Source organism: Cricetulus griseus, chromosome 2, assembly GCF_003668045.3.
Source record: "Cricetulus griseus strain 17A/GY chromosome 2, alternate assembly CriGri-PICRH-1.0, whole genome shotgun sequence".
NCBI classification, from domain to species: Eukaryota; Metazoa; Chordata; class Mammalia; order Rodentia; family Cricetidae; genus Cricetulus; species Cricetulus griseus.
Window position 1 is genome coordinate 106,836,123 of NC_048595.1, and position 283,555 is coordinate 107,119,677.

General features: G+C 42.9%; 4 protein-coding genes, 1 non-coding gene and 3 pseudogenes across 5 annotated transcripts; 1 reads left to right on the top strand and 7 right to left on the bottom strand.

Annotated features, from left to right (window-relative positions):
• The first annotated feature begins 24,732 nt into the window (after positions 1 to 24,732).
• Positions 24,733 to 214,782, top strand: Mob3b (MOB kinase activator 3B). The gene is made up of 4 exons (XM_027403390.2): positions 24,733 to 24,918; positions 94,631 to 95,245; positions 178,830 to 179,032; positions 210,181 to 214,782. Exons 2-4 carry the CDS (start codon positions 94,828 to 94,830, stop codon positions 210,208 to 210,210), a joined length of 651 nt encoding a protein of 216 aa, XP_027259191.1. The 5' UTR covers positions 24,733 to 24,918; positions 94,631 to 94,827; the 3' UTR covers positions 210,211 to 214,782.
• On the bottom strand, positions 25,074 to 30,833 carry Ifnk (interferon kappa). The gene is made up of 2 exons (XM_035438700.1): positions 30,248 to 30,833; positions 25,074 to 25,351 (listed from the first exon to the last, which is right to left on the bottom strand). Exons 1-2 carry the CDS (start codon positions 30,831 to 30,833, stop codon positions 25,074 to 25,076), a joined length of 864 nt encoding a protein of 287 aa, XP_035294591.1.
• Positions 62,908 to 66,067, bottom strand: LOC100766411 (annotated as a pseudogene).
• Positions 150,533 to 151,295, bottom strand: LOC113834404 (mitochondrial intermembrane space import and assembly protein 40). The gene has a single exon (XM_027403392.2). The coding sequence runs from the start codon at positions 151,161 to 151,163 to the stop codon at positions 150,744 to 150,746; it is 420 nt and encodes a 139-aa protein (XP_027259193.1). The 5' UTR covers positions 151,164 to 151,295; the 3' UTR covers positions 150,533 to 150,743.
• LOC100764660 lies at positions 168,238 to 168,644 on the bottom strand (annotated as a pseudogene).
• Positions 192,234 to 192,305, bottom strand: Trnaa-agc. The gene has a single exon. It is a non-coding gene; the product is annotated as a tRNA-Ala (tRNA).
• Positions 214,783 to 250,605: 35,823 nt separating the features above from the next.
• Positions 250,606 to 256,465, bottom strand: LOC100766995 (annotated as a pseudogene).
• A 1,800-nt stretch (positions 256,466 to 258,265) lies between these two features.
• On the bottom strand, positions 258,266 to 270,028 carry Cga (glycoprotein hormones, alpha polypeptide). The gene is made up of 4 exons (NM_001246711.1): positions 269,935 to 270,028; positions 261,169 to 261,282; positions 259,990 to 260,174; positions 258,266 to 258,566 (listed from the first exon to the last, which is right to left on the bottom strand). Exons 2-4 carry the CDS (start codon positions 261,266 to 261,268, stop codon positions 258,489 to 258,491), a joined length of 363 nt encoding a protein of 120 aa, NP_001233640.1. The 5' UTR covers positions 261,269 to 261,282; positions 269,935 to 270,028; the 3' UTR covers positions 258,266 to 258,488.
• Between the last annotated feature and the right edge of the window lie 13,527 nt (positions 270,029 to 283,555).

Genomic DNA, 283,555 nt, shown 5'->3' on the forward strand with positions numbered 1-283,555 from the left:
ACACCCTGAGCTGCACGATGCTCATGACCCTGTCTAAAATACAAGCTTCCCTCTTAACTTCCAGTATTGAATCTTGTTTTTTTTTTTCCCATCATACATTAATATTTCACATACGGAATAATTCTTAAACTCTCCTTTGGAAATTTTCCTACTGAGGTTGGACTGATAGTTCAGTTGGTAAAGGTGCCTGTTGCCAAATGTGACAACATGAGTTCAATCACAGACCCACCTGGTAAAAGGAAGAAACTCCTGCAGCTTGTCCCCTGACCTGTATGCATGGACCACGGCATGTGTATACTCGAACATATGTTCACACCACATTTTTTAAATTCCTATTACAATGATAGTGATATAATCTATACTGATTTACTGTTTCCAAGTCATTGATATGGGTACCCAACTTAAAATACAAAGGCTCAACAAAGTGCTTTTGTTTGGAAAGCAAGAAATGAGGTAGACATTTTTCACTCCAAGAGAAAAATTCTATTCATAAGTAGAGCAGTTAAGTGGAGAGAATGCTGCAACATGAAGAGAGCCAGGAATACAGCTCAGTTGAGCCCTGGTCTCAACTCCTAGCACTGAGGAAGAGTATAGGATTCTCAAATCAGGAAACAAAATCATATAAAAATACTGCAAGTTAATCAGAAAAATAGTGACTCTCAATCTTAGGTTACACTAACTGTTGTGGAATTGCCCAAATTGGTCTTGCTCCCAATCTGCTGAGTAAGGCTTGAAGTAATGAAGAGTGTTACTGGCCTCAATTAACACCACTTCCTCACAGGACTGCTTCAGTCTGCCATCACCATCCATAACTGTCGTTTTTTTAGATGTGAGAAAACTAAAGCTTGACTCGAAGCCAATAATTGCTCAAATTTGATTTTATCCCCAGCTGTTAAAGTCATTTCAAGGCACATACCATCTAGCAAAGTTCCTCCCTGTAGTGAGTACTCAACATTGTTGAATTAAGGACACTGAAAAAAAATCAAGTCTGTGTTCTCAAGCTTTTCTGAGACTCATTTCTTTCCCTGAAGGTATTTTTAAAAATCACTTCTTATTATAATGTAAGCTTTTAAATTGTGATTAAATGCAGTAATTTTGTGTACAAATTCACTAGTATTTGCACGAAGCTGCTGTCATCGAAACCAACCTCCTTTTGTCCTTGCTCGCCACTCTTCCCAGCTTCTGTTAATTCTACCTTCATAGTAAGTCTCTAGGTCTGAGTATGAGAGAAAATACCCAGTCTTTGTCATCCGGTGTTATTTCACTTAACGTGATATTTTCCAGTTCCATTTCCATCCATTTCACTGCAAATAACAGGGTTTCATTCCGCTTTATGACCAAATCACACTTTTATCTGTATATATCGTATTTTCTTTATTCATCTCTTGAACGGTGTGGTTTAAAAGAAAATGACCCCCAAAGGGAGTGGCACTATTAGGAGGTGTGGCTTTGTTGGAGTAGGCGTGGTCTTGTTGAAAGAAGTGTGTCACTGTGGAGATAGGCTTTGAGGTCTTTTGCTTAGGCTGCCAGATATAGGACTCTCAGCTACTTCTTCACCACCGTGTCTGCCTGCTTGTCGCCATGCTCCCCACCATGATGATAATGGATTGAACTTGTGAAACTGTGAGCCACCCCAATTAAATGTTTTTGCTTATAAAAGTTGCCATGGTCATGGTGTCTCTTCACAGCAATAGATATCATAACTAAGGGGGGTTGGAGAGATAGCTCAGGGGTTAAGAGCATTGACTGCTCTTCCAGAGGTCCTGAGTTCAATTCCTAGCAACCACATGGTGGCTCACAACCTCTCTCATGAGATCTGGTGCCCTTTTCCGGCCTGCAGGCATACATGCAGGCAGAACATTGTATACATAATAAAATCTTTAAAAAAAAAAAAGAAATCATAACTAAGACAAAATGGCATCAAGACTAATGTCTAGGGTTACATCTGTACTGATTTCTTAGCCTCTGTGAATAGTGTCACATGATTTCACTTCCTTTGGTTATGTCTCCAGAAATAGAATTGATGGATCATCTGGAAGATCCATTTTTAGGGCTGGGTGTATGTGTTGTCTTGCATGTGTAGGTATAAATTAGGAGCATGTGCACACGCAAATGGCACTTTCTGTGAAGGACAGCTGGACATTGGATATCTTCCTCGGTGACTGTCCATTTCATTTACTGACACTGGGTCTTTTGCTGAACCTGGAGCTTGCAGATTCAGCTAGTTAGACAGCTTATCCCAAGGGTCCCATGTCTTCAGCCTCTAAGCACTGAAATTATGGGTACCTGCCCAGCTTTTGTTATGTGGTGCTGAGGATCTGAACTGCAGTCCTTGTGCCTGCATAGCAATCACTATCCAGCTCCATCTCCCCAGCCCCCATGTTTAGCATTTTAAGGAACCTCTATATACCTTTCTCCATAATGGCCATACTAATTTACATTCTGTTAGCATCCCAGCACTGGAACAGAACCCCTTAGGAAGGTCAACTTGCAGAAGGACATACATGCATACTTACTATGGACCCATAGTCACTTGGTCTGTTGTTTCTGCACCTGTGGTAAGACAGAATGTCGTGCTTGGCAATGTAGAGGAGCAGAACTCTTTATTGTGGGGATCCCTGCAAGCTCTATTGCCAACAGAAAAACTAACTACCTGAGGCAAGAAGGAAACTCATGTCAGTATGAGGCTGACGGCAGTCCAGTTTATTTTAGACATATTTAAGTACAGTACAAGTTTAGAAAAAATGTTTCCTGGTAACGGTTATCCCAATCCCATGGGCACAATAGAGCTTAAGCCCTGACTATATCAAAACTCTTTAGCAACATACATGTCTCCTCTACCATGGACATGGGTTCTATAACTTAAGAGCCTAGAATCTGTGATGGTCTCTGATGGAGATAGCCTAGAAGTCATCAGGCCATGAAGTACTGTGATGTCTCCTCTAAGGATAGGTTCTGTTGACTGAGAAACAAAGATAATGGTGTGGGGAGGAAGAGTCTGGGATTAAGCATTCTGAGGGATCTGGATGAGGCCTGCCCAACAGAGAGCAAAAGTCACCAGGTGATTAACAACATCCACCCCCAGCCTTCTTGGTGGGAAACAGGTATATGTCTCCATTGAGGAGACAGCCGAGTGATTACTATTCCTATTCTCTGGTTCTTACCTGTGAGCACTTATGCCCTCTACAGTGTATCTCCTGGCAGCCAGGATGCAGGAAGAGAAGGGACCAAGGACAAAATACACCCTCAACAGCATGCTTCCCAGTAACCTGGTTCCTCCAGCTAGGTCCCTTTTCCTAAAACTTCCACACATGTCTCAGTTGGATTTTTGTCAACTTGATACAAGCTAGATTTACCTGGGAAAAGGGACCTCAACTGAGAAAATGCCTCCATCAGATGGCCTTTAGGTAAATTGTGTGGGGCATTTTCTTGATCAGTGGTTGATGTGTGAGGGGCCAGACCACTGTGGGCTGTGCCACCCTTGGGGAGATGATGCAGCACTGTCTAAGAAAGCAGGCTGAGCCAGGCAGTGGTAGCCCATGACTTTAATCCCAGTACTTGGGAGGCAGAGGCAGGTGAATCTATGAGTTTGAGGCCAGCCTGGTCTACAGAGTGAGTGCCAGGACAGCCTCCAAAGCTATACAGAGAATCCCTGTCTCGAAAAACCCAAAAAAGGAAAAAAAGAAAAGGAAGGAAGGAAGGAAGGAAGGAAGGAAGGAAGGAAGGAAGGAAGGAAGGAAGCTGAGAAAGCCGTGGGGATCATCCAGTAAGCAGTGATCTTTGATGGCTTCTGCTTCAGTTCCTGCAGTGGCTTCCTTCAAGGGACTGTGACTGAGAATACGGAAGTCAAATACACCCTTTCCTTCCTAAGTTGCTTTTGATTATAGTGTGTTATCATAGCAATAGAAACTTAAGACAGAAATAGGTACCAGGTTCATGGGATGTTGCTGCGACAAACCTGACCATGGTGTTTGGGGGAGGGTTGTGGAGCTTTGGGCTAGAAAAGCCATTCATTAATGTTGAGCTTAATGAGCTATTTTTGTAGGAACTAAGAAGATAATGCTGAGAGCAACACAGACGAAAGAGGGAGGCCTGGCTTGTGATTTTCTGAGAGAAGCACAAATTCTACAAGGACCATTCAAAATTTGTGGTTCTGGTCAGCTGGGGTTGAATAATCAGGCTTGGTCATGGTGTTTTATCATAGCAATAGAAACATGACTAATGCATACACCTACACACTTACATATAACCAGGTAGACAATACAAGTCTCCAAACACGTAAAAGGATTCAATTCACAGAAATTATATCTGGCTACAGAGAAATTGAATTGTAGACCGATGAGGGATATTGGGGAGACCTCAAACACCTGGAAATGAGGAGGCACTTTTAGAAAGTAAGACATGGGGCTGCAGAGAAGGCTCAGGGTTAAGAGCCCATGTGGTTTTTGCAAAGGACTGGCTCTCAGCACCCATATAGAGCAGCTCACAACAGCTAGTGCCGGGAGATCTGGTGCCCTCTCTGGCTTTTGTGATCACCCATGTGCATGTACACACACACACACATACATACACACACACACCTTTAAAAAAAGAATTTCTAGCCCAGCGTTGGTGGCACATGCCTTTAATCCCAACACTCGGGAGGCAGAGGCAAGCGGATCTCTGTGAGTTCGAGGCCAGCCTGGTCTACAGAGCGAGTGCCAGGATAGGCTCCAAAGCTTACACAGAGAAACCCTATCTCGAAAAACAAAATAAATAAATAAATAAATAAATAAATAAATAAATAAATAAATAAAAATAATTTCTAAATTGCTTGTGTCTCAGGGCAAGGGGAAATGGATTGGAGAACAGAAAAGGAAACATCAGAACATTCAGGAATGATTTTTATGAAGAGTGGAACTCAGTCTGCCTTTGATGCTGCCCTATCTTGTAGCCCATTCTTGTTGATAATAGCACAATCTGTCTAATATTGTCTGATTAACTGTTCTTCTTAATGGCTCTCCATTGCTTACAGACTGAGTCCAAAAATCTTAGGAACACAGTGTGGGTTCAGCCCTTTAGCCTTGCTTCCCCAGGTCCCTAGTACATATTCTCTTGTCACTATTACACAGTTCCTTCACTTGTTCTCCCCAGACATGCTAGACAGAATCTGTACTTTACAGTTTTTGTATTCTAGTGCCTCACAGGGGCTAGGCATAGGGTCCACTCCCAGTGAACATGGGTTGAGTGAATATGGAAATTGTAATCAGCATTTGCTTTTTCTTCTCCAAAAAGAAAACTCCTTCAAACTGAGGAAATGGCTCTCTTTATGTAATCAAAGACTTTCCCCTTCCCAGAAAATCCTTCCTTGAATTTGAGACGGTACAAAACCTAACTCTAAATTTTCAAAGACCTTGGGAAGTGAATTTAATCTTTTTGAAGTAGCAACACCCTATCATTTTCTGGGTTGTATTTGTACCTTACTATCTCACCTCTTTCCCCGAAATGTTCTTTTTAAATTAATTAATTAATTAGTTGATAGATTGCTAAGCACATTCCTTCAGGCCAATTGGAGACAATGGAAGTATTCATCTGTGCTGTGGACTTTGAAGAAATCTGATCCAGTATTTAGAAAATTGTTCCTGAACTCGGAGTTGGCTCAAACTGGCACCTTCTGGCATTTGCTTGTGGGTGGGGAATGTGGAATGCTTTGAAAGCTGAATGGGTTTGTCAAGTTTTAAAATTCCCTTCTGACTAAAAGAAAACGACATTCATTGTTTAAAAACACCATTGTTTGTTTTTTCTCCTTTTTCTATTCTTTGGAGCCTGAATCTGCAAAAACATTGCATTTTCCTTCTTGAACCTCTCCTAAGACTTTTCTAGAGACCAAGTGGAGTAGAAGCCTTTGTATTGTGCTTCCTCAGAATGCCAGAACAAATTGAGGAAAGTCATTATTGATGTTCATACTGAGTTATGTGAAGGGGTATATTTCTGTTCCTCATGATAGACAAATAGAATTGTTGAGTATAGAGGTCCTTGAAATGAGACTTTCAAGTTTCTCTACATCCTCAGGACCTTACCCAGGCATTTTAACAGTCTATGCTATATCCTATTCGACCCTCTACCAATAAGACTAGAGCCTACATCATAGGGTTGCTTTATGATAAAGAGATCTAATGCATGCAGAATGCCTGGAAGGCAACTGCTACAGATTAAGTTCACTATAAAATTGCTTTGCAAGCTTCTGTCATTGGCATCATTAGCATCATCAATTTAATGTAGAATTCCTGTGTCAGATAATTAAATCATAGCAGTTCTTTCCCCTTGATTCAAGGTGATACATACACCTCAGTAGCAAGATCATTTTTGCTAGCCTGATCATATCTCTGCCTCACTGCACAGTACAGAGCATTTCCTTGGGTAAAAATCACTGGGAAAGTGAGTGAGTGTGTGTGAGGTAGTAGCCAGAGACCTCCGATTTCTAAGATATGTCTACTCCATGCGGGAGTCTCTGCAAACACTAGGCTACAGGAGGTAAGGAGATCGAGTTCAACACAACTCAGTTGCTAGTATTGATTCAAACTTCTAGAGTCTGACATCGAGCAGTTTATTTTAGGCATATTAAAGTATAGTACAGTTTGGACTATCTCTAAACTCTTTTCAAAGTACATGTGACCTCTCCCATATAGATGGGCTCTATAGATTGACTACATGTGTTATTTTATGGGCCTAGGGAAGGATCTGGTGTCATCTTAGTCATGCAGATAGCACAGAGGTCATCCAGGCTATCAGCTACCTATGGTCCAGGTTGTGGATTGTCATACAGACAGCACAGAGGTGACCTAGGTTATTAAGTATCTCCAGTCCTGCTTGTGGTAGTTTGGGAGAGCCTCTGGCCACACAGATAGCACAACAACCACCTAGGCTATTAGCCATCTCCATTCCAAGCCTCTGTGTGGAAAACAGGTTACACATATCTACCCTTGAAGGGGCAATTCTGCATGTTAACATTACTGGTTTCCCTAGTGCTCAGCTGTAAGTACAGAACTTTTGTATTACCAACCCTCCATCTCTCCGGCCAATAACTTGGCAGTTTCTTTCCTTCTCATCATCTTTAATTTCACCTACTAGCCTCCCAGTCTCCCAATCCATAACCCATTGATTTTTCCACAGATGCCAGGGTGACTGTTTTAATAATCACTAACACAGTAGCTGCTGCTACTGTGGCGGGGGTGGGGGGTGGGTGGGGTGCATAGATGTGTTCATGCCACAGTGCACATGTGGAGATCAGAGACCCACTTTTAGGAGTTCATTCTCTCTTTCCACCTTGTTTAGATGGTATCGTTTCCTGTTTGTACCAGGCTGCATGTTCCAGATTAGCTTGCTCAAAATAATAAACACCTCTTTGCCTCTGTGTTGTGGTAGAAACTGAGATTACAGATGCAAACAATTGCATCTAGCTTTTTGCTCCCCCAACATAGGTTCTGGGGCTCAAACTCAGGTAATCAGTCTTGCAAGGCAATCACTTTACCCACATAGCCACCCTAGGGCTTTAGGATGATCTTTCTAAAAGCAAACACTGATCTCATCACTTTTGTTGTTGTTTGGGTTTTGGTTTTTTTTGTTGTTGTTGTTGTTGTTTTTTCCCTCAATGACAACCTTTGACCCAGATAAAGCCCATAATCCATGAATCATATGTCTTTAGGATCTGAGCCAGCTCTCTCTCTCTCTCTCTCTCTCTCTCTCTCTCTCTCTCTCTCTCTCTCTCTCTCTCTCTTTTTCTCTCTCTCTCTCTTCCTCATCACTGATTCACGTGGAACCCTGAGAACTATTTGTAGCTTTTCTCCCAACTCACCCTGAAGGGGACTTCCGCACATGGGGGGGGCTCCCTCCTGAGCCCCGGATTAGGCACAAACCACACTCAAACACCTGTTTTCACAGAGAGAGAGATCCTTTATTAAGCAAGAAAACAGCAGCAAATAAGCTTGCAGGTGTAATTCCTAAGAAAGGGGGAGGTCTGTGTTAGAATGGGCTAGGATGCAGTGGTAAAGGAGATAGGGTATTGGGAGAAAGGGAAAGGGACCAAGAGAAAGGGGGCAGGGATGTTTGTCCCAGAAGGACAAAAGACTGCCTCTGGATAGAGCAGAGAAAGTCTGGCACATAGGCTAATGACATTTTATAAAGGTAAAGGGGGAAAGCCCGTGTTAGGATGAGGTGTTTAATTTTAATTGGACATGTCAATGGTGAGCCAAAGGGGACTTCTGATTGCTGGACCCTGGGAGTCAGCCTCTGCAGGAGGAAGAGACCAAATTAAGGGACTAGACCCTGGCTAGCTTTAGGACATTCTAATGGTTTTTAACAAGGTATAGGGGGTAGAAGATGGGCACAACCAGACTCTCCGAGCTTGAGCTAGCCAGAGTCCCTTCACACCTGCTCTATCACTAAACGTGTTCATATCTTGATGTTACTACATAGAATATCACCCCCTTCACAAACCATGTGCATTTCCTGTGTCCATCAGGGTGGACCTTAAGTGAATCTTCCAGAACCTCCCTAACATTGGATGAAGAACATGCTAGACTTTAAACTTCATGTGTTCTGATACCTAATTGCCTGTTGCATAATAATCTGATCAAGCAATAAATTAATTGAGCTGCACCTTCTTCATTTCTTCTTCATTTCTGTGCTTGTAGCTTAGCACTTGACTCATTAGAGTGCACTGTTGCTTTGTGTTTGTCTTCTACCAGACTGCAAGCTACACATGACTGAGCCCTTGTCTTGTATATCACTGACTCCCCAGGATGTTCTAACAAGTAATGAATACTATGTATGTACCATTCATTAAGCCCCTGTGAGAATCTTCCTAAGTTCTCAGGTGGAGGAATTTATGGATCTCCCCAGCAGTTCTTGTATGTCATTGTGGTGGTTCTAATAGATATGGCTCCCATAGACTAATGTGCTTGAATGCTTGGCCCATAGGGCATGACTTAGTTGGAGTAGGTGTGGCCTGAGAGGAAATGTGTCACTGGGGAGGCAGGCTTTGAGACCTCTTACGCTCAAGCTATGCCCAGTATGGTACACAGTCTCCTGCTGCCTAAGGATCAAGATGTAGAACTCTTGGCTCCTTTTCCAGGACTGGGTCTGCTTGCACACTGTCATGTTTCCTGTCATGACAAAAATGGACTAAACCTCTGAAGTATAAGCCAGCACCAATTAAATGTTTTCCTTTATAAGAGCTCTCTGGTCATGGTATATATTCACAGCAACAGAACCCCAAACTAAGACAATCATCATAATGACATTACTAAATTAGTTAACAAAATCTTACATTTATATGTATTTTTCCATGTAGTATGTTTTTTCATAACCATCAATTTGTATTTGTTTTTCAAGACAGGGATTCATTTATGTAGTTCCATCAGACATGGAACCTGCTATGTAGACCAGACTGGCCTGAAACTCATAGAGAGCTCTCTGTTTCTGCCTCTGTCTCTGTCTCATGAGAATTAGGAGTAAATATGTGGACTACTATTCCTGACCATCAGGTTTTTAAATTAGTCTCTGACCATACAAAGAAGCACAACCCTATGCTCTAAGTATTATTATTTGGGTGGTGTATGTAACTTGGTAAAGTGTTTGCCTAGCATGCAAAGGCCCTAGATTGAATCCCCAACAAAGCATAAACCAGACATAGTGATACACACCTGTATCCTAGAACTGGGGAGGTGGAGGCATGAGAACCATAAGTTCAGGATCATCCTCTTCTATTTCATGAGTTCAAGGCCAAACAGAAATACCTGAGATCCTGTCTCATAAATACCAATAAAAAAGGATTGGACATGAATGTGGGAAGGAAATGTGTTGAGGTTAGTATAGGAAGGTGGAGGTGGGAGTGAATCAGTGCATATGTATGAAGCTGTCAAAGAGGCAGGAAGAAAGTTATTTTTCCCTCATATGGAACAAGCCACAGATCTGCAGGTTCTCCTTGTACAAGGGCCTTGCTAATCTTGCAGAAGTCTTATTTATGGGTGTAAGGATTCAGGCATTATGCTGGCCTGCCCCTGTCACCTGGCAGATGCACTCAGGCAGTAAGTACTCTGGTCAGCCCAGAGTTCCATGAGTACTATCTGCACGCAGGTGCAAAGGACCCCTTTAAAAGATCTCAGCCCACTTATGCTCTCTTTTCTAGCTCTCTTTTGGGCTCTCCTCTCTCTCCACTCTCCTCTTTCTGCTTTTTTCCAGTTGTCTTCCCACTGTTCCCTTGGGGCAGACAGGACTTTTCCTGTTTCCCTCTTCTCTTCTGTCCTCTCTCTATCTCTGTGTCTCTTTACCTCTTTTCTCACCCTCCCCAATAAAATTTCTCACTTGTGCTCTATCTGTCTGTTGTGTTTGTCCCCCGCCTTGGTCTCCTGCAGCTTGTCCCCTGACCTGTGTGCATGAAATCCGCCATGGTCCCCTCATGCAAGGACCCCCTTTGAGCTTTATCCTAATGGTGGGGCCAGCAAGATGACCCAGTGAGAAGAGAGACTTTCCACTAAGCCCAACAGCCTGAGTTATATCCCCAGACTCACAAGGTGGAGGGAGAGAACTGACACAGGCAAATTGTGCTTTGTACCTACCCCCATCCCTAGAACACAAATACATGTGAAAATTTTAACTTATTAGGGCTCAATTAAGAATGTGTACTGCTCTTGGAGAGATCTGAAGCTCAGTTCTAGAACCCACATATGACACTTCTGCTTTCTTAGGCAGGGTACTTATGTGTACACACACACACACACACACACACACACACACACACACACACACACACTTTTTAGAAATAATAAAAATAAATTGTTGAAGTTTCATTGTGAAAGATCAGTTGTTAAAGGTATTTGCACAGTAGTTTGATTTGTCATTTCAGGCCTTTTGACCCTACATGGGGTGCAAGATTTGTGCCTTCCTGATGGCTCTCAGCAGTCTCCCTGCTGCTGACTGTGGCCATGCCAGTTGTTAGTCTTAGGTGTTCCTTCTGGATGAATATCCAATTGAGCTTCCTCCATCGCACATCTGTTGGGGCAGCTTGAGATACATTTGCACACCTCTAGAAGCATCAGAATCAAGCCACTGTAATTGGTACCTTGTAGTGTCTTCTCCCAGCACTTGGCATACTAGTTTTTTGCTCAATGCTAAGAACATTTGATCCATTTCAGAAGACTTTTTCTCTGACTTCCACCAAACAAAGAGGACTCTAGCCAGTCTCTAGGGAGCTAAGAAAAAAAAATCTTAAAAATAACTTGACCAAATGAATTCATCTGGTAAAAATAACCTCACTACATAAAATAAACTTTGAGGTTTTGCAATAGCAGTTCCTGAGAATGTAAACAACCCTCGGGCCTACATGAGCTGAATCACTTGCTGAACACTAAGAGTCACTGGCCCAAATTCTGCAAAAATAAAGAACACCTTCTAAAACTAAGGGTAAGTGCCTTGGGAACAAGGAGGGGGCAGAGACATCAACACCAAGACAGAAAATCTTATGATTAGACACTGAAAATGCTGACTTTGCCAACCTAGTGCAAGGGTGGAGAGGGGTGGAAGTGGGCATGACAACCTGTGTACTCCCTAGGGAAAGCCAGAGTGTGGGCACTCTCATGAAGTCACAGGAATCCCCTGCAGGTTTCACCATGTGTTCTGTTAACAAGATAATGGTTCCATTGAAACTGTAATAGCATACTTGGCCAACAGAGCCCACACTATTATAATAGCTGCATACCCAGGCCTAGTTTTTTCAAGCATTATGATATGTTCTTTCTAATGAAGCCCATACTGTTCTAATGTACTTCCACTGAGATTAAGTACTAGAATAATACTTGTTATATATAAGAAGTACAATAATAAATTTTATTTTTAAAGCTTTCCTTCAAAGTATGTTCTTGTTCTTTGGTGGTATTCAGCTCCCTTTTAGGTGGGATGCACTTTTCCAAGTCTAGATCTTAGGATGAATAAAACTTGGGAGAGATTTAGAGAAAAGGGAAAGTTCTCCTTAAAGGCTAGAACCCTTTGAAGCATTTGTAATATCCCATAAATGTTGGAAAGATTGAGATAAATCTTGACAGTATATTTCAGTATGAAAAAAAATGACAGTTAACAACATTATTTAGGTACTGAATAATAACCAGGTGCCGGGTCCTTTACAGATAATTTTGCACTTAATTTCATAACAATCTCCTTAAGCATATATAACCAGGGTACACAGAACACTGAGCATAGGTTAATTGGCCTCACAGACATGCTAGACACTTTCTACAAACAGTGTGATAACAGTTGAATAAGAATGACCCCCATTGACTCATATATTTGAATGTTTAGTCATTAGGGAGTGCCACTACTTGAGAAAGTATGGCCTTGTTGGAGTCATGTGGCCTTGCTGGAGGAGGTGTGTCACCAGGGGGGTGGGCTTGGAGGTTTCAGAAGCCCACACCAGGCCCAGTGGCTCTCTCTCTTCCTGCTGCCTGTGATGAGGATGTGGAACTCTCAGCTGCTTTTCCAGCACCATGTCTGCCTGTGTGCTTGAGGATAATAGACTAAGCCCCTGAAACTATAAGCAAGTACCAATGAAATGCTTTCTTTTCTAAGAACTACTGTGGCCATTGTGTCTCTTCACAGAAATAGAACATTGACCAAGACACTCAGCTTTTCTCCTTTTCTCAATCTGGAAGTTGGACTTCACTTCCCCTTGCAGTCATCATGACATGACTCTTTCTGGCCAATGTAACATGAACAACGTATGTCAATTTTAGATGCCGGGGTGGGGAGGCATCAAGAGCCAGTTGGAGAGTATGAGCGCTGCTTCCTTCTTGTTCTTCCATGGTGATGATGACAGGCTAAATCCTGCATAGGAGCTGCTGGAGCAGAGCCCTGTTACCAATCCCATCAAGATATTAAGATGTGCATGTCACATAGTGTGCACTCTTAAGCCACTGAGTTTGAGAGTTGGGAGAGCCATAGTCACGGCTCTGCACAGAAGCAGATCTAGATAATACTTAGATACCTTTAAAGACAGTTTTGTGTGTGTGTGTGTGTGGAAATCATAGAAATTGAGACACATGTTTCCAGGAGCTGAGTAATTCAGCCTGCCATTTTCAAACTAGAGATGTAAGAAAGGACCACCATGTATTTTAGCCTAATGGTTGGTAATGGGTGTGTGTTTGGTAAGGGTGGAGTTGCAGTCAGTATAAATTCCACAATCCGTGTGCCTAAGAACCCAGTGGATGTACAAGGACGGGGAATGTAGGCTATCCCTGCACCAGAAGCGACAACAAATTTCTCTGTGGCCTCTTTTTATCTCCCCACTGTGATGCCCTCACACATGGGTGATGGGGGGATTTGGTTCAGAGACTGGTGAGTATTCAACTCTCCTCAAACTATCCTCACAGACACATCCAGAGTTAATGTTAAACCAGAGCATCCTTTAGCTCAGTCGAGCTGATACATAAAATCAACCGTCATTAAGGGGTTATTTGTTTCTATACCCAGCTAATTAGAAAACATTCCTCCACTGGATTAGCCTGGGTTCTCCAGAGGAACAGAACTGATATACATTGCAAAAGGGGAGTTATTGAGTTGGCTTACCTAATAAAGGCTAGGAAGATCTAATAATCCCAAGCAGCATGCTAAAGAACCAGAGAACACTGGACCCTTCAACCATACCAGGCCAGAGAGTATGGAAGCTCTCTGGAGAATTGCCAGTATTGTTGGCCCATCACACTCCAAAGAATCTGGAGTGGGATGGCAGCAGATGACAGCAGCAAGCATGCACACTGTGACTCAGAAAAGAGTCAAGCTCGCAGTTCACCTGCAAGCCACCCTGCAATTTCTATCCAGACCCTTTGAAGGTGTCATCCACATGCACGGCATGTCTTCCCTCTCTTCCCCAAGTTGCTTTCCTAAATATCAATCCTCTCTAGAAATATCCCCACAGATACACAAAGATGCAGTTCACTGGTACTAGCCTCTCAATACAGTCAAGTTGACCTTCAAGACCAACTGTTACAATTGCACTGGCTATACCATGACCTAACATGCTATGCCTCCTTGGCAGGGGGGAGGGGGGGAAATGAAAGCTAATTATCTACTAGCTAACTTCAAGAGTAGCACAGTTCATATTTGTAGTGACAGGAGCTTGAGGGGCTGGCCAAGACTGTTGAGTAGCATAAAAATGGAGGACCTGGGGAGCTTCTGTTGAAGATGCCCTCAGAAGAGAAAAACAGTCAACACTGTTCTGTTTCCTTCCAGGCATGTTGAATCCACACTCAGTATTTTCTCAAAGGAGTTCTATGTAGGGAGTATTCCTTAGAAGAGTCCCCAGCTTGCAACTAGCTTCTGTTCCAGGACCTCTCTTCTCCAGAGCCTGGGCTTCTTTCCCAATAGGCCCCACAGCAGCAAACTTTTCCTTTTCGAGTAAGAGCACAAGATGCTGTTTATTTCTAGGAGTCCTAAGTCTGTTGATTTGGATTCCCCATCAAAGCAACCTGAAGCGTGTTGACTACAGTGCAGGTTGTTTATCTGGGAAGCAATTCTAGGAACTGGGAGTGAGAGATCAGGCTGACTGGAACGCAGAGGAAAAACTGAGGGTTTTGGCTGAATAAATTTGTCTCGAACGAATTTAGCAAGTGGCCACTTCATGTGAGTGGAGTTAATTTTGCGTTGGTCTTTTAAAAAACGTAAAGAAGCCTTGTCTGATTTCTGACTCTGATTCTCTCTCAATTGTCTCCGGGGGTGTTAGCCGCCCTCACTGCTGCAGCCACTATGCTTGCTCCTGGGTTGAACAAGCTCCTGCAGCTGTGGAAACAGTCTTGTAACAGACAGTGAAATGATATCCGATGTGCACTCGAGATCTTGGAAGCCAGCCATTTCATAAATGCACTGGAATCAGAAACGTGTTGAAAGCTGTGTACAGAGCCCCAGAGATGTTTACTCCACCAAGCCCTACTTCCTGAACACTCCTAGCAGTCTTATAGGGCTGATGGATATGAGAAGACAAAATGTCTTGAGCCTCAGCACCAAAGAACTGCAGGGTAAACATTGAGCAAACTCCCCAAACTCCAAAAAGTAGGTAATAATGCCTACCATTCAAGGTCACCGGGAAGATTAGATCGTTTGTGACAAAGCCCAGCACAGGCACTGACACATAGTACATGCTCAGTAAGCATTGTGTCTCTACCCCAGCAACAAAGCCTTTAGAACTACAACATATGCTGAGGTAGCTGGTCTTGGGTTGGGGAAGGTGGGGTCTTTCCAAGTCTTTACTCAATGGTTCTAAGATTTCTTCTACAGGCTAATAGTATTAGAACTCTTTCCATTGCAAGATATATTCCTCCTACTCTGAGTAACAAAACAGCAGGATAGTTGACTTTCAGTTCTGCTTCCAGGTGCTACTTGATATAGAAGTCCCAGCAATGTCATTGTTTTAGTTAGGTTTCTATTGCTGTAAAAGAGACACCATGACCACAGTAATGTGTATAAAGAAAACATTTATTTGGGGTGACTCGATGGTAGTTTTACTCCATTATCGTCATAATGGGATCATGGCAGTGTGCAGGCCAGGTGGATGTAGTGTTGGAACTGAAAGTGCTACATCTTGCAGGCAACAGGAAATTGACTACAAGTCACACTGAGGAAATCTTGAGCAAAAGATAACTCAAAGCCCACCCCCAAGTGACACACTTCCTCCAGTAAGGCCATACCTCATAATAGTGTCATTCCCTTTGGGGGCCATTTTCTTTCAAACCACCATAGTCATTAACTCTTTCTGTTAGTGTCCCGTCAGTGGCATCTCTTACTCCTTTCTTTTCCCTTATTAGTGGTGGGTTTCCTGTATTCCAGAATGGTGAGAGAGTTCCAGTGGGCACTATTCTTAGTTGGTGAACTTGATGGGTGAAGTATAAATTTCCAGCAGGGGAGGGCTCCTTAAGTTGGTCCCACCTGGATTGCAACAGACATTGTGCCTGAAACTGGTGTGTGTGTGTGGGGGGGGGGGGCGATGGTCCTGAAGTCACTGCAGCTTTCTGCATGGTGTAGTCTATGGCATCATGTTCCTGCCAAGGAAGGTTTTAGGGAAGGGTTACTGCAAACACCAGTTATTAATACAAAGTAAGAGGCAAGGCTTGAGTGGGAAGAGAAGAGGACTTTGGCAGGCTTCTGGTTAAAAAGAATATCACCTGCATAGGCCCCTGTACTGGCTAGTTTTATATAAACTTGATACAAGCCAGAGTCATGTTGGAAGCAAGACCCTCAATTGATAAAATGCCCCCCACCAGATTGGCTTATGGCCAAGCATATGGTACATTTGCTTGACTGATGATGTGGGAGGGTCTGGCATGCTATTGGCAGTCCCACTTCTGGGCTGGTGGTTCTGGGTGCTCTAAGAAAGCAGGCTGAGCAAGCCAGGAGAAGCAAACCTGTAAGCAGTACTCCTCCATGGTTTCTGCTTCAGTACCAGTCTCTGGGTTCCTGCTCTGCATTTGCTCTTGCCCTGACTTCCTTCAGTGATAGAGGGTTACCTGAAAGTGTAATCAAACCCTTCCCCCTCCAAATTGTCTTTGGTTGTGGTGTTATATCAGAGCAACAGAAACCCTAAGACAGCTAGCCCCTAAGGTCACACCAATTTGCAGAGGCTGGATTTATTTACAGCTCCTGCAGTGCCAGCAGAATCACAGATTTCCATCCAGGCACTGAGAGCAGCCTACCCTGAGCTTCAAAACAGAGCTGTTTGGGACAATGGAAGTACTCAGCACATTCATTTGGTAGCAAACAAAGCCCGGTTGTGTCTGTTGCCTGCTTCCCATGTGCCCTCCTCAGAGAAGTAACCAGTGCTTTAGGAAAAGAGACAGGAAATGTCATATCAGGAGAGCTTATTCTACATGTCTTGAACCAAAAAGATTTCATATAGACTTTTATAATTAATTACTGTAAAAGAATAACTGAAAGCTTTCAAGATTTTTAATTGCATTTGTATTTATTTACTGTGTGTGTGCACCCACACACATGCACACAAGTGGGCATGCTATGGTACTATGGTACACATGTGGAGGTCAAAGGACAAGTTGCAGGACTTTGTTCTCTCCTTTTACCATATGGGTTCCACATCATCTACATCATTGGGCCAGAAGACTTGGTGGCAAGTGCCGTTACTACTGAACCATCTCAATAACCCTGACTGCAAGTTTTTTAGATAAAGGAGTACAAGAAAAAATAAAACAAAATTACCTATTTCTATCACCCAAAATAAAACTTTTTGCCAATATCATATATATACTTGTCCTTTTCTATGTAGTAACAATGTAGTATTTTTAAATAGCAAAACTAGGATCATACAATGCAAGCTTCATGATGTATGATGTGTGTGTGTGTGTAAGAGAGAGAGAGAGAGAGAGAGAGAGAGAGAGAGAGAGAGATGTGTGTTAGTACTCACAAAATCCAGATGCCCCCAGAGCTATGGCTACAGGCAGTTGTGAGCTGAGCAACATGTGTGCTATGATCTGAACCTGGGTCCTCTGGAATAACAACAAAAGCCATCTCTCTAGCTCTTTGTGGTTTTGTTTGTACTTTAATTCATTGATTAACTAATTAATTTTACACAGGGTCTGTCTTAGCTATTTTTAGTCCCTGTGACAGCATAAGTGAAAACCAGTTTATTTGGACTGAGAAGGGATGGCCCAGTGACTCTGTAGTGAGAAGAGCAAGCTGTGAAAGCTCCCCAGAGCTCAGTGAACAGGAAGTAGAGGAAGGAGCCCAGAACCAAAACCAGGAATAACCTGGCCCTAGGGAACCATTGCTGCAAATCAGGCCCCATGGCTTAAAGGTTCCACAGCCTCCCCAAGAACACCACCATCGGGGAATAAGTATTCAAGAGGGACATCATAGACTCAGACCATACCAGAGTCTCACTGTGCTGCATGGGCTGCTCTCAAATTCCTGTGTTCAGGTGTACGTGCCCACACATGGCTGTTCATATTTTTAAATGGCTGCTTAGTGTTCCAATGTCAAGCTATTACTAAGTATATTTAATCATGCCTCGGGTGGTAGTATTAATGTATCTGCCAGTTAAGTCTAGTCAGCCAAACATTTATTGGTTGTTTCTGATGAGCTGGGCATCAAACAAACAACAACAAAATTCAGTAACTAAGCCAGAACCTTAGCTTTACAAAGAAATAAATAAACCAATAAAATCACCTAAGTTTTATTGTTCAAGAGTCCTTGGGTCAGCTGTATAATTCTGTTGATAGACCTTAACACAATTCAGCTAAACTACTTGTGATGTAAGAGGGTGAAGTAAAGGAAGTATCGGTGTGTATTCAAAAATACCTAAGGAATGGGGAAATTGAAGGGACTGTAAAAGAGGGGTGGTTGTCAAACAAACCTCTCAAAGGAAGATTTTTTTTTTGCATTTCATTTGTATTTATTAATTGATCTCTTTTATTTAGCACAGCCATCCTCATTTGATGAGTTTTTTTTTAATTAGTTCAAATTAGGAACAAGCTTGCTTCACATGTCTATCCCTTCTCCCTCTCCTCCCCCCAACCCTCCCTCCCAGCCCCCCACCTGTCCCCACCCCATCCCCCCTCCACTCCCCAGGCAGGGTAGTGCCCTCGATGGGGGCTCCCCAAAGTCCACCACATTATCCTGGGCCGGGCCTAGGCCCTCCCCCATGTGTCCAGGCTGAGAGAGCATCCCTTCATGTGGGATGGGCTCTCAAAGTCCTCAAAGGAAGAATTTTTAAAGAAAATTACACCATACTCCCATTAACTTAGTCATTAACTAAGAAGACTGGATGAACAGTAGCCTTGGGTGGGGGAGGCAAGGGAGTAGGAGTTGGGATGGTATGGGATATGCAGTATACGGCCATGATTACTGGCTCACAGTGACATACAAAACCCACTCACAGACCAAGATTACTGCAGGCAACTAGTGCCATTGTTAAATGTTACCAATTGTGCTGGCAGCAAATACGTTTTAGGCAATATAAATGGATCTATTTGAGCCATTTCAAACCATGACAATAACCATACATTACCTCACCTTTGCATTGCCATTACTTCAGTGCTTAGGAGGAGCCAGGCATACTTATTTCTGTGACCTGGAGTTCATTACCATAAATTCTGTCCTCACAGATGCTCCCATAAGACAGGGAGATTAATCTCTGGAGCCTTGTGATTAGTCAAGGGTCTTGAATGCAGAGTGAAAGAAGATAAGGGGGAAGCGTGGCCTTGCTGTTGAATACTTGCTAGGTAATCACCTAGATTTGTGAACTCCCTTTGAGCTAAACATTCTTGAGCAGGCTTTGCTGTGTGGTATTAATTACCTAGAACAATTATAGTGAGTATGCTATGAACACAGTAACTCTAGGTTATCAAATTCTACACAAATGCATATGTGATAAAAAAAAAAGAACAAAAACAACTGCAGTTTGACCGTGTGTCCATTCCAGTCCGTGATGAAGCAAGTGTGCTCTTCACTTTTACTCTGCTGTCATCTGACTGTTAGGAGGTTATCAGGGTGATACTTTCCCAATACCTTTTGCTCTTTGGGGTGGGGAGAAGCTGAAAGGAAGTGGTTTGATAACAGAATCTTTCTCAGATTTTACTCACACACCATTGAAGACCAGCATGTGATTCCTCTCACTAAAAATGTGTAAGTTGGAAAGGGTAGAGATTATCTTGCGCTGACTGGGATGAGGCAACTGAAGTTCATTTAATTCAAACCAAACTACTTGAAAATGTTCTCTTTGTGTTGTCAGTTGCAGGAGGGTACCATCCCAAGGGATAGTGAAACATCTGGATTCAGTGTGCCTGGAACATGTGAGGGACTGCATGTGGACATGTGAGAACTGTGCTGAGACAAGATGGTGGCATTTCCTGAGCACTTACCAGGCAATTGCTGAGCATGTTATGTGCATCTCCAGTAAATCCTTACAGCCACCTGTGTTATTATCATAATTTACAATCTCAGCTCGACAAGATTTAGCCAGATTCGGCTCACAACTCTGGGTCTCTGACGTTCGAAGGTATCTCTATGGAATCTTTCAGGTGAGTTGAGCATGTTCCTTCTCATTTCCCTGTAAAAGCTTGCAGTCAAGATTCACGGGTCCTCTCCCTGTATCAAATTCCTTAGTTATATTCAGTGCAAACCCAGAGAAGACTCTGAAGCAGCCAAAAGCTGGCCATGTTGTAAACTGAGACAAATATACAATTGCGGCCTCTTCACATGTCAAGACACATGGAGCAATTACGGGCATAAGAGCTGGACAGTGTTCCAGTCTTACTCATTGTGTAGTATTGAGCAAGCCGTTTGCCATCTCAGCTGGTTTCTTTCTCTATGAAAAAGAAATGATAGATTCATGTTTGCTATTCTAGCTTGTCTTCTGTTGCAGTGATAAATAACATTTAAAAAATTAACTTGGAGAAGAAAAGGGTTTAATTTCAGCTTCCACTTCCATCACTGAAGGAAGTCAAGGCAGGAATTCAAGAAGGAACTAAAGAAGAAACCGTGGAGGAATAAGGAATAAGGAAACTATCTTATTTACTGGCTCACGCTCAGGTAGCTAGCTTTCTTACACAGCTCAGACCCACCTACATAGGAATGGCGCCACCCACAGTGGACAGTGTCCTCTTGAATCAATCATCAGTTAAGATGGTTTCTGATAGACATGGTCCCAGGCCAATCTGATCCAGACAATATTGACATTTCTTCCCAGGTGACTCTAGGTTGTGTCAAGTTGACAATAAAAACTAGCCAACACACTTGTCCAAAGTTAGGAATAGGCTAGTTACTGTCACTGCTAATAGTTGCTCTTTTCAAACTGTATACATTTAAGGCAGTGTTTCTCAGCCTGTGGTACAAGAACACTTTGGAGATGATGAATGACCCTTTCATGGGGTTGCATATCAAATATCCTGCATATCAGACATTTACATTATGATTCATAACAGTAGCAAAATTACAGTTTGAAGTAGCAATGTAAATAATTTTATGGCTAGGAGGGTCACCAATACACAAGGAATTGTATTAAAGAGTCACAGCATTCGGAAGGTTGAAAACCACTGATCCAAGGTATATCATATTGTGCGCTAAACCTTGAATTATGAACCAAAAATTACCCTTTTTAAATGACTGAAGTAGAGGCTGGAGCAATGGCTCAATGATAAAGTATATTGGCTGCTGTTCCAGGGACTCAGGCTCAATCCTCAGCACCCACATGGCAGATCCCAACTGTCCCAGGAGATGACACATTTTTTTTTTCTGTCCTCCAGGAGCACTTTATGTACATACATAAACACATGCAGGCAAACCACCCATACATACAAAATAAAAGAAAATTGAAAATGATAGCTAACATCTTTTGACCATATTTATCCAGTAAGAAGTTGATTTTTCTTGTCTTCTTACCTTTGGAATGACAGCTTCAGATTACTTTTTAGCAGTTGCTTCAGGTGACTTTTTCCCCACTAACTGTTCCCAAATCTTGTGAATTCTCCTTTGGTCTTCAGTCTGGCATTTGTGATTCCAGTCCTTATTTTGTAGCTACATGAGCAGTTTTCCATATAACTAAGTCCTGAGCATAGTTCAATTTGTTCTGTCTTCCTCCATCTTGGTTTAACTCCAACCATGATTACCATTTCCAAAATCAGCTCAATTGCCCCATCCCTGGGATCTGCATAATCCTTCTCATTCCATTCAATGCCTTCTCTCCAAGCTCCACAGAAAGTTCTGGTCACTTTCTATCCTAACACCCCCCACAGTCTTCTTTGTGCTGCTGCTTTTGTGTTCTCTTGTCATTCTGATTAGATTATAGGCGCTTTCAGGACAAGGTCCATGATAATAGCAGGGAATTGTGAGGGTTACAGGCACTGCTTAAGTCCCACTGCCAAGACTGTCTGTGATGTCTTCTAAATCTTGACCTCAGGCAAGTTACCTCCATTTTTAAACCTGTACTCACTCACCAGTATCCAGTATCCAGATATCTTGTGAAAATTAAATGAAATATTCCATGCAAAGTGCTTAGCAAATACTTGCCACACACTTTGGGTGTGTGGTAGAGATTAGATACTGCAATGCTTACAGTCAGCTTTTCACTGATTATCTTAACAAGTATTTATTGGGTATAATGTTGGTTTGCTGGGGCTGCCATATCAACATACCATAGACCAGGTGATGGAGACAACATCCTGAGAGCAGTTTGGAGGTTGGGGTCTGGAAGACAGCAAGGTTGCTGCCCAGTGAGGGGCCTCTTCGTGGTTTACAGATGGCTGCCTTCTTGCTGTGTCCTTGCTTAGTGGAGAAAACACTGTCTCCGTTTTCCCGTCTTTGCTCCTCCATCACTTTCCATTCTTCATTATAATCTTCTGCTTAGTCTTTCTTCTCTGCCACTAATTTGATAATAGAGCCTTACAAGTCCTGTGACTCCTTCAGTCCTCAAAGCCTATTTCTAAACACCTCTACTTGAGAACTAGGACTTTGGCAGATACATCAGAGGGGACAAAATTCAGTCCATTTTAAGGACCTGCTCACTAAGCAGAACAGTCTAGGCACATAGCAATGAACAAAACAGACAAAAGACCCTGCTACATTCCTTCTTCTGGAATACTTCCCCCCAATCACACAGTGTATGTTTAGAACCTATGGCTATCATATTACATGGCAAAGGGGAATTTAGTTACAGATGGGAATGAGTTTGCTAAACAGGTGACCTTATGGAGAGAAACCTGGCTGGACCATGTTTCATCACACAAGATGATATTGTTTAAAATAAGATTTATTGTGAATGTCCATGTATGTGTGCCTACACGAGTTTCTGTGCACTATGTACATGCAGGGGCCCGTGGACATCAGAAGGGGGTCTGATCTGCTGAAACTGGAGTTATGGGCAATTGTGAGCTGCCGCCAGTGGGTACTTCGAAGCAAATTCCAGTCTTCTAGGAGAGCAGCAAGTACTCTTAACTCCTGAGCCATCTCTCTAACCCTGCTCAGATTGGTTTTTGCCTTTAAGTTTCTGGCTTATTTTCCCCATAGAAAACTAATGTAAGGAGTGAACAAAATGCATTATTTAGTGTCTGATGGCAATTCATTTAATGGAGAAAACTTGAGCAGGCATGTGGGTAGGGGCTGTCACAAGGGAGGATAAATGCGGTTGAAAGGGAATGTCTGTGAGCAGACTAGAGGGAAAAGGTAGTCTCTGCGCTATGATGTGACTGGGGAATTCAGAACACTATTCCAGACAGAGTGCATTGCAAGTATGAAGGCCCTGTGGCAGGAGCCTCCCAACATTTGTGTGAGCCTAGAGAGGCATTACACATAGAGAGACATTTGTGATGAAAGGCTAGTAGGAGGGAGAGGTGGAAATAGCTCCACCTAATTTACTTCCAAATTTTTAAAATGTGTAGTAGGGATTATGGAATGCAATACCTAGTCATTTGATACTACCCAATTGGTATGCATTAAGATGTTATGTAAGAAGCTGGGCGGTGGTGGCACAAGCCTTTAATCCCAGCAGAGGCAGAGGCAGATCCCTGTGAGTTCAAGACCAGCCTGGTCTACAAGAGTTAGTTCCAGAACAGCCTCGAAAGCCACAGAGAAACCCTGTCTGGAAAAACCAAAACAACAACAACAAAAACCCAAAACAAAAAACAGATGTTATGTGAGAGAATAAAGGCATGTAGACAAATTCATTTTTTTCTTAGAAAGTCAGCTCATGTTTGAAGGCTCCTTCCCTGAACTAAGGATACTTTTTATATTCTTATATTCTTATATTTATATTCAAGAGTTGGTTTACTCTTAACAATCACCCTGTGAGGTAGGTATGACTTCCAAGCATTTTTTTCAATGATTTAAAGCAATTTCTAAGGTGTGTTAGGCAGTCCAAGGCATTTCACAACAGTCAGAAAATTTTGAAGAAAGTTAATTCCTTTGGCCCTTTCTGAGTACCTTGGGAAAAGCTTTTGTGGACTTTAGTTAGGGTTTCTATTGCTGTTACAAAACAGCACGACCAAAAAGAATTTTGGGAGGAAAGGGCTTATGGGGTTTATGCATTCTGATCATGGTCTGCCTTAAAGGGAAGTCAGGACAGGAACTCTAGGCAGTTACCTGGAAACAGAAACTGAAGCAGAAGTCACGGAAGAACTGACTTGCTTATCATGGCTTATTCAGCCTTCCTTCTTTCTTTTTTGGTTTTTCGAGACAGGGTTTCTCTGTGTAGATTTGGAGCCTATCCTGGCACTCGCTTTGTAGACCAGTCTGGCCTCGAACTCACAGAGATCCCCCTGCCTCTGCCTCCCGGGTGCTGGCCGGGCCAGCCTTCTTTCTTCTACACCCCAGGACTACCTGCCCCAAATTGGCACCACCCACAGTGGGCTGGGCCCTCCCACGCCAATCATTAATCAAGAAAATGCTGGGCAAATCAATAGGCTATCTTAAGGAGTATTTTCTCAATTAAGATTCTCTCTTCCTAGGTTTTGTCAAGTTGACAAAAACCCAGCCAGGAAAACATCTTTTCTAGTCTGGCATTTTTCTAGCTACGCTGGCAGCGGTAGAGAGACTTCTTAGTCTGCACATTGTCTCAGGCCCTTGTGGAGATTACAGGATCCTAAAGGCAACAAGACTCCTCTTGCCCCCGGTAGCTGCCTTTCCAGAGGAGGCCGCCAGGGGACTCCGCTCTGAGTCGATGACTTGCAGAGTCGCCCGGGCGGGCTGCGCGGCGCGCTGGGTGCATGTGGGGGCTGTATCAGAGCCACGGCGGCTGCGTCCGGAGTCGCGCGTGCTGGCCAGGAAGCCCCTCGCGTGGATCTGCCAAGCGTCGCTGCTCCGGTTGGAGGAGCTCACTTTTTGTCCCGCTCCAGCTTGCAGCTGCCTGTGCGAAGGAAGACAGCAGGGCCCTAGGCTGAAGGTTAAAAGCCCACGGTAAGTAACCTTCCAAGAGCGGAGAGGCTGTGCAGTCCCGCAGCTTCCGGATTGTGCCCAGGAGGGTTGAGGTGCGGGGCACACCTGGGGCAGATCAACCGCGCGGACGCCGGTCCTCATCCCTAGTCCGCGAGCTTCCGGGATCGGAGTCTGGTTTAGACCGGTGCGGGCTCCTTGGCTTCTCTATGCCTCCGGGTACGCACTTCCCGGGCTGGAACGTGAGTCCTGTTCCCACCCAGGGATCCTTGGCTTTGGTTTGAAACTCCCACCCCACCCCCTTTCAGGGTGCAAATCTCACCCTCACCCTTTCTGAATCGCAGATGCGAGTAGGGTGCGCGTTGGCCCGAGGCGGCGGGCGGAGAAACTTTACGAAAGTGCGTCTGTGCAGGGGGATGCGCCCGGGTCTTGAAACCCAGCATGGGGCTGCGTGGGGCTACAGGTCACGGGTTGTCCCCAGGCCACTGATGCCTCATGAGGGGAGGGTATTAAGAACAAATAAATCTTGCTCAACTTTTGGGCCAACAACTGTCAAACATCTGGAATCGCAGCCCCTCCCTTTCCTGCACTAGAGAAGGTGAAAACTAAAACTTTGCTTATTTCTCCTCCCCAGCACGGACCCCCAGGGTTGGGTGGTTAGTGGTAAAGAGCGGCTCCCGCCCCCTGGAGCGTGGCAGAGGCTCTGGACCACTCAGGATCCCACCTCCCCACCCCCCTTTCAGACCCCTCTGTAAATCTTCCCCGCGGAGACGGCGACAGAGCCATTCTCATCTATCCGGTGAATGGCCTTTTGTTAGCGCGCGGTTCCACTATTGTTGCGCCTCTAACATCTGGCGGGGCTGCAGCGGAGAGGAAAGCCCCCTTCGCCGCTCTCTGGCCTTCCACGCCGGCCTTTACTCGGACTCGGGTCAGAGATCCCCGCCGGGGAAGGAGGGGGATCGGGACAGGGCTAGGCCGCCCCACCCGGTGTTTGCGGTTAGAGGACGGAGGGAAAGTTGTTCCTAACCCCGCCTCCTAGGCTGCTTGTGGCCCAGGGCGCATTTCTCAGATCTTATCCCCAGCAAATCCGAGAGGGGTGTGGGGTCGAGAGAATAGAAGCAAAGTTCTCTAAAGCCAGGAGATCTGCTAGGGGGTCCAAAGGACTTCCAGTGGCTAGCTGAGCTCGTGTGCATGGCCCACAACCCGGGCGATAGGCGCGGGCAGGCCACCTCATCTGGACGGAAAGTTCAGGGGTGGCACATTATCTTGGGTGACCCTTGAACACGGATGAGTGGAAACTGAGATAATTTGGGAAGGCTAAAGACTGCCTGGAAGTAGTAGTGTCGTGACTAGGTGTGAAATGTTCGTGGACTCCTGACATTATCTAAGGCCCCATGTATAAGTTCCAAATTTCTCCCAGCGATGTAGAAAAAGCAGGCCACGACTACGCAGTACTGATGGCAGATGTGGCCAGAGCAGTGTTCTGGCCTGAGAACAGGTGGTTTGGGGGTAGGCTCTGGTTCTCCAGAGGGGGGCGCCTGTTAGATTCAGGAGGTCGGTTTCCCAGGAATAATTTGGGCGCTTCCACGTAGTGCTGTTAGAGAGTGTGGATTATCTATTAAGAAATCTTGAAGGGGCGGGGAGCTGAATGGGATCGAGATGTACGATGTGAAAGACAAAGGAGAGAGAGAGAGGGAGGGAGGGAGGAGGGAGGGAGGGAGGAGGGAGGGAGGGAGGGAGGGAGGGAGGGAGGGAGGGAGGGATAAATAAATAAATCTTGGCGAGAGCAAGAACCTCCCAAAGCCTGCAGGAACCAGGACAGAATGGTTTCCCAAGGGTCGGCTAGAGCAGGTTTGATTGTATGCACATGCTGGGACTGGTGCCTCTTGCTAACCTTGTAGTTGTCGCCCTTGCCAATTTTTCCTGTGGGATTCCCAACCTTAGCCCTTCTAGGAGATGTGATTTTCCGGCTTCTAAGTTTTGCCCCCCCCCCCACACACACACACAACTCGGGAAGAAGGAGGCTTATATGGAGCCACCTGTGACCTGTGTACCTGTCCGGAACGCCCTTGCTCCGGAAGGGGCCACAGCATGGGGCCTCAGAATGTTAAGCCAGTGCTCTGTACTGAGCCACATACACCTCAGCCCTCTTTCAGACCTGTTAAGTTCTGGTTTGCCCGTTACTAACTTAAAAGTTCTTTGAGAGACTGTTAACTCAAGAGAGACTATATAGAGAAACTTCTCGTGGTGTCTAGATCTTGCCGGTGGGTCCCCGAAAAGAAAACCAGCTAATTTCTGGAGTGCACAGCAGCACACTCTCTAAACGTTTATAAAGGTAGTGGCCTGCAAGGTGAAATGTCTTTGAAATTTAACAGTAGCAGCAGAGTAACAAACAGGACCTGCTGAAGACCTGCTGTTTGCTCAGGGAGTACCAGAAAGGCATCATTAAAGTTAAAGTCAGGGCTTGGCCCAGCCTGCCAGGAAGGAAAACACAGTCATTATAGAGGAAAATAAGTGTGTTTAGTTTCCTTAATTTTAGAACCAAAAGACTTCTCCAAAAACTTATTGTAGGAAAAACAGAAAATTCACAGGTGAAAGGTTAAAAACTATATATGCCAAGCTCCAGTGCACAGCAATCTTATCCAATTATTTCCTTGGAATATGTTTCTTGAGACATAGCAAGATTAACACACTTTTCAGGTGATTGAAGATTTCAGTACTGCCCATAGTCGACACATGCCATTTTATCCTGTCCCCAGCAATATATAAGAGAATCTATACTCTACTCACCCTCAGCATTATCATTGTTTTCCATTTCTGTTGTGTTAATGGGGGAGGGAATATTTTATTGCTGCCATATTGAGCAACTTTAGGGGGTTTAAGTGTCTTTATTCAAATCATTAAGGAGCAGGCATATAACTTTACTTGGTTGATTGTAATGTTACTCCATTTCTTTTGGCAATAGAGCCCTGTTACAGGTTTAAATGATGCTATTAGAAGCCTAAAACCTTAGTGAATGAAATCACCATAATACCACAATACATTAGCTGATCTCAGTAAATAGATGTGTGTGTGTGTGTGTGTGTGTGTGTGTGTGTGTGTGTGTGTGTATTACTCAGGAGATCAAGATACCATCTAATATTTGGGTTTGTTGAGCCCCTTTTAAATCAAAAGTGAGAAACCCACCCCCCCTTTTTTTTTTCTCGAGACAGGGTTTCTCTGTGGCTTTGGAGGCTGTCCTGGAACTCGCTCTTGTAGACCAGGCTGGTCTCAAGCTCACAGAGATTCACCTGCTTCTGCTTCCTGAGTGCTGGGATTAAAGGTGTGCGCCACCATTGCCCAGTGAAAAAGCCACTTTTTATACTGTCTACTAACATCCCTTTATGTTGTTTGTGTCCTTACTTACTTTTTGGTGGGATTGGTCTCTTTTGATAACATGTACTCTGTGAGAAGATTGTGGTTCTGACTTCTGTCCCTGTCTGCCAAGCAATCTGTCCTAACTGGAAAATGTTGCGCTTTCGTGGCCACTTCTTTCTCCTCTTCTTTTCCTGAAGGGCTGGGCCTCACACAATTGGGCATGTGCTCTACACTCAACTGCATTCCCACCACACTTAGCCAATTCTCTTCCCTGGCATAGAGCAAACACAGGGCCAGGCCAGACCAGGCCAGGGCAGAAGCTATAATTTACTACAGCAGCTGCTGCCATCTCAGTAGAGCTGTCATAGAGGTCAGGCAAAGGAGTCAGAGAAATGAATGGAAAATACTGTGCACGCTGCTTGGCAGTTGCATGTCCTGCTTCCCTCCCCACTGCCATGATCACGGTCTAAAATGACATTATTTTATACCAAATAGATTGTATTAACTTGTTTTATTCTCTGATTATTTTGCTGGTAACCTAAATGCCATAATCCACAACTTGTATTGTCTTTTGAATTTAACAGTTTTTTCTAACTTTCCCGATGAAATTTGTCTTTTATTTTACCATAAGACTTTCTCTGAGTGTACTGTCTTGAACCTTGCACTTGGAAAGTCTTGCGTCTGGAGTTTAGCAGCATGTTGGTAATAGTCTTAACAGAGAGGGTTCCTGAGTGCATCTGAACAGTCAGTTTCTATCTAGGTTCTTGCCTGAAGATGGATGATTCTGAAATATGATGGGGTAGGGGGAGAATGAGAAAATTAATTTAGTCTGATGGTGAGTAAAAACAGAAAAGTTAAGTAAATAATCTAGGAAATCTGGATACAAAATAACTTAAATATATAAAAGTGATTAAAGTACCAAGTGTTATTAGAATGGCTAATTTACTTAACTGACAGCAAGTATCTAGCTCGCCAACTGGGAAAATCAAACATGAATGCAAAATTATCCCATAATATGACTCACTTTAGGTGCACAGAGGAAGAAAACCACCACCTATGAGAGACTGTCACTAATTTTTCAAGCATTTTCTATGCCTTCCTCTAAATCCCACTGCAGTTCTAAGGATTTGATTTAAGTGCTTTTTGCTTGTTAGACAAGCACCTGCCATTGAGCTCCATCCATAGCCTTTTCTATTCCTTTAGATATAGACGCAAGCAAATCCTATAGGCATGATGCATGTTCTGCCTCTAGAATCACAGGCTCTCAAAAACTAAGGGGGAGCTTAACAATCAATGGGTTCAACTATCCATCCAGATTTCATTTTGGACCTTGACTTTTAAAGTAACAACTTACCATTCTTTAAACTGGATCATTTCAAAGATGCCAAACTGATAAACGATCTCAGTCATTTCTTTTTTTCCTCTAGAAAGGAGGTGGTTAAAAAAAAAAAAAAGAAGAGGTTTTGAGTCTATAGATTGGGTGTTGTTAATGTGGTGGACTTTCATAGAATAAACAACCTTGGCAGCCCCGAGAGATGATTTGTTTTAATGTTGCCTTTTCAGATCTCCTTTGCTCAGTATGTGCTAACTGCTATCTTGGTAACTTTCTTGGATGATAGAGCAAAGCCAATAGAAAATGGGCAAATGGGCAAAGGAGAGAGAGAGAGAGAGAGAGAGAGAGAGAGAGAGAGAGAGAGAGAGAGAGAGAGAGAGAGAGAGAGAGAGAGATGGATGGGAAACTTGATTCCTCTCAACCTGTCTTCAGTACTTTCTAGGGAAATTCCTGGGGTCACCTGGGCGACAATTAATGTGGCTAGCATTGCCTCTTCTTAAAGAGGTGGATGTAGCTAATGTGCCAAGGTCAAGCAAGCCTCAGAGACAACAAACATTACATGGAGGACCAGTCTAGCTGAGGATACAGCCACATCATGTACAGCACAGGCATACTTAAGATGAAGGAGGAAACTAGGGAGGAAACGTAATTCTGAAAACATACCTGATTGTATTTTGAGTAGTTTTTTGAAGTTGTAAAATATTATGAAACATCTTCTTATTTCTGCTGCGACAATCTTCCAGGCACAGACACTGTATTTCTTATCCCCCAGGAACTTATTGATTCTGATGAAATACTTGCTCAACTCCAGGTAGACCTTCTGGAGGAACTTTGGTCGGGGGTGTTTTGGCTTATGGTCTCCCTCCTTGTTTTCCTCCTCCTCGTCCATAAAGCAGTCTTGTGCTTGATGCATTTGCTCATAAAGTCCCATTCTGATGTGTTGTAGGCGCTCCGCTATCACAGGGGAGACGTGGCTATTCTGACTGAAGAAAATACTCAGTGCTTGGATAGATACAATATAGAAGGCCTCCTTCATGTCCCTTTCCACATGCTGGATATATGGAAGGATTTCTTTAGGAAACTCAAAATTCTTGATTTCTTTTAGACATTTTAGGGGAGAGCGGATGATGCTTCTCAGAAGTCTCACACTTTCCAAGGTGGCATTATCCAGAAGAACACAATTCAGAGATTGGATGGGCATAATGAATAGAGCCACAAGGACCACTGGCCATAAACGCTCTGGAGTCATCTCAGCCTTGGTGCTCAGTATTCTTTCCAAAGTAAAAAAAAATCTATAGCACTCAGGATTAGTAGTGATGTTTTACTTACTCTTTCGTGGACTTATATACCTGTTTATCTTCAGTGGGAGGTGTTTCCTCACTTAGATTCCAAGTACTTTGCCTCCAGGCATTCTTTTTTAAGTGAGCAAAGCATTACTTTAGGTTCCCAGCTGACCCATCCCAGCAGCAAAGAAGACTCACCATAACAAAACTGACATACAGGGGTTGGGGTGTAGCTTAGTTGTAGGATGTTTGCTAAGCATGTGTAAGGCCCCAAGTTCAGTTCCCAGCATTAGAAAACAAATCACTCAACTCATATCAAAGACATAATGATCCTTCTGAAAACTGTATTTTTGGTACCTGATCCTATAGGCAAATTTCTGTTTTAGCTGAATTAGTCATTAACCAAATGACTGTGACTATTGATGACTACTTCACTACCCATAACATAGTGTAGCTTTCCCCAAACTTGACAAGTTAAGCTTTTGTATTCAGAAAATTTTGTATTTTCTTTCCTTTTTCTTAATTGTTCTGGATCTCAAAAAAGATGATGAGCTGAGTTTGTCAACTTAGCATAGCTTCAGAAAATACAAGATGATGTTGGCTTAATTTTCTGTTGACAGGAATTAATATTTCACAACTATCCCTTCCTTTCATCATATTCATTTCTGGGTTGCATTTCCTATACCTGAATCTTAGCAGTCTTCTGGTGGGTTGTATACTTGAGAATATTTTTTTTCTGCTTCATTAGTTTTTCTGGTGTAGTGTCATGCAATTCCTTTTTTATACAGTTTAGATACAGATTTAGATTAGATGTAGTATTTTAAAACTTCATTCTCTTCCCTTCTTACTTGATGGTTCTGGAATCTGTGAAATATTTTGTTTGTTCTGCTTCTTTCTCACCCCTAAGACATTTGGGTAGAAGGTCACCCATGTCAGCTAGCTAACTCATACCTAGGTTGCTATGACCATGCTATGATGGTCGTCTGCCATCAATGGTGTTTACTTTGTTTGACCAAATAATATTCTTTGGATTATGGTCTGATCAAATGGATTCCTTTCTTGCAGAAAGTAAAATAGTATGACTTTAAAAGATCCTAGCTTATTTTCTTACCTTTGTAAAAAGAAAAAGAAAGAAATTAAAGAGTTTTCAATGGTATTCTATTGAAATGGGAAGCACTAGAGTTGTAGGGTAGTAGATTGTGATTGAAATTCTGGCTCTTCTGGCTTAAAAAAAAATCTTTCTTAAGCATTTGGTTGTATCAAAAGCTAATTGGGGATGACTTTCTTAAACTGTGGGTTATGGACTGCATTCTTGAAAACAGGAAATATTGCAGATATTCCTCTCTGTACTTTTTCTATATAAATTCTAATTTCACAGACAGTTTCTCTGCATGACTGATTGTCAAAAAACAAAATCAGGAAAAGGGGCTCTTTATATGAGAATATACATTAATTTTATTCATTTGTCAGTAATTCTTCCTCTTAGAGTTTCTCCATTCTCTTGCCCAAAGAATAGTGATGTCATTAAAGATTTGGTTGTTAAACAACGTTATAAGCACTTGGTTAAGAAAAGCATCAGTAGAAAATTTTCTGCACAAACACTAAAGTTATGTTTGGGAATACATTTGGTCACTTTGGCGACTATATTTTGTTTCTTAAAAGAAACTTTCTTGGTCTGGCGGTAGTGACACATGCCTTTAATCATGGCACTCAGGAGGCAGAGGCAGGTGAATTTCTGAGTCTGGTCAGCCTGGTCTACAGAGTGAGTACCAGGACAGCTGGGTTTCCACAGAGAAACCCGCCCTTGGAAAACAAAACAAAACCACCACCACAACAACAGCAACAGCAATGAACCACAACCAAACAAAAGAGAAACTTTCTTGGTAAGATGGAATCTAGTTCCGTTTTTGTTAAATGTGGTTATTTTCAATCTTGGACAGAAAAGAAGAACCTTGAGGTATATATCCTAAAATTTTTGTGTCTTATCTCTGACTGGAAAAATGAGTGATTTTCATTCTTTTATTTTTACTGACTCATTTTATTAAGTTTTCTGGGATCAGCAAGTGTTTTTGTTTGTTTGTTTTTGCTTTTTTTTTTTTTAAGAAAACTTCTTTATGAGAAAGTGAAACAGAATCAACTTAAACATTTCTACTTAAAAAGGACATGTGAATTTCTCTAAGTCTCAGTCTCAGTTCTGTTGCTATGGGCAACGCAGAATTATATGGGAGCTCAGTCTTGTAGCTTTTTACACAGAAACACGTTTGTGCATATCTGCAAACACCTGTAATCACATGTGTGCACACAGTGCAATAAAGTACGAAGCACCTCGGAGGACCCTGCTTGCTTACATAGCTTGTATCATTCCCACCTAAAACATCCAGTTCAAGCAGTTCCAGGTAGAGCTGCCTATCATTTGGGGCTTGTGCAAGGCCCTGCCTTCCTTAATTATAAGTTTTTGAAGTAAACGATTGTATAAATGTTGATCTCTAATTTAATACATTCCTCTCCAAGCACTCCAATTCACTATGGTGCTCAGTATACTTTGCACTTGTTTAGGACACTTCAGCCACTGTGCAGTTGCCTTGGTACAGTAAGGCATTTCTTCCCATGGGTGAAGAAGATTGCAACAGATGTGGAGTCCCGTATGCTTTTTTTCCACCATGAGTGGCTTTGTTATTTTTAAGTGCTCTCCCCCAACATCCCCTCCATTTGCTGCCGTTCATCTTGTATACTTGATTCAAACTTCATTTGAAGTGTTTGGCACAGCACCCAGGTCCTGTAGAAGGAGGAATACAGTGTACTACCTGATGGCAAAGAAGTTACAATTGCAGGCATTAATTGTGGGTGGGCCTCATTCTGCAGGTGCTTTAAATGCCAATTTGTGTTAACATTGGTAGTATTCGTGACAAAGAATAAAGGTGGGTGGCATGCTTGCTCTCCTCTCTCTGGCCATCAGGATTGCCTGATTTAGCAAATAAACCTCAGGAATATGCCTGCAATGTTTCAGAAATACCTGCACCAAGGGCAAACTCTTTCTCCCATTGACCTAAGATCCAAATTTAACTTGCTATTTTTATTTTATCTGGTAACCTTACTGACCATGAGAACTCACTTCCATTGATCTCTGACGGAGCTCAAGAAAGACACTTCTTCAAGAAGCTTTTCCTTTGCCTTCTCTCCATCTCCTGGGAGCTGCATTTTGCTTCATTTCTCAGGGCTGGCATCACTTAAGGACAGATTCAAACAAGAGTGCATACTCCAAAGAGGACACATGTGTACACACATGCATGCACTCACATGTAATTGCTAGTTACTCTAATGAGAAACATTATTGGATCATCAGTCACTCAGAATCTGGACATTGAAAAGGCTATTGACAAAACATTTTTCCCTTTACATGTCTGTCACAGCTGTCCACTCTGTCATTAGCAGGATGTGCATTGACATGCCAACTCTGTGCCCATGATGACTTTATTTCCCAGCATGCTCTGAAGTAGTTTTTATATGGAGTGCTATTTTCACCAAAGGGAACACAATTAACAGTGGCTTCCCTGTGGATTATAAGGCTAACACTAATGAGCAAGGTGGAGTGTGTTTGACAAAATAGAGAAATGAGACATTTCAGGGGAGACGAAGGCCCTGGGTTTAACTCAGGGGCACACGGATTGCGAAGATTTATTGCTTACTATGAAAGGACACGTTTCCAGTCTGGATAACTTGTAGATCATCTTTGTTACTCAGTAGCTAAGCATGAATCATTTGGTTGTGCTGTTTTGGAGGTAGCTAAATCTTAAGGCAGTAAGATTGCTTCCTTATACTGAGCCTGAATGTGTAGTGTGTCTGTCTATTCCACAGCACCTCTGTGACCTCTGCTGGTGATTCCCACCATCTCCCCTTCCTGGTTAGCCTCTCACAGGACCCTCCATCCCTTCCTTGATTGTGCTACTCCTAACTTGCACCTGATGGGAGGAGGGGTCAACAACTTAACGCCAGTCACAATATTGGCACATTGTGAAAACTCAATCCTTCTGGGGAAAGGGAGGTCAGAAAGCACCTCTCATGCTCTCCCTTCCCCAGGACAATGGTAGTTATCAGTCTGCTCGGTGGCCTTGGTCATGTCTTTCTCCTGTCTCAGCTTGGGTCCATGATGGCAGGTACAACAGCTGTTATTTGGTTTCTACCTTTTGAAATGGCCCGCAGAAACCACAGAAATTGAGAGATCTGGGCCACCTCCAAAGGTGGGGAGAGGATACCCTCTGCTTCTTAAATCGTTAAAACAGGGTTATCAAAATTGTGAGGGTGTTGACACTTCATCTCTAGAACAACATGATGTCATCTGCAGGCATTGGTTTTAAAATAGAGATTGAATGTTCTTCATGAAGATAAGACCCAGAACGAATAGTTCAATGATGGGGCATTAGACCTTGATTTCCTTTCTGTTTAGGCATAAGGAGGACAAGTCAGATATTGTGGGTGATCGAGGATATGATAAATGGCAACTGAAGTGTCATTTCTATTTTTGAAGCTTCTTCTTTGAATTGCCCGAGGATAGTTAAGTCATAAACACTTTGGTAACTCCAGTGATATCTTGGGTTCATATTTTTGGGTTGGTTCATGTCTTCCCTTCCAGACTAGAAATGTGACTTACACAGTTTTGTAATCATGACACCGACTGTTTGCTGAATAAAAGGGACCATGGGATTTCCTGTGTTTCTCAAGTCTGGTTGGATATTAACTTGTATGGACAAAAGTAAGAAAGACCTTTCCTCCACTTTACTAAGTCTTTGTATCAGTGTTCTCAGTAGCTACGGTTTATCATGTTATTACCTGGGAAGCTCTTTAGACTTATCAGCATCAGTTCTCTTTTGCAACCCCGTATCATTACAACTGCCTGCATTAAGAATGATCTGAAGGTTAGAAAATGACCCCTGACAAAAGAAATCTACAATGGTTGAATCAGTGTATCAGTAAGTAAATAGGCACCATTAATAAAGATGATGTTGATTTGGGGATTGTCAGAATTGCCTCCATTCACTTCCTCATTCCTCTGTTATCTTCTCTGGGGGTGCCCTGGGTGGCAGTAAGACTTTCAGGGGACAGTGGTGAAATATGTCACCTACCAGGACAATCTTTCCCTTTCCACAGTGGATGAGGATGTACATTTGAGTGTGTTGGTTGTTGAGGAGAAGAAATGCTAATGGTGGACTGACTACTAGACAGGAAGATGCTTGGTCTACAGATGAGGTGTCAGTCTCTCTAATCATTGTTGGCTTGCCTGTGGTCCTGATTCTTGTCATTAATGAAAAGCAAAGAGGCTTTGTAGAAAAAGTCAAGGGAGCTTTCTTTAGACCAGCATCTTCTGATGCAAATCACAGAACTTCTTATTCTCATAGCAATGGTGGCATTGGGAGTAGTGTCTGAGGATAATTTGGTCTCAGTAGGAGTGGGGAAGGGAGTCTTTTCTTACTGGCAACACTCCTAACCTGAGGTAGCATTGAAGCAGACTCTTTGGGGTGGGGGGTTGTTTTCCAGACAGGGTTTCTCTGTGTAGAACTGGCTGTCCTGGAACTCACTCTGTAGAACAGGCTGGCCTTGAACTCACAGAGATCCCCCTGACTCTGCTCCCTGAGTTCTGGGATTAAAGGCATGTGCCATCACTACCTGAGGAAGCACTGACTCTTAGTCATGGAGTATATCAGTGGAGGACATTTATACATAAGCCCTGAGGTGAGAGGGGGTGAAATGACTTGCTTAAGGTCACAGTATTATTCAGTTGTCAAGTGGAGCAGAGCCATGGAGTCATCACCTCGACCCCATCAAACTAAGTTTCCTGCTGTAGTGTGAAGATCTCCTTTCTTATGCCTTTGCATGTGGGAGCATCCCTCCCATCTGCAAACGAACCAACATCCTAGAGACTCCAAGTTGTGCCTGTTCTTACCCAAGGTCTTTCGGCTGTCACAAGAGCTTCTCAGTTCTGGGAGGAAGCCTTTTGATAACGGCTTCTATAAACTTATGTTGAATTGTACAGATTAAGACTAATTTTCCCAGACTCTTGGACCTCATGATATCAAATTATGAGATACAACAAAATATCAGTTTAGGCCCAAAGTCGTTTACTGAAACAGCTTAGAATGGGTAGCCTAAGAGTTGCCAGACACTCTTCCATACATGAAATTCATTTATTTGTTTTCTTTTTTCTTTATTGTATCAAATTATATCATCAGATACATCAAATTATGTATGCAGTTTTTTATTATGTTTACCTTATGCATTGAGCACATAGCATGCATAATGTTCAATGAATATGAATTAGTATGTTGTAGTATTTTATCGTGAATATACTTTAATTTAAAATTTAGATCCATTTAATAATTACACTTTTACATAAGTTTTAGTTAACTGTGTAACTTCAAGTAACTCACCAGAACTGTTTGTGCATTATAACTGGGGAGCGATGAGTGTTTGTTAGAGGAAACAAGGCTAAAGGAATAGTTCATGTTAGTGCTAGTGCTCATAATCTGATAACAAGCCTTTAATCCCAGCACTCAGGAGGCAGAGACAGGTAGATCTCTGTGAGTTCAAGGCCAACCTGGTCTGCAGAGTGAGTTCCAAGACAACCAGGGCTACACAGAGAAGCCTTGTCTGGAAAAACTAAAACCCAAAACTAAATTTAAATTTTCAAAAAAAAAAAAAACCCAAAACAATAACAACAAAAACCATGAGCACAAGGTCAGATTATTATATAATGTGTACAGGTATTAATAGTAGTAAAGGATTCTAGTAATTTAGCAATTAACTAAGTCCTAACATTTTACTCTTTTTGTTTGTCTCTTTGTTCTCTGTTTTAGTTTGTTATAATACTGGGAACCAAACCTGGGGCCTCCCTCGTGCATGCAAGGCAAACCCTCAACCACTGAGCTATATTCCCAGCTCTTTACCTATGTTTTAAAATTTTTCATAGCCATCGGACAACTTAGGTATCATTGCCATCAATCTTAAAGAGAGGAAAAGGGAGATTTGAAATACTGAGCAACTACCCAAGGTAACAGGAGTGGAAACCCACCAAACCAGTCTTCAGAGCTAAGTCTGAGGCCACACTGTCTTTTCAGAGACTGGGGTAGTCATGAGTTCTGTTTAAAGTTCACTGTATCTCTGCACTAACAGATTCACTCCTGAAAGGATTTGAAGCTGTTTGAAGTAATACAGAATGCAAGGGAATAAAAGTAATTAAAGAAGTAAGATTTAAGGGAAAGTCAAAGGAAGTCAGGGATGTAACCAGAACGTATGAATGCATGCCGTAATGTCCAATGCCATTATTGCAGAGAGTTTGGAATTTGTCCCTGGGCTTTTTACAAACAAAGAGAAAATATAACCTGTTAAAATGGCCACAGTATCTCAAATGAAAAGAGGCAGCCAGGCTAAGGGCTCACAGAAGCCAAAGCTTTTTACTGGTGCCGAGTTCTGGCAGGAATGCTCACCTTCCAGATAGCACTGGAGGATGTCTAGGCAAAGGTCCCCTCCCTTGACTTTCTTACAAGAGGGTCCACCCCTAGGAACTCTGCTGAGCTGGTTCTTGAAACTTTGCTCTGTGCAGACTGATGTCTCTGCCAGCTGCTTGGCAGGCACTGTGTAGGGGTTCATTTGTTTCTCTCCAGCTCAGCTACAGAAGGGAGTTCAGCAGTTCACTGGTCTTGGGTAGCATTTCTTCATCATCTGAAGTAGGGAAAACTGCACTCACACATTGGCAGGGGCACATTCTCAGGGGCACTCAGTGTGGATAGACTGGCCTTACATTTCCAGAGTCTGATCCAAGCCTGTGTTTCCCATTAGAGGACCGGGAACTGGAGGAAATAAGTTGTAGGTACCAGTCTCTACTGTTTAGTCAGACCTGGAAAACACGCTACCCTGTTAGAGTGAGCTGGGACCATACAAAGCTGAAATGCACACTGGACTTCCATGGCATCCTGGGTTTGATGTGAATAATAGCCCTGGTGCAATAACCTCCAACTACCCCCCCCCCGTGTTGTGTGTGTGTGTGTGTGTGTGTGTGTCTGTGTGTGTGTGTGTGTCTGTGTGTGTGTGTCTGTGTGTCTGTGTGTCTGTGTGTCTCTGTGTCTCTGTGTCTCTGTGTGTGTGTGTGTGTCTGTGTGTCTCTGTGTGTGTGTGTGTCTGTGTCTGTGTGTCTGTGTCTGTGTGTCTCTGTGTGTGTGTGTGTGTGTGTGTGTGTGTGTGTCTGTCTGTCTGTCTGTCTGTCTGTGGTCTGTCTCTCTCTCTCTCTCCTTTTCTTACAAGTTGCATAACTTAAAGTTCAAAGCCAGGACAGCTTCATGTCTTCAACTATTATAACTACTTAAATTTGATATCATCTTGGGATTACCAATTTTGTTTTTGCTCTTAAGAGTAAAATTCAGTGTGAAAAGGGCCACGTGAATGGTCTCAGACAGTTTTATATTCCCAGGCAACATGCAGTTAAGATTGTACAATTCAGGTCTCCTTGTACAGTAGGCAGTGACAATCATTGCCAAATATGTTAATGTAGTTTTTCATGGACGGTTGAGAATATGTATTGCAGAAACATTTTATCCATCCATCTATCCCTCTTTGAGGGTATGATGTGTGAACAAAGTGTTAAAAAGGGAAGGAGTGCTGGCAGGAGGTTCATATAATCATAAATACCCAGGGTTTCTGACTGTAAAAATAAAATTATAGCATCTTACAGATTTTTTGTTGTTGTTGTTGTTTTTCAAGACAGGGTTTCTCTGTGGCTTTGGAGGCTGTCCTGGAATTAGCTCTTGTAGACCAAGCTAGTCTCGAACTCACAGAGATCCGCCTGCCTCTGCCTCCTGAGTGCTGTGATTAAAGGCATGCTCCACCAAGGCCCGGAGCATCTTACAGATTTTATGAAGGAAATAAGCAGAGCAAAAGGGTGAAGGGATATGTGACCCAAGGAGAAAGATAAGTCAGCCACGTAAAGAGCTGAAAGGAAAGTATTTGGAGAAAAGAGTCAGGAAGTTAAGGCGTTGGAGCAAAGAAGTTGGGGTATTCAAGCAAAGGAGAACAAATGATGGGAAGCAAGAAAATGGGGTGGGTACCAGGGTAGCTGGCATTGGCATAGCAGTACAAATGCAGTTCATGTTTTACGATAAGACCAATGAAAATACATGGGATGAATTTTGAGCAAGAGAGATACTGGCATGATGTTGCATGCAATTTAGAGAGACAATTTGAGGGTCTGTGTTTGAGGATATTTGGAGCATACATGGAGGCAAGGAGGCCAGACTGAACAGATGTTTCAGTGGGCCAGGTGAGCTCTGAGGGGTTCAGGTAAAGATAGGAGCAGAAGTACAAAGTGTAGTTTGAGGCGTGTTTTTAGTAAGTTGCCTGTGATGTATTTGGCCTGAGTTAACTTCTGTGATCACCAAGGAGGGTTTCCAGAAGGGCCATTGATTATTATTATTCCTTTGATGTTAAGGCCTTAGCCAAATTAGCAAGATTAATTTTTAATAGTCAAAAGTGATCTCAGGTAGCTTTAGATCTTCAGCAGGATGACTTCAAGTTAGATTTGGGTGTCTTATACCTTAGTTATTATCATAAATAATTTACTTAATCGATCTTAGTTTGGGGTTGGGACTTGGATTTCTTCATGTTTGGCTTCAGGCTCCTGTGAATATCCCCTTGGTGTAGTTCTTAGGTAAATACAACACAAATGCATAGACTTGTATCTTTTGACATTTAAATATGATGTTTGAAATGTACTTAAGCCATGGATAATAATCTCCTGTCAAATCATAATGGAATATAATCGCACAATAAAGAAATCATATAATTGCTCAAGTTACCATGATCCTGGGCTGAAGAGATGGCTCAACAGTTAAGAGCACTGGTTGCTCTTCCAAAGGATTCAGGTTCAATTTCCAGCACCCACATGGAGACCCAGAACTGTCTGTAACTCCAGTTCCAGGAGATCCATTGCCCTGTTCTGTCCTGGGACACCAGGTGTACGTGTGATGCACAGGCATACATGCAGGTAAAACATCCACACAGATTAAATAAATTTAAAAGATCATAAAAGAAAAGAACATGGCCCTTATTTGTTACTAAATATAAATGAGTATATCTAACAACACCAATTTTCTCCAATTTGGTTTTAAAAGAAAACCTCAAAAATGTCCCCGCACTGACCCCTAAGTCATACTACACTCTCATGAAACACTGCTGCTCAGTGGGATGGGGCAGGACCTTCATTTACCTGAAGTTAATCTGTAGCAGCTTTCCTTGATCACAGAGACATGAAATGAAATTTCCATATTTTCAAGTGAACTTTCATTGTTTTCTTAAACTTTCGGCATGTTTTTAGGTTAACTGCAGTAAAACCTAGTTACAGGGGCTGAAGAGATGGCTCAGTGGGAAAAGCATTTGTTCTTGCGGAGGAACCCTGGTTCAGTTCCCAGTACCCACATGGTGGCTCACAGCCATCTGTAACTCTACTTCCAGGGGATCCAGCACCCTCTCTGAAGTCCAAGGGCACCAGACATGTACCCAGTGCACATACCAACGCTCAAGCAAAACCCTCATACACATAAAATGAAAGCAAACAAATCTGTAAATAAATAATACCGTCTTTGATGAAATCTTAGAGCATATTTTACAAGCAGTGGTATGATTTGGCACACTAATTATTTTTATATATAATCCCATGACATTCTGTGAAAAATCCCAGGATTTCATTACTAGCTACTCTAAAATGGAAAATGCTTCTAACACAGCAGCAGCCGTTCTAGCTTGTCTGAATTCTGAGCAGGGAACTGAGCTGCAGTTGGCTTTTCCTCCAAGCAGTGATCAGACACAGAGTCACTCTGTGTTATGGCTCCGTCATCTTCCCAATAGTCCAGTGTTTGCTTGTCAAGAGGAGGGAAAAGGCAGTGTGGGTAAGTGTGCATGGCCGAGCTGCACAAGGTTATACCTCAGAAAGTGTGTGTCACTGCTAGTCACCTCCCCTTGGCTAGAACTTACAGCTAAGTAGAAGGAGTTCCAGGACATTTAGTCATCTGAGTGGGAAAGGGAGAAAGTAGCTTTGCCGAGCTGTTGGCCCATCTCTACCAATGCCTGGCAGTCGAAATATGTGGACAGAGACATGAGTTGGTTCAGGGTTGGGGATGGCATAAGACAAAAATGATAAAAACATACAACTTCATTTTTTGAATTTAAAAATAATTATAATAAAGTTACTAAGAAGAAATGAATGAATGAATGAATGAATGAATGAATGAATGGGAAAGAAGTGCTAGACCCCATGTCCTTGTAGCTCATGCACAGGCCTTGGGTTTGAGCCCTAGTACCACAGTCAGAAAAAGAGGTAGGGATGGTGTACTGCCTGGTTTTAGTCACCTTAACACAAGCTAGAGTCATCTGTGAGGAGGAAACCTCAATTGAGAAAATGCCTCCATAACATCAGGCTGTACAAAAGCATGTACAGCATTTCCTTAATTAGTGACAGATGTGGGAGGGCCCAGGCCTTTGTGGGTGGTGCTATCCCTGGGCTGGTGGTTCTGGGTTCTATAAGAAAGCAGGCTGAGCAGCATGGGGAACAACAATAAGAAGCACTCCCCCATGGCTTCTGCACCAGCTCCTGCCTCCAGGTTCCAGCTCTGTGTGAGTTCCTGCCCTGACTTCTTCAATGATGGACAACCCGTTCCTCTCCAGGTTGCATTTGGTCACGGTGTTTTGTCATAGCAATAGTCACTCTGACTAAGACAGCTGGGCAGGGACTGAGATACCCCTTCAGTAATATTCTTCTTAGCACTGTGGTGCACAGGAATAGTGCTGCTAGTGTGCTTGCATTATTGTAACAAGACAATTCTGCAATATGGCTATTTTAATAGTTTAAAAACCACAGCAGTAAAAGGTTGTGTAACTTGGCAAAAGTCACACAAAGCTAGTCTGTGTGGTTCTCTGTCAAGCTGTTATTATTTAGGCAAAAATGTCTTAAATATGTCATGCTTTGTTTTTTCTTAATAAAAAAAACTGTCACCTAATAGCATGACAACCCTCCCGTGTCAAAAGTAACATTTTTATAAGAAAGAATTTTACCATCTTTGTTAGGATAATTCTTTCCGCCAAAAGCTGCCGAGCCCCACTGACATGTGTGAGCTTTACACCAGCCGCCCACCTGAGTTAGGCCCAAATGAATACACAGAAACTTGTATTAGGTTCAAAGCTGCTTGGCCAATGACTAGGACTTCTCATCTGCTAGCTCAGTCTTAACTATCATAAATCTATATATGTTATAAGACTTATCTTAACAGACACCTTATTGGTGTCCCTCCTTGCCGGAGGATCACATCCTGCCGCTGGAGGAGGAAAGGGAAAAAAAGGACCCTTCCTGTTTCTCCTTCGCTTATATATGAGTCTCCTTGCTATGTCATTTCCTGTCTGGATCATCACTTTTCTACTACATTTCCCAGAATCCTCTTTGACTCCTAGTCCTGTCTAACTTGCCGTTTCATTGGCCAAACAGTAATTTATTTAACAGTCAATAAGATAAATATACACAGTACATTCCCCATCACATCTTCCTGGCTTAGACAAAATGAGTTGAACATATTGGGCCCCTTCTCTCTCTCGGCAGCATGCCTTTCTTCATGAGCTCAGTAGGATGCTGGGACCAGTGTGTGAGGTCTAACCTCATGCATGTGAGACCTCTCATGCATGGTTCCAGGGAGCAGCTGGGGTTCACTTCTGCCTCCTGTGGCAAGTGGAATAGGGACTGCCACCCTTGTGAGAAGAGCCAAGACCCTGAGTTGGTCAAGGTCTGTGCATGGCAGACCTTGAGTAGCAAGGACTTAGGGCATCCTATTGCAAAGAGAAATTGTGAGCAGGCCCAGAAGAAGCATGTGGTTAAAACAGAAGGGTGTACAGCTTTTCTCTTCCCCCCTCCTTAACTCTTGCTCTCTCCCTCCAACCTTCCCTCCTTCCTTCTTTTCATTCTTTCTTTGTATAATGGGTTCCAATTTTCATACATAACTTGTTTCTTTTGACCCAGCGCCCCACTCCCCTCAAATCCTTGCCCCTCCTTGCTTGTCCTCATCCACCTCAAAGTAACCCCCATTCCACTTTGTGTGTTCCATTACCCACCCCCTCTCCTCCCTTCCTTTAAGATCTCTTTTCCCTTTCATGGGCCATTTTGTAGCTTCATGACCTGTACCTACCCATACATGCCCATATGAAAATTAAAATCTAGAATCTGCATATGATAGAAAAAAATGTGGTCCTTGACTTTCTGGTCTGGAATACTTTGATTATATACTAATTTCTAGTTCTACCCATTTTTCCAGCAAATGTCATAATTTCACTTTTCTTTATGGCTGAATAAAATTTCATTGTGTGTATTTTCACTGTCCATCCAGCTGTTGATGGACAGTAGGCTGCTTCCATTTCCTACATATTGTGAGCAGTGCAGCAGTAAACATAGATGAGAAAGTATGTCTGTGGTAGAACTTTAGATGTGTGCCCATAAGCTAAGTCTCATGGTAGTTGTACATTTTCTTTGTTGAGCTACCTGATACTGATTTTCATCGTGACTACACCAGCATACATTCCCACCAGTTGTCCTTTCATCACATGTCCCAACATTTCTTGTCATTTGTTTTCTTTTTCAGGTTTATTTTCTTTTTTTAAAATTGTGTGATTTGTGGAGGGGTCTGCCATTGGAGTCCAAAAACATCAGAATCACAGGCAGTTGTAACATACCCATGTTAGTGCTGGGGAGTAAGTTGACTTTTACTCAAGTTCCAGTTGATAAAAGATTTGTTCTAGATGCATTTGCATTTACAGAGCAAATGCTGAAAGTAATATACTTAAGGGATGCATAGTATAAGAGACACTCAGCAAAGAGAAGGTAACCTCTATCCAGAATATGACAAATAACCAGAGAAGGGTGATGAAAATAATGGACTGTGAATTTAGAGATGCCAAGAGCTAATGGGAACCGGTGGGGATCTCTGGCTGGAAAGAAGGCATAGAAGAAGTAAAGATGGGTAGAAGATTCTTCAGTGTTTGGGTTCCAGCCATGCCACCTACTACTAGCTGTATGACCATGGCAATGTCTTATCACATAGAAGCTTCTAGTTGGAGATGTGAGGGTAAAAGTGGAAGGTGCTGAGTATGTTGTCAAGTGTGGCAGTCGCTCAGTGCCACTAAATACAGTAAAATTCACTAAAGGGCTGTTTGCCTATAAAGTAGCAATACTATAGGACTGTAGGCAAGCACAAATAAGATGACATAGTTATAGGGTTTGACATAGTGCTTGCCATGTGGAATATGGATGCATGCAATAAGTATTGACTATATTGTGATGAAACATCTGGACAGATGAGAGGAGGGATTCGGATGCAGGGACAAGGCACATCACCTGCATTAGGCTCTGCAAGTCACCCGATCCTTAAGGGCAGATGATGTTTATAAAATATGCAAAACCTGAATTAAGAGCTTTAAAATTAGGGATAGTGAAGGAAGACTCCAGGATTATCAAAGAAAATTAAATGAATGATTTCTGGGTTTCTTTTTTACTTAGATTCTGCTATTCCAACACTTTTAATGATGTTCCCAACGAAGAGCAGATAGATGAGCCTAGCATCCCACTGCAGTAGAGACCCCAGCTGCAGCCTGGGCTGCACCAACACAAGGCAAAGGCTTCTTGTCTGTTTTGACAGTAGCAATCCATTTTCTAAAAGAAGAAACATTTTTTGGGGGGGGGCAGTTTTGCTTGGCAATCTGCCCAAGTATTTGATTTGATGGATAAGTGGTGGTGAAAGCTTCTGGGTCTTTTTGATGACCGATCGTTTCCTGTTTGACTTTTTAAATTAGCTTTGAGAGCAAGATTCAAGGAGAAGGGGGCCTGAGTGGGGATGGGAGGCACAGTCTTTCCCAGAAATGAGTCTCCAGGCAATGCTGAGGTACCTGAAGAGTGTGACTTCACACTCTTGGCTCAGGTGAGTCAACACGCAACAGCTCATGGCTGGCGCGAAAGGAAGCCAGTCCAACAGAGTGGTATGGACTGACAGGAAACTGACTTTTGAGGGGACCAAGAGGTCTGGAGACTTTCCACAGAGCTATTTTCACGACACTGTCCAGATTTGGAGTGTAACACAGTGCAGCATTCCCAAAGCGTCCATGAATGTAAGAAAGCACATTTGGAAAACCCAGGATTCAGCAAGCACAGCATCACAGCCTTTAGTATGTTCATAGGTATTGTGAGTATCCAAGAGAAAGACAATGGCTTCAGTATCCCTAGTACTCCAGTGCGGAGTGAAACCAGGGCTGAATGTTTGGAGAGGCCCTACCCTGGAAAAGCTGACTGGAGAATATCAAGCTAAGTCATTCTTTTGCTCCAACCCATTTCCAGCAGGTACAGAGAGGCTGACAGATACTGGCAAGCTGTCTGTCTTTCTTGCAGTTAAATTCAGAACATTGTCCAGAGAGCATCAGCCATTTGGGAAAAGCTGATAGGGTGTGGAAGGAGAATAATATTCCACTGAAGCTGTCTATTCTCATCCATCAAGCCCAAGAGTATGCAACCTGCAGGTCAAAAGGAATTTTGCATATGAGTCAAGGAAGCCCATAGCCTTTGGCAGTGAGAAAAGGAAAGCAAATAGACTTTTTTCCTCTCAGGCTCCGAGCGGAGCACAGCCCCTATTTTAAGGTCCTGAACTCCAACGTATAAAGTTTAAAAAACATATTGTCCACGCTTATGGAAGTTTGTTATGGAATCAATAAGAAACAAGCATACATGTAGATACTGGTCCCCCTACCCCTGTGGTGGATGAAAGAACTCACTCCCAGGACTTTTCTTAGACCCCTCACCTGTTCAGACTCCGGACACTCATGAAAGCCAAGGGAGCCTGTTTTCCTTTCTCTAACTCCCCAGACACTCAGGACTAACTCCAGTCTGGTAACTAACAAGCTTTGAAAGAAGTGACAAAATTGGTCACTGGCCATGGTGTCATCTGCTGTTCATATAGCCAGTGATTTATGGGCTGAGGAGTTAGCTGCAGAGTTTGTACTTCATTCAGTTACTAGCATAATACCCTGTGGTCACTGTGCATATGCACCTCAGAACCAGGGACAATGAGAACAACATAGACAAAGACCCAGCAGGACCACTTAAAATGGGACTGATAAACAACCAGTTGGGCTTTCATGTATCCGATGAATAACAAAGAATTAAGTATTGTAGATACAAGTGCTGGAGGTCTCAGTAGACAATGCACAGTTGTACACAGTTGTACCTTGTTTCTGATGATCATGCTTCAGTTCTCTAGGAACACTGAGATCCTGAGATTTGTGTGGGGGTTTACTAGGGACAGCACCCAGCATCCACACCCAGCAGGCAAATGAGAGCAGCAGAGTTGGGCAAGGGAGAAACTGAATGAAGCACAGGATGCTTGGAAGCTCACACAGCCTAGAAGAGCCATCTTTATGTCCCGCTGTCAGCTAGTCCCCATGTGTAGGTCACCCATCCTTCCCATGGACCTACCAGCTCCAGTGAAGCAACTCTCTCTAACCAATTGTGATTCCTTGAGAGGCTCCCAACTGAGACTTTTCCACTGCCAGCTCTACTGATTACTGGGAGAGTAAAGTCACTAGTCCAGAAGGGGTGACAGGTTATGGTGTCCTTTTCACTCTAAGTTCCAGACTCTGGTGCCATGGCTTTACAGAGGGCTAGTCAGCATTTTTCACAAGGCTCAAGTCAAGATCTGGAGTAAGCAGAAATAAGAGACAGGCAGGAATAGGAGCCCGGGAGATGACTTTGTAGTCAAGAGCACCCAGGCTGTCCTTGCAGAGGACCTGAGTTCAGTTCCCAGCTCCCATACCCAACTCCTCACAACCCGAATGCACACAGTCCATATATGTATACTCGGGAACACATGCACATAAAATAAATAAATAAATTGGAGTTAGGGAGCTGGCAGGCCACAGAGCCAAGCTCTGAAGAGAGAAGACAGGGAAAGCCAAGTGACAGCCACCCCTTAGACCCAAGAACAACAGCCTGTGGGACTGGATCAGCCTCCACTTTGATTTCTGTTCATCGTAATTTGTTACATTAGCTACTTCCCAGTTGCTATGCAACACCATGAGCAAGGCAACTTAATGATGGAAGTGTTTGTTTGGTCCACCAGCTCCAAAGGGATCTATCACAGCAGGGAGGCATGGCAGCAGGCAGGATGACAGAGAACAAAATCAATAGCAGAGAGCTCCAATCTCCTACCTCCAGTGACATACTTCCTTCAGTGAGGCCAAACCTACACCTCTGCAGACAATGCCACCAATGGGAACTAGATGTTCAAATGTCTTAGTCTGTGGGAAACATCTACATGCAAGCCACACTTGCCAATTCAAGAGAAACTGGAAGTTGTGCTTATCATCTGGCCTTGTCACTTGGACTAGAGGAAATAACCTGAAGTAAAGGCTGCTGTTAGTTGGGACCTTAATGGCCTCCCTTCTGTCTTATAAGGTATGTTTTGGAAACACAAGATGAGAGTTCTTCATTTCCCTTCCCCTCCCATGCCCTCCTTTCCCCTTGTGGTTCTTAGATCCCTACATACAACTTGTTCTATACATCTTATTGTCCCTTACTCTTTATTCATGGACAGTGCCTGGAGTCTGGCTGCCACTTTACTGCACTGGGGGTCAGCCCTTATGATCTTTGGTGTGACTGATCAACTCCCGAGGGGCTTTAAGAAGCGCTCGCATTGAAAAATAGTCAGGGTATCTCTGAGGGTGGTACTGCTAAGAGTGCAGCTGGGAGACTGTAGTGATAATAGAAGACTTTGTCACAGACATCCGTCAGATTGTTTTATAGTTGCTGATCTTAACATTTAGGCTAAAAAGTAGATAAAAAGAGATTTGCTGACGGATGTTCTTGTGATGCTCTCTTTACAAGAGTGTAGGTGTTCCTGTCTGTGCTTTTATTTAGTTTTAGCATACCAGTAGTTGGAGAGTTTGGAGGCCTTGTGACAAGCCAAGTCTGACCCGTCTGTAATGACTGCCTGGAAAGGATGTGTTAAGAAGGATTCTGAAGTTCAAAAACGCCACTGTCTGATTGGGAGTTGGTAGGCTACCCTGGAAATATACCTGGGGAAGGATGGTATACCTGCCCTTATTTATCATGTACCTGGAACTGGACTAGCATCTCTACACAATGACCCACAATTGACTGTTGTCCTTTATTTTTAAGACTACATCTAATGTATACTTTTAATCTACTGTAGGAAATACTTTAATTTTTGAATTATTCAGGGGTAAAATGCTGAATGGAGGGTGAGGGTTAGTTAGCTGTCTAATTCCTGGACTCTAGAAGAGAGGTGGGGAATATATTAAAAATGAAAATAAGTGCTGGGCGTTGGTGGTGCACGCCTTTAATCCCAGCACTCGGGGGAGGCAGAGGCAGGTGGATCTCTGTGAGTCCGAGGCCAGCTGGTCTCCAGAGCCAGTGCCAGGATAGGCTCCAAAGCTACACAGAGAAACCCCGTCTTGAAAAACCAAAAAAAAAAAAAAAAAAAAAAGTATTTGACTAGGAAAGAGATGGAACGAGAGTAATTTTGGCTGGGTTTTGACAGTGTTTGGTTTAACAGATCTATGGCTGCAGTGAGATCATCTTTGGGGTGGGAGGGGCTGAACCTGCTGCTACAGAGGTTACCATAGGTAATGAAATAGCATATTCTCTCAGAGTCTCACTGATGTCATAGCAGTGATGCAACATGAAAGCAGAGCTTGCTGGGACTAATATGAAAGCAACTTGGTTCCACGATGCTGCTTCATAAGTCTGAGCCATTTTACTAGGCTTGCTTTCTTGTTGAATCACAAGGAGACTGGACTTTGGCGTTCTAACCCCTCCTCTGGTTTAATCGAGATGTGTCTTTCTTTGTTCTTCAGTCTTTTCACACATGAAAGATAAATCTGTAATAGCTGAGGTGTGGAAGGAAATGCATTTGCCTTTTAAATTCTTGAATAAAATATTTAAAATGTAAATCCTATTGAATTATTATTATTATTTTAATAAAAGGAGGAAAACATCCAAAATGATTTTAGGGAATTGATTAAGGTAAATTAATCAGGCAGTTTTGAATTCAAATTAATGATCCTTTTCTAGTTTCTAGTCTACATATTGAATGGTAACTTATACATATGCGATGAGTTTAGTGCTCTTTAAAAATCCTTTTTAAAGGGGTTGGAGTGATGGCTCAGTGGGTACGAATGCTTGCGTCTTACACTTGAGGACCTACCTGCATCCAAATCCCCAGTACCCACATAAGAAGTCAGCCATGGCCATACGTACACTGCTCCAATGTATGTGGGGGGCGGAAACAGGAGAATCACTTGGGCTTTCTGGCCACCAGTCTAGTTTCTGATAATTGTGAGAGACTATGGAGAGTGATAGAGTAGGCCAGCCTCTGCACTCACATGCACATACACCACACACACAAACATATATGCACAGTCACCAACAAGATAAAATAAGTACTGTGATAAGGCCTTGCTCCTTTTGAATGCAAGATTGTAAACCCTGTATCCTCAGGGCTAGTCCAACCCTCCAAGATTTCTGTTTTCTTATAAGAAATAATGATTTTTATCTCTTTGCCATCCTGTAACCCAGAGTCACACCAAAAATATGGAGTTATTCTAGAAAAGTTAGAAGATCCAGCCACATTGGAACTTTGTCCTCACACAATCCCCATTTTAGTGGTACCGGTGCCCACACCAAATGCCTGTTTACCCCCCTGACAGTTAAATGCATCTGAGTCTCTGATTCCCCTCCTGTAGGTCAGCCAGTTTCTCCTTTTAGCCTAGATAAGAAATTCTGAATTGGAAATGAACTGCTATCAAATCTAATTCATATGCAAAGAAACCTGGATTGTAAGCAAATACGTGGAGTGCTGTTATCTTGAATTTTTCGTTTAGTATGAGTGGATTCTCTTAAGTTTGTTCAAAGGTGAATTCGCAAATGCCCAGGACCAGGGCAGAATCAGTCTGCCCCTCCCTAACACTAGCATCAAGCAATCTAGCAACTCCTCTAATTAAAGGTCTAGCAGGCTCATAAGATTCCCAGAGCCAATTAAACAATGCTCACCCTTGTACCTCCCAGTAGATTGGGGAGCCGCTCGGCATTTGCTGTGATTGATATGAAAAGTAGCAACGTGTTTTTAAGCACACTGAGCACTGCTGTAACTCTATGGAGCACAAGCTTTCAACACAGCAGCCTTTTATCGTCTGCGCTTTTGGAGTGTGAGAACACCATGAAAGCTGCTTGCACCGCAGCCTTCCTCTGGGCTGGGAATCAAGGCCCCCAGGAGCGGGTGGGCAGCTGGAGAATGACAGTGCGGGAAGAGGGAGCCGCAGCTGTCATCTGAATAGCATTTCCCTCTGTCATTATCCTTCTGCCCAAGGCTCCCTCCATTCATATTCATGGCTTCCATGTTGCAGAGCACCAGGGCTAGCTCCCTTTGCACCTTGCATCCCTTGTCTCTCCTGGAGTTTCTTGTTGGTTTACGAGGATCTGTTGAGTCGATTCAGAAAAAAATAAGCTAGTAGAAATTGGAGCTAGTTCGGAGACACTCTACCGGGAAGAATTTATTTAAATGCAAGAAGTTAAAGCCAAATCTGTATGGTAAGTTAACTTTATATGCACCACCGTTATTTAATTCCATTAATTTCCTACTAATTAGCGATTAATTTTTTGCTACCTGTATGGAAACAGTAGTTTTGTGCTGTTTATATTCTAATTAGGAAGCTGTACATGTTTAGTGCAGAAAATGTAAAACTACCACAGTTAAATAACGTACAAAGAAGAAATTTAAAAATCACTCTCATTAGCAGTGAACAGTAAGAATAATTTTAGGGAGGCAGGAAAATCTTAGGCAACTGTCCTAAGCCTGCTATGCAAGAAACACAGACAAGCATGCTTGTGGTTTTGTGCAGCACCACAATGAAGCAGAGTAACTTAGAATAGCGCATAGTTGTAAGGACTCAGGCATGATGTTGGCCTGCGCCCCTGTCACCTGGCAGAATGCACTCAGGCAGTACCCTGGTCAGCCCAGGTGCAAAGGACCCCTTTAAAAGAAAGACTCCCGCTCTCTTTCCTGTGGCTCCCCTGGGGCAGACGGTAATTTTTCCTGTCTCCTCTTCTTGTCTGTCTTTTCTCTGTCTCTGTCTCTACCTCTGTGATACATCCCCCCCCCCCCCCCCGGCTTCTAATAAAACTTCTCACTAAGCTCTGTCTGCCTCTCACTTGTTTGTCTCTCTACCTCAGTCCGCCATGGAATCCGCTAAGGTTCTCCTCATGTTTTATCATAACAGTAGTCTGCTTTTTGCATTATCATGTGTTTCCTTGTTGTGTACAATACTAAATCATAAATATTTCCATATCAAAATATTTCCTTGAAAATTTTATGTGTCCATATAGAAACTTATTATTTGGATATTCCATGAGTTTTGGGAAGTTTGAGTTTTTCAAATTTGTACAAATTGGTGCATAAAGTTCTGCAAATAAGCTTTGTGGAAACTCCTGGCTTTTCATTAGAAAAGTCGTAGGGTATTTGAACTTCAAAGTGACCTCCACAGAGGCTGTTTGGGGCAGGGCCTCCTATGACAGTGTGTGAGGCCCCACACAAGGAGCTAGGATAGCCAGCCTTTCTTGAACCTGCCTTCATCCAGGTATTTTCACTACAGAAAGGAAACCAACCACTTTCTACAGTTTCTTGGACAACAGGAAAAAGAACGCAGAGTGTGGCAAGCTATGGAAATGTTTGCAAGAGTGGAAACAGTGGGGGCCATCTCAACCATCGCCTGAGTTAGCATTTATTTTCTGACGAGTGTGGATAAACATGCACAACAGAATGGATAATCCTGCAGGAAAACAAAATAACTGCCAGGGGAACATCTACTTGCTCTGAGAACCCTTGGGATCCAGAAAATAAGTACTTCATAACAACAGCATAATGAGGCCACCGGGGCGCCGAAAGCATTAGTTAATGAATGATTTTAAAGTTCTCCAGGAGCCTAGGGAGAGTTCAGAGTGGATAAATTCCTTTGCCCATAGCGACCGATATCTGCCTGTATGGTGTAGCTTGTTTAAAACAACTAAAGTCTTAAAAACATGTATTTCCCAATTTCCTGTTGCAAATGAGATGTGTCATGTTTACCAAAGGCCTGATACTCTGTTGAGGGAATTATTCTTCAACTGTAAATCTAAACTTTTGAGCATCTCCAGAGAGGTTGAGTAATCAGTACTGTACTGTCCAGGTGTCCCAATCTGCAAAAGAAGAGCCATAGGAAGAAGAGCCATTAGCTCTGGACTTGCCAATGGCTAAGCATGCGTGCTCTCATTAGAAGAGCCATGCTCTGCAATTAGATCTGATACGGTAAGTGCTTCCTAATGGTTGTCTAATGAAACTTGGATTTTCACTGATGAAACTTCTAAGATTTTGGGGTAAGATCTGAGGGTTGAGATATAGTGGAATCCCCATGTAGAACAGGCTGGCTGCAGACTCATAGAAACCCACCTGGCTCTACCTCCTGAATATGGGATTCGTAGGTGTGTACCATCATGTCTGGCCCTCCCTTGGTCATTAACTCTAGGAGTCATCAGTTCTCTCGACATGGTTTTGGTGTTGTCCACAGGTCAGCAGGGCATTCCTGGTTTCTATAAACCTATGGGAAGATCACTGACTAGGAAGTTGTTTGACTCTTGCTGAGGTTTCCCTGGTTCATTTCAGGTGGAACTGATTTTATGGGTTCATTATTTAGGGAGTGAGTCAAAACAGAAACAGGCCAAAATGGAGTGGCTCGTGTGAGGAGGCAATGAACCTGTCCATCTGCCCCAATAGTGCATGGAGCTAGTTCAGTAATTGAAAACGGTGAATCTGGGACTCATATTTTTATGCAAAAGCCAACAGCTATTTTCTGGAACTTCACTCCTCACATTCATGGACATACTCCTTCATTCATTTCTTGACTTTTTCTTAAATGGAGTATCTGGCCTTAGGGTAGCAGCAGCCCCTTGGGGAGGTAAGATGGGGCTCCCAACCCTGTGGAGCTCTGGGGTTCTAAGTCAGTGTGACTGGTGGATGAATGCTGTGGTGAAGTGTGCCCGTGCATGAAAATGGGGAACCCTGCTTCATACCCCTTCCCAGCTTAATTCATTAAAAAACTTTCTGGCTGCTTTACCTTGGAGCCTCACCTCTCAGGTCTGGCCAGCAGCAGCTCACTCAGTTAGAAATATAACCTACTGGGCTTTAGAGCTGGCTCTAAAGATCACTGGTATCTCTTCCAGAGGACTTGGGTTCAATTCCCAGCAACTATTTGGTGCCTCACAGCCATCTGTAACTCAGCAAGGATCTGATGTTCTCTGCTGACCTCCCATGGGCACCAGGCAAACACATAGTTCACAGACATTTATGCAGGCAAAACAGCCATATATATAGAATAAAAATTAAAATAAAGAATTGTATCCTCTTGACTCTATTCAGGTCCTCTGGATGACAGTTTCCGTTTTTGGTTTGATATGAGACAAGACCTAACATCTTAGACCAGGCTTGATTTTCCCTGTAAGAGAGCCACCTGCATCTCTCTTCCTCCACTGCACTGGGATTGTGCCACTCCTGGCCACAATTTAAGCCTTAAAAAGATCTTTAGGATCTAAAATTTGCCACCTTGTCAAAACTTCTTATTTATGGAACGGAGAGGGGAACATTACAAATCTATATGCTTAGAAAACATAAGAGTTCTGTCTTGATCAGCAAGTACTGGAAAAATGTAGCAATAATAGAATAACCTCCTTTAGGACATGCCTAGTGCTTACCAGGTGTGGCTGCTGAGCCACTTAAATATATATTACTCATTTTTCTCCACAACTTGTAAGATAAGAACACACATCCCCCCTTTGCAGATTAGAAGTTGTCGGAGGTAGAGAGATGTGTCCAGGCTTACAGCAGGAATTTAATCCTGGGTGTTTGCTTGTTCCAAAGCATTGTTCTTTCCCCATAGACTTCCAAATGTTGGAGCCACTGTCCAGCAGGCTTGCTTTGAGTTTCCTTTCATCTGTCAGGTGCCACAAATGGCCCTGAAACCGGAGTTAATTATCTTCTATTCGGATACAAATCACTAACTGTTCTCTACTGGCTGGTGTGGTGCCTGGCAGCTGTTGGCTCCTAGATGCAGTTTAAGTAAGTGGCTGAGTCCATTTGTCTGCTAAATTGTAATCCTAGATATGAATTGTTTTTCTGAAAATCTTCAGATACACTTCATTTGGGGGTTATTGGGAAAGATTTCCTGTTGATATTTGGCTTGGTCCTATTTCTTTACTATGGAATATGCTTTACTCAGGGAATGCTTGTCGATCAATTATAAAAAAAATAACATTTCTCCTTCTTGATGCAAATGTGCACAGAGATGTGTATGCACAGGTTTAAATTTTACAGAATCTATTCCTGAGCTGCCCTCCCTATACTTTCAAATCTCATTTGCAAAATTCTTTTTTCTCTACTGTAAGGATTCAGTTTGATTGGAGAAGTGGGAAGTCTTTTTTTCAGTTTAAGTGTCTTAGATTGGAGTTTAAGATGTACCTTACAGGTATTATATAAAAGGCACTCCTAACATAGATAATGTTCATGTCACTGGGCAGTGGTGGTGCACCCCTTTAATCCCAGCACTCAGGAGGCAGAGGCAGGTGGATCTCTTTAGTTTGAGACCAGCCTGATCTACAAGGTAGTTGCCAAGACAGCCAGGACTATTACACAGAGAAACCCTGTCTTGAAGGAAAAAAGAAAAAAGAAATAAAGAAAAGGAAATGTCCATGTTCATCTTTCTAATCTAGAATATGGAAAAAGAATGATGGGTACAGATATATGTCCTTTCTCCCACTGTCCACAATGAAACACTTTGCGCCACTGGGGAGAGAAAATACCATTTATTCAGGCACAGTGATTGTGAGCCCACGTTCTACCCACTCCTGAACTGGTTTGCACAACTTCAAAGTTTCCTATGATTCGTGAGAAAGAATTTTTTTCCCTTTAATAAACAGTACAATCTACCTCAATCTCAGTTTCTCTAATCTCTGGAACTGGTACCACATCCTCATCACAAAGGTGTTTAATTTGTATATTGAGAGCTGTGATAGCCTCAAAAGAAGTTATAATATATTTTGTTCTCCATAATTATGGATTGCCTATAAAATTTGCCCAAACTGTGTAATTATCTTATTCTTAGGAAGAAATACTGTATTTTATGAGCAAGGACTTGAAAAGTGGGTCCTGTGTTGAGGGCATATATAGAACTATTATTCCTGCTATTATCATCTTCCTCTCGGGTATGTGTCAGTTTCCAAATCTAAGAAAACCATCATCATATGGTATACTGTTTGGGGTTTTAATAAAAAAGTTTTTATTCTGGTTGTCTATTTTAAATCTTCCTTTAAAAAGATTTATTTATTTGTATTTTACATGTGTGAATGGTTTGTCTACACACACACACACACACACACACACACACACACACACACACACACACACACACACGTTCACTACCTGTATATTGTGCCCAAGGAGACCAGAAAGAGGATGTTAGCTTCCCCATACTGAAGTTATGGATGGTTGTGAGCCACTGTGTGGTTCTGGGAACCAAACCCAGGTCCTCTGCAGGAGCAGCCAGTGTTCTTAACCATTGAGCCATCTCTCCAGCCCTGTACCCTTCCTTCTAATTTGATTTTGTAGCCCTACTTCTAGCCTCCCTTTGACTTTCCAACTCACTGTCACCACAACATTTGATGGCATTTATTAGACATGGTTTGTATTTCACATGTCTTCATGCTACAGGTGACATGAAGGCATGAGAATGAGTCCTTAAGTAGAAGAAACCTGGTTGGAGACGTTGATCTGTGGACTCTTAGGGCAACTCATGGAACCTGCCTAGAGCTTCTCTGCCACTTCTTCCTCCCAGCCCCCGACACACTACAGCCTTTGCATGTGCTGTTTCTTCTGACTCTGAGTTCTCACTTGTCTCCTGCTTAATTCCCGCCTATCTTTAATGACCAATTTCAAATCTCATCTCCCATTGAAAGTTGAAGTCCCCCCCTTACATGCTGATATCTGTTGCCCCCTTTGTGAACAATCTCACAATTCTGCAGGCAGGAATGTGCTTTCAGGATTTCATGATGAGTGTGTGAGGGTGAGTGGGGACATAGGAACATGGTCCCCTGTGTCTGTTCACAGAGATCTTCCAGCAGCCCTAGTACATTGTAATTGTTCTCCGTGTTTGCTCACTAAGGCACTGGCCTCAGTCAGTTCACTCACAGGTAGGAATCTGATTAATGTACACTAAGAGGATTGAGCCAGATTATGTTAAAACATGGTGTGGAATTCTGTTTGGACAAAGACCTAAGAGAAGAGGACATGAGTATGTGGTGAGCCATGCTTGGCTGTGGCACACAAAGGGAAAGGCAGCTAGTGAAGTGAGAAGCTTGTCTGACTTGCCATTTCACCCTGCTAGGCAGAAGAAGCATGTTCGTTTGTTCTAATGGGTTTATAAAATGTTAGATCATTGACTCAGTATGCTGGCTGGTTTTGATGTCAGCTTGACACAGGCTAGAGTCATTTGAGAAGAGAGAACTTCAATTTAGAAAACGGCCCCCAACAGATTGGTCTGTAGGACATTTTCTTAATTAGTGGTTGACATGGGTGATGCCCATCGTGGGTGGTCCCACCTCCCAACTCCCTGTCCCTTAGGCAGGTAGTCCTGGGATGTTATGAGAAAGACTGAACACACCATGGTGAGCAAGCCAGTAAGTAGCATTCTTCCATGGGCTGTGCTTCATTCAGTTCCTGCCTCTAGGTTCCTGGCTTGAGTTCTTGACTGACTACCCTGGAGGAGGGACTATTATCTATAAGATGAAATAAACCCTTTTCTTCCTACACTGCTTTTCATCATGCTGTTTTATCACAATAGAAACCCTAACAAAGACACCTGGTGTTGCATCATTTTTCCTCCTCTGTAGCCTGCTGAGTGTGATTAATTAAATAGAAGTACCCATATTAAGGGATCATAAACTTGTTGAAAGGCTTTCAGTAAAGCTTTTATATTCATCAGAAGATAAACAGGCTACTGCCTTTTGACACTGAACTGAACTAGAAGTGACTAGGAAAGCTGTTCACTTATCCACAGACACATCCTACTCATGAATAGATGTTTCACTCAAGGTCCCTGGGTACCAGGCTTATGCTTGTACTAGGCAAGCAGCAGACCATAAAATACAGTCCCTCTGACATCAATCTCACTCTCTTTCAGGGAAAGAGAAGACCAGAAAGCTAGCCTTCATCTCGACAAAAGTTATGAAAGAGGAAGGTACAGAGGTAGAATGCCTCAACTATATCCTGGGAGGCCAGGACAGTTTCTCCACAGAACTTGTCTAATCTCAGATCTGAAGAATGAGTGATAGAGAGCCACAGGCAGGGTCAGGAGGGGAAGAGGAGGAAGCACACAGGCCAGGAATAGTCTGCATTAGGCCCTGGAGTCAGAGAACATGGCCCTAGGGTACTCAGGAAGTGTATCTGACTGGAGAGCTGATTCAAAGAGAAGTAAATGCATGAAGATCAAGAGACCCCTAAGGCTATGGCCAGGTGCTTTAACTGTGTTGTGATGGTTGGAGCACCTGGAGGGTGCTGAGCCTTGGATTGTGTTGAGAGACCACTCTGGCTACTCAGTGTGGATGATGGATGTGATCAGCTGCAAGTAGCTTTTGAAGCAGATGCATGCTGTGTCTTTCCTCGCCTCTAATTAATCTCAGTGAATGTAATATTATGATGTTTCTCTGTCAGTCTCATCTGCCAGAGCTTAAAGGAAGGAGTGTGACTTAGGGAATCCCATCTTCCCTACCATTTCCAGACCATGACCTTTTACAGCATGTAATGTTCCCAACAAACAGGATTAGAAAATAGTATGGGATGAGGAGAAATGCAGACACCCTCAGATCTGGCAGAGCTAAATAGTTTGCCATATATGCTTAAGTTTCCCCCACTTCCCTCCTTTCTCCCAGGTAACCCCATTCTTTTCTACTGTTTCCTTCTCCAGCATTAACATCTACCTTGTAGTTAGTTAGTAAGCATTGATCTGTTAGATAGATGATAGCTAGACACATAGATGGTAGATATAGATAGATAGAATAATAGGCATGACAAATAGATAGATAAATAGATGATAGATAGAATTTAACTAGCTCAGGCTAACTTTGAGCTTCCAATTCTCCTGCCCAAGCCTCTCATAGATGGAATTACAGCTGTGTGCTGCTGTTCTTGGCTTTCATATACATACTTTTTTTTTTTTTAGATTTTTAAAAATGTTTATGTGTATGGGTGTTTTGCTTACATGTGTGTATGTGTGCCACATGCATGCCTCGTGCTAGTGCAGGTAAGACAGGGGTGTCAGATTCTCTGGAACTGAGTTACAGAACCAACATGCAGGTGCTAGGAACTGAACCTGGGTCCTCTGGAAGAGCAACAAGCAAGTTTACCAGATGTGCAATCTTTCCTGGTCCTTCCTGCATATTTTTACTACCATTTTAATATTTGAGTGGAACCATAAAGAATGTGGTATCAAATTTTGTAGTTGTTCTCCTTCTTTAGCCTCCCTGAGTTTAGAGATTCATCTGTACTGAAGGTGGCGAGAACATAGTTTGTTCTTCTAGAGGTGGAATTGCTCACGTGATGATAGTATAGAGACTTAGTGCCTTGCTGAGTGAAAGGGTGTAATTTCTTTCCTTTTGTGGTGTGATATTTCCTTTTCCAGGGCCTAACTCCAGCTAGGGGGTGGGCTTCAACTTGTACGTAACTCCAGCACTCTGCAAGCCACCCCCAAGGCCACCCAACCTACATATGTAGTAATAACTCTCCACTAGCTGCCTGAGTTCCACCGTCATGTTAGGGCCCCCAAATAACACACAGAGTCTTATATTAGTTACAGTGCTGTTGGCCAATGACTAGGATTTCTTATTTGCTAGCTCTGTCTTAAGTATCAACCATAACCATTAACCTATATATTTTATAAACACTTATCTTATAGAGAACGCCAGCAGCATTCATCCTCTCATGGCGACTCTCTTTTTTACTACATTTCCCAGAATCCTCCTTCTCTCCTAGTCCCACCTATCATGCGTCCTTATTGGCCAACAGTGTTTTATTCATTAACCAATAAGAGATATATACACAGAAGGCCTTCCCTATCACACAAACACACAGTTTGTCTCTTATCTCCTAATTAGGAAAGTCCATGCCTTGACACCTCCAGTTTGTGTTCCATTCTACACCAGGAATATAGTGTCTCTTCCCATGGAGAGAGAGCAGAGATTAGCATGAGTGCGAAGAAATTCAAGGCAAGTGTAACTTTAGTTCCAGATGAAGGAAGGGGTAAACTCCTACCATGTACTGCTTTTGACAGTGAGAGCCCAGGATTAACTACTGCTGGGTATGAATCTGAGTCTAACAGTAGACTTTGCTTAGGGCACCTGCTGCCTTCAGAACTGTTGGAGAAGTGGGGGAGTGCCACACAAAAGACTTCTGCTGAATTTCTATGCATAGCTGAAAAAGCTTAAATGACGGGAAGAAAACCACAAGTAAAAGAGGAGGCTGGACTAGGAAAAGCAGAAAGAAATACAGTCAATACACCCACTTTATTTTCCCATGGATACCATATAATAGGAAGCTATCATGGCAGCCTGGAAGAAAAGTGGTTTGGAGATTTCTAGCCTTAGCGCATCAGAGAGTAGAAGATAGCAGGCCAAGTACGTGGTGGAGACAGGAGGTGAGAGGTCATCAAGGATGGTTACCTGCCTCGTGGGAGCCAGTCTCCATGTTGGCAGCAATGGGGAGTGGTGTGGTTTGCAGATCTCTGATGACTCAAACAAGTTGGTACGACAGACCGTTTCTTTTGAACACTGATCTGGAAATAAAAACTATCAGCCATGGAAGTGGAAAGGGTGCACCAAAGAAGTCATGACAAACCTAAATGGTGGGAAGACAGAAGCCCTGATGGTTTAGAAGACTCTATCAGCAGAGTGACTCAGAGTACAGCAGAAAACATGACACCGTGCTTGCATCAGTCCACCCGTACGCCCTACATATTTCCTGGGGCTTTTGTGGGCCCAAGTGAGTTCTGTACACACAGGGCTCTGCTTCATAGCTGCATAACACAGGACAGGAAAATCCCTGTCTTCTAAGGGCTCTTACACATCCTTACTTCCATTATCTTTTTTACCCTGGAATGTAAAAACATCTCTGGGTGGATGAGACAGACCTCCATCTTTACTGTGTTGATTAGGAAATCTGTATGTTCCCTGATCTCCAGACCAGCAGCACCTCTAGCTCTCCAGGCTGCTTGCTGAGCCCATATCCAGTAAAAGATAACCAGGTACACACTTGTAGAAACATCACAGAGAATTGTGTCCCAGCATGAAGAACTCTTTAGCTGCCCTGTGTCTCTTTCCACTTTGCACACAGCCAAGCAAGCCCTATTTTCTCATCCTTTGGGCTCATGAGAAATCCATATGTTTTTTCTTGCATTATACTCCCCAAAGTGCCACTGTTAGTCACACTGTCCTGGGCATGCTTCTCCTTCTCACTTCTAGAAGACTAGATCTAATATAGAACAAAAAATTAGGTAGCACTCAGAATGCTGAATGCTAAGTAAAAATTTTAGCCAAATATTAAACTCTGAAATTTGTATATCTTGGGACTAGCTTAATTATGCCTGAGTCATTCAGAGTGTGTCCAACCCACTCAGCATTACAGTAGGCTACCTCCATGTGCTGTCAATGGATCGTCAGATTTGAATTTATCAGAAGAAATCCATTTATTTCCTATACTTAGAACAGCCAGACTTTCTTCTTTATCCATTTAATCAAATCAAACTTTGATGTTTATAAAAGATAATGTTTGGCTCCCTTCTTTATACACAAGCAAGAAATGAAAACACAATTGGAAACCACTATACTAGCTCTTGTGCTCATGTATTCACTTTCTTTCACTCTCCCCTCCTCTTACACACACACACACACACACACACACACACACACACACACACGATATATATATATATATATATATATATATATATATATATATATATATATCTTGGAGAAATAGTTCTGAGAATATAGTTAAGTGATACAGCCTTTGTCAAATATGCACAATCCCTGGGTTCTATATCCCCAGAACTGAAAAAAAAAAGATGATAGATAGATAGATCATAAGTTGACTATGTCACTTTTTAAAGAACTACCAAATTAAAATGTTGGCCATAGTCATTTGTCACAAGGGTTTTTTAATTACCTGAGTTGTTTTTAATAGTGGCAATTAAGCACTTCAGTGGATAAATAAGACACGTTGGACAGCGAGCGCACCCAGACAAAATACTTGAGAGAAGCAACTTAAAGGAGGGAAGATTATCTGGTCTTTGGTTTCAAGGTTTCAGTTCAAGGTCACTGTTTCCTTTGTTTCTGGGTTGTGATCAAAAGGGTGGACAGTTACCTACTTTATGCCATTCTGGAAGCAAGGTGAGCAGACAGGGTCAGGCACAAGATATTCCCTCAAAGACATACCCCTAGCAACTCATTTCTCTCATAAGGTTCATCTTCTACAGTTTCTACTACCTTCCAGATTTTTAATCTCTCTGTAGATTGTTGCTGATTCTACCAGAAGTCTCCTGACCCAGTCAATTCTCCCTAATTCAGTCTATCAGTTGATGACCAAGCCTTCATCTGTCAAGTCCTTCCAGAGGGTGCTGCATAGCAGAGCTGTGGTGTTTGGCACGTGTGTCGGGTGTAACATGACGGACGTGAACAGAAGATAGGGAAAGCCCTAGAGTGGTGGTGGAGGAATGGTGCTGAGGCTTCAGGCTTTCAGGAGAGTTCAGGCTACCTGTCCCTGACATTTCACTTGTCAAGTGCCCATGGCAAAGCATTTAGGAAGGAGGTTGTACCAAGAAATGATCAAAGAAGAATCATCCGTTTTCCGCCTTTTCTTTTATCTGGTCACTCGGAAATATAATGTTATCAGCTATGGTTGTTGTCGCTTGCCACCTCACATTAGTTTTATCTATATATTCACCATGCTCCACTTTCCCTTCCACAAATATGCGAACCCCCATTTTAACATACTGATATGCCACGTCTCTGAAGCCTGGTCAAAACACTGATATTCCGTGCCATGTTGTCTTTTGACTGACGTCCCCCATTTGGTATACTTCGCTGTCTCCTGATCGCCACATCTCATTTGTTGCCAGAGAAAACATTATGACTGGGTTTTTTCCTTCCACCTGTCTCATGACAGGGTCCTGACCTACTTGCCCAAGTAACTGAACACGATTCATAGATCTTTCAAGAACCAAACTGCTGGCCACTTCAGGCTCATGTCTTACAAACTGATGAAACACCTGACACGAAGCACCTGACAGCCACCCTGATAGAGGCTCGCTTCCCTTGTGACAGCGTTTTACTGAAACTCTTTAGTTCAGATGCAAAGTTATGATCTTCAAAGACAAGTTTCCAGGGGGCTGGGCAGCTCAGCAGCATGTACTGTTCTTGCTGAGGACCCAAGTTTAGTTTCCAGCTCCTACATAGGTGGCTCTCAATGCCTGAACTCCATTTCTGGGGGATCTGACACCTCTGGTCTCCATGGGCATCCATCCATCCATGTACAAATTTACATGCAGACAGAGAGGCACATAGCTAAAAATAATTTTTAAAAATTGAAAGACACACTTCTGAGACCACCATCTAAACCAGTTTCTGTCTCCTTGCCCTCTGTCATAGCGCTTTCTCTTGTCATTTTTAGCATATAGCAGAATTTGTAACTGTAAATCATGTGTACATATATGTATTTGAAGATATATATGTTTAATTTTTCTCTCAACTTGACTATAAACTCCATTAAGAAAGGCGTTCTGCTTGTTTTATTCATCACAACAAACCTATCCTGATCCAACCGGTCACAAGTGTTGATTGGACAAATTCAGTGTACATTTTTGACTCTTGGAAAAAAGTCTTATCTGTCACCTCAGTGAGTTTGCACTTAAGTGCTCTCTTTACAAGTGTCACTGCATTTTTATACACGGTTGCATTATCGGATAGTGTCTTCTTAATACATTTTCCCATCACAAAATCAATATATCCTCAATGCCTCCAACTCTGTAAACACTAAGGGAGAACAAGGAAACAAAGAATTCGGTATCACAGCAATTCTGCTGTTTGCATTCTGGAGAGTTGGGGTAAGGCAGGGGTTCTGGGGTACAGAGAAGGGAACTACACTGGACAGATCCAGAAGCTCAGTACTGAGGCTTAGGGGTGTGTGACAGGCACACATCTAGCTCTTAGAGGGGGGAGGAAATAGGTAAAGGAGGCAGCAGAGGAGGAGGGGAGAGCTCAGATCTGCAAGGGAGTCATCTAACATCAAGAAGCCCTTTCCTGCTTCTGTAAGATGAACTTCCTAGTCTCCCCTTACCAGGTTGTTGTGAGGTGCAGGGAGGGTTAATATCAAGCAGTATAAGCAACCGCAGATGTTCAGAATCAGAAACTGTTGGTATTGGTGGAGGAGAGAGCTGCCGGCTTTGTTAGCGGTGGAGCTTGGTTTTGGTCAGCAAGGACTGCACTGTGGAACCAGACTGACTGTTGAAATCTCATCTCTCCTGCTTTCTGTTTAAGCAATCTTGGCTAAATTAGGAAACCTTTCTCAGTTTCCTTATCTATAACCTGGGGAATAATAGCAATACCGTATAGGTATTCTGGGGACTAAATAAGCTTCCATTATGCAGTAAGAGGTACGTACAAATGATTTGCTATGTGCCTTATCATTACTGATAATTTATCACTTTGTGAGACTGAATACCTATGAGTCACCCAGCTGAAACTGCCCACCTGGCAATAGAAACCACCAGCCCAGGACCTGATTGAGTGGTCTGTTAAAAAAAACTACTGCAAGGCTGATTTTCCAGGATGGCTTATGTGTTGGCAAGGTTAAAGGTTAACAGTCACATTCCATTCACTAAGTTTAAAGGTCACTGTTACTGTATATACCAGAGTTCACTTCCAAGTCAGGTTCCTCAACCTGACTGTGTGCATAGAATTCATTTGATCCCACCCTAGGGAACCCCTGCCTGGTACCTACAGAAAAAGTCCGAGGAAGCCTAGGATTCTGAGGTATGCCAGTGGAGGTGGGAAGACAGGGAGGGGAAGGAGAAGGAAGAGGAGGGGAAGGATGAACAGGATGGGGAGGAGGAGGAAGAGTGAGATTGCAGGCCCACACTAACTTGCAGGCAAATGGGGCAGAGTTGTTGATTTGTTCAGTTAGGTATAGGCCCCAGGTCAAGTGCAGACCAGGGAGCTGGGAGCAGGTCTGAAAAGCAGCAGGAATGCCTGGAGCAACCTTGAGGGGAGGTTCCTGGCTGTTGCCCAGGGAGGCTTCTCCAGGGCCCATTAATGTGGAAAGGTGAGGGTGAGGCCACGATTGCAAAGCAGCAATTTCTTTCCAGGTTCTTCAGGGTTTTGTTTGTTTGTTTGTTTGTTTGTTTGTTTCGTGTGTGTTTGAAAGTAGAGTTGATGGACTTTTCTGTGCTTTTCACTGGCTCCATCTCCCTCGTCGGCTGTGCAAAGAGAGAAATGCTCACTTCCTATGTCCTTCTGCCACTACAGCTTTGTTTCGATTTCAGAGTTAAGTCTTAGGGAACCTAACTGGAAGGACCTGGCTAGGAGGCTTCCATGGAAACACTAGAGACTATGAGATCAGGGTTTGTTCTGATTGAAGGTTCTGAGCCTGAACCCCTTTCTCCACCTTATGTACAAACATGCAAAAAAGCTTCCTCATCTCTGGGTTTCAGTGCTGATTGCATGCAGGTTAGTACTTCTCACGTGGGGCATCTTTACTTCCCACTAGCTCAGGTAGAGAGAGCTTGGCTTGAGCTTTGTGAGTTCAGCTCACCCTGCCTGGGTCTTCTCTGATGTACTTTGTTCTCTTTCCTTGCCTCTCCTTCCACCAGAACTTGAACTGAAAGTCGGATCCTTTTCCAGTGACAGAGCATTTCCTTGGCTTTGTAGCTGTATTGCAGATTTCATGGAGGGTGAGGAGTGAGCATGGACCCCTACACCATGATCCCGTGATGATCCCATGATCCCACTTAGCCTGGCATTGCTCTACTTTGTTCAGCACCTCTGCACCTTCAAACCACAAAGGGACCGGATCCCTGAGATTTCCTGAGGCCCTTGGTCCCCTTCAACCCACACACATTCCAAACATACCAGCATCTACCCACACCCCACATTAAATGTAATTTTTGCTTCAGGCAATGAAAAGCGTGTTTATAATTTGCTGTTTGAAATCATTGGACTGTAAGTATCTCATTCAATTTGGGATTGGCTCAAATTTTTCTGGGGTTATACAATCAGGAGTTCTTAAAAATAAGAAAATGATCCTATGAGTTATTTTTCATATAAAATAAAATATTTTGATAATAGATTTAGCAAAGAAGTAATTATCATATATTTGTAGACATTTACTTCAATCTTGGGAAATTTCCTGGTATCTTTCTTTTACTGTGGAGACAATAGTTTCTTTTAGACCATCAAATCTTTATTTACACATTGAGAAAAGACTCAACTGGAGGTGACATCAAGTCTGACAGCTTGCGTTCGATGCCTCAGACCCACATGGTGGAAGGAGAGAAATGACTCCTGCAAGTTGTCTCCTGACCATCACATAAATGTCCTAGTATGTACACTAGCCTCCATGTGCACATGCATATATGTAAAATAAAGTTTTTATGTAATAAAAATACATTAAAAGACTTGCAAAGAATTGCTACAAGAATGTAGGAAAGTCAACAAGTGGTTGGTTACTCCCATAACATTTGTTGTTGCACCTGTATGTCTTGCAGGTGGGAGGTCACTGTTGTAAGTCTCAGAGTTTGTAGCTGGGTGATATTGATGATTTTCTCTGGTAGCATGCAAAGTGCCTTCCATCACCCAGAACACTGGTCAGTAGGGGTGAAACTTCTAGTTGGGCACCAGCTCTATTTCTCTGTGTTTAATGACTTAAGTAAGTTGTGTCTTCAGCAATCTGCCTTACCATAAGGTTATGGCTGGATCTAAGGCCCATGAGATGAAACTGAAGGGACCAGCTCTCCATTTCAGCAGCCATAACAGCCTAGCATGTGCCTGCCTGTCCTTGCCTTGGTCACTAGGAGGTCAGATGCCTGCCTCGTGGCAAGGAACCAATCAGAAGTTAGCTGGTAGTGTTATGCTTTACGCCTCTGGGTGTGCTTTACAGACAAGTGCACAGCAATGACCCGCAGAGCATAGCAATTGCCCTGGGAGGGCCTATGGGCCATAACCAGTTGATCAATCAACACAGGGCAAGCCTGGCGGCACACCAATCCTGTGCCTGTGTGTACCCCTAGACACTCCCCTTACACTGCCCTTTAAGATCTCTATGCTGTGGCTTCGCAGCGTCTTTCCTAGCCATTCACCATGGTTTCCTAGCCATCTAACATGGGGTTAGCTTGTTAATCAACTGCAATAAAGCCTCTTGCTGTTTGCATCAAGTTTCCACCTCCACCTGGTGATTGGGGTCATCGATGTCCTGGACCGAGATCCTGGGGCCCTGAGCCTCCGGGGGTCTTTCAGAACCTATATCTGACACTATTAAAGAGGCCAAGAGCCTGAGACTAGATAGATCATGGACCCTTGGGGAAACCTAATACTTTTTTATTCTGCTAAAGCAAGATAGCAATAAAATGATTCCTAATGACATAGATTAGTGTCTCACTCAGCCCTCATTAGAGAAGCCCCTGCTTGCAGTAGATGGGAACACAGATCTACAACTAGAGAACATGCAGAGTGACAGACTTTGAAGCACTCAGGCCTAAATGGGATGTCTGTATCAAACCCCTCTCCTCAAGGATCAGGCATCTATGTGGAAGAAGAAGAAGAAGAAGACAGATAATAAGAGCTAGAGGTAGTGAAGTGGTGGCACACACCTTTAATCCCAGCACTTGGAGGCAGAGTCAGGTGGATCTCTGTGAGTTCAAGGCCAGCCTGGTCTATAGAGTGAGATCCAAGACAGCCAGGGCTAGACAACACAGTGAAACCCTGTCTTGAAAACAAAACAAAGCAAAACGAGCTAGAGAGGATGGATGACTCCAAGGAAAACTCTCATCCAGTACAACAGGACTGATAGACATATAGATTCACAGAGATATGATACTGTGCATAAGAGCTGAACAAGTTGAAAATAGACAAAGTCCTAGCCCTGAAAAGGGAAGTGTACACAAAATCCCACCCTCAACTAAGAAGGTATTTGCAACTGATACTGACTGGGAAAGGAAAATCAGTTTTCGCCAATGGAGTGACAGTGGGTTATCAGGACAAGCCCCGTGCTGAGGAGCAGTTGGCCAACACAAAACAGACTCCATAGGGTTTTTTGTTTGTTTTTGCGTGTGTATGTGTGTGTGTATTCCAACTTTTGTTTTATTGTAAATGTGCTTGTATGTGTATATAGGCGTGTATATTCAAATTTTTGTTTAATTTTGTTTGTGTGTGTGTACATTTTTTTGTTTTGCTTTAATTTTCATTTTTTGTTTTTGCTTTGGTTTTTTGAAAGAGAAATGGGAAGTTGCTTGGTTGGATGGAGTTGGTTGGTTGGTTGGTTGGTTGGTATGGAAGGAGTTGGGGGAGAGGAAAGAATATGATCAAATTTTAATTTTAATTTAGAGAAAAAAGAATATAGAAAGATCTACTGAAATAAAAGAAAAATTAAGACAGGAAGAAGTAAATGATAGATAAATGAACTCGTGCATTAACTTTATAAAGAAGTCCCTGTAGGATTCTAAAGACTTGTAGACGGAAAATTCATGAGCAGTTAGGATTAGGATTGGAGGCACACATCTGAAGGGTGCGATTCCAAAGGATATAAAGGTATAGGACCCTTTAGAATTTAGTGAGTGAAAGATGCATACTGTAACTACTAAAAGACTGTAACAGGTGACACAACTTTCAGGGTGATTCTGAAGGAAAATGGAGATGACAAACCCAAGTAGTTACAACAAAACAAGAGAGGGGAATAGAAGAATCTCAGGAATTGTGTCACAGCTGTGAGGCTGCAGATGTGAACTGAGAGATAGCAGTAATTATAACAAACACAGATCAACTCAGTGTTCAGCTGAAAGACAGCCCCAGACTAAATGTCTTCTTGGGCAGAGGGGACTGTGAGCCAGTGTTTAAGGCAGGCCCACTGGCAAGGCAGCCCCTAGCACCTGAAAGGGTCCAGCCCCCACCCCGGCTGCTTCACTTGCAGCAGCAGCCCCATCCGCCAGAAGAACAGTAAGCATCTTCCCCTTGATTGTTGAGACTGCTGTCTGAGCCAGCTCCTGCAACATCAGTTCTTCTCCAGGGCTATGAAGTAAAAAGCGGAAGTGTTCGTTGTGCCATCTTCTCATTTCTCTGTTTCTTTGTCTCCCTTCTCTTTCCCATGCTTCCCAGCTTGTAGCTTTAACATCATGACTTTTCCAAACAGCTTGGGAAGTCCGGTATCCAGTAAGGCCCAGAGGAGACTTTGTGTAAGCGCAACTGGCAGAACAAGCCTCCAGACATTATTTTAGGTTTGAAGTGACCACTGGGGCTGCATGTGTTTTACGTTTGAATTATCCAGCATTTTTCCTATCCGGTAATGTTAGGTCTCTCAGCCAAATGATAAGGTTGAGCGGGGTGGAAATTACAGGGTGAGGCTGCCAGTGGCTCTTGAGCATAAGACATGCTTCCATTCATGTAGCAAAGGTTCACAAGGACTGTTCTTTTGATTTGGCTTTTTATGCGTTCATCTTGGTATTTCACTTACTATGCATTTTCCCACGTGTTTGTTCTGCTTTATCTCCTTATGTCTATGGATCGAATTACTAACAATTTTTTTCTGTTTTTTCTCTCTTGCCCCCGCCCTGTGTGTGTGTGTGTGTGTGTGTGTGTGTGTGTGTGTGTGTGTGTGTGTGTGTGTGTGTAGGCACACTTACTTCAAAATATGTTTTAAAAATCAGATTTCCTGTTTGTGGATCTCAGTTTTGTCTAAGACTGGCATTTTACTGAGTGATATGACACTGCCTTATTCAACTGTGGCAACAGAAGGTGAGAACTGCCCTTGCTGTAGTCGGTACTCTCACTGGCTCACCCATCCCCAGCCCCACTGCTCTGGGTCCTAAAGACAATAGCATCACTCCTTTTAAGCCTCCCTTCCCTAACTGCTGACTCACTGGCATGGTCCCCTGGCCCAAGAAGACATTTAGTCTAGGGCTGCCTTTCAGCTGAGCACTGAGTTGAGCTGTGTTTGTTATAATTACTGTTATCTCTTAGTTCACATCTGCAGCCTCACAGTTGTAACACAATTCCTGAGGTTCTTCTACTCCCTTCCCTTGTTTTCTTATAACTACTTGGGTTTGCCATCTCTGTTTTCCTTCAGAGCCACTCTGAAATTTGTGTTACCTGTTACACTCTTATTGCTTTTGTGATTTTCTTTTTAGATTTGACTTTCTGCAGTCTTTTAAACAGTTCACAGTGTGTGTGTGTGTGTGTGTGTGTGTGTGTTTGTAAATTCTGCTTTCTATTTGTAATTTTCTCACTCAACACATATCAAGGGGCTGGAGTGATTAATAGCATTTGCCTCAGTAATTAAAAGCATTTGCTGTCTTGCATTGCACCAAAGTTTGGTTCCCAGCATCCATGAATGGTGGTTCATGACTACTTATAGCTCTAGCTCCGGGAAATCTGATACCCTGTTCTAGCCACTGAAGACATCTATACACAGGTGTGCTTATAAAGTTGTGTGCACTTCATAAGAGTGTATTTTATTTTGGATGGCAAAGGCCCCTTAGTCAGAGGCTTATATAAGGAGATGAAGTATCATGCAGATACTGGAGAGATTTGCTCAGGTTCTCTAAGAAGCAGACACCAAGATGGGATTAACAATGCAAGAGAGTTTTTAAAGTTACCTTCCTCAAAGCTGTGACAAAATACCTGACCATTTTAAAAGAACACATATTAAGAGGGAGTACTGGGGAGTGAATATGATCAGATGTGTGAAATCACTGTTTTATACAGGTAAATATACTACTAAAATAGCTAAAAAGACAGCAAGGACTAATTTTTAAATTCTGTAAAATTCTCAGCTTTTAGCATTTCAATTTTAATATTGCCTCTCCTATTTCCTGAAATTCAACTTAAATTTATGCTTTAGTTATCCTTGAACTTAGTTTTCACATCCTATAATTGTTCTTCCACATGTTTTCTCTTGCCTGTCTGCAATATTAAGATATTTTCTTCAGATATATCTTCCACAATATTACTTCATTTTTCAACTGCAGCTAACATACAACTTATCACATTGAGTTTTTTCTCTTTTCCTTTCCTTTGTTTATTGTATTTCTGAGGCAGGGTTTCTGTCTGTAGCCTAGAATTCCCCTAAGTAGCTCAGGCTAGCCTAAACCTCAAGGCAATACTCCTGTCTCAGCCATTAGAGCTCTAACATTACAGGTGTGGTTACAACACCTGCTCTTATTGTATTTTTTAAAGTTCTGTTTATGAGCTGTTGAGATGACTCGGCTGGTAAAGGTGCTTGCCGCACTAAGATCAATCCTTGGAACCCACAGTGTAAGACAGACTGACCTCTTTAGGTTGTTCTTTCCACACGTCTACATACTAACTGACTCACCCCCTCCCCCCGAAACCCCACTGCCCTCAAATAAGTAAAATGTAATCAAATCAATCAAAATATAAACACAAAGGAATTCTATTTACTTTTTTTTTTTTTTCTCATAGAGGATAGTGCTTTTTGTTTTCTATTTTGGGTAGGGACTTTTAAGCATGATGAGTTTATAGATCTCACAGACGGTGGCTTTTCTCTTGCTCCAGTTCTTGGGGTGCTATTTATATGGCTTGCTGTGGACATGACTTCTCCTCTGGCTTTTTCAGATCTTTGTCTCATTTTTTCCGAAGTGGAATGGTTTATCCTGAGGAAGCCTAGTGAACCTTGAGCTATGAAGAAAGTATTCCTACTGAGCAATCTGAGTTTGCTTCTGTAAAAGTTTCCCTGGTCCAGGGAACATTTTTATGGTGATCTATTGGCTCAGGATTCTTGTGCAATCTAAACAGTGTAAATCTTGGTGACATGCTTATGTATGGCATTGGCTTGGTGCTTGAGATGACCTCCTCATACTCTTTGAATGTGCTTTTTATTTAAATATGAGACTGTGGCAAAACACAATACAGACTTAGCCTGCTTCCTGGGGAATAGTGGTAGTTCTTATAGCTTTATTTCCATGTAGATGAGTATTTCCAGAATTCTATGGTGTAGTTTTGTCATTCTGGTTTGTTTTCCTTGCATGGCTAAGAGCAATATCTTTTGGCCTCCCTTGGGCATTTCAGTCTCAACCTAGGCCTGAAGGGAGATTGGGCCTACTTCTTTGGCTTTCTAAGTTGATGAGGTACATTCTTATGATGGCCACCCTGCATTATATTTTATATGTTTGGAATAGAAGGGGGATGCTGGTGAATTCAGTCTGACATTTATGTCTTTATAAAATAAACATGTTGACAAACTATTAATTAACTACCTATTGTGTTCTGGCTTTGCTATAGTTGTTATGGTGGAAAATGAACAACTCAAAGTTTTTGATCCCTCTGAAAGAATGGCCTAAGGAACAGTAAGTAAAAATGCAGTCAAATCAGATGAAGTTGTGGAAATGAAGCAAGGAGGACCAGCTTGGATGAGTGTATTTTATTTTGGATGGCAAAAGCCCCTTAGTCAGAGGCTTACATAAGGAGATGAAGTATCATGCAGATACTGGAGAGATTAGCTCAGGTTCCCCAAGAAGCAGGCACCAAGATGGGATTAACAATGCAAGAGAGTTTTTAAAGTTACCTTCCTCAAAGCTGGGACAAAATACCTGACCAGAGCCAGCAAGAGCAGAAGGGTTCATACTGGCTCACAGTTCAAGGGGATACAGTCCATCGTGGCAGGGAAAGCGTGATCTCAGGAGTGGGAGGCTGCTGGTCACTCTGCATCTTCAGTCATGCAGCACAAAGTGAACAGAAAGTCAGTCCACCCCCGAAAGGATCCACAACTTCCCAAACAGAGCCACCAGCTCAAGACCAGGTGTTAAAATACTTCAGCCTGTGAGGATGATTTTATGTTCAAACTACAACAGCAACCTCTTGGTTAAGATCTGAGGCCAAATGCAAAAGGAAACTGTTAAACCCCATATTAAAAATTAACTAAGGATTTCAAAATGACTCTTAAAGAGCACACAGCGAAGTGCAAAGTCCTCCTGAAGTTGCTGTCTGAATGTGGGAGGAGAGAGAAGTAGGTGTTGGGACACTGGGTAGATCATCAGATTGCCGTGAGAGAAGGGGGAAGTTGTTGAGTGGAAGTGTCTGCCATTGTGCTGCCCTGAGATTTTGCCAAGGTTTTGGGAGTGTCTTGGAGCTGAAGCCACCTGTTGGGTGAGTCTTCATCTCCCAGAGGCAGCTTTCCTTTAGTGTCTTCACCATGCCAAGTCATGTACTAGGAGTGGCCCCTGGGAAGCACAGCAGCTGTTCCTGGCCCTTAGGCTCCCTGTAAGTTAGAGGACTATAAGGCACATTCCTGTGGCAGCCACACTGTGGTTTCCTTTTAGGGAGAGTGAACTTCGATTGCAAAGGCTCTTGTTATGGGTCGAGTTATGTTCCCCACCTGAAATTCAGATGCTGAAACCCTATCCTGCAGTACCTCTGAACGTGACTTCATTTGGAAATAGGAGTGAGGTTCACTGGAGTAGAATGAGCCTTTAATGTCAAATGGCAGCTGCCTTCATAAGAAGTGAGATGTTTGAGCCGGGCGTTGGTGGCACACACCTTTAATCCCAGCACTCAGGAGGCAGAGGCAGAGGCAGGCGGATCTCTGTGAGTTCGAGGCCAGTCTGGTCTCCACAGCGAGTGACAGGATAGGCTCCAAAGCTACACAGAGAAACCCTGTCTCGAAAAACAAAAAAAACAAACAAACAAACAAAAAGAAGTGAGATGTTTGAAGATATATATGCGCACAAGAACACCAAGTGAAGATGAGAACAGAGATTGGAGCAATGACTCTACAAGCCACGGTGCACTGGGAATTGCCAGCAAACCACATAAGCACAGGTCAAATGTTCCCTGGCACCGTCAGAGAGAGCACGGACCAGCCAACACATGGATTTCAGGTTTCCATAAATGAGACAATGCCTTTCCATTTTAGAAGCCAAGTACTTTCTGATGCTCTGTTACAGCAGCCCTAGCAAATGAACAGAGGCCTGAAGTGATAGCAGATTTTTATATGCTGTGGAAACATCCAAGAGGGCAGCAAAGATGGGAGGGGCAGGAGAGGAGTCAGGGACAGTGTTTGGATACCCGGCTTCGTAAGTTAACAGGATGACTCTGGCTTTAATTCTGAGTATGGTTGGAAGCCTTTCGGGTTCAGAGAAGGCAATGGCCTGCTTTCACTTATATTTCTAAAGTACCCTGATCTTCAAATAAATTGTAGTGAAAAGATAGATGCAGAGCAGTCCATCATGGAAACAGTGAAGGGAGAGAGTTGTGGCTCGCATAAAAGTAATTCCTGTGTAGGTGGTATGAAAGTATGAGGTGTGGTGACAACTAAAAGGTAGACTATATAATTTTCGGAAGGACTGGATAAGCATTGTGAAGAAGAGTCAGGAAGGAGTGTGTGTGTGCATTTATATATGCACATACAGATACATGCTAGACAGAACAACTAGAATTCTTTCTAAGGCTGGAACGAGGTGAGGTGAGGAGCCTGTCTGGAGTGCACAGAAGTGGTATGGTTTAGAAGTAGCATGTTGTTTTGTACTATCCTCCCACCCCACACCCCAGTTTTCATGGGCTTCTTTCAGGATCACTGCAGATATGATAACCTCATTTTATTCTGAGGGCTAGCCAGTATTTCTTGAATAGTTGCACCACTCTGGAACTAGCTCCCTCTGGACTGACTTCTCTGTTGTCTCCCTCTATGTGTGGCTGTCATCAGTGGCAGTTTAAATAGGCGTGTTTACCTATTGCTCCAGGAAAACAGTATTCCTCAACTTAGTGGCTTAGCAGCAACACCAGTTATCTCACAGTTTCTGCAGGTCAAGTGTGATAGCACAGCTTAGCTGACTCTTGGGTTTAGAATCACTTGAGAGAAGCATCTCAAGCTGCTTCTGGCTTTTTCAATGGTCGCCAGCAGGATGCAGCTCCTAGTGGAACTCTGTTCTTTATTGCCCATTAAGTGGCCAGTCCTTGGTCATGTGAGTTTTTTGGAAGAACCACAACATGCCAGCTATTTTTTTTCAAAGTAAGCAAGAAAGGGTGGAAGAGTATTTGAACAAAAAAGAAGCCACACTTCTTACAACCCAATCATTGAAGTGTTTCATCTTGCTGGTATTCCAGTTGCTAGAAGGAAGTCACTGTACTATGTCCACATTCACTAAACAGAGAGGATTACACTAGGGTATAGTTACTAGAGGCAGAGGTCATTCAGCTCCATCTTAGAAACCTGATATACTTGTCTTCCATAGGTAGATTGGCCAAGGGAACAAAAAGCACTTTAAGGGATAGGGGACATAACTTTGAGGGTAAAGTCCCTGCTGCACAGGCCTAAGTACCTGACTTCGGATCTCTACCCCCTAGGGATGGGCTTTCTGGGCACACCTCTAATGCCAGCCCTGGGGAGCAAAGGGAAGCAGAGCTCAGAGGCAGCTGGCCTAGCAGAAATGATGAGTTCCGGGCTTCGTGAGAGACTCTGTCTCAAAATAAATAAATAAATAAATAAGCAAGTAAATAAATAAATAAATAAATAAAAAAGTGGGGAGACAAGTGAGGAGGACACCCCCTTGTTCTCTGACTGCCACCCACACCCAGATGAGTAAGTGTACCACCATACACACATACACATTTTAAGATTTCATCTGGATGGCATGGTAGCCCACATTTGTAATCTAAGCGCTTGGGAAGTGGAGGCAGGGGGATCAGGAGCTCAAGGTTATCCTCAGTTGTTATGCAAAGTAAGTTTGAGGTGACTCTGATCTATAAAAGCCCAAGTCTTAAGAAAAAGATCTCATATACATCAGCTGTCTTTATAAAAGCTTCATCCCAGACTTCCAGTTCTTTTTGATTCGATTTTTCCCCCTTTATTTCCTCCTCTGAGAGGGAGAGATCTTGAAAGAGACTTTGACAGATTCCTGTCACAATTATCTTGACTTCCTGGTTTCATTTTTCCCATCCCTCCAAAATGTTCTAGAACAGGAAATAGTGGGTTGTCTATGACACAAAAGCATTAGCCAGTATGTCATCCCTGTCATCCTGATAGCTAGTCTAGGTTATGATGACCTGGATAGGGCCATGAAAAAAAAAAATCCTCATCTTTAGTTGTTTGCTGGCTTTGGATTGGATTTATTCAGCCAGCCTGGCCAGGGAGTTAGGTGAGCCATGATGTCAAGGGAAACACCTCTTGAGTCATCTCTCCTAAATCCTCAGTGCTCACAGGCTTCCTGGAGTACATGGAGTGGGAGGCACACGTTTGCTTCCTCAAGTCACAAATCTAATTTTTGCTAAAGGACCCTTTTCTGTTTACTCTGAAATGTTTGGAAGAAATACAGATTAGTGTAAGAATTCCTATATCTTTTCCCACACAATTGGGGTAGCTTTATAGAGCTAAACACATGCCAATCCTACACGTAAAAATGAGAATTGTCATTCCAAATGCCTATGGATTCCGTTCGCTATAGCTATCTGCCATGAGTCAGATGACTTATGAACAACAGAAATTTAATTCTACAGTTTCAAGATTAGGGTGTCAGCATGGCTTCATTCTCATGTTGGTCTTCTTAGGGGCAACAGAGTTCTCTGGCATCCCCTTTAGAAGGGAGCCATCCCACTTATGAGGGGGAACCCTTATATTTTTGGTTGTGAGCCTAGCCTTTAACGGCTGAGCCAGCCCAGGGGGAGCCCTTATGACATGATTACTTACCAAAGGCTTCATCTCCAAACACTACCACATCCAGGGTTAACAGATTTTTAGTATGTAAAATTCAATGGGTATTATTTGCTGTGGCTATTAGATTATGTGCCCCACCTGAGGGCTTGGTCTACTTTAGAAGCCTCCCAAATGAATTGCAAGCTGCCCCCCCCTTTCCTATTGTCTGCAAGTTGTGGAGCTGGGGGGGATTGAATGGCTTCTGAACAAGTTGGGGGGGTCTTGATTGGAACTTTCATCAACAATCCTGTGTAAGGGTTAATATTAGGCATTAGGCGGAGATGGAGCTACACTTTGCCACACATTCTGCCTTTGCTTTCTACTTTGCAGTTTTGGCATTGCAAGCCTAAAGGCCATGTGGTTCCTTTTGATAAAACTGAGTTTAAGGACCTAGGTATCAAGGTGTCCAGTTTTATCTCTCCTGTGACTGCTTAGAAAGCCACTCCAGGTGACTGAGGCAGCATACACCTTTAATCCCACCCCTTAAGCAAAGGCAGGTGATCTCTATGAGTTTACGGCTAGCCTGGTCTATGTAGTGCCAGCCCTGTCTACATAGGAAGTTCTAGGCTAGCCTGCACTACATAATGAGACGTCATTAATAACAGAAAGCCACTCTTTCTAGATGCCCTACAAACTAGAACCTTGTCCCTTCATGCTGTGACCCTGTGGGCTGTGTCCAGAGAGCAGGTCTTCTAAACCCCTCGTGTCCTGGCATGACCTCACTCTCCCCGGTTCACCTAGATTGGACTCCAGGACAGGTTGTACTCACATCTCACGAGGTTACTATGCTAGATGAGAAAAACGTGCACTGTATTCAGACAGCATGCTGAGTGAGTTGTGGAGATTGCATTCCCTGAAGAAATCAGAAGCCAAGTGTAGAAACCTTTCAAAGCTGAAATAAATCAGAGCGGCTCCTTGGCCGCTCTGCCCTGCTCTGTCAGTGTTGGTCTTTTTCTAGAAGCTTCTCTGGAATAGGGTATGTCAGAAGGGATCCAATAGGGACCAGCTCATTGTATAATCACATAGAATCTGAACAATCGGTAGCACCTGGGACTAGTTATCTGATTTAAAATATAAATGTTTGCAAATGCTTGTATCTTGCTTGGTTCTGTAAAGAGCTGCATTTGAGATGTGCTAAAGTGACTTTTAGACACTTTTTTTCCCCTAATGCAAGTCTGACTGTCTTACTTGTCTTTCTGGCACTCTGAAGTCTTCACTTTTGCTTATATTGGATCTGAATTTTTTTTTTTTTAACTGACTAAAATTAGTACAAAATTGCTTGGGTCATCAGAATTTTTATGGAAACCTATGACATAAATTAGAGACTTTTTTTTTTTTTTTTTTTTTAAGAAAGAAGTGTCATTTAAATATTTAAATAGAACAGGCGGCCAGGTGTGGTGGCATCTACTTTAATCCCAGCACATGGGAGGCAGAAGTGGGCAGGTGGATCACTGTTAAGTTCCAGGCCAGCCTGGGCTACATTTTGAGACTGGGGAGAGAAAAAAAAGGGGCTAGGGAAGGAGGGGAGGGGAGGGGAGGGGAGTGGAGAGGAGTACAGAGGACGTACCTTGCCTTAGTCTTAGGAGATAGGTACAAGATGCCCTCCTAGGACTGTGCTTATCTCCTCCTCTTTCTGACAACAAACAATGGGGTACCCTAATACAGGCGCTCTCATCACCACAGATTGGCAAATGTAGAATTTTAAATGGAAAAAAAGCCAATGCTTGTGGCTTCCTGGACTCTTGCTTGGACCCAAAATAAAGCGAGTCCTCGCTGCAGGGTTTGGCTGAGCTCTGTGTCTGTGGTGGCTGTTGTTTTCCATGGCTCGGCCGAAGTAGACACTTCCCTTGGCAAAGTTCCTGTGGCCTCTGGAGACTTTTGAGGACATTTCTCTCCTCCTGCAGCCTTTATTGTTTTTCACACAAGTGGTGGCACCCGGACTTGTCACCAAAACGTAGCTTGGGAAAAACAAATAAAACTACCCAAGGAATAAGGGAGAAAACCCAAAACAACTCTCCTAGACAATGAAAAAAAAAAAAAAAAACCTCATACCCACCTTGATTTTGTGAGGCAACTGTTTCCATGCCAGTCAGTGCAGGAACGGCGAGGCATTTTTCCTCTTTTTTTTTTTTTTTGTCCTATTTTTAACATTCTTTGGCAAGTCTACACATCATGGTTACATAAGAAAATCAAAATTAAGATGTTTCATATTTTAAAAGCATGTGTTGACTCAGGATGAGTTTTGCTGGTGCTGCCATGGAAGTGTGAATTCCTGATGTTAAATAATAAACACAAATGTCCAGCAAGCACAAACTATCTGGCAGCGTCCCTCATGTCACCATGGCAGCCTCCTAGCCTGTGCTCCCACCCTGGTGGACCACTGGTTGGCTGTTGACTGTGGCTGAAGGGAGGTGCCAGCCAGCTGGGTGTAACAGCAAAGGCCGTTCCTCTTCCCAGTTGGGGAACAAGGTGGCTCACCCTCTTCTACAATTACTGAGAGGGGCTGACTGCCTGCATTTCAGACCAGCCGCTGGTCTTGTTGATTGAGCAACACTAAAATCCAAGAGGTATACTCACCCCAGAATGTTATTTGAGAAAGGGAAAAGGGAAGCCTATGCTGTCTGCCTTTGAGGAACCTTCTAGAAGAAAGGACACTTCCACTTTAGGAAGTTAAGTATTACATTAATGACAAGAATTAAAGCTGTTACATACTGACGGTGTGCCTGGTAGGCGTAAATGCTTTGTTGGCATGATGTTAACTCTCAGGACACACGGAGATAGGTAACTTCATGATCAGTTTTGAAGAGGAGAAGGCAAAGATTAATGATGCAATAAGCTCAAGAGCCATCAGCTGTGGGAATCAAATCCCAGCATGCTGCTTTCAGGCACATACTAGAGCATCCAGTCTGTAGGACTCAAGGACCAGCAGATGTGGAGAGGACAAGGAAGGACTGATGTTGCTGACCAGACTCAGTTCTCAGCGTGGTTCAGGTTAGCCCTCCCACTCTCCACAGACTTTGGCTGTGATTATTTCTGCTGGAATTTCAGATCCTCACATGACATTGCCATCCTGCCTGTTCTGGGTGTATGAGTCTTGGCCCAGTCCTGCTGTATCAGCCCCTGATTCAGAGTTCTTACAGACTAGAAAGCATTCCAGCCAATACATTGGGGGAGGGGAGACATTTTAAACATGCACCTCAGGTGAACTCCATGTGTCTGAGGCTCTAGAGACGAGATCCAAGGAAACTTGTCTGTTAGAAAACTGCTTCAGGGTGAACGAGGATGATGTATTTTCAACTCAGCAGCTATGACTTTCTACCCAAGTCCTCAGAGGTGGAGAAGAGAAAAGCAAAAGAGTAAAAGGAGAAATGGAGGCAGGGCTTGTGGAAAAGTACAATTCAAGACCAGAGTCAAAATGCAAGTATTTACAGAGGAGGAAGAGTTAAAAATTAGCAGTGAAAGGGTTACCTGGAACAAAGTCAGTTCATGGAAGGGTCCAGAGAGAAGGAGAGGAGGACGCACTGTCTGCTCAAGAGCAAGAGTGTGGCTGAAACTGCTTTGAAAGGTCTGGACTGATGGGTGGCAGGTGAGCTCTGATTAGAGCTGGACCACACGACGATGAGGAGTTAGTTAGGTGTGAGGAAAGAGAATGGTTTGAACTCTTTTGTTTGCTGCAGAGGAAAGGAACACATGCAGTGCTCAGGGCCAAGCAGCCAAGAACCACTTCCCTCACGGTGCGGTGTAGCCAGGTCATTCTTAGGAGGCAGAAACTCCACAGGCCTTGGAGGCTGGTGAAGGGCAGGGGAAAACTGGGACTTCAGGGGCCTTGTGGGTTATCTGAAAGACAAAGGCAAACCTTCAGGTTCTTGTGGGTATGTGAATAAGAGTTGGGAGGGGCCGGACTATCTCTGTTTCCATTGCTGAGAGGAGACTTTCAGTATATGTTTTTATATCACGGATGTCCTCTGTATGACTTCATTTGAGTGGAGGGGGAAAAAAGCTATGTTGCTTTAAATGGCTTTAAAACCACCAGAGGTTTAAAAAATAAATCTGTAAGTCAATCAATCAGCCAGCCAATCGGTGCTTACCTTCTTACCTAAGGAGAAGCTACTCGGGCAGTCCTGGATGTTACTCCTCACCCTTCCCTTAAGTGTTGAAGAGGCTCATATGCAGAGAGAAAACACTGAGGGAGAGGTTAAAGTCTCATTCCCCAGGTCTGTCATAACTGCCGGCCTTGAAAAATTCACTTTTCTGGAGATTAGGTGTGTTTGGTTTTATTTTAAACAAAGAAGTTGAATTGAATTAAAGTTTTCAAGAGTCCTTCCTGTTTGGAAATCTTATCAGTAACCATTCCCTGTCACATGCTTGTGGGAGTGGGTGAGAGAATCAGAGCTCCAGGGAGACCAGTATCAGCAGGCCATTTAGAGGCACAGTGGGGACAGGGGAGGAAGGCAGATGCAGCAGGAGGAACCCATGGGAGGGCAACAAATCATACTGTAGAGTTTGCAGGAACAGTAGTGATCGGAGAAAAACACGGCAGGCCTACCAGAAGCTGTTCACAACACCACAGGAAGGTCTATAGAAAAAAAATCTACCCTAAGGGTTTGTTGCTAGTGATGTTTTTGGAGTGCATGTGTGATGCACATGAGCAAAGAGGCCTGAGGAAAGCTATCTCTCTATCCTGCTCTACTTCTCTTGCCATGTTTCCTCGAGACAAGGCCTCTTTCTGAGCCTGGAGGAGCTAGCTCCCTGTTGCTTGTTGTTTTGTTCTTTTCCACTAGGCTAGTTGGCCACTGAGCCCCAGAGATGAGCTCTTGTCTCTACTCCCCAGAGATGAGGATGCTGGTGTATGTGGCCATATCTGGCTTTTACGTGGGTTTGGGAGATCCAATCTAAAGTCCTCATGCTTGTACGTGTTCTTACCCACGAGCCATCTCCCAGCCCTTTTCCTATATTTTCCAGGTCTTAGAGCTCTGCCTTTGTCCGGAGGCATTGACTCCTTACTGAATGTTGCAACATGAAACTATGTCAGCTGTTTACACTGACCTGGAAAACAATATGTCCAGTGGCCCTGCTGATCTTTGCAGGAGGCGTCTGTTTTCTGAACCGGCTTCTTTGGTAGATTGTGAATCATGAATATGGTAGTGTTGTTTTGTTGGTGGGAGAAAGAACTGTTTATCTGCCTGGTATTTGATCAGCGATCACTCAGATAAATGGTTTAACCACAAAAGGCTCCTGAGTTGTTTGTGCTGTCCTGTGTGAAATGAAGTAAATACTTGTGCTGGAATTATCTAAGGAGTGATTGGCCACAGGAAGTGGACAGCATATTGGAGTGTGAAGTCATAAGTGAGCAGGCCAGATACGTGCAACATGACCAGCCATCTCTTTCTCTTTTTCTGCCTTCCTCCTACTTCACCAATGACTGGAGCTGAGATGAGAGTTTTAAGCAAACTGAGGCAGAGCTTTACCTGGATGGCTTGAAGGGTTTTCCAGTCCCTGTGGAGAACATGTCCCGTTGTGTATCAGGTTGCTGGACAGAGGTCACGTACTATAGCATGGGTCTGTGAGACCTGAAGCTGACTCACAAATGAGATGTATTCTGTTCTGGGTATTCCCACCCAGTGTGCTGGCAGCTGGGCAGCAGCTGGGATAAATGCACCCTGTGACCAGGCCTTCTCTCAACACTCAGGAGAAAACTGTGCTTCTTATTGTGTGACAACTGAGCTTCCATGGGCAAGTAAGTTACCATGTAAAGTGCTCCCTGAGCTTTGTCACAGATCTCTGCTGAAAAACAGCTATGTGTGGGTAAGCCAGTCCATTCAGTCCACTTCACACTGAATCTCCAGGGCCCCCAATAAGCAAGGAATACCATTTCTTTCTACCCGGCTTTGAGGGCGTTGATAAGCAAAGCAGATGTTAAATTGATTTAAACTACAGAACAACAAAAGTAGACATTCCCGGTCTTATAAAAACTAATCACCGATAGGTAGTGGTGGCTCATGCCTTTAATCCCAGCACTCAGGAGGCAATCAGATCTCTGTGAGTCATGTGAGTTTGAGGCCAGTGTTGTCTACAGAGATAGTTACAGGACACCCAGGGCTGTTACACAGAGAAACCCTGTCTCAAAAAACCAACCAAACAAAAACTAATCACCACCAACAATTAACACCCCCCCCAAGAATCCACGACCCCACAGGGTCTGTGTAACCCAGGCTGACCTTGAACTCTCACCTTCCTGCTTCAGCCTCCTCAGTGTTGGAATTACAGATGTGCACCAACACTCTTGACCTCAACTTTCTTTCCAACTTAAAGACACCTGCAAAAGAGGAGCCTCCACTGAGGAATTGATTCTTTCAGATTGGTCAGTGGGGCATATCCTTAACTGCTAATTACTATAGGTGGTGCCAACACTGGGCTTGTGGTGTCCTGGGTTGAATAAGGAAGGTAGCTGTGTAAGCCAGAGGAAGAAGCCAGTGAGCAGCGTTCCTCAGCTGTTTTCTTCAGTTCCCGCCTCCTTTGGCTCCCTCCAGTGATGGACTATAACCTGTATGCCAAATGAACCCTTTCTTAGTCATATTCGCCATGTTTATCACAGCAACAGAGACTAAAACTAGAACAAGAAGTCAAGTGGAAAATACATCCCTAGATCTGTAGCCCACAGGCCTGTGAACCCAAATCCCAATATTTCTCCTGGCAGTGGTAGAGAAGGCAGCCTCTTCCATTCAAGTGTCAGGGAATTGGGCAACAGGAAATAGCATACTTCCTGAAGGTAGACACACTTCTCAAGAGGAATAAAAGTAAGTCTAAGTCAGCTGGACATGTCCAGTTTATTATTCTCATAGTTAGCAACTAAACAATTTCTTCTTCACCTCACTAGGGCAAAGGTGGTTTGGGAGTGAGTTTTGGGGGGAAATTATTCTTCATAAACACCTCAAGTGAGCAAATGATGTTACCCCACTGCACTGTCCAAGTCTTTGTGTATTGTAGGCTGAGTTGCTGAAGTCTTATAGGGGATGAGTCAGAACAGACCACGTGATGTCATGAAGCTTGAGACCTGGTAACATGAGAAATCTGGGTCAACACATTTAATACTTGTCGCTTGCCTGTCTTTACTTACCTTACTGCCTTTGTCCCCCAAACACACTGTGATACCCATACTAGTACCTCACGTAAATAATTCACCTAGGAGAGTAAACCCACATCTTTGTGGCTCTGAAATTAGGGTTGGTGCCCTGCCCCCCAGCCTTTGGTGGTTGCCATAGGGTTAGCAGTTACATGCTAGGATCAATTTTCTTTCTTGCTTTACTTGTTATGGACATGTCCAGGAGGCTGGAGTAGGTAGCACATGAATTATTTGTCTACCTTTTCAATCAGGTTTATCTGCTTCCTACCTTTGGCATCTGAGAGATTGCAGTGTTGGCCACTGTCTGCTTTCTCCTATTTCTGAGGCTGTGGCCCTCTTCCTCCAGCATGGTCTTCTCTTTTCTGATAACAGGGAAACTTTGTAAACAGTGTGGGGAGTTGTTCCTGCTAGAACAGGAGATTGTGGCTGGGTTGCTCTTAACCGTTATATACAGTGCACATCATTTTAAAGTTTACTGTGTGAAAAGGTTAAAGTCTGAAAGGTGTTTGTGAAGGATTAGTGGGCGGACATGAGACGTCCTACCATATCTAAGTTCATGAGTTAAAGCATATACACTAGATTTTATTACACACGAAAAATACTGAAAAGCGTGTGTGTGTGTGTGTGTGTGTGTGTGTGTGTGTGTGTGTGTGTGTGCGTGCGCACGCGTGCGCGCGCGCGCGCGCATATCTGTATGCCTGTGTGAGTTAATGTGCACCACGAGTACCTGAGCAGGCCAGAAGTTGTCACATACCCCTGGAGTTGGAGTTGCAGGTAGTTGTGAGCCACCTGCTGCTTTGGATGTTAGGAACTGAGCCTAGGTCCTCTGCAAGAGCAGTATATTCTCTTAACTGAACCACATCTCCAGTCCCATGAATGCATTTTAAATGTCAAAGAATGTTGAAGTTATATTGCTCAGATTAATATTCTTTCCTTTGGCCTGGTCATTAAACGGCCACCCAAATCAAGTGAGAAGGAAGCATTTGCTTGCTTTCTTTCGTCCTTTCCAGTGTCCTCATTGCCTCCCTGCCATTCCTAGAACACACCTGCATTGCACCCAAGCATCTTCTATGACACATCTCTTCCCCGGTGTTGTAGCTAAAGGTGTATGTCACTTTTGTACCAATCACTGTGCCTGCCCCAAGCTGTTTTCCATGTATTTAAGCTCCCACAGACAGCAGCTCTTAATTTTCTCAATACCTTGAAGGATAACCACCATTATCTCTAAAGAAGGCTAAAAGAGGCTTGTAAAAGACGCCCTGTCCAAAGATGTAGCCAGCTGACTCAGGACCAATAATGCCAAGGACGCCAGCTCCTTCTGTTCATCATAGGACAAGCATGTAGGGCAAACCTCCTTCCCCCCTCTTCTTCCCTGACACCAGCAAGTGTGAGCTTCTTCTGCTCTCTTTGCTTTTGAACCTTTCAGCTGGCTTGTGGGGCAAACAATTGTGGCTTTTTGTTATTGCTGTTATTGTCATTTCAGACAGAGTCTCAGTTGGCAGTCCCCTGGCTGGCCTGGGACTCTATATAGAACAGGGGGTATACTCACCAAGATCTCTCTGTTTCTGCCTCCCAAGGGCTGGAATTAAAAGTGTGTCACACTACACCTGGCTTGTGCAACAAAGTTTGCATATTATGTCTTCCCATTTTTTAATTAAGTATAAAATGGGACTAATAATAAGACCTGTGCATTGGATTGTGACAGTTAATAAGCCAGTAAGTTTTCAATCAATGTTGGCTAAGCCTGCTACTACTAATTGTTATGTGATTTGGTAGAATAGAATTTTCAGTATCCTAAGATAGACCCATACGTCTGTTTGAGTCCCTAAGGACCAGACTTTTTATTAAAATGTTCATCATGATGTGAATCAAATGGTAACCACTTTTAAAGTACCTACTATGTGCTAAGCCCTCTACCAGGAGTGTCAAACCTTTTGACACAGTGATGCATCATTGTCCTTTACAATGTGTTGGCTGTAACTCTTAACTGTGCTAGAATGAGTGTGTCAGATGGGTCACAGGTTGGACACACCTGAACGCACCTTCTGGAAGTCTCCCACTAACCTGCAGAAGCTATGGCCTTGACTGCCTAGAAATTTTGCCTGTGAATGTGAAGTTTAAACTCTCAAAGTTTTAACTTGAGAGTTTAACTCAGCTTTAACTCTCCCCTGCCATTCCAAGCTGAACACTGTGCTCTTTTGAAAATGAGAACTGCATTTTCCAATTTCCAGTCCTTCCGCCCACTTTGGCTTCCCTACTCCCCTTCAAAGATCTCTTGCAGTGGTTCCAGATGTCACACATCAGCTCCTCTCAAGCCAGGAATGAAACTTTTCCAGCCTGAGACTCACATCCACTTATAATGGCTAAGGGTACATATGTTCGTTGACAGTTACAGGAACTGACTTTCTTAAGTCTGAACGTTTTTGCTTTAAAGTAATACTTCTCCAAGAAACATCTGTCATTCCTTGTTTCAGACACTCAGAGAGAAATGACAGTCGACAATGAACTCCATCTCATCTGTAGGAGGTTCTGGGTAGTCACGCTACTGGCTAAATACCTATAATTTAAAATATAAAAATACTTACATATTTTTGCCTACCTTCATTTTTTATTTCAGCCATTATATTACCTTTGTCTTTCATGCCATACTCATCTATCTTCCTCCTACCTTGCCAAACATAGATACTGTATTTTAAAATCACCTTTTTTTTTTTTGCCACAAAATTATTTTCCTTACAACTGAAAGATATGGGAATAATATAACAGGTTTTACCAACTTGGAACTTTTGTCTTTCTCTCTTTTCTTTTAAAATGTTAATAAAATCATTAGGACCAGAAGAGATGGCTCAGTAGTTAAAAGCATTGACTATTCTTCCAGGGGTCCTGAGTTCAATTCCCTCACATGTCGGCTCACAACCATCTATAACTGAAGTCCCATGAGATCTGACGCTAACTTCTGGTGTGCAGATGTACAAAAACCAACCATACACATTAGATAGACAGATGATAGGTAAATAGGTAAGGTAGGTAGATGATAGATAGATAGATAGATAGATAGATAGATAGATAGATAGATAGATAGATAGGATAGACAGACAGATCATCTGTGCTGGGCATTCCTTTAATTGTAGCACTTGGGAGGTAGAGAAGCAGGTGGATCTCTGAGTTTGAGGACAGCCAGAGCTATATAGTGAGTCCCTGTCTCAAAAACAAAATACATAAACATAAGAATAAAATCACCAGATTATCTTTTATAAAATCCAATTGACCAGCTAAGCTTTTCCTTCACTACTCATTCTTAAAACTGGGGTAAGTTGGATCAAGCCTATCTAAAGTTGGACAAAAGATTCCCCGTCTTCCTCATTGCTGGGAATCCCAGCTACCCCACACATGCATCCACAGAGCCCTTATTTAAGAAAACATGTGGCTAAAATTCTGTCTTCCTTCTGTGGACTGTGATGCATGGTGTTAAACCTGTTCTCCTTCTATCCCATTCCTTCTCTTTTCCAGCACTGGGTCCTCTTCTGAATGATTCACATTCTGGGGAATGTGAATCATCTGACTCATGGTTGTTTCTAAGCCACCTGCCCTGCACTGATCCACTTCCGTGGTTGCTGCTGCTACAGAGTCAAGGGTGGCATGTGACGCTTTCGTTTTTGAGATATTCAAACTTTTAATGCTGGTGGCTAAATAAATAAACAGATGAAATGCCAAGGAGTATGAATGGCCATTGAAGAGCTAATGAGAGTCATGGGACAGGTTTCTACAAGGCTGCACCCACTCTTACTGATTTCATCTGTGTTTAGAAATGCTGGTTTCTGAAGTCATGCAGGTCTTTGAAGATTATGGTGAGGCAGCAGTGGTTCTCTCGCCCAATCTAAAATAGCTCATGGATGAAGCAGCTCTGAGTTGAGGTGTGTTGGGGGTAGGAGTGATGACAGCAAAGCTACTTCTCAGGTAGGAATTTGTTGGTGTAGTGTGGAGAGTACAGGAGTGTAAAGATACACAACGTTGGTAGAAAGGAACCAACCAGCACATCCTTTAGAAGAGCCTCCGAACATCAGATGATGTCAATTTTATTTATCAATACACAGGGCTGTGACATGTCTTAGGAAATAATACTTACTGTGCAAGTATAAGAACTTGAGTTCAAATCCCCAGAACTCATTGTGGTGGTATGAATGAGAACAGCCAAGGACAAGTTTTTAAAGTTTTAAAAGACTTATGCCCCTTCCCATCTCTTTGTCTCTGTCTCTCTCTACACCTTGTAGTTGTGTCTCAAGATGTAAGCTCTCAGCTCCAGCCCCATACCTGCCTGCTGCTATGGACCCCCTGAAACTGTAAGCCACAACAACCACTTTGTTTTACAAGTTGCCTTGGTCATGGTTTCATATTCACAGAAATAGAAAAACAACTAAGACACCCAAATCAGAACCAGGAATGACTGTATGGAATCCTATAGCCCCAATGCTGTGAGGTGGAGGAGACAGGGGCCTCTGAGGTTTGCTGGTTGACAGCTTCATTCTAGGTTCAGTGGAAAACTCTCAAATAAGAAGGAACATGATAAAGCAGGACACTTGACATCCTCCCTTGACCTCCAAGCACACAGGCACATACATGTACTCATGCACATACACCACCTCTTAAAACCTACTTTATTCAGTATTGACAGTGTAAGAGCAAAGTTCTGTAGACTAGTCCAGCCATAGAGAGGAAAATATACTGGTAGAATGATATCAGACTTGTTCTTCAATTCTGAGATTAGAATTTTTTTAAATCTATTTCTCTAATTTTTATTTATTTTAGATTTTAATTCATTTTACATACCAACCACAGTTCCCCCTCCCTCCCTCCTGCCCCGCCCCCCATCCACTCCTCAGACAGTGGAAGGCCTCCCATGTGGAGTCAACAAAGCCTAGCGTATCAAATGAGGCAGGACCAAGCCCCTCCCTGATCATCAAGGTTGAGAAAGGCATTCCACCATAGGGTTCCAAAAAGCCAGCTCATGCACCAGGGATAGTTCCTGGTCCCACTGCCAGGGGTGCCACAAACAGACCAGGCTACACAACTGTTACCCACATACAGGGTGCCTAGTTGGGTACCATGCAGGCTCCCCAGCTGTCTGTCTAGAGACAGTGAGCTCCTGTGAGCTCAGGTCAGCTGAGACTAGAATTTTAAATAGCACTGAGGACAGGAGGAGCCCATTAGAAAGGTAAGTAGACAGGTGTCCTGTCCCTGCAGGAGACTGGAATGTCATCACAGAACATCCCTGAGTAACTGGTATATTCAGATTCAGTCACTGACTCTGAGTTTACCAAGGCTGAGGATGAATTCCCAAATGACTTACATTGGGAGCTACAGTTTGGTTTAACTTCCGTGGTCCTGGTTTAGTGCTTATGTTTTTCATTCACTTTTGTTTATTCATGTGTTCAGCAAATCTTCCGTGCCCATTCCAGCCTCTTAGACCCCAGCAAGGCAAGGGCCAGGTTGTACCTCCTTTGTGTTGTGTGTTTAGGGGCGTTTTCTTGTGGTTTTTGTATAGTCAATTGAACTGCCCAGAGACATCCTTCAGGCCAAAGATGACATTTTGGACTTTTCCCTCACCCTCACTGTTAACATTAATCAGCTTTGCTCGTCTGTCTGTCACCAACACCTTTCTGTCTCCACCATGATGGCCTCTTAGAGGTGGTCACTGCCAGAGAAGATGCATTTTCCTGGAGTCAGTGGGAGAGTTGTTTCCTTTCTTCCTTTATCCCTGGCAAGGACTCTGATTTTTCAACTAATGAGGCAGAAGACATCAATAGGAAAAGAAAAATAAGGACTTCCTTCACCATTGCCTTGCCAGCGTTGCTTAGTTACCTTGTCAACATTCCCTCACAGCCCAGCCGAGTTCTCTCTGTATATTTTTATTATGCATTTGTTTTATTGCTAAAGTTGATCTATTAAGCAGAAAATATGGAGAACACATGGAGCTGCTGTCAGTTTTATGCTGTTTGTTTGGATTTGTGTTTTTCTCTTTCCAAAGACCTTGTGCCCTTTTCATTCTGAACTCAAGTGACACACTGAAGGAATGGCATCTGTGTCCACATTTGTTTTAGGCTTGGGGGCATGAAAAGCAAAAGTTCAGACTGACCACAAACTGAACACCAGATTGTGAGGTTTTCATAGATAGAAGCCAAATTTTAATTAATTCTGCATCCTTGGTACCTAGTCCTGTGTCTGCTGAATAAATAGGCCTTAGTAAATGTTTTTCAATTAAATGAGCGATTGGCTTCAACTATTTATTGAAAGCCAGCATTATAATGGATGCTATTCATGGTGGAATTTTCTTAGTGTTTTTATCTAGGGCCCAAAACTTATGACTTGCTCTTTTCTTTCTGGACACTAGACAAAGACAGTGAATAACCACTATGTCATTATTAGCCTAAGAAGCTTCTGGCATGTGGCTGCAGTGGCAGTAGCCACTCTCCATGTGGTATCACACAATGGTTTTCCCTGAGGCCTGGAGGTGCTTGGTGCTCTGCGATTCCGATCCACCCAGATCAGAACGCTCCCCCCATCTCATCCCCCCCCCAAGCAAAGCGGTTGAGTTGAAAACAGTAGGCTCTTCTTACTCTTCAACACATGCGCATTCACCTGCAGACTCTGGTTATGAAGCAAACTGTTGACAAAAATCACAAGAGCGATGTTGTCTTTATCCCTTTAGTTGTCCAGCCCATCACCTGTCCCACCTAGGGATTCAAGCATTTGTTTCTGAGGTGTTGTTAAAGTGCAGATTTAGATCTAGAGAGTCTTTATTTCTAACAAGCCGCCTTCTGTAGACCAGGCTCCATACTCAGTATCCTGTTTATGGATCAGTAGATCTGATGTCATTTGGAGCTTGTCTGAAGTGCAACCTTGAAGCTTCTATCTATATTTAAACACAACCTTGGGTCTCCATGTTAACGTGCGATAAGCACTGTGTCTGGTTTTTGTAACAGTGCTGGGAATTGAAGCCAGGGCTTTGCACTTGTTGGGAAAGTGCCCTGCCACAGAGTTACATCTCCAGCCATTCACTTGTCTTATAAAAACTTGAGACAGGCACTTGCTAAGTTATTCAGGCTGGCCTTGAACTTTTGGTCCTCAGTCCAGTTTCCCAAATATCGGAGATCAGAAGACTGGCTAGCTGCAACCATTGAATGGGATGAAAGAATGCACTACGGGCAGGGTCTCCATGTAGACAGGGGTTGGAAAGGAAGGCTAGGTGCATCCACTGTGCCCTTTTTACTTGAAAACTCTTTTAGGTCTCTACACCAGCATAGCTCAGACACCCTGAAAAAATACATAGAAGGATGCACTCGTTTAGCATTCAGAGGTGTGATGGATCTTTTCTCATCCATCCCAATGGCCCTTGCTTTATATATGGGAGACTCACTTGGCCAACTTGCACTCTCCTTAGAATAACTCCACTGTAAATGAAGCATCGAATCAGCAGAGGCATTCCCATGGCTGACCACATCAGCATGTACAATAATGTGGCTTAGTTGCCAGGTGGGCTGCTGTCAAATGGAACTAATAGTACCATATCTCTGTACTCCCGATCCTTGATGTGAGGTGCTCCAAATGCTCCTGAAGATGTCCCCGGGATTTAAGATAGTTGCAGTGAAAAAACATCATGTGCATCTCAGGGGCAAAGAAATGAGTTGAGAACTAGAGGCATCAGTGAAGGATCCAGAGCAGAGTGGAGTTTAATCACAAGCATCCAATTCAAGAACTTTCTTGAGAAATAAACATCTAAGGATGCTTCTTCTCTTTAGTTGGGTGGTGGCAGTGCACTCCTTTGATCCCAGCACTCAGGAAGCAGAGGCAGGCTGATCTCCATGAGTTCCAGGACAGTCAGGGCTACACAGAGAATCCCTGTCTCAAAAACAACAATGACAACAACAAAAAAGTAAAATACTTCTCTTTCACCAAAGCTGACAAGGAGGCAAAAATGAGAGAGAGAGAGAGAGAGAGAGAGAGAGAGAGAGAGAGAGAGAGAGAGAGAGAGAATTTACACACCCACGTATGCCTCTGCACAGGCCACAGGGAAAAGTCAGCTCTTGGTATCCATCAGTCACTCACAGACCTTCAGTCCTCCTGTTGCTACCCTACTCGACAACCTCCGCACCCATGGAGCACTAGGTGGAGTTGCTCTTGCAATTGGTCACACCCTGATTTTTAAGTGCATGCTGGGGATCTAAGCTAAGGACTTCATGTTTGCTTATAAAGTATTCTTAACCAGTAATGCATCTCTCAGCCCCGAGACAGTGATTTTAAACCTGATTAGAGTTTAGGATAAAAGTCCCTCTAGTTAAAGAGACTGAGATCTTGAAATCTGTTACTTAAGTATCACTGGAATAAAGAAAACAGAAGGTCTGGCTATTTTTTTGACATGTTTGTGCCAATCACTTGGAACTTTGGAGGATTTAGTGGAATAAAGAAAACAGAAGGTCTGGCTATTTTTTTGACATGTTTGTGCCAATCACTTGGAACTTTGGAGGATTTAATGAGAAAGTTCTTTTGGGGTGGGGGTTTGAGACAGGTTTTCTGTGTAGCCTTGGCTTTGCTTGAACTTACTCTGTAGACCTCAGACTCATAGATATCTGCCTGCTTCTGCCTCCCAAGTGCTGGGACTAAGAGTGTGTGGCACTACCGCACCAAAGAGAAAGTTCGTATGTGTTTCCATCTGGGATGGCAGACAGATCTGTGTCCGTGAGAGCCTGGCACATGGTGTCCATGAGAGTAGACACTACAGGCTGTACAAGCATCAGAATCAGAGGTACTGAGGGTCATGGTATTGGGGGAAGAGGATGACTCTAAGGACCATGGGAGTTGATGGGACCCTTATTATCAGCAGATGGCTCTAAGGACCATGGGAGTTGATGGAACCCCTGTTACTATTCAATTTTCTTTGCTAAATGGAGGGAGCCACCTGTTACTGTGAGGAAAAAAGAAGAGCAAAGTCTCACCATTGCTTCTCTATCTTCCCAACCTCTCACTCATGCATTTATCTTGGTAATGACCTTTTAAGGGTTCAGGTTTCTTCAGGCTCTTTCAGGCAAACTAAATCTTTAAGGAACCCACCTTCTATCCTCCCTTCCTCCCTCCATTCTTCCCTCCATCCCTCTCTCTCTTCCTCCCCCACCCCCTGTCTTTTTCTGTGGCACTGGAGTTGAATCTACTGCCTCATGCATTTTGGTTAAGTGCTCTGCCACCAAGCTTATAGCCCAGCCCCCCAGGAAGGTTTTCATTTAAAGAGAGACTGCACCTGCCCACACCCTAGAGTTTGATATCCATGTAGCTGATAGTCCAAGAGTACCCTGGAGTATGACTTCATTGAAGATCTCAGGCAGGGTGTCATGTGATCTTTTCCACATGGATCTTTCTGTGGGAGCAGGGAGAGTATGCTTATTGTAACAAGAAAAGAAGAAAAGAGATCGACTTCCCTGATGTGGCATTCAAAGGAAAAATCTTTTAGGAAAAGGGTGGGAGAAGAGAGGGGATGTGAGTACCGGGCTGTGGGAGAGACAGGAACATGAAGGATGGTGCATTGTAGAGGTGACAACTGCTGTCATAGTTAGAGCTCCTTGCAAAGGAACAACTAACTTAAATTAGCAGAATTAAAATCAAGAATTTATTTGACCAACCCTGGAAGAACAAATGTATCCCAAAGGTAGACGTGTCAGGAGTGTTGGGATCGTTTCTTAGATTGTCTGGAACTAAAGGAGTCTTTCCCCCTCTTACCGCCTCCTTCTTCCTTGTGTTCTTCTCTCCATGGCAACTTGGGCACATGTCTGTTTCTCTCTGTTTCAATAGTCACTGTTACAGCTGCCTCCTTCCCTCCTCTTCCTCCTCTTCTCCCTTTCCCTCCTTCCCTCCTCTTCCTCCTCTCCCTTTCCCTCCATCTCCTATTCTTTTTCCTCCTCCTCCTCTTTGCCCTCCTCTCTTGTTCCCTTCATACCCCTCCCTCAATCTCTCTCCTGCAGTCCAGCTTTCTCAGCTGCATTACATATGACTCATACAAGGTTTAAGCTGACCACTTTCATCACTTTGATGCAGACTCCTGGTTACTTTTAGCCATCTGGTATGATAGCCACCTGGTCCCAACATCTCTATTTGGGAAGTCAGAGACAATCTATACTTACTCATTAGTCTCCAAAAAGGAGTAGATATGCAGTAGGACTGAATCATTGGCCAACACACTCCTTGGAAAAGCCCTTAGCTTATAGGATCACACAGAAAAGAACCAGCAAAGATTTGACAGGGACCACAAAAAAAAAAAAAAAAAAAAAAAAAAGAGGGTAGCATCTTTTCTTCCTTAGTTGTTTGCATAGCTCACAGTGCTAGTGCAGTCCGAAGGGCAATAGCTTAACCTCCATATTCATATACTGAGACCTGGAGGCACTAAACAAAGCCAGTAATGCAAGGTGGAAATTTTCCTAAACCTTTGTTAGTTCTTACACACAAAGCGAGCACTCACAAGTTCCCTTTTCTTTCCTGTCTTTAGGAAGGAACATGAGGTTCCCTTGGAGATCATTTAAGAGGAAGATGGAAGGAACCATTTGAAATTGAGTAAAACTACAGGCTGCAAGACTGGGGCCTGAGGGCTGGCAGTGGAAAACTCTATTGGGCTGTGATCTCTCACTGAAAAGTCCCAAGTGCCTTTTTGCTTCCTGCCAAAGGAAGGAAGACAAGGAGGAGACCATGTCCATAGCCCTGAAGCAAGTGTTCAACAAGGACAAGACCTTCCGGCCCAAGAGGAAATTTGAACCTGGCACACAGAGGTTTGAGCTGCATAAACGAGCTCAGGCATCCCTCAATTCAGGTGTGGACCTGAGAGCAGCTGTGCAGTTACCCAGTGGGGAGGACCAGAATGACTGGGTGGCTGTGCACGTAGTGGACTTCTTCAATCGAATCAACCTCATCTATGGCACCATCTGTGAGTTCTGCACTGAGCGGACCTGCCCGGTGATGTCAGGGGGTCCCAAGTATGAGTATCGGTGGCAGGATGACCTTAAGTATAAGAAACCAACTGCACTGCCAGCTCCCCAGTACATGAACCTGCTTATGGATTGGATTGAAGTCCAGATCAACAATGAGGACATATTTCCAACATGTGTTGGTGAGTGTATGACTGACCTCAAAATATGTGGTTTTTGCTTTTATGTATTTTTAAAAAATGTTTTGTCAGCCAAGTGTAGGTGGTACACTCAAGAGGCAGAGGCAGGTGGATCTGTGTAAGTTCCAGGCTACAGAGCAAGTTCCAGGACAGACTCCAAAGTTACAGAGAAACCCTGTCTGGAAAAAAAAAAAAAATTTGTCCCATTCCGTCCCAAGCTGATAAAGTTTTCATAATGCGACTCTTACACTGTCTTTGAATACTAAAGTGCCCATGTCCCCAAGTCAGTGTTTCCCTAGATCCTATCAGCTATATATATGAAATTTACATACCTCAATCTGGTTGAAATGGGCGGAGGTCATTTATGGTCTATTTGTGATTTTGTGGACTCTAGTGGTACACATTCCACATGCTTGGGGGTATTAGGACAATGTTAGCTAAGACATTCTTGGCTTTCTTAGGGCTAGACTCCAAATCCAATCAACCTCATAATTTTTTTTTTATTTTTTTATTTTTGCTTTTGGCTTATTGGCATGCAAGGTTGCATTGATTGGGATAAGACTATTGTTGGTATTAACCTTTCAAGATTAAAAATCACATTATGGGAATCCACAGATTATTTGAGGAACAAGCACACAGGGGTTCGTATCCCAGGGAAATAAAGATCCTTGCGTTTGCCTCTCTTCTAATCACAGCTTATTGCAGTTACAGGCCATACTGTTAACTCTGTTAACACCTAGACAGACTGGAACATTTGAAATACAGATATTTTGGCTTGTTTTGTGAGATCAACTATAAAACGTAAGGGTTTGGAGTCAGCCTTTCCCACCTCTGTGCATTGCTAGCTATTGGATTCCAATGTACAGACAGGCTGGATATGGAATTCATTTGCTTTACAGCCAAGGCAAAGTAGGAATGAGAGAGCTCTTGTTTTCATGGCTGTGTCTCCAGTGCTTAGCACAGTGCCTAGAGCCTGCATAGGCACCCAGAAACATTTGTAAGAGGAGTGAATACTGTACTATTAGGATAACTGAGCTAGGAAAAAAAAAAGCATGTGAAGTATATGATGGACGCACATGAAAAGCACACAATGAACTCTGTTGAAATCACTGTAGATGGAGAGGTGTCCCCAACTTGAGAAGGGGTGTATAGAAGCAATTAGTATTAGAAAGAAAGGACATAAATCTATTGGTGCAGTATGGGCTTCTTGAAGTATTCAGTGCGTAAACCAGTTTGTCAGGATACTGGCTTTGCCTTAACTTGTCTAGTCCCCTCATGCTTCCCTCCCCTGTACCTTGTTACCAGAAAGGAAGTGAGGTGTTCAGTATTGCCTAGGAGTTTCCCAGAAACTCCCCTGGGTAGGTGTTCCACATCTCCAAAGGGTGGGAAATCCTTCATTCCTATCTTCATGCACTTTTTTTTTTTTTTTTTTTTTTTTACTATTGGAGGCTACTTGTGCTAGGAGGGATTTTCTTTTTCAGAAGCAACTGTTAATATCATGTGCAGAACATACAATAGCAATAATGATATGGCATTGTCCCTCTGGTTTTGGCTTCTAGATGCTTTGAACTCTGGGCACTCTTGCCCACTGCCAGTTGCTATTGCCACATTGTGCTGCAGACCAAATATCTCAGTACAGCGTCCTTGGGTTACTTGAGAGGGAGGCAGCCTCTGGACATCTGTTTGGAGAACAGAGCATCGTAGGTCGTTGTAACAATAACTCTTTCCGCCAGCTGCCTGGGTTCTGCTGCTGAGTTAGGGCCCCCCAAATAACACACAGAGTCTTATATTAGTTACAGTGCTGCTGGCCAATGACTAGGATTTCTTATTTGCTAGCTCAGTCTTAATTATCAACCATAACTACTAATCTATATATTTTTATAAGGACTTATCTTACCGAGGACACTAGCGGCATGCGTCCTCTCTCCCTGGGATCACATGGCTACTCTGTTTTTACTACATTTCACCAAGGTGGTTTTAGACTTTGTTCTGGGGAGTACTGCTTTCTTTTCTAGGTGTTTCCTTCATCATTCTGCATACAAACTGAGTTCTGTTTCTTTGCTCCACAGCATTGCTGTTGTGAGGAATCTTGGCAGGGTTCCTCCAGAGAAAAAATAAGTTTGGGAAATTCTGAGGAAGTTGAGTATTTTTCATTCAGCATAGGGTTCTTAGTATGTCAATGTGCATTGTATGAATTTCCAAGAAGAGTATTTTAAAGTGTTTTGGGTTTTTTAAAATACTGTCTGACTATGTGTGTAAGCATGAATGCCAGGTGTATGTGTAGAGGTCAGAGGACAACTTGCAAGAACTGGTTCTCTCCTTCAACCTGTGCATCCCAGGATAGAACTAGATTATCAGGCTTGTGTACCTGCTGGCCCCAAGAAAAGAGTTTTCAGTATGTGTGTTTCCACATTTGATGTGGCACTTTCTTCCTTTTAAAAATGTAGTTCATTAGCCCTTATCATTTGTTTGTTTGTTTAGGGTCTCTCTATGTACCTCTGGCTGTTTGGCACTTGATAGCAGGCAAGACTGGCCTCAAACACTGAGGTCTACCTGCTCCACACCTCAGTGCTGGAATTAAATGCTTGAGACAACATGCCCAGCAAGCATTTTTAATTTTAAAGAAATATTAACCTATATAGATTAGAGATGTCAGTATTACCTGGGCCTTCTATTCAAAACACAGATTCCCTGATCTTAGATGAGGGCTGGGAATATAGTTCAATGGGGGAAAACACTTGCATAGTATTGCCAAGGCAGTGGATTTGATCCTCTAACCCTTCCAATAAATAATAATAATAATAATGAAAGAGAATTTCTTAGATGAGACAACGTATAATTTAAGACAACAAAAGTATAGTTTCTATACTGTACAATTGTTCTTTTTCCTTTTTTAGCTGAAATTTTGTATCCTTTGAACAAAATCTCTCACTAGCTCCTGGTAACTTCCATTCTTCTCTATTCTTATGAACTTGGCAGTTATAGATTCCACGTGTGAGATAACATGACATTTGCCTTTGTGTGCCCAACTCAGTTCATTATGATTCATAAATTTCATATATATTATTACAAATGATGGAGAGAGAAAGAGAAAAGAGAGAGGGAGAGAGGGAGAATTTGTTAGAGCTGAGACAAGTTTCTATGTGTAGGCCATGCTGGCCTGGAACTCACTATATAGCCCTAGTTGGTCTGGACTGTAAGTCAGCCCTGCTTCAGCCTTCCAAGTGATAGGATCGTGCTTATGTCGCCACACCTAGCTCAGACTCCTTTTAAGACTTACTTATTTTTATTTGTGTGTATGTGTATATTTATGAGCCTGTATGAGTTTATGTGCACCACATGTGTGCAAGAGTCCACAGAGACCAGAAGAGAATGTCAGACACCAAGGAGCTGGAGTTATGAGTAGTTGTGAGCTGCTGTGTGGGTTCTGTCCTCTGCAAGAGCAGTAAGTGTACTTAACTACTGAGCTACCTCTCCATCCCTGATTTCCTTCTTTTTAAAGACTGAAAAATATTTCATTATGTATATATGTCACATTTTCTTTATTCAGGCATCCATTTGGATGTCTACTGATTGAATACATAAAATACTGTATGTTTTATTTTTTTCATATGCCTGTCAGTTGCTTACATGTCTTCTATTGAGAAACGCCCACTATGCTGGATAGTTTTATGTCAACTTGAGACAAACTAGAGTCATCTGAGAGGAGGGTATTTCAATTAAGAAATTACTTCCATCACAGCAGCTGTAGACAAACCTGTAGGGCATTTTCTTAATTAGTGATAGATGTGGGTGGGCCCACCTCATGTGGGTGGGGCTACCCCTGGGCTGGTGTCCTGGGTTCTATAAGAAAACAGCTGAGATACTGGAGCAATGACTCAGCAGTTAAGAGCACTAGTTTCTCTTCCAAAGGACCTAGGTCCAATTCCCATCACCCACATGGCAGCTTAGGGAATTCATGTGGTGAATAATATATATACATATACATATACATATACATATAAATATACATGTATGCAGGCAAAATATCTATACACATAAAATAAAATAAATCTTTAAACAAGAAAAGAATACAGTTGAGCAAGTCAGCAAGCAGCACCTCTCTATGGTCTCTGCATCAGCTCCTGCCCTGTTTGAGTTCCTGTCCTGACTTCCTTCTATAATGAACAGTGATTTGGAATAAAGTACACCAAACAAACCCTTTCCTCCACAGGTTACTTTGGTCATGATGTTTCATCACAGCAATAGTAACTCTAACTGACACCTACTAGGATCTTTTGTCCATTGTTTGAGTTGTCTTTTACCATTGAATTTGTATGAACCTTCAGTTTTAAAACTCCTACCACTTTCCCTTCTACTGTAACCATCCATAATGCTTTTCTTCCCTGAGGAAAAGAAATTTGCTTCTTACCATAGAATAGCTACTCACACTCTCTCCTTCCCCAATGATTTTTGTATGTTTCCTTTGAGGTCCACATCAGATACCAATTTATGTGTGTATGTGTGTGTGTAGAGGGGAGAGTTTCCACTCATTCTGGTATAACCTCTATAGAATATGAGCTATTTGAATACCTCGGGAATAAGTGAGTTCTGAAGCCCCAGGATGTTGCGTGGATTAGTAACTAGAAAAGTAATCTTTGTGAAGTTCCAATATTGCATGATGCTAGTGTTCAATGCAGAGATGCCGCCTGTCTTATTTAGTGTTTTATTACTGTGAAGAGATGCCATAACCACTGAAACTCACATAAAAGAAAACACTTAATTGGGGTTGGCTTACAGTTTCAGAGGTTTAGTACATTATCATCATGGCGGGACATGGCAGCATGCAGGCAGACATGCTGCTGGAGAAGGAGCCAAGAGTTCCACAATTTGACCCACAGGCAGCAGCAGGAGACTGTGACACACTGGGCATAGTTTGAGCATATATGAGACCTCAAAACCCACCTCTACAGTGACACACTTCCTCCAACAAGGCCACACCTCCTAATAGTGCTACTCCCTATGGGCCAAGCATTCAAACACATGAGTTTGTGGGGGTCATTCCTATTCAAACTCCACTTCTGGATTTACTTAGCACTTGTTTCCATGAGGCTTCCTATGGTAGTCTGAATGTAACTGATCCACATAAGCTCATAGGGAATGGCACTATTGTTTCAATAAATCTTTCCACCAAAAGCCACCCGAGTCCCACTGCCACGTGTGCACTTTACGACAGCCGCCAGCCCGAGTTAGGGCCTAAATGAATACACAGAAAGACTAGTATTAGGTTCAAAGCTGCTTGGCCAAAACTAGGATTCTCATCTGCTAGCTCAGTCTTAATTATCATAAATCTATATATTTTATAAGACTTATCTTATCGGACACCTTATTGGTGTCCCTCCTTGCCGGTGGCTCACATCCTACCGCTGGAGGAGGAAGGGGAAAAAGGGGGGCACTTCCTGTTTCCTTTGCTTAAATATGAGTCTCCTTGCTATGTCACTTCCTGCCTGGATCACCACTTCTCTACTACATTTCCCAGAATCCTCTTTGACTCCTAATCCTGTCTAACTTGCTGTCTCATTGGCCAAACAGTATTTTATTCAATAATCAATAAGATAAACATACAAAGAAGTACATTCCCCATCACACTATGAGGAGGTGTGGCTTTGTTGGAGTGGGTGTGGCCTTGTTGAAGGCAGTAGGGGCAGACTTTGAGGTTTCCTATGCTTAAGATACTGCCCGATGTCACAGTATACTTCCTGTTGCCTTCTATTCAAGGTGTAGCCACCATTGTGTCTGCCTGCATGCCATCAGGCTGCCTGCCATGATGATAACGGACTGAACTCTGAAACTGTAAGCGAGCCTCAGTTAAACGTTTTCCATTATAAGAGTTGCCATGGTCATGGTGTCTCTTTACAGCAATTCAACCTAAGACACTTCCTTTCTTTCTCTTATGTATGTCCACATGTGTGATTGTATGTGTGGTATGTGTGCATGTGCACATGTGTTGAAGGACAAAGTGAGACATCACTCCTCAGGTGTTTAATAAAAGATCTCTCTTGACCTGGGATTCACCAGTGAGACCAGGCTGGCTGGGCCAGTAAACTTGAAGTATTCACCCATCTCTGCTTCCCCAGCACTGGGATTATATGTAGGGGCCACCACTCTAGGGTTTTTGTTTGCTTGTTTGTTTGTTTTCTTCTTACATATAGATCAAAATCAGTTTTCAGGTTGCAAGGCAAGCCCTTTCCAGCCTGGCTTCATTCTCTAGCTTTTCTAACATGTCAGTGAAAAGCTCCAGCATCCACCCTGGGTGTCCTGCTTATCTGAGGTTTGCCCTCAGGTGTTATTGGTGTGTTGGTGCCTTCTTTCAAAAGATCCTATTTTAGGAGCACTTTCTCCAGTGCATTCTACTGTGTCCCCTTCGTCCTCCCTCAAAGTCCATCCTCCTGTCTCCCTTTTGATCTGTGTGCTGTTATGAGTCATTCTCAGAGAAATGATCAAGATGTGTGACAGGATAAAATAAAGGAACTTCAGTCAAACAGTAGATCCTGGGAGGATGAGAAACAGGAGATCTGCTTAGAATTAGGGGCCTGGGCACATGTCAGCATTCCTGCCTGGGAACTGAGCAGGGTTCAAACTTTAGCTCCTCCCCACTGTGATCCAAGGAAGTAGAACCGGAAAGTACTGACAGATGTGAAGGCTTCACCCTCAGTTAGGTATTGAAGGATATAAACAGCTGTTGATCTCTACCACTGAAACACTGAAGAAAGCAAGCCTTTCATCTGTTGCTAGATTCAAGTTTAACTAGGAGCCCGTGCTGCCAGAAGTCAAGCTTTTTCAGATGGGAGAACATGTGGCCCTCATAAGCCACAGTCCCCTCCACTCTCCCTTGAACTCTCCTCAGGTCTCCTTTGGTGGGAACCCAGCAGATGTCTCTGCTGAAGCCTTTAGAAGAGCAGTGACTGCAGAAGCAAGGGCCACCTCCCTTTGAGTCTACCTCTTTTAAAGATATAACCGAAACAGAAAACAGAAAGCCAGACTTAAAAGAACACTGCTGCCTAATTACAAAACTGTCTCTCTGTTCTGGTTCCAGCTTCCCTGCTTTTGTGTTACATAACAGGACTGAACACTCAAGATCTGATACTCAGACAAAAAGGGACGACAGAACCCTCTGACTCATGGGTTTTGAAAAAGGCTATGTAAAGGTGGGATAAGAGTATGTAAGACACAATTACATGATCTCACCTACATCTACAGTTTTAGAATAAATGGCAGTCAGCAGGGAAGATTAGTGAAAGTTAAGGGGAAAGCAAATTCATGTCTGCCGAGCCTGCTAAATGCCAGCACTGTAGCTGCCACAGTTAATCTTACTTCATTCTTGCAACTACTCAATGGGACTGACTATTGCATTTTAGTAGCCAGAAGCCAAAGGGGCTTTCTCTGGACTGTACAGCTGACACATAATTTAGGAGTCAGTCTGAGCAAGAGAGGCCAAAAGTCTTGACACCATACAGTATCGCTCAGGGGATGTATCACTAGTTCACATACTGGAAGATTCTCAACCAATAGTTTTAGGAGGATGATTAGGATAGAGAAAATTTCCTGTCTGGGTTTTTCTTTTTTTTTTTTTTTAATTTAAAAATGATTGGCTTTGACTTTTGCTCCTTTAGAAAGAAAATTAAAATCAGCACTGAGATGTCTGGAAAATACGTTCAGGACATTCTGCAAATGTCCTGTTGTGACATTCTGAGACTGGCCACGGACCAGTTCATCCTTTGGTCCACAATGACCTGTGATTGCCAATTGGCTATTGCTCATTAGCTCATCCATTCAGTAAGTGTTTAGTGTGTATATGCTTGGGATCAGGTCCCGTGCCAGTTGCCTAGAGAGCAAAGACAGAGTCCATGTCCTTGAGTCATTTATGTAATTCCGGGACATCTAGTTATTCTAAATCATCCTGCATATTTTTCTAAGTGCATTGTGGAAATAGTTGTATCCCCTTGACCACCCTTTTCATGAAGCTAACCCTCCACCCCCCACCCCCCACCCCCACCCCCCGTGTGTGTGTGTGTGTGTGTGTGTGTGTGTGTGTGTGTGTGTGTGTGTGTGTGTGTTTCGGTGCTGGAGATCCAACTCAGGATATTAGACACACATTCCACCAATGGGCCACATCCCTCACTTTTAGATTTTTGAAAAAAACAGAGTCTCACTATGCACTATGTAAGTCAGGCTAGTATTCAACTTATTATGCAGCCCAGGCTTGCCTGGAACTCCTGATCTTCCTGTCTTCTCTGAGTGCTGGGGTCAGAGGCATGTATAACCACTGTCTCCTTCCGCCCCTACATATGATTTCATCATCTTCCAAAGTACCATGGCAAAAAATACATAAATGCATAAATAAATAAATACACAGCGAAGAGCATCTCAGACTTAGGATTTGAGAAGTTAAATTTATATTTATTATTTAAATTTTAACCTTTCATCTCTTATTGTATGTCTCACTTGTATTTTCATGTTTAAAAATAAATCCGTACAACACCGACAAGACAGAATGTGTGTGGATGAGATGTGTTTTCAGTATGGTGAAAGCACTGCTTGGCTTTAATCAGTTGGTTCTGCTACTTAGAAGCCGCTGTGTAGTGGTACCTCTAGATTCCCATTTCTGTTTGTAAAACAAGCTTATAATTCTGACCTCATGAGGCTGTTTTAAGGATCAAACGGGCAACATGGCGGGGGAGGGGGGGCACATTTAGAACCTGGGGCATAAAAGATATGCCTGTGTTAGTTGGCTCTGCTTTCCTCCTTTCTTCTCCCTTCTCCTTTTCCTCCCCTCCAGACTGGCAGACTCAGCATGATTTACAGACAATATCAGTCTTTGTTGATGTGATGAGGATCACAAATACTTTAGGGCGTCTCTCAAACCTTTGGGAAAGTCCAGGAGTTAGAGTGACTCCTGGCTTCAGGGAAGAACACCTAAATCTTTAGAGAAACTGTCACTAGTCAGGATCTCTCACTTGATTTCCAGAAAGCTGAGCACTAAATCTGCCCATGTTCACTGTCAAATTAGTTAATCTCAGAAGAAGGCCAGTGCAGGTTAGCTAGACAAGCAGGGACGGAGCCCACTAGTTACATCCAGGACAGTCTGCTCAGTAAAGCCAATGTTAAGCAAGGAAGCTTGGACTGCATCTCTGAAGGAGGGGTTAAGCACGGTCAAAGCATGTCTGTGGCTGTTGGCTTTGTTTCTGTTTTACAGGCTAATCACTGCCAATAGCAGAATCCCCTTTCCCCCAAATAGCCTTGTGAATGGGCAAGTGCTTCCAGAGCTTTGGCTACAAGATTGACCTTTGGGCTCTGATAAGCTGTTTGGCTCTAAGAACTTGCTAGTTGGGAGGGCATGGTAGCAAAGCTGCCATTTTCTGAATACACATTGCTTCTGTTGTATGTTGTTATTAACCTGGAAACTATGTGAGGCTTAGACTATAATTGCCATTTCTCATATGAGAAAACTAAGACTCAAAAGCATTAAGTAACTTGCTCAGCATTTCATAAAAACAATACATAACACATTCCGGGCACCTTGTGGCCCAAAGGTAACCCAGCTTCAAAACCTATGTTCTCAACTATGCCAGCATCTCATGTCTGTAGCGTTCTCCCCTAGAATCAGCATTGTTCTTGGCTTACTCCTGACTACATTGTGAGTTCTTCTATAGGATGCCCAGAGGGAGAATCACCAGTGGCAGGGAAAAACCTGAAGACAGCCAGGGCCCTGTGTCTAATGTAGATTACACTGAGTACTTTAACATAGGCACTCTGAGGTCCTGTTCCTTTTTAGAAAAATCTTGCCCCCTGTAGATTCTGTTGCCATCCAAGTTTATTCAGTTGTTTGTTCATGGACAACATGCAGAGACAGCTGAATCCAGTCTGCTGCAACTGGCCAGCAGCCATTAGAGAACTGATGGTCTGTTGTGGAGTTACAATTCCCTTCCCCCGTATAGTGAAACCAATACTGTGGCTGATTTGGTGACTGAGTTAATGAGGACAGTGTTAAATAACCACCCCCTCATCCCCCCACCCCCGCTCAACACATCCCATGTGATGCCTCAGAAAAGGGTCCGGGATGTGCTAAGAGAGAGGGATCCCAGAGGGCCTGGAAACTACCCTGGAAATCAAGGCTAATTATCTGACCCGCAAGGAGCTCTCCATTATTGTGCCATGTAATTTTAATGGCAATGTCTCAGGTGGCACACTGTTACACCTCAGCACCAGCAGGGAACGGAGATGGGATACTTGATACTCAAGAGGAGCCAGGACTTAAAACTCCAGCCGTAACTGAGTGGAGATATGTGCATCTGCTGCCTCTTTGCCCCACTGTTCATTGGCTAGGTAGAGCCATGGCATAGTCAAGGTTGCATTGTGGAGATCAGTGGAGTATGGAGAGGCAGCCTGAAGTTAGAAGGGACATCTCAGCAGGGCCCTGACTCTAGAGGTCTTCCCTCTGCTGTCCCCAGTGTTCTGTCTGTCCTTTAGATAGTGTATAACAATGAGTCTTAAATGACTGTCATTTTGAAAGAAGTCAAGTTAACCTGCCTCAGATTTCCATGTGTGGCAAGTGGTTTTCAAACTTTGTGTTCAGGATCCTTGAGTATGTGCTGGGATGTTATCTTTGGCCACTGCAGGTAGGGCTTTGCCTATGCTTTAGCTTAAAAAACTAGTGTTAATTTCAAACTCTAATTGATAATTCTATTCATGTTTTCTTTTACATGATCAGGTTTTCTTTAAGTCTTCTAGTAAAATGATGCTGTGGGAAGATGAACCAGCTTGATAATGGAGCTCTCAGAATTGCTAGTAGCTTTACTAGCCAATGTTGTCTCTCTGAGGCTCCTTCCTGCTCTATAAAATATGTACAGAAGTACCTACTTCACAGAATCATTGGGGGTATTCAATCGAATGCTGCCTGCTAAACAGCTGGCACAGTATTGAGGACACGGAGGAGATACACTAGAAAGTTAGCTGCTTCCTTGATACCACACAGTCTCAGTGATCAAATAGTCTCCTGGGGTAAGTGGAGGTGAGAGAACACAGAGAGAAAACTCAGTTCTCACAGGCATTTGACCACACAGTTGACTATCCATCTTTTGCTCTGTCCTATGCAAGCATAAAAGGATATGTAAAGGCTTGTGAGACCAGATGACTATATGTGGCTTTCATAGCATGAAGCAGGAATGTCCACAACTGAACTGCACAGGCATTTCACAGCCATCCTACCCCCACTCTTGTAACCAAAGGCCAGCAGCCAGCATCATGTAGCCCACTAGTGAAAGAATTATTCTCATGAAAGGGTAAACTGATTGGCAGAGGATATTAAAGGAAGGAAACATCCCTGAAAACCATGAGGAAGTGGCATTTATTTTGTAACTTAGCTAATGTTTTCATTTTTTTACATTTATTCATTTATTAGTTTATTTATTTGTGAGCACATGGGTGGATAACAGTGTGTGTGTGTGTGTGTGTGTGTGTGTGTGTGTGTGTGTGTGTGTGTGTGTGTAGGTCAGAGGCCAGTTGGTCTACCTCCTTCCACCATGTGGATTCCTGGGATCAAACTCGGGTGGCCAAGTTTGATAGCAAGACCTTTACCAGCTGAGCCATTTTCATTTCTAATTCATTAATATTGAAAGAAAAGCTGGTTAAGAATTCTTTCAGCATGTGAATTCCCTTTAGTGTTATGTCTAGTTGATCCTTAGTTTATGCCTTTATAAATTAGAATGTGTGTCTTTAAGGAGACACAAACTGAAGCTTTTGTTCTGAAGAAATCAGGCTCTTGGCGTTTCTCATCCTCCAGCCCAAGTGACAGCAGTGGGGAAGAGTGAGGAATTATGGGAGCAGTGTCTTTTGTTTTCCATTTCCTGTGTCCTGTAGAGGATCTACTGGCAGCAACAGGTTCTCCCTGGCTTCTGGGCCCACGGAAATGATAGAATCTTAATGCCTAATGACAGCAACATGTGACAGTCAACACAGAGACCCAAGGGCCATGATACCTAAGGATGAATTCCTTCCATATCATCTCAATTGCCAAGCCTACCCCAGCCACCAGGAGCCAAGGGAGGAACTGTTTTTAGTTATCCAGAGTTTACCTGTTACGGCCTTCAGATACACCATTCATTATTGGTTTTCTCAGTGGAAATAAAAAGGCCTATCCTGAGGCCAACTGCCTTTGCATGTCTCTGGAGAATAGGAACAAGTATTTCAACAACAGACACCAGCTCTCTAGGAAACCATCTGTAGGCAGTGTCTGTCAAAGCACAGGGTGTGTTTGCTTTGTTTTCCAGTAGTGTACTGGTTAGGGGCTTGCCTTTTGTACGAGGATCTCCAGTTCTGATGTGTTTTGAGACCTCAGCCTCTCCAAGCCTTCCTCTTCTTCTGGGCAAGCGGTGATAAGTGTGTGACAAGCTGCATGTTCAGCTCTTAGTAAGATTTAAGTGCTGAATAAATTTTACCTTCATTTCCTTTTCAGAGTGACAAAAGGGGAAGGATTTACCATACTTCATACTGCTTAGTTATAAAGGAAAATTCTGCCTAAATTTTTCTCTGTATGTTTCTTTTCCAATTTAAGTGGAAAAATGAGGATTGTGTCATACTTAAGAGTAATCTGAGAAAATATAACCACATCCATTAGGATATCACTTAATCAAAACTTCAATATCAACTGAATGTAGTAGAATCCATTTTTTATGCAAGGCAGGAATTTTAAAATAGAGTAATAATTATATTAACTTGGATTTATTCCTAATCTGTGTCCATTAGTATGCTAAATATTTCATTGTATTTTTTTTCTAATCTTCATAGCAGCACTATTTAATTACTATTCTTGTCTCCATTCAAATGAGAAAATGTAGATAAATTTCTTTCCAAAGTTACTTTTGGCTTAAAATCCAGACTTGCCCAACTCCAAATCCACTCTTTAGACTGAATCCAATGACATTATAGTGTTCCTTCTCTCCAAAAACCGAAGGCCTTAAAAACAAAGGGATCAAAGTAATATCTGCCTCTTCCTGCCTTCTGAAAACAAGAAAAATTAAGTGAAGGGAAAGCATTTCTTTTCTAGCTGGGAATTTTAGATCCACTTTTGCTTGTAGGTCTCTGAAGTATAAACGCACTCCTGGAAATATCTCCAGGATCAACTAGAAAGAATTCACCTTCTTCCAAATCCTCAAGCCTAATCCTCAAATGCAAGATGTAGGATGGAGAGGTTGAAGGAATCACATGGCTATAGGGTAGTTTATGCTTGCATCCTTCTCACCACCCCCAAAGATGAGAAGAATAAGAGGTGGAAGTTCCCACTCATTAGAAGTCATATCCAGTGTTATGAGGGCTGTGGGAATCTATGGGCTTTGTTCTCTTAGAGCCTTTTTATGTGCCTTTCTGATATGAGACTGGAGGGAAATGCTATCATTGATTAGCAATATCCAGGACCATATCCAGTTCCTGCTTTTAAAGGATGGTCATTGACAACTCAGGAAAAAGACATGCGTACATATAATAGTACCCTAAAGTCCAGCCTGTTGCTATGACTAACAAAATGAAGATAATTCTGGGAACGATCAGGAAGTGTATACTAAAATCAAACCAAAATGTCGTTTTCTTATCAAAACCCCAGATGATAAGTCTTGAAATCTTAGTGCCTAGTCCTTGAGGCAACTGAGGAGGTATGTATTAGATTATCGAGAGGATTGTTGGACATTGAGGACTAAGAGTGCCTGGCTGGACTAAGTTAAAGTACTTAGTAAGAAAGACAAAGGTTGAAAATCTGTAAAATTATACAAGACTGATACAGTTGGGTCTGTCTGTCACCCTCTTACCCTGATAAATTCTATAGGAGATCATGGCACATCTTTAAAGCTTGAGAAGGTTCAGTGTTGGACTAGCAAAAGAAGGGAGTGTTTGGAATCAAAAATTTACAAACCATAGAGAGAACTGGAGGGACAAGGGGCACATGTCTTGACTCTGGTCTCAGGGTAATTTATATGTGGCCATTGTAGGGCCTCTTTCCCACTGCTGAGTGTGTCAAATACTCCTCTGCTATGAAGTGCAGTGGAAAGATCTGACATTATGGTGGGTCCTATTAAAACCAGTTATATCCTGTCTAGGGCAGGGGTTCTCATCAGGCTCCTTGGACCAGCAGCATCAGCTTTGCCTGTGAAATGAAAGTTATGTCCCACCCTAGATTTCTTAAGTCATACATTTTTGGAGGTAGTCCAGAAGTCTGTGTCTTTAAGTTTTCCAGGTAATTCTGACTCAGAGTAGAGTCTTCTTCTGTGGGACAAGTTAATTTTCCCCAGCCTCAATTTTTACATATGTATAATAATGACACTAACATCTGTCCCATCATGGGGCTGTTAGTCTTATTGTTTAAAATGAATTACAGACCGGGAAATCCCCTGTATTAGTCAGGATTCTCTAGAGAAACAGAACTTATAGAATGAATCTCTCTCTCTCTCTCTCTCTCTCTCTCTCTCTCTCTCTCTCTCTCTCTCTCTCTCTCTCTGTGTGTGTGTATACATATATATATATTTATATATACATATATGTATATAAACACAATACATATAAAGGGGATTTATTAGAATGACTTATAGGCTGTGGTCCAGCTAGTCCAACAATGGCTGGCTATGGATTGCAAAGTCCAAGAATCAGAAGTTGCTCAGTCTACTGGCTGGATGTCTCAGCTGGTCTTCAGTAGAAGCTAGAATCCTGAAGAAGTAGTCTCTACTGCCAGTGAAGGAATAGACTTACTAGCAAGGCAAGGGCAAGCAGGCAAAGAGCAAAAGTTTCCATCTTCCATGTCCTTATATAGGCTTCCAGAAGAAGGTGTGGTCCAGATTAAAGGCCACACTAATCCAGATTAGAAACAGGTCTTCCTACTTGAAATTAAGCAAAAAATACCTTACAGGTATGCCCTCCATTTTTTTTTTTTTTTAATTTTAGTTAATTCCAGATGTCGCCAAGTTGACAACCAAGAACAGCCATCACATCATGACTTCTAAAAGCTTACATTTCAGGCAGGAGAACAGACACCCTCACCAGATAGTACAGTAAAAGGAATTCACTTGGAGAATGCACACAAAGCTGCTGAGAGACACCTAACAGTTACACTAAGAAGTTAAAACTACTGGGCAATGGGAAAAGGAAGCCACCAACCACTTAAAGTAGGTTGACAGAGGCAGAGAGATTATTACTACAGCCAGATGTGTAGTCAGCCCAGCAGATGCCAGGAGCACACTCAAGCCCATTCACTAGGATGTCAAACCAAGGGGAAAGTGCTATATTTCTTGAGCCCAGGGTGGGAATACTGGTTCCTTCTCCTTTGTCCAACCCACAGCTCCCATTGTCCTTGGCAAAGAGTCTTGGAAAACATATTTTGCAGAGGAAGGATTGAGATCTGGAACAGATAGGCACATGACTGGCATATAGGGAAGCCATGATACACGGTATCATTTTGGGTGGCAGTAAAGTCTGAAGACAGAAGGAGGAAAGGGGTTCAGCATTTTATAAAATTAAATGAGGTTCCTGGCATGCACACCTGTGAAAGCATGTGTGTAATGAGTTCACTAGACCCAAGATAAATGATAAATGGGTGTTTTATTGGGGAACAGCTTACACAGAACAATAAAGAACCACTACAGCCTTTTCTCTCCCCTTCCGATCTGATGTGCAGAGAGAGAGAGAGACAGAGAGACAGAGAGAGACAGACAGACAGAGACAGACAGACAGACAGAGAGAGACAGAGACACCAAGACAGAGAGACCACGCCTTACACTTTGCTCTCTCCAGTTCCTGAGGCCACACCCAAAGGGGTGTGGCCACTGTTACAGGTTCACAGGCAAGATGCTTCTGTACACCTGGCATCTCAGCATTCTAGAAACTATTGGAGGAGGCTGGCAAGTTTGAGGCCAGCCTAAGCAATAGAGTAATGTTGTGGAAGGCAGGCAGGCTTGTATGCAGGCAGGCAGGTGAGTTGGTGTAATGGATTAAAACACTTGCTGTGCAAGCCTGGCAACCTGAGTTCAGTCCCAGAAACTATGGTGGAAGGAGAGAACTAATTCTCAAAAGTTGGCTTCTGACATCTACATATATGCTGCAGCACACACATGTCTTAACACGCATACACACTTAAAATTAAATGAGATAGGTTCAGAACATCAGCTCTCAATTTTTGTCTCAAAACATCTTTATACAGTCAAAAACAATGGAAAATCCTTAAAATATTTTATGTGGGTTATATGTTGTCCTGGCTTGCTATTCCTGTGATAAACAATGTCCAAAAGTAAGTTGGTGGAAGAGTTTATCTGGATTATAGGCTGCAGCCCATCATCAAGGGAAGCCAAAGTTGTCAGAGAGAGAGAGACTATGGGGGATCACTACTTGGTGGGTTATTCAGCTTGTTTTCATCCAGAGTCCAGGACCACCTGCCCAGGGATGGCACCACCCACAGTGGGCTGGGCCCTCCCCCATCAATCATGAGTTAAGAAAATGCCCATAGACTTGTCCACAGTCAGTATGATGGAGACAATTCTCAGTTGAGATTCCCTCTACCCAGGTATGTCTAGATTTGGGTCCAGTTAAGAAATACTAACCAGTATGTATGTAGCAATAATTGTCGTATTAGAAATTAAAATTTAAAAGTTTACAAAGAAAACATTAATTCATTACAAATAGTAAGTCCATCATATGCATAGTCACACAATATAAGCAATTTTTTTTAATGGAAAAAAAGTTTACTTCCCCCAAAACCTTTTTTCAATTGGGAAGAGTTGCAGTGTTTTACTTACTGTAAGTCTTTTTTGTCTGGTCTTTCTGTCTGCCTCTGTGATCCTGTCTATTGTGATATACTGCTTTTCTCCGAGACAGGGCTACCACAAATATGTAGTGGGAAAATGGGGGATTTGACACTGAAAGGGCCCTCAAGGGCCCACGTAAGAAGCAGCAGGACCTCGTCAACCCAGATAGAAAGCTGTCCTGACCTAAGCCTATGGTGGCACTGCTGTCATCCCAGCTCTTAGGAGGTAGAGGCAGGAGGGTCACGAGCACAAGGTCTTCCTAGACTACATAGCAGGTTTGAGGCCAGCATGGCCTCATGAGGCCCTATTTCAAGAATATAAAAACACTGAAGGAAGGAGGAAACGATCCTAAACCTGGAAGCTTCCTGCATACAATTCACAAAGGCTCTCCCAGGATCAATACTTTGCTAGTCCCAGCTGTATATAAGTGAGCAAGGCAGCCCTTTGCCTGGTTTACACTTGACAATGCTGACTGAGTGACTACAAATTAAGATGACATTGAGAATCTCACAGTGTGTCTTAGGCTAAGCAATGATATTAGCGCTTCATGCTAATAATCTAAACCAACTAAAATGCACTGTTTTTGGACATACATTGTATGGTACTTACTCAACCACATTGACATCTTTTCACCTTTGTAATCATTGTGTCTCCCTACCACAGAAGTTTTTTGGACCACCAAAAGAAAGTTGCTAATTAGCCTCTGAAAAAATACGAGTTCTATGATTTCCTTTATATAATGTGTATACTAACCTAATGAGCCAAGAAGTCCAGACTAGACACTAATTGCTGGTACTAGATGACCATGTTGGAAGCATATTAAAAGTTAAATAGCATTACTGTGATCTAATTACTGTACTATACAGTAGAGAGTACATTAGAGACCACCACTGTTACTCATCCTGCAAATTTTATGCAATAAGTATTTACATTCATGCTAGCTTTCTATCTGGGTCGGTGAGGTCATTAGTCTCTAATTGTCAAGCAACACATACTCTTGTAGAATGTCAACCAGCAGCCACGTTCAGGGTAACCCTGTAAGGTAGCTATTATGGCAAAAAAGAAAAGAAAGACTTAGAAAGTACAGCATTGCCTTATGGGATTAACTGCGACCTTGCTCTCTCCATCAGCAGAGATAATCAAATCATTGTTTTAACCAGGCCCTATGAACAGGAGACACTGCCAGCGTTAGACAGACCTGGCTGCATTGCTTCATATTGTAGGCAGGCAGATAGGAGTTTCCCTCCAAACAGACCTTTCTTAATGGAGTATACAGAACATCTTCTGTGGATTAAACGTGTTTTGGTTGCTAGTGTCATAGACTTAGCTTACTTTTGTCTTGCTAAGATAATTGTGTTAACTTTCACTTTATCCAGTTGTCATAGTAATGATGTTTACCATCCCTTGAGTGTGTATTGTGGGCTAGATGCTATACAATGCTCACTGATGTCCCACCAACATTTAAAGAAAAATAGATTTTGCCTATTTTCTAAATGAGAGCACTGAGTGAGGCTGGGGGAGATTTTAAAGGTCTGAGGTAGGTTTTTCAGATTCCGCTGGGAATTTTTTTTGTTAGGTTGTCTGGAGTTTGTTTTGTCACTTTTGTTTTGAGACAGAGTCTCACCATATTCCGCAGGTTAGACTAGAAGTGATATCGTTGAGGCTGGTCTTGGACTCATCACCTTCCAGTCAGCCTCACAAATGTTGGAATTCTGGGCATGGGTCACAATGCCCAACTCTCTTATTATGGTTTTTCACTCTCCCAGGAACATCTGGGATAGGTGTATTCTTGACACGTACTTGCATGCCTTTGTAGAATACTCAAACATAAATATGTATATAAAGACTGCATGAAGGTGCTGCAGCATGGAGTGTGTAAGAAGAAAGAATAATTTGAGAAGTAGGGCCAGCATCTCACTGAACGTAAGGTCCTTGAACAAGAAACTTAAATGGGTAAAGTAAGAGATTCCTTGTCATAACTTGGTGTTCTTGCTTTTCCTGAACACATGGATTTTTACTCAGGCTCTAATGAACCTAGGAGGCCTCTGCCAGGGATGTTACCTCCCACTAATAGGGCAAGACAGATGTTTCAATAACTGTGTATGTGCTGAGGTTGATTGTGTGTGGAGTGAAAACAACTGGCTAGGAAGAAAGTGAGGAAAATAACTTTAAAAACAATCAGGATATGACAGCTAGCTACACATTGTGCCGGTGGCTTCATAGTCAAGAGAACTGATAAAATTCAATGCCTCTGACTTTTGGACCTCAGCCCAATGTCCTGTCTCAGTCTGCCTTTCTTTTGTTTGTTAACTCTGTTTCCTTAGGTAGCTCCAAAGTCTTAGTATATAGTAGGGTTTTGCATGTAGAAAATGTGCACCAGCAATGACGTTTATAGTACTGTGGCTCTCCAGAACAGCTGCTGTGGGCTTCTCCCCTCAGAGGCTGTATACATCAATAACTCATTGAGGTCTTCAGAAATAGACCCAAGGAAGCCCAAAGTCCCTGCAGACAGGCAGGTCAGTCTCTTGCTTTCATGCTAAGATAACTTCTCAGTCCCCTTTTACTTTGGGGAAGCATTTTTTTTTTTTTTTTTAAGCCTCATGCTGTGTTGACTTTTAGGATAGCCTGAGACAGGGCTGTGCAGTCCACAGTGAGTTCTGAGATAGATGGATCTGGTGTTCTTCTGACTGGTGTTATCCAGCAGCTCGATGGAGACAGGTTGTTATGGCACTCTGCTTGCTCATGAGACTCGGGAACTAAACAGGGACTACTGTAGCCTTTTCCAGGCAAGATGACTAGGAGACATTATCAAAATGAACTGCGTAAATCATCCAGTAACCAGGCACATTAGGTTTATCAAGCATTTGCCTAGTTTGGGAGCCCTACTGTTGGTGTCTAGACCCGTGACCTGGCTGCTCCCCTCACTGCTATCAGCCAAGCCCTGTTCTCTGCCTCAGCACTCTGGCTCCCTCAGTCACTTCCCATCAAGATGGCCCCTAGCACCTGCTTCATCCTCTCAGATCTATCTGTCAGGGGCCCTTAATGCCTCCCATAGAAACGTCTCTTCTATGCAGCAGCAGCAGCAGCAGCAGCAGCAGCAGCAGCAGCAGCAGCAGCAGCAGCAGCAGCAGTTGTTTACCTGAAGAAGGTTCTAAGCCAAGGACACCACAGTATATTTATAATGACATTAGTAAAATAAACAACAAAGCTGAAAGCCCTCTTCTCTCCTTGGAGATAAACTGAGTTAAATGTAAGACAAGCAGATGTGACCCAACGATAACTCTAACTTCCTTGAATAGCTCACTGCTCATGAATAGAATGTGATGGGTGTAAGATGCACCAGTAACCTTCAGATCACAGAGCTCTGGGGACAGTGTGATGCAACAAAGGAGTTTTCAGAAACACCCTGTTTTCTTTCTTTTACATATCTGTCAAATGGATCATATCTATGACATTCTTTCACCCTCAATAAATAGATTACATATAAAGAAATAAAGTTGAAACTAGTTGTGCCCCTTTTACTGTCTGGTAAAGATGGGAAATGAGACAGGTTGGCTATCAGTGGCTTGAAAATACCAAGAGGAACCAAAGTCAGTGGATGCCTTAATAAAGGCAATGTTTTCAATATCAGACCATTTTACTTTCCTATTCATTATCTGTGGGATTCTAAAAGATCTTAGTGCCAACAGGGATGAAACTCATTAGCTGATTTTCCACACTTTACTTTCAGTGCATAATCAGATCAAATTAATTCTCTGATAAAACAAACAAATAACAGTAAAAAAAGAAAAAAAAAAACCCTGAGAGTATTCCTGTTGCAGCTATAATAAAATCCTAAACCCTTGTCTTGGCCTACTGAACCCTTCTTGAGCAGGCTCCTGGATGTTTCTCTGCAGCATCTCCCCCTGCCCACCAGATTCTAGCCACCCTAGCCTTCATGCTCCTTCCCCACCCCTAGTCCTCCCTGCCACTCCTACCCTCAAACCTTTGCACATTCCATTTCTTAAGTCTGGAATGTTTGGTCTTATGTCTTTGCATAGGTAGTTCCTTCCTCTTCCTCCTCCTCTTCCTTCTTTCATCTTCTCCTCCATCTCCTCCTTCTCCAGACAATGTCTCACAAAACCCAAGCTGGCCTCAAACTTACAATGTAACTGAATGTGGTGGTTTGAATGAGAATGATCCTACAGGCTTGTATGTTACTTGGTCCCCAGTAACCAATTGGGGAACAATTTGGGAAGGGTTAGAAGGCCTGGCCTCATTGGAGGAGGTGTGTCGTCATTGGAGGAGGTGTGTCGTCAAGGGACAGCTTTGAGGTTTCAAAAACCAACACCATCTCCAGTTAGCTCTTTCTGTTTTGAGCTTGTGAGTTGATATATGAGCTCTCAGCTACTGGTCCAGTGCCATGCCTGCCTGCCTGTTGCCATGCTCCCTGCCATAAGGGTCTAGGACACTAGCCCCAAAGTAAATGCTTTCTTTTTTAAGTTGCCTTGGTTATGGTGTTTTAGCACAGAAAATAACTAAGACACTGAGAGGATGACCTGGAACTTCTGATCCTTCTACCTTCCCTTTCCAAGTGCTAGGAATACAGGCATGCACCACCATACCCAGTTACGTGGGACTGGGATCCAACCCTGAGTTTCCTACATGTTAGGCAAGCACTCTGCCAATTCAGCTACATCCCTATCCCTGGCTGCAGTTTCTTAATTCCAGTCTCAATTAAACTCGTTCCTCCTTGCAGAGTACTTCTTTAACTGTTCAGAATAATGGGACATCGTTCCAGCCTATTTCTCTATGCTGAGTAGCCTGATTTCTCTTCTTGATTTTTTTTTTTCTTTTTAAGTTTTGTTTGAGGGAAAAAAATGAGACTCTGAAAAAAAAAAAAATCGAGACTCTGTGTAGCTGAGACTCTATGTAGCCCAGGATGACATTACTCATGTCAATCCTCCTGTTCCAGGCACCTGAGTACTGGAGTTACAGCTACGAGCCACCATTCAGCTTCTTTTTTCGGTTTGTTATGATTCTGGAGAATGAACTCAGGGTTTTGCACTCGGAAGCAATCATTCTCCTGCTGAGCTACACCTCTCCTCCCAAATGTTCCTAATACTAGTTTTCACAATGAAATTGTCTTGTACCTTTATTCATCTATTACAACAGACAAGATAACCAATAATTCCTTAATAAAAGTCAGATAATAAAATTAAATCCATCAGGGGGTAGGGAGAAGGCTCAGTTGGTAAAATGCTTGTATAGAATCTTGAGAACCCAAGAATCCCACCACTCACATGAAAAGCTAGAATATGGTGGCTTGTGTCTATAATCTAGTACGTGGAGGTGAAGACAGAAAGACCTCTGGGACAGGGCATTGGTGGCACATACCTTTAATCCCAGAACTTGGGAGGCAGAGGCAGGCGGATCTCTGTGAGTTCAAGGCCAGCCTGGTCTACAGAGCGAGTTCCAGGACAGGCTCCAAAGCAATACAGAGAAACACTGTCGGGGGGTAGGGGGGAGACCTCTGGGTTTGCTGTCCAGCTAATCTAGCTGAATTGATGGGTTCTAGGCTCAGTGAGAAAGATTGTCTCGGGGGCCGGGGTGTGGGGGTGGGGAAGGTAGGACTAGAAAAGTTGCTTAGTAGTTAAGATTACCAGCACTGGCTGCTCTTCCAAGAGGACTCAGGTTTGATTTCCATCACCTACATGGCTAGTCACTACCGTCTGTTATTCCAGTAACAGACACCTTCTTCTGGCTTCTAGGGGTACTGCACATACATGGGGCACAGACAAACATAGAGGCAAAACATCTATACATGCAAAATAATAAAATAAAGTTTAAAATTTATTTTTAAAAAAGGTAAAGTAGATAGTGATTGAAGAAAACAACTGACATCAACTTCTAGCTTCTGCATGCATGAGCACACATATGCCTGATATCAACCTCTAGCCTCTGCATGTATGTACACGCATATGCATGTGTACCTTTGCACAAACTTGTATGTGCATGTACATCAGACATACATCAAAACTGAAATCTGAGAGGTTGCCTTGTTTTAGGAACACAGCTATGTGGTAGGAGTTGCCTGATGGAGAAGCTGTTACTTGTGTGGGTCTGGTACAATAGTCACTTCAGAAAGCTAGTTAAACATCAGCAGATTTACTGTTTCACGTGTGACAGCCACCAAGCTAGTGTGCTAAACCCAGGAGGGCAGTGGTAAACAAAGGAAATGTGTCTCCTCACAGTACCTACAGTCAATTGTGGAGTGAGATACCCCAAGGGAAGGAAGCTTTGTGAGTGCAAGAATGTGTCCTTTTTAGTGCGGAGAGCCATTGCCTTGGGTGCTGCCTGAGACATGTTCCACATGCTTGGCACAAGGTGACAAGTAAGCATAAATAAATACAAGCAGAGGAGTTTGGCAGAGGAAAGTGCACCTGTCAGATACAAAAGGCACGCACGCACACACACACACACACACACACAAACACACACACAGGACATATTGGAAAGGGACACCTCAGAAGTGACGCTTAAGATAAAACAGGAGGGAAAGTGGGATTCTGGGCAAATCAAGAGAGGCACACAGCTGGACATTGGTGGTGCACGCCTTTAATCCCAGTACTCGGGAGGCAGAGGCAGGTGCATCTCTGTGAGTTCGAGGCCAGCCTCGTCTCCAGAGCAAGTAACAGGATAGGCTCCAAAGCTACACAGAGAAACCCTGTCTCAAAAAACCAAAAGGGCAGGGCGGGGGGGGGGGTCCTCCCCTGGGTCTCAATGGGTAAGCTGGCACCATAGGGGAGTTTGTCGACCAGGGGCCACACACCCTGTCCATGACGAACATTGGGTCTGCACCCTGTCCTCCTCAGGCACTGTCTGCACTGACAGAGGCGATACAAGGGTCTCCTGTCAGGCAGGGCACAAGTTAGGCCCAGTCTTCTCCTCCACACTAATCAATCACACAGGAAGGACATCATAGGTCATCGGATGAGTTGAACGGAGAATGACTGGATGACAGGGGGGTATCCTGGTGGCACACATGCAAAGGCCCTGAGATGAGACAAGTGTAGCATTTTTTGAAAACTAACAAGGCAACTGTGAGAACAGCATGAGAGAGGCTGAAGTGACAGAAAGAGTCCAGAGAGGTAGCAGGGTCTTAAGAGTCCATTCAAGACAGTGCATAGAGGGGCTGCCGAGGAAGAAGCCTGAGCTACAGTCTGAAGTCATAGGACCAGGGCATGGCAAGAGAAACCTGGACTTTGAATGGATCGCTCTGTTCACAGACTGGGAGGAGGAGGGATGCGGAGACCAGGGCAGGGGAGATAAAAAAACCTATTATAGTTCTTAATCAGAACTCCCTAGAAGAAAAACCAGATTAACAAGTGCAAATCAAACTCTGTTTATTATCAAGTGTACTTCATACCACACGAAATTCTGGAGAAAAAGAGTTTATCCTTCAAATTTAAGCCATGAAAAATAGGGCAAGTAGGGTAAGGTTCTTCCCACAGATCTCAGTCCCAGCTGTGTCCGCTTAGTCTTCCTGGTGTAGAGAGAGACTGCTTCACAAATGGGGTTATCTGTACAGATGTCAGCTTCTCTTACAGAAAGAAACTTTGGAGTACTGCTCCAGTATCTGCAGCTTCTCCAGATAGCCATACCCAAATAATCACCACTCTAAAAGGCATATATGGGGTGGGTATCCTGGTCTCCTACAGTCATGTTTTGGAATGCTGTCCTGATGCTAAGAGTCCACTGCAGTGGTCCAGAAAAGATGGAGAAAGAGTCTGACCTCCAGTGTGGAAAGAATCATGTGGAGAAGACAGGATGAGGAGGCTAAGTTAGGATGGGAACGAAGAACACTCAGGTCACAGAAGGAGTGATTCGTGTGCCTAGGCTTCCAGCTTCAGCAGCAGCTTTCTTTTCTTACTGCTGAGAATTAGGCCAGGTGGAGGGGTGGGGCAGGAGAGTCAGAAGTTTGGGCAAACTGAGTTTAGGTAACTCTGAGGCCTCCAAGAAGGAAGGTTGGCACACATACTGGCACTCGGAGCAGAGGTTTTGGCTGGTGTAAGTGATTGAGTATGGTTGAGATCATTGAAGGAATTTAGTGAGTAAAGAGTGCCTACATCACAGAAAACCACAGCCGCACACAATGCAGAGACCAATGGGTTGTGGGAGCCAGAGGATACTTCACAGCTTCTATGGTGCAGGGAACATGGCAGTAGAGGGGAAGGAAACAGTCTCTCCTTAAAAATGGCTGCATAGACAAGACAGGAACAATGACAGTCTTCCTGGACATGCTAACATGGAGGGAGGAGTAAGATATTGATAGAGCAAGTCAGACAATAGAACAAAACACTGAGAAGGAGACCAAACTGTCTGGAGAGAAGAAAGGGAACATTTCCCTCTCAAGATAGTCTGGTCCAATTAATAGTCCAACAGACTCTGGCTAGAATTTCTCACTCTGTTACCAAACACGAAAGTCATCTGCAAAAGATGACATGGGGTTGCCAGGCATCTGTAAAGAGCAAACTTTGACCCCAAGCTTTGTCTTTCCATTAGATTTCCATTCTTCCAGACCTGGGCCTGCAGTCCTACCTCCTGTGTATTTCTAACCATCTGCATTAGCTCCTGTTGGCTCATATGGCTTTCTCTGTCCTTCAACCAGAAGAGCCTGGGGTTAGTGGAGAACTCTGATTTTCAGAGAAAAGTCTGTTTGACCTCCTCAGACTGTGCAAAGGTCAGCTTGACAGTGATTCGGGAGCTTAGTACATTTACTTCTATAGCTTGCAACCCTGAAACCATAAATTACAACTCCCATGTTTCTTCAGCGTGCATAGAAAGGTTTCGTTCTCATCTATAAATCACAGCAATTCTAAAGGTCTTGTCAATTCACTGTGGTACCTCCCTTAGCTGTTTGCTTCTGGGAATTTTTTATGACTTGATTAACTTAAAGGGTAGGGATGGTGTTCTCTAGGCTCACTTGGTATCCATGGTTCTGTAAAGGATGGAAATAATTCTCACTTAACGTAGAGGTGGAAAGCATGGGACTGACTTATTGCAGAGAGGTTTGTGTCTGATTTATTTAAATTTTTTTGCAAATACTCTCAAGAGTGTGTGTGTGTGTGTCTGTCTGTATATGTGTGTGTGGTGTATGCACACGTGTGTGCAATAAGTAACACTGGAAGCCAGAAGAGCGAATCTTGCTCCATCACTCTCTACTGTATTACCTTAAGAAAGGGTCTCTCACTGAACCTGAAGTTAGGCTGTAAGCAAGCTAGCCACAGTAGTCCTTCTGTCACCCCACCCCAACCTCCTCTGCCATACCTGGCTGTTTACATAAGTGCTAGTAATCTTTCTCGATGTGCCATCTTCCCAGCCCTCGAATCCCTGATATCTGTGTTGTGTTTTGCATCCCTGTATCCACTGGACATCTGACAGTGATTTTAATCTGTGTGTAAAATCATTTTTGCTGCTCAAGATATGTGAATGCAGTAGCTATCTTTTGGGCCTAACATAAGGAGAAAATGTGTTTGGAGCTGGAAGAGATGGATGGGGACAGAACGATTTCTGATTGAAAACTGTGGGGATGCTTGTTTGAAAACCAGGCAATCTGATTAAAAATATTTTAGAAAGGAAAATGCTACTTTTCTAAAAGAAAGTCCGTATTGTCAAAGAGAAAGTCTTTCTAAATCTGCTCTCCGACATCCTTCTCTGTGTCCCACACAAATGAGAATGTAATGCAATTGGGGAGTCATTTTTGTTTTCAGTAGACTTGGGAAAATAGCTTGGTTTTCCCATTCCTGCTTTACTTTATTCTCAGAGTCTTAAGCCCCTCCCCCAACACCCCCTACACACACACACACACACACACACACACACACACACACACACACACACACACACACACACACACAGAGAGAGAGACACCTACACCTTTTGTGAAGACTCAAAAGAGCACAGATCCCCCTCCAGGGTTACTGATAATGTGGAGCTGTTGCTTGAGTCTCACTGTTTTTGAAGAAAAGGGGCGAGACTAGAACCGCAGAGTCCACAGTTCTGGCATTCTACCACAGGCAAAGATTGCCAGTAACAGCACCTCCTCTGAGGAGGGACATGGGGTAGGGGGCATATCGCTGGCTGAGACATACTGATGGTTACCTCCTGATGACTACTGGGTGAGGCCTTGCTGAAGTGCTCCTTATGGACATTGCCCTCTCAAAATGGGAATAGGGAAGCATACAAATGAAAGCTGGGCAAGCAAGATAGTCTGGTGGGTAAAGGTACTTGCTGCCTGGCAATCTAAGTTCAGTTCCCTGGATCTACAGGATGAAAGGAGAGAAGGAAGCAACTCTTGAAATTTGCCTTCTGACCTTTCTACATGCATATTGTGGAGCACATGTGTTTGGGCATGTGCACACACAACAATTAAATAATTTGAAAATAAAAGCTTTGCCAATATGGCAATACTAATTAGACTTTTAATTTTGCAGGTTATTCTAACATGCTAAATGACAATAATCCTGCAGTGGAGCTGAGAAATACTGTCTCTGCCACACAGAAAAGCAGCTCAGTGAGAGAGAGGGTTGGAAGGAGAAGAGAAAGAGAGAAGGAAGGAAGGGGGGGAGAGGAAGGTGGGTAGCAGAGGAAGTGAAGGGAGGAAGACAGGCAGGTTATAGAATTGTAAGAGCGCCTCTCTGGCTGGTTGTTCATAATAGTTTACATTAATGACTAGAGTGAAACCTTGGATTGCCCACGCTTCTCTTTGACCCTGCTAATAACAGGTTACCTTCTCTTAATTAATTTCTCTCTTCTCTGAGCCACTCCTGCTTTATTTCTTTGAAAGTAGTAGCTGGTTGTCTGATGCTGTTTGCTTTTCTGAAGCACATTCCTAATAGATATTACACTATTACCTTTGTTTCCAGTCTGCGTTTCATTTTCCCCAGCCCTCAGAAGTGCATTTGGCTGGACTCTGACCCACACTGCCCCGTGATGCCCACACTGTCAGCTTATCCACTGTGGGTGTGTGCTGCAGCCTGATACATTGGCTAGCTGGAGGTGTGGGGTGAACATGGTACATAGGATTGTGTGTGTCTCTCATGAGATTGGTTGTATACAGCTTTTAATGGGAACAGCATGACTTTATGGCCTTTTCTGTACGAATACATTTAGCTAAGTCTGCTTGGTGTCATTTAGGAAAGAATGTTCTCTTTTCCCTCTGGGGCTGTCTCTAGAGTTTGGTGTTTCAGAATCCATGGATTCCCAGCTTCACACCTCCCCTGGCACCAGAACCCCAACTTCAAAAGCAGAGGAGGAGGAGACCTGGAGAAGAGTGAGGTGAGGAGGGCCAGTTTGCACTTCCTCACCTGTGCTGTGCTTTGCTCTTTGAGACAGATTTATGGGTGGCCTGGTGTTGTCTCTGTAGTAGTGAGCTCCTGTTGTCACTTGAGGTCAAGCTGGCCTCCCCAAGAGAGGCCTTGTTTTTCTAGATCGTGCTTAAAACTCTCCTCTTGATGGCCTTGGATCCCCTCTGATACTTGTGAAGCCCTAGGGGTTCATCTGCTGGAGCTCCCATTTTCTTTCTCACTGTCCTTTCAACTTTGGTAATTAAACCCTGGGCAAATGTGGGAGGTGGTTGGGAATTCGAATTAACACCAAAATAAGACCACATGTTACATCTCTAGTTAAGTGAGACAAATAATGCTGTTTGTTTAACTTTTGATTCCTTGAATGTGACTCATGGGTTTTGTTTGTGTATTTTTAAATCTTAGAATGAACTAGCATCAATTCCCTGGAGAATAGCTAGAGAATGGCCTTACAAGGGGCTGGGGGAGCATTTTTTTTTTTTTTAATTAAAAATGTCTTCCTTTAAAAAAAAAGTAGATTTTTTTCCCAGTCCCAGAGTTAATTTTTTTTTCCCCATTTTTACAAAAGTGTCAGCTGTTCTCAACTGGACCTTTTAAAGGAATGACTAAATTAGCACTAGCCAGTTTGTTGGGGTTTAAGAGGATCAGGTGAAATGTGATCCATTGCCAGGAAATTCCTTTTACTGGCAGTCTGGAAAGCAGCTTAACAAACTGCAACAGAACTGGAGAGGTTACTGGTGTGAAGGTGAAAGTTCAGAAGGTGAGCTTTGCTGAGGTAAAAACCAGGAGCTTTACCATGGTAAGAACCAGAAAACACTTGACAACCACAAAAATTCTCTGCAGGCAAGAAAAGTGGCTGTCAAGCTTTGGTGTTTCACAATGACTGCTTTGGAATGTTCCATCTCCTTTGAATTCTACCAGGACACAGTCTGCCTATACCTCAGCCTCAACTCAGTCCTATTTGTAAAACATACTGTGTGATGGTACAGATACAGATGTACTGTTTCCATGTTTCTTAGTCTGTTTGCTATTTTTATTTCAAATAGCAACTGAAGAAGGCATAGACTGTCAAATAAAGCAAATACATAGCCTTGGTGGATGTATGTTGTGGGTGCATTCCACACACCCACCATGATTCTGCAAGGCGAAGTAGCCTTCCTCACTGGGGTCGCTCCCTCCTCCAGCTTGCAGGAGCATGGTCTGAAATCCAAGGCTCCAAAAGCAGCTTCCTGGAACTTGCAAGTCCAGGAGACTTCACCTGAGAGGCTGCCTGAGACCTGCAGTACCAGAAGGATTGGCTGGGAACTTGGGTGCTAGCCTCAGAAGGCTTGCCATCTGACTTCAATTTCGAGAAGGGGTGCTTGACAGAGGATGTGGGTGTCCATGAAATACCTCCTTCTCCTTAAACCCAGAAAGGTGAAAGGGGTGGTAGATTCTGAGAAGCTGTGACCAGATAATTGACACCCTCAGGAGCTCTTCAGAGAGTCTTTTTAGGATCAGTACTGGGCAGCAGGCTCTGATCCTACTGCTTACCATGTCTGCTATGAGATACTACTCTTCCTCCATGAACATATATCCATGTGGGGCTCTGGATGGCTTGTAGTAATACTTTTGACTGTCTTAATTTAATTAGACTTTTCAAGTAATTTGTATTGAGTTGCCTTGAGAGTGGTAAACCATACCAAGTGTTGAGATTTTATTTGCTTTGGTTTGGTGTCTGTGTAAAGAGACAGAGAGAGAATGTGTGTGAGTGTAATATGTGTTACACTCTCACAGTGTTTACAGGTATATGTATTTGTACACAGTATATAGGAGAACATTATGTGTTATTCCTCACTATCTTATTCCCTTGATACAGGGTCTCTCACTGAACCTGGGGCTAGGCAAGTAGACAACAAGCCCCAGTGATCTTATTGTCTTAACCTCCCACAGTGCTGGGATCAGACACCTGCATGTTCACTTCTTACATGAGTACTGAGATCCAAAGCTGGTACCCATGTTTATGTATTAGATACCTTAGCCCACTGAGCAATCGCTGATGGGGAATGTTACTTCTTTGTATGTTTATATTATTGATTATTGAATAAAATACTGTTTGGCCAATGAGACAGCAAGTTAGACAGGACTAGGAGTCAAAGAGGATTCTGGGAAATGTGGTAGAGAAGTGGTGCACCAGGCAGGAAGTGACATAGCAAGGAGACTCATATTTAAGAAAAGAGAAACAGGAAGTGTCCCTTTTCCCCTTGGCGCCTCCTCCAGCGGCTCAATGTGATCCACAGGCAAGGAGGGATGCCAATAAGGCATCCGATAAGATAAATCTTATAAAATATATAGATTTATGATAATTAGGACTAAGCTAACAGATGAGAAATCCTAGTCAATGGCCAAGCAGCTTTGAACCTAATACAAGTCTTTCTGTGTATTAATTTGGGCCCTAACTTGGGCGGGCAGCTGGCGTAAAGCGCACACGTGGCGGTGGGGCTTGGCGGCCTTTGGTGGAAAGATTTATCATAACAAATCTCTCCACCCTGGGGCTTGATTTCTGACACGTGTTCTCACTATGTAGCTCAGGCTGGCCTGGAATTCCTTATGTAGCTAATGATAATCTAGAATCCACAATCTTCCTCCCTCAGCTTCCTGAGTACTGGCCTTAGAATCAAACACTCCCCAGCCCTTTGGCATTGAGGTCTTACTCTGGGCCTTTCCCTATGTGTCATGACATCCATAACACACACTTAACGCCGGTGCCTCCTAAAGATCATAACTGTCCTCTTCAGATTTTACCGATTTGAATTCCTGATACATATATGAATCAAGAACAAAAACCTGAAAGTGAACAGAAAGTCATGTTTCATTTCCTTCATCTAGCATACTTAAATTTATCTAATACTGTCCCATTCCATGAAGGGCAGGGGACCCAGCTCTAACATCCCTAAGACTTGCTGCTGTTTCCCAGGTTGGCAAAGCTCCCAGGTCTTGAATCAGTGTCAGAGTGGCCAAGCAGCCCATGCAGCTCTTTGTCTACACTGATTCCCATCATCCTAGCTTCCAGGGTCTCCTTGAGTTCACTGCATTGAACTAATAGGAGCCTTGGACATTACTGAGAACCCTGGTGCCTAATATCCAGGTATTCTGGATGCACTCTGCAGCCACTGTCCCTATTAAGTTGTCAATACATCATATCAGCAAATTATCATAAGATGCTTCCTTCAGTTCAGGTTTTGGGACATTGGTGAAGGGAAATAATCTTTCACTTTATCTTTTGCCTCTGCTCCCTCCATGTCTCCAAACAGAATTAAGCATTCAGTTCTGACCAAGTCCTACTCATGCTTTGGCTCTCAGCTACAGTTTTCCTTGCCAAAATTGAGGTTCCTGTGTGGCCACACTCACCTCTCTTAACCTGCCCATGCACTTTCCTGCTTATGATCTACTTCAATTATGATTAAAATGTGAGCAATTGGAAAGGGTGTTAAAAATATGGTATGAAGTCCCACCTCAGATTATTTACAAGGAAGGAAACTAAATTCTGACACTACCTTCTGGTGATCCCATGTCCAGTAAATATAAAAAGCATTGACTTGATGGATGAACACTCCTTTCATAACAAAGATATTGGCTGTTCTGTTTTGACAGTGCCTGGTTTTGGTAGCTCCCCAGTAAATACTGCATGCACAAATAGATTATAACCAAATGGAATACAGACTCACTTGGCAGTGGCTGCATCAGAGGAGGGATTGTGCCTACTGTCATCCACATGGTGGTAAACTGGACCAAACCAAGGATAAAAATATGCTGGGAACATTTGGTAGAGTTAGACTTGTTGGGCTGCGCTCTGGCCAGATCCAGGGAGGAAACAACCAATTTTAATAGGCATGTGGAGGTAAATGGACTGAGTTAGCAGGTCTGGTAAGAGCATGACCTGCTTCCTAGGGAGCATGGACCAAACCAAAATAGCACTAGAGTTGGTAGGTCAGCCTATGTGAGGCTTTCTCATGGCATGATGAAAAATAAGTTGGGACAGGTAGACTGTCATCCCAAAGGCATCCATCTCCTGCCTGTTATGGTTTCCTACCTGACAAGTTCTAGAATTGCCTAGGAGACAAACTGCTGGGCACATCTGTGAGGGTGTTGTTGTGGGACACTATTCCTGAGTGTGAACAAACATCTATTCCTCCCAGACAGGGAACCCAACTGGGTCAACCAATGAGTTTTACTTGGGTTGTTTGTAGGAATATGGGTCAGGGTTACTTACAGGAGTAGAAATGACTCAAAGACAGCTGCATTGCCAAAGTGCACTCTAGCACAGGTGACAGTTCACAAAAGCTGGAGACCTGGAGCACACTGCACAGCCTGCAGGCTGCTCAATACAGTGGAATGTCCTATCCAGGTTGCTCTGTTAGTCTTGGGTGCTGATAGGCAATTCATCTGGTCTCTGCTTCTTCCAGGCTGGGCTTGGAAACAGAGTTTTCTTTGCAGTTTTTATTGCTTTTATACTATTGGAGAAGGGGGTACCTAGTGAATCTGGTCAGAGTCAGGGACTTCCTGAAGTTGTTTTGAGTTGTTTACTTACTGAACTGGTTTTCAAGCTTTTTGCAGGACAGAGTATTTCATTTTCCTCTTAGAATATCCTGTTGTCTCATCTCTTTGTAAATAAACATTCTGTCATAAAATATCCTGTTCTTTTAACCTCCTTTTTGTGTTCTATATCTTAAAGAGTTTTTTTCTCCAAGATAGCAAATCTTAATTTAAGGAGGACTGCTGCAAAACAGGTTTTTCCAGAAAAGTTTAAATGAGGAGGGAAGACCGACCTTAAATATAGGCAGCTCCATTCCACAAGCTGGAGTCTTGACCTGAATAAAGGGGTGGGAGATAGGAGATGGGCACTGGCCTTTATCTCTCTTTGCTTCCTAGCTGTGGATACAATATGACCAGTAAGTAACCTCAACTTCTGTTGCCACCGCCAGAGGGCCTGTACTCTAGAACTATAAGCCAAGCTAGCCTTCCTTCCTGAAGTTGCTTTTGTCAGTTATTTTGTTGCAGCAATTAGGAAAGTGACTAACACACACACACACACACCCCATTACTGAAACACAAACTCCAACTATATCAAAGACAAAATACAAAAGAGGAACTGAATCCTTATTATTCTGCACATCCCTTTTATTCTTTGGAATTGGGGATAGGATGGAGAAGAGTCAAGGTGATGAATTAAACTCATGGTTCAAGTTTGTTAGGAAACATGGCTTTTATATGTTTATTTGTCAAAAGACATGACAGCTTGGATTGACCTTAAGGCACTACTAGAATAACTAAGCTATGAAGTGACTACCTATAAAAAGACTCTGCTTGTCTGTGCAGACACCTCTCTTCAGACTGGTCACCATTAAGGAATGCTTAACACAGGGGTTTGTCTGGAAGTGAAGTGGTGCCTCAGTGCTGGTCCTTCCCTTTCCCTCAGTTTTAACCAGAACCTCTTTGGAGCTGCTTGCATTACTGGTGTCATGCTGGGTACTGTAAATTTTTCTTCTGTTGGATATTACCTCTGTTTTACTCAGGCGACTAGACTCATGGTAGGAGGGGAAAACAGAACTAAGCACCATCTTGTGATAGCATTGAAAGGCCCTAACTTCTTCACAGTAGTGCGATGTCAAGCCCTGGGCCTCTCTGCACCCCTGCCTTGGAATGCTGTGTTCTGCTTTCAGGAGAGCCTGTGCCCTCACTCTGTCTTTGCTCCTGGCAAACTTAGCCTCCTCTGCCAAAGTCAGCACCTAGGATCATCCAGTGTCTCCTTGCATATTCCATCTTGCCTGCACAAGCATGGGACTCTCTGCAAGCAAACTTAAGCAAAATCAAGTGTTCTGCTCATTCCGTTTCCTTCCATCTCTCTGTGCTTGTAGTGACTTCACCTTGTACACACACACACACACCATTCCCTCATGAGTCTGAGTTGAGACAGGGGAGACCATCATGTATGTTCTCAACTCAGCAGCTAAGTCTGGATGTAGAAGGAGCAGCAGCTGCCTGAATGTAAATTAGATGACATGACACGCCTTGACAGTGACATTCTCAAATTGGTTCAGAAGGCTCCTACAGCAGTTTGGGCACCTGCCTGGATCTCTGTGTGAATAAGCTCTGCTAACATATGTGACAGTTCAATCATTGCAGGCTTGGAAAACTGTATTCCTCTCTTAACACCACTCCAGGCCCCTCAATGTACCTATAATCTACTATTAACCCATTTGAAGCTAAGAAAAGGTCTGAAAAATCATATGTTTCTTTATCTGGCACAAAGCTAACCTGTTCTCTTGACTGAACAGAGTGTATGACGCTTATGTTTCCCTGCAAGGACATCAATGTGCTTGGTCCCAATTCAAACTATACTGAGTGCTAAAAATAAGTCTGTCCCCAGTGACTTTGAACCAGAATGCTTCTGTTAACTTAAGCAAACAATAGAGAGCAGTGGGGCAGTCTTCATGTCAGTAATTGAAGGCATATTGCAAAAGCCCTAGAACAGATGTCGCTGTTTTTAGAATGAGCCTCTGGGGATATAGGTTCCACTTCCTAGAGTTCTAGGTTGTCTTAGTCAGCTTTCTGTCATTGTTACAAATTACCCAGGATGAAAAGCTTATAAAAAGACTGTTCTCATTCACAGTGTTGAGGTTCTAGTTTGGGATCTACTGTATCCATTACTTTGGAATCTGTAATAGGACAGCATATTACAATGGGAACAAATTACAGCAAGACTACTTGCACCATGAGTCAAGGGAAAAAAGGGGGGTGGGGAAAGGGGCTCAGATTTCTAGGTACCATTACAGGGTCATGCCTTCAGAGACCCAAGTACCTCTCTCTAGGCTTCACCTTTTAATGGTTCTACCATATCCCAGTAGGACCACCCTGGAGACTAATCGTTGAACACATGGTGGATAATGGAGATCTGAGGTATGCTGTCATTCCTTCAGCATGAATATGAACATGGGACTGCCACAGAAGCAATCTGCTGAGCCATCATGGCTTATTCTAGGGCAAATGGTAGGATGAATATGAAGATATTGATTGGCAAGTGGGCTTTCTGGTCTTGAATATTGATTTTCTGACCGCTTCATATTGCAGTTTCTGACTAGTCTTACCACCAGAGTTTGCCCTTTGTGGAGATTCTCTGTGGTGGTCTTCAGAGGACTGGTGAGCTCGCCCAAGGTTTGTGACCCACCCCAGTGATTCCTTCACTGTAATCTGCAGTTTCGGGAATCACTGAGGAGTTGATCTTCCCCATACTTTTGAGTTTTTATCTACATTTAAAAAATGTGAACTGGGCATGGTGGCACATGTCTTTAATCCTAGGACTAGGGAGGCAGAAGCAGGTGGATCTCTGTGAGTTCAAAGCCAGCCTGGTCTATAGAGTGAGTTCCAGGACAGCCAGGGCTGTTACACAGAGAAACCCTATCTCAAAAAAGCAAAAACAAACCAAAAAAATGAGGAATGAAAAGCTGGAAAAATAATGAAAAGCAATTGATTTGAACTGAATCTCTCCCTGTAGACATGTCCTGTCTGTCCTCCTCCAGTTTAAGCTCAGCCACATTAGTTTTCTGCCCTGTGCAACAGGCCATAAAGACTTGGCTTGATTCATTTCTGGCTATTGGGATGCTTGAGAGGAAGCTCTAACCCAACACAATCATTTCTCTTTCTAGATGTGTTCTCTTCAGTCTTAGGATATGTAAGAAACTACAGAAATACCTCTAAATACCGCTTCCTCATTTTTCTTCTCTAATCTAGTGGCTTCATTCATAAACCTAGGGAATGCCAGGATGATATGGATCATTCATAAACCTAGGGAATGCCAGGATGATATGGATCATTCATAAACCTAGGGAATGCCAGGATGTATGGATGATATTAACTGTCAGGAGGCTGGAGACGTGTATGGACTCTTGAGCCACCCTGCCTGGATCTGTGCTATAGTTCCACCATGTGCTAGCTATGTCACCTTGAGAAAATCATGTGATTTCTCTGTGCCCTCAGCTCTTCACCTCAGACTGGGCACACTACCATTTCTGTGAATAATTGTCATGAGGGCTAAATGGATTAAAAGCCATAAAACAACTAGAAAGCACTTGGCGTATGACATTCTATCTAGCTAAATGTTTGATGTAGTCATTCAATGAGCACAGACTCAGTATCTTACCTAGTCACTAAAACACTTTCTAAAAAATGTTGTGTTTGCTATGTGAAGGCAGCATGTTGGAAAATGTCAGCAGTGTGCGCATCTTCTGTTTTTGTGAAGACAAATATTATACAAGTTACTCCATGTGTCATGAGTGCCATGACTAATCTCTAAAGAGGTCAACAGAGTTAAATAATGGTAAATCCAACCTCGCTGTCTTTCTGCTTTTCAGACTCCACTTAAAACATTTAGTGCCTCATACATTTCCTAAAGGTCAGGGAAGATGAAAAAGGTGACTTAGAATTGCATTCATACCCATAGTTGCTTGCTTGGGAAAGATGTAACTTCAGTCCTGGGTATGTTTTTAAAAAGAGAGAAAGAATCCATAGCTCTTGCAGTGTGTGTGTGTGTGTGTGTGTGTGTGTGTGTGTGTGTGTGTGTGTGTGTGTGTGTGTGGTTAAAGCTATTTTTATGGAATAGGAGAAATTAGTATATTCACCTGCAATATTAATGGATGGCTTGGAATGCTTAGCAATTCCTTCCTCTTGATGGCCTGGCTATAATGTGAAGTCAACAGAACGGGATTTTCCTTTAATTTATAGATAAGGATACTAAAGGTTTGCAAAAGTAGTCAAAAGCTGGGCGTTGGTGGTACATGCCTTTAATCCCAGCACTCAGGAGGCAGAGGCAGGAGGATCTTTGTGAGTTCCAGGCCAGCCTGGTCTACAGAGCGAGTTCCAGGACAACCTTCAAAGCAATACAGAGAAACCCAGTCTTGAAAAACCAAAAAAAAAAAAAAAAAAAAAAAAACCAACCAAACAAACAAAAAAGTAATCTCAAAAGCCTGAACCTGAGCCACAAGTATTGCTGATACCAGACACAATACTAGAAGTGCTTGTTGGATAGAGCCCTTTGTGGGCATCCTGACACCTGGGGAGGACTCTTTCTGGTTCTCTGCATGGAATACAAACCTCAGATGTATACAATTCTCACATTTTTTGTTAAAGGGGGTGATTTATCTAGTGTCTTACATCTTTCTAGATAATGATGGACTAACCCTTATTTTCCATACTTAATCAGGACATAGCAGATATATAATGTCACTTTACAAAAAAAAAATTAGTTTCAAGAGAAAGAACTAATTTGCAAGATTGATCATTTAAATTTTTAATTGAATTACAAGTCTTCCAGGCTAATTGGTTCTGTAACTAGAAATTAAAAGCAAAGCAGAAATAGTGGTGGATGTGGGTCAACTAGTCTTAGACTGTCTCTGCCATGTATCTTTTCAAAGTCATTAATATTCTCAGAATTCAGGCTGGAGAGATGGCTCAGAGATTAAGAGCACTGACTACTCTTCCAGAGGTCCTGAGTTCAATTCCCAGCAACCACATGGTGGCTCACAACCATCCGTTATGAGATCTGGTGCCCTCTTCTGGTGTGCAGATATACATGGAAGCAGAATGTTGTATACATAATAAATAAATAAAATCTTTTAAAAAATATTCTCAGAATTCGTCATTAATATCTATTCCAATGGCATAGCTCCCCTGAAATAGTTGGCAAGATACAAAAGTGTGTGTGTGTATGTATATGCATATGAAGATACATACATACATACATACATACATACATACATACATGCATACATACATACATACATGCATGTAGGGAGCTGCAGAAAACCGCACCCAAAAGATGGCGCCGGTTTCTGCCCTCCGCCAGCCCGACGGCGAGCGCTCTCTGTAGTAAACAACTCCAAATATGGTAAAGGTCATGTATCCTCTTAATTCTGCTTGGAGACAACCTATCCTGGCGCGCCACGTAGGGTTAGGTGATTGGTAGATGTAGACTATATCAGGCCCCGTCTCCCTCGGCCCGGGGCCGCCGCCGCCGCCGGCCGCCGCGCCGCCGCCGCCGCGCCGCGGCCGCCGCCGCCGCCGCCATCATACATTGTACAAAGCAAAGAGGTTCCCGATTAAACTGTGTTTGAAGAAGATTCCTCGGTGTGGCGTCTTTCTTGCTGGTCAAGGGTGGACGCTGCACATGCATACACACATGAGACAGGGTTTCTCTGTGAAACAGTCCTGGCTGTTCTGGAACTCACTTTGTAGACCAGACTGGCCTTGAACTCACAGAGATCCATTTTCCTCTGCTTCCCAAGTGCTAGGATTAATGCATGTTCGGACACCACCCAGCCCGCAAAGTGCATATTTAAAGTGCCTGGAAAGACAAAGTTAAAAATCTGCCTTTAGCTGTCCTGACTCCAGAAGACACTTTGGTTCTATTAACTTCTACAATGCATCTCATGCCAATGTCAGTCACTCTGCATCAGCAGAATTTGAGAAGAGTCACCAAGTTAGGTGTTGGGCATGTTTTACCCTTCCAAAATGCCCATGTTGTAAAAGTCTGCTCAGAAAGTAAGGTATGACATTGAGCTGAATGTATTGAATGTAATTTATGCATGAAATGGTGAGTGCTTTATTTGAATGTGTAGTATAGTTGCCCCTGTTTGTTTGTGCCCTACCTTGAGGGACCATCTATGGGAACCTGTCTTTGGGGGAGGGGTTTCAGTTGGATCCAGCCGACTTGCCCAGTTTGTACCCCAGAGGGAGAGTGTGAATTGAGAAATGACAGGTAAAGACACTAAGGAAAAGATAGAGATACAGAATAGTCAGGAGGGCAATCCAGTGAATACTGAATGTGCCAAGTTTATTCTTCAGCATTCTAATATACCCAACCCAAAAGGGGGAAAGTCAAGAGACTTCTTTATCAAGATACAAAGAACAAATAGACTTACTTCCTTAATTTTCCAAACATTCAGTAGACTAAATCTCTCATTATATGGCCTTGAGGGTTAAGAGTAAACCACACCTCAGACCAAGTCTCTTGTTATTTAGATAAGACATCCAAGACTAAGACCAAACATCCTACAGTACTCACACCTTAGGTCTTTAGGTCTTATGACTTTAACCTTGGAAGAGTAAGGATAGTTTTGAACTCTCTGACCTTAAGCCAAGATGAAGTGAAGCTATTTTTATTTTATTTATTTATTTATTTATTTTTGGTTTTTCGAGACAGGGTTTCTCTGTGGCTTTGGAGGCTGTCCTGGAATTAGCTTTTGTAGACCAGGTTGGTCCTGAACTCACAGAGATCCACCTGCCTCTGCCTCCTGAGTGCTGGGATTAAAGGCCTGCGCCACCAACGCCCAGCAAGTGAAGCCATTTTTATGGACTCCAACAGCATAGAAAATCAAATGAATCAACTCAGGAAGTAATAGTAAAGAAAGCAGATGCAGACAGTGTTCAGCCAATTTTGTTTAGACAGCAGAATTAGGACTGTGGCTGGGGCGGGAGTTGGAGGTAGTGTTAAGAGTGCTTACTGTTCTTTCAGAAAAATCTGAGCTTGGTGCCTAGCACCCTTATTGGGAAGCTATCAACTGTTGGTAACCCTGTTTCCAGGGGCTCCAACACCATCTTCTGCCCCTCCACCTCCCACTTACATAGTATTCATCCCTACAAACCATACACATTAAAAGGTCCTTTAAAATTATGTATTTCTATGTATGCGTGTTTTGCCGGCATGTACGTCTGTGCACTCCATGCAGCAGTGCCCTTGGAGCCAGAGAGGGCACTGGGTTCCCCTGGGACTGGAGCTACACATATTTGTGAACCATAGGCAGTGCTGGGAACTGAACCAGGGAAGAACAGCCAGTGCTCAGTACTTTTAAACACTATCTCTCTGCGCCCCCCCCCCCTTTTTTTTTTGGAAGAAAGGAGCAAAGTGATGGTCCAGAGGTTAAAAGCATGCAGTAATTTTCCAGAGGACAGAGATTCCCAACACCCCCATCAGGTGGCTCACACCCCTGTAACTACAGCTCCGAGGATGAGCTGATGCCTCTGGCCTCCCTGAGCACCTGAGTTCAAATGCACTTACCCCATAGGCATAATTATTAAAACAATTAAAAATAAAATTTCGAAGGAAGGAAGGAAGGAATATTATCTGCAAGCTGGATTGAATACTTGATCTTCGCTGTTTTCTGTTGGTAACTTATATTTATTCATTAATTTTCTCCACAAAGTGGAACCCCTGCCTATTCCAATGCTTTCTAGGAACACAACAAAAATAATAAAGACTAAATCCTCTCTCTTTGCATTTACACCTGAATCGGCGGTCTGGGGGGGAAGATCCTAATGAAAAATAGAAGTAGGTGGGGGCTAGCGCTAAAGAGGCGTTACTTACACAGCAGGGCAGAAAAACAGCTCTGAGGTGTGCTGAGAAATGGCCTGAGCAGTGCCTGAAGGTTTTAGGAAGGGAACTGTGGAGAGCTGGGAAACCCCCAGGAGGCAGAAGACTGAGGAGCAGCACTTCCCTCAGGTGGCCCTGAGGTAGGAGGATGATGTTTGAGGAAGTGCAGCTGCAGGGCAGAAGTGGGGGAAGACGGAAGACAAGTCATGAAAGGCTTGGGTAAAGTTGTGGGATTTTCTTTTGGAGTTTGGTAGGGAGCCCATGGCAGGTTTTGAGCTGAAAGGTGAAGTCGTAAAAGAAAAGTGGCTCTACTGAGGGGAAATAAAGAAGGAGTGAATGGGGGAGGGGGAGGGGGAGGGGTGGAGGCGGGAAAACGGGTCTGGATGTATAAGAGAAAGAGAAGAAGAAGCGTGGCTTGGTACAGGACTCACGATTTGGTTTCAGTCATTACTGCTGACTTCTGGTCAGGAATTGTTGCTGACCTGCCCATTTCCTCACCTTACCTGTGGGAGAGCAGCAGTCCCCACGACTGGCTGCTGTCTTCTTCCAAAGAGACTCAGCAGGAGAAACTTGCAAGTCTTGTAGTAACATCCTAGGGAAGGGAATTGCTTATTTTGGGAGCTGGCGGTAGGTGGCTATGAGCAGAGCAACTTCAGTTAGATCACCCAAAATAACTGTTCCATTTAAAGCAGTCTGTCATTTCATTTCAGCCATTTATGTGTTTAAAGCTTCATCCCATGTCCCTGTGATAACAATTTAAGGGATACCAAATGCCTAAAATATTAATAAAAATTTCTTTCTCCCCTCCTACCCCTCCCACTTTCAAACTTCACCTGTATCTGAAGGAAATACCTCAGGGTGTGTGTGTGTGTGTGTGTGTGTGTGTGTGTGTGTGTCTTCCTTTAAGCTTTCCTCTGTCATCTAACAGTCAAACAGGAATTTAGGGTGGTGGCTGTCATTTGTGTTATAGAAGAGAAAAATGACTCCAGAAGTTTAACAAAATCCTTCAAATTATAGCTAATTTGTTAATAATGTATTTTATAGGCAGGATATCTTTACCTTTATTAGAATGTCAGGAGTCTGGCATCCCTACCACACCAGCCATTTTAAATTTGAAAAAACAAAGAGAGAAAGAAAGAAAGAAAGAAAGAAAGAAAATCTAAAAACATGAGGGTTAGACTAGCTATTCCTCGAGGTCACTGTGCTACTTCCTGCCATTTTGCCAGTGCCAATACTCAAGTCCAAGAGAAGCCTTTTCTCTGATATACCACGTTTGGATAGCCCTTGCTCACAGAGAAGAGAGGAGGAAAAGGAAGAGCGCGATTTCCTGCTTGTCCCTGCTTATATTCTGAGTTGGCCTGCTATGTCACTTCCTGCCTGCCTCACAAGACTTCTCTTTACTACATTTCCCAGAATCCTCCTCTACTCCTAGTCCTGCCTAACTTGCTTCCCAGTACTTTATCAACCAATAAGACAAACATACACAGAAGGACTACCCCCATTAACATGTAGTCATTGTATTAGTGTTGAATTTTAAGTACATGCTATGCTTTGTAGGCTCTCTAAGATATTCTTTCATAGGGAAATCATCCCTCTGAAGAGTGGAGGTCCCTCACCTTGACCATGCTTCACTCAGTTGTTCCCCGGAGGGGCAGTTGTGCAAAAATGGTACCGAGGAGGAGGATGGCATGTTTTAAGTGGGTTGGGAGAAGCCCTTAGCTGTAAGCTTGTAGTGACTGAGTGTAACTGATCAAGAACACAGTTTCTGTTTAAGGCAGGATAGGTTACCACCTTCCATTCATCTATCTCCATCCAAGGTGATGTGGTATAGACCTTCAGCACTTGGCAGTCTGCATCCTTTCCAGAGAGAGAGAGAGAGAGAGAGAGAGAGAGAGAGAGAGAGAGAGAGAGAGAGAGAGAGAATGTTTGCTTCATTCTGACGAGAAACTGGAAATCTGTCTTGCTTTAAGCTTAAATTTCAAAACAATGGACGAATGATGGAAGAGAGAAGGAAAAACAAAAGGAAGGCAATTCAAAAGACAAAGAAAAAGGGTAAGTCACTAAGTGCAGAAGCCAAAAGGAACGTGGCTTTTGGTGCAATGTTTCTGAAATCTGGGAAACTGGAAGTCATAATGGGATCCCTGCACCTTTTGTGAGAAACCTGCCAGGAAGTTTTAAGATGGCTCTGATCCTCCAGGTAAGGAGAGAGAGATTTGCCCAAGAAGTCCATCTCTTACCTGTAGCCATCATACTGGACGATGGTTATGCCTTCCTACATTTATTTATTTATTTATTTATTTATTTATTTATTTATTTATTTATTATTTATTTTTGAGGCAGGATCTCCTTACATGTCCCTGGTTGTCATGAAGCTCCCTCTGTAGACCTCAAATTCACAGAAATCCAACTGCCTTGCCTCCTGTATGGTGGTATTAAAGGGTGTGCCACCACACCTGGCCTGACTTTTTGTTGCCTTTTTATCAAAAAAGCAGATTTCTAGACTGGCTTTTTGGTAGAATAATCATTATACTCTGTATTATTGCCACACTCATATTATCTCGCCACACTGGATTGTTTCATTCAGTTTGTTAAGACCATGTAAGATGACACCAGGAAAATATGATTTGGAAATTGAAAGCATTTCCCTTTTATTACTCAGTAAGTAGATTCTTTGTAGAGAAGTTTTAGAAAAGTAAGAGTGAAGAGTTTTCATGTGTCTCTCCCTATGCATAATTTCCTGTTAGGAATCTATTGCATTTGGTTTGGTATGTCCGTTAAAATTACTGAACAAAATTTGGCTCCTCGTGTTAACTAATTAGTGCCTGTGGTTTACAATAGAGTTTATTCTTTGTGCTTTATACGTCATTGGTGCTAGGTCTTCTCATCCCCTCCCCCAAGGGGTGGGTATCCAGGCAGGGTCACTCGCAACAAATAACCACAGAAAAACATGCTGTTTTTGTTTTTGGAAGGTTGTTTTTGTTGTTGTTGTTTTGTTTTGTTTTGTTTTATGTTTGTTTCTTTTTTGGTCTTTTTGAGACAGGGTTTCTCGGTGAAACAGTCCTGGCTGTTGTGGAACTCACTTTGTTGACCAGCCTGGCCTTGAACTCACAGAGATCTGGCTCCCGAGTGCTGGGATTGAAGGCGTGTGCCACCATGAGCAAACCATGTTTTAAACATAGTATCCATGTAATGATAATGATTCCATGCATTTAGAACAAGAGGACTGTTTCCTAACACATTTTCTTCAGTCATGTTTCTACCTAGCTTTCCTTTCTCATTCATAATGCTAAATTATAATCTATATGTTACAGTCTTAGTCACCATAATAGTTTTTGAAGACTATTTGAAAATATGGAGTATCGTTTGAGCTGACCACGAACAAATTTTTTTTTCCACATTTTCCAAATTTTCTGCAGTGAACATCATTACTTTTATAATCAAAAAAAGAACTTTTAAAAAAATAATTAAAGAAAACAATAGTGCTCTGTACGGAGTTGATTCCAGGGAGATATGCTTGGTCTGAGAGCTGCCAGGCATTCTGCTTTACCTCAGCATGTCCAACTGGGCATCAAGGAGATGCAAGGCCCTGGTCAGATTGTTGACCCCTGGAATTATCACTTCCCTATGTTTAACTCCAGGAAGATGGAAAACATGCATTAATCTCAAAAGTAAGGTGTGTGTATGTGTGAGCATGAGTGTGTGCTGGGTGGTGGGTAAACATAAAACTTCTTGCGTTGCTCTCTGCATTAGTTTTGGGGACAGAGCATGCCCTGAAGCTCACCAATTAGGCTAGACTGGCTGAGCTCAGAGTCCCGGGGATCTCCCTGAACCTGCTTCCTCAGCAATGGGATTAAGCTCTGACAAAGCATGACTCATCATGTTAACTAGTGTCAGTAGATTACAAGACAGTTCTTTCCTTGTGATATGTGGGTCTGAGTTCTGGTAAATGTGTATGGTCAAGTATCTACCAGTATTGCCTTATACAAAAATAGTTTTATTTCCTCAAAACACACACACATACACACACACCTTCTGTTCATCTCTTTTTTTTCTTTTCTAAGTTTTGCTGTTTGTGCTTTTTTGTTTTCTTTTTAATGCACCAAGTGTGAGCCAGAGTCCTCCTGTTGGTTCGTAAAAGCCATGCCTGGCTTTTTATGTAAGTGCTGGGCCCTCATGTTTGTGCAGCAAGCACTTTGCTGAATGAGCTAACCATTCCCTAACCTGCTCACTTCCAGTCCTGCAATTGTACTCTGAGAAATATTTTCCAGAAATTCAAGCCAATAACAATCCATACTCTAAGCATTTTCCTAGCTGGCTACAATTTTCTTATAGGCATATTTAAAAGCGCTATTGAACTGGGTGTCTGAATTTGCCAGCTCCTATGCCCCCCCATGCATCTTTATCATGCTGTACGTGTACATGTATTACAAGTGTACTATTAACTGTATTCAGAAATGGAAGACTAACCTGCTCGATAAAGGATGGGATAAGATTACAAAAGCCCCATCTTCCCTGTCTTGGGAAGATATGTTTGTTCATTTTGGAATTAAATGACATTATAGAGGTGTGACTGAGTGCTGATTGCTTGTACTTAGATAATTTCATTTGTGATCAAATATTCATTTATTTCATTGTAAATAATGGGGGAGGCAGAGGCAGGCAGATTTCTGTGAGTTCGAGGCCAGCCTGGTCTTCAAAGAGAGTTCCAGGACAGTCTCCAAACCTACAGAGAAAACCTGTCTCGAAAAAACAAAACAAAAAAACCAAAAAAAAAAGGACATATAATTCCTCTGTATTTGAGTTTTGAGGAACTGCTAAGCCATTTTTCGTGTCACATCACTATACGCACCATGCATAGGATTCCAATTTCACACATTTTGACCAATATTTATTACCCCCCGCTTTTTTTTATTGTAACTATCCTACTAAATGTGAACTGGTATTTCAGTGCAGTTACTTTCAATTTTTTTCTCTCTTTATCTCTTTGTGTGTGTGTGTGTGTGTGTGACAGGGAGAGAGAGAGAGAGAGAGATAGAGAGAGAGAGAGAGAGAGAGAGAGAGAGAGAGAGAGAGAGAGAGAGAGATGGGGGCATGCACTTGACACAGTGTATGTATGGAGGCTGGAGGAAAGCCTCAGAAGCCTCAGGTATAGGTCCTTACCTTCCACCTTGGAGGAAGAGTTTCGTTGTTGCCATTGCCGTTGCAATCTGGGCAAGCTGGCCTGTAAACAGGGATTCTCCTGTCTCCACTTCCCATCTAGCCACAGGAGCTCTGGGATTGCAGGCATGTGCTACTGCATCTGACTCTATGTGGGCTCAGGAGACCTAAACTTGGGACTTGACACTTGCATAATTCCTGTGCTTTATCCATTGAGCTATTTCCCAGCCCCCAAATTTTCAGACACTAAAGCATTTCTTTCTGTGTGGTTGTGAACAGCAGCTCTGACAAGCAGCTTTGGGTTCAAGCCCCAGTGAAGAGTCAATTCCATGTGGGAACACATTTTATATATGTTGTTTGTGAATGTTTCTTGATGCCTGGAACAACGACTGACCATAGTAAGAAGTTAAATTCTGTTGAATGCACAAACTCCAGCCCACTACTCCCTGCCTGACTGTACTCAGGAAGCTGACTTAAGTTAATAACCTCGGTTGTTACATAGGAAGAAAAATAGTACCATCTGCCAAAGCCGATATGAGGGGTACATATGTGAAACCACCCAGTTCCTTGTTGTGGCTAAGCAGGTCCTTGCCGAGCATGGGTCTGCAGCATTGTGGAGAGCTCTGAAATACTACAGCGGACTGGCTCAGGAATCCAGGTGGCTTTCATGCTAAGCTAGGGCTTTATAGCAGGAAGGAAGGGGAAATGCTACAAAACCCATTAAGCCAAGAGCATCCTGGAGCCAGTGCACTCCTTGGCAACAGAACTGGATGGAGTGCAGAGTGAGGAGACTCAGTTCTCAGCTTCTCAGTTGCCCAGCCAGCAGGACATTAACCAGAGTAGGCACAGTGAGATTGCTGGATGAAGGACACTAAGAAGAGTAAGTGCCCAGGGACTGATGACGAGCCTCTGAGTACAGCTGCCACTTTGTTACTGAGAAAATTAGCTTCATATAACCATAAATGTTAGTGGGATGCTAATGTTTCAGGTATAAAATGAAGTTAACTTCAAGAAGGCAAGGCTCTGTTTTCCCCTCTGCTAGGACAGGGATATAAAAAGCATCTATCCAGGTGTAGAAATGTAGATCCTGGGGTACTCAGAACCAACCAAAACTAAGTCCTAATTTAACCCATTGTGTTGGAAGCTAATTTAACCCCAGTGAATGGAAGCTGGATGGTCTGGAACAGATTTATTTGAGAAGGAAGACAATGCTTTTATCCCCACTTTCTCAGTCTTGTCAACTTGGCAGAACTTGCTGTGTCATTTTCAGAAACCGTACATGTATTATTCTGGATGTTTGGCCCCCTGTGTTGTATTTTTCCATGAAGCTTTCATGAGATAGGAGCCTGGCAGAGTCTCCTCTCTGCTCACTGTATTCTTTCTCAAGTGCCATGTTCACTGTTAGCTGTCGCTGTTGTACTGTGTACCAGGAACAGTGGCCAGCCACAACTTCTAGAGATGAAAGTGTCTGAGCAGTCAATGAGGGTAGCAAAGAGAGGAAGTCAAGATCAGGTCCGCGTCCCAGGTCCTAAGTCCCAGAGATGAAACAGATCATTAAAGGATGTAGTGTGTAAGTTTTGGGGTTATACCCCAAATGGGAAGGAGGGGGGAAAATAGGAATGCAGTCGAAAGGACGCAATATTGGTCATAAACAGATACCCTAAGGATCCCATTGTCTTGCCAGAGATACCCCCTGAAGTCACTGCCAACTTCCCAGTGCCAAGATGGCCTCTTTTTGAGGTCCTGCAAATCCTTGGTTTTATGATCTGCAGAGAGATGTTCCCTGGGGCAGTTGGAAATCTGCTTGGGTGGGAGAACTGACCCAGTGGGAGCCCAAGACTTGTTGCCTTCCCAGACCCTCCCTCATCCAAGCAAAGCAGGAAGAGGAGAACTTCAGCCCTTGTCTGTGCTGCTCTCTGTGCCTGGGGGCTTTTGCTTGGCTATTCAGGCCACTCCTGGCCACAAGACTTCAGCTGACCAGCAAGTGTGAAAGGATGCACTTGAGCAACTTGTTTCCTCTTCCTTTGATGGAGGGCTCAGGCTCTTTGTGACTGCGCAGACCCCATAATTATAATCCTGTGGTAAGGCTTCTGTAAACAGTAGCTTCAGTTGAAAAGAACCGCTCCAGTGCTATGAGAATCACAACAGCCTCTGTCTGTCTGGGTCCCTGACCCTCCGTTTTGAAGTCAGAGTCAGATGGCAAAGTACAGGTTACCCATGTCTTTACCTGACCTGTCAGATACCATTGAACCAATATGCATTGAACGGTGATGGAAGTAACTTAAGTGAGCATTTGTGGGCCTCGGCAATTCTTTCCTTTCCCACTTATCCCTGTGTATAAACTTATAATCTCTCAAGCTTAGTTAGTTTAAAGTAGATGCTTCTCTTTTATGTGAATGTTTTGCGTTGTTCTCTTCCTCGTGTGTTGTCAAAACTAGAGATGCCTGTCTTTAAATCTGAATTGCATTGCCAGCATTTCATATAGAAGTGCTAAACCTCCCCTCTGAACTGTCACTCTGTCCTTATTTTTCTGTGTTCTTGTTTAATCCATGCCCATAAGCCTCTCTTAGTTCCAGGGTTGCCATAGCAAGGCTTTTGTATTTATTTTTATTTTTAGGACCATTCTCCCTTCTGGAATGCCTGGTGAGAGTCTCAGGGAGTCAGCCTCACAGGTCCATAGGACAAGGCATGGTGAGTGTCATGAGCCACACACATTACCTTAGGAGAGTTTGCCCACTCAAGGGCTCCTACACAGTTGCCAGCTGTTGGCTGTGCCTGGGCAGACTGTAGTGAGCAGGTGCTTGGATCTCCCTCTCCACACTACACCCCTTTATTGTTCTGGCTTGTCATTGCATCTTTCATTTACCTCAAAGACCCATGGGACTAAACAAACTCTAATACTTTCACCTAACACCAAACAGCCTTCTAGAATGGTGAAAATGAAGCTAATGGCAATAACCCAGGCCAGGCTTAGAGCAGTTTTCATCGACTTCATGGTTTCTTTGCACTGCCTACATATAGACTGAAAATGTATTCATTCAATTCTTATCTGTTCCCTTAAGACATTAGTTGATAATGTCTATCAGACAATGAAAGAACTATGTTTTCAGCAATTATCCCTGGAAGTACCTTTGTGACGACTTAAAAGAAAGCGGTCCCCAAAGGGAGTGGCACTGTTAAAAGTGTGGCTTTGTTAGAGCAGGTGTGGCCTTGTTGGAGGAAGTGTGTCACTGTGGGGCTGGGCCTTGAGGTCTCCTTTGCTCAAACTTCACTCAGTGTGACACTCAGTTCACTTCCTGTTGTCTGCCGATCAAAGATGTAGAATTCTCAGCTCCTTCTCCAGCACCATGTCCACCTGCACGCTGCCATGTCCTATCATGATGATAATGGACTGAACCTCTGAACTGTAAGCCACCCGATTAAATGTTTTCATTTATAAGAGTGGCTGTGGTCATGGTGTCTCTTCACAGCAATAGAAACCCAAACTAAGCTAACCTATGTTATCACTGTTATTATCACCATCAGCAGCAGCTTCTTAGTAGTATAATATTCATACATTCAACAAATATAATACTATATATGTATATAATACAACAATACCTACTATCTGCCAAGCCTGTGCCAGGTCCTTTGTGGGAAGTAAGACAAGCAGAGTCCCTGCTGACAAAGAGCTCATTCTTTAGTGGAATAAACACATACATATATGGCAATAATAAAAATGGTAATTCCTCTGATAGGGGAAGGATATATAATATTAGTTTGACCTACCAAAATATCAACCTCATATGAGTCAACCTAGTAGTTCCTGTTTATTGACAACACACATATGCCAGACCTAGGGATATATGCTTTATAAATTCACTGATAATATTCCCAAGAACCCTGTAAGGTTTTATCATTTTCATCCTATAAATGTCAAAACTGGCACAGAATTTGGATGCACTTTCTCTGGCCATGAGTACAAGGTGGCAAAACCCATCTTACCTACAGCGGAGCAGCACCTGCCCATTAGGGACCAGGCTATTGGCAGGCAGCAGAGGAAGTTGGAAGAGTACAGTGCCCACCTGTCCTGTGATGTCGTTGATGAAATGAAGCTTGTCTCCCAGGAGTATTGTGCTGCTCGTATTTCAGAGTCTGTTATCAGATAGACACTAGAGTTCTGTATTCACCATGTGGTCTACCCATATGTTTGCCTGTGCTTCCCTTGCTTTGAAGTTCCTTTAATGGTTTTAATTTCTCATTACTGTATAAAGAGGATTTAATTTTTGGCATCTGGATGTGCTATGTTTGGCTCTTGGATGCTAGCAGAGTGGAAACCTGGGAGAGCTGCCAGGGGTGAGGGGTGAGGAAAAAAGTGTATATGGCAGGTTTACCCAATAGGGTGAAGGGGACATACTCTTTTAGACATATGTAGACTGTTTGCTGACAGTGATCCCTCCCAGACCATCTCCTTGTCTATTCAGAGTCCCAAGTGACAGGGCATCTGTCCCTAAAAACCCACCCACTATGACCTGAGGCAGGTCCACCAGTAGATTGGCTTGTGCCAGGTGACTTATGTGCCACTCAGAAGAAGAGCTGAGTCCTCTCTTAGGCCTAGGAAGTGATTGAGTCTAGGCTGAGGTTACCATTTAGGGCTTCCTTTCATGTCATGTGGGAAGCCACTGTAGCCTCAAGGAATGAAAAAGAGAAAAGAAGACCTACAGGGACTGAGCAAGGGCTCAGCAGTGAAGTCACATGGCCCGTGGGAAGAAAAGAGCATTCAGTCCCCACCCTTCAGCTGCTTGGCCCCAGTTCTGTCACTGTTCCATCATTGGCAATGGTTCTCAAACTTCCTAATGCTGCAACCCTTTGACACATTTTCTCATGTGACCTCCAATCATAAAATTATTTCATTGCTACTTCATAACTGTAATTTTTGCTATTGTTATGAATCATAATATAGATATCTACCACTCTTCTAGGGCATCATGCTTTGTCACAGTATGCCATAGTGACTTACCTAGCATGAGTAGATTTGTTACTTGTCACATATAAATTCAAACACAAGTTCCCAAGCAGTTAAGGTGATATTGCAACAATAAGCAAAGGGAAGCAGATGAGAGAAGTAAGTGCCTGTATAGAGTAATGATGCACTTCCTGTAGTAATAGAAGAATTGTCTCTACACCCAGACCCCTGACTATGCCTTTGACCTACAATAACAACCATGTTCAGGTTAGGCTCATGCTACAGACAGCTTGACGATATGAGCGGTCTCACACCTGTACTTGGGAAGACAAGTCAACACATGAGTCACTCTGACATCTGGGAGTGATTAAGTCAAGAGATATGATTTCATTTGGGGACATAATTAATTTAGTAAGCTTATGCTATGGAGACAGAGAAGATCTGTTGGCAGTCAATAATAAGCTGGAGGCTTGGGGAAGAGATAAGGTTGGATCTACACATTTGGGAGTGTTTGTCTGTCTTTCTGATTGGTGGAAGGGTTTTTAAAAGACACACAAGGTAGTTTCCAAAATTTGTATTCCCAGAAAGTTCTACAGGCCACATCAGTGAAAGTGTAGTCATCAAATAAAACACTCTGGAACAGCCCTTCAGTGATTTGCCTACCAGTCAAGTTCCTGGGAGTCTAACTTGTCCCCCCAGTTCTTTCTTTTTCCTAACAGAAAAGCTAGGTGGGAGTGAGCCTGGGGTACCCACTGGCACCCAGTCCATAATGACTTGGCCTGTATTTCCACCAGCCAGTTAGTGCTGCATGGCCTGCTCTGTTCTCTTGCTCAGTGTGACACACACATGCTGTCTTGCTTAATAGCTTATTAGCAGATGAGGTGTACCTTCTTCCTATGATTAATTCAGAGCCCTGCTGGGAATTGAGATAAAGCACCTGCCTCTTTGCCTGAAGGGTCTTTTGGGAGCTCTATAAATTTGCATCTTTGGTTTATGAAGGAAAGATGAGGGAGAATGGGATTTTTTGCAAATTATAATAACCAATCTCCTGTGGATTTTCAGTTGCAGCTTTCCTTACAGTTTTCCTCCCACAGTTAAGATTAAATTATTTGACCTCTACTGAGGAATTTTAAATATTTTAAAGAGTCAGTTTCCTCCCCTAAATTTAGAAGGAACGCTAAGAGATTGCCATTTTGCAAAAGCGAGCCAGTTGACTCTCAGCAGTATCATATTGTTCCATTTGTGAAGAGCTAAGGATGGAGGCCCTGAGGTGAAAGTGGAAGACATTTTAGGCACACATTGAATAACCTTTTACTGTTCTCTCAAATATCTTAATTCAGATCACTCACATATCACTTCGAAAATGTACCACTGCCGTTACAAAAATGCACCACTGTGGTTATTGGTTGTTTGTTCTTTATTTGGGATGATAAATAGTATTAAGATCCTCCAAGATGCTTTCTCCTTCCTCTGACCAGCTGTTCTCTATTCTTCAATTGCCAGTGGGGGGGGGGCAGCATCCTCCTCCTTTCTCCTCAGTTTTGTTTGTTTGTTTGTTTGTTTTAAGACAGGGCCCTCACTTTATAGCCATGTCTAGCCTGGAACTTGGTATAAAAAGAGCTGGCTAGCCTCAGGCTCAGTGGTAATCTACCTTCTTCTACATGTACAGCCATGGTAACCCTTCAGCTCTTTTCATCTTCATCTTGACTTTCTAATTAGATCGTGCCCCTCCCCCATTGAGATTCCTTGTGAATAGAGAATGAAGGACCTTACATTGACTGTGCACACCTGTACTCTTCCAGACTCAGCCCTAAATATTTATGCCTGCCATATCCTCCAGTTACAAGCAATAACCTTAAGGTAGGAGTTACTGTCTTCTTTTTTCTGGGCAGGGAACCCTTCTGAGTCAAACCATCTATCTGCCAAGGAAGAAGGCGCAGATGAGGTGGTGAGCCACTGCCCAGATGACAAATGGAGGTATATTTGAGGAGACACATCTGTCTCTGTCTTCCTGGGTGACGTTGGTTTCTGCTTCTCAGCAGTGAAGCAAGGATGACAGCGGGGCACTCCTGGGGGTGGTCTGTGTAATTTCCACCCAGCTAGTGCACAGGCTAGGATGTACCATAAAATTTATCACTGGATTACCTGTCAAAAAAAGAGGAGCAGTTAATGAGCAGTCAGTGAGTGGCCTAAAGCACAAAGTCTCAACAGAGGGTGGCTTTGCAATGACTAGCTTGACACTTTTCCTATCAGCTTTGGGAGAGTGCCCTGTCCATAGTGGATAGAGACCATGAAATGCCCTGCAATGCGGGACAGCCAGCCACTCATACTAACCGTTGTCTGCCCCACATGTGGATTGTCTGTGGTGGAAAAGCCTCATCTAAAGGGCATTTGCCTGAAAAACCATTCACTGAGCTTGAAGACCAAGCTGATTTGACAAACTCTCAAGTATATTGGAAGTATACAGGATTATATGCATCTATTTGTAACCAGGAGTTACAATGAATTAATAATTCATAAAAGGAAGCATTTTGTGTGTGTGTGTGTGGTTATGAGAGTCTTCTGGGATGCCAGAAGCTACAATGAAAGTATACATTACAGAGGGAAGTGGTGTGTCAGCCTGCAGATTGCACTGATCAGAGCAAATCGAGGAGATAACGACTTGGGATTAGCAGAAAGTGAAAAACTTCACTATTGTTTTATTCCCTTTAATACATCGTTTGCTTTATATAATGATTGGTGCAGCTGCTGTTGAAGTATTGACTTGGGTGTTGCTTTTGGAAGTAGGTATATGAGTCTTGACCCACACACACACACACACACACACACACACACACACACACACACACACACACACACACACACACACCTACCCCACTTCCACAAGCTCCATAATCCTAGTGTCTCATCACAGCCTACCATGACTGGGAAAGTTTCCTTCAGAGAGGGTCTCACCTCTGTAAGGAAATAGCATCAAGTATTTTCCCAGAATTCTCTGCCTTCTTCCTGGACTCTTTTCTTCTCTAAATTCCTTTTACTTTGAACAAATTTTAGATGTTTTATTAAGAGATCATTTCATAGAGATCACTATCCTTTCCTGATTCACAAAGAAAAGCTGCTTAGATTAGTATCAAATGTTATTTTTTATAAGTGCTTAATAAGATGATGGTGGCATCTTATCAAGGGTCAGGAGAGTCTAACCTGACCCGTATCTGGCAGTTCAGCCCCGCACAAGCCATCAAGAGTTTCTCCTTCTTTGTCACTCTAAGATATAGGCAATTGGCATGGACTGTGACTGCTTCCAGCATGTTACTGTTTCATGACTGTGGTAGCCAAGTCTTCAGGACTTAGGGAACTCACACCAATCTATTGCTCAGAAAACAACAGCCTACCTTGAAACTGGATTTCGTGGAGCCACTGTGCTGGTTAGGGCAGCTGAACCTAGTGAAAAGAGGTGACATCCTCACTCAGAACGGATGGTGTCTACCATGTTTGGTGGAGGAGATTGAGTTTGTTAGAAAGTGGTCAAGATGTTATATAGACGCCTCCCATGAAATAGAACTCAAACGTGCCTAGAAAGGAGAGAAAGCAATGTGTGTGTCGGGTGGGGCTCCGTGGCAGCCAGCAATCATGATTGGCCACCTGGGGAGGAAGAAAAGAATGATAGGAGAGAGGAAGAGGGGAGAGGAGTGCTGAATACAAAAATTATACAAGAAATAAGCGTTTCTGGAACAAATAAGAGAATCAGGTCTTACTGATATGTTCATATCCTTAACATAAGTGTTTAAAATGGGGAAAATAAAGTTCATCATTTTAGAGAAAGGAAAAAAAAACAGGAAAATAAAATAAATTTGACTAAATTCATTCCTCTCCCATGGGCTCTCCAGTAATCTTTTCCTCAGGATCCAAATGCTATGCCTGTTCTCAGGCATCCGGACCATCAGCACAAGGCTGGGAATCCCTGACTTCTGAGAGTGCCTGTCTCATTTAATCCTCCATGTGTCTCTGACACGGGTCCTGTGTTGTCATCATTGTGAAGATGCAGACAGAGGGGACATAGAAGGACAAAGCTGGTGGAGCTGAACACCCATCCTGGGGTGTATTTTGTTACTGGGGATCAGACTCCACCGCTGAGCCTTCTCCCCAGCTCCAGGCCTAGGCTCTTTTATTCCTCTATGATCTCAATCACAGACAGGGGAGGAAAAAGAAGAGGGGGCTGCAGACTGTGCAGAGCAGCTGTGCCCTGTGGCGTCTCCAGATATTGACTACATGCATCCCAGCTCATACTGAGTCACCTTCACCCCCTAGTGAGGTGTGAGATAAATTTCCAAAGACGGCCACATGCAGTGTGCTCCAGGACAGGAGAGAACCTGCCTCACTCTGTCTGGGACAGGGATCTCTTTTTTAAATTAATTATTTGATCAGCAAGTAAAGTTATATATATTTTGATTATATGCCCTCATATATGTAGAATGCTTAAATCTAGCCAACTAACATCTGTCACCGTCATACTTAGCATTTTTTTTTTTTTCCTGAGTAACAACTTTTGGTTGCTGAGAAATCTCAGCACAGTATTTCAAAGTGGCAAAATCCAGGGCAATCACAGAGTACGTCCAGCAGTGGCTTAACGCTCAAGGACAGGTTTATGCAGGACACAGGTGTATACACACCCCCTTTTCTTCAGTGTACACGGCAAGTAGCCAAGACCCCTGATCATTAAAATAAGTTATTTTGTACATTACAGTGCACAGAGGGAAAGAGCTTTCACAGAGGTGACCAAAAGGCATTGTGCATGAAGTCCCATGGCAAGTGGCAGCCAGGGTCTGTGGCTTCAGGAGCTTGACCCCTGCTCTTTGGCTGCAGAGGCTTTAGCAGCAGCTGTTTCTTCCACCTGCTCCGGTGGTTTTGCCTCCTCTTCCTCCTCCTCATCTTGGGGATAGAGGTCCGGGTATTTCTGCATGCATTCCTGCATGGCCCGGAACTGGTCTATACAGTCTGATCCCTTGATTTCCTCTTTGCTGTAGTGGAAGCAGGAAAAGGCAGACTTGAACTGTTCCCCACAGGGGCCACTGGCCATTCCCCCAAGACATGGGCAATTCCAGTTAATATCTCCATTGGGCAGTATCAATCCGTGCTCCTCATAGGGATCATTGGGGTCATCAGCCACCAGCTCTGCACTGCTCGGAGTTTCATGGTCTTCTTTGGTCACAAATATGATCCGATCCTTCCCTTCCTGCCGGCAGTAGGACATGGTTGTTCCGGACGCTCTCAGCTCTGGGAGGCACTCAGCACGACCGTAGCGGATACACACCTTCACGCAGTGACCTCCCTTCGCCTCTCCTCAGGCTTGGCGGGCGGCACTTAAGCCCGCGCGGACCCGCCCCCTCCTACTTAGCATTTTTGTATCGAGAAAATTATTGAAACTTTTAAGAGTTTAAACTGCACTCTCCGCTATCATTGGCCACCGTGCTGTGCAGCAGATCTGAAGAACTTATTCCTCTTGCCTAACTGAGCTTTGCATCCCTTGGCCATCATCTCCCGATTCAGGAGTCCTGACACTTCTGCAAGACTTTCGGATCTCCAGGTGATCTTCTCAACACCCCCAAAACAAAGCACGGATTTCAAGTCTCAAATTTTATCCAAATACAGGATAAAAATGCTATCTTCTATTCTTGGTGCTCTGGACAATGGCAAGTGGGAGCCTCAATAATTATTAGTATTTCCAATCCAGTGGGACCAATGGCCATCAGTCACCTGATGTCAGAGTATATGACTCCTGACACAAGAAATAAACAGTGGGCCTGAATCCGTATGCCAGCTTTAGAATGACATGAGTTTTTTCTCCTTTCTCTTTTTCTATTTTTAAAATTTAAACTGTGAAGCTTGAGTCAGCAGTTCAGAGCACTGGCTCCTTCTCCAGAGGACCCAGATTCGATTCCCAGCACAAGTATGGTGGCTCACAACTGTCCCAGTGGATCCCACATCCTCTTTTGGCATCCTGGGGCTCTATGCTCACATGACACAGCTGTCCCAGCAGATCCCACATCCTCTTCTGGCATCCTCGGGCCCTGTGCTCATATGATGTACAGATGTACACACAGACAAAATAAAATAAAAATTTTAAACTGTTTATTTACCTTTATAATATAAAAGATCATATATTAAGAAGAATGCCTGATACGCTGGTTAATCTGAAATTAATCACTGATGTGCCACATACTCTGTTGTTTATAAAGGCGTTTATATTGTAAGCAATGGAAGTACAAGTAGATATGAGTGTTTTTGATCGATTCCTCCCAACCAAATGTAAATAAGCAAGACAAACACAGTTAGCTCTCTGCATCAGTAGGTTCATCCAATCATGGGGGAGAATGTGGTCAGATCAATAATAGCTGCACTTATTTGAACATGCTCAAGCATCTCAACTTAAACAATACAGCTATTTACATAACCTTTGCATTATATTAGGTATTATATGTAATATACAGGTGACTTGAAGTACACAGGAGGATGTTCATGGGATACATGCAAACGTGATGCCATTTCACAAGATATTTGAACAGCATCAGCCTTTGGGACCTGCAGAGGTCCCGAAGACTGTCGATAGGATACCGAGGGATGACTGTATCTTCATTTGTGATCAAACCTGGGATGTCCTGCTTTCCCTTCCTGCTGTTCTCACTGCCACACTGAGGTTTTTCTTCATGACTCCTCTGGACTTGATTCATCCAAGGGCTGCTGTGGAGTGGATCTGTCAACCCCTATAACCCATTTGTAATCACTACTCTGTGTTTTGAAATCCTAGCTCTCTGCTTTTGTTTTCTTTTCCTTTAAAAAGTCATTGAAGTTCCGAGTGTTGGCAGTGACCTTTGGAAATGTTTTTCCAGCTCACAGAGACTTCCTGACATGTTTTATTAGCTCTTGGTGGTAACTAATAAAGTGAGCTTTAACAAAGCCACTTCCAGGAGAACCACTCAGCAGACTTATCATGAAGGAGGCCTGCTGACAGGACTCTTGGCTACTGCTCTCTGTCTAGTTCAGTAGACCAGCTGAAGAAGGAGGGCCTCCCTTAAGGGAAGACAGTGCCCAGCTAATTCTGAGAGAAACTCCAATGCAGAAAGTCCTCTGCCCCTGCAGATCAGGGATGCAATTTTTGGAGGGATCACTGAACCAAGTATTTCTGGAAGCTTTTATTTCCTACCCTTGTAGAAGTAGAATGTGAGCCTGAACTGTCCATCTGCATTCAAGTGGAAGGAGAGTAGCAAACACAACCCACCCTGACAGCTTAAGGTCTTTCTTCTGTGTTTTTTTTTTTTTTTCTATGTGCAGAGTGGCTTAGCAGAGTAGTATAGACTATGGATTTCCAAAGACTTTCTTTCCAATTATGCCTGTGCATTGGCAGGCTGGGTAATCTTTAGCAAATGACTGCCTAAAACTTGGTTTCCTCTTATGGAAAGTATGGATAGTATGCATAGGGTGGTTGTGAAGGCTAATATGTGACAATATGAAACAGTGCTTGAAAACAAAATGCTTGAATGCAAACTAGAAAAATGTATCATCAGATTCCTTGGAGGGCCATGCTGGGAGCTATTTGTGGAACCCTGCACATTTTGTCATAAGGTAAGCAGAACTTCTACTTCAGAAGCAGGTTAACAGATGCCAAGATCCTCTCTAATGAGATAAATGCCATCAAAATCTAAAGGAAGTGGGGGGGTAATCAGCTAAGCAGCCTCTTGCCCTTCTTAAGCAACCCTATTTCATCTCATTCTTGTCTGCAGTCCAAAAAGGTCTTAGTAGACTGTAAATCTATACAACAGTAGTCCGGAGGAGACACTTCCGTCACTTCTGTAGAGCCATTCATTACTCCAATGATGATCGCCATCCTTATTTTATAGAAGAATAATGATAAATCAGTTATAAAAGCAATGCCCAAATCACTCATGCAGCAAGAGGCAGAATTCAGAGGTGACTTTTTAAATAAAAAGTCTTTTAAAAGTGTTGATCTGTGTCCCCCTCCCTCACAGATTCTCACCATTCCTGCTTGGTGCAGTCTTCATTTAGCCTTTTTGTCAAAGTTAACAATTTGATGTTGATCACCCTGCAAGGAAGGGAGGGGAGTCTTCTTCTATGGCCTGCGGATGGGATTCTCGGGAAATCACCAATGAAAGCATCAGGTCTTGTTAGCAATGACTTCTCTGTTTGCCCCATAGGGCACAGTGTCATGCCAAGCTGTATTTTGTGGATTGCATAAGATGTGCTCATCCATCTTGAAATGCTGGAGCAGAACCATCTGATTTGTTTTAAGCCCATCTTCCCAAATCGATTTGACTAATCTTAGAAAATTTTCCTATATTTTGGGGCTGGGCAGTGGCTCAACTGGCAATAAGCTTTCTGTGCAAACATGAAGACCTGAGTCCACATCCCCATCGTCCAGTTAAAAGGTGGGGGAGTGGTGGTGGCAAGTACTAGCAAGGGAATGATACAAGACAGCTAGATCCTGGAAGCTCTCTGGCCAGGCTGGCCAAATTAGTGAGTTCCTGTTTCAGTGAAAGACCTGAATAAAAAATAATGTGGAAAGTGATTGAAGAAGATTCCTAGTAGTGACCTTTGACCTCCACATACATGTACAGATGCAAGCACATGCAACACCCCACATAGAGAGAGAGAGAGAGAGAGAGAGAGAGAGAGAGAGAGAGAGAGAGAGAGAGAAAGAGAGAGAGAATACACACATGGGAGAGGGGAAGAAAAAGAGAGATAAAGAACAGATTGCTGAAAGGTAGGTAGTAACATCACTTCTGTTTTTGTTTGTTTGTTTGAGACATGGTCTCACCATGTAGACCAGGCTAACTTCAAACTCACAGAGATCCTCCTGCCTCTGGCTCCCATGTACTAGGATCAAAGATATACATACACCCAGCAACATCCCTTACTTCTTAATAAAATATTTTCAGCAGACTGTCATCCTGTGAATATAGTGCAGTTTACTGAACCTATCCTCTTTCCAATCAGGATCTCTATCTTAAGACAAGAGTATGCATGAGTAAAGGGTTTTATGCTGTGCTAAACCACATCTCAGCTTGACTAAATTAAAAATAACAGAACTGCTCCAACTTATGCATCTGGGCTGTGATAACAAATTCCATAGACAGGGTGATTTAATAACACAGATTTGTGTTTCACAATTCTGGAGACTGAACCACCAATATTAGGATGCCAGAATCAATGGTTCTGGTAGGCTGCAGGTTGCCTTCTGCCTATATTTTCACATGGTGAAAGCAGGGAGGGAGTTCCCTTCTCTAGGGTCCCTCATATAAGGACATTATTCCATTCATGAGGCTCCCCACCTCATGATGTAATCACCTACAGCCTACTACAGCCACATCCTAGGGATTACAATTTCAAAATAGTAATTCAGTGGACACACAAGCACCCACATCGTAACACCCTCTGGCACCTATAACTGACTGGCATGCCCTGATCTGTGTCTAACTGCTGACTTGTGTGGGAAGAAATGCTTTCAAAACATTAGCAGTGTCTGTCTGGCAAAGAACTCATATTAGCAATTAGAATTTGAAATTACGACTGTCTCTTCCACTTGTGTTCTAAGTAACCTTTTTGCCTTTATCTCCTCCTTCCTCCCCTCCCCTCCTCCTTCCTTCTCTTCTCCCCTCCCCTCTCCTTCCCTGCTGTCTTCTCCCCTCCTCCCTCCTCCTCTTCTCTTCTGCATGAAAACGGAGGCCATCTCCAGGCTTATGGATGAAAGCCTATGGAGATTTGGAGTCAGAGCACAAATCATGCATTTTCTCTTTCTATTCTTGGTTGAAAGAAAATGCCTTAAGGTTGTTAATCTATCCCTGCCTTTAATTTATTGATAACTAGTGAATACTTATGGTATCAGTTGTATGAATATCAAGGAACAAAAGAGGCATGGTCCTTAGCCTGTTGTCCCCTACAAACAGGTAAAGGAGTTTAAGAATAACAAGTAAGCTAGAAAACAAGTTTAGCAGGTATCTAGTGGTGGGGAATTTGATAAAACCATCTGGTTATAGCCATAGAGACACAAGAGTAGTCAGAGACTCCCTTCCTCATGTAATATACTCTCTTCCAGCCTCTAGGAATGGACTTCCGAGGTGAATTTTAAGCCATTTAAAATGTTAAACCAGGTTGGCAATCAACAAAACCCTATAGTGTCCTGATGATGGCATCTCTGGGTTGAAATGTTCCCATCAGTGTTATAGCAGTCCATGAGTGTGTGTGTGTGTGTGTGTGTGTGTGTGTGTGTGTGTGTGTGTGTGTGTGTGATGCACTCATATGAGACTATGTGAGTGTCTCAAAAATATTAACTTATTTAGTCCTCATTATGACTTTGGAACTGTCATCATCGCATTTTAAAGATGGGGCTGCTGAGATACAGTGAGTTACCCAAGATCACACAGGTAGTTAAGTGGCAGAGCTATTTCAGGTCTAGGCTCATACTCTATTGTTTCCAAAGGAGGGGTAGATAGACATCTGGTGTGAGATAATATGGGGTGGGGGCTACAGTGTGTGTAAAACATTTTGCCTACTAAGATTAATCATCTTGCATCCTTAAACATATTTAGTAATTTATAATGTCCTTTCAATAAAAAAAAAAAAACTCTTTCAGTGGAAATTTCACAAAAAGCTGGGAATGGTGGCACAGAACTTGGGAGATGGCCATAAGAGCATCAGGAGTTCCAGGTCAGCTTTAGCTACATAGTGAGTTTGAAACCACCTTAACTACATAGAAATCAGATAAGGGGGAGTGGGGAGGAGGAGGAAGGAGAAGGAAGATGGGACTCCTGTAGAATCCTACAAATCATGCTACCCATTGGTAATAAATACTTTAAACAGTATTCTCATTCGTCCTTTTCCTTTCATTCTGTTCAATGGTGGTGTCCAAGTCCAGTTTTGTAAGCAAGCACATTTAGTCTAGAGATTTCCATTAAATGACAATGATTCATTTCCCTAGGCTTGTAATTGTGTTTTTGGTACCCAGAAGCAACTGCCAGATTTTACTGCTATTTCCAGAATGTGGGAAAGCCAACACAAGCATCTGTCTTGGAGTAGCAGCCACAAGCAGCTGTGAAATTGCAGGTGTATTGAGTGTACAAGGCTGGGTAGGGATGAGAGCTTCTGCTCCTCCTTTCCCCCTCCCCTGCCTGACCATCCTCCAGGAGTGAGATTACATAGTGTGCTTAAATGAGGGATGTCCCAGGAATTGTGAACTCATACTTTGTCTGCTGCCTTAGCGCCTGGAAAAGAGAAGCTGATGCCTTCCTGTAGCTAATAAAATACCTGTGGAACTCAGGCTGACTGAGCCTTCAGGGCCATCAGGAATGTGATGACAGCCAGTTCAGGGCTGCATGTGACCCTGGTGTGCTATGTGCATAGATTTTTAAATTCCTTTGAAAAGAGCTTCCATGTGGTGAGTCTCTCTAAGGATAGAAATTTCTGGTATTTATACACTCTAGCAACTGAAAGGAAATAATTCTTCACGCTACTCTTGAGAAGGAAGTGCTGTCAGTGAGGCAGCTCCCTTGGCCTGTTTTGGCTCCCAGTTTGACAAGCCTTACTTCCAGACCTGGCACCCAAGTGAGTAACTGCTGTAATCGGAAATTTCCTCTGCCCTGTTGAATTATTCTTCTCTGATATATCTGTAAGAATGGCAAAATTGCTGAGTAGTGGGGGCATACGTCTTTAATCTCAGCACTGGGGAGGCAGAAGCAGATGGATCTCCGTGAGTTCGAGGCCAGCCTGGTCTACAAAGTAAGTTCCAGGAGAGCCAGGGCTACACAGAGAAGCCCTGTCTCAGTCTCAGTTGGCGGTGGGTGAGGGGGGGTGACAAATGGCTAAAATGAATTAGGTACTTATCACCACTACTGAAAATGACCAGAAATACCTTAATGTGTCAGGTAGTTACCACAACACGGTGACTTAGAAATGACTGAATGTGTGCATACATCTCCTTTTGTCTAGATGTGTCTCTTTCTGGGCTTCTAGAACAATGAGTGCCACTGCTTTGTAGTTGAGGAATTAAAAGAGCAGTTGCAGTGTCACAGGTGAGGTGGTAACAGGCAAGCACTCCAGCCTTGGACTCATTCTTGGATGCCACCATGCTGCAAGCATATGCACACTTGAAGAAGGGTAGCGGGGTGGCTGTAACATGCTTCTTGCACATGTTTGTGAAGGCACCGGGTGTCCACATCTCATGGACACCCCCCCGCAGTCATGCCTAAAATCCTTTTTCATTTGCCATGTGTAGGCCACCAGGCACCCTTCTCTGAAATGTTTGATGGGCAGCATCCACCCCCTAGGGTGCTAGGCTTTCATCCCAGCAGCTGCAAGTAGGTGCTTGAGGAAGTGCCAGGCCTGGCCAGCTCTTGTGCTGGCTCAAAAGGGTTCAGACAGCAATTAACTCTAAGTGTGTCTCCTGTGCCAGAACCCATTAGGACAGTCAATATTGGCATCTGCCTTTGCATGCTTAATAAGATCCCTGTTCCTGGGCCTGTCCTGCAGAAAATGCCTTCAAAAATTCTCCAGGGCTTTACAGACATCAATAAATTAAGTGTCCCGGCAGTGCTCCATACAAAGTAACACAGAGAACAGATAGGATAGGGCTGCTTAAGTCATGGAGAGGTAGCTGGAGATGGCAGATGGGCAGGTAGAGGACCCCACGTTTTCAACACCTCACCACCCCCACACCTCAGGGAGACCCCTAAAGCACTATTGTGAAAACGGCAGAATACAGTTTAAAAACCACTGATCCGCCCCGGCTTACCCTTTGTGTTTGATTGTCCCTGTAGCTCATGGTGCCTAGCACTGGGCTGGACCATTCCATCTGGCATGCTGGAGAGCCATTGTTCACTGCAGCGCCACCTCTCACTGCAGTCACCTCTCACTGCAGTCACCTCTCACTGAACTCACCTCTCATTGCAGTCACCTCTCACTGCAGGGTCACCTCTCACTGCAGTCACCTCTCACTGCAGTCACTCCTTACTGCAGAGTCAGAGTTTTTCAGTCTTGTCTTTTCTTGGCTCAGGTAGGAGCCAAGGAGTTGTCCGTCTGAGTCAGCATAAAGGAACTCATTATATGCACTGATTTATTAGGTGTTTTTTGTCTGCCATAAGCTACCGGAGTGGAGGGGAGATGAGGAAGGCCTTGGCTCAGACCTCCTGAAAACCATCTATCCTTTTAGCTTCTGGGAAGAAACAGTGAATCAGGGCACTGGGAGTAACCAACTCGAGCACACTCTGTGTTTTGTTGTGCCTGGGGCTTTGGTTGGAGAAGTGCAGAAAGAGAATTGGCCTGAAATCTAAAGCAACTGAGAAGCGTTCCAGAGCTGCGTGAGTGACTGGGTACCTTGACTTTTTTCTCTTTTTCGTTCTTGATTTTTTTTTTCCTACTTCTTTTCTTATCCATCATATTGTAAAGCAATCCAGGAACAATCCAGGAACTGACCTGGTCCTCAACAGCAGCAACAAAATAATATATACAGAGCCAGACCCTCTGCCACGCTGTCAACGCACATGACGTCACTTCTGCACCCATCTGAACAATGAAAAAGAAGCAAGACTCAGAAAGCTGAACTAATGTGCTCAAGGCTCCCAAGCTAGAATGAGGGAAACCGACTAATTATAAGCACAGGGCACTTGCACACGCATCCACACGTACACCCAAGTGTGTGTGTGTGTGTGTGTGTATACACATGTGTGTGCTGGATTGCAGAATATACAGACATGTGTCTTCTTCAATCACATTCCATGTTTTTTGTTGTTGTTTGTTTGTATTTTGAGAAAGGCTTTCTGACAACCTGGAGCTCACCAGTTTGGGTTAACATTCTGGCCCGTCTCCAGTTCCCTAGCCCTGGTATTAGCGACACATGCAGCTGTTTTTGTGTTTTCGTTTGTTTGTTTTTCATGTGGTTTCTGGAGACTGAACTCAAGTCTTCATGGTTGCATAGCAAGCATTTACTAACTGAGCCATCTTCCTCAGGCTCAGAACCCAGTACTGTCTGACTCCAAGGCTTCAGGCTATGGAACACTCATCAAACCTGCCTTCACAACTGAATATTGTCTTTCAGGGTCCTGGACAGTCAGGGCAAATACTTGACAAGCACAGCGACTTTATTTATTTATTTATTTATTTATTTATTTATTTATTTATTTATTATACAACATTCTGCTTCTGTGTATATCTGCACACCAGAAGAGGGCACCAGATCTCATAAGGGATGCTTGTGAGCCACCATGTGGTTGCTGGGAATTGAACTCAGGACATCTGGAAGAGCAGTCAGTGCTCTTAACCTCTGAGCCATCTCTCCAGCCCTTAAATGTGTAGCCCAGGCTGGCCTCGAACTCGTGATCCTCCTGCCTCTGCCTCCTTCAGCAAATCCTACCAGTGTGTGCCACCACAACCGGCCAAACACAGCGATTTAATACTCTTATAAACCAGACATTGATGTGAGGAGCCCAGATTCCACCCAGACCTCTGCCATCCATGGCTGGCATTGCTTGTGTCTCAGAAAAGTACTTGGCAGGATTTCAGGTTCTCCAAGAGTACTTGTCAGATCCCAGAGTGGACAGGAAATGAAGACCACATTTCGATCTGTTGGCAAAGACAGAGTTAGCCTACAGACTCTAGCCCCAGGGGGACTTTACCACTAGGGAAGATGTTTAGCATTCCTTGGTTGGGTATGGGCTGGGTAGCAATACTGGGAGGCCACAGCCATCTACTTAAGTTCCAGGGTCATAAAATGATAGGTCTGTTTGTACCTTAAAAATTGCCTTGGCCAGGAGGTTGCAAATTTAACTTTGTTGACTTGATTATTGGTTATTGATAGAAGAGAAGACAAAAAGAAGATCTCTTATGCTTCCCACCACTTCAGCAGCATCTTGGTGCTATAACAAATGGTTTGAGACACACTAATCCCAGCCATAGCTCTAGTCTGTCAGCTGAAGAACCAGAAAGTAGTAAATTAACTGAGTTAATAGCTTAACAGACAATTAACCTAGAAAAGGTAGTGTCTCAGCCAGGGTTTCTATGGCTGTGAAGAGACACCATGACCACAGCTACTCTTATAAATGATGAAAACATTTATAACATTGGGGCTGATTTATAGTTCACAGGTTTAGTTCACTATTGTCATAGTGGAAAGCATGGCAGCATGCAGGCTGAGAATTCTACATCTTGATCTGCAGGCAACAGGAAGTGAACTGTATCCCACACTGGGCATAGCTTGTGCATATGAGACCTCAAAGCCCACCGCCACAGTGATACACTTCTTCCAACAAAGCCACACCTACTCTAACAAGGACACATCTCCTAAGAGTGCCACTTCCTATGGGCCAAGCATTCAAACATGTAAGTCTATAGGGTCACACCTATTCAAAGCACCACAGGTAGCAATTGGGGTTTCTCCTTAACTTCTAGCTCTAAACAGGTGATTCTAGCTATGTCTTACACCAGGTTAAATTTAACTACCTTGGACTGTGTGAAAAGATGAAGATGTCTTTTGTAACTAGTGTATCTTTTCTGGGTTTTCTCAATTGATCAGGGGAGGGGAGAGACAAAGTGGGGAAAAGAGGGGAAGAAGGAGAGAGAAGAGGAAAGAGGGAGAAGGGGATATATAACAAGACCAAAAGGATTGCACTTCTCCAACCAATTTCCCACAATCAGCTTCCTTGAGAGCCTTAGTGTAATTGGGCATTTGACACAAAAAAGTCCCCTTTGGCTTTGGTATTTAATGGACTCTACAGAAAAGTTTAAATTAAGAATGTGCATGTGTGCATACACACACACACAACTCACAATACAAAACAAAGTAACAATAATAAAAACACAAAGTTCTCACTCTCTTGGTTCTTACTGGTCTAAGAGTCTGTTGGACGGTCTGTTGTTTGGGAGAACAGCTGCTGGTAGCTTCTGCTTGCAATGTGTGATTGGTATAATGCGTTGGACTACTTTGCTCTCTCTTACTGTGTAGTTGCTTGGAAAGATCTGCAGCCAGTTAGTTGGCACCCCTTGTGTCTCTGGTACTTGTGGCATAACATTGGACAGGAAACCTGTCTTCTCTCTCATTTCTTTCTCTGCAAAATGGAGACCATAATAGTGCCTTCCTAGGGCAGGGTCCTTGTGAGGATTTCATAATTTGTTGGTTCTGAGTCATAGTCAACACTCAGTAGATGTTGTTATCACCATCATGGACAATGTAGAGCCTTATTGTTCTGGAGTTGGAAGAAATCCCAATATTTCCTAATGGCACACTGGATTCCCCAAGAGTGCTTTTAAAAATCTCCATTCCCAGCCTATACCTAAGACCCAGTGAATATGAAGTCTGTCCTGTTCCAGTCTTCCTCTTCAAACCTTCTGGCTTAGATAGATCACTGTCACCTGAGGGAATGCATCCCATTTGGATACCTACAGCAATACAAAGTCTGTCTTCCTACTGGCCAAAGATAGAAGAGGCTGTCCTCCAGCCATAAGAAACAGAACAGATCAGTATTAGCTTAACAGTGTCTTGAAGGAGTCTTATATTCATTGTGTGGGTCAGAATCAGCAATGCAAAGATGATGAAGTCTGATCTCTGACATGAAGATCTTTATTACGTGGCACATTTCTTTAGAAAACTTGTTTCACTTTCTGAGAAGCAATTCCACCATCTATAAAATGTGTACATAAGTGGTACCCAACTAATGAGTTTAACTCTGAATCTGCTAAGTAATTGACCTGTGTCAGCTTCTTGGGAGGGGTAGGAGATACCAGTGGATCTGGGGCTTGCCACAATAACTAACTTCTCACCCATCTTCTATGCCCCTCTAGTATTATGCATGGGGATCTGAAGTTCCAGTGAAAACATTTCCAAACATAGTACTATAGAATCGGTCTGTCTTATTCTAGGGTGAATCTGAATAGCACATCAAAGGGAATTTGAGTTTTACAGAAGAAGTGTGACCTCTTCAAGAACTTGAAGTTCCATAGGTCACAACTCAACTGTCTTTCCATTTTGTAAACTGTCATTGTTTTCAATTTAGAATGATGAATGTGGTCTATCTATGTGAGCATTACCTGAAGACTTGTTTGAAGTGCAGATTCTTATACACCAGATTCATGCTCTGGAAAGGGAACCCATCAGTATGTGTTTTAAGAACTCCCAAGATTCTTCTAGGCACTTTGTGTGGCTCCCGTTTGAGAACGCTGGTGTTTGGGGTTGGGATGGTGTTCCCTACTTCTCCTCTTCCCCACCCCAGCTGTGCTCAGGCCCAGGTGACCACACCAACTCTCTAGCCCTGTGTTGTAAGCATGTCTACAGTTTAAAGACAGTGTGTAGGAGAATGGCTTACTACTGCCTTATCCCTGGAGTTCATGCCTTCAGTGGGTGTAACTGATACCCCAGCTTAGGCCTAAAGAGGAGTCAGGGAGCAAATCCCTGCTTTGGATGTGCAGTCTTCTCCACCTATGAAGCTTTCTTCCTGGTCTCTTGATCACTAGTCAACTCTCTGAAGACAGGAACAGAAAACTTACCATCCTTGTATATTTTGAAAATACCTTGCACCATTTTATTCTATTCATTTCCATTCACTCTTTACAATCATCCAATGAAGTAGATACTGTTAATATCTATGTCCCAAACAGGGAAACTGAGCCTGAATGATTTTCCCAGGGCCATGTCGCTAGGAAACAATGGATGAGAGATTTGAATTCACATCTGTGTAGCAGCAGATTCTGTGACTTCCTAGCCAACCTCCTTGCTTGTTATGCAGGCTGTCTCTTTAGGCCACATGTGAAACAAAGGAACATTCTAAGTTTGTTTTCACCGTGGCATGACTCAGGATTACTGGAAGACATCTTAAAACACAAGGGGCTGGGCCTTCAGTCCAGAGTGTTTGATGCAATGCTGCTAGTCCAGGCCCTGAGAACTCTCAGTTCTGGCAAGTTCTTAGATAGCGCTGGTGCAGCAGGGCCATGCTTGAAAAATCACTGCTGTGTACAAAACTGGGGCTTTCAGACTTGGCTGCTCTAGTGTGGGCCACTGCCATTCAGTTTGTTCTTTTGTTACATTGATCATTTGAATGAACAGATAGTGTAGAAGCCAACTGTCAGACCCAAGGACTAAATGCTGTGAATAGCTTCAGTTTCTCTATCTGAGGCATGTACACTGCCAGGGAACTCAGTGTTGTGAAGGGAGTATCAACACTGCAGAACGAAATTTCTGTTATGTCAGTAAAACAAACAGATCTGTCATGAAGTACAGTGCAAACTGTGTATGAGCTGTTTATATAAATTATGGATTTTAATCTACCCTTATAAATCTAGTCAAGGAGAATTGTCAGAGATGGACAGATGCATGGGGCCACTAAATTGCCTTGTCTGAGTAATTGTTAAATCTACATGATGGGTTTACAATGACTCATTGTTAAAAAATATTTAATACTCACAATATAATGAACATTACATATAGGAAGGTACAAACTCAATATAGGAGTCTAATCTTATTTTTTAAAAACTACATATGTATGTGTGTGTATATATATATATATATATATATACTACAAAAAGATTAAAAGGAAAAAATTCTCAGCAATTGTTTCTGGTGGGATTATGAATAGTAATGAAACTTATACTTGATAGCATTTTTCTAATGTTTTAATTGTTGTATTTAGAATAAAAAATAATTTAGGCCAAGCATGGTAGCATGTGCCTTTAATCCCAGTACCTGTGAAGTAAAGGCAGGCAGATCTCTCTGAGTTTAAGACCTACATAGTGAATTCCAGTCCAGTCAGGATTATATAGTCTCAAAATAATAACAAGTATTATTCTATTTTGCTAATTAATTTGTTTCATTAATTTATTATCAAATTAATATTATTTAGATAGTCACCTACTTTTATAAAAATGTGTTCTGCAAAACTTATCTGTAAATTATAGATTTGTAAATTGGAAAATTTCTCAGAACTAGAAACGCTTTAATATTAATTGTGGTCGTAAAGGATGCTGCTATGCCATGGCACCCAGAAATGTGGGAAACCTTCATAGGAACCAAGATAGCAGATAGTCTAGGGCAAGGGGGCTTTGGCTGTGCATGGAGTCTCCCTTAGCGGGAGGCAGTAGGACATGTGGGGTGGTACAGTGAGAACACCTGGCTAACAGTCTTCTGGGAGACATTACAAGACCTCATTGCAGTGAATATATCACAGATCAAATGCAGCCTAGCAAAGGAAATCCAGGTGCTCAGTGTAGATAGGCAGGTGTAAGAAAGTTCATATGTAACTGGAGGTTGGTTTGTACAAATTAAAGGGAAGGCACAGGTAACGACTTCTATGTTGAAAAACACCAAGCCCATTTACCTTCATCAGCCTTAGAAGTCTGCCCATGATTCTCAGAGTTGCCTTCAGAAATCAAGCAAATGGGATGTTTTCACATATGTGTCAAATACAGGGTGAGAAAAGGGGATGGCCCCTAAGAGCTCAGTCAGAGGAGTCTGAAGGTATGAGGTACATGCGGCACTGTTACTAGTGAAATGATTTTCCAACAAGGTCAATAGATATTTTCTATGCAACCAAGCCTCACCTAGCTGTACAAACAAACAAAAGGTGGTGTGTGTGGGGTGTGTGTGTGTGGGGGGGGGCGTGTGGTAATTTGAGTTTCCACAATAGTGAGATTGATGAACTAGTCTGAAGAAGCAGGTGGAAAGCCAGTGGGCATTGTCCTGAGATGGCCCCATAGTAGACAAAGATCCTTCTTCCCTCTGTGTCTAAAAATAGGGGGCCACCACCAGCTATAGTCAATGTGCAACCATGGGCATTTTGTTCTTTAAAGAATTCAGGCTAGTGGTAAATGGTAGAGCACTTGTCTACCATCTGCCAAGCTCTGGGTTTAACACTTAGAACCACAAGAAGAAAAAAGTCAGGAGCTGGAGAGATGACTCAGCAGTTAGGAGAGCTTCCTCTTCTTCCAAAGGGCCTGTGGTTAGTTCTCAGCATTCACACAGGGCAGACAGCTAATGACAGCCTATAACTCTAGATCCAGGGGTCCAATAACCTCTTCTGGCCTTCATGGGCATCTGCATACACATGCATCTACATAGATATAAATCTATATCTCTGTCTCTGTCTCTGCCCCCCCCCTCTCTCTCTCTCTCTCTCTCTCTCTCTCTTCTCTCTCTCTCTCTCTCTCTCGTGTGTGTGTGTGTGTGTGTGTGTGTGTGTGTGTGTGTGTGTGTGTGTGTGTGTAGAAATAGCTCAGTGGTGGAGGAAGGGTTACTGCTCTTACAGAGAACCTAAGTTCAATCCCTGCACCCACATCGGGTAGCTCACAACCACCTGTAACTGGAGCTCCAGAGGATCCCTACATGGGATCCTATGCCATCTTCTGGCCTCTTCTGAGACCTGTTTACATGTACACATACCCACACAATCATACACATAAATGTTAAAAAAGAAAACTTAAAAACAAAAGCATACAAGAAAAAAAGTCAGGCTGGCAGCTGAATACATGAATTGAGCAGGACTGCCCAGGTGTGTGTAGTGTCTTCTGTGTGCAGGAACAGGCCTGGATAAGCTGTTGTCATGTAGCCACACCAGTTCCCAGTTGTTCAGGTCTTCTGAAGGAAGCCAGCATTCTTGACCTTTGTATCCTGGCCCTCTTTTCCTTTGGTGTTGGCAACATTTCAACATTATATATTCCAGAGTCAACACACCTGCTGTCTATTGGTGGCCAACCGCCTTCAATATCTCACCTCTGCGTCTAGTATTCGGTCCTAAAGAGCAAGTTCTCCAGCCATCTGTCTCCTCTCATATCTCCTCTTGTCCCTGTTCCATCAAATTCCAAAAGACAAGTTTCCTGAACTCTCAGACTTTCCTCAAAAGTTGTATTTCATGGGGACCTGAAAATTGACATAAATTTATTTCAGTCACAATTTTTTTAAACTATTAGCAGATGCTCTCTTGAGAATGAAATAAACTTTAACATTTATTTAAAGTTTAAAGTAATGGATGTTTTGGAGTGGGCCATCTCTGGGTTGACTCCAGTTCTGTATCCGTATCCCTGACTTGGTGACATAATCTCTGTATTCAGAACAGTATGTATTCAGAGACAAGCTGTAGCAGAACTACACTCAGAAGGAGCCTGCTCTTAGTTTAATATTCTCCTGTTACCATATTGAAAATCTGGGTAATTATTGAATAATGGGCTTGCCAAACTAGTTCCAATCAGATATTGTTATTTGTTTTTGATATTGGTTTTTCATTCAGGGTCTCTCTGTGTTGCTCTGGCTGTCCTGGAATTCTGTAGACCAGACTGGCCTCAAACTCACAGAGATCTTCCTGCCTCTGAATTACAAGTGCTGGGACTAAAGGTGTGCACCACTGCCATCTGGTTCCAATCAGATATTTTATCAGTAAATATATTTTATCTACAAGGGCATAAACTCACAGTCCCTGGAATCAACATTTATTTTGACCCATAGGGTGTTTTAAAAATATTTATCAATAGTTTTAGAACTATAGAAAAGTTGCAAAAGGTGGAACCGAGCATCCATACACCTTGTACCAGGCTTTCCATTTGTAACAACTTCCATGAATTCATCACACATTTGTCGCCAGTGAAGACCTAAGGCCAAAGCCTCTCTACTCCTGCACTCCACTCTGTATTGGAAGTTTGCTGGCTGTCACTGACACCCTTCTCTGTTTCTAGATTCTATCTAATTACCAATTATATTTGTCATCTTGTCTCCTTATACCCCTCTGAGCTATGATTCAGATGTGCCCATGTGTATATATGTGTACATGGAAGCTCAAGGACAACTTATTAGAGTTTAAAAGAACAACTCCAGGTGGAGCAGACCTTCCTTGTCTTAGAGGAACTTCAACACTTGAAAAACATTTTTTTTTTTGTAACATGTTCCCTAATTTGAGTTTGTTTACTTTTGTTGTTGTCGTTTTTTTTGTTAAGAAAATTTTTGTGGTTTTATTGGATCATGAGGCATTGAAACATCTGAACAAATCAATATCTGGGTGGTGAGGCAGCTGCTTTCTCTTTCACTTCTTTGGGTTACTAGAGCAACTTGTCAGTAGATTAAAAAACAAAATGAAACAAAAACAGAAACCGACAGTCTTTTGCATTACTGAAGTCTTTCCAAGGCTGGTACAACACAAACTTCTCTTATCAGATGCAACTAGTCTAGCATCCAAGCATCCTGCACAACACCGTGGTGACAGAAGCGCACCGCACCACCTCGGCCCTGCTCATTTGTGTATGATATTTGGAGCATCTGGAGGAGTGAGATAGTATTGGGAAGAGGAAACAGCATGAGAATCTGGCCAGGTGGAGGTCAGCCGAAGTTGTACAGGGCAAGTCTGAACATGTCATTGGTGCAAACCCAAGTATCGTTGATGTTCTTTAATAGAAACATCTGGTGGAAACCCATGATGGGATCTTCATCGGCCTTGAGCTGGCCTACAACCATGCTGATGATACAGCTATCTGGTGTAGGCTGATGGTCCAGCGCCGTGATACTATGCTGGATTTTCTAGAAGGGAAGACTAGACAACTTCTCCACAATGGCAGCTTTCCCCTGGAACTGCCATCCTTCCCACGTAAGGCATGATACATCAATGTAAATTGTGCCTTGTTGGGTTCTGTCGTTATCAAATAACTGGTAGTAATGTTGAATAAAACTGGATCCAATCTGCTCCCAAACTGTCTTGTCTCCCATCCTGGAGAGTCGTCACCCACCTCACCAAGACCCGTGGGGCGGGCACTGTTTTGTTGTTTTGTAAGATGGGCCTGATGGGTTTGGGTAACAAAGACTTCACAAGTGAGTGGCTTTCACCACATCACATCAGAGGAGTACTCCATGAACCATGTTTACTCCTGTTCATGTTAGCTAAGATCTCTTGGTCAGCAGTATGTTTGTCAGACTTCTACTGTGTGAAGTCACACACCTTCCAGACCACACTCTCCAGGAAGCAAGTCACCCCCCAGGAACACACTCAAGCTCCACTGTCTCTGGATTGCATCTGCATAAATTGTTTCAACTCTTGCAACACAGATACTTTTCAAACTCCTGATTTATTACTTAACTGTGTTTTGTATCAGTATGGCCTTGTGGATATTTATCTTCGTCTTCTTCTTCTTCTTCTTCTTCTTCTTCTTCTTCTTCTTCTTCTTCTTCTTCTTCTTCTTCTTCTTCTTCCTCTTCTTCTTCTTCTTCTTCTCCTTCTCCTTCTCCTTCTTCTTCTTCTTCTTCTTAGTGTGTGTGTGTGTGTGTGTGTGTGTGTGTGTGTGTGTGTGTGTGTGTGTGTGTTTAGATCACAGGAAAACCACCAGGAGTTGGTTCTTTCTTTCCATCATGGGTTCTGGGAAATCAAACTCAAGCTGGTAGGTGCCCTCAGCCACTGAGCCATCTCTACATCCATCGTTGCGTGTTTGTTGAGCACCACATTTCTTTCTGGTGTTTAAAGTACCCCAGGTCATCTTTTACAATTCCGATCCCATTCTGTCTCTTCATGGAGTCCCCTGTTCCTTGTATTAGAAAATAATGTTGGCAACATACTTGTATGTAGTAGGCTTTCTTGGACTGCCAACCCCCAAATCATGACACAGAGACTTATTTTTACTTATAAATGTTTGGCCTTATCTTATGCTTGTTCCACTAGCTCTTATAACCTAAATTAAGCTGTTCCTATTTATCTACATTTTGCCTTGGGGCTCTTTATCTTTCTTTCATTCTGTATGTCCTACTCCACATCCAGCTCACTGGCAGCTGCCTGGCTGACTGGCCCCAGGTGTCTCCTCTCTTTTTCCCTTGTTCTCTCTTCTTCCTCCCTTTTTCTCTGCCCACCAGCCCTGCCTATCCCTCCTCTGCCTAGCTATTGACCATTCAGCTTTTTACTAGACCAATCAGGTGCCTTAGGTAAGCAAAGCAACACATCTTTACATTGTTAAACAAATATAGCATAAACAAACATAACACATCTCTACATAGTTAAAGTAATATTCCACAACACTTGTAGAAACAGCTCAAGTTCCTTATTAATCAAGAAGAGTTGGGGGTTTTATTTTTTTGTTTTGTTAGGGATTTTCTGTGTAGCCAATCATGGCCTTGAGTTAATAATCTTCTGCCTCTGCTTCCTGCATGCTATTATTACTGGTACAGCCCTGTGTTAGTTTAATTTTTAAAAACTGGGTCAAAAACTTATACTTAACCAGGCTGAATCAATTATGTAAAAGTAAGTGATGATAAATAAAATACTAAGATTATTTTAAACTTTTTTTAAAAAATATTAACCAACACTTACTCATTAGAAGACTTTTCCCAAAAGGAACTGAAGGAACCGGCTTCCCTTTTGGCAGCCATAACAGCCGAACACGTGCTTGCCATAAACCTGCCTTGGTCACTTAGAGGTCAGATGCCTGTCTCGTGACAAGGAACCTTAGTCACTTAGAGGTCAGATGCCTGTCTTGTGACAAGGAACCAATCAGAAGTTAGCTGGTGGCGCTATGCTTTACGACCCTGGGTGTGCTTTACGGACAAGCGCACAGCAATGATGTAGAGAGCATAGCAACCACCCTGGGAGGGCCTATGGGCCATAACAACCAGTTGACCAATCAACACAGGGCAAGCCCTCCAAGCCTGGAAGCACACCAATCGTGAGCCTGTGCGTAAGCCTGTGCGTACCCCTAGACACTCCCCTTACGCTGCCCTATAAGATCTTTTGGGAGACCCAAGGAGCCGTCTTTCTGGCCATCCACCATGGCGAGTGGGTGAAAGACCCGAGCTAACATGGGGTTAGTTCGTTAAATTACAATAAAGCCTCATGCAGTTTGCATCAAGCTTTCGCCTCCATTCTGTGTTTGGGGTGGCCGCTGTCCTGGGCTAAGATTCTGGAAGCCTCAGCTTTCTGAGGGTCTTACAGAACATCTAGATTTCTAGATCTCCTGCCTTCTGGTATCAAAGCCCACACCACTCCCAGTCATTACAGCTTCCTACTTTACTAGTGTTCCTTTGTAATCTTTGACATTTTTTAAATATGTCACTCTTGGTTCAAAACATATCTAAGCAAATCCCGTGGTTAAATTACAAGGTTTAGTCTATGATTTTAGGCCAAATGTCATCCCCCAGTCAGATCTGAGAGGGCAGTTTTGGTTTCCTCCCGTTCCTTCTTGTTTACCTTGATTGAGCTCATATGCAGACGGAATGACACCTTTGCTTGCTTAGGCCCTGCCTTATCTCAGGTAGAAAGAGCCGCCCTCAGCCTGTGTGTAATAGCCTGTGCACCAGGCAGTCACCACCTCCCTCAGCCTGTATGTCATAGTCTGTGCACCAGGCAGTCACCACCTCCCTCAGTCCGTGTGTCATAGTCCGTACACCAGGAGTCTAACTTGAACCTTCTTACACCTGTTCCATCTGGAGAGATTCCCAAAGGTTATGTTCCAACTTCAGACTAACTCTTGCTTTTTGGATCCGGGAAGCCCTCTTTACACTGGAGCCTTCCATGATGGGCACCCCTGGTAGGTTGAAGGGAGCCTCCTAAAACAGGCACAGCCATCTGTCCTGATGCAGAAGCACAGGTTTCTTTTTATTAATTTAAGAGAGAGGTATTGTGGGGGACCAAATAATTCCATTATGGAATATTTTGAGATCCAGCCTTGGGTTTCACTAAACATGGAGCACCGGAAAGCTCAAAGCTCGGGCCCACTATTGTATTGTTAATGCCTGTAGGGCTACTATTGTTTACCATGGCCTCGGGGTAAAATGCCTCTTATTTACATCTCTGTGGGCCTAAACATCTGAATAGGCCCTCACCTGGGCAGAGGTGCTAGGTGGATGAATGACTAGAGAGGACAGAGGAGTTAGGGGCCAGTTCCTTCTGAACTGTTCTCCAGTTTGGTAAAAGGTCAAATTATATTTCAGTGTGATAAAACTCACTTGGAACATCCCAAGCCCTGGGTCCAGTCCTTAACACTGCAAAATAAATTACTGATATTATCCCTCCCCCCAGCATCTTCCCCTTACCCCTCCACCATTGTGGGATCCTGGATTATTTGTCAATCAATTCAGTCTAGATACAAACAAGCACTTGAATACAAATGTTTAGCATGGTTGGCAGAAGGAAATGCCTCTTCCTCACTAGCAGTGAAAAGCCTTGTGAAAGATGTACTTCTCCCAGACAGTGAGAGAAATGTGGACTGGTTTTCACTGCGGCTCACTGCCTTAGACGTGACAAGGTTCGCATGCCTCTGTGGCCATTTCCTGGGGGTTTTTCATGAGTAATGATTCTCAGGATGGGACCTGAGGGCCAGAGCTGGGAGTTACAAGGGTAAGTGCTCATTACCCGGATATTACTCCAGTTTACATGCTCACACATTTATCTGTTCTACTGCCTTTCACGACTCAGACTGCTGTAGCAAAAGTACCTGAAACTGGGACTGATAATCCTGTCTTCATTTCCACAGTTACATTTTTTAAAAAGTATTTTTAAAGGGGTTGCTAGTGAAAAGATGCCTCAGTAGTTAAGGGCACTTGATGTTCTTGCAGAGGACTCAGGTTCGGTTTCCAGCTTCTACATGGCATCCAGTGCCTTCTGTTAACTCCAGTTCCAGAGAATCCAGTGCCCTCTTTTGCCCCCCCCCCCCGGGATACCAGGCATGCATATGGCATACATACATACATACATACATACATACATACATACATACATACATACTTTATATATAAAAGTAAAAGTAAATGTCTTCAAAACAGAACACAAAGCCCAAAAACCAACACTCTGGTATGTGGCAAGAAATCCCTAGAGTTGGACGCCAGTGGGAGAATGTTGGCTCCTAATGGCTGCAGTATAGCTGCAGACTGTAAGATCCAGAAATGAATCTCTGGAGATAGAAAGATGCACATGTGTGAAATCATGTTTAATAGCTTTATTTCACCCTGGAGGCAGGAAGCCAGTGGCCTTGGAGTGCTGTACAGACAGATTTCTTGGTTAGGTTTGCACATTAGGAAGGTTTCCCACCTGCTAGTTGGAGAGAGAAGGGCACTAATAAAACAAGGGAGCCTGGTAGGGGACACTGCATGCACCTTGCAAGGTGGTGCTGCCTGAGGCAGTGCTGGTAGGGTGAGCTGGGGGAGGGGCCCTGTGGTTAAAGAGCAGTTTATAGATGAGAACCAGTCCAGGCAAGATGTGAGACTAATGACCCTTCACAAAAATGGAAGACGCTGCTAATGAAGAAAGGATATTGTTATTTGTGGGGATACTCAAAATATCACATCCAAGACAAAGGTCTTGGTCCTTTTTGAGTGCTAGGATTACATTCATAGGCCCCCACTCCTGTCCCAAGCTACTGCCTGCCTGCCTGCCTCCCTCCCTCCCTCTCTCCCTCCCTCCTCTATTTCTTCCTTTCTTCCTAATTGCCATCCATACTCTAGTTTTCTTAGATCTCCTCGGCCTGCTTCCATCTCTGTGTCCATACTGTGACAGCAGAGAACAGAGGCAGCCGTCAGGAGATGCTCGTGGGTGAGGGGCAGCCTGTGGTAGCTGGGTAGCGGTGCTGGAGAAGCAGAAGAAGCATATTGTATTTACAGTTGCCCCTTTGTGTGGCTGAAACAGTACTTTCTATGCCTGGAAAATAGCATGTCTGAACGAATTAATAATCTGTTTAGAACATATAATCACATGTTAATCTTTTCCTTTCTTTTGCTCCAACCGCTGTGAGAGACTAGAGGGCAACACAAAGGGCCTGGGGAAGGGAGATGAAGAGTAGAGGGGTGGCCGGTTTATTTCTAACCATTTGCAGCTGTCAGCTTGTTTGGGGACGTTTCTCTTTTTCGGCAGAGGAACAAAGTCCTGCTCCATGCAATTGTTTTCTTTGGCATAGTGAACAGACACTTTCTTGAGGCGCACACCGAGATAACACGAAACATCTGCTGAAAGAGCTCCGCTCCCTGCAGCTGCGTGTGCCTCCGCATCATGGAGAGCATGAGGCTTCCGCAGATTAGGACAGTTTTCAGGAGGCCGGGCAATGGGGCTGGGTAGGAAGAACAAGCGAGTAAAGCAAGCAAAGTTTTAGGAAACATCTGCATTCGTTTCTTCCATCCTTGTGATCCAACTGCATTTTGTCTTGCAAGAATTCTGGAAATGGTATGTTCTCAGCGTTGCTGCCAAAAGTCTGTTTTCTTTTCTCACGTGTGTGGGATATTGTTTTTACTCGAGAGCTATTAAGAATGAGTGATTTTTATGACTTGTAGAGGGATTTTCACATGCAGACTCCTATTACTGGCTCCAAGGACAAATGCCCTCAAATATGCCTGGCGACTTAAAGAAGAAAGGGGATGGATGGTTCTGGTCATTATGACTGATATGAGATTTGGGTCCCTAAAGGATAGACTGGGGTTTCCTGTATCTTGACAAGCTTCTTTGACAGCTCATGTGGTGTGCCCAAATATCAGTGCTCTTCCAAATTGACTTTTCAGAGAAATCTTTGTCGTTGGGGAAAGAGCATCTTCACCTGTCCTGTTTCATTTGTCTCCCTTGACACCCTCTCAGCTGTGACAAGGAAGAGCTGACTGTAACAATAGGACTATCCAGCCCTGTCCACTGCGTGCCTTCTGTGTGTCTGCATGCACTGAGCTTCAACCATGCATTTCAGTGTCACCATTCTTCAGCTAAGGATACTGAGCCTCCTGGAAGTTATAATAGCAAGGCTGCCCCAGGGTGGGCAGCATGGAGGTTCCACAGCTGGAATCTGACACAGGGATGATTGATAGTGCCCTAGCCCTGGCACTTAGGTTTAAAGAAGTAAGAGCCAGGCTACCGTATTCCACCTTCATCTTCCAACAAGTCTGTGTCTTTGATCCTGCCAATTGGATGGAATAAAAGGAGCTGTGAGAACTCTGTAAAGCTCTCCAGCATGGTGGAAAGCAAGTCTCTAGAGTTTGCACACTTGAATTCAGACCCCTTTCTTCTCAAGCCCTGCAAGCTCTGAAAGCCCTGAGTTGGTCCTTTCCCTTTCTGAGCTTTGATGTCACTGTCAGGTGATGACAGAGGATCTGAGATATTTTATACCCATCCTGATGAACAATAAGGAGCCATCTATGAAGGGGACTGACACAGCCCCTGTCCTTGTGGAGAACATAGTCCCAAAGCAGGATTCTTAATAGCTATACTATGGTGTGTGACCTGCACAAGAAGACCTCAGGAGACAGACAGCAGATGCCATAGCCCCAGCTCAGGGTGAGGGAAAAATAGTCATTGATGAGTTGTCTACAAGCATTGAGGAATCAGCCAGTTGCTTGTGGAACTTATGGTATTTGGAGAGAGTTCTCCAAAGTCAGTAGAGACAGGTTCTTCTGCTCTGTTCCTCCAGAGCCCAGGGTTCAGCCCAGCACTGACCACAGGCCACAGTCTCATTGCCAAGCATTGGTTTTTCTCACCAGGAGAAAGAATGAACATCTCATAGCTCAGAAACTGCCCCTTTAGCTTTGGACCCTATGTCAGCCTTCTGTTTTCTCTGAAGTTTCTCTCTCTCTCTCCCCCCCTTTCTCTCTCTCTCTCCCCCCCTTTCTCTCTCTCTCTCTCTCTCTCTTTCTCTCTCTCTCTCTCTCTGTGTGTGTGTGTGTGTGTGTGGTGTATTTTTCTCTGGTCTATAAAAGAGGAATCACACAAGCCACAATTTGTTTTTCTTTAGAAGAGTCTTAAAAGGAAATATTCATGGGTGTTTGAGGGCCTAGTGGAAGGGAGGGAAGAGAAAAGAAAAGGCAAGCAAGAGAAAGATGGGTTAAAGCTCAGAATTTACTGGAATTTGTATTTAATTTTCTTTGGGAGAACGGAGATTTACTAAGTCAGAGATCAAAGGGAAGTCTGCACAGGCTGCTGAGGGGTTATATTCCGTGCTAGGTTTAGCTCTCACTGAGTGTGGCTTGGAGATCAGAACATTGTGGTTAGACAATTCATAAACTCAGCAGGGCTTTGGTCGGTTGCTGGCTTCTGACAGAGTACTAAGACCTCTGGAACAGCAGCCAGGGTTGTGGATGTCTCGCCAACACCCAGCCCACAGACTCACCTCACCCTTGCTCCAGTTCCTGGCCTGCTGGAACCTCGTGAGTGAGTGCCTTGAGTTCTGACCTCTGCCTGGACATGTTCCCTCCTATCATTCTGGAATCTGAGCTCATCCTAGTCGTACTTTGGATTCACGAATTCTGTTTCAGAACTGACCCATTTGTAAAGACCCAAGACACACCACATGAGCCAAGGGCATCAAAGTCCTGGGTTTTTTGTCTGTCACTTCTTTGTAGATCACTCATCTGAATATATTTTCTTCTTGGAATCTTAAATTTTCCCAGCCTTAATCTGAGAGTCACAGGATGTGAGATAGGTTGGGTAGGACAGAGGAAAGGCATATTCTTAATGGAGACTTAGTTCTCAACTGAAAATCACTTAGAGATCTGCAGGTCATCTTTCTCATTTTCTATCTCAATTCTTATCTACCTGTCCAGGATGATTGTCATGCATGTGTCTGGGTTATCATGAAGCTAGTCAAAGTTTAGGTCTAAACACCTAACACATGCAGTCCTCTGCAGTGAAGACTGTGGACACTGTCCTAAGACATGCAGTGTGCTGCTATGGAGACTGTGGGTTGACACTGTCCTAAGACATGCAGTTCTCTGCAGTGAAGACTGTGGATGCTGTCCTAAGACATGCAGTCCAGTGCAGTGGAGATTGTCCTACATAACTTTCTGATTGAATGCAATGAGTGAAGCTTATCTTTCATTACCTGGGAACTTAGACTGAAAGAACAAATGGAGTTAATGATTGAGGAAAAGGGAATTTCAAATTCTTTCTTCCTACCCTACAAGCTAGATAAAGTTGTTCTTCATTAAAACGTTCTCCCTTCTTCCAAAAGCATTTCTCCCCACTGGCAGCTGAGTACCCTAGCTGACCTGTTCCTGGGAGGGCATCTTCTGATGCAGTGAACTTCTTCTCCATGGCCTGCTCTCTCCATCAGCCTTCATTTGCTTGTTAGTGCCCCTGTGCTGTTGAAGAATAAACTTGAAATTCTTCATTATGCTGAACAGTTGAGTGGTGTCTCTCACACAGGCCCAAAGGCAAGTCAAACTGCAAAGGAACCTGTACTTTGGATTTTAGAATTTGATTTGAAATCCCAGCCCCACTGTTGTGTAAAACTACAACCCATACTTCAGAGCCTCTGTTACTCATCTGTGAAATAGGAATAATGAAAGGAATAATGAAACTATGTCACAGGTAAAGATGACATAGTCAACCTTCTGCAGTTTGTCTCATTTGTCTTAGAGGGAGTCCAGTCATATGTATGGGACACTCTTCCGAAGATTCTGGGTCCTCTCTCAACATTCAGTGGTGGTTTAGTGGCCCCATTTTAACATTTAAAGCTCTAAAACTCAAGTAGCTGCCCCTGCCCCATCTTTGCCCTGGGTTTACCTCATCTCTGAATCATGGCACCTGTTGCCACACCATTCAGCCACTATACTGCATCCACATTCTCTCTGGGTTTGTTCAATGTGTTGACTTTGACTTTCAAGAAAAGCTGGTATCCATACAGGGACCTGGAGAGGCAGATCCCATCACAACTGACTGCCAGACAGATTCCATCTCTCCTATTTTGACCAGGAGGGAGGAGGATACCAGGAGATTCCTCTGACAGAACATCTCACAGCAGATAAGTTCCCTAGGTCCCTGTAGAGATAAGAACAGCAAAAACCCAGGCTTCCGAGGACCTGGGGCATCCTTATGGCAAACCTCTACCATGACCTGGAAGCTGGTGGTTATACCTGTCCTCTCTGGACAAGGAAATGTTCCTTGTAACAGTGACCAGATGCCAGAGAGATGGGGTAATCCCCCCACTATGTTCTAGGCACTATAGGAAGACCTTACACATTGTGACACCTTCCCCACCACGTAAGGAAAGCCTTGCTCTGACCCCTCCTATAGAATCGAGAAACCAAAAGTTAAATAACTGGCCCTGATATAGAGCTGATGAAGGGGACTGAGCAGGAATTCAAACAGTCTGTTTATCTTTGAAGTTCATTACAATGGACTTTCTATTCATGGCAGGGTAAATAGCAAGAGTGTAAGTAGCTTTTCAGAGAGAGACGAAGTGCCATCCATCCTGCTGCCTGATGCCTCAATCCCGCTGGACGTTGTGGCTGGGAAATTTGAGGGACTCTTCCAGCCACCTCCCCTTTCTCCATTATGAAAGCATAGCCCCTCAAAGAGATGGAGTGGAGTGAGTGGTGCTGTGCTGTCTGTGAATTGTCCGCCTTGGAGGCAACACCTTGGGAAACACTTCCAATCAAAATTTGCAAATGGGTAGCTTTGTGGGATGCATCTAATGCAGAGAGGTGTTTTGTTTCAGCAGCAAGAATTTTTAAAACTTCAGATTACTTGTTAACTTTTTTTTTTTTTTTGGTTTTTCGAGACAGGGTTTCTCTGTGTAGCTTTGGAGCCTGTCCTGGCACTCGCTCTGGAGACCAGGCTGGCCTGGAACTCACAGAGATCCACCTGCCTCCCGAGTGCTGGGATTAAAGGCGTGCGCCACCAACACCCGGCTTACTTGTTAACCTTTTTTAAAAGACAATGGGTTTACACGATTTCCGAAATTACCTTGAAAAACCCAAAGTTCTGATACCCTGTGTCTCCATCCCGCTCTGGCCCCTGGTGGCTGGAGTGGAGCACTTGGCCCTGGAAGTGGGACAGTGCTTTTTAATCTGCTACCATCCTTTTTCCCTTGGGTTCTCTGTGCTGGTAAGAAGTACCAGGTTCCCCTCCCCACCACAGCTTCCCCCAGACACCATTTTTCTCCTCTTGGAGGTAAGGGTGGAAAAGATCCTTCCTAGTGGCTTCATACCTTTTTCTTTTTGTTCCTCTAGGCGTTCCCTTCCCAAAGAACTTCCTTCAGATCTGCAAGAAGATCCTGTGCCGTCTTTTCCGAGTCTTCGTCCATGTCTACATTCACCACTTTGACCGGGTCATTGTGATGGGTGCAGAGGCTCATGTCAACACCTGCTACAAACACTTCTATTACTTTGTCACAGAGATGAACCTCATAGACCGCAAGGAGCTGGAGCCCTTGGTAAGTGTCTCGGCAGCATAGCACCATACGCTGTGAGAACTACGGAAAGCTGGGGGGTAAGATGGAGCTGCAGAATTAGACAGGGCACAGTGATCGGCAAAGGACTGGGATGCATCAAAATGTCTACTGCAACCAGGTAAGTGTTTGAAGTTGCTCTCCAGGAGGTGAGATTGTTAGACCCGAGAAAACTCAAGTATCCGGGGTCCCAGGCCACGTTCGCGGTCACCCCAATCACCAGGCGGATTCGAGAGCTCGCTGCAAACTGCACGAGGCTTTATTGTAATTTAACGAGCTAACCCCATGTTAGCTCGGGTCTTTCACCCACCCACCACGGTCTTTCACCCACCCACCACGGCGGATGGCTCGCAAAAGACGGCTCCTAGGGGCTCCCGAAAGATCTTATAGGGCAGCGTAAGGGGAGTGTCTAGGGGTACGCACAGGCTCACGATTGGTGTGCTTCCAGGCTTGGAGGGCTTGCCCTGTGTTGATTGGTCAACTGGTTGTTATGGCCCATAGGCCCTCCCAGGGTGGTTGCTACGCGCTTGTCCGTAAAGCACACCCAGGGTCGTAAAGCATAGCGCCACCAGCTAACTTCTGATTGGTTCCTTGTCATGAGGCAGGCATCTGACTTTCTAGTTTCTAGGACAAGGTCATAGAAGCACGCGTTCGGCCATTATGGCTACCAAAAGGGAAGCTGGTCCCTTCAAGATAATGTGGTGACATTATTCCTACATAATGATTTGGGCCAGGGAAGCTAGATTTAATGCACAACACTGAAAAAGAAAATCATTTTGTCAATTTCTTAGAGACATCCTCTCCCTGGATTTTGTTTGGTTTTGGTTTGGTTCTTTGAGACAGGGTTTCTCTGTGTAGCCCTGGTTGACCCAGAACTTGATCTGTAGACCAGGCTGGCCTCGAACTCAGAGATTTGCTGGCCTCTGCCTCCCAAGTGCTAGGATTAAAGGTGTGCACTACCACTGCACAGCTGAGACACTTCTTTGATCTATCACTATTAGTCAGTGATGGTCAGAAACATTTATTTCCTTAGTCAGTAAGTAACCATTTAACACCCACTGTATGTCAGCTGCTCAGCACACAGAGAGAAGCAAGTCCTAAGGAAGAGCTCTGTGTCATGGGAAATTTGCTATTTATATTGAATCACCTGGGTAAAGCCATCATAGGTATATCATTTGAGAGTAAGAACATTTGAGATTAAGCTGTAACTTTGTTATATTGACGAGTGGAGTATGAGTTCATTTTATTGTTTTCAAAAGAGATTTATTTTTATTTTGTGTATGCTTGTTTTGCCTGCATGTATGTTTGTATACCATGTATGCATGCAGTGCCTATGGAGGCCAGAAGAGGGTCTCAGATCTCCTGGAACTGGAGTTACAGGTGGAGCTGCCATGTGGGTGCTGGGAATCGAACCTGAGTCCTCTGAAAGACCAGCAGGTGCTCTTAACAACTGGACTCTCCCTCTATCCCCTGCTTTTATTTTCACTGTTGGCTTTAGTATGTGCTTCAATCAAGGTCTCTGAAAACCTTTGTAACAGGTTCACTGTAATGAGGATGCTTGCCTCACAGCTGTCCCCAGTGAGTACCTTTCTACCCGGTAGGATACATTGCTTTATGAAGTCATGGTTTCTTTTTCCTTAAGAAAGTTAAAGTGTAGTTTTGCTAAATATAGTTGGTGAAGTAAGTTTCATCCAAGTCATTTTGAATATTGACTAAAATACAGGGCCTAGCTATCTGCTCTACTATGTACCCTTGTTTCCTTGTCTATACAATTGAAATAATGTTTTATTATTATTTGGGTACCTGATGTCTACAGCTCATATAACTACCACTGAAAAGATACTGTGTTATATTCACATATCCCTACAGTGAGATCTGAGCCCAGCTATGTGAAGAAGCAGCAGATCAGGGAGGAACCAGAGTGGACAGAGAAACGGTCATAGAGTATACTCATTGGGAGGCTGTCAGCAGGCTTGCAGCACACGGGCTGTTCCAGTCTTCTGTTACTATGGCCTGCCATCTTTGTTCTGATAACCTAACGTGGGAGGTGGTTGGCTATGGGCTCTAGATTGTCTGGCTGGGTTATACTGGCTGTGTGTGAATAAGACATGAGTAAACAGTTTGCCACCTCAGATATTAACTAGCTGGTGTGGTGTATGGGGGATCCCACTCAGGGTCAGCAAGGTCCCAGGGATTAAAGAAGCAAAATGCAAAACATAAAGATTAAAATATAAAAGACATTAGCTATACATATACTGCATCTATACCTATTAAAGAATATGTTGGTGAATCTTATGTTACCTTTAGGAATTTAATTCATGGTCTACAATTGCACCAATGGAATACACAGCAGTTTGTTTTGCATACCATTGTGATGTCTCTCACATCATTGGTTAAAGAATAAGTGGTATCTTCACTTTCTTTCCATTAGGTTCGTAGAAAGAATTTGGGGACAGCCCCAAGTAATCTCTGAGCATCACTGTAAGACTCACATGGCAAGAAACTTAAAGGCACTGGTGGTGGGTTTGTTAGTCTGTTCTGTACAAAGACTGCTTGAGAGTGTAAATAACCACCATGAGAGTAAAGGCTGTACAAACAACTCAGGGGAGTGTAAACACTGGAAACTGTTGATAAAGCTAATCTCAGAAAATGTCAAGGACAGTGGAAAGAGAGGGCCTTTAAGTGAAGAGATACAAAGCACTTCTGTTGGGCCATGGAGTCAAGTTCCCATCGGAGTCATGCCCAGGTAGATGGAACAAGTCCCCAGAGGCCACCAGAAGTAAGAGCTCCACTAGATGCTCACACTTTCAGTGTTGCTGAGTTAGCAAATAAACATTAGCTGGATAGGGCTGAGCCTCAAGTCGTCCTTTATACACAGCCACATAATGGCTATTGTGGGGGGAAAGCCCGGGGCTAAGTCAGCCTTTCTTTGCTAGCTTAAAACTCTATGTTGTGTTCTGTTACTGAAGAAAGGCCCCAGGAGCTGGAGCACCTGGTAGTGCCGGGAGCTGCCTTGCAGTCCCAGCCTCACTGCCAGGCCCTGAATAAGCCAATATTCTACTAAGAAGTTCTGTTGGGGGCCTGGAAGAAAATCCATGATTATCCTCACTGGGAATTGTTAGCAGTGGAAGTGACAAGAGAAGTATTGGGTACCCTCCCTCCAAGTTTGTATTTCTTTAACTCGTACTTAGATTTGTTTTCTTCCCACATTGATGTTTTGTTGATCATGGTGACCGGAAAATCAATTGTAATAGGTAGTAGTAAGTAGTCTTAAAATAATTATGTGAAATTATGCGTTTGGCTTGGTTATACAAACTCAAACCTGTAAATCACAGGACTGGATACTGTGACTGTTTCTGGGATAATGATCACATGATGGCCAGGCACGGCGATACATGCATGTAATCCCAACACTCGCATGCTCGGGAGGACTGCTGCAATTCTGAGTCTATCCTGATCTGCACAGACAGTTCCAGGCCAGTCAGGGCTCCTTAGAGAGAACCAGCCCCAAAATAGTAACACCAGGGGCTGGAGAGATGGCTCAGCTGTTCAGAGCATGGACTGCTCTCCCTGAGAACCCTGGTTTGATCCCAGGACCTTCTTGGCAATTCACAGCTGTCTGTGACACCAGTTCCAGGAACCTGGACAACCTCTTCTGGTTTTTGTGGGCACTAAGTATGTACACGGTGCACAGACATGCAGGCAGGGAAAATACCCATACACATAGAATAAAATAATTTTAAAAACCCACAACAGTTATACGGTGCCAGGCCCAAGGGCTTAGCATATCCAGTGTCACTAAGAGTGTTGTACCTGTGGATTGGCACTAATGATATTGTGTTCATTGATATCTCAATATTAGACTCTGTGTCTAATGTTGCAAAGTTGCAAAGAACATATTGCAGTCAGAGCTAGCATAGCAAATCAGTACACTTAAATTTGTATTTTCTTACATTAATTTATTGTGGGGGGAGTATGCTTAGGTTTAGATGTGCATTTGTTTACGTACTTGCAGCTGCACACAAGTGTACACACATGTCGGGGGCAGAGAACAACTGTGGGAGTCAGTTCTCTCCTTTCATTACAGGGTCCCTGGATCAGGACATCTAGCCTGGTGGCAGAGGCCTTTACCCGCTGAGCCAAAATCCATGTAGTTTTTATTTTGTATAGTCTAACTACTCCATATGATCAAAGCAAATTGTTCAAATATTATGTTTTATAGAAGAGAGCTATGTTTGGGGAAAACTTACAACACAGCCCAGAAAATATGCAATAATGAGTATCTTTTTCATCCCCAAAGGATGAACAGTCAGGACTTTGCCTTCAAATTCTGGTCATTCATTCTTCATAGTGTAATGCAGCCAGAGGTCAAAGGGCAGCATTTGTTCAGCCAATTTCCTTCAAAACAGCAGCATTCCCACAAGTCCCCTACCATCCGTGGGCCATTCCTGGAGTCATGCTTGGAATTCCACAGTGTAGAACTTGGAGCCTCACCTAGATCTTCCTCTCCCATCTACCATGTACAACCAGTCCTCCATGTCAAAGGTCATATGATTGCATTGGAGCAGTGCTGGCTGAGCATCTGGCACATGGGTTATCTGCAGGATCCAGGACCCCACAAAAGTTGGAGACTCAATATCACACACAGCCAGCATAAGACTCCAGCCCAGGGCCCAAACCCCAAACCTTCACTTACTAACTTGTAACCTTTAACAAGATTTTGAAACTATCATTTTCCTCATTCACAGAATAACCATAATGGAATTATAAAAAATTACAGATTAGGCACACTTAAGAAATGTTAGCTATTAAGTCAGATAATGAATTTACAGTGGTTGGTACTTGGCAAGTAGAACAACCCTACTAGCCTTTCCTGGGTCTCATGGCCTTTCATCCATGCTAGTGATGTTTTAGAGCAAACATAGCCAACTGTATTTGTATCTGTCTCTCCCTTGGGATTGCCAGTTCTGTGCAGGCAGCTAGTGAATGAGATGTATACCTGAATTGTCCATGGTCCTTGGCACATAATAAATACTTTAAATGTCTTTTTTTTTTTTTAAATTGGGAAGAGTAGTTTAAGGATGCTGTTCAAAAACATTCCATACAGCCATTCCTCCTTGGTACCACCCTTGTTTCTTAATTGCAATTTAGCTATTCTAAAGCTTCATCCTAACTGATTTATAATAAAGATTAAAAGCAAATTAAGATGCAGGGCAGTGAAGGGACGTGTTTAAACTGTAGGCCTGACAGCATAAGGCTACAACACCTAGGCATTCTCTGCCCCAGATTACAGATTGATTCACCCAGGAAATGTTGAATGTTCTCATACTAGGTCACATGATGTGACCTAGTGCAGCAGATGCAAGGTAACCGGCACTCTCCATCTTAGCGCTGAAATCCCATGTTCTGGGAAAACCTTGGTCTCCAGCAAACTGGGACAATTGGTCATCCTGTCAGGCCTCTGGATAGGAAATCAATTTGGAATTCAAAAGCTGGGAAGAGGTCATCCTGGACAGCCCAGTGAAGGTCAGCAGGATTTTCTGCCTCCAGAGCTTGCTTTATTGTCCCAGCTGAGACCTAACTCAGCCTCTGCAGCCAGCCAGCAGCCTGGGAAGCCAGAGAAACATGCCATTCTGCTTGCTCTCCAGCAGGGAGAGGGAGGCTGGCAGGATGGCAAGATAATCCATTTCTCGTGGAAGTGCAGCCGCTGGACTGCACAAATTCAAGCAAGTTCACAGTTGGAGGAAAGGAAGCCTAAGTGATGTTGGTAATTGGAAAATGGGCCAGGCTGTGATTGAACAGGCAGGTTGCTGTTGTCCCTGGCTGCCCTGGGAGGACAGCTGACAGAATTGATTTAAACAGAATTATCATTAGCAAGCAAGACTAGCAAGTCAGCATTTTGATGGCCTTTCACTAAAAACAAAAGCAAACTCAAAGAGGGTTGTTAGCACTGTACTAGCTGTGAATGGAGAGCTGATGGAGTTACTGTAAGAAGAGACTGGTGACAGACTGGAAGGAACTAGTTCTTCCTAATATGCCTGCTGACCCCTGAATGACCTGGCCCAAGGCCCCCTAGTCTCTAACAGTGAAGATGTATCCTGGAGGTGCAGGCTATGAAAGCAAAGGCTACCCCAGGTGCTGGGGCCAGGAGATCGTCAGTTAAGACAGAAGCGTAGTCCACACACCACCTACATCATAATCTCCTGGAGTGATATTTTGAAATGGGTGCGTATGAGCATGATCCTGGCTGCGTCAATTACAGTTGTTGAAGTTAGGACTTAATCCAGTCGCTCTGTTTCAGACTCCATTGTGTAGAGGAGTCAACTAAAGAGTTCTGCTAATGCACAAGTTCCCATGCTGTGGGTCTGATAGGACAGGACTAGAGCATGCCTATGGGGAGGGAGGTTGCAGGGCAGAAGTTGGTTCTCTCCTTCCACCATATGGGGTCCAGAGATGGAACTCAGGGTGACAGGCTTGGTGGCAGGCACCTTTACCTTTATCTCGCCAGCGCCTCTACTAAGCTTGTCATATGTGTTTTTTCATCTCTTCACCCTTGTCACCATCACCTCACACAGGCAAACACGTGGTCTTCATTCTTTGCCATCCCTCATTACTGACATTTAGTTACACCAAAGCACATCGATCAGCCCACCCTGATTAGGTAGATGTCTGTTACCTAACAATTAATTGTTCATAGTTTTCAGCACCCAAACTACCACGTTAACATGGGAACTCTGAAAAAAAAAAAACAATGTGAGGACCAAGGTTGTAGAAAGCCTTGTCTCATGAAAGCCTAGCCATAAATCATCTGGACCCACGCAGGGACTGACCCTGCCCCTCTCCCCCCACCCCCCGGAGGTGGCCAGGTCAAGCCCGCCCTTCCCTTGGAGAAGCCTTGCTGAGTCCTGTAGCCAAGGTTGGTCTGCAACACAGATCAGGTCAGCACAGTGAAAAGCAGTTGCATGAGCCAAGCTGCTCCCTGAATAGCTGGCAATGAAGAGCCATTGTGGGCCTTTGAAAGGATCCTTTCTTCTCGGGCATCATCTGGATAGAGGCCTCCAGACAGCCGCGTGTCAGCCGGTTCCGGGCCTTCCAGCTGAATGGCTCAACCTTGGACAAAGCTACTGCAGAAGAAAGAGCTGCAGCCTGTGCAGTGACATTTTCACTCTCACATTACCACATTACTTGTTTGGCCCTGGGTGGGGCTTGTAGTGCCTCTAGGTCTCAGTTTCCCCAAAGGACATCAACTCCATCGTGGCCAGGCTTGATGGACTGAGATTCTGATCTTTGGCATTGTGTAGCACCAGGCTTGTCATCTCTTGTCCAAGATGACCTTCCTTCTTTGCTTAGAGACCTTCCTGGAAGCAGAAATATGTACTTGACCCAGAGAAGAGCTGAGTCTGCCTTCATGACTAATTTGTTAATTCAGATGATGTGCATGTGTGGGGGTACATGAATTCATACAGGAAATAGAGACAGAGACAGAGACAGAGACAGAGAGAGCCTACAGGGTGACAACAGCCTGTTCACAGCAACCCAGGTCCCCAGAGGTGAGCCAGAGTGCCTGTCAGAGTTCATCTCCTAGGAGCTTTGACAGACTTATTCAAGTGTGTCTTTAAAAAATAGCACAGATTTTTGTCAACTAATTGCATTGAGGAGAATCAGCCACACATCTTTTCCAGACCTATTTATTCTCCCCTGTTGGTGTCCAAGGAGCTTTGGGTTCTTGTTTATGGTATGTGGTTAGTTTCTTTTGGGGGGCGGGAAGGTGTCACATTGTTTGGTTTTTAATTGAGTCAAGGGTGAGATGTGATCTAATTGACTTTACACTCTAAATTATTTTGTTAGAGTTAAAATTATGCAAACTGAAGAATTACCAACATATGATAGTCAATAATAAAACAGGATCTGAAACCGTACTCCAGAATCACTAATAAAAATATTCCCATTAAAGTAGAAGGAAATATAGCAAGAAGTGCAGTGGTTCTCTCGTTGTTATTTGTTTGGAAAGACTTGGGTGTGGTTTTGAGGCAGATTTTTGTTCCTGTTTTTGAGACAGGGTCTTGCTATGTACCCTAGGCTGGCTGCAAACTCAGGGTTTCCATGCCTCACCTGTCATGTACTGAAACTATCAGTGCAGGCCACCAGCTCAACAACTGTGGTTTTCTTTTAATGGATTACAGAAAATGCTGCATTTTTATACATAACTCCTCGGATTTTTCAGGCTTTCTATCACAAGCATGAATCATTTATCAAAAAAAAAAAAAAAAATCAAGCCTTATGCCATTAAGGCTTCACCACCAAAGACTGAAGCTTCACACAGCCTGTGCAAAACCAAGCACGGAGTTGGCTCTCCTTTCTGGCCACTAACACTAATTAAAACTAAATGAAAAGAAAAGGTTCAGATTCCTCCACTTGTTCTGAAAAGACCTCTGTTTTTTTTGCCCCCCCCCCTTCAAGTTTTAAAGAGGACAAAGGGGATTTGTTGAAAACAATTTCGTCTAAATTGTGGAATGGCCTCTACAAGGTTTATCAAATTTAAGCATGAGTGTATGTACATAATAGCTACAGAAAATTTTGCTGAAACTATTCTCTGTTCCTGTTAATTCTTATCCCTCTTGACTAGGATATTAACAAAACACAAAACCAGGAGTGACTAAGGTTGTTATCTCTACCCTGGTGTCATGTGTCATCACTTTTCCTGTTCTCACCTGCAGGAGCCATGCCTGGCCTGGTTCACAGTACCCATATCTCAGATTATTCCATGCTGTGTGTGGAGGGTGGTACTTTAATCATAACAGACTCTCAGTGTTTAACCTTTTGGCTTAAACTATAAAATAAAAACCTTCTTAAACACTAAAACATTCCTGTAACTATTTTTTGTTTTGCTTGTGATTTCTTCTGCTTCTCAGCTGCCAGTGGTCTTCCAGTTCTGTGGGCCTACTCAGTCCATGAGAGCAGTCTGGCAGTGTCTGGAATCCTGTGCCCTGCCGCTGCTGTTCTCTGGATGCAAATGGTTTAGCAACTGCTTCCGGCTTGGGCTAGGAAAGAGCACCTTCTACACCATCCAGTAAACATGTACCAACTGATTTGTATTGAAAAATCAAAGGTCCCTATGTTCTAGGAACTACCTAGAAGGTTTCCTCTCAGTTCTACTGTGACTTATTACAGCATCTCCCAAAGTATGTTTCCCAGAAGCTGCTAGATCTAAGGGATGTCAAGTGTTATTATGTTATTATGTCCATAGTATGCTATAGGAAACTATCTACAGAGCTAGTCGGCTTTCTTTACTGCAGTAATAGGCATGCTCGGTACAGAGCAATTTGTGGATATAAGGCTCAGTGAAGACCCTTTGGGAAATACTCTAATGTCTTATGTGATCTAACTTCTATTGAATGTTTGTTAATAAGCTTTTTAAACAAATGAACCAACAGCTGCGTGTCAGACACCAAGCTGAGCACAGTGTAATAATTAAACAAGGTATATCTTCTTTCTTTAAGACAATCACAGGGTTGGCTTGCTAGCTTCTTGATGTTTTCAGCTAGAGTCTCACTCTGTAGCTCAGGCTGACCTGCAACTCATGCTCCTTCTGCCTCTACCTCTTGAGTGCTAGGATTATGCATTTAATTTGCCCTGTGTTTCCTTTCTATTACTGTGATAAAATACTGGCCCAAAGCAACTTAGGAAGAAAAGGGCTTATTTCCATTTATCCTTCCTAGTAACTGTCCATCACTGGGGCAGGGACAGAATTCAAAACAGGAATCCAAAAGCAAGAACTGAAGCAGAGACCATGCAGGAATGCAACTCCCTGGCTCACTCCCCATTGCTCATGTTTAGTTAGCTTTTTGATACAGCCCAGGCCCTCCTGTTTAGGGATGCTACCACTCACAGTGGGCTGGGCCCTCCTATGTCAATTACAAATCAAGTTGATTCTTCATAAACATGGGTCACAGGCCAGTCTGATCTGAGCAATGTCTCAACTGAGACTGTCTCTTCCCAGGTGACTTTTGAATGTGCCAGGTTGACAAAAACTAACCAGGACAAGCTAGAAGCTCATGATTTTAAAGATCAATGCTCTCGAATTGCTTTAGGTGTCGTCACCAACGTAATAACCACCAGCCATTCATTGGTGACTTTAGCTAAAATTAAATGAAAGATTTAAAAATATATCCTTACTTATAGCACCTACATTTCAAGGCACCAGAGGTCACATGTGTCTAGTGGCTCTTGCCACTACTGTCACAACAATAAAACGGTCTCTCATGCGTCACTGACTCAGAGCTTCTTTTCTCAAGACTAACACAGCACACTGTTACAACCCTATCCCTACACAATGGCTTTCAGATGTTCCAGAACTGTTCCTGTGCTGCCTCAGTGAGCCTTTTCCATTTAGTTCCTTAAGTCTCTTGGTTTTTCCTAAGCCGTTTCTCTCTTAGTTTGTAGATAAAAGTCAAAACCGTGTGCTCAGCATTTCTCTCTGGGTCTTCCATCAAATCCCCCATGTCAGAGAAGTGCTCAAAATATCAGGAGTGCTATTGATTTCTGGGGTATCAAACAGTTATTGCTTTTTTTTTCTATGTTCTTTGGTGTTGGAAATTGCTGCAGATGTCAGTCACAGCAGGGATTAATTCATCATCTTCAACATTATATGAATATGGGATCAGCAGTGTGGCTCGATGCCCATGCACAAGCCTGCCAAATGCTGGCTGCTTTGTGTGATCTGCACTAGTTCAAATTTCCCAGCCAGATAAGACTAGATTCTTTGGCTCAAAAAGTGTCAAGTGAGTATCAGCTTGGGACTTGAATGAGGAAAGGTTTTACTTATGGAAATATAAGTCTGGATCATCACTCATCACTCGTCTGCCTCAATGTAATAAAACTATGAAGATAAGATTACAGAGAGTCCCTAACCTAGGGACTATCGTGGGTTCACTTATGAGATTTGAGGACCTCTTCCCATGAAGTAATAGTACACACAAAGGTCAGATATATAGTTAAACCATTGCATAGGATTGGAATATGGTACTAATCCATAGTAGCCCTCCACATTAGTGTGAACAGGTTCCCATTACATTGTGACTTTGAGTGTAGCTGGAAAAAATAAAATAAATGCATGCAGTTGGATTTGGATGAAGAGATGAGATGTGTGAATTACTCCAAAAGGATTTTCCCCACAGTCCTTGCGTGAGCTACATGCCTTTACCTGTGAGCTGTTGTACATACAAGTCCCTCAGTGTCCATGTCCTCCACATCCCATTCATTCTTCAGGTCTTGGTTTAATTGCACACTTCATTGCTCATCATCAGTGAATTATTGAACCCAGCTCACACTTATGCCCCATCACTTAAAGAGAGGAATTTGGGGGTGTATTTTTAAACTTCACAGATATTTAACAGTTTTTAAACTGGTGATGCCTGCCTTTGACCCCTGCCTTGTTTTTTCTTCTCCCACTGAACACTTTGCTTCAGAAATCCTCAAATCCTCGGTCAGCTCAATAAGAACTGTTATCTCACTACAGTCTCAGTGCATTTCCTTTGTGAGGAAGTGCTTCCTACTGGATCCGGCAGGCTTGCATATCTACCTGTGATGCACAAGAGGCAATGGATGTGATGAAAATTCACTGGTAATTCATGCTTATCAGTAGATCTTTAAAACATTGTGCTGAGTGAAAGAAACCAGACACCAAAAGTACATGAAGTTTGAGTCCATTTGCATCCAACTCTAGAACAGTCTAATGCAGAGCGTCAGGTCGCAGATCTGTGGTTGGCTGGGGCCAGGGGATTGACGGCAAAGACATAACAGAATGTTCAAGAATGATGGAAATGTTTTAATTGTGGCATGGTTACATGTTTACAGGGAACAAACATCTGTCAAAACTCATCACACTGTACATTTAAATAGAAGCATTCTACTGCAGATAAAATATGCCTGAATCAATTTTATTGTAAGAATAAACTTGGTAAACGTATGCAGCGTGTTTTTTTTAAAACTCCATTCTTCACAAGAACAATGTTTTGACAGGCCTCTGCTCAGAGATTTTGATGTCCTTGCCTCCTGGGTGGTTAGCAAGACTAACAGAAGAGTACAAACCTATCTCTAAGGGACAATTAGAAAACCTCCAGTTTGGGGTTCATTATAATAACAAAAATGGTTCATGTATTAGACAAAGACAAAAGGAACCCTCTGGCAATGAAGTTTCCAGTGTTGTTCAGCTTCAGGCTCTCATGTATATGTATATTTAGGAGCTAAAACAGATACCATGGGCTGGTCCTGTAGCTCCTGGCTGGAAAGGCCTCTGTGGGCAGTTTCAGAGGGTGCTAAACTCTAGTCAAGGCTCTCGTCATCTCAGCTCTCTGTCCACCCCAATGTATGCCATACATGAGAATTATGTCCCCCAAGGCCTGGGTCCCAAGTTCTCATTCACCACAGCTGTTCCATGTGTGCAAGCAGGTGTTTACAGGTGGGTTCTCCTGGAATTCTGGCAATAGTATCTGTAAATCTCTGTACTGACTATCACTGGGAACATCTCCAATTTATTAGGCCAGAACCTCCAGGAGCTGGCTCAGACATAGTAGAGCTCTCCCAGTGGCTTTCATGGAGCCTCAAGGGTGAGTACCAAGGAGACTGAGTAGGCTGATTCTCAGCTATTTCCTGCTTAAGAGCATCTGGGAGCTATAAAGGATAGGCGCATGGGGCTACGCTTAAAAATTCTGATGCAGTGGGCCAGAGATTGGGCTCAAGATACTGCCTTCCTGGGTGCTTTTTGGTTTTGCTTTTGAGGCAGGATCTCATGTAGCTTGTGTCACTGGCTTCAGGTTCCCTAGATAGCTGAGGATCATCTTGTGTGTAAGTGCAGGGGAGGGGGGTGTGCACAATGTGTGCAGGTGCACTTGTGTGTGAATGTCGAGAATCTTCCCCTATTGTTATCTTGTTTTTTGAGGCAGGTTCTTTCACTAAACCAGGAGCCTGCCATTTTGTCTAGACAGACTGACCAGTAAGCCACCAGGCCTGCCTGTCTCCTGTTAGCCCTCACTACCGTGATCAGCTTATATTATGCTTATATATCAAGTACTCGGCCCACTGAAACATCTCCCTTAGCACCACTGTGAAAGGTCATGAATTTCTCATCCTCCTTCCTCCCCCTCCCAAGCTGGGATTACAGGCTTGTGCTCCCAAGCCCAAGTTATATCATGCTGGGAATTGAACCCAGGACCTCATGCATGCTAGGCAAGCACTCTACCAACTGAGCTACATTGCTAGTCATGATTCTATATTTTCAGTAGCTCCAAGTGTTAGACCCCCCCCCCCCCACGGAAAACTCAGGTATCCGGGGTCCTACGCCAATCACCAGGCGGATTCGAGAGCTTGATGCAAACTGCACAAGGCTTTATTGTAATTTAACGAGCTAACCCCATGTTAGCTCGGATCTTTCACCCACCCGCCATGGCGGATGGCTCGCAAAAGACGGCTCTTAGGGCCTCCCAAGAGATCTTATAGGACAGAGTAAGGGGAGTGTCTAGGGGTACGCACAGGCTCTTGATTGGTGTGCCTCCAGGCTTGGAGGACTTGCCCTGTATTGATTGATCAACTGGTTGTTATGGCCCATAGGCCCTCCCAGGGTGGTTGCTATGCTTTGTGCGTCATTGCTGTGCGCTTGTCCGTAAAGCACATCCAGAGTCATAAAGCATAGCGCCACCAGCTAACTTCTGATTGGTTCCTTGTCACGAGACAGGCATCTGACCTCTAAGTGACCAAGGCAAGTTTATGGCAAGCACGTGTTCGGCGTTATGGCTGCCGAAAGGGGAGCAGGTCCCTTCACAAGGTCCTTTTAATGAAGGCAGTACCTGACCTGAATCTCACTACAGAACTAACAGAAGCTATTCCCACATTTAGTAAAACTGAGGTCAGCAAGATATGTGAGGCTGAAGAGGGCCTCTTCACTTTTTAAAGGGGTAGAGGGATCTTGTCCCATCTCTCTTGTTTTCAAACTTAGATTTACTTTTCTTTTCCATCTCTTCCTTCAGAATCAACCCTATACCCAATACCTTGCCTAGGCCCTACTGGTGTTTCTGTCACCTTCTGCGGACAGTAGTTATCATCACACCCTAATAGTTCATCCTCAGGCCTCGAAGCTTCTGGGACCTCACCTACTTAGACCTCACTCTTTCATACAAGTCTTGGCAGTAATAGAACACCCAGGGCCAGACTTCATCCTCAGCATAAACCTTCCTACTGTACGAACACATGAATGATCTTTCCTAATCTTCTGGCAAAATAATAGGACAGGAGGGAATATATAAGAGCTGAAAAATAGGTTGAACAGCCATTCTCTAGACTTATTACAACATTGTTATCACAACTATAGTGACCTGCATTGGGCCCCATTAACAATCAGTCAAGGAAAGGTTCCCTGGGTCTTACCTTTAACCCCTGAACTATTAACTACTGATAGATTCTGAGAGAGGGGAAATCACTGTTTTAGTTGTGTACCCACCAGGCTCCAAGGGATAGCTCCAAACCCATGATCACACAGATGGCCCTGGTTATTCTCAGTGGGTCACAAACAAAAATAATAATACATGAACATAAGAGAGAGATTTGATGGGAGGTGGTAAAAGTGGTCTGATGCGTTATATACACATCTGAAACTGTAAAAATAATTAAAATATTTTTTAAATGGCAGAATGTCTTAGTTAATCTTCTATTGCTGTGATAAAACACCATGACCAAGACAACTTATAAATGAAAGTGTTTAATTTGACTTACAGTTTCAGAGGTTAGAGTTGGGTGGAGCAAAGGAACAGCTAAGAACTCACATCTGATCCACAACTATGAGACAAAGAAGGAGGCATGGAATGAGTCTGTATGACCCTCAAAGCCCAGCCCCAGTGACACACTTCCTCCAAAAAGGCCACACCTCCTAATGCTTCCCAAATAGTCCCACCAACTGGGGACCAAGTACTGAAACATAAAAGCTTATAGGGACCATTCTCATTCAAGCTATAGAACAAAGTCAGGATGAGGCAAACTGTGGTCCTTAGCTCACAAGTTCTATGGCTACACTATGTGAAGCCTGAGTCCAGTTTAGAGCCCTACCTCCTCTTCTGTTAGAGTTGCCACCTCCTTTTTAGTATTTAATGATCTCTGTGTAGACGCATGTCAGGAGAAATGGTTTCTTTTGCTAAAATAATTTCTAAATCGCATAGACTGGGGAAGGCAGGTCTAGATTCCCTCTGGTTCTGGCACCACAATGACACAGGTTGTTATTTATTACCTTTCTATATACTCTGTTTCCCACTAGGGGCTTCATTATGGACACAGAGGCCTGTTGTTTTCAAACCAAAGGAAACTGAGACTACAACATTTTATGTCAATGCTCCAGAATTTTAGATAGCAGCAACTCATGAAGGTAGCCATTCTAATTGTAAATCTCAGACTTAACTGCCTCCTCAGACAGTTTGCTTAGGAGCCATCCATTTGCACATTTACTCTAAAGAGCCTGTGGTTGACAAAACAAGTTCTGTCCTGTTACAACTTGACATACCTGGCATCTATACTTACAATGTTGGTTTTAGAGTTTTCTCTTATCTTGAAAATACATCACTTCTAAGAAAATGATCAAATGTCAGTGTGTGTGTGTGTGTGTGTGTGTGTGTGTGTGTGTGTGTGCGTTAAAGGTTTGCAATGACTGATATACAGGGTTTAGATGAAGCAGCCATGACAATGGCTGTTTGATTGAGTTGGCATCTACTGCACACCACACTGTTTCATAGTAGAGCTCCGTTGCTGATCTGCAGTGCCTGTATTGCTGCAGATGACAGAGGACAAGGAGCATGTTGTTCCTTTGTCATCAGCTTCACTTAAGAAGCCCAGTGTCATTGCTGATTGACACGTAGAGAGTTGGCCCCATCTCTGCCAGGCCCAGGCCAAAAGCAGCTGCTCTTGCTGTGGATACTTCAGACAGTAGAGCTTTCAGGAGCCCCGTGCGCCACTTCTGCCCCAAGGAGCCAGTAGAAATTACCAGACAACTCAAAGCACATGCTGAGGAACTTATCTTATTAATCTTTGGAAAACATTAGCAAATAGGATTAGAGAGAGATGTTTGACCATACCTACACTTGGCTTTAATTTTACAGCCTCAAGATTGAAGAGAAAAACTTTGCCCAAGGTTGGCACACCTGCCTGTGTCTCTGTTTTATTTTAGCCTGGGGCTTGTGCTGTGGCTTTGACTTTCTTTGGTATGACTCCTTTCTTCCGGGTTGCTCCAGCCTTTGCACAGGCACAGCAGATAATGCTTAGTAGATGCCCAGGGCTGCAGATACTTTCTTTTGGTGACACCGATGGGAGATACTAGAGTTATAACAGGCTCTCAGGCATAATTATTTTGGTTTCTTTGCTGCTGCAAAAGTGCTTGGTGTATTGCATTTTAAATGTCAGAATTCTTGAAAATATTCCTAAAACTGACAACAATAATGGAGGTTACTGAATTGGTGGAACATGAGTATTTTCTTGGAAATGTGCATATACATAAACACACATCTATCCGTGCATACATGCTCACCTTTTAGCAACAAAGCTTCAAATCCTTCTCTGGAGGTTGTTGTTGTTTTGTTTTGCTAATAAAATTTTATATAAAAGATCTCTTTTGAAAACTCTAGAATTTTTTCAAAATTAATATGGTTTTTAATTGTTTTTTGATAAAATATACATCAGATAACATTTAGCATCTTAACTATTTTATGGTTCAGTATAATTAATTGAACTAGTTGCTCACACCCATTGTTGTACAACCATCATTATACCTTGTTTTAAAATCAATAGATTTCTCTCCCTCTCTCTCTCTCTCTCTCTCTCTCTCTCTCTCTCTCTCTCTGTGTGTGTGTGTGTGTGTGTGTGTGTGTGTGTGTGTGATATGTATATCCATCTGGGTGTGTGTGTGTGTGTGTGTGTGTGTGTGTGTGTGTGTTATGTATATCCATCTGGGTGTGTGTGTGTGTGTGTAAGCTACACATTAATATTGGGTGTCTTCCTTATCTCTTTCATCTTTTGTAATCATCTTATGCATATGACTATTTTGCTGCATGTGTGACTGTGCACCATCCATGTGTCTGGTGCCTGCAGAGGACAGAAATGAACATCAAATTCCCTGGATTTGGAGTTATAGATGGTTGTGAGTTTCCATGTAGATCCTGGAACTAAAAGAGCAGCCTGTGCTGTCAACACTGAGCCATGTCTCCAGTCCGGCCTTAGTCCTGTCACCTTTGTTTTTGAGACAGGAATTTTCTTTTCTTTTCTTTTCTTTTTTTTTTAAAGATGTATTTATTTATTTAGTATACAGTGTTCTGCCTGCATGTATGCCTGCAGGCCAGAAGAGGGCACCAGATCTCATTACAGATGGTTGTGAGCCACCATGTGGTTGCTGGGAATTGAACTCAGGACCTCTGGAAGAGCAGCCAGTGCTCTTAACCTCTGAGCCATCTCTGCAGCCCGAGACAGGAGTTTTCATTGAACCTGGAGCCCATTATTCAGCTGGACTGGCTGGCCCAATGAGCTACATGGATTATACTGGTCCATTCCCATCCCTTCCAAAAGTTACCACAGTGCACTACCATACCCACATTTTTACCTGGATGCTGGGGGTGTGAACTCAGGTCTTCATGCTTTCCCAGTGGGCACTGCACTGACCGAACTCTCTTCCTGACCCCTCAGCCTCCAAGATTGTACACTCTTACAACCCCAGCACTTAGGAGACAGAGGTGGAAAGATTAAATATTCAAAGTCAACCTGGCCCACATAGAAAGACTCATGCCTTAAAAAACAAAAACAGAAGATTGATGGTGTATATTCTTAGTGCTGTTTTTTGGGGATGAAGAAATGTGTGGGGGAAATGAAAAGAGGAATGAATGTCTTTTCTTCTCTCCTGGACTGAAGCATTTGGTGCTGCCATCTTTCTCTCTTGTGGGGAGTAAAACAGCAATTTCAGTGCCATGTACTGCTCTTTATCATTAACTACTCGTTCGAGACAGGGTTTCTCTGTGGCTTTGGAGGCTGACCTGGATCTAGCTCTTGTAGACCAGTCTAGTCACGAACCCACAGAGATCCACCTGCCTCTGCCTCTGTCTCCCGAGTGCTGGCTGGGATTAAAGGCATGCGCCACCACCACCCGGCCATTAACTAGTCTTCTAGCCTTGTAATATCGCATAATTGAAAACAAACAAAGCCACAAGTAAAAATCATTTAACACTTTGAAACACATTTTCTTTATGAAAAAATCATCTCACTTTCATAGTTCATTAATGATGAGTCTAAGAATAGGGCCCGTCCCACACTTTCAGAGAATAGGGCCTGCTTTTGGAGCCATGGATGCCTGCATGCCACCAACACGTGTCTAGGTCATTCCATTCCTGCAGGGATGTGTGTTCCTACAGGGATGACTTTACTGCTCTCTGCAGACAAGAGAACTATTTGGATATCTATTGCCAGACTAATTTTAAAAAGACAAGTTGGGTACCTGCTTATAATCCTATGGATTTTAAAACCCCAAAGTCTCCCTGGGGATAGTGGTGACATGGTACAGGGTCTGGACAGTGACCTTCTTCTGGAATGGTCTACATGATGAAATGCTGTGATTTTGTGGGCCACGTAGCCTCTATCTCCACTCCACTCTGCTAGTGATACAGCCTCAGACCACACAGATACCTGGGTATATTTGGATTCCATGAAACCTGATGTTAAAATGGATGTTAAAATGTGAATTCCAAGGGCTAGAGGGATGACTCAGCTGTTGACAGCACCCACCTGGCAACTCATAACTGCCTAACTCCAGTTCCAGGGGATCCAGGACACTCTTCTGGGCTCTATGGACACTGCATACATACAGTGTCTTATGAGAATGTAGGCAAACCAGTCATACACCTAAAAAATAAGTCTTTTAAAAATTTGAATTCCATGTAATAATTACATTGTGAAATAGTCCATTTTTTTTTTCACTGTTTGAAATACTAAACACATTCTTACATTATAGACCATATGAAAGCAGGCATGGACTGGATTTGGGCCACACATTACATATTTCTGGTCCCTAATATAGAGGAAAAACAGCTTTCCAAGGCTTGTCCACAAGATCAGGATGATCCAGGTTTAAATTCTTGCTCTGCCAAGTCCTAACCATGTAACCTCAGACAAGTCACTGATATCTCCAAGCTCAGCCTCTCTATAAAATAGCTCAGCAACTGCCCACAGAAGGGAGAGTCAGTGCCCAAATGATGATTTGCTCCAAAGGTTCCAGGACAGAGACTGCTCAGTGGTTAAAGCACTTGCTGTTGAAGTGTAAAGACTGCAGTTCAGATCCAGTGCCCACATAAAGACGGGGTGGGCATGGCAACCAGCTGTAATCCTAGTACACAGGAGGCAGAGGTGGAAACGGGGTCTCCAGAGCTGGCTGCCTATCCACCCTAGCCAAGATGGCAGGCTCTGGCTTCAGCAAGAGATCCTGCTTCAATCTATAATGTGGAGAATGAATGAAGAAACCCCAGGCATGCACACACATGCAAAACATGCATACATGCATGCCAACATACCACAAATGCAAACACATGCAAAAGGTCCCTTGTGGAAGCTTGAAGCATTGCATTGCTACTAGTCAGACCAGCACACAGAGTCCCTAACGTGAAGTGATTCAACTTAGAATTTTTGTGACTTTATGTTAGAAACCATACTCTGTATTTTAAGTTTTGGTCTTCATCCAGGCTAGTGATATGATATGATATGATATTCTCTTTTGATGCTAGGCAGAGGGAGCCTCATCTCTGCATGAATGTGTATGTGCTTGCACACACATGAGCAACAGTGCATAAATCACATCCTCTTTAATGTGTTGTTCTGAAGTTATTTGCACCTTGTTTACCGATTAGGAAAGGCTTATTGGGAAATAATCCCACTACAAATTGAGAAGTAGCTGAAGACAATATTTTATTAAAATGAAAGTTTTCACTTTGTTTTGGGTCTCTTTTCTCAGTCCAAACAACACTGTACCTGCCACAGGCATGGGCCTGCTAACAAACTACAAACTTCCCAAATTGCAAGCTCACCAAGAAAGAGGCCCCTCCCCCACATTCATCAGGCACACAATACAGGTCTTATTACATGATAGCAGGCTCTGTCCAGTGATGCATTCAAGGAGGCTGACTGGCTTCTCTGAGACTCTTTGTTTTTCCAAGACAGGTAAACTCTTCCTTCAGGCACCTAAGCCCTGAAAGTTAAGAACACTTCCAAAATGACTGATCAGGGCTTCTTGACATTCGTTAAAGTTGATCCCATTGGTGAAAACCCTATTGCCTGCAGCCACTTCCCAGAGAGTGGAATTCTGCTTCCAGCCAGTGTCTTTCTGGTTGCTGTGGAGGGCCAATGACAGACGGAAAAAAGAGAATGCATCATGATACCCATGTCTGGCTTCTGGGAGCCGGGAGGCCCCATAAGTAAGATTGGGCAATGCAGAAATCTGTTTCACCCTCAAAATACGGGGTGGGGGTTTTGAGCATCTGCAGGAGCGAATCCAGCTGTGGGGGTGAATGCAGGGCATGGGGGGAGGAAGCTAGATTTGTGACAGACACCAGAATATTGTATTCATTTTTCCTGGGGAGAAGAAAACAAATGTCCAGTCACCCCAGAAGGGAGCCAATGACAGGCTGAAGTTCTTTTTCACCGACGTGCAGCTTGAGTTTATTGAACTTTCTTACAGAGAACAGGTAAGGGGTCACTTACAGCAGCATCAGTGACAGCCAAACAGCTGAATCACTCCAAAGTACCACACCATCATTGATGGCAACTTTATGGAAACTACTGTGGAACCCTGCTTTTAATTAGAAGTGCTGTTTAGGTATAGGTTAGCATCTCCAAACAACTCTTGTAGGTGGGAGAGGGAGTAAGAGCTAGGATCCCAGGCAAGGGTCTCCTCACCTGGGTCAGTAGCTCCATTACTGCCACGGAGACCTTGCTTCCACTGTGTTGTTCTGTTCTAGTTGCCATGGCTTCGGGACAGAGTCCAAGATGGCATCTTGTTAGGACTAAACACCAGACAACGCAGACCTCTAGGGAACAGTGAAGACACTGGCAAACAGCAATGGGAATGGGAGGGCACCATAAAAGGCACAGTGGGTGACTTCTGTGCTCGGTTGGGTCAGAGTAAAGATTGTGTCTAGTCACTGTCCTGTCCTGGTCAAGGAATAGTAATGTCTCAGCAAGGGGAGGGAGCCGGGAAAGAGCAAGTGGGTGAATCTGCAGAGAAAGTCACACTGCTAGAAAGAATGCTGCTGCAAAACAGGGTGCTTCGGAGGCCTTGGGGGGGGTGGTCTTGAGAACCAAGCAAATGATACCAGTGTGTCAGTTACTTGTCTTATTGCTGCGACAAAATACCTAACAAAAGTGATGTAAGGAAGGAAGAGTTCAAGGGTGCGGTTGAGGGAGTCTAGGGAAGCTGGGCACATTGCAGTCACCCTCAGTCAGGAAGCAGACAGTGAGGAACTCTCCTGCTCCATCGGCTTTCTCCTTTTAATGCAGTCCAAGCCCCCGGCTGGCCACAGTTCAGGGGGTTCTCCCACTGAGTTAACCTAACCTAGATACTCCCTGAAGGCATCCCAGAGGCTAACCTAATCTGGATAATCCTGACCTCATGTAGGTAATCTTCCACAGGCATGACGCTCAAGGGCCTCTCTTCTCTTGCTGGATTCTGAGACCTGCTTCATTGGTGTAGCAGTCATCATACCCTGGAACCCGTGCTCTCCTGGCAGGAGGCACCCAGCCATTTTCTCGTAACCCCATAGTTCAGGGAAAGAACTTCAAAATTCTGCAGCTCTTCCTTTCTGTGAATCAGTGTAAACCGAGCGCTGACTGTGTTTATATAAAGCAACTTCTTTTGAATGTGTGTAGTGCTTGGAAAAAGAAAAGCAGTTTGATTCTTGTATCTATTATGAGTACCTCCTCTTGCTGGGTGGGTGGGTGGTGGGAGTGTGTTTGTCTATCCATACTTGCGTATGGATGGATTTGAAGGCTGTATGTGTCTGTGCTCACACCCACCTTTGCATAGAGGAAGCACCCTCTATGTCAGTAATTTGGGTGGCTAGGAACAGAAGTAATTAAATAAATATTGTCCTTTCTGGTCAGGGAGCTCTGGCCTGCTACATGGCTATTTTTTACTTTGTTTGGCGTATTCACCACCACCTCCCTACACAGCACCAGAAGGAACATTTTTAATTCTGAGGCACTGGCTGCATCTCATCTATTCTTGTGTTGTTTTTTTTTGTTTTGTTTTGTTTTTTTTAAATTTTTGTAGTCTCAGTGTTCTCCTACATTATTCAGCCATCTAAGTCTTCAGGATGGTCCTCGGGAAGGGGTACAGCCCTGGACTTGGGCCTCCCGGGAGTGGCCTCACCCTGTGGCGAGTGCAGATGTAGTGTGGCCACTGACTCAGGCTCCACTGAAGGTACAAGCTAATTGAATGGTGATGCAGAAGGCATGGTGCTTGGGGATGGAGCTGATGGACCCACCAGAAACTCAGAAGTTTCAGACTTGCTGTCCTGATGACTACATGTGTGACAGTGCCAAAATGTGGACCCTTCTGCAGAGCAAGATGAAGACTACACACTGTGACATCCTGGGTGATGCTGTACCGTACAGACAGTGTAGGGAGAGATAGGTGTGCCTGGTGGGGACACAAAATACTTACTGCCTAGTCACGTTCTTTTATCATCACCCCTTCTTTCTTGCACTGTTTATTCATCACTCATCACTGTCTACAAAATGACATGTGTGTGTTGATGTACATATGTTAGAGTGACTGGTGTCAGCTTCCTACTAGAGAGCGTTTGTTTTTCCCCCTCTGAGTTCTTGTTCAATGGGCACAGGTGCATTATAAAAATAGTTGTCTGCAAAATACCAGGCCCCATAATCTGGTATTTCCTGCTGGTCAGTTTGACTACAATTGAACAGAAGCTTCCCGCCAGAAAATCTGCCTGCTTGAGGACCAGAGGGAAGATCTCTGATCTCCAAGGAGGAAATGAGTTAAAGATTCACCCTGGTGGCTTGCAGACTTCCCATCCTTCAGCCTTCACTCCATATTATGAAAACAGCAGGTACACCTTACCTGGCATGGTGGAGAAGCAAGTCCCATGGACTCACCCATCTGTGCATAGAAGTGAGGTGGGAAAAGCTTAACTTCTGCAATTTCCAAGGGCCAATGTTATTCCCCCTGGTCCACACAGCTACTTGGATTCTGGACGTGAGAAGAGAAATCCTCACTGCAGGAAATGGAAACTAGCCTCATTTGGACAGCTGTGGTCTCACCACCAAGCCTCTGTCTGCCTCCAGGCTGGGTGGGAGCTGCCTCTCTGCTCCTGCATCTTTAGGAGCCCCACGTTTTTGCAGGGAGCTGGCTGGGGGATGGTTTAGGGCGGTTTATGTTTTGCTTGTTTACTTAACTTCTCTTGTTCCTTTCTCTGCCTGTGTTACTCTAGCTAGCAGCTGATGTTTGACCCTTTCCCTTTACCTCCACCCACCTGACGGAGAATCAGCCTCCAAGCAGCATGGTTAGCATCCCCGAGACCCTTTCTCCCTGGGATATTCTTCCCTTTCTTGAGAATTGCTCTGTCTCCCAGCTAGGTGGCTTAGAAGCTTCAAAGACACTAAGCAGGCCTTGGAAGGATGAACTGGAGTGTTCTGGGCATCTCAGTGCTGAAGGGACAAGTGCAGAAACCAGGCATGTGCCAGGCTTCTATGACGGGAGGAATGTAGACACCGAGGTCCTTGCAAACCAGGTGTGAAGTTGCTGGTATATCACACCGAAAAGAGAGAAGGAATGTGGGGCTGCTCGTGTCTCTTTGGGACTCCACAGTGTCTTCCTTGCCAGTGATGCGGAGGAAACCAGCAGAGGCTGAGGAGAGAGCACCTATTCCTGGGTGCACACTGGAGATTCTGCAAGGTAGCATGTCAGAGCAAGGCCTGACTGGGCTCTGCCGTGCTTTAACACCAGTGTCCCCATGGTTTTTATATAGTCAAATGCACCCTTACCCCTGTTTGCAGATAAGAGTGACCTCCCTCCAGCTAGTACCAATGAGTGGGTGTGGCCAGGAACCAGCTTCCTGGAGAGAGTAGGTCAGTCTTAATAGAGACCTCACCTGGGCAGCAGTGGGCAATAAGGGAGGGGAGGGAATACCTGTGGCAGAAGTGGGATTTTCAAGATGATCAATGTTTCTAGCCCACATGCTTTTGGGAGGGAGGAGAATAGCACATAATGAATGAAACAAACCCGTATAATATGGACACAATGTTGAGAGTTTTAAGTCTCTAGGAAGTGGACCATGTGAGATGAAAGGCCATCTTTCTACCCCACCCTCTACCCAGAGCACCCATTTGCCATCAGAATGGAACTCTTCAAGGTTATGGGATTCCATTTTGCTTTGTTGTTGACACAGGCCTCACTGTAACCCCTAATTGGCCCAGAACTCAGTGTGTAAACCAGCCTAGCCTTGAACTCACAGAGCTTCACCTGCCCCTGCTGGGACAGAGAAGGTGCTAGGATTAAGCTTATACCACCAATGCCCAGCAGTCCAGTGGGACTATCTACACTGTGCTTCTGCACACCTCAGGCCCTTTTCAGAACTGGGTCTCTGAGACTGCAGAGGAAAGAAGGGGCACACCTGCATATGCACGGTGGGGGGGGGGAGATGCAGGCAGCATTGCTGTGTGATAAGCATGGAAACCCCACGCCCCACAGCCTTTGCTTTTTTTTTTTTTTTTTTTTTTTTTTTGGTCAGATATTTTCAGCAGCCATCATCATGCATCAGGTTTAAAATGTGCTGATAGAGATCTGTCCCTGGAGAAGGGGCACATTCCGTGTCATTTCTGTGACTTCAAGAGTGTGTGACAGAGGCAGAGACAGGAGTATCTGTGTGTCCCAGGTTTGCTGACAGCGTTTCCCTTTGAATCAAGTCTGATGTTGTATTGTAGGCTTCTTACACTACCCTGTTCCAAGCCGTGGAGTTTTTGATGGCTGTGAGTTGGGAAGGGGCCATTTGTTCAAAGGCCATCCTCACAGTTTGCAGCCCCAAGTGTTCTCGCATGGTGAACTTCCTGCACCCACCTTCCTTTCTGCTCTGTCTGCTCTTTCTCTGCCTTAGTTGTTTTTATTGTTGGTAATATGTCTTCCTCCCTCATCTTCCTTGTTCCTCACAGTTAGCAGAATGTATGGTTTCAAGATGCTATTGCTCTTGTGTCCCTTAAGCATTTACCATTGAAGTCATAAGCTGCATCTCCCCCAAGTGGAGGAATGGGAACAGGGTAGACTTTGCTTGCTTGTATTTCAGTCACCTCCATCTGGGTTGAAAGCCACTCCGAAGCTGTGTGAACTTGGGCAAATTGCTTCAGTTATCTAACCTAGGTTAGATAACTGAAGTTTTGGATGAGGTGGGTGGTTCAAAAAGACACGGAGACTGATTGCCGAGTACTAAGGAGTTTGTTAGAAGAGTTATTATAGCCACAGACAGACAGAGTGGCTGTGCATGGCAGGGGCTCCAAGGAAAATTGGGGACCCAGCACCAAAGACGGAAAACATAGTGTGGCATCTCTGAAGAGGATTAGAACCCATGACAGAGGAGGGAGCCCCTTCTTATATTTTTGAGGGTGGAGGGTTCACAGCAGGATAGGAGGTAGGGAAGGAGAGGTGACAGGATGGGGTACCCCTTTCATGTAAACTCAGTTTCCAGGTTAGATGTCTGCTAGCTTAGGACTCATGATGTCCAGACAATTTCCAGACCCATCTGGGCCACTTAGGGAGACCCTGTTTCAGTGAAATGATGGTGATGATGATGATGTTTAAATCATACAACTCATAGAGATGTGATCAATGGATGTCAAAATCATCTCACAATTCTGTCAAACAGAGGCTATTTTCAGTTTTAAAAGTTGAGATCGCACAAGGAATTGGGTAATTTATTCAGAGCTTAGATTGTTTTCTCCACTGCCACCTTCCCTACAAAAACCAGGCAAAAGTCATTGAAACATTTTTCATTTCTAAAATTGAATGTGACTTCTATTAGGTGCCTTGTTCTAGTTCCCCTATTATTGCTTTTTAAGCTACTAGATCTCTTTTTTTTTTTTTAAGCAAGAAATAATGTGAGTATTAAAAGTATCTAAAAATCCAGAGACTATGCCAAGGACAAAAATATCAGAAATTGAAAACAGAAAAACATACATAATTTCATTTGCCCAATTACAAACTCATGTTGGATATAAATTGTATTTATAATTGCCTCAAATCATATATACTGCATATGACTTTAAAAAAATATCCCTTATCACACAACAATGTACACTAAGATATACACAATATACAATTGTGTAATGAATTCCAGTGCTAGCAGAAAGCCACCCAAGAGGGACCCAGAATGGAGCGAATAATGCTTTCAGGCAGTCATGTAAAGTGTGAGAATTTTCCAGGCATAGAGGAGTAGAGCACAGTTAGTTACAGGATAGAAGAAGCAGCTTGTGACAAACTCCAGGGCACCAGGCTGGTGGAGACCAGAGGGGGGGGGGCAGTGTGGGAGCTGGCTGTTGGTGGTGCAGAATGAAGCTGATAGGAGTGACAAATCCAAGGCCTGGCTTTATTTTTACCACAAAAGATTATATATTATATATATATATATATATATATATATATATATATATATATATATATATCCAGACAGTGGCAGCACACTCGGGAGGCAGAGGCAGGCGGATCTCTGTGAGTTCGAAGCCAGCCTAGTCTATACTGAGAGTTTCAGGACAGCCAGGGCTGTTACACAGAGAAACCCTGTCTCAAAAATCAAAAGAAAAGGGGAAAAAAAGAAGTATTTTTAATATTCTAAATTAGCATTATTACAAAAATAGTAGAGTCTTTGCCCCTCACTCCCAGCCCTCCCTCCTGCTACTCCTGGTCCTCCTCTCCCCAGTCCCTTTCCTAAGTGTCCTTTTGCCCACCCTTGACCTTCCTAATCACCTAAAGACCTTCTCTGGTCTTTTTCTAGGCTTTTAGACTTTATCCTCACTTGCATATGCGAAGACTTGCATATAAGAACATGTGTTTTTTGTCTTTCTGACATCTTAATTATTATTTCCCAAATCCATGCATTTTCCTACAAATTTCATAAACGCCATTTTTCTTTACAGCCAAATAAAATTCCATTTGTATATATACACCACATTTTCATTGTCAGCTGAGTCATTTAAAAGAATAAATAATAACAAATAAGCCTTCAAATGCTGCAGTTTTCTTCGTAAACAAGCCAGAAAAATCTCCCCTGCAGAAACCGCCCTAAGCATGTTGCAGGGTTTGGCACCCTACCTTATCAGTTGCATTCTACGTGACCAGCAATGGGGAAGTCTCCTTAAAAGTACTCCGAGTGGAAGATACTGAGCCCGCTTCCCTTGAGGAAGGAAGGCAGGGATGTCTTTGGCCCTGCTGATTAACCTGCGGAGGGATCAGTGAGGAAAGCCATAGAGAACGTTTATGCCTGGAGAACATTTCTTTAAACAGTTCGTTGGCGCCACCAAGTGGCAAAGGAGTAGAAGACAGCCTTCGAGACTATAAAAATTAAATGTGAGAGCTTACATGCTTGTGGAGATCTGAGAACAACTTGAAAGAGTCGGTTCTCTCCTTCCACCAACGCGAGTCTCGAACTTCCGTTTTCAGGTGTGGCAGCAAGCACTTTTACCTGCTAAGCCATCTTGCCGGCCCAGGCCTATAGATTTCCAGAACTGTGGTTAGTTATCCAGTGTTCCTCTGTAGGAGTTGAGGGGGCTCTCAGAAACAGCTTTTCTTCTGCGTGTTTGAGCTCACACTGTAGTGAGAAAAGCCCCGGTACTAACTCTTCACAAAAGTACTGCTAGCGTTTTGACGTGCCCCCATGCGTGAGAGAAAAGGGAAATGGCACTGCAGCCGGTAGCCACCGGCATCCTGGCGGCATCCGCAAGACTCAGGAAGGACCCAATAAGGACCAAGTCATTCAATAGGTCATCACCACACTCAATGGGGGTCAGGGGCTTAACCAGGTACTTAGAGGTGAGAAAGCGGGAGCAAACCCGAGCTATAGAAGAGGGGTCTCATCCACAGGAAAGGGTCCCGAATGGGGCCACAAAAGCCACGAAGGCCTAAAGGAGCTGTGGGATTACAAGCAGCTCTCGGGGAAGGTGGGAGAAGAGGGCAGGAAGGGGCACAATAGCCTGGTTTGGCCTAAGGAAACTGCAAGATTGCAGTTTCAAGGGTGGGGGGATGGGGTCAGGTGAAAAATTCAGAATTAATGGGCTGCCATTTACAATTAATATACGAGTCAGTTAATTTCCAAGTTATCACTCAAATGCATATGCATTCCTGGCTTTAAACAAAGCCCTGTTCTGTGCCGGAAGCTCTGGCTCTCGCAGTCACATAGGCTTTGGATTGAATACCACTCCTGTCACTTTCCGTGTGGCTTTGGTAAATTGTCCTTCTTTCTCAATCTGTTGCCTTGTCAGCGCAGTGCACACTCATCTCTCGAGACTGCAGCCAGGGTCTCAGGATGTACCTGCAGGGCGGTGGGTGTGAGCAGGAGAGATCTCAGCCTTTTAGAAGCACCTGTCCCTGGTTATGCTGCCTTTCACCTAGAACAACCAGTTCTGCTCCAAGAGTAGGATTCTTCCATCAAAGGACAGTTGCGATTCCCTCTCGGAGACCTACACACACGTGAAGGCCACCCCAAAGCACTGAGCACTTCGTGGGCACCCATCAAATGCTCCTTCCTCACTTTACTGGAGCACCGATCCATTGCCAATAATTATAGTTAGTTATAAAACTGCAGTCATGTTTATCCTTGGAATTAGCTTTCTCTCAAAGGCATGGTCTACTGTCAAATGCTAACTCAAAATACAAGAACCTTTGGTTTTGTTTTTCATTTTCTTGCTTGTTGATACGCCAGGCTAGCCTCAAACTCACATTCCTATTGCCCCAGCCTCCCAAGTGTTGGGATTACAGTTGTTATACCACTGTGCCCAGTACACAAGAACCTCCGGAAACCTGAGGTGGGAGCAGTAGACGAGGGAATTACCATGTACTGAGTCTGCGCATATATGAATACATTTAACCTTCCCTGGATCTACTCACTCTCACACTGCATCTTCCAAGTAAAGAGACTGGGGAGCTGTGCACTGCTTGATTAAGCAAACATTTTTGAAGCTGGATTATCTGTCAGGCAGTGATGATTCGAGAGCAAACAGCAGGCACAGCCCTGTCCTCTTGGACTCTATAGGGTCTTGCCTGGGATGATCCAGGAGGCAGAAATGAAATCAATGATAGACTCTCCCACTGTTGATGGAGGGTGCTGTGCCTGCTAAAGGGAGAAGGGAAGAAGATGTGCCCCCAAACAGATATTTCACTGAAGATGCTCAGAATTCATGTGGGTGGGTAGAAAGCGGGCAGAAGTGATTCTGCAGCATGTGAACTTGGCTCCAACATGCTTTGTGTCTTTCTCTGTAAGTAACCATTTGCAGTGGTATGAGTCCGCTTGTGATCCACCACGTTCCTTCCTCCCCAGGAGACTGGGTCCTTGAACACCAGCCCCATCTCCTACTATGTGGTTCAGTTAGTAAGCACGAGTAAATGATCACTAGGAGTTAGTTCTGCATGTGTATTTGTTTACTGGCTGTGATGCAATATGAAATCACCCACGTTTGATAAGGGATGTGAAAGCACCTGGGTTACACACCGTGTGTTATTTCTTTAACCCACACAGTCCGCGAGGTTTTCAAGCAGCACTCTGAGCACCAGGGCACACTCACACTAACTCTATTACTCTCTGGGATGATCCCGCTCAGCGCTGAAGAGATGCAGCTGCAGAGTCAGCTCTGCAGCAAGAGGAACTCGGAACTTACTCATCTTATTAAAATTACTTAGTCTTGTCTTCCCCAAAGGCTGACAAGCTCAAGGCTCTTTTTCAGCCTGCAGCCCACACTGTTCTTAAAGATGAAAAAAAGAACTCCCTTGTGCCAGCATTGTGAGAAAAGTTGGGGGTACAAACTAAGGGGAAAGCCTGTGTGGGGATGCAATGAGTGTTATTTCTTCCTGCCATTTAGTGATTCTCAGTCTAGTGGGAACACCTCTCCAGCAAGTCCACATCTTGTAATCCTTCCCAAAAAGTTCCAGCAACTGGAACAAAGTATTCAAGCGTATTAGCCTATGGAGCCATTATCACTGAAACAACCACTCACCCAGAGCCAGTACACCTCCACAACAGTCAAGGTGTGCACAGGTGAAAGGTATGGCCACCTCCAAAGGTGGGTATGAGGTCTTTCGGCCAATGGATGTCCTTCTGTCTAAAGTGGAAAGATAAATGGCTGTTATCCAGGTAAAGAGGGTAGAGATGGGATGGAACAGAAATATGCCAGCCTGTGCAGGGTCTCAAGGAGGAGAAGAAAGGATGGCACATTTGGATCCACAAGTTCCCATAAGAGCCAGGCATGTAATGTGCATGGAAGATTGCATGCCAAACTCTGGCATCTCTTCATTTCCTCGTCCTTACTTTTCTTGTACATGAATACATTCTTCATTTTTCCCGTCTTCAATCGAAACCTAGTCAAATGGAAGATTTTTTTTTCTATTCTAAAAATAGCAACTCAAACCACACCAGTTGGCAAGCTGTTCTTGGCTCTCTCTGGAGAGACAATTGGAAGGTGTGGGGAGGGAGACTGGAGACACTCTCTGTCCAGAGAGGAGAGCTCTTCTTAAATCCCAAGTACTCAGTGGCTCCAGTCCTTGCTTTGTTTTCCTCCAGACAAAGCAAGTCGCTTAGATTTTTGGCAAGAGAGTAATATATTTTGAGCAGTGCCATAATTCAAGAGGAGAGAGAGAGAGAGAGAGAGAGAGAGAGAGAGAGAGAGAGAGAGAAGAGAGAGAGAGAGAGAGAGAGAGAGAGAGAGAGAGAGAGCACTCAAGCCTACAGTCCACTTGAGTGGACTCAGTGAAACATGGCTCGGGCTTATAACCTTTGGAGGTTCCAGGTAAAGCCCCCAGTGTATTTCTAGCATTGCTCTGTTTACTGTACCCTAACAGCCCTTCTCTCCTTGCTTTCCAGAAAGAGATGACAACCAGGATGTGCCACTAGCATTCCACCTCATTTCCCGGAAGAAAGGAGCACTGTTTCTCCCAGGAGTCCCCACGGGACAGGAAGTGGCCCTCCCTGGCTGAAATGGTCCCTACTTCCAGGACTGGAAAGCTGGAGCCCCACAAGGACTTCTGAAAGATGTCTCCTACCCACTTCGTGCGCTCTTAACCCTCTAAGTGCTGCTAGCCAGGGCCTGTAAGCCAGGCAGACCACAGCTTGAAGGACCAGCCTTGACCCCTGTGGCTGAAGACAGTGCAGGACAGGCCTCTGCACTTCCACTCATGTCATACCTGTGCCTGCCACCTGACACCTAGGCTTTACTGGAATTCAGGTTTTGAGACTGAGAGGTTTTCGTTATTGTTCTTTTCCACTTATGTCTTACCAGACTTCTTGACTAATTTCTCTATCATTTATTTTTCTAAGTTCCAATCAAATTTGGGGGATACCATATAATACTATTTTCCTATCCCACATCTCCATGAGTCCCTGCAGTGTCTCTGGACCTGTGACTTAACCTTGTATATGACTTGGAGCTGGGAGGGGTCTGCAGTTCTCCTGGCAGCATCCATGCCGTTTCCTTCATGGGGTGCATGATGTGTACCCCAGACAGGCCATTATTCACTTGCTCACCATTGGAAAGAGTCTGGGGACCAGAAATAAACTGGTGCATTACCGGTTTGCCCTCATCAGAGTGAATTCTTAGTAGCCACTGTCATTTCTAAACTCTTCCACTATAGAAATATTTTCCTGTTTCCCAGAAGAGAGAAATAAAGTTAGAGATGAACAGTAGGATCCTTGAGCCAGATTAGTGCAGTGTTCTTTATTGAGGGGTAGTGAGTCCTGGCTAACTGGACATATAATACTAGGATTTCAGTGACAAGACAAAACAGTGGGTATTTGGTAAATGTATACCAAGTACACTTGACTTGTAGCCTTCCCAAGTTGATCCCAGAGCTTCTGAACCCTGCTGGTATCTTTTCTCCTTCACATTTCCCCTTCTTTTGCTCTCTGTCCCCCCACTCTCCATTTTATCATTCCCTGTTCTCTCTCATCTCTAGTCTCTACTCTGTCCTCTCCACCCCCCCCAACACACACACTTCTCTCTCCCCTCCCTTGTCCTTCCATCTCCTGGGTTATATGATGACACAAAATTAATTTTTGTCACTAAGGTCTTCCTTCTGTCCATTCAATTTGTTCCTTCCAGCAGTCAGAATAACCATTCCATTCCGTCTCCTGCCTTTGGAAGCTTTAGTAAATAAAGTGTTGCCTTCTCTGATTCATTCACAAAACTGTGGTTCTGACAGGTTGACTAAGAAGTACTCACACTTCCCATGATATTTGACTTTAATAAAGTATCCGTTGGTGGAGGGACATAGATATGAATGTATTTTTGCAGTTAATGTAATAACAAAAGATGACTAAGCTAGTCTGATATTATTTAGTATATATAATATGTTAAAACCGTTTGTGACTGCCACAGAAGCCTGGAAAGCATGATGAAAAGGCTGACTCTATGGGCTCAGTGGCTTTCTACAAGCAGAACAACCCTTCCTTCCTGTCTCATGGATGTTGTCTTATGAAACCCAACACTACTACTTCTTTCTCTCTATGTAATTGACTTGCTGTGATCTATAGGAACTTTTCTTTTCTCCCTAAGTAACTTTTAGAGGCCAAAATAGGCAATGTGGCCTAGAAGCATATTTGGCTAAGGGTCCAGAGAAACAAAGCCCTGAATTCCTGACCTATGCAGTACACAGTAACACACTTCATGGATGTGAGGGATGGTGGTCTTGGGGAGTCTCTGCTGCTTTGTACCTTGAACAAATGCAGGATTCATGCAGTAGGGGGGTAGAGTGTGTGACTGCATTTCAATAATGCTTAGCCAATGGGGAAACCTGACTCTGTAGACATTTGGCATTTATTTCTAGTTATTTTTCTATCAATTGCTTGTAGGTCTGTGAAATTTCCATCCTGCTTAAAAATCCAAATGTTTTTTTTAACTTCTTAGAATGATTTTCCCTGGCCTGTATTGTTAATTGCACTAAGAGTCTAGACAATTGCTATCCTTTTTTAAAGTATGGGGTGTTTATATTTCTACAGAACTTTGTTTGGCAAATTCTCAAGACAAATCTTCATGGGCTGTTTGTAAACCTTTGGCCTGGCCTTATCTTGCAAAGTCTGTACTGTGAATGGGAGCTCCTTACAGCCCTGGGACAGCACCAGGCCTGTTTCTGTCTCCTAACCTCATTCTTCCTCTTTGCTACATTTAACTTTGGGAAAATTCACAGTTGAAAGATTACATGCACCCTATGTCCTTTAAGTGTAGCAAGTGTTAGCAGATCACCTCATTTCTTTCTCACTGTAGATGCACTCATTGCTAAACCATAAAAAAAATTCAGTCATCATAAAGTTTTAAAATACTTTATCAGACCCCTCCTGTTGGTAATGAGAACATTATTCTGTCCATCTTCAGTGCCATCAACTCCAAGAACCTGAAATGGATATTCAAATTCTGCCTCAAGAATTTCTTGGTAGTTGATTTTCCTTTTTAAAAAATCTAGGATATAATAAAAAAAATTACACATAGTATTTATGTAGTTGTCATTGTCTTCATTTCCATTGATAGATTGTCATATCCTGTGTCTGTGTGTGCGTGCAAGCACACATCCACATTTCCTTTAGTTGGCTTCCATTCAGACCCATAGTTTACTCGTTGAGATCAGCTCAAACATTATGAGACAGTGTCTCTTTACAGAGTCTTGGGTATCCTGAAACTCACTCTTGTAGACCTGGATGGCCTTGAACTTACAGAAATCCTCCTGCCTCTGCTTCCTGGGGGCTTGGATTAAACTTTCACAGGAGATTTATATTTTGATAATTTTAAATAAATAACATATCCACAAGTCTGAGCATATTCTGAGATCACAAGCCATACATTTTTATCCTAATAGATACTGATATCAACCATCTTAATAAGGTATTTCCAATCTGCCCTCTGGGGTAAAGTTTGAACTTGGGATGCACTGAAGAAACAGAACATTAGTCATTCCAATCCTGTCCCCAAGGCAATGTACAAGCACCTCATCCAGGCCTGCCTTGCCTCTGGGCTTCCTTTTAGGTTCAGCCATTAATGGCCTCAGGACTGATGCTCTTCAAATAATATTGGAAAGGATAAATTAAATTACTGATCTAGATTCTTTTTCTGCTTCTTAAGCTGTTGATCTTCTCTTCCTTGAATGTTTTCTTATTTCTTTCCTCTGCTAGGATGAATGGAAGGAATTTCAGAGATTCCTAATTTATTCTTCCTATCTGGCAACCATGGCAGCAACATTCCAGGTAGAACCTACTCTCCTTTTGCAGGTATTCAGGCATAGATGTTCTACAGAAACCTCTCTATGACTCACTGAAATTTCACAGCCTTGGAAAGTTTCCATCCAACCCAAGCAAGATAGTCCCTTTGAGCTCCAGCCCTTGTCTCATGCCCTGGATTTAGGAAGGGGCCAGAGACCAAGAAGTGGCATCAAGTGTTTAGTGAGAGCTTCATTTGCATATTCATCAAGTATCTGAAGACTAAGCCAGTGGTCCTTCAGCCTGCCTTCAGCACCATCCCAGTTGTGGCATCCTCTCAGAAGTTTTGCCATTCTACCATGGAACATTTCTGTGGTTGGGCTAGAAACTCCTCCCAAGCTGTCCCTATGTCTTTGTTATAGACACCGTACACTGTGAATCTGATAAATTATCTTGTGCCTTCTCCAGACCCTGCTGTGTTTTTGCTGAAAATATAAAAGAAATCTTTGGATTGTCCTGCCTATTTCAGTTGACCATGCAAAACTCTAACCAGGTTAAGTCAGACCATTCCAAGTTCCTTTTCTACCCACTCTTAACATCTTTCATTGCAACACACTGGATTTGGTTGAAAGTTTCCTTAACTGGAAAACATTAAGGAATTTGACTTATGCTAGTCCACTATTTACCCAGTCCATTGTCACTGGTGAAAGCACACCATTTCTAATAATCCCTTAGCCTAAATAATAACCACACCAAGGAGAAGAAATACAGCATGCCTTCAAGAAATGGCAAAGACATTCTCTGGATGATATTGTCATCCTAGCTCTGAAGAAATTGGTAATTCCTGTCTAGAATTAGCCAAACAAAGTATATTTTGGAAGTAATGATTTTTTCCTGGTTTTAAAAATCTTTATCAAGAAAAACTTTTATAACAAGCTATTTTCCTCTGGGTGGGTATTAAATATGGGTAAAAAAAATCTTCAATGATATGTAAAGATTTGTGTAACAGAGAATGAGTCATTTCTAATGAAGTAGGCTGTTTACTAGCTTCTAGTGTTCTGCTTTTAAAGTTTTCCTGTCTCTTTTTTAAGTACATCTGAAAAATGTTAACTATATTTTTGTTCCATTTGTGATTCAGTTAAGGGTTTGACTGTAAGAAAGCAGACTAACATAATTAAATCAATTAGAAGAGCTAGATAAATCTAAAGAATATTTATCAAATAAATTTCTGTGTGAGCTTATGGATTCAAATGTCATGAATAAAATCTACATAGTCACCTTCTAGTCTGTCTTCTTTTCATGCCTAATTTATTTAACAAATAGTTTGTCAGTCTGCAGTGTTGTGGGAAAGGGTCAATAAGAGAAAAAATATTAATTTTACAAAAGCTAATTCAAAATTTGTTTGAAGGCACACAAGGACACATTTGAATCTTAACTAAGACCCTTTATTCTATTACAGTTTTCCAATAAGACGTTCAGTATATAGTTCAGCTTCCAAGCATATTATTGTCCTTACATGTGTTTTCTTACCATAGAATTTGGTATTAATTTGATGGTGATCAAATATATAAAGATGTCATATGAGTCTTTGCATGTCCTCCAGGACTTAGACCTGACTAGGATGGTGAGAGAATGAAGAAAGAGCAGGTATACCCACAGATACAAAGGTTGGAATTGGGTGAACTGGGCTCTGGAGAAACTACAGCACACAGTTCCAGAGAGTTAGAGTCTATGATAGTGGAGTGAAAGCGTAGCAAACTAGAGCGGTAGCTGGGAGCTCACACTTTTTTTAGATTATAATTTAATGTTTCTCCCTTCTTTCCCTCCCTCAAAACCCTCACATATGTATGTCCCTTCTCATTCTCCTTCAAATTCATGACCTCTTTCTTATTAATTTTTATGGCATGCGTGTGTGTGTGTGTGTGTGTGTGTGTGTGTGTGTGTGTGTGTGTGTGTGAATACCCATATATATTCCTAAATATAACCTACTCAGTCCATATAATGTTATTTGTATGTATATTTTTCAGGGCTAACTGGACAGCCAATTGGTGTGCTCTTTCCTGGGGAAGACCATCTCTCTACTTCCAGCTTTCCTCAGTTTCCTGTAGTTTTGTGTGTTGGGTTGAGTGAGGCCTCGTGGGCTTGTCCTTGTCCATTTTAGCATGTCCATTAGTGTTGTCCTTGTTTAGCTCATGTTTGGGCAATCATGGTGGTGATACTCAATGGGTATATTTTCTGACATTACTGGGAGGCACAATCTTACAGTAACTACCTGATCCTCCTACTCTGACAATCTTTTTGTCCCCTCTTCCACAGTGTTTCCTGAACTTTAGATGTTGGAGTTGTTTTGTAGGTGTATCCATCGGTACTGGGCCCCATAACTGCATATTGATTGGTTGTAGTTTTCTGTAGTGGTCTCCATCTGTTACAAAGAAAAGTTCAGTCAAGTGGTGGTGCACATCTTTAATCCCAGCACTCAGGAGGCATCCACAGGCATATCGCTGTGAATTTGAGGCCAGCCTGGTCTACAGAGTAAGTTCCAGGACAGCCAGGGCTACACAAAGAAACCCTGTCTTGAAAAACAAAACCAGAAATGTTTACTTGGTGAGGGCTGGAGACTACACTTATCTGTGGATACAGGGACAAATGTTTATAGATTATTGTTATATATTATACTGATTTATTAATCAGTGGCTTTAGATCCTCCTTGAGTAACCATGACTTCACTGGCACTGAGATGTTGGCTAAGTTTTCAGTACCAGGCATGACTTCTGGTACAGAATAGGTCTTAAGTTGAACAGGTCTTAAGGCAAACTAGGTAAAGTAAAGGGTGTGTGCCACTACTGCATCCTTGGTGTTATCACCCATGCTGGTCATCCATGTGGTTCGTAGTTCTCACAGCTGCATTGAACTATCAGTTCCTCCTTCCTTTGGAAGCTTGCATGGAACCCATGAAAGCTAGTCCTCATGAAGGGGTCAATCAGGTCAATTCCAGGTGAGGGGTCTCTGGGTTCTTTCTGAAGTACATAGTGTCTTCAGCAATAGGGACTTACCTTCCACCTCTAGGGAGGCAGCCATGGGCCACAGTAATAGGCTTTATGTTTTCAGAGTGTCTTGGGCATCCCTGGCCAACAACTCAAAAGAGGGCATTTCACTCCTAGTGTCAGGTTTCTGTTAGGTGGTCTTTGGCTCTTGAAGGAACACCATCAGCCTAGATGAGAGAAGCTCATTTACACTATATTATGTTCCTTGTGGCTTTTTCAGACATCGTTATTGTTATTTCCCCCACATCCCTCCTTCTATATTTATTTCCCTTCCTCTCCCTGAAGAGATTCCCTTTCCCAGACCAGATCACAGCTATCCCCACTTTACTGCCTCTTAACCCCCTTCTCCAGGCAGTGGTCCCATTTTACTCTCCTGGTTTCTGTAGTTATTGCAGGCTATACTCACATCTGTAGATTTGAAGCTAGGGGCTTCCGGTGAAAAAGAAGATGCAACATTTGTCTTTCTGGGGCTGGGTTACCTTATTCAATATGGTCTTTTCTAGTTTCATCCATTTACTTGCAAAGTTTATTATTTCATTTTCTTTACAGATTTACAGTATTTCATAATGTATGAGTGCTACATTTTCATTATTCACCCATCACTTGTAAGACATTTAGGTGGCTTCCAATTCCTAGCTATTGTGAATAGAGCATCAATTCACATGGCTGAGCAAGTGTCTGTGCAGTAGGATGTTAAGTCCTTTGGGCATATGCCAAGGAGTGGTACAGCTTGGTTGTATGGTAAGATAGTTTTAGATTTTTGAGGATGCATCCTGATTTTCACAGTGGCTGCACCAGTTTACAATGCCACCAACAGTGAGTAAGAATTCCCTTTTCCCCGCATTCCCTCCAGCATTTGCTGTCATTTGTTTCTTTGGTCTTTGCCATTCTGACTTGACTAAGATGAAATCTCAAAGTTGTCTTCATTTAATTTCCCTAATTTCTAGGGATTATAAACATTGAGATATTTCTTAGGTTTTTTTTTTTTTTTTTTTTTTTTTTTTTCTTCTTTTAAGAACTCTCCACCCGGGTTCATGAGCCACTTTCTTTGTTTTTTTTTTTTTTTTTTAAATTCTTTGTATATTCTGGTTATTAATCCACTGTCGGTGTCTAACTGGCAAAGACCGCCCCCCCCCCAGTGATCTTCTTCACCAGGTTGGTTGTCCCTTTAGTTAGTTGTTTAGAAGCCTTTTAGTTTTATGAAGTTCAAGCTGTCAAATGTTGGCCTTAATTCTTGGGCAAATGGAGTCCTATTCAGAAAGTCCTTTCCTCCACCTATATCATGTTAGGTACTTCCTGTGTTTTCTTCTAGAAGTTTCCGTGTTTCCAGTTTAGGTATTTGATCTACTTGGAGTTAGTTTTTGTGCAAGATTAAAAAAAAAAAGTATGGGTCTAATTTAATTCTACTGCATGTGGATATCAAGTTTTTGAGGATGCTTCCTTCAGGATATATTTTTGGTGTCTTTGTCAGATATTAAGTGACTAAAGTTACCTGTGCTCACATTTGGGTCTTCTATTTTGTTCCATTGGTCTGGGAGGTGTGGTTCAGTTGCTAGAATGCATGTGTGCCATGCGTGAGGCTCTGCCTTGGATCTACAACACTCCATAAGCTGGGCATGTCTGTAATCCCAGCACTGTGGTGTGGGGATAGAAGTTGAAGGATCAAAACTCCATCGTTAGCTGGGTGATGGTAGTGCATGCCTTTAACTAGAGACACGGAGGCAGATGGATCTCTGTAAATTTGAGGCCAGCCAGGGCTGTTACACAGAGAAACCCTGTCTTGGTGGGGGGTTAATTCAAGGTCATTCTTGGCTACAGAATTAGTTCAACACCAACATTGGATATATGAGATCATTAAAGAAAAAAAAAAAGAAAGGAAAGTAAAAGAAATAGATTGTTGTGGTCCATGTTTGATATGATGTGTGCATAGAGTTCATCAGAAGTACAGGAGGTATTTATTGCTTCCTCCCTCCCATAGTTGGCACCTAGCACCTGCTTGTCTTGGGACTCTGAGATTTAGAAAGTTCTATGTGACTAACCAAGCATAGGAAAAGGGGAATGGCTGCCTCAAGCTCCAAATTTTTCAGTGAAAGGGGCTTTGTGTCCTAGCCCAATAAAATGAGGAGTTCGGGGAGGCTGCAACTTCTGGTCTACAAAAGAGGATAGAAACTTCTGATGCCAGAATTTTAAGTACCACTGCCTGGCTCCAGATCAGCACACCAGAGGCTGTTACTTTTTGTGTTTTTTCTCTCTACCTGAGTCCTCTTCTCCAGAGTTATATAACATAAACTGCTTCACTTTCGCTAGTCTTTTGAATTTGTTATTACCTTATTTCCAACAGAGGAAAGACTAAAGGGAGGGAGGGAAGGTAAAGAAAGACAGTGAAGGGACTATTTTGCCTCCTTACTCTGTAGTCTTGATTAATTTCCTGGAAATATATGATTTCCACACTGCATATGGAACAGCAAGAGCCAACACAAATTTTTAAAATTTCTTATGAAGAACAGAGTCCAGAATCAGTTAGGTGAGCTTCATCTCCCTCCATTCCTCCAATTCCTCAGGATCACTCCTAACATTGTAGTAGATTGTCTGCTACAACATCTCTGCCCTCATCCCCAGGGGACAAGCAAATAGTCTCCTCCAGTACACCCCCCATACCGCCTCCTTTGGCTCAGCTGCCAATACCAGGAGGCATTGCCTGGAAACCTGCTGGCCACACTCACCATGGAATCAGGTAGGCATCTTCATTCTCCTTCCTGTCTTCCAATTCCGCAGTCTTCTCCCTACCTTTGTAGCACACTACCTGCTGTAGCCTCTCCTTCTCTGCCCCCATTCATGGGAGACTACCCCTATCATCTTGGCATACCCAGCTTTCCTCCTCCTATGGACCCTGTCAGCATTGCCCCCATAGCCCATTTCCATTCCTTCCCGCCAGTTTCCAATACCTAGAAACACTTGCTACCCAGAACCCCCAGTAGCAACACCTGGCAGGGGCTCAGAACCACTACCTACCAGACAAACCACAGCCAATACAGTCTACTAAGATCCAGAGAGACAACAAAAACCAAGAAACAGAAAACCCACTTAATAAAGACAAGATCAGGTATCAACACCTACAACTGCAATCATGCCAAACCCAGGTGCCTACACACCAGTGTTAGAATGCAATCAATGATAGCCAAAATGACATTATTTCACTATGTGTTAGATTTTGGCTGCAGTGATTGGTGATGATGAAAACATGAAACTGCAGACCAACAAACCCACATGGAGTTTATTGAAAAGGGGGGAGGGAGATGGGGTTGGCTTGGCAGCCAACCCAAGAAGAGTCAGAGAGAGGGAGAGAAATGGAAGAACAGATCTCCCACCCTATAATAAACTGGTTAATGTGCTCTCAATAGTCCATGTCCATCTCTTGAATTTCTAATTTAAGCAAAAGAATAACACTAGGGCCCAGCAACCATACTATAGTAGGTCCTGAGAAATGCAATATAGCTGAAGCACAAGACAAGTACTTCAAAATAGCTATTATGGATATGCTCAAGGACCTTAAGGAGCATATGAATGAATCCACTAAAGAAAACACAAACAGTGGAATAAGACAAAGAAAGCAAGCAAAAATACAAAGAATCAATGAAACAACTAAAATATTTGAGAAAATAAGTAAGATTGATAAACCCTTAGCCAAATTAACTAAAATTCAGGGGGCAAAGATCCAAATTAACAAAATTAGGGGCAAAGAAAACCCAAAGAATAATAAAGACATGCTTTAAAAACCAGTACTCCACAGTCTTAGTTAGGGTTTCTATTGCTGTGAAGAGACACCATTACTACAGCAACTCTTATAAAGGAAAACAATCAGAACTGGCTTACAGTTACAGAGGGTTAGCCCATTATTGTCATGATAGAACATGGCATCATGCAGGCAGCCATGGTACTGGAGAAGGAGCTGGTCTACATCTGGATCCAAAGGCAGAAGAATCAACTGTGTGCCAACTGGGCATAGCTTGAGCATATGAGACCTCAAAACCTGCCCCCCCCGCCCCCCCCCCCCCCCCGCAGTGACACACTTCCGATAAAAAGATCACACCTACTCCTACAAGGCCATACCTCCTAATAGTGCCTATTAGTGCATATGGAGGCCATTTTCTTTCAAACTGCCAGAAACCACTCCCTGCCCCCACAGGCTTGTAGCTATATCATAATGCAAAAATACATTCAGTCCAACTTCAAAAATCCCTAAGTCTGTAACAGTCTCAAACTTATTTAAAAGTCTAAAGTTCAAAGTCTCTTCTGAGATTTATGCATCTCTTAACTATAATTCCCTGAAAATTCAAAATCAAAAAGCAGATCACATACTTCCAACATGTAATGGCACAGGATATACATTACCATTCGAAATCATTTGGAAGGGAGCATAGTGAGGAAATACTGGACCAAAGCAAGACCAAAAACCAGATGGGCAAACTCCAAACTCTGCATCTCCATGTCTGATGTCAAAACATTCTTCAGATCTCCAACTTCTTCATTTCTTCCTTTCTCTCTTACTTTCTTGACATGATTTCTCTTTCTAGTCCTGGTTGTCCTGGAACTTGTTCTAGACCAGGCTGGCCCTGAACTCAAAGAGATCCACCTGCTTCTGCCTTCTGAGTGCTAGGATTAAGGGAGTGCACCACCACACCCAGCTCTGAGTTTTTCTTTAATCCTTTTTCACAAATTGGAAGCTTAGCTGGGTAGGGTCTTTCCCTGAGGTCATCACTCCCTTTATTCCATTTCTCAATGTGTTTCTCCTTGAATATGGGACTTAGCTCCATTCCACTTCCTGGTGCTCCCTTGCTCCTCAAATTGTACATTTTGTATTTTCCCTTTCATAGCTTTCTCCTTTTCATTATAAATCTTCATTAGAGTAAATACTAATAACTTCAGGACAGAGTCAATAGTAGGTTGTTTTGAGATTTTCTCTACTAATGAAATTAATTCAAAACTCTTCACATTAGCCTTGGACAAACTTTTTGGACAAGGGCAAAATACCAGCCACATTCTTCACCAAAATATCACAAGAATGATTTCTAGGCAAAACATGAATATTCTTATCCTCTGAAACATCTTTAGCTAGGCTCTCACAATTCAAATCACCCTCAGCACCACTGTCTTCCATGTTCCTACTAGTATGGCCCATTGAGCCCCACTTAAAATGTTAAAATGCTAATCCAAATTCCCAAAGATCACATTCCTCCAAACAAAAGCAATGGTCCAGCCTATCACAGCAATATCCCAGTCCCTGACACCAACTTCTGTCTTAGTTGTGGTTTCTGTTGCTGTGAAGAGAGACCATGACAATGCCAATTCTTTTAATAGAAAACATTTAATTGCGGCTGGATTACAATTTCAGATGTTTAGTCCATTATCTTCATGATGGAACATGACAGCACCCAGGCAGACATGTGCTGGAGAAGGAGCCAAGAATTCTACAACTTGATCTACAGGTAGCAGAAGCAACCATGTGCCACATTTGGCATAACTTGAACATATAAAACCTTAAAACCTGCCCCCCCCAACAGTGACTCATTTCCTCCAACAAAGCTATACCTCCTAATAGTGACACTTTCTATAGGGAGCAATTTTCTTTCAAACTACCACATTCACCAAACTGGAAAGTCTAAAAGAAATGGATAATTTTCTTGCTATAGACCACCTACCAATGTTAAATCAAGATCAGACAAGCAATTTAAAGAGACCTATCATCCCTATAGGTCTGAAATAGAAGCAATAATTAAAAGTTTCCCAACCAAAAACAGCCCAAGGTGAGATGGTTTTAGTACAGAAGTCGATAAGAGTTTCAAAGAAGAATTAATGCCAATACTAATAAAATTATCCCACTAAATAGAAACAAAAGGAACACTATACAATTCTTTGTAAAAGGCCAAAGTTACCCTGATACCTAAACCATATAAAAATCCAACAAAGAGTTCTACAGATCAATTTTCCTTATTAACATATATATATACAAAAGTTCTCAATAAAATACTTGCAAACAAAATAAACAAAAACATCAAAAGAAAATCACCCACCATTGTAACAATAAGTCTTTCTGCTAAGCCACCCGAGCCCTGCTGCCACATGGGTGCTTTCTGCCAGACCACCCGAGTTCTGCCCATCACCACATTAAAGTCCCAAGTAACACACAGAAATTTATATTAGGTACAATGCTGCTTGGCCAATGACTAGGATTTCTTATTTGCTAGCTCAATCTTAACTATCATAAATCTATATATTTTATAAGACTTATCAAGGATGCCTTCAGCTGGCACCCTCTCTTGCCGGCGGATCACATGGAGACTCCAGAGCAGAGACCAGGAGGAAGCACAGGAGAAAAAGGAACCACTTCCTTCTTGTCCTTGCTTATATATGAGTCTGTCACTTCCTGCCTGGGTCGCAGGACTTCTTTACTACATTTCCCAGAATCTTCCTTAATCTTCCTAGTCCCACCTATCTTGCTTCCTCAATGGCCAAACAGTACTTTATTTAACAATAAGATAAACATACACAGAAGGACATTCCCCATCATCATACTCAGAAGGACATTCCCCATCACACCATGATCAAGTAGACTTCATTCCAAAGATGCAGAGATGATTCAACATATGTAAATTGATAAGTGTAATTAATTATTATCAATTATAGAGACTGAAAGACAAAATATATGATCATCTCATTAGAAGTAGAAAATGCCTTTGATGAAAGTCCTGGAGTGACTAGAGATAAAAGGAACATATCTCAATGTAATAAAGGCAATATACAGTAAGCCCACAGTCAGCATCAACATAAATGGAAAGAAACTCTAAATGTTTCCACTAAAATCAAGAACAAGACAAGCTGTACACTCTCTCCATATGTATTCAATACAGTACTTGAAGTCTTAGTTAGAGCAATAAGACAACTAAAAGATATCAAGTGAATACAAATAGGAAGAAAAAAAGTCAAAAGTACCTTAAATTGCACATGATAAGATTGTACACATAAGTTTCCACCAGGAAACTCCCACAGCTGATAACTACTTTCAGCAAAGCAGAAACTATGGACTTAATACACAAAAATCAGTCGTCTTCCTACATACCTATTTGACAAATGGACTGAGAAAGAAATCAGGAAAAAAAATCTTTCACAATAGCATCAAAAAATAGAATTTCTAGGGGGAATTGTAAGCAAGGAGGTGAAAGACTTGTATGATAAAAATGTTAAGAAAGTGAATGAAGAGATCAGAAAATGGAAAGATCTCCCATGCTCATGGATCAGTAGGATTAATATAATTTTTTTAAAGCAATCTACAGGTTCAATGAAATACCCCATCAAAATTCCAACACAATTCTTCACAGAACTTGAAAGGAAAATTTTCAGTTTCATAAGAAAACACTAAAAACTCAGATAACTAAAACAATCAAAACAAAAAAAAAAAACCTGCTGGAGATAACACCATCCTCAATTTCAAATTGTACTATAGAGCTATAGTATTAATTACAGCATGGTATTGGCTTAAAAACAGGCACATTAACAACAGAATCGAATTTAAGACCTAAGTCTTATACACCTGTAGAACCCAGATTTTTTTTTTATAAAAAGCTAGAAATGCACAGTGTGTATGGGGGTAACAGTATCTTCAACAAATGGTGCTGGTCTTACTGGATATTTTCATGTAATCCATCAATCACCTTGCACAAAACTTCTATGAATGGATCACAAAAATCTCAACATAAGACCAGATACACTGAATCTATTAGAAGAGAAAGTGATGAATATCTTTCAACTCATTGGCACAGAAAAGGACTTTTTAGACAGAACAATGATAATATAGGCACTGAGAACAATAATTAATAAACAGGACCTCATGAAACTGAAAAACTTATGAATGGCAAAGGACATCATCACTGGGACAAAGGAGTCAGTTACAGAATGAGAAAACATTTTTATCAACTATAAATCCAATAGATGGTTAATAACAAAAATAAAAAATTGGACATCAAGAAAACAACCCAATTTTAAAATGTGGTACAGATCTAAACGGAATCCTTAAGAGGAAACATAAATGGCTCATAAGCACTTAAAGAAATGTTCAACATCCTTAGTTATCAGGGAAATTGAATCAAAACTACTTTGAGATTCTATCTTATAAACATAATGGCCAAAATCATTTTTTTTTTTAAAGATAGTTCATGCTGTAGAGAATGTGGGGTAAGGGAAACACTCCTCCATTGTTGGTGAGAGTACAAACTTAACAGTCACTATGAAAATCAGTGTAGCAGGTCTACACCCTGCCCTCTGTCCTGCAGCGGGTGCCCTAGCCTCAGAGCCCTCATCCAGTGGCTGATGGAAGCAGTGGCAGACATCCACAGATACACACTGAACTGAACTCTGGAACTTAGTTGCAGAGAGAGAGGAATGAAGATCGAAGGGGTCAGTACCAGGTTGAAGAAACCCACAGAAACAGCTGGCCTGAACAAGGGGTAACACATCGACCCCAGATGCTGTCTGGGAGGCCAGTACAGGACTGATCCAGACCCCTGAACATGGATGTCAATGAGGAGGCCTATGCACTCTAGGGGGCCCCTGGAGTAAGAAGAGAATTTGAGAGCCCATCCCACATGAAGGGATGCACTCTTGCCCTGGACACTTGGGGAAGGGCCTAGATCCAGGCCAGGATGATGTGGTGGACTTTACAGAGCCCCCGCTGAGGGTCCTACCCTGCTTGGGGAGTGGAGGGTGGATGGGGTGGGGGGTAGGTCAGGGTGGGGTAGGACGGGTGAGGGTGAGGGGAGGAAGAGGGAGAAGGGATTGACATGTGAAACAAGCTTGTTCCTATTTTGAACTAATAAAAAATAAATAAAAGAAAATAAAAAAAGAAAATCAATGTGGCATTTCTAGATGTCCACCAATGGATAAAGAAAAGGTGGTACATTTAAACAACGGACTATTACTTAGCTATTAAAAAATTTCACGAGACCATGAATTTTTGCAGGTAAATGGATGGAGCTAGAAAAACATCATCTTGAGTGATATAACCCATACCCAAAAAGACAAATATGTAACCTCTTATATTTGTATGTTAGCTGTTACATTTTCCATTATCAGGCTATTAGGCATAGAATAAGGGAATAAGGGGGAGGTATGGATCTCCCCAGGCTATTTTTTGCTCTTCACAAACTGATAGCAAGACCCTATTGCTGAAGATAACACCAACATAATTCAATGAAAATGGAGAAGTCGAGCTGGTGCATACCAACAGCTTTAACTCATACTGACTAATGTTCATGCTACTGGAAGGTACGCTGCGTGTTACCAAAGAATAGTAAATGCCAACTGAGCTACATATCCTTTGATCAACATGGTGACCTGCCTGCAAGATGGCTGGTGTAATAGTGGCACAAAGTTTGTGGGAGTAACCAACCAATATCTGACTCTGTTTAAGGCCCATGAGATAGAACCCATCACTGGCACTGCTAAGGTGGCCAAGACTAGATAGGCCAAGCGCCTAGGGGAAAACCCAAATACTACAGTCTCCTAAAGGAGTGTAACAAGATGGGGTTCCAGAGCTGAGAAAAGTGGACATAAGCCTCCATTACTAGCCCAGAAACGAGCTCAAATTGATGACAGCTTGCATATGAAAAACTAGCTTTCTCCAGAGGACTTTCTCTGGGTAAACAGACCACTCTTAAAGCCAGGCCCCATATCCAGCAGTAGATGACCAACACAAAACAAACTCAATGGCATTTTTGGAGGATCTTTGACACATAATGCTTTATAGGGACTTTTTTCTTAACCTTACAGGTCTTTTTGCATATATATTATGGTTTCTGTGTTGGTGTTTTATGGTATTTATATGTGTGTTTCTGCGTTTATAATTGTTTTTGAGCTTTTCCTTTGTTTTTTGGTTTGTTGTGTCTGTTCTTGTTTACTTTTGTTTTAGCTTCCTTTATTGTATTTTTTAAGATGCCTTTGTATTCTCATAGAAAGAGAAAGAAAAGCTATATAGATTTGGGCAGGTGGTGAAGTATAAAAAAATCTATTTTCAATAAAATTTAAAAAATAAAGATTTAAAGTAAAGAATACTATACAATATCACTTGTGTTTAATCCAAAAGTTAATCCCTTAGAAATGTAGAGTAGATTGATGGTTATCAGGCTGGGAAGTCTAGGAAAGAAGACGATTAATCAAAGTGTTCTATGTTATTTTTAGGTAGGAAAAGTACTTTCTGGTGTTCCATTACACTGTAAAGTAACAGTAGTAATGATAATGTATTAAACACTCTGTAAAAAGGGTAAAAGAAAGGATTTCGATTATTTTTGCCAGAGAGAAATGAAAATTTGAGGAAATAAATATGTTTAGCCTACACAATGCATCAAAACGTCACATGATACACTGTTGCAGGATATTTGATCATACTGTGAACCCTGAGATCCCATTATTTACTGAAAAAAAAAAAAAACCTGTCTCTAGTTGTGGTGTGGCTCAGCCCTAGCACATACCTTTAATACAAGAGCTTTCTCTTGTATTAAACAGGATCAAAGTCAACCATGAGTCAAGAGGCGGAGCAAGCAACCAGTTGACAGGAAGTATGCAAGAAAGAAACAGAAAGAGGAAGTCAGGAGGCTGGATAGAGCCACACAGGAAACAGAAGGGAGGGATTTGAGTTTGAGGTTGGTTTTGTTTGAAACAGCATAGGAGAAAGGAGGTCTTTTTCTGAGACCTTGGTGGAGGAGGACAGTCAGCTGGGAGCTTTCTTTTCCTCACTGAGCTAGCAGCCTTCATCCCAGAATCTGGCTCCCAAATCCTTATTGCTAAAATTGAAATATTGAGGTTCTGTAAAAAGAAAAAAAAGATACCTTATAAATATGTATACTGTTCATATTCCAATAAAAATGATATATCTATGACACAACCCTTATACCTAAGGCTCAGGGAACATCATGGAAGAGCCAGAGGACCAATCTACTGTGAGATAGTGTCTTCTATATACGACAGAGAAGTTGCACCCATGAGATCTCAGCAACATGCTTGCCTAAACAACACCTGAACAGCTGACGTGCCAATCTAGATGAGGGAATGCTCACAAGGCCTCACCCCTAAATGAAGAGCTATAGGCAATCAATGGCCACTCAGGGAGAATCAGTTTTCACATGGATGACTAACTGGTTATCCAAGGTCAAAGGTCAGCCCTAAAAACATAGATAAAGGCAACACTAAATGGACTCAGTAGGCTGTATTTATATATTTTTAAGTACCTATAAATATTAATTAAATAAAAAGAAAAAAGTTTTTTTTTCACTGAACCCCTTCTGTTTGAATTCTCATAGTTGCATACTCTTCTTAAAAATGTTTTTCTTTTTCTTGCCTGGTAGTGGTGGTGCACACTTCCAGCACTTGGAAGGCAAAGAAACAGGCAGATCTCTGAATTCAAGGTCAGTCTAGTCTACGTAGTAGTTCCAGGACAGCCAGGGCTATGAAGAGACACCCTGTCTCAAAAATTTTTAAAGATTTTTCTTATTTCAATATGTGTGCATGTGTGTTTTCATGTTCCCATGGCCACCAGATGCTTTGGACTCCATGAAGCTGTAGTTACACACAGTTGTGATCTGTCCAGCATGGGTGCTAGGAGCTGAACTTAGATACTCTGCAGGAGCAGTATGTGTTTTAAGTGTTGAGATCTCTCTGCAGTCCCCACATGCTTATATCTTATTACAAAACTGGCTGTATTCATTCTCAATAGCTACAATGGAAAGATTAGCAGGCCAACAAGATCTCCATGGACTAAATTTGGACACTTTTGTGTGTCAAAGGGAACTTGCAGATGTGATTAATGTTAATGACCTTGAGATGGGGGAGATTATTTTATATCATCCTAAAGGTCACATTTATGATTATGAGTCCTAAAAAGTAAGGGAGTTGTCCAGTTGAGTTTGCAGGACCATTAAGATGTGATATGAGAATTCAACCTGTCTTTTCTGGCTTTGGAAACAGAGGATATATGATATGATCAAGGACTGTGGGAAGGTTCTAGAAGCTAGAAGTGAAAAGGATGGGACTCTTCCCTAAAGCCTTCAGAGGGAATGAAGCCCTTGATTCCAGCCCAGTGAAATCCATTTTGGAATTCCAATCTACAGAGCAGTGTGATGGTAAATGTGTACTATTAAGAGCCACTAACAGTAGTCATTCATTATGGGAGCAAAGTGAAACTAAGCTAAGGGACTAAAGCATGGTTTTATTTAAAGTAATAAAAGATAGATTTTATGAAAATTATGATGGTTTGAATAAAAATGGACTTCATGGACTCATAGATTTGAATGCTTGGTCACCAAGGAATGGCACTATTAGAGGAAATGTGTCATTAGGTTTAGGCTTTGAGATTTCACGTGCTCAAAACAAGCCCAGTGTCTCTCCTCTCTTCCCATTGACTGTGGATCCAGATGTAGAACTCTCAGCCCCTTTTCCAGCACCATGTCTGCTTCATGCCTCCATGCTTCCCTCCATGATCATAACAGACTAAACCTCTGAAATGCAAACCAGCCCCAAATAAATGTTTTCCTTTATAAGAGTTGCCATGGTCATGGTTTCTTCACAGCAATAGAAACCCAAACTAAGACAAAAATTTTAGTAAATATAAACACAAAAATTTTCAATTAAATCATTAAATTTTGTTCTAATATTTTATATCAAACATCTGTTATCAGGCTCAGTATAAAACCCAATTTACAATGAATAAATGTGAACATTGAACATGAAATCATTTACATAAATTTTAATTTTTTGGTATTCAATAAATCTTGCTAGATATATTCATGATAATAGAAGTATATGTACTTCTCACATCCTGTGCTTTCCTAACTGCCAATATTTCAAACACACTACATTTAAATTTACATACATACATATTTAAGGCTGCTATGAAATGCTTGCTATTGCAAACTGTATTGAAACAACTATGTATCATTTTCAAAAGTGGATTTAACTCAGAAGTACCTCCAAACCACAAAAGAGAACATGACAGCGGTGATGCATGGTACTCCTGGGAAACTAATTCATTATGCAAGCATCCATTGCTTTCCTCTTATCTGAGAGGCAGGGTCTGACAAGTTAATTAATGTGTCTCTGCTCTTACCTGAGTGCTTCTGCCACTCCAGCCCTACCTAAAGCAGTGTGTGCCTTTGGTTCGTGCAGCCACACAACTCACAACCTTCAGAGAACTCAGAGGTGCTTGGCTGTTGTCTTAGAGTCACAGGACAAGAGACATGGGAGCATTTTGGTACAGTGTGAATCCTGAAAGCAGAGGTTTATGGTGGTGAGCCACTGGTGCCAGTGCTGAGCATTGGATCCCCAGGGACAGAGCCATCTGCCTCTCTAAAACATTTGTTTGTTGTGTCTCTTATGTGTCAGTCCCTCTAGTGAACAGGGACCTTTTACCTGGGTTTCAAGGTCATTTTGAGATTTGTAAGACTCCATCCAATCTCCCAGGCTATGAAGAGTTTTCGTTATTTCCTGCTGATCATACCAAATGAATGTCCAAGTCCTTTGGAGTTGAGTTACGAAGGGTTTGATTTTATTACCTCAGTGCCAGCCCCAGAAAATGAGAGAGGAAGCTTTAAGAAGGAACACCCATTCCCTTCTATGGGGAAGCCAGTGAGACTCCTTTCCTGGTGTTTCTTTCTACTGTGTGACTAGGGCTTATTACATGTGTTTGTTGCTCTGTTGGTGCTGAATTTTTATGGTTGGACCACCCTACCCCCCTCACCACCATCACCACCCATGCTTTTTATAATCTCTGATTCTTTTCTTCAGCGGTTCTCATTTACTCACCTCCTCTCTCCTTCTCTGTACCCCAGACATTTGCAACCCTGCTGCATGACACAGATTTCTCCCCAACATGGCTGTGTCCTAGCTAACCTCCCTTCTTGTCTCATGGATAAAATGTCTCAGAATTTTCTTCCTTTTTGTGTTGCAGTTATTCTCATTGAGTTGAGAAGTGTGAACATCCCAAGAAGATCCTTGAGATCAAAGTTTTCATTGTAGGGTTTGTTCCCAGTGATAGAACTAAAGTGAATACAGTAAGTTTTTGTGGGAGATGGGAAGGCAAAGCCTCATCCATACCAAGAGGACTATGGTCCAAGTAATTATTAGTGTAAATGGTCAACTGAGTAAGGTATAGCCATGACTCTTCTTCCTGGAGGAATGGTTGGCACATTACCAGTCACTTTTTATAGTCATCTACCATGGTGATATATTATTTATGATTTAATAAAGATTGCCTAAAGTATCAGAAAGCAAAGCCAACCACACTAGTTAGCTGTAGAAGTTAGGCAGTGGTGGCACACACCTTTAATATCAGAACTCTGGACACAGGCAGATGGACCTGAGTCAAGGCCACCATGGTTTACACAAGAGCAAAGAGTAGCAGACCTCAGGCCTTTAATCCCAGCACTAGGGAGGTGGAGACAGGAGGATATGGCTGAGCAGAAAAAGGAATAAGAGGAGGAGAAGACAGGGATCAGAGTTTTTGTCTTTGAGGATTTGTGGAGATAGCATTGGCTCTAAGAATTCATGGAGACATGACAGCCTTTTCAGCCTGAGGTAGAAGTAAGAGCTAGTGGCTGGCTGCTTTGCTTCTCTGATCTTCAGAGTGAAGCTTGAACCCCAATATCAGTCTCTGGGTCTTTTATTTTTTGTGCTACAATCTACATTTACTTAAACAGGTCTTGGTGATATCATGTAAATGAAATAAGGTTTTTGAAATATTGTAGAATAAATTGTGGCTGTAGCCAGGGGCATTAGTATTACTAACTTTAAAGATTCTCTTGGTGCCACCTGTCTCTGTATTGAATTTCTTTCTCTATTACTTTGCCTCTGTATTGACCCTCACCCCACTCCCAGTTAAAGTCCCATGCAAAGCTTCCCATTTCCCCTTTTATAGCACACATATCCCATTATTTCCCACTGTAGAGCTTCTGCAAGAAGTTCAAACTCAAGATTGAAAACCTTCTCTTAGAAATAAAGAAAATGGGCAAAATAAGCATTTTCGGATAAATCACAGCAGCAGATGAAAATTATTAAATTGATTGGACACTAGGCATGAGAAGAACAAATAATAATGTAAGATTATGTGTCTTCATAACTGTGTTATATGAAGGCAAAGTTGTGTAGAGGTCAGGGTGAAATTCCAGCTTCTTCTGGGTAGGGTTTGGTGAGAGTTGAAGCAAGCAAGGCAATGTGTCTGGGCAGTGAACATGCCAACAAGCATGCCACTAAAGCAGGGATTCAGGGTTTCCCTGTAAACATTTGCACTACAACTGTGTTTCCTGGGTCATCAAATTCTTTTTTTAATCATTTTTATTTGAATTAGAAACAAGTTTTACATGACAATCCCAGTTCTTCTCCCTCCCGTCCTCCCCTACCACCCCCCCAACTAAAACACTACCTATCACATATCCTTTCTTCTATTCTTCCCCTGACTCAATCTTTCTGCTCCTCATGACCTCTGCATCCTTCCTCTTCTTCCCTTCTCATTCCCGTAGCTCCCTCCCCCCTCTCCCCGTGCTCTCAGTTTGCTCAGAGGATCTTGACCCTTTCCCCATCTCTGGGGGGGGGTCATCATATTCTTAACCCAATGGGCTGCTTGATGTTTCTAATAAAGTCAGGTTGAGCGCCAGGATGAACAGGGAGAGACTAGAGAACCTCTGATGACAGGACACAAGATATATAACATGCATGATCCAACATATATCAATGTGCAGGGAGAACACCTTGGGTCTCTTCATATAGGTCATGGTGGTGTTTGGTGTCATCTGGTGGGTATCAGTATGGGTTCTTTAGGTTTCAACCCAGTCTGTGTTGGAAGTCTAATATTTTCCAAAATGTATGAGGCTTAATGTGTTATGTGATGTAGTAATAGGTCAACTAAGAAACATGAGTGTGCAGACATTTAGCAGTAAGTGTGGTGAGGATGTGGGGAAGATGTTCTCTGGAATCAACAGTGTGTGGTCCACACATTTGGTATGCAGGATGTCAGCTTATAGCAGTCCCAAGTACAGAAACTCCTGAGAGTCTGTTTTCAATGAGCATGCTGTCATGTGTCTCCTTGGAGACCTTGTTTGATTGTAAAGTATTCAGTGCAATCAAGGCCTGGGATCAGAACACCTCAAAGTACATTATGACCATCATATATGTCAGGGAATATCCATGTGGTCTCATAAGTAAGGGAGCCCTGGGCTTCATTAAGACTGTCGTGGTCTGAATGAAAATGGCCTTTATGAATTCATAGGGAGTGGTGTTGTTGGTATGGCCTTGTTGGAGTGGGTGTGGCCTTGTTGGAGGAATTATGTCACAGAGAGGTAGGCGTTGAGGTTTCAGAAGCTTAAGTCAGGACTTGGGGTTCACTCTCTCTTCCTGCTGCCTGAAGATCATGATATATAACTCTCTGCCACGTCTCCAGTACCATGTCTGCCTGCAGGCCACCATGCTTCCTGACATGGCAATAATGGACTAAAACTCTGAACTGTAAACCAGTCCCAATTAAATGTTTTCCTTTATAAGAGTTGCTGTGGTCATGTTGTCACTTCACAGCAATAAAACCCTAACTAAGAAGTTTGTACCAAGAGTAGGGTATTACTGTAATAGGCCTGACCATGCTTTTGTTTGGAAAAACATGGAACAATTAGAGACTTTGGACTGGAAAATAATTTGGACACTAAGTGGGGCTTAATTGGCTCTCCTAGCAGGAACACAGGAGACAGTGGTACTGAGGGTGATTTGAACTGTGGGGGCCCAAAACAAGAGGTTTCAGAGGAGAAGAATATTTGCTTGTGGCCTAAAGATTATCCTTGTGATATTTTGTCAAAGAATGTGGCTGCTTTTTGTCCTTGTCTGGAAAGTTTGCCTGAGGCTAAATTGAAGAGTTTTGAATTAATTGCATTAGCAGAAGAACTCTCAAAGCAGCCTAGTATTGACTGCCATGTGGTTGTTAGTATTCACTCTTATGACGATATGTAATGAAAACAAAAAAGCTGAGCAGGAAAAATACAAAATGTACAGTGTAGGCAGAAGTTTCTGTCCCACCCACCAGTTCCCAAATAACCAACACAGAGGCTTAATATCAATTATAAATGTTCGACCAATAGCTCAGGCTTGTTACTACCTAACTCTTACATTTAAATTAACCCATATTTCTTATCTTGGCTTTTCCATGTGACTCAGGGCTTGTTACCTCATTTTCCACATGTCTTGTCTCCTCGGTGGCTGGCTGGCATCTCCTATGACTCTTCCCTTCTTCCCATCATCCTTATTTTGGTTGCCCCACCTATACTTCCTGCCTAGCTACTGGCCAATCAGTGTTTTATTAAAACAATTCAAATGACAAATCTTTACAGTGTATAAGAGGATTATTCCACAGCATTTACCCCTTTTTGTAGGGAGAGATCCCTATACCTGTACCGATGACCACACCCGGCTAGGCGTGGTCACAGGCACATAGAAGGGTGCAGGATAAAGGATGAGGAGGAGCCGGCTCACCCTCTCTCTCGGGGGTCAGCCAGCTTTTGGAAGCATTTGGGACCTGACTTCTCAGAGTTCCAAATCTGGTTACTGATTCCTTGTGTGAGTATATTTTCCCAAGAAATTACCAGTTAATAACCTATCTCAGGTTTGATATTGTTCCTCATCACTTTTCGTCTAATAAAAAAACAAAGGTTTTCATTTTTTCAAGACAGGGTTTTTCTGGGTAACATCCCTAGCTCTGTAACATTCTGGAACTAGCTCTGTAGACCAGGTTGGCCTCAAACTCACAGAGATCTGCCTGCCTCTGCTTCCCGAGTCTGGGATTCAAGGTGTAAGGCACCATCATCTGGCAAATGTTTTAATTTTAAAATAGTAAAATTATATACAATGAAAGCAGTTATTAAGTTAGAATTGCAGTTACAATATTCAGTCCATTTGCATTTGTCAAAATTAAAGAAAAACTCCATTACCTATCTTATCTTTGTGAGTTCAAAGCCTTGTACCTAATTTATCTTTTATCATAACTAAAGAAAACTATAACTATCTAGTCCAATTCCATCAAAGACCCTAGAAGAGTGAAATGTTATCTAATGACAAGGACCTCAGGCTGCCTGAACAGTCACCCAAAGTTCCTCTGCAACAGTGGGCATCCAACTCTAGCCTACAGGCCTAGCATATCTGACAGACATTCCTGTGAAGCAGTGAATTTTGAAGGACTGTCTTAGCTTGTCTTGGCAAAGTTCAGCAGTTACCTCTCATGTGACCTGCTGGTCCAGTTTGAACAGTATTTGTCAGCAACTGAGGTTATGGCAGTTTCTTTGCCCACATGGCTAGCTTTTGCCATAAAGAAAACAAACTCCATGATGGTTTGGGGCCCCTTCTAGAGAGGATGCATCCTGTGTTGGATGAAGAGAGGTTCCTGTCCACACTTTCATTAGATTAAGGACTTACAAGTTTAATTCCTGCACTGTAGGTTGTAGGTTTCTGATAATCAGTTTTATAGTCAAGTACATTTCTTGTCTAGGTTCACCCGGACTCTTCCTGCAAAGTTTGGTCCTTGGCTATTTAAAGGTCAGTGTTTGGCGAAGGGAGATTTCTCATATGAAGTTGGACTAAGCTCTGTTTAGTTTACCTCTTAAGACTGGGATTCATAGGGTCAGGATTTAGTCAGGCCCATTTCTCTGATTGCATTAGCAGGGGCTCGTTTGATTTTAGGATTTTGGTCCTATGGTTGGTTGAATGTAACTGGTCCCCATAATCTCATAGGGAGTAGCACTGCTAAAAGGTGTGGCTTTGTTGGGAGTGGATATGGCCTTGTTGGAAGAACTGTGGATTCGGGTGGTGAGCTTTGAGTTTTCCTATGCTCAGGATATCACACAGTGTCAGTCGACTTCCTGTTGCCTGAAAGATAGATGTATTATCTCATCTACTCCTCCAACACCATGTCTGCCTGTATACTCTCATGCTCTCCACCATGATAATGAACTGAAACAAAGCAAGCCACCTCAGTTAAATGTTTTCCTTTATAAGAGTTGCTGTCGTCATGGTGTCTAGTCACAGCAATAGAAACCCTAACTAAGACAGGGCCTATATTCAGCAAGGTCAGTGGTTGGCCCAATAACATTTCCACTCTTGGTTTTGCCTAGTCTCTTCTCTAAGAAATGTTATCAGCTATGAATTCTTTGGAGTCAGTAACTGCCCAGGGCCCATTTGTTTTCTTGGTTTGGGCCCAGGGTTCTTCAGAATAAAGATTAGGGCCACGAATTATTTTCTTTGTTATGCTTTGGCATCCTTCATTTAACGGAATAAACCGGGCTCACTTTTCATCTTTGTTTGAGCCCAGGCTTATTCATGTTGAGGGCCACTCATGGATATTTCACTTTTCTTTGGCCCAGGGCTTTTTCATTTGAGGGATTGGTCTAAGCCAACTTCTCTTCACTTTTTGGGCCATTGCTTCTTCAGGGTCACATATGGGCCTGGACCCATTTCTCTTCTTGGTATGGGCCCAGGCTTCAGTCAGAGAAAGGGTTAGGCATGGACCATTGTAAGCATTTTGGATGGCTTGGATGGGACAGGTATTCTGGCACTCGGGAGTCACAGAATATTAAGTGTTACACAGCTCAGTTGGAAAGTTATCCTGGAGCTCCGGAGCCAAGGAATACCACAGATCACAGTAAGCACAGCAGCTTACAGCCCTGTTTCAAGGGGGGCTTCCCCAGTGTATCAGCTCTGCTCCAGCAGAAAAGGGCTTCTCCTGCTAAGTTGTTTTGGCTCCAGTCCCCCCGGAGTGTAACAACTCTGCTCTGTCAAGGACTCCCTTGACAGAAGTGTTAACAACGTTGCTCGCTTTGCTCAGCAGTTGCTGTTCTGCTGCTCTTCTATGCTGCTCGGTTCAGTCGTTGCCCCCCACTCCCTGCCGCCTCCGCAGAGGAAGGTCTTCACTCAAAGCTCCTTCAGGGATTTTTATTCTCTCTCCTTCTTCTAACAGTTCCATATAGACACATTGTTTTTATAGTTTTTCCAGGGGTCGGGGATTGGTCAAATTTGAATCCCTGAACTGATTGGCTAGCTCTCTGTTCAGGGATTGGTTAGTTTTCTGTATAGGCTTAGGGCCTGTTTGGGCTCTAGTTTCAGGGCCAAAGTGTGTTTCTTTTACTGTCTTTTTGGCTTTCTGGCTCTAGTTTTAGGGCCAGAGTGTATTTTTTTCACTGGCTCTGTTTCTAGGGACAAAGTGTGTTTCTTTGGCACTAGTTTCAGAGTCAGGGGACACTCCTTTGGTTCTGGTTGCTGGGCCAGAACCTTTGACTCTGCTCAGGGTGTGTTTCTTTGGCTAGATTCTTTTCCCTACAGGCATACATCTTTCTTTGGCCCAGGCCTCTTTCACTTGAAGAAATGGTCCAGGCCCACATCTCTTCTTGGTTTGTGTCTAGGCTTCTGGAGGTTCAGGGTTGGACTTGGGCTGACATTTCTTCTCGGTTTGGGTCCAACGTTTCAGCTATGGTAAGGGTTAGATCTGGGCATTCTCCCTTTTCTTGCTCTGGCCAGGAATCTTTCATTTCATCTTCTCTTCTTGACTCAGGTCAGGTTTTGGCTCAAGGCCCTCTTTCAGTTCATGTTTTTGCCTATGCACACTTTTATTCTTAGTTTTAGCCTGGACCTCTTTGGGTGAAGGTAAAGCCAATGCTTACTGAAGTTTTGGGTTTGTTTATTCTCAAGTTTCATTGGGTTCAGCCTTATGCCCAAGCATACTTCTTAACATCTTTGGGTTCTTGGTTAATCCTGGTCTACTTTCTCTTTAGGTTGTTAGCATGTTTTGTTTGTTTGTTTTCAGAGTTTATTTGGGCCTGGACTCCTTTCACTGTATTTCTATATCTAGGCATTTTTTTGTGGTTGGGGTTTAATGTGGATACATTGATCATCTGGGATTGTCACCACCTCCTTCTCTTTAGGATCGAGGCTCTGGTTCCTTCTGAGTCCAGATTTGTCCAAAGCTCTTTTGTCATTAACCTTGATCTTTGCTCAGTCTCTCTGAAAAAAAATCAGGTGAATATTAATAGAGGAGAGTCCTGATTGTCCTTCATTGGGATCTCAGATACACAAAGAAGAGCATTGATGTGTCTCCAGGGAAATGTGAACAGACACCAATACACACAGCACACAGTCCAGATGAAATAAATTACATGCTACACAGATGAAAGAAATAGGAGAGACAGGTGGTTGGTAAAGTTCTTCTTGCCACATAGGTGACTGTCTGTGGTAGAGAGTCTTCATAAACTCATGTGGAAATATTGTTTCCAAGTAACAAGACCAGAGACTGAGGGATAGCTCAGCCATTAAAGGCTAAGCTCACAACCAAGTAGCAAGACCCAAAGAATGTCCCACAGGTGCAATTTAACTTTTCCTCCCTGTGTTCTGATACCGTAAAGGAATATCAAGTAGTTCATAGAAGCAGCAGAGCCCAATCCTCCATTTGTCTGGGGCTTGTCTTGCTGAGACACATGCAGCTTTTGTAGATCTTCACATGGCTCTTTTCATAGTGTAGCGATGATTGTTGGGGAATATTGGATCACACTGTGTTCACCCCAAGTTTTGCATTTGCATTGATTAAATAAAATTAAGCTGGGGCAGGAGGCTGAGTTAGCAACTAGTTAACAGAAAGTAATCATAGAGCATCAGAGGGCCTCCTGGAGAAATGGAGAGACATAGGAAGTGGTAGGATGGAATTTGGAGTGGTGTGGCTTTTTCTCATTTGGGGAGCAGAAGAACAGGTCTTTCAGAGACACCACCAAGGAGAGAGGGTTAGCTAGTTGCTACTCAGTCTCCCTGAGCTTACAGGTTTTCACCCCAGCCTTTGAATCTCGAGTCTTATTTATAAATAGAATGGCACCCACAACTGTGTTCTCTTTTCACCACCTTCCCCATCTCTTAACATACAAGTGTTTCCAAACATTACCACTTCCAGAGGTCTCTCCTCTTCAGGTAGCTGTGTTACACTTGCCTTTCAGCCACACCTTTGTCTCAACATTTCAAACTAACTCAAGTTGCTGATTTGACCCTCTTAAAGTGTGTATGGATCACCTGTTTCTGTTGGTTTCTGCCACCCACCATATTTGTTTCCAAATTCTAGAGTCTACTTCTTAAGCCACTTCTTCCCTCTGCCTGCTCTATCTATCCATCTCTCCTCCCCTACTCAGTGTCTTTCACTGCCTCCTAGAGTCTGCTATGTTCTCCAGGGCCCCACCACATGGACAACTCTCTAGTTAAGACACTTAGTCCTCTTTCTCTGCCGGAACCCTCCCTGTTTCCTTGCCTCCTCCCCTATAGGAGCAGCCTGCTATGTCCTGCAGCTTTTCAATTCCTCCTGGGCCTCTGCAACCTTGTCCCTCCTGTCTCTTGGCTCCATCATGGAAATCTCACAGATTTTCTTCATCCTCCTGGGATTCCCTCTTGCCTCTCAGCTCTCACTTGGAGCTTATAGAAACTCCTTCCAATGGAGTTCTTTTTGTGACCCTTCCTCTCTTCCTTCATTGACTTCCATTTATTAAAGCCGAACTCTGTTACTGCAAACAACTTGACCACAGTATATATACTTCAATGGCCTGAAGTGGCATGCTCAATTTCCAACGGTGGCAACTTCTGCCATTGCACAAATGATTTCAATGTCTTTTATACCTAAATTTGCTCTCTCCTCCTCCATTTCTTCCTATCTATACTTGTCTGGGGTAGCTCTTACATATGGAGACCCCTCTCACCTCTAACCAACCTCCCATCCTAATAGGGTCAGTAAATCGCTCTATATCAGGCTGTCAAAGGCCAATTTATCTTATTCATCTCTCCTTCACTGGGGAAGGAATGCAAAGATGAGAGGGGGGATTTGGGATGGCCCAGATTTGTCTCATGGTGTTTGCAGGACCAATATGGGTAACCTCTGTAAGTTTCTGGCCACTTTTTACAGTAATCTTCCTTTTGGCCATAGAGAAAACAAACCCTGGAGAAGGCCCTTAACCTCCACATATCAGCTATTGACTAATCACTTTAGAGAATGTTGTTATGTGTCCCTCCTGGGTCAAACTCATAACAACCATGGTGCCTCAACCATTGTCTTACTAGATTCTCCCACCTTGCCATTCGTTAATTGCTCTAAGCCAAATATCACCACCCCTTATCTCTCCCACCTCTCTCTTTTGGGCATCACAGTCTGCTTTAACTCCTCAGGAACACTCTTTGTGGGCACCCTGGATTCCGCAGACTTCACCTTAACTCTTAGTACTGCCACCCAGTCCCTATGCCCAAACAGTCACAATGCATCGATTTTCTGCAGCACTCAGGTTTACCTCTGCCTACCAACTGGGAAGTCTGTGACTTGTCCCCGCTGCTCCTTTTTCCAAAACTAGGGGTGGTTCCCAATGAAGAACCCTTGATGATTCCCATCACAGGGTTTATGGCAACATGGCATGACAAATGAGTTGTTCAGGTCTCTAGCAGTCCTGGTATAACTGCTGGCATCACCACTAGAACTGCAGGACTGACTACTTCCCTAGTTCATCATCAGTTATCCTCTCTGTTCATCCAGGATCTCCAATCCCCCAATCCCCACCCTGGAAAGCTTCACCATGAAAAGTCCCCCCATCCTGCTCACCTCCACAAGAACTCTATATAAGCCCTGCCTTCTGCTCAGTTCCCTGCTGTTTCTCACCTGAGCAGAGGCAGCCACACTCCAGGGTGTTTTCCTTCCAATAAATCTCTTGTGTGATGTGTGTTGTGCAGTGTAATTGCGGTATTCCTTGGTTCCCAGCTGTCAGGATACCTTTCCATCTGAGCTGTTACACTTTCCCCATCTGCAGCACTGTGGGCTTGGGGTCCAGAGCTGATTGAAAAATTTGTCCTCCAACCTGTCCCTTCACCATCATTAAATCCAACTTGAAATGGGATTGTCCAGAAAGCAGGATGCCAGGGGCCTTTCCTTCCCTGGCACCGCCATGGCAGTTGATGACCCCTCACTCTGTCACTCACTGGAGCTTCACCCTTCTTCATTTCAGAAAGTGGAGTCATGGGACAGGTGCTGGCTCTGCCTCAGACACAGGTGAAGATTAGAAGAAAACAACAGCCATATCCCCCCCCACACACACACATAAATATTTACACACAAAATGTACTCAATATATGTGCACACATTCAATAAATAAAAGTATAAAAAATGAAAATCACATGAAGAGAGAGTGCCAGATTGGTGTTTTCTATGACATCCATAGCACTGGTCATGTAAGACCAACGGTCCTGTGAGTAGAATAAATACAGTTGTTGCCAGGAAACTTCATCTCTAGAGAAGGCCGAGGGAAGGCCCCAGTAAACAAACCTACCTATGCTGGGTTGTGTGTGCTCCCCAAGGGCATGTCACCAGTGGGTGGTGTAAATAGCTTTGGGCCCGAGCCTTGACTCTTGGTCCAGGTGCTGAATGGAAGGTTCCTCCAGAGCATCCTCTTGGCATGGATGTAGAGTCCTCTCCCTGAGATTTGGTATGGCACGCCACTCTGCACTTCTGCTGTTCTGACATCTTACCAGGAATAGTGTCGTGATAGGTCACAGACATATCAAGAACCAGTCACCCCATTTAGGTCAACTTACAAACAGTAAATCACAGGGAGTGTGGATGTGGCTTTTAGCCCACAGAGTAGTCTTCTTGCCCAACTTCAATACGTGTGCAGCTGACCCCAGTGGACAGTGTGCTGCCCTCACACCAAGGCCTATTGCTTTGCCATGGCAATGACTCCTAATATTATGTCAGAAAGGCCTGACATCACTGCATTCTGAGAATCTTAAAGGGTATCCAGGCATTCCAGTTTCTCTGGGCCGTGTGCATTTCTCTCGAACCACTGTTTCCAAGGGCCCTAGAAGAGGTTCTGGAAGTTATTAGCCCATGACTTGTCTCAGATGCTTCCCTGGGAACTGCCTACACCCAGCCTCCTTCCTCTCAGCCAGTACATTCAGCCATGGGAGGTGAGGTCAGGTGACAGTGCCTCATCTTTCTTTCATAATTTTAAGCATCACTCTGCCCAACCATGACAGCTGCAACTTTGTCAGCTTGGTCCCCTTGTAGTCATTAACTCTTGGGCTGTTATCTATTGTCTCTGGGTGGAGGTAAATGAAATCTTTGATCTAAAGGATGCCCCTCAACATCATTACATTTTAAACTGAAGTAATGACAGGCTCCTTGATAGACAGCTCACCTAGCCCAGCAGAGATCCCAACTTTGTGCTCCTCCCTGCTGGTAGCACAGTTCTGCTAACTCATGAAGGACTGAGAGTAGCATTGAATGTCCATGCTTCCTCACAGTGAGCCAAGCCTATTGCCCAGGCCCAGTGGATTCTGTTGCTATGGCAGAGGGTTGTCTGTAGCAGTGCTCTGAGCCCAGAGTCACACTGTCTAAAAACAACAAGGAATGGAATAGAGAAAGACATGTGATATCTGACCATTGCTTGCATTCATACTTGAAGGCCTATGTGTTTGACATGTACTCCATGTATAAACTCCCAGAGCTAAGTAACACATAATTTAAATTAGATAAATTTAGGTAGAACCCTGTGACAAGGTTTCCTGCTGTGTCCCTTGCCTTCAGTTATGCTCTTGAAAATGACAAGACTGCTGCGGTGAAGAAGCAAAGTCCCTCAGCATCTCCAGACAACAGGACTGTGTGAAGCATCACCTACCCACCCTGGACACTGTGGACTTTCATAGCTGCCAGTTATTCCTGGATCAGGGCACAACAGCAAAGTTTCATTTTCCACCTCTCTGGAGCCGGAGTCTTTTCAAGGTGTACAGGCTAGGTGTGATCATTTTGTGGCATCTTTCTCTGGTGACTTGTAGATGTCATATCCCTGTGTCCTTACATGCCTTGTTCCTCTGCACACATACCTCTGATCCATGTTGCCACCATCTCTTTTTACCATATGCACTGCACTGTCCTGTTTGATAGAAGACACTTCTGAGACCTCACTGCTGCTCTCAACCTCCAAGGCTCGCTCCCTCCTCACTGTACACTACACAGGGGTTTAATTAAGCCTTCATTCCAGGAAGGGGGAATCCTGACCCACCACCACACAGCCCCACTCTCCCTACAGAAACACAGCATGGTTTCCAATGCTGATGACAGATATCAGGGCAAAGGCCCTATCCTGATATCAATACTGACTGAGCTGTTGTTGACCATCAAGTATCCTAGGCACAGGTTCAAATGTGCATGGGTTAGACCTTGTCTCATCTAACCCAACTACATCATTGCCTTGAGAGAATCAGGAACATACTATGGTCTTCATGCTAAAACCAAATAGCAAAAGCCTGGGCTCAGGCTGATATCCAAGGAGCATAGGCTGCACCTTGAAATCCCCTGTGCCCGGACCTTATTTAGACTGCAGTAGAGGAAGGCCTTAAATTGTCCTCAGCTGTGATCCCCTCCAGATGCCGTACTCCAAGAAGGTAGCGTCAGTCTTACTAGTCTTACCAACAATAGCTGGTTGTCTGAGACTGATATCGGGGAAACGTCATGTCCTGGCATTCATGGTTAAGAGGTGAGTAGTGAATCACCAACAGCCTGGCCCATCTTAACTTTTGGAGTATGTACATCCTACCAAGTCTGAGCTGAGACCATAACCTTACCTCAAGGAAGCCAGGAATGCATTGGAGCTAAAATGGTAGCTTGTCCTCAACCTTATCACAAAGCAGCCAGGACCATTCTCAAATTCAAGACTTCGTGTGCTATAACCTGTTATCATTTCGGTGTGAATAATGCCCTTCCCTCAATGGGGTCAGGAACATACAAGGGCTCACTTGATGACTTCTTACCATGCTCAATATCAAGGGTGGTTGGACTATACCCTGGGGCAGTATGAGGGGACCTGATCTTGAGCAATGGATCATGGATCAGGTGATGACCCACCCTCCCCGAAAGCTTGACATGATTGATCTTGAAGATTTCTTTGGTGAAGCCTGGCTTCAGGACACAGGCTGCACAGCACCACCAAGTCTTACTGTGGAGCACCATGTCAGTGGATCAGTCATGTCTCAGCCCCAACATCCCTTCATGGGAAGCAAGTGGGATCCTGGTGGTAGAGAGAAGGCAGCTCCAGCCATGGATGAACCATGTCAGTGGTTCCCAGGTCAGTGCAGGGTGAAGAAGAGCACCCCTACTGCATAAGCTAAAAGTGCATGGAGACAAAGAGCTTGCATATTTGATCATGGCAGAGTCATCCATCCATCCACACAGTCATTCCAAGCAAAAAAAAAAAAAAAAAAACGACTGACAGGACAGCTTTAGAGATGCTCAGACTGAGATGAGGTCAGTCATCTGTGACCATATGGGTCATTGCCGTGGTGAGATATGTGACAGGATTGAGAGAGAAAGATTGCTGAGAATAGGGAAGACCTGGCTCACAGGTGAGACCTACATGTTGTCAAGGATTTGCTCAAGACAGACAGAATCTGAAGACAGGAGAATTCCATATATGGCTAACAAACTCTGAATGTTAGGTGTGCCTAAGATGTTTGGTGGTTAGGTGTGTCCAGATGGACCTGTGTGGTTTCATCCCCAGGCCTCTCTCCATGGTGAGCAGGGTTTCCTTTGTTCTCGAGTGGCCTGTCACCCTCTAACAGCCTTCTGATTCCTGCTGTTTCTGGCTCTTCTTGGGGTAAGCAGTCTTAGATCAGGGACACACTGACCCCATGTACCTCAATGTGAGATTTTCTAAGGGTCCATGCTTTCAGCTACCTCCCAGCTGGATCCATCCTTGTTCTTGGCCTAGCACATTGCAAGTGTCCTCAGAAACACTTTGCTTTGGGGATACAGTTGGAAGCCATGCTCAGGGCTTGCCCCTGGGAAACACATCATGTCCAGGTGCTGTCAGCCCTCGATCGTCTCCTAAGTACCACAGCCTGGAAAGAAGGAAGACATGCGACAGCAATACACTCTAGGTCAAATGCCTGTGCATCACACTGTCTCATCATGTCAGACACTCAGTAGCCAACATGGTTCCATTGGTATCCGTGAGCAAGCAGGATGTCATATCCTGCCCTTTGAGGTCTGGAAATGAAAGTGATCAAAACCTTACTTCCTATCCTGTCCTCCACACATAATTGTGTACACATGTATATTGTGTGTACACAAGTATTTTATGTGTATACATGTATATATTTGTGTCCATATGTACTGCATATATGTACATATACATAAGTATAGTCATTTTGTGCACATGTATATATGTGTGTACATGTGTACACTAATCTGTGTGTATATTTGTATACTTTATATTTTATATGTATGTACATTTGTGTAATTGTGTGTATATGCGTATATTTATATACATGTGGATATTTATATCTGTATATGGGTATGGCATGTATGTATGTGTGTATGTTCAATATGTTTAATATTGTATGTATGTTGTATTTATGTGTGTATATTTGTGTGTAAATATGTACAATCTGTGTGTATGTCTATGTTTACTTGTGAATATATTTGTATATATGTGTGTCTATGTCTCTATGTTTATGTGTGTCTACATGTAAATGCTAATGTGTATATATGTGTGTACATGTGTATATATATTTGGTTTGGGTTTTAGTTTTGAGATAGGGTTCCTCTGTGTAGCCATGGCTATCCTGGAACTCACTCTAGACAAGGCTGGCCTCAAACTCACAGAGTGCTGGGATTAAAGGCATATATTACTACCACATATCCTCATGTGTATGTTTTGTATATAAGTATATATTTGTGTATATGTCTATTTAAGTATGCTCATGTGCATATATATGTATTTTTGTCTGTACATTTGTGTACATGTGTATATTAATATGTATATACACATATGTTCATTTGTATATTTATTGTTTATATGTGTATATTTATGTGTGTACATTTGTTTATATGTTGTGTTGATTTGAATAAGAATGGCCCCCATAGGCTCATATATTTGAATGCTTAGTCATCAAGGAGTGACATTACCTGAGAGGGATTAGGTGTGGTCTTGTTGGAGGCAATGTGTCACTTGAGATGGATAGGCTTTGAGGTTTCAGAAGCCCAAGTCAGGCCCAGTGGCTCTCTCTTCCTGCTGCCTACAGATCTGGATAGAGAACTCCCAGCTCCTCCAACACCATGCGTGTCTGCCTGCATGCTGCCATGCTTCCCACCATTCTGATAATGGACTAAACCTCTGAAACTGTAAGCCAGCAACAATTAAATGTGTCCTTTAAAAAAAATTTATTTATATGTATACAGTGTTCTGTCTGCACGTATGCCTGCACACCAGAAGAGGGCACCAAATCTCATTAAAGATGGTTGTGAGCCATCATGTGGCTGCTGGCAATTGAACTCATGTGAATATTTCAAGTGTGTACATGTGTATATTTATGTGTTGTGTACACGTGTATGTTTGTGTGTGTTTATGTGTGTATATTTATGTGGGTGTACATGTGTGTATTCATGAGTTTGTACATTTGTATATTTCTTTTGTGTATATGTGTATCTTTATATTGTGCATGTATATATGCATATACATATCTATATTTGTGTTTACATGTGTATATCTATTTTTATGTGTATAAATGTATATTTTGGTGTATGTGTGTGTATAAAATTATGTCTGTACATGTGTAAATTTAGGTTCGCATATAATTATGTGCATGTACCTGTGAATACTTCTTTGTAATACATATATTTATGTGTGCATTTTAATATTTGTATGTGCAAATGTGTATATATGTGTACATGTTTATCTGTGTTTACATGCGTATATTTATTTGTGTGTACATGAGTCTGTGTTTTTGTACATGTGTATTTTATGAATGCACATCTGTATGCTTGTTTGTGTGTATACATGTCTACATTGATGTTTGTGTATATACATGTGTACATTTATGTGTATGTTTGTGTGTGTGCACTTGTATACGTCAATGTGTGTACATGTTTATATCTATGTGTGTGCATGAGTATATTTATATATCTTTTCATATGTATGTTTTTGTGTGTTGGTGTTTGGAGACTTTTCCTAATGGTAAGCTAATGTGTTGTGAGCACAGGAAAGCAAGCTAGATTGAATTACAATGTTCAGTATGTTGGAGTAGTTAAACATATTTCATCACAGTATATTCACTCTGTGATGAATGTATCTAAACACAACCTCATCAGAAGTGAAAGAAATTTGAAATAAGAAACTGTTTTACATATATGCAATTTTCCTATCTTTGTTGCATGGTATATTATTCTCCTATTAAGATTTTTGTTGGCTGTGAGCCTAGTCTTTTTTTAATGGATGAGCCATCTCTCCATCCCTCATATTATGATTTTTAAAATTAAAAGTATTCTTTTCATAATTCTTGGGATCAGAATTCCAAAATGAGCTTTACAGACTAAAATCAAGGTGTTCTGAGGCTGGCTCCTTCTGGAATATGCACGGAGAAACTATGTCCTTGCATTTCCACGTTCTGCAGACTGCCCACATTCCTTGGCCTTGGTCCCATATTACGTCATATTTTCTTTCCCTTCTATCCTCATTTCACCTTCTTACTCCTTGGATCTTTTTGTCTTTATCTATAAAGACTTTTATTACATTAGGGTCTACCAGAGTTACCCAAATAATCTTCCATTTCAAGATTATTTGTCCTGAGCAATAATATGAACAAATGAGTCAAGACCATGATGGGGAAACCCATAGAATCAGCTAACCCAAGAAAATAAGAGATTACTGACTCAGGTCTGACAAATGGGGGACCTGCATAAGACCGAACTTGATTCCCTTAATATAGGTGACAATGACATGACTGGGACATGACTGAGGTCACTGACAGTGGGCCCAAGACTTAACACTAATGCACAAACTAACTTAGTGGAACCCATTTTCTACGTAGAGATACCTTGCCCAGCCTAGACACAGGGTGTTGGGGTGGAGAGGTGCCTTGGTCCTGCCTCAACTAGATGATGGGACAGACTTAGTAGACTTCCTATGGGAGGCCTTACCCTCTCCATGGAGCAGATGGGAGGATGAGGGAGCTGGAGATGAGAAGGGAGTGGTAACTGGGATTGGAATGTAAAATATGAATTAATAATTAAAAATATTTTGCCCCACCTGCAAAAGAGACGTGTTATAAGAAGTTAGTGAATGGGGCCTGGGGCCTGGGGCTGGAGAGAAACATCTGTGTTAAGAGCACTTGATGTCTTTGCAGAAGAACCAGGTTTGGTTTCCAGAGTCCACATGACAACTCACAGTTGACTCAGTTGTCTGTAACTACAGTTCAGGGGCATCTAACACCCTATTCTGGTGTCTGTGGGCACAAAGCACACATGTGGTATACATAAATACATTCCAGCAAATACTCATACACCCAAAATAAAATGTTAAAAAAAATCAAAATTTCTGATGTGCTAAGCCAACTTTTATAGGTAAAAACAGAAATAAAACTTTCCAAGTTCCAAAAGCAATGAAATACTTAAAACAAGCAAAACAGATAAAAAAAATGTCTTTGGAGATCTGAATAGTAAGCAAGCAAGCAAACAAACAAAAAAGCTCCAAATGTCTAGACTAAAATGCTTCAAAGATAAAACACCAGATACTTTAAGCCAAAAACTTTGAAAGCAGACCAAAAATATTTATATATGTAGGGTCCTTGTTAACCAGCTCAGAATAAACAAATGGACAGCTCCCCAAACCAACAGAGGTCTGAATTCTCCAAAAGAACTCCTCAACACTCCATCTGAGGAAACAACATCAGGTCGTCTAGACTCAGTGGTTTCATTTCTGGCTTCCATTCTGGTGATTGCACCAGTTAAAAGTAGATAGTTCTGTGAGCCCCGTGTTGTGGCATCATAATGGTTGACAGAAAAACCACAGCTCTATTGTAACAGGCCCCCAGACCTTAACACAACTGACACCATGATGGAAGTGCTATTCAGGCCATAAACCTCAGGATGCAGACAGCACCACCTGCCAAAACAAAAACAAAGGCCTAATCCATCAAAGTCCATAGTTCTGGGAAAGTCTCTAAATGTACTAACCTTGCTTTTTGGCTTTGTAGTTCTGCTTCTGGCTAATTGATCTTGTTAACTGAAGTATGTCAACCCAGGACATAATGAGAAAGGCTTGAACTGTACTAGGACCCCAAACAGTGTAGACTCCAGCCAGCTAATAAAGACTTCTATTGGCTTAAACCTATGTCTGAGCAGTCGTCTCTGGTGGCTACCTTGCAACACTCATCTTAAAGGGAATAAGAGATAGTTTATTCTGGAGCCGTTTGAGTGACCATGGCTGGGGAACACGGATTCCATGTTCCCACATTCATTTACCCAAGAGAGGGGCTCCCTATTTTTTCCTCGAAAGGCACTGAACTAACAACCAGAGACCTAATTTGTAGTTGTTGCGGACAACAACCACAAGGTGGCACAAGTGCCCCTCAACAAGGGAAGGAGGAAACCGAAGCATGGCAAGTCTTATTGTTTCCCTCATCAATCCCTTTCTTTCTTTCCTTCTGTCTGTCTTCTTTTTTGGTTCCTTAATTTTTCTTTATCATATATACTTTTTTGTAATTTTTAGTCAACCCCTCTACTATAATGACATCTTGTCTTAAGAAAAAAAAGATAAAAATGGCAAATTTTAGACCTCACACCAGAGGACTGATAAGTATGAAAGTCACTGACCTTGAAGGAAAATGATGTTACTCCATTATGATTGGTTTGTTTTCATCCTGGGAGAAGCTGCCACAAATATCTTATTTTAAATTGGTTTTATCTGGATTTTACAGAAACCTGATTAAAGTATGTAAGCCTAGTAATAATTTCTACAAAAATTTACTACACACAATACCAGAATTCCTTAAAAGCAACTAGAATCACATTTTATTTGGCATAAAAAGTGCATTGGTATCAGCTGCCACATATTGGCCCAAACCATCTCTATGAGAAGAGACGGCCCAACACAGACATAAGAAACCTAGCTGTGAGCATACACAAAAAGAGGTTTTCTGGTTAACACAGAGAAAAGCCTTTCTTAGACAAGCCTTCAGCACTGGGTGTTTGTCCTTCTGCTACTTACTGACACTGCTGCCTAATCTCAGTTCTGACCCATCCCAGGCAGACAGGAATGTTTTGGTAGCTGAATCAGACATTTGAGAAGATACAACTTTGAGGACATGCAGGCACATGGGAAGTGCAGCTCTCAAGTTCAAACTGCAGTCAGACTTGGAAGATCCCCAAGCTGTAAGCACCTGAGGTGTTTAACTGAGTCTTCCACAGGAGGCCAGCTCAGTACACATAGGCATTGTCTGCAGCCTGGGAACCTTCCAGCTGTGCACAGCAGTCTTCACAGGATCTGTGGTTAGGAGGCTACAGGCTACAGCACAGGCACCATGCCGTTTCCTGGAGCCTTACTTATATATAGGCTATTTCATCTTGTGCAGGAATTGGCAAGAATTTGTGCATACAATTGCTTCACTCATGAGTGCATACATGCATGCATGCACACACATATCCACACTAGCATGTGGCCTAAAGTACATTAATGTACCTCACAGTGTGCTAGGGGAAACCTGGTTTCCCTCCAGGGTGCAACTTAAGACTGAATCAAAAGGTGTTTTCCACATAGACTGGGAGAGCTTTAAAGAGATTTCATGCCATCTGAAAGACGTCCTTCAAATGCAGGGTTTCATACAATATTCCATGAAGATCTTCACAAGACTTCAGTCACTAGGGCAGCAGTTGTGCACTCTGTTTACACACACACACACACACACACACACACACACACACACACAAACTGTGCAGCCAAAGGATCTGTCTGGAATCTTCAGGAGATGTGACTCGTAAAGTGAGATGTATTTAGCTGAGTCATCAAGGATGCTCATTGAGAGACCAGCATAAACACTGAGGCAACTGTCAAAGAGAAGGGAGCTTGAGGCCACAGGAGGATGCATAGGAGACCAAGTGTGACACAGAGCTCTTGCATAACAGTGACATTCTTATGGAGCTGAATGAGAAAGCACGCACTCTACTCTAGCTACAGTAATTCCACAGCCCACACACTCTCCTTCTCCATTTTTGATTGAAATTCTTCAAAGAACTGCTGAACATCCTCTCTCTTAACAACCACGCCTTTACCAATGAGTCTCTTCGGATAGTCTAAATTCTGAACTTCGAGCCATGGCATTCACAAATGAGCTGCACTTGATGGAGCCTATTCATGCCGTGAGGGTGTCGGTTAAAGGGTCCCTTCTATCACTGCCTGGTCACTCTTGCCTTTTGTTCTCAGAAACCAAAACTATATCTTATCTGTTATAAACAAGACAACTAGCCCGCCATACATTTTCATGCAGTCTTGGCAGGCGCAAACCTGCTGCACCAGGTCAGCGGCCAATAGGTGGCAGCGTGTTTCTTTACAAACTGCTTAGCTCGCGGCTCCTGAAGATTCCGTTTCGGATAAACTGAGAGCTAGAGGTGGCACAGGGCTCACTATCTGCTCAGCTTTAACTTCCTTGCCAGCATTCCTTCCGTGTTCTGGAACATCCTCTTTTAGGGTATTAGCTTGGTGGCCTCCATTCTCAGCTTGAAAACCTCTTGATCGCCCATTCTGTCAACATATAGCAGCAGCCCATCATCTTCAGCAGATATGCTAGTGACTGCCAACCGAGCTGCGCAAGCCCGCAAGAGAGAAGAGCATTCACACAAGCCTGGAACATCACCTCTTGGAAATCCACACACTCAGGGAGAATGGCTCCGAGATGCCTGCCATAGAAACCGTCTTCACAGACCATACACAGAATCATCTCATCAAGAGCCTCACCTCAGGATCAGATAAGATCTCTTACAAATGCAGAATAATCCAAAAAGTTGTCATTGTACTTATTCCAAGAATTTAGCTTTGACCCGACGTTGGTGGCACTCGCCTTTAATCCCAGAACTTGGGACGCGGAAGCAGGTGGATCCTTGTGAGTTTGAGGCCAGCCTGGTCTACAGAGTGAGTTCCAGGACAGGCTCCAAAGCTACACAGAGAAACCCTGTCTTGAAAAACAAAACAAACAAAAAATCCACCAATGCTTTTTAAATTTTATTTTATGTGCCTGTAGGTAGGAGCTATGTATAATGTACTTATTGATTTATTTGCCTTTTTTGTTGTTGTTTGAGACAGGGTTTCTCTATTAACAACCCTAGCTGTCCTGGATCCTTGTAGACAGGCTAGCCTTGAACTCACAAAAATCGACCTGGCCTCCCTAGTGCTGAGATTAAAAGTGTGTGCCACTATTGCTGGATTTTTAAAAACAAGCCAAAGGAGTCGTAGTGGGAGACAGACTGGGAAGAGAGGCACACTGGGTTGGTGTTTATGTTTCTCCTTTGATAGCATGCCGAGTACCTTCCAACAACAGCAGAATGCAGGGGTGAAGTTTCCATGTAGGTTACCAGCTCAACTTCTTCATATTCACTGAGTTACGTGGTGTTGTACTCGGCAATATAGTCCAGCTGTCAGTTTGAGGAGAGCAACCCATTGTCTTAGCAACAGCCGGAATTGCTTGGGGATTTCCATGGGACTTCCTTGGTCAACAACTCAACAGGATGTAACCCAGTCCCACTACTGGAAGCCTTGTTTGGTGACAAGAGGTGGTCAGTTGAGACTCCATAACCCCCATTATTAGGAGATCTCATTAAGATCACCTTCATATAGTTCAGGAAGTTTCCACTGCACTAGGTTTCCAGATCATCCTTCAAATGCCCCTCAATTCCTAATGTCTCTCCCCAAATTCTCTCCCTCAACCCTATCTTCTCTTTGTAGCTCTCCAGACATTTCCCTATGGACTTGAGTTTTGTGCAAGGTGATAGATCTATTTGCATTCTTATGCACACAGACATCCAATTAGATCAGCACCATTGGTTGAGGATGTTTTTCTGGCTTCTTTATCAAGAATCAGGTGTTCATAGGTGTATGGATTTATGTCCAGGTCTTCATTTCAATTCCATTGATCAGTGTGTCTGTTTTTATGCTAATACCATGCAGTTTTTATTACTATAGTTCTGTAATACAACTTGAAATCAGAAATGGTAAGACTTCCAGCAGTTCTTTTATTGTTCAATATTGTTTTAGCTATTCTGGGTTTTTCATTTTTCCATATGAAGTTGAAAATTGTTCTTTCAAGGTCTGGAAAGAATTGTGTTTGGATTTTGATGGGGATTGTATTGAATCTGTAGATTGCTTTTGGTAGGAAAAAATAAAATGAATCTTAAAATATATTTATATATAATATCATTCAATTGGTTGTCTCTTTGACTTTGCAGAAGCTTTTTAGTGTTATGAGTTCCATCTCTTGCATATCGAAACCACTGAATTTATACCAGATGATACAGAATTGACTTTTTATTTAGTTAGTTACAAGACATTATCAGGAATAAGATTCATCCCATATACATAACACACATCCAATCCCATACACATCTGCCAGGTCCTCTAGCACAAGGTATTGTAGAAATTTGTAAATGTGCTAGAATTTTATTTAAAAAAAACATCATGTCAATAGCAAAGGTTTAAAGAAAGAGTTTCCCATCATGTGGCAACAAGCCAATGAAATTATAAGGAAACGTCCTACTTGTTCTTTATTCCACAACCAAATTCCACTGCCTGCAGGAAGTAACCCAAAGGGTACTCAAAGAAATGAAATATGACAGATGAATATGTTCTATTTTGTAAAATTTGGAAAATTAAAATATATACCATTGATACCTATTCAGGTTTTCAATAGGCAACTGCTTTAGTGCAGGAAAGGCTATTGGCCAGGATCCCTGGGCAAATGTAAGTAAGTCTCTTCAGTAAGTCTCTTCCAACACCTATACTCTGTAGGGTTCTGCCTATATTTTATTCTAACAGTTTCAGTGTCTCTGGCTTCACTTTTAGGTCTTTGATCTGTCCAGGGTTAGTTTTTATGCCCGATGATAGATGCATGTTCATTGTCATTCTGCTTTATGTGAGTCTCCAGTTTTCCCAGCATGATTTGTCTCAAATGTGGTCTTCTTCTGCTATGTGTGGCTGTACTTACACATACATGGTTAAGGTTGTAGTTGGTGTTGGTGTTAGGTTTGGGGTTGGCATCGGTTATGGGATTGGGATAGGAGTTTGGTATGGGGTGGGGCAGGACTTGAGAATGGGCTTGTGGTTGTGGTTGAGGATAGGGTTAGGGTTGTGGATGAAGTAAGGTTTGGAGTTATCATTGGGATTGTGATAAGGTTTTGGTTTGGTGTTGAATTTTGGGTTCAGGATTCCAGGTAGGGTTGTGGTTGGGTTTTGGTTTGGTTTGTGTTTGTTGGATTGAGGTTAGGACTGGGACCTGGGGTTGTATTTTGTGTTTGTTTGGATTTGATGTGGGAATGAAGGTGGTGTTGGAGGTTGTGGCTGGGTATGGAGATGGCCAGGTGTGGGATGAAGTTTAGAGATATGGTTTGATGTGGGCTTGGGCTTGGTTGGGTTGGGTTCAGGATTAAAGCAGGTTTGGGGATGGTGTTGGAGTTAGGATTGGGGTTTGGTTTGGAGCTGGTACTAAACTTGGTATTTGGTTTGAGGTTGGGGTGTTGTGGATAGAATTGGGGCTTGGGGTAGGGGTAGGAGTTGTAAATAAGGTTGGGGTTTGGGGTAGGGGTGATAGTGTGGATGTGAATGGGGTTGAAGTTTGAGGTTGGGCATGTGGATGGGGTTGGAGTTTGGGGTAGGGGTGGGGGTTGTGAATGAGGTTGGGGTCTGGGGTAGGGGCAGGGGTTGTGAATGGGCTAGAGTTAAAGGTGGGATGGGATGGCGATGGGGTTGGGGTTTTGGGTAGGGGTGAGGGTTGTGAATGGGGTTGGGGTTAGGGTTAGAATTGTGCTTGGTATTGGGACAGGGTTGGGAGTACAAATGGAGGTATACTTGGGATTAAAATTGGTATTATATTTGGTGTTGTTAGGTATGCTGGCTAATTTTATGTCAAGTTGACACTAACTAGAGTCATCCGAGAAGAGAAAACCTTAATTAAGAAAGTGCCTTCATAAGACTGAACTGTAGGCAAGCCTATCTATAGACCATTTTCTTAAATAGTGATTGATAAGGGGTGCCATCCCTGGACTGGTGATCCCGGGTTCTATAAGAAAGCAGGATAAGCAAGATGTGAGGAGCAAGCCAGTAAGCAGCACTTCTCCATATCCTCTATTCCAACTCATGCCTCCAGGTTCCTGCCCTGTGTGAGTTCCTTCCCTCATTGCTTTGATGAACTGTTACGTGCAACTATAAGTGAAACAGACCCTTTCCTTCCCAAGTTGCCTTTAGTCATAATGTTTGATCACAGCAATCGTAACCCTAATTAAGACATTAGGTTTGGAGTTGTGTTTGTAGTTAGGGTTATGGTGGTGATTGGGTTTGAGCATTGGTTTGGGGGTTAGGATTCGAGGTTGAGGTTAGGGTTAGAATTGGAGTTGTGTTTGCACCTGTGTTTGGGGTGGAGTTTGGGCTGGTGTTGGGCTGGGTATAAGATTGGTTTGGAGTTGAGGCAGTATTAAAGTCAAGATTGGGCTTGAAGTCAGGATGGATATTGCGGTTGGATTTGGGATTTAGAATGGGTATGGGTGGGTAGGGTAGGCATGGGGTTGGGGTGATGTTTGGGGGATTAAGGTGGAGGTTGGGGTTTGAGTTTGGTCTGGGGTAGAAGTGGGTTGGGTTAAGGATGGGCATTGTATGTAGGTTGGAATGAAAGTGGGCACCTGGCTGATGCTGGTATTGAGGTTGGGGAATGGAGTCAGGTTGAGGATAGGGTTTGGGTTGGGGTTCTGGTCATTGCTTGAGTAGGGATTTGGATTGGAGTTGGAATTGAAGTTGGTGTTTGAGGTGTGGTTGCTGTTGTGGTGGGGGTTCAGTCTAGAATGGGTGTTGAGGTTGGAGTTGATGTTGTTGGGGAAGGGCTTGGGGTTGGGGTTGAGTTTAAGTATGAGCTTGGTCTTGGGAGTGGGTGTGGCAGACTCCAGAGGTGATGGCCAGGGATACAGTGAAAGTGAAATATGATTACCTCATCTACAAGAGAGAAAATGTCTAAAGAAGACTTATTTATTCCTCTCTGAATTCAGTTAATTATGTGTTTATTTCAGAATGGGACCATCTTTATTATATACTTTGTTTTACACTTAGTACTATGTTACTGTTTGTTGTTCTTCCTATGTTAAAATGATTAAATAAGTCATTGTATTTTACTTTCTTGATATAATTTGGCATTCATTGAATTATATATCTAATCTATCTTGTTATTTGTTTAGATGTCTCATGCAAAAGTACATCATTTAATCTTATCATTTAAAGAATATCATAATCCTGCTACAAGTACCCAAGAATCTCAGGTTTTCTAGTTCATGAAACAAGTTCCCAAGTTTCTTATAGATTATTTTCCAAAGGCTAGAACCCTGAATGTTGCATAGTTGAGGCTTTCATACATTTCTGGCTTATTTCCCATGTGTGGATACTTTCATTTTGATTGTATACTTCATACTACTAAGTAGTAATACTAGAATAAGAGAAAGAGGAGAGGAGAGGAAGGAACTGCAGGAGAGACTTGACTGATTGACATGTCCACATGGGCATACTGACCAACCCTCATGTACACATGGACACTGGCCAGCCACATGGTGATTTTTTGTTTTTCCTTTTCTTGCCCAAGGTCAGCCCCTCCTCCTACCATAGAAAGTCTCCTTTCTTCAGACACAAACTATGTCTATGAATTCCCCAGAGCAAGGTCTGTCAATGTCATGTTCCACACTATACCTGGCACTGAGGATCAGTCTGGCTGTGATGTTTTATCCTAATGGTTTCTAGGTCAATTTGTCTGAACTGAATGATCATGGGGATGTCCCTTTGTCCCATTACAATTTTAGCATCCTTTCAATTACCTCTATAACACAGGATGATCTCAGATTAATAAGGACACTCCAGGCAAGGTTGTATCTATAACTTTCTTCTACTTTTACCCCTCCAAATAAACTCTCAAACCTGATACACAGTACATGCTCAATGATTACCTGCTAAAATTTTGAATGAACCAATGATCAACACCACTGTTCTTTTGGATTAAGCAGTACTTACTGTCTTTCCTAAACTTTGTGTTTTATACAATTCTATATCTCTGAATCTTAATGCTCAAAGTATCAACAGTTGCTAAGTGTTAAAAAATGTACACTGAGTGAAACAAACAAACAATGTAAGCTAGGCATGGAGGCTCAAGCCTATAATCCTATGGATCAGGAGACTGAAGCAGAAGGATTGTTGCACATTCAAGGCTTGTTTGGGATACAGAGTAAAGTCTGGGCCAGCTTGAGCTATAGAATGTGAACCTACCAAAACAAAACAACTGATCTTCGTGTGCATTTTCATGTATCTTAAAAAGTACATGCATCTAGCTTAACTTTTACCATGACACCTGAAGTATTTACTAACTTGCTAAGGAACTGGTTGGTAACTTAGAGATAAAATGATAAATTTGTGATTTATATTTATTTATTTCACTTTTTTCATTGTTTTGTTTTTGAGGTAGGGTGTCATCTGGTCCAAACTAACCTTGAACTCCTTCCTGTACCTCCACCTACCAAGTACCACGTGTACTGAGATTAGATTGCACAGTCCACCATGACCAGATTGAAATTAATTTTTGTAAACCTTATCTGTGGTTGGTATGGCTTTTTCTTGTAAGAAATTTTAAGTCTGTGTTTTAAAATTTCAGGTTCTTCTGGGACCAGAGATTTGAAGCAGCTTTGGTTTCAACCATGGCTCATATGGCATTGTGAATATCCCATTGTCCTCAATGTAAAAGCTCAGGAGATGTGACTGTGATTCTTCACAGAGCTGTGAAGCAGTTCATGTGATGTGTTTGTGTTGAGGGTTGAACCCAAGACTCTGTGCATGCTAGACAAGAGTTCCACTGCTGAGCTATGGCCTTAACTTCTGGAGTGTTTCTCTAGCTGAGACAGTGCTTGGTACTGCTCCGTCCCCTCCCACCCCCCAGGGATCATTGGCCAGCTTACTCTTGTCATTTATTCATGAACACTCAGACCTGCTTAAACATGTGACACAAAAAATTTGGTCTCCTGGAATTTTAGAGCAATGTTATTTTTATCTGAGGGCAGCGATGCCCTGTTCCCAACCACCACTCAGCCAATCTGGGGATGCATAAAACACATAGATAGAAATTCATGCTTAGAGAGATTTTGCCCCATCCCTGGAGAAGTATACTTTGCTTTTTGTTTATCAATTGTACATTTTCACCAGTGAAAACATGTCAACTCAAATATCCATAATGTATGTATATTTACTTACTTATAATTTATATGCATGTATTATCATAATAACACATTTGTGTTTTGATGCAATATATTAAAATAGAGATGTAAAGGGGACATGAACATGACTAAAAATGAAAGGTTCTTCTAGGACCAGACATTTGAAGCAGCTTTGGTTTTTTCTCCCACCCCAGGGAATTATGTGATAAATAGCCTACTGGCTGACAGAATGGATAGCTTGCTTCCAGAATGCTGGATGGGAAGCAAGATTATCCAGTGTCAGGTCGCTAAATGAATGTGGTACCAATTCAACACACTGGACCATTCCTTTTGATAGAGCTTGTCAAAAGTAAATAGCTTTAGCCATAAAGATATTGACAATTCTGTTATTGATGATTTAAAGGGCTTTATTTCTGATGGAACCAACTTTTATAATCATGCTAAATACTATTTTCCTAATAAAAAGAGACTGCTGATCACACTGGTGTAAGGGGAAATGGACTAAAGCTGCAGTGCATGACTGAAGTACATCAAAAGTCGGGTAAGGAAGGAGGTGTCATCACACAGTGCTATCCCACAGACCAGCAATCACCAGCACAGCCCCTTGCCGAAAGCTAAGACTTGTGATAGTAACAAGTACTGCAGTGGCACTCCGTGTGGTTCTCTACTCTGGCATTTCCCATTACTGTAGCCTGTAGGGGAAAAGAAACAGGTAAGTAGGTAGACAGACAAAACTGTGAAATGATAAAATAGTAGCCAACATAATTTAATAAATGTTTGGTGTGTTTACATTTTCACTTTCCAGGGATATATTCATTCTAACAGTTAAATTCACATTGCAAAATAAGCTTTGCTCGCAGAGGCAGGCGGATCTCTGTGAGTTCGAGGCCAGCCTGGTCTCCAGAGTGAGTGCCAGGATAGGCTCCAAAGCTACACAGAGAAACCCTGTCTCAAAAAACCAATAATAATAATAAGCTATGCTCTTTTCAACCTGCTTTTATTTAGGTCTGTCTTTCTCTCTCTCTCTCTCTCTCTCTCTCTCTCTCTCTCTCTCTCTTTCTCTCTCTCTCTCTCTTTCTCTCTCTCTCCCTATCTCTATCTCTATCTCTCTCTCTCTTCCCACTTTTAAAGTTTTTATTTCAGCATTTCTTAGGCAAGCACTCAGCCTTTGAACTATATCTTCTACCCCTAAAAAAATACCTATTTACTTGGTACCTCCCCAACGTACATACACATTTCTTAAGAGTCAAACTTCAGAGATTCACATATGTCCCCCAGGTTGCTGGGGTTGGTTTTGTTTTTACTTTTGTTGTCATTCTTCTGAGACATTGTATTATGGTAACCTAGCTATTCTAGAATTCATTGTGAAGACCAAGTGGGCCTTTTCTCTCACGCTTACACAGTGTGTATGGTGTGTGTGTGTGTGGGGGGTTGGTCAGGACAATTGAAAGGAATCTGTTCTCTTGTTCTCTCCTTCCATCTTGTGAGTCCTGGGCATCTGACTCAGATCATTACTCTTGTCAGCAAAGGCCTTTTCATATGATCCGTCTCACCAGTTCCAACCAGGCAGGCTTAGAACCCATAGGATCTTCTTTCCCCTATCTCCTGGGTGACGAGACTGTAGGAATTCAGCACTACACCCACATGCTTCCCTTTCCCTTTAGAATATATTGATCACACATATTTATGGAGTATAGTTTGATAATTTGATACTTACACACAAAGTGTTATGATCAAATCAAGGTGGCAGTGTTTCATTCCTCTAATATAATGTACCATTTTGCTATCAGCTTTTGAACCATTCTCTTCTAGTTCTCTACATAATAACTTGTGGTAAATACACATAGCTGTACAGTAAAACTCGAGCACTTGCTTTGCCTATTCTATGTTTTGCTATCACTGTCTAACCACTTATGCCCCTCCTACTGGTTTGTTAGACTGTTCTCTCTACTTCTGTGTCATCAACACTTTCTATTTAGCTTATTCTTTTAATTAAAGAGGAAAAAGGCAGGTGTTGCCTATACAAAGGAGCAATAAATACAGGTCACTAGACAACTTGAACATTAACCCAGTAAGTACAAACTGCCTCTGAATGAACTGTTAGGAAGTTCTCACCTTAGTAAATGCTTTGGCCACACAGCATGTGGCCTCCGAGGTGATATTCTTTGGAACCAGCATTGTCTTCTTGGATCTTGCTGGAGTGGGGTATGCCCTGGAGAAGCAGCAGCCCATGCACTGGTAGATGGGGGCGCCCAGCTTGGAGAAGTATTTATTTTCCTTTAGTTTACATTCTGGGCAACCTAGACAGCAAAAGAGAGAGGGAGGAAATTACGAAGAAAGGATTCAAAGACAAACTAACTCTTTCCTGAGTACAACACGACAAATACTTTTTGCAGTGGCAATAAAAACAGAAATAAATATGTTTGTCTACATATTAATCTTCACATATAATATCTCTTTGCAATTGCTACAGCTACATACACAGAGAAACCATTTTTTGCATACCTGCATAGGGAATTTGTTAGAGTGGTTTCTCATTCTCCAAGCACAGACTATCCCAATGCTAATAGCATGCTTAGAGAGAACACGAGGGCTTGACAGATATAAATGCCACACTCATTTGGAAGGAAAAATTTCCAGAGGCAAGTCTGCTATTGTTTTTCCCCACAGAAACTCCAAATGTTGACAGAAAAGAAATGATCGGAATTAAGAAAGCTTGGTGAGTTAAGATAGCTTGATAATAGAAAAGACATCTGTGCCTAGAATTTGAGATTCAAATATTACCATTTAGCAAGACAAAAAACATAACAAATAATAGTTCACAATTTCAGAGCCGGAGGGATTATGTCAGGTTCTGTAGGGGACATGTCAAACAATATAACAAAAACAGATTTAATGCACAAAGATGATTTTTGTTTCCTTTACTTGTTAACTGATATGAAAATTCGTTGGCAAAAATAATGTTAAAATTTTCTAAAACCTGGAAGAAATGTGAAAAAAAATGAGCTGAGTGGGGATGATTTTCCTCCTTGTAAAAGTCACATATGGAACAACAAAAATGTCCTTCATATGAACATGTTTAGGATGCTATTAAAATGAATGTGGAATATAACATTTTCACTGTACATTTTCTGAACCCAATTTAATTTTGTGTTCCCATCTACAACTGCCTAGATATGTACCCAGAGAATATTTATCACATGTGAAAGGTAGCAGGAATTAATTCATGTTCACTGATGTGCATCTAGAAATACTTGTTTCCTTTTTAGTGCAAGCCTGAGTTTGGTCACATACCCTGAATCATAAAGTCTCCATCGGGAAGAGAATGAAGAATGTGCAGGAACATGGACAGCATGATCAGAATGACAGCTGCATATTTTCTGTAGTAATCCATCGTTCTCCTGCAAACTGCACATGCGAAAAGCATAAAAGTAATAACAGTCTAATCTTAGCTTACTAGTCACAACACAAACCCAGCAGTTATAGCATGATTCTTTTAACTGATGGTGCTGGCTTTGGGCATGCTAAGTAACTGCTCTACTACTGAGCCATAGCCCGAGTACCGACGACTGGTACCATTAACATTATTGTTCACACTCCATTGTGTAAAGGTACCACATTTTCTCTATCCATTCTTCAGTTGAGGGGCATCTAGGTTGCTTTCAGGTTCTGGCTATTACAAATAATGTTGCTATGAACATAGTTGAACATATACCCTTATTGTATGAATGCGCATTCTTTGGGTATATGCCCAAGAAAGGAATTGCTGGATCTTGAGGTAGACTGATTCCCATTTTCCTGAGAAACCACCACACTGATTTCCAAAGTGGTTGTGCAAGTTGGCACTCCCACCAGCAATAGAGGAGTGTTCCACTTTCTCTACATCCTCTCCAGCATAGACTGTCATTGGTGTTATTGATTTTAGCCATTCTGACAGGAGTAAGATGGTATCTCAGAGTGGTTTTGAGTTTCATTTTCCTGATGGCTAAGGATGTTGAGCACTTTCTCAAGTGTCTTTCAGCCATTTTAGATTCCTCTGTTGAGAACTCAGTGGAAAAAAAACAATGGAATCTTGAAATTTGCAGGCAAATGGATGGCACTGAAAGAAGCCATCCTGAGTGAGGTAACCCAGTCACAAAAAGATAAACATGGTGTGTACTCAATCATATATGATTTTCAGACATAGAACATTGCCACACTGCCAGAGGAGCTAGGAAACAAGGAGGACCCCAAGAGAAGATTGCATAGTCCCTCGAAGAAGGGGAGGGGGACAAGAACCCCTGAGCAAAGTGGGAGCACGGGGTGGGGGGAGAGAGGAAGGAGGTGGGAAGGGAAGAAGGGAAGGGGGGAGGAGAACAAGAGGACTGAGACAGGGGAGGAATAGAGGAGGGCAATAAAGGAGATGCCTTGATAGAGGGAGACAGTACAGGTTTGGAGAGAGGTCTGGCACAGGGGAAACATTAGGGGATCCACAGGGATGACCCCAACTAATAATCCAGGCAGTGGTGGAGAGGATGCCATTGTGCCCTTCCCCTATAATGAGATTGATGTCTACCTTGTTTACCATTCCTAGAGCCATCACCCAGTAGCTGTTCCAAGCAGAGACAGACACCCACAGCTAAGCACTGAGCCATACTCCAGGAATCCAGTTGTGGAGAGGGAGGAGAGATGAACACAGGAGCCAAGATGGTGCTAGAGAAACCCACAGAAACAGTTGACCTGACCTACTGAGTGCATGGAGACCCTAGTCATAAAGCTGCAGAAGCAGCATTGGACCAAACCAAGCCCTCTGAATGTGGGTACCAGCTAGGAGGCCAAGACAGTCTATGGGACCTCTAACAGTGGAGCCAGTATTTATCCCTAGAGCACAAATGGACTTTGGGAGCCCATTCCCTATGGAGGGATACTATTGCAGCCCAGATAGAAGAAGAATGATCTAGGCCTTCCCTCAAATGATATGATGGACTTTGAAGGTCCCCTGTGGAGGGCCTCACTATCCCTGAGGAGGAGTTGGGGGATGGGTTGGGAGGGTTTGTGGGGAATATGGGGGAATGAGAGGGTGAGGGAATGGGGGGATGCATATGTAAATATGAGTAGTAATTAAAGAATTAAAAAACATTATTGCTCACAATAATCATTATGTCTTGCCCCCTATGCTTTTCACTCCCAATATAACTAAAGCCATCTACATAAAAGCACCATAATCCCTTTAGGAAAGAGGTAGGACACTGTATCTCCCTGTTTCTGACATAAGCAATTACCATATAACAACGCTCTCTCGATTCCTTCCCCTCCCACCTCCAGCCGTGACTTTACAGTAATTCTTCAGCCTCCCTGTGTAATTAATGGAGTAGTTAGGTGTGATAGATATGTAAATTAAAACAATATCACCAGAACGGTTATAAAGAAATGTCAAATGCTGGTCCGAATACATGAAACTGGATAACCGAGACATCACCAGTGGGGATGTAAAGGGGCACAGGCACTCTGGTAAATAGCCTGGTAGCTTCTCTTGTTGTTCAGTTGTTTGCTTACTTACTTTATTTGTTTATCTATTTATTTATTCATTCATTCATTTAAATAGCTAGGGTTTCAGATAACCCAGACTGTCCTAAAATTCACTTTATAACTGAGGATGACCTTCAACTCCTGATTCTACTGCCTCATGTCACAAGCCCTAGGATTACTGGTATGTGCTAACTCACACAATTTTAAACCCATTATTCCAATTTTTATATGTGTTTAATATAATGATTTATTATAAAATGAAACAGTTCTATTTATATAATAGTATATAAAATATGACATAAATAGTAAGTATATATTAGAAATATATACTTAAGACTTGTGATCACTGTTCTTTTTTTTTTTTTTTTTTTTTTTGGTTTTCAGAGACAATGTTTCTCTGTGTTAACAGCCCTGCCTGTCCTGGAACTTGCTTTGTAGACCAGGCTGGCCTCGAACTCAGAGATCCAACTGCCTCTGCCTCTTGATTGCTGAAACTGGAGTTACAGATTGTTTCTAGCCACCTTATGAATGTTTTGCATTCATTCATTCATTCATTCATTCATTCATTCATTTATTTTGAGACAGGATCTCACTCACTAGGTAGCTCTGGATGTCCTGGAACTCACTATGTAGACCAGGCTGGCCTCAAACTCAAAGAGATCTACCTGCCTGTTCTCTCTAGTTCTGGGATGAAAGGCACGTGCCACTACTCCCAGCTCTGCTTTTACTTTTAACAGTGACAATTTAGACAAGAGGGATTAGCATTGAACATACCGGTGTTCTTTAAAGGCTTTAAATTTTTCAGACATTCTTGTCATCTTCAGATTATTCTGGAGGGGGAAGATGGTTTCATGTTTTGTTTTTTAAATATGAGAATACTATAAAATATTAAAATTAAGCAATAGCATAATTGCTGATATTAATATTATAAATTGATAATTCTTAGGCAAATTTATACAATGCATCTTGATTATATTCATCTTCCTACTTTTCCTCCAAAAGCCTCATGGACCCACCACTCCCTGCTTCTGTTGCTGTTTAGAAGAAACTATGTCACGGCAGATGTCCTGATCCTCTGGCTCTTACAATCTTTCCACCTCATCTCCCATGATGTTCCGAGACATAAATGTAGGGCCTGTGCTATAAATGTATTAACTGGGGGGCAGGCACTCCAAGATCAGTTAATCTCCACAATTTGACCGTCTGTGGCTTTCTGTGATGATTTCCACCTGATGAGAAAAGATGCTTCTTTGTTGAAAAGTGGAACTAGACTTACAGTGGATGTAAGTGCCATAAAGTTAGGAAACTTACAGTCGTAGGAAACTGGCAGTTTCTACTCTAGGTTCTACTCTAGGTTCTGTGGCTTCATCAGCCAGAGGAAGTTAGCTAGATTTACTGTGTCTGGAATGAATTCTCATCTATTGGGTAGGCCTTAAGTCCAACTAGGTGACTGTTGGTCACACCAAGGATATAAATGCCCTTATTGTACCCTTCTTGTTGTACTGTCCATTACTGTGGTTTGTTGATGTTATAGCAGAGTAGGGCTATTGATTGCTTCTCTCTGTTGGCAGTATGCATGGCTCCTTGAGAAACTATGAGATGTAGTCCTCAGTGAAGAGGCTTCCATATCAGGCCCAAGTTGATTTCTCCAAATCCATTCCCTGAAACCTGGAGTGTCTTTGACAATAAAATCTTACCTTCTTTTTCTAGAAGGCACTAAGGGAAACAACAATAACCTAACCCTTAGAAGTATCTCTTGGACTCCCCTGACCAGCAACTCAAGTTTTCTCATGCTGGGCACTTGGGTTTTTGTTAGTCTGTGATTTGAGGAAGAGCATTGTCTTCCCAATAGTACTGATTAAATAGTATTCCCTATAGCTTTCCCAAACATCCTTAGTGCTAGTTATCCTTCATTCTTTTCACTCCCTCTGTATTGCCCCCTTCTTTTTTCTCCCCATGTGTCTTCTTCATAGATTTCCCCACTTCCCCTTCATAGCAACCGTGTCCTATTGTTCCCCTTTCCAGTGCCCCTGATGTCCACCATGGTCACTTTTTACTTTCCTGGTATTGCAATTACTCTATCTAGCATCTAAAGGCCCAAAGCTAGCTAAGAGAAAATATGGATCGTTTGTCTTTCTGGGTTTGTGTTGTCTTAATGATTATAATATTTTCTAGTTCTATCTATTTGCCCGAAAATTCATTATTTCATTTTTCTTTACAACTGAATAGGGTTCTATCGTGTATATGCCTCATGTTTCCATTATCCATTCCATAATAATAATATTCCATTATTCATTCGTCAATTAAAGGACACCTAGGTTGTTTCAACTTCGTAGCTATTATGCATAAAGTAGCAATGAAAATGGCTGAGCAGGGCCAGAGAGATGGCTCAGCGGTTAAGAGCACTGACTGTTCTTCCAGAGGTCCTGAGTTCAATTCCCAGCATCCACATGGTTGCTCACAACCACCTTCAATGAGACCTGGTGCCCTCTGCTGGCCTGCAGGCAGAAGGCTGTATACATAATAAATAAATAAAATCTAAAAAAGAAAATAAAAGAAAATGGCTGAGCAGCCGGGCATTGGTGGTGCACACCTTTAATCCTAGCATTTGGGGACAGAGGCAGGCAGATCTCTCAGTTAGAGGCCAGCCTGGGCCTGACTGAGTTCCAGGACAGCCAGGGCTACACAGAGAAACTATCTCCAAAAACAAACAAATAAAAACAAACAAACAACAAAAAGATAAAACCTCACAATTGTTTTAATTTGCATGTCCTAAATTGCTAACAATTTGAACAGTTTTTGAGGTTCCACTCTATAGCTGAGCCTTGTCTGGAACTCACCATATAATCAGGCTAGACTTGAACTCTTGGAATTCTACCTCCCCTCATACTTGCTGGGATGACAGATGCCGCTGTGACAGGTTACATTTTTCTGTTTTACGAGTTGAAGAATATTTAAGAACTGGAGCAGAAAAAAATAATTACATTCAGTTGCAATTTATACTACTTTGCAAAACTAATGGCCACTTCAGCATGCCCTCACTTCCTGCCACTTACCACATCCAAACAGTGGTAATACATTGATTTGTAGGTATTGTATATGTCATAGGAAGGAGACATTTTATTATCAAGATCTTAAATATCAACATTATTAAGAATTCTATTAAGTAATGCAAGCACTCAGGAGGCAGAGACAGACAGATCTCTGTGAGTTCCAGGCTAGGGAGAGCTGCAATGTGAGACCCTATCTCAAGAAAAAAAAGTCTATTAGTAATAAAACTATAGATAATGTCAGTTTCTCTCTGAAGACTAAAACACCCAAAGACAAGAAAACAGAGGGTTTAGTGACACAAACATTTAATTCCAGTTCTTTAGAAGGCTGAAATCAGAGGTTCTGGGGTTCAAGGCTAGCTTAGTGAAATCTTGTCTCAAAATGAAAAATAATCACGGTTGCAGGTACAACTCAATGGTAGAACACTTCCACAGCTAGCAGGAGGCTCTGGCTTCCACTCCACATACAATCACCACCAAAAAAAAAAAATTTAAAGACTAGAAATTTTCTATGGGGGCAGTATTATAGTAATACAAGAATCTCCCTTATAACATCTTACATTTGTACATTACATTTTTTTTTTAGCTGATACAATGCCATCTTTTGAATCAAGAAGCAGCATTCTCATTTGGAGCACTATAAGGAGGTCTAAGGGTATAGCTCAGTGATAAAGCATTTACCTAACATGCAGGGGGCCCCAGGTTCAATCTCCCGAACTTAGCTATCTGCAGTTACCTGGCAGAGAGCTTCCAGAACACTGCCACAGAGGTGGGAAGCACTAAAGGCTAGGGTTGTAGTTCATGCTTGCCTAAACATTTACAAGGTCCTGAGTTCAATCGCCAGTAATGAGATATGGAAAGTACTAAAGCATAAAGATACATTTTGTTTGCATGATTTTCCTTAACAAGAGAAAGCAGACTGCAGTGTGGATTATTTAGTCCCCTGTTGAAGATGGGAGGAAGCAGACATGATCTTGGGGAGCTCATAGGCCAGGTAACCTGGCATCGGTAGCAGTGAAGAGTAAGAGCCCCTATCTCAGGCAAGGCAGAAGGGAAGGGCTCACACTGTGGCTGGCACATGTGTTCCACACACAAAGAAATCTTAAGTAATAAAAGTTTAAAAACCAACACTGAAAATGCAATGAAATTCACATAAACCTTTCATAAGTGATAACTTTTGACATTTTAAAAATAGTTCAAGGGACAGCCAGATGGCTCATCTAGTGAGGATAGTAGTGGCTAACGTCTGATGTACTGAGTTCCATCCCTAAAGCCCACACAGAGGTAGGAGGAAGCTGACTTCACAAAGTTGTCCTCTGGCTTCCACGTGTGAATGTCGTCCTGCACATACCCAGCACACACACACACACACACACACACACACACACACACACACACCACAATAATAATGATAATAACTATTTTTGAATATCCAATACTTTCAATAATTGAATTATTATTCAAATCAAGGAGTTTTGCCATCTGTAATATCAGGACTTGGGAGGCTGAGGTGTGAGTCCAAGGACAGCCTGGGCTATACAATGAGTCCTTGCTCAAAAAAAAAAAAACTTAAAGAGAATAAGTTTTAATTTACATTTATTTATTGTGTGGGGTTGGGTGTGATTATATCACCCAGTGTACTTATGGGGATTAGAGGAAAATCTCTGGGAGTCAGTTTTCTCCTTCTGTCAAGTAGATTCCATGGATCAAACTCAGGTTGTCAGGCTTGGTGGCAAGCACTCGTATCTGCTGAGCTATCTTCCTGGCCCCAAAGTAATTATTTTTTTTTTTGATTTGTCTTGGTGTTTGTTTTTGAGACAAGGTCTAGATGTAGCCTAGGGCTGGCCTGACTTCAAATGTACAGTTATACTAATGTCCTTGCCACCAAGTGCTGCTATTACCTGTGCACCACCACACTCAGCTCTATGTCAAGAATTATCCTTTAAATACTTTTATTTTATTTCATGAGTGTGTGCACTTCCTTGCCTCTATGTCATCACATGTATGCAGGTGCTCTCGAAGTCAGAAGATGTCAGATTCCCTGGAGCCACCCAGTGTGGGTGCTGGAAACCAAGCTATCAACTGCTGAGCCATCTCTCCAGATCCTCAGCAATTATTTAAGAGAAATCTTCAGAAATTCAAAGGTTTCTCCTCTGCCTGTAGTCTCAGCACACAGGAGACAAAGAAAAGATTATGAGGAATTCAAGATTGTCATTGGCAGTGCAGCAAGTTCCAGACCAGTCCTAACTATATTAACTAACCTCTTTCCAAAAACCAAATTCCTCTTTTAATGTAAAATATCTTACTTTTGATGGAAAAAAGTACTGATAGTCCTTTGGAAACAAAGAGTCCTATTGAAATGCAGTGGCTGTTTCACATGTCCAAGTAACTCTCAGTGTGTGTTAGGCCTGTCACTCCTCACTGGAGCCCAAATCCTATCTGTCAGTACTGAGAAAGAGGAACAAATGTGCTCTTTTTATTTTCTATTTTCAGTTTCCCAAACAATCGCTATTTCAACTACTGCTAACACAAATATAGTTACAATTGTTCCTCGGTATCCATGTAGGGATAATCCCAAGGACACCCCCCTATACCAAATCCTTGAATACTCAAGTACCTTCTATAAAATGGCATATTTACATACAACCTATATATCTCCTCCATTGTACTTTAAATTATCTCTAGATTACTGATAGTATTTAAAAGAATACTAGTATTATATAAATATCTGCTATATTTTATTGCTCAATGAATAATTGAATTGATAAATTTTACTTTTTTTAATTTGAGGCTGCTTGGATCCAAGAATGCAGTGCTCACACAATATGCTAATTATAAGGTAAGCTGGAAAAAAAGATTTCAAAAGCTCATTACAACTGCCCACTCAGACTTGGAAAGTGATTTATCATGTCAAGGTCATCAGTAACACCTGGCAAATACAACCAACTGTTATTTCATAGAATTTTATGAAAAGAGAAAATGAAAACAATGCCCAAGTACCAGTGATACAATTAAAAACACTAAAGCATTTATTCAAAGTATATTAGAATGTATGTTCATTTCACTAAACAAGTGAGCTGTTTTATTGATATAGCCAGCTTGAAAATTTAGTTACACATCATCTAAAACTGATAATGAAATGATATCAACAACTTATATAATGCCTACTTGCCCTCTGTCTGGTCTCTGAAAGACACTCAAATGAACGTCCTTCAGATGACACACAGTGGTTCTTGAGAAAACATTTTAGATTTTGACAGGCACTCCAGCATCTCAGCAAGAGACACTTGGTTTCTGGCTTTTGCTAGATAACAACTTATTTAGCTTATGACCACATATTATACTTTTATAGCCTTCCTCCTAACTCAGTCATGAGCTCTGTAAAGAATATTAATAAGTGCCTAATTATCTTCTTACCAAGGTTTGTGCAGAAAAGTCCTTCTTGTGATCTCAAATATTTTACTCCTTAATTAAAATCCCCCAAATTATTTCATCACATTACCTTCCTCTGGACTTTTGGAGGGACGCGTTCTGGGCAGTTGATTTTAGATCCAAAGAGGAATTGCAACTTCGTCTCCTGATGGTTCAGTAATTGCAGCTGATAAAGTCTCCCAGAGTCTTTTATAGCAGCAGCGTAATACAAATTGCATGTTCCCACCTGCACTTAAACCCGGGGATCAACTGTAAATTCTAACCAATGATTGGATGGTACTTGGTATAATTACCATGACATCAATTTGATCTTATCATGGTGCAACCCTCGGATCATTTTTGTTTTTAGCCATTTTCAGGTAGTGGTGACCTCAAGGACAGCTTATGAAAAGAGAGCATTTGGTCATTTTCTACGTAATTTTATTGAGACTTACATAAAACATCCTGAAAGCTGACACTTTTTAAATAAACAAGACTCTAAGAGTAGCACTTTTAATTAGCTAAGTACCTGATATTTTCATAAAGCAGGAGAGAAACATTTCCAGGATTATATTACTCCAGCAGGAAATAGAAAAATAAAACAATTTCTTCCATTTTGTAAATTAGCAGGCATCCAGATTTAATAAAGATATCTGGGAAAGTATGAAGTGATCCTGAGGAGGACTGACAGTACTCAGTATACATGTGGGGGAGGGCACTCCATACAGTCTTCCGAAACAGCCCAAGAATTATTAAAAACAGACCAAAACGAAGAAAACCCTGTTATCAAGGGGCTAGGGAAGAACTATTAGGTAAGAGCATACACCACTCTTCCAGAGGATCCTCATTTCACGCCAGGTCAAGAGACTCACACGTAACTCCAGCTCCTTGAGGAGCCAATGTCTATGACCTCCAGAGGCACCTGCACTCATGTCTGTGTACCCACAGAAATATACATAAATTAAAAATAAAAAATTAAATCTTGTGAAAATTTTAAATGAACCATAATTCTTTTCTCTTAAAAACAAAACAAAACAAAAATTTCACTTTTACTTTGATGAATGGAAGCTCTTCAGAATCTTAGAATTTATTTTTAAATTTATTTGATGTATTAGCATGTGCCTATGGTGTGTGTGTGTGTGTGTGTGTGTGTGTGTGTGTGTGTGTGTGTGTGTGTAACTCACAAGTTCCACTGTGCATGTGTGGAGATCAGGGACTTTGTGAGGTTGCTTGTTCCTTCCCCTGTATGTGGGTTCTGTGAATTTGGGGCATCAAACTTGGGTTGTCAAGCTGGTGCAGCATGTACTTTAAAACCCATGGAACCATCTCACCAGTCCAAGGCTGTGGTTCTTGGTGACACTGAAGTAAAGAATTCAAACAAAGTCAGTAGACCGTATAATGCAAAGACAGTTTATTACAAAAGGATCCCATTTACAGTGAGTGGGCCTTCCCACCTCAATTAATGAAATCAAGGCAATTCCCTAGTGGCATGCCAACAGGCCTATCTCCAGGTGATTCTAGAGTCTGTCAAGTTGACAACACTGACCATCACAATACCCAGCCCTGGGTGTTACTGTAGATTTAAACAGTAAGAGAGAGGAAGACAGATACATACGAGGACAGTCATATGTTCCCTGGAATTGGCAAGGGCCTCTCAAGAGAAAAAATACTATACTCTTTGTCATTGTGACTCTTTCATATTTTGTAGCCAGAGTAGCCTCAAGATCTAGGCAACTCTACTGCTGTTTCTGCTCCTGGGTGCTGAGATTACAGCCCTAAGCTGCCAAGCCCAGGCTGAGAGCCATATTTAAGTGTATTAACAAGAGTTGTTTAATGATTTTGGTGATTTTTGAAGTTATGTTGTTCAAAGATCTAAAAACTTGAGTCAATGGTGCTATCTATAAACCACACATTTGGGAGGTGGAGGCAGGATAATTAGAAGGCTATTCTTGACTACCTAGCAAGTTCAAGGCCAACCTGGATAAATAGCAAGATGTGACACAAAAGTCAAACAACAGGAGCAGACTTCCTGACCCCCTAGCTCTTACAATCTTTCTGTCCTCTCTTCTACAATGTTCCTGAGCCTTTGGTGAAGGAATTGTGTTATGGATGTATCTGTTGAGATGGTTACCCCATGGTCATCCATTATGACCAGTTGTGAGATTGCTGAGAGAAAGAGCTATAGCTTCTCCCAGAGATGAGCTCTTTAACTAGTTATCCAAGACCAAGTGGTCAGCTCTGAAGTCATACACACCCGAACACACACACACACAGGAAATCAATAGGATGTACTTATATATTTATGCCTACATATGCAACAATAATAATTTCAAAGCAGGCATCAATTTGAGAAAGAATGAGGGAAGGAACATGGGAGGAACTGGAAAAAGGGACATGGAAGTGGTTGGAAGGAGGAAACGGGAGGGGGAGTGATGTAATTATAGTTTAATTAAAGTAAATAATTTTAATAAAAATAAGGATAAAAATCATAAAACTGTCAAACAACAACAAAAGTAAGACAATCCCCAATAGACATGCCCACAGGCCAAGGAGACCCTTAAATCTAGGCTTTTGTCACACAAGACTCTAGGCTATGTCAAGTTGACAATTTAAACTAAGACATGTTTTACTGTAAGCATGGTTCATAATCTTGTGAGCCTTTTGACTTTTCAGTCAGCATACCTTAATTTTCCCTATCTTAATTATCTTGCTTCATATTGAGGCGGGCAAGCACAGCGAATAGCTTAGCAAGCTGAATCCACCTGGCTCAGGCTACACACATATCCCCATTCTAACAGTGCTCTTAGCAACACAGAACCCTTACCTACACACACTGTGAACACACACCTCTCCCCTGAGAATGCATCTAGTCACCCAGGACTCTCTTCAAAAGATTCCACATCCTAAAAGCTCCAAAATATCTCCAAACAGCAACACCAACTGGAGAAAAGGTGTTTGAAGACATGATCGTATAAAGGACATTCATCATTCAAGCACCATATTCCACTCCCTGCCTCCAAAGCTCTCATGGCTATAACATATACAAAATGAATTTAGTCCCCATAGTCTCAAAAGTCTTCAAAAGTCCCCATAGTCTCGAAAGTTCCAAGTCCAAACTTACTTTTGAAGTCCAAGGCAACCTCTTACCTATGACTGTCTATAAAATAAAAAAATAAAATAAATTGCATACTGCTAGAAATAAGTTTGAGATGCCCATCTGACTACGGAACTCTCCCTCCCACTCTCAGTTCCCAAAGACCCAATCCACTGCCACCCCTTTCCTCCCCAACACTTGCTCCTGTTGCTGTGCCACCCTCAACTAAAGCTGATATCCCCTGCTCAGGTTCAGGCCATGCCAGCCAAAAGAACAGGTAGGAGGAGACTCACTGCTGGACGAGAGGCCATGCCAGCTGCCAGAAGTCCAGGCCCCAAATCTGGCAGAGACTCCCTGCTGGACCAGAGACTACACTGTCCACCAGAACTCCAGATAGGTTGCCTGCCTGCAGACCTCCACTCTGTGCTCTGCCCCCAAACACTATCCTCATCCCCCTTCTCCACAGCTATGTCCCAGAACACAACTCAGGGAGACACCCTGCTGGACCAGAGGCCACTCCAGCTGCCAGAACACCAGGCCACACAGACCAGAAGATCAGGAGAGGAAACAGAAACCAAGGAACATAACACCCATCCAGCAAACACAAACTCAGAAATTGTCACCAAGACCTATAATCACCCCAAATCCAGACACCTAAACACCACCATAAGAGCACAATCAATAACAGCCAGGGCAATATGTCACTACATCAGCTCAGCTATCCCACTACAGCAAGCCCTGAACATTCCAATGCAGCTGAAGTACAAGTAAAAGACCTTAACACCAACCTTGTGAAGAGGATAGAGGTCCCTAAAGAGGAAATGAATTAATCCCTTAAAGAAATCCAAGGGGAAAAAAAAACAGTTGAAGGAAATCAACAAAACTGTTCAAGACCTGGAAATGGAAATAGAAGCAAAACACAAACCACAGGAATAGAAATGGAAAAATCTAAGTAAGCTGACAGGAGATACAGATGTAAGCATCATCAACAGAACAGATGGAAGAGAGAATCTCAGGCATTGAGGATAGGATAGAAGAAGTAGATACATTGTCAAAGAAAATTGGTCCAGGATGACACAAAACATACTAGAAATCTGGTATACCATGAAAAGACCAAACCTTAGAATAATGGAATAGAAGGAGAAGAACCCAGCTCAAAGGCCCAGAAAATATTTTCAACTAAGTCTTAGAGGAAAATTTCCCAAAACCTAAAGAAGGAGATGCCTATAAAGGTACAAGAGTTTTACAAAACACCAAATAGATTGGACCAGAACAGAAAATCCCCATGCCACACAATAATCAAAACACTAAACATCTAAACAAAGTAAGAATATTAAAAGCTGCAAGGGGAAAAGACCAAATAACAAATAAAGGTGTAGCATGAATAATTAAAACCCAGAGGCAGACTTTGGGGTTCAAGATGAAGATTAGAAAAGTAAAACAGCCAAGCCACTAGAGAGTTCTTACCTCTACCAAGGCTCAAAAGGGGAGATCCTGTCCTCAGCATGACTGCAGACTGAACACACTGCACTCCTGTCTCCACCCACTTTATATTCCTCTCTAGCGCTGGGATTAAAGGCATGCACCCCCCCCCACCCCAGCCTCTATGGCTAGCCAGTGTTAGCTAGGATTAAAGGTGTGTGCCACCACTGCCTGGCCTGTATGGCTGACTAGTGTGGCTGGCTTTGCACTCTGATCTTCAGGAAAGCTTTATTTGTTAGATCATAAACAAAGTAGCACCACATAAAGGCAGACCTATTAGAATTGCACGGGACTTCTCAGTGGAGACCCTAAAATGCAGAAGGGCCTGGACAGATGTCCTGCAGACTCTAAGTGACTACAGATACCAGCCCAGACTATTGTATCAAGCAAAAATTTCAATCACAATACCAAAACAAGATATTCCACATCAAAGTCAGATTTAAACAGTATCTATCCACAAACTCAGCCTTACAGAAGATACTAGAAGAAAATCTCCAAACCAAGGAGACTAACCAAGAAAACACAAGCAGTAAATAATCCCACATCTGTAAAGCCAAAAGAAGGCACACACACACACTCACACACACACACACACACACACACACACACACACACACACACTATACCCCACCACCACCACCAACATAACTGGAATTAACAGTCATTAGTTGTCAGGTGGTCGTGGTGCAGGCATTTAATCCCAGCATTTAGGAGGCAGAGGCAGGAGAATCTCAGTGAGTTTGAGGACATTATGGTCTACAGAGCAAGCTCCAGGACAGGCAGAGTTACACAGAGAAACCCTATCTTGAACAAACAACAAGAGAAACAACAAATCATTGGTCATTGATACCTCTCAATATCAATAGACTCAATTCCTCAATAAAAAGACACAGACTAACAGAATGGATATGAAAGCATGATCCATCCTTCTTGTCTACAAGCAACACACCTCAACAAAGACAGACAGTACCTCAGAGGAAAGGGTTGGAAAAAGATTTTCCAAGCAAATGGATCTAAGAAGCAAGTTGATATAGCTAGTTATTCTAACATCTAACAATATAGACTTCAAACCAAAATTAATGAGAAGAGGAGGACACTTCATACTCATCAAAGGAAAAATGAATGTTTCAATTATTTTTTAATTTTTATTTTTTACATATACTACATTCCAACTGCAGTTTCTCATACCTCCACTCCTCCCATCCCACCACCGCTTTTCCCTCTCCCCCAGATCTATTCCTCTTCCATTTCTATTTTTTTAAAAAAGAGCAGGCCTCCAAGGGATATAAACCAAACATGGCATAAAAATTACAGTAAGGCTAGACACAAATCCTTATATCAAGGCTAGAAGAGTCTCAAGCACAGGCAAAAGTGTCAGAGACACCTGTCCCCCATTTCCACTGTTAGGAGTCCCATAAGAACACCAAGCTATATGACCACAACATATATGCAAAGGACCTAGTTCAGGCCCATACAGACTCTGTTATTGTCACTTCAGTCTCTTCGAGCCCCTAGAGCTCTGCTTAGTTGATTCTGTGGACCATGTTCTCTTGGTGTCCTTGACACCTCCACTACAATCCTTCCTCTCCTTCATCTGTGGGGCTCCCCTGGCTTTGCCTAGTGTTTTGGCTATGGCTCTCTGTATCTACTCCAGTCTCACTGCTGGGATCCTCACCATGTTATAGGAGTTGGCCGGTTCCAGCTCCCTATGCCCCTATTACTAAAAGAGTTTATTAGAGTCACTCTTATAGATTCCAGGGAGTTTCCACTAGATGTTTCTGTTCTTAACTTCTATTCCCCAAACACAAGGGCACCCACATTTGTAAAGGAAACATTACTAAAGCTTAAGTTACACATTGAACCCACACAATAACAGTGGGAGAATTTAACACCCCACTCTCACAATAGACAGGTCATCTAGACAAAAACTAGCGAAACACTGAAGCTAACAGCAGTTATAAAGCAAATGAACCTAACAGACATCTAAAGAAACACAAAAGAATACACCTTCTTCTCAGCACCTCACAGAACTTTCTCCAAAACTGACCACATACCAGGTCACAAAGCAAGTCTCAGCAGATACAAGAAGATTAAAACAAACCCCTGCATCCTGTCAGACCACTACAGATTAAAGCTGGATTTCAATGACAGAAAGCTTACAAACTTGTGGAAACTGAACAACTCTCTACCAAATGACTACTGTGTCAAGGCAAGAATAAAGAAAGAAATTAAAGACTTCCTATGATTAAATGAAAATGAATATACAACCCAAACTAAGAGGAAGTTTCATAGCATTAAGTGCCTACATACATTGAAGAGATCTTATACTAGTAATTTAACTTCTAAAAGATCTAGAACAAAAACAAGCAAACACACCCAAGAGGAGTAGACAGCAGGAAATAATCAAATTGAGGGCTGAAATCAATAAAATAGAAACAAAGAGAACAATATAAGAAATCAATGAAACAAAGAGTTGGTTCTTTGAGAAAATCAACAAGATAGACAAACCTTTATCCAAACTAACTAAAAATTTGGAGAGAGAATATCTAACTTGTCAAAAATCAGAAATGAAAAGGTAGACATAACAGAAGACATCAAAGAAATCCAAAAGACATACTTTAAAAACTTGTACTCTTTATAAAGAAGCCAAAGAAACATAATGGAAAAAAGAAAGCAACAAATAGAGCTGATCTAACTGGATGTTTGTATGAAGAAGAATGCAAATAGATCCATAACTATTACCCTGCACAAAACTAAGTCCAAGTGGATCAAAGACCTCAACATAAACTAGATATCCTGGATCTGGTAGAAGAGAAAGTGGGCAACAGCCTTAAACTCATTGCCACAATAGAAGACTTTCTGAACAGAACACCATTACCACAGACACTAACATCAACAGTTAATAAGTGGGACCTCATGAAACTGAGAAACTTTTGTAAGTCAAAGGACACCATCATTTGAACAAAGTGTCAGCATACAGAACAGGGAAACATTTTGACCAACTCCACATCCAATAGAGGACTAATACCCAAATATATAAAGAACTCAAGAAACTAAATATCAGAAAACCAAATAACCCAGTTAAAATGTAGTACATATTTAAACAGAGAATTCTCGATAGAAGAATCTCAAATGTCTGAGAAACACTTACATAAATGTTCAACATCCCTAGCCATAAGGGAAATGCAAATCAAAATTACTTTGAGATTTTATCTTAAATTTGTCAGAATGGCCAAGATCAAAAACACAAGATCAAAAACACAAGCATGCTCTCATGCTGGAGAGCATGTGGAGCCAGGGGAACACTGCTTGCTCCATTGCTGGTGGGAAGTCCACATGGTGGCCCCTTAGAAAATTGGGAATTGATCTACTTCAAGACCCAGCTATACAACTCTTGAGCATATACCCAAAAGACACTCCATCCTACCACAGGGATACTTGCTCAACAATGTTCATAGAAGCTGTATTCATAACAACCAGAAACCAGAAACAACCTAGATGCCCCTCAACTGAAAAATGGATAAAGAAAATGTGGTACATTTACACAATGGAGTATTACTCTGTTGTAAAAAAAAAATAACAATGACATCATGAAATTTGAAGACAAATGGATGGACCTAGAAAAAAATCATCCTGAGTGAGTCAACCCAGACCCAGAAAGACAAACATGGTATGTGTTCGCTTATAAGTGGACATTACCATTAAGTAAATGATAATCATGCTACAATGTACAGACCTAGAGAGGCTAAGTAACAAGGATGGCTCATGGGGGTGGAGGGTATGCATGGATCTCTCTGGGAAGGGGACATAGAATAGGTGGAGTGGGTGTAGGTGGGAATATGAACTAGAGGGATCAGGTGATGAGGGGTGGGGGAGGGAGAGTACTGAGAGAAACAGCTGGAATTGGAGGATATTTCAGGAGTGATGTGTAAACCTAGTGTAGTGGAAACTCCCTGGAATCTATGAGGATGACCATAGTGGAGACTCCTAGTAATGGGAGATCTGGAACCTGAACTGGCCATCTTCTGTAACCAGGCAAGGTTTCCAGAATTGTGACTGGGACTTCCTAGCCACAAAACCTCTGACATACAATTTGTCCTGCTTACAAGATATGCCTGGGTAATGGGTGGCCAACCAAGTGGTCAACTTGAGACCCACACCATGAGAGGGAGCCCACACCTGGCACTGGCTAGACGGCCAGGAACACAAAGCTGGATAGTTCAGAGACCTAAGATAGAACCTGACATGACAGGCCAAAATTAAAAAAAAAGTCAATGAAATAAATCCTACTCTACTCATAGATCAGAGTTTAGTCCAATCATCATCAGAGAGGCATCATTCAGCAACTGATGGGAGCATATTCAGAGACCCACAGCCAAACATTAGGTGGAGCCAGGGGAACCCTGTAGAAGGCAGGAAGGATTGTAGGCACCAGAGGGGTCGGTCCACAGTAAGTAAGCAGGGCTCACAGAGACTGAAACAGAAATCATGGAGCCTGTATAGGCCTGAGCTATGTCCTTTGCATATATGTTATGGTTGTGTAGCTTGGTGTTCTTGTGATACTCCTAACATGGGGGTGGGGTCTCAGACTCTTTTGCCTGATCTTTATCCTCCTATTGGATTGCCTCATCCATCCTTGATATGAGTGTACCAGGCCTTTTTTTTGGGGGGGGGTACCAACCAACTTCCAAGTCTTGACATGGAGACTTCTTATTAGTTATGAATGCTCAGCCTAGCTGAGACTCGTTTCTAGCTAGCTCTTTTAACTTAACCTATTTTTTTGCCTCAGAGATTTTTACCTTTTCTTTATGTATGCCTTACTTTCCTGATGTCTGTATGTCTGGCTGGCTGGTGGCTAGCTGGCTTCTGGCCGTAGGTATCTCCTTTGTTCTCTCCTCTCTTCTTCCTCCTTGTTCTCAAGAGCCTGGATTTCTCCTCCAGTTTATTCTTCTTGCCTGCCAATCCCACCTATCCTTTCCCTCTACCTATTGGACATTCAGCTTTCTATCAGACAGATCAGGTGCCTTAGGCAGGCAAGGTGAAACTGCAACACATCTTTTCATACACAAATGCAGCCTAAGCAAATGTAACACGTCCTCACATCATTAGACAAATGCAGCAGAAACAAATGTAACACACCTTAACAGTTAAAAAGTTCACAGCAGAAACAAATGCAACACATCTTCACATCAGACAAATGTAGCAGAAACAAAGTAGCACACCTTTACAGTTAAAAAGTCCATAGCAGAAACAAATGTAACACAGCTTTACATAGTTAAATATCCCATAACATACCAGGGGTTTGTGCCTAGTCTTATTGTAACTTTTTAGGCTGATATCACTGAGAGGCCTGTTTTTTTCTGCAGTGAAACCTAGAAGTGGACATTGGGGAGAAGTGGGTCAAGGAGAGGAATTGGGAGGAGTGGAAGAAGGGGAAAGTGCTGTTGGACTGTAATGTGTGAAAGAAGAATAAATTAACCCCTCCCCTAAAAACTAAGTTTGAGGTTGCAAAGAAAGTGTCCACTATTCCAACTGAAGTGTCTGGACAAGGCAAACTTGACTCTGGGAAGAGTAAACACACTGAGATAGGAAGTGCACTTCTTTTTTATTCTAACTCAGGTGGTGACTGTGTCTTTTTTCCATTGGCTGGGGTCTGACCTCACAGTCTTAATTTACTTAGCTGATCTGGAAAGAATTGGTGCACAGGAAATGAAGAAAGAGGAAAGGGATCACTATTCTAGGGCATCAAATACCTGGAATACAGTAGTGGATCTTTCTGTGAAGAAAGGTTTTACAGGGTATAGGGAGACTGAAATATTTGCATAAAAGTCTTGCAAGTTTGGGGCTGTATAAGAATATTGGAATTCCTTATCCTAAACACAAGTTTTATGGTATTTGATGGAAAAGATTCATATTTGATATTTTGTATACTGATTTCCATGGTCTGGCTAGCCCTTGCACATGAGCTAATTTTTTTTTCCATTTTCACTTAACCTACTTTGAAGTTATATGTAAGTAGGTTGTATAAAAACTGATTCTAGGGCAGAGAAATTAAATAAACAAATATAAGGCAAACAAGAAAGTAAAAGTCATTTTAGACAATTAGAACAAATAAGTCAACTTTACTCTGATTGTAGATAACTTGACCTATTTTTTTTTCCCACCAGAGCAACCCTGGTTATAACAGGGATTTAATATGGTGAGTATTGGGGAAGTATAAAAGTAAGAGGACATTTTGTAAAGGTGTTCCGTGCTCAGTGTCCTAGTACTCTAGAAGCAGAGACAGGGGGATCATTTCTAAGTTTGAAGCTAGCATGTTCTATATGAAAAGTTTCAGGCCAACCAGTACCACATAGTATGACTATTTTAAGAAGCAAACTGAAAAAAACAAAAAGAAGTATGAGGGCTGAAGAGATGACTCAACAGAGAAGAGTACTGGCTATTCTTTCTGGGTTACCGGGTACTCTTCCCAGCACCCACATTTCATTCACACACACACACACAAACACACACACAGGAGTGGTACAGAAATACATATGCAGGTAAAACATCCATAATGCAAAATAATAAAATTAAAATACTAATAGAAGTATGATAAAGGGTGCTTGTTGGGGATGATCCTTGTTCAATATGTGATTAGGGCAATAATGCTCAAAATGTTATCAATTAAAACATTATTGCTACGATGTTGAAGAAAGTGTCTGTAAGATTGATGAAAATCAACAAAATTCCATAAACTGATGTCCTAAAATGGGAAGAGACTTGTGCATTTCTAAATTCATTTCACCTCAACATTACTGTTTTTTAAGAACTCAAATGCTACAACAGTATTATATATTCCTGATGAGATAAATGATGAGCAGTGATTAGAGTTCAGAAGTATAAGCCTGGGAGTGCCACTCCTAGTAATAGAGCATGTGCACAAGGCAGGGGGTGGGAGGAAGGAATAGGAAAAATATTGCCTATATTTCTTTTCGCTCCTTTGGAGAAATGGTGTGCACCAATTTGAAGACACTCTATAGAGCTTGTTTCCAAGGTTTTGTTTTGCTTTATTTTATGATGACTTTCATTTGGCTAAGAAGTTAGAACAATTAGGCTGTGTCTCAGTTAGGGAGCTCGCCAAGCACGCCCAAAACACTGGGTTTGATCATTGTCTGCACAAAACAAGTGTGACGGTGAAGGACAGTAAGGGGAAAAAAAGAATAAAATAATTTTTCTGCCAGTGAGTCAAGCATGGCTACAAAGTAAGACTATCTCAAAAACATCACTTTTCTTCTTCTTTAAAATATCGTTACTCCTCATTTTCCACTTGGCTTTTTTTTCCCTAAGGAAAAAGAAAAAAAAATCAGATAGATAACAAAAACATCTTCCCTCTGTTTCTCTGCAATGGAAAGAACCTAAGGACTACATGCAAGCTTTGTGTTTCCGGCCGTTTGGAATTATCTCTGTAAAGGGACCAATGCCTGGCTTACGTTTTCAGCACTTTTATTTGATTCGGTTGCTCTGCCTCTCAGAGAAAATGTCTCCCCTGGAAAAGTGCAATGTATTTTTAGCAGATAGGTCGGTGGTCTCAGCAATAGGTCTCCAGACTTTTTCTTGGATCCACACCAATCCTCGCATCCTCAAGGCCGCCGGTCCGCCCGTCTGGCTGCTTTCCAGCTGTTCGGAGAAAGCAGGTCAAGTCCCTCACCCCCAGCCGCCCTGTGTCCTCTGCGCACAGCTGGAGCTGCCACTCCCGGTTCTGGCGGCAGTGCTCCTGCGGGCTACAGTCTCAGGGAACTGGGCGGCCATCGTGCGATTCCTCCCGCAGCGCTGCGTGGAAAGCTGCGCCGGCTCGAGTCGCGGAGTGCCAGCCGCCGGTCCACGGCTTTGGGGTGCACACCGGGCTGGGGAGCAGCGTGTCCTCGGCTGCGAACCGGAGCCAAGTCACCTGCGCTGCCTGCGCGTAGCAGGCACCAGACATTCCCCCTCCAGGCTGCAGGCCCTGCAGTCTAAGAATTCCTCAAGAGTGTGAGCTAGACCTGGGATGCAGCCCGGAGAACCCGGGGAGCTGGCGCGACCCGGAAGCACGACTGCTCTGCCCAAGTGCCGGAAGTGTAACTGGTGGCTGGGGTACCGCGCTAGGGAGTGAAGGCCCACGTGATGCTACGCCCATAACAGCCTCGCAGTGTCAAAGTCCTGTGTCCTCAGAAACCTGGAGGCTTGTGGTCCAAGGGGCTTGTCACTTTATGGAATGCGTCTTTAATTTCTCCTAGGAGCCTGTAGGAAGAGGGATGTGTGTGTGTGTGTGTGTGTGTGTGTGTGTGTGTGTGTGTGTGTGTGTGTGTGTGTGTGTGTGTGTGTGTGTGTGTGTGTGTGTGTGTGTGAGTGATGGTTCCTGTGATTTAACAGTTTGGTACTTAGAAAACTTAGGGGCACGGTAAGTTGTGTGGTTTAGGTCTTAAAGAAACCAGGGACAAATGGCTAACTGGGGTGCCTATTTAACATGTCAATGCAGCCACAGGCTACTAAGTTCTCTCAGCTTTGCCTTGCGGGGTTGCTGAGGAGTCCTGGCTCCTCTCAGCACTTCTCTCACACACACACCCTCCCCACCCCTTACCCTAAACCTGTACAGCTCTAGAGGTTTGCTTTTCTTCCCCCAGCCTCGGATTCCTATGTAACTCAACCCTTTTGGCTGCGTACTATCTTGGCTCCGCTCTTGGCGCTCTTGGGTCTCGGGTCTCCCCTGGCCCCCTTTCCACCCCACCCCATGCCTGGTCTATTCGGCTGACCATGTTCAGTATGAACTCTCTCAGATGCCTTTGGCTGTTTTCTCCCTTTTCAGCCATACCTAGGAGTGGTCATGTCCTCATTTTCATTCGGTATGCTTGCTGATTCATTTTCTCTGTGGCCAACACAATTTCCTGCGCTCTGCAAGTTGTCAAGGGTTAGTTTGCGTCTTTTTTGGAGAGAGCCATAAGAAGCATAGGCTGGCCTTGAATTACTGCTCCACCTGCCTCCAAATGTTGGGATTACATTCCTGAGCCACTATGAATGGCTATTTCTCCTTTAATTAAAAAAACAAAATAAAGCCTGCAATTGTATAGAGATTTGCTGGACAATGAGCCCAGGCACTTTAGTCAGACAACGTTGAGGC

What these genes read in the sequence shown, in the direction of transcription:
- Ifnk (XM_035438700.1), bottom strand. Translation starts at nt 30,833, where the DNA reads ATGACTCCAGAGCGTTTATGGCCAGTGGTCCTTGTGGCTCTATTCATT. An exon ending in ACTACTCAAAATACAATCAG is followed by an intron (nt 25,352 to 30,247) that starts GTATGTTTTCAG and finishes CGTGACCTGTAG; the next exon opens with CCCCACGCAGCCCCATGCTG.
- Mob3b (XM_027403390.2), top strand. Translation starts at nt 94,828, where the DNA reads ATGTCCATAGCCCTGAAGCAAGTGTTCAACAAGGACAAGACCTTCCGG. An exon ending in CATATTTCCAACATGTGTTG is followed by an intron (nt 95,246 to 178,829) that starts GTGAGTGTATGA and finishes TTGTTCCTCTAG; the next exon opens with GCGTTCCCTTCCCAAAGAAC. An exon ending in GCAAGGAGCTGGAGCCCTTG is followed by an intron (nt 179,033 to 210,180) that starts GTAAGTGTCTCG and finishes CTTGCTTTCCAG; the next exon opens with AAAGAGATGACAACCAGGAT.
- Cga (NM_001246711.1), bottom strand. Translation starts at nt 261,268, where the DNA reads ATGGATTACTACAGAAAATATGCAGCTGTCATTCTGATCATGCTGTCC. An exon ending in TGGAGACTTTATGATTCAGG is followed by an intron (nt 260,175 to 261,168) that starts GTATGTGACCAA and finishes TTTGCTGTCTAG; the next exon opens with GTTGCCCAGAATGTAAACTA. An exon ending in TGGCCAAAGCATTTACTAAG is followed by an intron (nt 258,567 to 259,989) that starts GTGAGAACTTCC and finishes TTTCCCCTACAG; the next exon opens with GCTACAGTAATGGGAAATGC.
- LOC113834404 (XM_027403392.2), bottom strand. Translation starts at nt 151,163, where the DNA reads ATGTCCTACTGCCGGCAGGAAGGGAAGGATCGGATCATATTTGTGACC.